Genomic DNA, 282,208 nt, shown 5'->3' on the forward strand with positions numbered 1-282,208 from the left:
CAGCATGAAAACATTGCATGATCTTTCATGTTGGGTGAATAATGATCATTACAAGTCTATGTGATTAATGTGCTAACCTCACATGTAGACCCATGATCAAGAGAGACTAAATGCTTGCAATTGGATTACGACATTGCTGTTCATGTTCAGGCCTTTAACCTCGGTAGACAAGGTGGACATTGAATCAGCCACGTTGAGAAATATATATGTACTATTGACCTGTTTCTTTGCAATTAGCTTTCAAGACAATTGATTTCTCTATAACATGCGTGTGATGCCCCTGGATTAGCTCACTCGAGATATTGCCTGTTTTGGCCCATCTCATACCGAGCCTCACGGTATTATCCTTTGAAGTACATGTGGGCACTTCCCGGAATGTCACCCATCCCAGTAGTGCTCCGACCCGAGCATATGCTTAACATTGGAATTCCAATGCTAGACCTACCATAAGGTCAAAAGGCGCATCTCATGAATTAATTCCAGTTCCACATATATATCCCAGGAAGGCGCTCCCCCTGTTTGGTCATCCATTCGGTTTATTCCTGCACCCTTCATCATTCTAAAAATCTACCAAGAGTTGCGCCTCCTGCGGGCCCTCGAGTCCCGGCGATCATTCCCCTCCTTCGTTCGACAGAATCGCTACAACACGTATCGAGCTTGGTGACAAATTCAAATGTAAACATCTCCGTCATACTTATTTCATATTGTGCTTGTTTGTTGCCTCAAGCTGTCTGTTTGATATGGTTATATCCACATTCGTTGCATACGTAAGGGTCGGGTCAGTCCATATTCATAGGTTAAGAATCTTAGGATTTTCTTTTTTCCTTTTGGTCGAAAAGAATCTTAGGAATTAACTCGCCAGCCTTAGATCCGAAATTCTTGTGGATATTCCTCGGAGATAACTTAGCCACCGTTCCTTCCTCACCATGGAAAAGTTGCTCACAAAGTCATAATCACAGTAAGAGGATTTGATTTGAATTGAAGGGACGAAGAAAAAGCAAACTCAATTCGAAGGACGACGGTCTTTCTATTCTTAAATAATTTCGAGTGAATTTTTTTTTCATTTTTTAATATCACATCTGAAATTAACGAAATACGGGACGGGCAGTGATAACTGGAAAACACGTATGAAAAATCGAAGGGAAATTCGTTAAATTAATTTTCTGACACGAGTTTTGCAAATCGATTGATCATCAGATAACTTCTTTTTAAACGTCGTTTTCATTGACGATTGGAATATTTATAGGATGACAAAGCTAGGCTGATTTATATAAAGTCCCAAAAATTGGAAATAGGCTCTCTTTTTTTTTTCTTTTCTTTAATTCAATTGGCTCGATACCTAAATATGCCAAGAAGAATATAATTTTAAAAAGTGGCGAGCCATCAGCACGCGCTTGGTTGGTGGGGACACGTAGCAGATTTTGAAAAAAATGGCGCTGACTTTTACTCGATTATTTTACATGCCGTGCCGAAATAGATAATGCCAATGCATACCTCTGCATTTGAACATTTAAAAAAAAAATGGTGCTTTTCTTTTTTAATTATTTTTTAATTGTATTATTGCGAGACAAGACCATGGGCCCCACCCACAAACGTTCGAAAATCGACGCTCCAACATGTTGGTCTCTTTTCTGACCAAAAAAAAAAACATGTTGGTCTCTTTTTTTTTTTTTTTTTGGGGGGGGTCAAGCTTTATCGTTTTAAGGTTTGCCCTTGCTTCGACGAAATTCCAAATTTATTTCTTATGACGTGTAATTGCAATGGAATTTCGATTATTTATCGGATTGGCGGGCATTAATAGAATGGATATTCACGTTAATCTGATCCATCGTCCAATTACTACAAATTAATTCATTCTCTCCTTAAAAATTACTCAAAAATAAAATCATCGGCCTCATGCGAGTGCCAACGGGCCAACCCACCCCTGATAAGTCTAGTGGATACATAAATGTAGATGCGATATATATCTAGAAAGAAACCGGACTCCATTCATTTTCTTGGGTAAACGCGGAGACTAGTTTGGCTATTCGTCCGGTCGACAGCCATCGAGGAAGATATTCGTGACGTGGCTCCACAACCTCTCCGAGATTCGGCCACTCTTTTCTCCTAACTTAGATTTCGATTTACATCTGAAGGTTTTTCTCTCCCGAACTAAATCTAGATATTGATATGGAAGTTCCTTATAAATATTTGATCCGTCTTCTTTTAACATATTGATGTTGATGTTCTTGTTCGGCGGATGGTGATGAGGACGTCGAATCTAAACGAGCACCTCGAGCCGTGGCAAATGGCATGAGAGAGATCGGCGTGTGCTCATCAATGAATCTTGTGATTGGCCGCCAAACGTTTACGATGCCGGATCTATTCTTAAGGGATGTGAGTGTATTTTTAGCTGAGATTATGCTTTGTTATATGCTTTCTGGTATTTGCTTTGTTCTGCAGTTATATAGGATTTGCTAGGCTTGAAATCCTTTTATGTACCTCTTGAGTATTATTTTGCTTAATGAATTTCCATTTCTTTTGACCAAAAAACCAAAGAATAAAGGCAAAATTATCGAGCCGAGCTTAAAATTGATTTTTCATGTCTAGCTGTGGACATGAAAACTACTGAATACGCCCGTCCAAAAACTTGTGTGAGGTAAGTGTGGACTTGAATTTTATTTGCATCAAAAGTAGATGGACCATTCCCTTACCTCTTTCTAATTTATATTTAAGTGCAAGCATGCAAAGCCACGTGGACTAGACAGACTATTTGAATCGATTCTTTGAGATTATTGAAACGCAATACGATTCGTATTGCCGCCATATATATTTTAATTAGGGACGTGCAAGTTTCGAGATGGGTAGGGTATTTGCATTACTCTGGAATTTACTTGATAGATATCGGTTCCAAGTTTTTGGAACATGGAACCTACTCTAGGCTCTTAGAACCACTATGAAACCTATCAGTTGTGCAAGTTTCAGAATTCATTGTATTACCCTGTAATTTTTTCCAATTTTTTTAATGAATACACGATTAATGTAGTTCTAGTTATTATTAACATATTAAAATTTAATACAACACGCAATTGGGTTTACATCACAAAGTACATGTTTATGTCTAATGGTAACATAATCCTGACATGATATTAACATTTAGAGTGAGAAAACAAACTAATAAATCAGCTTGTGCTAATCATGTAAATCTTTGATTCACATAAAACCCTTCACTACTTCATTGAGACCGTGCATTAGAATTCATCATCGTAGAGAGGGTGAAACCGGGTTCGAAAAAAATACATTCCTAAAAGGGGTTGGAGGACGCCGATCAGATGCCACTTTTACGCATTTAAATGTCAAAATCTCATGAAGTTAGAAAGAAATTAAGTGTATATAGATTTAATTATGGAATTTTATGGCTCTACCGTGTACCCTACACAGCGTACAGGGTAGTATGACCTCGAAAATTTTGGAACTTGAAACGTACCTCGTGAGTCCCAAAATCTACTTGTTGATGTCAATTTCGCAAGGTCCATGGGTTCCACAAGTTCTTCTAGATAACCCCTTTATTCTAATGAATCAAACTCGTGATTAAATTAAAAGCAAGGTCATGCTCGCGATTGTCGCGCCTAATTAATTGATATGACACCTAATAAATTGATGTGTATAGTTTCTTGCTATTAATAACCTCGAAGCACTTGCTAATTCTACTTTTATGACTTGAGATTCAAGTATTCTAGAAATTTAATTAACCAATCAGATTCCGATGCATTTTACTAGATTTATAAACATGAAAACATGTACAAAAAATAGATTGTTTGATTCTGAATCAAGAGTCAGCTTTACTTATACCTCAAGTCGAGTTTAAACTTTTTGTTTTCTACATTGTAGAGAGTTAAATTGGTGAGCAAGTCAATTTTCACGTATCTTGAGCGTTCTTAAGGGCACACTTAACTCGGTGATATAAATTCGGGATAAAAAAAAGTTGGAAGAGAAAAAAGATAAATAAGAGCAGGGTAAATGAAGGTTTGTAATACCCTTACGCATGACATAATATAAGCTACTTATGTGGTCTCAATTTGGTCAGACAACTTTGTATGCAACATGATTACTCATAATGACATGAGTCCGAGAAACATTATTGTTGGAAAGTGATCCATTTTTGTGGAAAGTCCTAGAAGTATCTGGTATAATAGTGGGATGTTAATTTTAGTGGTGTTCCAATCTTGAAGGAGTGGTTAGGTTTTCTGGTAAAGGGAAGCCCACATTAGCATGTGTGTAGAAAGATCCAAGTTGCACTATGTCGGTGGAATTGCTCTATAAATAGAGCTTGTACTCTCATTCATGTAAGGGCATGAGGATCATGAAAATAAACTCCATATCATGTAGCTCCTCCACCAACACCTCCTCTAACTATTGTAATATCAATATTATTAACTAATCAAATCATCCTTATACCATGAAACCTTCCTATATTCCTTAAAGTATACTACCCTTGTCCATTCCTCTACAAAAGCTAGACCATACACACATATGCTTGCACACATCAAAACAAACTATCGGACAATCTAATTTTCAAGAATTATTAAGGGAAATGCCAATCTAATGATACAATTAGAATAATTCCCTTGAAGTAAATATACAAAATTAAAAAAAAATCGATTTACATTGTTCGGTCGGGGTGACTTACTCCCATAAAAAGAGCAGCACAAAATTTCAACTATATATCAAGTGATAGAAGAGAGATTACAATCACGTTTGAGTCACTTAAACGCTACACCCAATATTTTAAACAGTATTTAGCCCCACCATTCTCCTTGAAATGATCTCTTAATCTCACTAAATAATTCAAAATTACACCCACAAAATTTAAATCACTTCAACACTATCATTTTGCTTCATGGTGCAATTAACGTAGAAGACACCTAAGACACTTTTTATATAGATAAGAATTGAATCCAAAATAAGAAACTTACTCAAATTAGGTAACCACTCAAATAGGAACCCTCTTCACATTAAAAGGTTCTCTTTTCGGGCTCAAACTCGAGACATATTTTCAATAATCTTCACATTGGCTCGACGTTTAATCCAAGTGACAATCGTTTCATTGGATCACAAACTTCAATGCTACTTTCTTACAACTCCTCATGGGCTCAACCGCCACAAACTACTCCCAAGTGTAAGTGGCGCTTGGACTCCACTATGACCATTGACCTCGTGACAATAGCTAGTCAACTTGCACATTTAACTACTCCATAAGAATTCTCAAGCACAACCTCTTTTTATCACAAATAAAGCAAAATCACCGTTACATCCATATATATTAGGAGACCAAACACACATTCGGTCAAATTCATCGGTTACTGCAACTATTAACTCTATGTCAATTACAACCTTAGTACCCGTTATTTTAAGAGTTTATGGTTTCAACTCCAAATTTAGCTTAAGACAGTTCGGATTCGTCCGAACATTGTCATAACCACTCATACCCATGTAAATTCTTGTCAACTATAAATTCTCTGTTGATAACATCTGAATTTAATTTCGGACACTACAAAAGACAACATAGCTCACTTTTCATAGCCTAAAAATATGCATTTTTCATCATTTGCTCAAGTCACAACACCTGCATACATTTAGGTGCTCTGCCACATAATTATACAACAGATTTCTTGCACTTAAAACCTTCAAATTTCTCTTGCCAATGTGTCACAAATGCATATGCCATAATTTAGACTCTTAAACACAAAAATATGACGTTTCCGCGGTGAGAGGCAATCTAAGGTGCCTTGAACAACTTTCACTCCAACTTATGAAGAACCAACATTCAGCTGAATCTAAAGCACTCAATTAAATTAGGTTATTCTTCAACTCTGCAACGTGCCTCACTTTAGTCAATGTCATCACAATACCATCATGCATTCTGATTCTAACATTGCCAATACCCACAACATCATACTCTATTGTTTTCTCAACTGCACTTTACTACTACCCATGCATTGATAAGTAGTAAACAAATTCTCATTTAGTTTAGCATGCAATGGATAACCAGAATCTATAATTTATCCATCGAACGACAAATCCCCAGTGATAGATAAGACATAATCAACACTATCTTAATTACTATAAGTTATTATAGCTTAAGGTAATCCATTCTAAGACGCATCATCTTGCCACGACTCCTACAAACAGCTCCACCAATCATAGACCGATTGCGTATGTTCAGATTTATACTACTTCTACCGACTCGAGTACTAGTTCTTCCTATACTTTCACCTACTAAGCAACATGCATGGATTCACCGGATTCTCTCATACAGATATCCTCACTCGGAATCAAATCACAAACCCATCAAACACTAAGCTTGTTGACCTAGATAAATTGCAAATAACTATAACAATAATATTTCAACTATGAGGTAATGATGATAATATAATTAAAACATGTACCTCATCATCAAAGCCAATCTGAACTTAACCGAATGAACTAATAATCACGTTGAATTCATTGATATCCTCAACAACCGACACACCTTTGCCCATCTTTAAGTTAAACATACGTCGAATCAAATAAGCCATGTTGATTGCAAAGGGCTTCTCATACATGTTTTCGATAGGGTATTCATCAGTCCCTTAGTGGTCTTCTCTTTTACGATTCTAAATTTGATGTTACGAAACAATGCTAACCGAATAACACCCAACGCCTCCAAAAATTCCAATCAACTTGCTTCATCAAGTCTGGCTTCTCCCCGGATAGGGTAAGTGTAGATTTCTCCGATATAGGTAATTCTCAATTTGCATTTTTCGAAAATCAAAACTCATCCCATTAAATTTGTCGATTCTCATTTTTTTTCTTCTTCTCTCGCTATCGATTCGCTTTAACACGACCAAACATGGCTTGATACCATTTGTTGTGAAAAATAAGCTATCAAACAGGTTTACGTTGTTCGATCGGGGTGACCTAAGTCTACAAGAAAAGCAGCATTGTCAAGTAATACTATGTAGATTTAACAATACTCGAGTCATTCACATATTCTCTAAATTTTTCAACTCCCAATTACACCCAATAACTCGCACGGTGTTCAGCTCCATCTCACAAAAGAATTCACAAATCTTACCCACAAGATTTAATTGGTTTCAACACTTTCAAATTGTTTTGGGACATAATTCATGAAGACCATGCCTATTTGATGCCCTTTACAAAGAACACATTATTTATATAGATAAGGATTAATCCAAAATAGAAAACTCACTCAAACTAGGTAACCACATCTTCAAATTAAGAAAGTTTCCTTTTCGAACCGACATATTTCTGACATAGGGTTAAAATCACAAAAAACTCCAAACTGGTGCACATATGATAAATTTACCCCAAATTAATTTTTTTTTACCACAAAAAATCCCAAACTAGTACACCGGAGATATATTTACCCCAAATTAATTTTTTGAGCATCAAAAATCCTAAACCGGTACATCCGTGATGAATTAACCCTCCATTAGTTTTCGTTAAATTAGGTTAATACCATAAAGAACCTTAAACTCGTGCAAGTGTGACAAACGGACGGTAAAAACCCTAAACCAGTATACCAGTCAATTGCTCGCCCCAAATTAATTTTTTGACCACCAAAAATCCTAAACCGATACATCGGTGACAAATTTACCTTACATTAGTTTCCGTTAAATTGGGTTAATACAATGAAGAACCTTAAACTCGTGCAAATGTGACAAACGGAGGGTAAAAATCCTAAACCAGTACACCCGTCAACTGTCACATGTCATTTAACTCGGTAATTTCACAACAACATTTAACGAAACTAATGAAGGGTAAATTTGTCACAAGTGTACAAACTTGAGATTTTTTGTGGTCAAAAACTTAATTCGGGATAAATTTATCACTAGTATATTAATTTGGAGGTTTTTGGTGATATTAACCTTTTAACATGTTTAAATCTTGCAGTTTATACAAGTGACATGTCGATTTTTACAAAATCATGCTGAGAGGTGAGATGAATAGTAGTATTTCTTGTATATAGATGGTTATCATTGCAATTGAACGTCGGCAATTTACGCTCACTTTTTTGTGATGGGGTAAGCAAAACGAATATAAAAAAACAAAAGTGCTTTTTTTTATTTTTTTTAATGTAATTTATGAATTTTCATAGACAATGAAAATGAAAAGCATTTTTTGTCCTTGCGAGATGTATATTAGGATCGTCACCTTAAGAGGGAAGACACACGAACAAACGAATATCCAAAGGCAGCGGCATTCGAGAGTGACTAATCCAAGAATATTCCTTGTCCGTAGCCACGTATCCGCCGGGGCCGACCGTAGATTTGATGATTAATTTACGTTGTTTGTCTTTCGCTAACCATCATCGCCATCGTCCTCCTCACTGCTCCCAACCCCACTTCCCACCATTCTTTTATCTCCTGTGCGCGGTCTCCGGATGAACACAGACCCTTTTCTCTCTCTCTCTCTCTCTCTCTCTCTCGATCGCTCGCTCGCTCGCTCGCTCTCGCTCGGAAGATTGCTGCGGAATGTCGAACCACGAAGAGCAGGCGGAGGACGCGCGCGCGAATGGAGATTCGTTCCACAAGGTGAAGCTTCGGTTGAAGGACAGATCGAAGGTTCGCCGAAGCTTAGTTTCTTTTTGTCTTTTTTTTTTTTTTTTTTTGTGTCGGTTTCGGTTTGTTTCCTTGGTGTGGTTTCGATCTCGACCCTCGTGACGTCGTCCCGGGCGTTGTTTCGTGTAGAAAGTGGCCCAGACGAAGGAGATGACGAAGGAGATGATCTCCAAGCAAGCTAAGAAGATCGCTCAGCGAGCCGAGGAACACGAGCGGTTCATTAACAAGGCAAGGTTCTCTGATTCTTCCGAAACTCTTCGCTTAGGCTTGGGTGGGGGGGATCGGTGATGTGTTCCCGCCACCTCGCTGAGTTAGCATCGTGTGGCATTTCTGAATCAGATCGGAGGTGTCGAACCCGTTAGACGGCAATGTTATTTCCTCTGTTTTTCTTTCGCAAAGCTTTGGCTAAATGAGAGTCTTTGCTTAGGCTTGATACTGGTGGTGTATGAATATTGGTTTGTGTCTTGTCAAGTTTACAAATTTGGGCATTCTCTATCATGGGGACCTGTTAAACCAGGAATTCAAAATTTTTACCTGACGAATTAATTTTTAGGTGACGCATCTATTAGGTGTGCTCGCATTTGGTGGGTTTTGCTACCTACTTGGAGCCAGTAAGTGACATACTGCTTCTCTCTTGTCAATAGGATGCATAAGCCCATTGCTAACTTTGAATTTGCTGAAACTTCCCCCTTACTGCAGGACCACAAGATGTTCCTTATGTATATTGTCTGTTCTATGTTATTTTTGTCCCCCTTCGGTGGATATACTATCGGTTCAAGAAATGGCATTACTACCTATTGGTAATCTCTTAAATCCCTCTTGTTAAGTACTTGGATGGACTTATGTTGATGTTGGTGGGGTGCTGATTGGGTTTTAAGCAATTGAATTTCATTGTAGAGATTGATTAGAATCAGAAGTTTTGCCTGTCACGGACTTGAGTATTTCCAGGTTTACCCAACTCTCTCAATATGGGGATTGGTAAAAATGGTGTAAGTTGTAAGAAGTTGAAAAGGGGCAGAGATTTATTTACCTAAAAATTGTGTCTGTTACAGAAATTGAGTATTATCGGGATTACACAAATGTTTTAGTAAGAGGTCTCCTATTTAAGAAGGTGAAAGTGGTGAAAAGTTGAAGAAGGGAAGGCGGTCCTTAGGAAAATTCCTGTAATAAATTCAATCAGAAATTTCCTGATCTGATTTTAGTTTTGGGAAAACAAAATCAAAAGGGATATACGTACCGCTGCTGCTTTGAATACTCATAAGAGCAAAGAAAGACACTTAAAAGAAGGAAATTACCATCAGGAACAATAAAAGATGCTGAGCCATGTTGATTTTCATTTTCTTAAGCTTCTTATTATCATCCTCAACATAATTTTTTTCTGATAATTGTTTTAGCTCATGAAGTCATTCCAACCGAGCATTTTAAAGTTTAACATTCTACATTGTTTCTTACAGGACTTCTGCTACTATGCCAACACTATCTTCTTGGTCGATCTTCTTCTGTATCCGAAAAATGAAAAGCTTTTTATGGTTTGCTTCTCCTTTGCCGAGGTAAAGAGCTAGCATGGGTAAATGTCCGTCATTTTAATATGAGGTTCTCATCCTTTTACATTTAATGCTATGGCAGGGACCATTGGCATGGGCATTGATTGTCTGGCGTTGTAGCTTGGTGTTTAGTTCAGTTGATAAAATTGTTAGTGTCCTCATTCACCTTTTACCAGGTGAGTTCACTCTTAGTCTAGAATCCGAACTGCTTCCCTTTTCCTTTATATTCAGGAGTCATAAGTAGTTTTAGGTGTTATGAGCTTTAAAATGGTTGTCTGAACACTTCATTCATAATGTCCCGAGTAATTGTCACACCATGAAAGATCTTAGTACCTGTAGTTGTGATGATTCCTTGGTAGTAATCCATTTTTCTTTGTGACAAACTTTAGATGCTTCCTATGCTCTATGTTGCACAGGATAATATTCTATCTGGTGAACCTCACAAATTTTCCCGGTTGTTATGCTCCCTTTGGGCATCCTAAGTATCTTGAGTCATATAGTTTAGCTTTTGTTTGGTTATCCAGCTTGCAATGTTGAGGGCCATTTTAATTTTGTCAATGCAATATTGCCTTGATTATTTTTGTCGACTTGATAAAATTTTGAAAGATGTGTAAGTATCTAATATATGGAACAGCCACATCTTCCTGACTGAAGAGGACTATCTTGTAGAATAACTTAGTTATCTGACCACAATGAAAAGATCTTCTCACTGATCTGTCTAGTAACTACCCGATAATCCAGTGGTGAGAGTTATTGAATGGAACTGGTAGCATTTAGTAAGCTTCTTGCCGTTCTGTTCTGCTCCTCTTCCCTGAGAGAGCTCCTGTTGCTGGTTTATTTTGCGGCATTTTTTTTTTTTTTTAATTTGGAGTTCTTTCATGAGGTAAGTTGGCTTTATAATTGATGGCACCAATCTTAATCAATCTCAAGGTGAAGAAACAAAAATTGAGCGATTTGGATTGGAGAATGAAGAGGGCACTTGTATGACATGTTGAATGGCTTTATCAAGTGCAAGTTTCTATATAAATGTTACTTCATCACAGCTCATGAGGCTGCTTCTTGATTGAGATCTTAGCATACTTACCTCCATAAATGTTACTTATCCACCAAATGATGCTTCAAATTCATGATTTCATCAATAGTACCTGAACTTATAAAAACATGTAGAGATTCTATTTGCTTTACGGAAGCGTTTTTTGGAGCATCAAGTCCTCAGGGTCGCTGCTTCTGTCCAAGTGACTCCTTAAAAGAGTGTTCAAGTATCTAATGAAAAGAAATCATTGTTCATTCAGGATTAGTTTTTTTTACCATAAGATGGTGGAATCCTGCAACCTTTGCTGCCATGCATCCTGAAGGAACAGCACGAAGGGTCTCGTGGCCATACGTGGAAGACAAGTCCTATCTCTGGACTTGGCTGTTTGTGATTCCCTTGGTTGCTTATACTCTTTGGCAGGTTCTTTATGTGCTCATAGTTAATGTTCTACGTCGACAGAGACTGTTAAGAGATCCTGAAGTTATGACTTCTTATAGGTTAGTCGACTCTGTCTCTCCGTCTCTTTCATCCTATTTATTCCACAAAAATCAGAGTGCATACTCGCGCACCCACAACCACAAGAAAAAGGACACTCTGTATCCTATCTTATTCATTTCAGAGTGCTTTGCTGAAATCTTTTGGCTTATGACCGTAGAGAATTGTCTAAGAAGGCACAGAAAGCAAACAACATATGGTGGCGTTTGAGCGGCTTACTAGGAGATAACAATCGGCTTCTCATGTACACTCTGCTTCAAGGATTATTTACCGTGGCAACCATGGCGCTTGCGGTCCCAATCTTTTTGTCATATAGACTGCACGTGGTCTTCCAAATACTGAAGGTGTCTGCAACAATTTGGAACGGCGGAAGCTTTCTCTTGGAAGTTATGCCGAGGCAGGTCATTCTCAAGGAGAAGAAGAAAACAGAAACACGACATGGACAAAACCAGCAGGAGCAAGCCCCCGTTGCAACTGACAATCCTCCCGATGCAGTTAATTCCACTGAAACGCCCCAATCATAGCACAGATTGGTATGCCTCATACTCAAATCTTCATCACTTGTAGAACTTCCATTGCGCCCACGCGTCAGCTGCCTCATGGTTGCGAACATGTTAAGGTGGCTCAACGATGCCGATTTGTTCCCAGCTAGTCCAAGGTTGCATTCCTTTACTGATTCTTTTTCTTCTAGAGTTTGTTACTCCAATGTAAGAGAAAGTTATCATGGAGGTGAATTCGAAGTTTTGTTGCAAGGTTTGGACGTGGAATGTCATCTTAAGCTTCAGAAAAAAGCTAGTGAGATATGTCGAGTTATAGCCCAGAAAAGAAAATATAATGAGCAAGAGCAGAATGAGTTGTGACAAGCTTTTGGTCGCATTGTTAGAGTTAGTACAGATGTTGTGGTATATCGATTGCCTCATTATGCTTCATGCTTGAGGATGATACATTGAAATTGCTGCATCGCCTGCAAATGACAATGTTGGGGTCTTTAAAGGAAAAATTAAAAATTGAATTACTTTTCCTCTCATGTACGATACATATGATTGCCCTTGACCAGCAGCTGCTGTCACCACTTAGACTAAGGAAACAAAGAAATCCCAAACCACTATAATACCTAAGAAACCAAAGCCATCACCAAATATGAATGAAGCCCTCACCCAAGAAAAGAAAAATGAATAGAAAGGCCAAATTGAACATGAAAATTGCCTGTTGGAGGCAGAATCGAATTGGCGGGATCCGACCCACCAATCTGAAATAGCACATATCACCACCATGGTGATATGGCTTAAACTAAAGAATGCCCCTCGCGTTGAAGAAACTTGAGGGGAGGAAAAAAGAATTGAATCGACCCGGACATCAACCAAATATAAATAGTCCGGGTTGATCGAGAATGTCATATATGGACACTGACAAAACAATATATGCACAAGGTTGTCGGTTTTGATCTGTTGAAGCTTGGTGTGATGTGAAAGTTGAGGCCTGAAAATGTGGTCGAGCACCCTCATTCTGAGCGTGGAAGTAAGAAACCAAAACCGGAGTTCTCACGTATCAATGCCGGAGGATCGACATCGGCTATGTCTACTTGTTGCATTGACTTCGAGATGTCATCCACGGAGAAGGGGATGCTGCATTGAAATTTTCAAGCTTGATTAGAAACCAAGTTGCGCTCTTGGAGGATGATCCAAGTGGGGAGCCAAGACTTGCTGAAAGAAATGAACAGAAGCATAATTGAATACCTTGAATCGTCGTCTAACAAGAACGAGCGACTGACCGCGTTATTTGAGTCCTCGGTCATCATGACTCTCAGACTCGAAATAACCTGAATGGGGAAAACTGGAAGTTAGAATAATCTTGAGGCAACGCTAACATATCTATGGCTCTGTTTATTTCGAGGAATATGAAAGATTTGGAAAAGAATTTCCTAAAAAAGCAATCACGCTTACAAAAATAAATGAACGGAAAATATTTGCATCATCAACGAAAATATCTAGACATAATATATTGTACGTAATAAAACATTTTTCATTGACTAATTATTTCAGCAATACAAACAATCATTTTTAGAAAAATATTTTTCAAAATTCATTCATCTTGCGCGAAACAAACGAAGCCTAAACGACAAAATCAGTTGCGTATATACCACAGGGACCATAAACCAGCACTGCAGATACACTGTTTACTTACTTCTGAAGACACGCTATGCGTGCCATATTTATCATCCCAATACATCGTACTAATCCTGTACAACTGCTGTATGCTTAGAACCTGAAAAGGCAGAGAAGCATATGCGAAAAATCAAGAGCGTGTCCAAGAAGTGGACGAAAAAGAAAACTGCAGCACAAGGCTTGAGTAGTGCAAAGATGGCAATTCACTCACCGGGCAAAGTTCTTTTGTGATTTCGTTCAAGGTCTTCTTGGGTTTCTGATGTATGACCTGCGTTGTTAAGAAATTTAAAGGAGAAAGTCAGCAACTTCTTCACTAATGATCTTACTAGGTTAGAGATTCAAATGTACGTTACCAGAAATCCGACGGCCTGCCTAATATGCTTCAATTCATCCCAAGCTAAACCTGCATACTGCTTACAAGAAGAGTTCAGCAACGGAAACCAAAAATCCAAGAAAATTGAAGAATGAATCATCCAAGAGAGAGCCAGTGCTCACCTCCTCAGTTGCTTGATGGCACCACTGCTCTAGTTCAGCCAACCCTGATTTTACATACTCGCCATTACTAAATGAGCAACACTCTCGCCGTAAAAGAAGACTGCAAAAGAAGAATGCAAAAGTTTGTCACTTAGATACTAATGGAGCATGAACGGATGTGTTCACTGGTGACACTATTGTGCTTTACAATCAGTCACCTGTTAAATAGCTGAACGTTTATGAAGGAGAATATCTGTGTGAACACCTTACGAACTAGGAAAGGTGGGACCTGAGGAATCACAACAGAATGCATAGCTCGTGAAAGGCAAGAAACAACCATTAGCAGCAATAAGCTTTAACTTTCAAATTACTTACATTGTTTGCTTTCATAGTCTGGAGATAATTGTGCAAGCTTTTCACTATGCTTTGCCAGTGAGCAATCAAAGCTTGCTGAGCAACAGCATTAGCTTGAGAACGTCCTTTGACCAAACTACCTCTTGATGTCCTGGGGGCCTGCATTAGGTTCATAAACACTTAGAGCAGAAGAAAGTCTACACCTCAAAGCACACTTATGGAACCTGATGACTAATTTATATCTAGAACATCGGCAACTGGTCTACATTTCGAAGACCAGCATCATGAAAGTAATGTTCTTTTCTGTAGGCCACAACTGAAAAATTGGGACAGATCATAGAGCTTGTCCTGGGCACATGAAAAGGTCTACACTATTCTAGCAAAACCCCCCATCAGAGCCATTGTTAACCATTGGTCATTAAGGCATATTCTCAAAATACTTATATCTACAGCTGTGGCAATAGGCGCGTGATTTGGTAATACGCCAATTTGTCCAATATTAGTAGATAAAATAATTTCTTTAACTTCTGAATCCCAAACAATTCTATTAGGGGTTAGTACACAAAGATTTGAGGTCATTTCTTCAATTTACTCTCCATTTCTAAGTTCGTAGCAGAAGTATTTACCCGTCCTCCCGGGAAATATGTTGGTCTAGCAGAAACAATTAGAGGGTTTAAATTGATCCTTTCCGGAGAATTAGATGGTCTTCCTGAACAAGCCTTTTATTTGGTAGGTAACATCGCCTTGCTCATATTTCCATGGTGGAGAATTAGAAGTCTCAAAAAAATTGCCATTAATATCTAGCCATGTTACTATCGATCTGATTTTCTCTGAGCATAAGGAACTGTATAACTTCCTAGTTGACCGTGACACTCATTATAATCTAGCTTATAGCAATAAGTGAGAATGCACTACATCATAATTGAGTTCTGCGACTCAGTGGCTACCTGGATACATAGCCCGAGCAATGGAGAAATCTCTTTCTTCAGGTTGTCTCGCATCATTCCATAAATTTTCTCCAGAAAAGCAGTAAGCTGTTGCTTAAATAGCAAAGCTGGATACTTGGCCTCAACTTGTCGCAAATCATCCAGCTTTGTGAGCCCTCTACCATTGAGGAACGAAAGTCCAGCACCTTGAGGAGACGAACGTAGCCCCTACAATTTCAAACAGTGAAGTTTGCAAACAGATGGAGCTCAAATCACGGAAACTAAATCATGTAAGGGTAGATATCCAAAATTTCGTTCCATTACTTGCGACATCCTCCCAAAAAGAGAAGCAGACGACGTTCTCCTTCGCTGTGGCGTCAAGCTAGCTGCTCCAGTTGCTTTAAGAGTGTGTTGAAGCAGTAGCAGCAAAGTTGATGTGTTAGATAACCAATAAGCTAACACGCCATTATTATCCGGGACCTTCATCAAATTGCAGAGGGCATCAGTGACTAGTGAAATCACTTGTGAACTGACCAATTTTTAATAATGCGACGGACAGAATTACAGATTACAGGATGGAGAGAAAAGTGGTTGAAGAGGGCACTTACTTCTATTGCTGAAGCTATCGTTTGGATTATACGGTCAAATATGCTAGTCCTTTCAACCTCAAATGATCGCCAATGAAGTAGACATTTGTAAATTACACACGCAGCAACAGGTTTGCCCCCAGAAAAACCCAAATTTTGTGATATACATTTTATCAGCAGTTCCTGGTTTTCCTGAAAAGAGAGTGATTGAAAATTACTGGACAGGAATAAAACAGGACCAGGAAAGCTGGAGTAGAATGAATATGTGAAAATGAAGAATGCATTACACCATTAATTTCATGCAATTCTAATCATCACTAACCTGTTGCTTCTCATTAAGCGATTTCTGTGGTTTTTCTTCAGATTCAGGTTCACGTGTTGGTGTAGCCAAAGACATGTCCTGCAAAAGAAGCAGGTTATTTAACAAATGCTTGACTGAAAAATCCTGATAGTAGTAGAATTGAATAAATATATGTAAGTTCTCACCAATGCAACCCTTGTTTCTCCATTTGTAACGGTTCCATTCTCAGGTGTTCTCTGCATTTCATTTCCCAAATTTAAAATCTATAGTCACATCAAACAACCACGCATTAATTAAGGCCTATCCGTACCTGCATAATAAGAGTCTTCGGTCGTGCAGACAAGTTTTTCCCTGTCGGTGACATAGTCAGTGCTTGCTGACGCAGCACTTGATTTTCTGACTCTGTGTTGGACAACTTCTCTTCTAGCCTGAAGAATAGAAACAAAAGCAATGTGATGAACTTATATTTCCTGGAGCAAAGGAATCATAGTCTGCAGCAAGGGAAGATATATGCTTCTGTATTCATAAAACAAGACAAAATACAGACATCAGCATAAGATGTAGCAGTTTAGAGCCACCAAGAATATTTGCATCTAACAGACCTCTGCACAGAATCCTGAAGCTGATCAGCTTTTCGCTCTGTATCTTCAAGCTTTCGAACCAGTTCTGAATTTCTGGCCTCTGCATCCGCATGAGCTTTCTTTGTCTCTTCTGCTGCTGCTCTTTCTGATGTAAGCAAAGCCTGTAAAGCCACAAAGCTTTCTAACTTAGTGTTTCACGCTAATTTCAAATTCAGCAAACATAGACAAAATGGATGAAGCAATCACATTGGTTATGCCAATACATAGTTAAAAGAAAAAAAGGGGATTTTCAAGCTGGATATATGATAGGATCATATATTTACAGACTTTGGGCAAAGAAACAAGCACAAAGCTTGTGTATACCAAACTATGCTAATACTATGACCTCCTGATGTCCATGCATAAAAAGAAGCTGATATATCTGACTGTTAGATTTAGTTCAGCCGTTACTTGAGATTGACCAAAAGTCAGATCATTCCTCTTTTTGACATGATTAAGTAAGGACACCACTACTAGAATTGCTTCCAAGAGAAAATCCTCATCTAAAAGAGTCAAGAGAAATGTCCTTTCTTTTGTTATATCCTGTAGCATCACACGAACTTTGCATGCCAATTGGCTTCAGCACCACCAAATTATCGCTTAATCTTCACAAGCTTTTAGTATTTCATTAAACTTACTAAAACCACAGAAATTACAGTTATCAGCAGCACCAAGCAGAGAACTTACCGAATTGGATGTCCTTGACATTTCAAATTTTCTAGTTCGGACTAGTAGCTATTATGTCACCAGTGGAATTTGGTTCCACGCATCATTATAGATCAGAAGTGGGATATGAGATCATGTGCTAAAGATAACACAATACTCAGTATGATGGTGTACCTTCAAGCTCTCTATATCAGCTGTCAGTTTATTTATCTTCTCTGTGTCTTCCACTATTACAGAAGTCTCCTTCACAACTGGTGGAGCATCCTCAATAGCTTTTCGAGCTGCCTCTCGTTCTTTGATGACCTTGGCATTTGCTTCTTCCACTTGTGTTTGCATAGCATGTAAAGCTTCCTGCAACTTAGCAATCTCTTGTGCCTTTTCCTCTTCCAAATCCGTCTAAAATTCATATTACATAACAAGAAAACAGTGAGTGACCCCATGGAATTGTTTGTCCTAACAATTGAGCTCACAACACTGAAGATCAGTCCAAGACAGCATACCCTTAATCGCTTCTCCAACTGCAAGCGCCATGTAAGCTCTTCCACCCGCTTTTCTAGTTTGTCTTTAGCTTCTTTGAGAGCACCCGTTTCCTGTGCAGCCTAGATAAATATACAATAAAAGTCAGTGCCTGAATTTATCAAGTAGGCATATACAAAACCAAGCTCCGAAGCAAGATGTGTCCACAGAACATAAATCAAACCATTTTTAGTTTTCTGAGTTCTCGACGAGCAACTCTTCTTCTCCAACCACATTGTGTAACGATAGAAGCCTTGCGAAGACTTCTATAATATAAATATGCAGTGTGGCACCGCAAATGAGCCTACAGAGAAGGAAAATACACGGTGATCATGATCATTTTGAGTTTGAACTCAATTTCATTCCAGAACATTTAGAGCTAACTTTAAAGCTTCCATCAAGCAACGCGTGTAACTTCCTCAAAGACAATAAATTCAAAGAGAGTCAGCATTGAGACCTGAACAATAACAGCTGCCTTAGTCTGCTTTCTGAATCTAAATTCATCTCGAGCAGTCATGGCCCTTAAGCCTGTTTGCAATGTAATTGCAGACAGCCTTACAGAAAGGTATGACTTCCTCGCCACATATTGGCGGAAGTTCTTCTGAATCTTCAGGGCTGATGCTTCCCTTCGCAGCTGCTCATAGAGCTTGCATGCCAGTTTACCTACTCACGGTGGCAAAGAAAATGACAATTATCATTCTAATCAGTATATTTACTGAGGCTGAAACACAATTAACATTATGGACCATGTGGAAGCGGAACAAAATGGAATGCTTCTCAGTAGGACACCTCACAGACTTCCTATTTTCATAAGGAACTACAATCATGTGTTAGAAAACCAAGCTATGTCTAAGGAATATAGACTTTTCAGCACATAGTAGTATGCCATACGACAGAGACTCCAGCATTTCCATTTCACGTGTCCATTAAGTAAACCCCTATGAAGCAGAAACGGATGTACTTGACACAGTTTCAAAGAAGAAAATATACCTCGCAAACAAGATTGCATTGTAATTGCTGCTTTACGCAATGCAATAAATTCCTTTCTAGCAATATATGTACGACTTTGCCTTTGAATTATTCTTGCAGCATTTCCTAGCACCTCTGCTCTCCTTGCGTCCAACTCTGCCATTTGCCCAGCTCTTAGGAAAATTTTCGTCTTTCCTATCTGCAAGGGATAAAAGTCAGCCAACACCAGCAATGGTCCACGTACCCCTCTATGGTGGGACAGGATATATCCATCATTTAAGAAGGCACACTACCCTGAGTGTAACTGTGCCAAGACATTGGTACACTAACTTGGTCGTTTGTTGCTTCAATTTTCTCTGTCCCGCAGGGCAAAGCGCTAATAATTCACTTGACCACTAGAAGGTGATGTGAGTCCGCTAATTTCAAGAATATCTAAAATTTGCAATAAAGTGTGTAGTTCCTAATCGAAAGCCCAATAAATGGCGTCTTGAAGAGGATGTCTCATCCAGCTCAATGGACAAGTATTGCAATAGGTGCATCACGTTCTCAAGCCATGAATATCATCTGATCAACTAGGCACAGCCATCAACGAAGGCCAATATTTTCAATCGTGAAAATGGATGGCCTCACACTATGCTGCTGTTCATTGCCTTAAACCATTCGTTTATGTCAGACTTCCTCGCTTCCACATTCTACTTCTATTATAGAAAATGTCTGAAAGTCGTGTAAAATCTTAATATGTCAAGTACGGTGACGAAAATGATCTGCAGTATGTTTTTGTAAATGGCCCAAGTCCTAACGGTTTTCTACATTAACTCATTTCATTCCTTTAGCTATCCCTGCTTCCATATCTTCACCATATTCATGCAGGATGAGGATAGGTATGACGAACAAGTACTACTACCCAACTTCCATGCGGGTTATTTTATGTCTTTAATCGGACAACTTGTCTCCATGGCATCTCAAGAAAATAAAAGGTTCCAATTAAGGAGATGGTTGAAGTACCTGATAGCCCTTCAGTCCCCTTTTATCCAGTATCTTTTGACAAGCTGTCGTGTCATCATAACTACAGAGAAGGAAGAAACACAATGAGGCCATAAAAAAGCGCAGCATAACAAGACAACCATCAGGAAGAATAAGGACAATGCAACATTTGGTAGTTGCGCCCATTTATGTTTGCTAGTACCGTGTTAGGTGCAAACAGACATGAGTGTTAGAAATACTGAATGATCACAGGGATCTGACACTCACTTTCCTTCCAGAACCTCTGGGGCAAGGACACCGAAACGGAGAAGAAATTCATAAAATGTCCGTCGAGTCGGATATCCAGCACAGCTAATCCTAATTGCCTCAAGAACACCCTAAAAGGAAAAAGAAGGCTCAGATGGGACCGAAAGACCATGACATGAGATTTCAAGTTGACAAGAACAGAAACAAAGCAAAGTATACTCACTCCACAGCGCAACTGTTGAATTATATTAGAGTTCTCAAAAATGGCAGGCTTCAGGACATTGTTTGGCTTCACGCATCTGATATAATGAGGTTCTGTGGAATTTAATGTCTCCATCAAGGATTGAAGTTGCATCTGCATTTGAATACACATCTCACTCTTAGATGAAAGGCAGTATTTGTCCCACAACAATGAAGTTGATCAAATACTAATCTCCAGAATTGACTTATCTGAAGTAGCAATGATTAAACAGAGCACTTCAAAATAAAGCAATTTATCAAGCAGCAATAGCATTCCTAAACAATAATGAAGACTTCTTGGTGCATGCCAAGTCACACTCCCTTCTTCCTGCTTGAGGTTATTTCTCTGAGCCAGTCCCAAGGCCAATGCTAGGATGTTGTGCAATTTGAAACGTCAATTGTAGAGTGTCCTATGACTATTTTTATGGTAAGTGTGCTATGATACAATGTTACAATCTGCATATGACATATCTGGTGTTTTCCTGTATTAGTACAATAAAAACAATACAATAGAAGAATACAAAAGGCAGAATTCACTAATTGAAGCTCCATAGACATCCCCTTTCAGTAGAAATTTCCACGTCAGGGTAATAGATCCTGGTTTTCGCTCTATCTAGTTCAACAAAATTAGTTTGACCTAGCTTTGGGATGCTCTCAAGAGAATTCCCTTCTCTCCGGCAAGTTGCTTTCCCAAGATCGCTTCTGACTTGCAAAGATAAGTCACAATGCATTAATGTGCTTGATGTGCTGGACTAAGCTTGAATGAGCCAAAGATATAATCTGAAGGAAAGATTCCTTAACTACAAAGATATAAGGAACTTCTGGAGTGAAGTATTTAGGATTTGACTACCAACGAAGTTAATTTCTAAACCTAATGAACACAAAAATTATAGGCATCTGCCCCTTGGTAAGACAAAGGATAAGTTTGGGAAAACTTTGAAAATCAGCTTTTGAATCACAAAGTCCTTTGACTGAAAGCGATAGTAGCTTAGGACTTTGGGCTTTCAAAGGGAGACTTAGGGCGTGAAAACTTTCCGTCAACAGGGTTTAGAAGTAGAAAGCTGCTTTTCAAAGTTTTCCCAAACTTGTCCTTACTATTCCACCAAGACAACCGACGAACAACACAAGCCAACATACCTTAAACCGGGAACCAATTGAAGAAAATTTGGAGGACTTTGATGATTCTTCAGGAAGTGGAGGAAATAGACCTGCCACAAAGGGGCATTTGGATTCCGTCAAAAGAGCCTGATGTTCTGCCACAACATAATCTTTGTTCTTATCAAGGAACAGATCAGCCAGATAAGTGACCTGGAAACATTAAGAAACAGTCGATGTCATGAATAAATGACTGGAACGGGACTTTAATTGATGAAAGCAAAACAATAGTTACCTCCCCTGCATAGTGAGATATTGCAAAACTTGTGCGGGAAAGCTTAGGTTTGATAAAGCGCTTGTTGTTCTTAAAGGTTTGATACAACTTCTGAGCGAATGTTTCATGTGTCGACTTAGGGAACATGCTGTAAAACAATCAGAGCGTAAGTCACATGACGAAGCCAGACTTACATTCTATTGATGTGACGAATAAATAGATACCTGCTACCATATACAAGTCCATCGCAGGAACCCAAAAATCATGAAACAGTTACAAAATGGCCTAGGATAAAAGGAAAAATAGAAAGAATTAAGTGTCTGCATACCAGGCTTCATCTAAAAGGGCAATGATCCCTCCAGGTTTCTGCAAGATTTGAAGCATTTCAGATGTTAGTAATACACAAAATTCAAGTGATCATGAGGAACTTCTAACTCACCATGAAATTAGGTTAAAAATCTGATAACAGCTAATTAAGGAAGGAAAAAAAACAAATTGGCGAGGACCAGACACCTTCTCAATCAGATCCAAGACATCTTGATTATCAACGAACTCTATGTAGCTCCAGTCGATCTCTTCTTTGGTATATTCCTCCTGTTCCATCTTGAAGACATGCTGTGGACACACTTTACCAAAGATCAGGGTAGTGAACCCAAAAACTATATTTGGAATAAAGGCATAACAGAGTTTTATGAACCTGGTTAAAATGTTGCTGCAGTTTCTCATTTGTAAAATTGATGCAGAACTGCTCAAAGCTAGTAAAGAACAATAATCAGATCCAAGTGTCAATCATATGCTTCTTTCACACATGTCAAAAGTTAATGGCTTACCTGTTGAATTTAAAGCTTTCAAATCCATAAATATCAAGAACCCCAATCAATTGCTTTGAGTTGGGATCTTGCCCAATTGAACTGTTAATCTTATCCACAAGCCTGGGAAGAAAAATGAAATTGTTAAAGCTTAAACTTTTGTAGAGGAGTCCCTTACCCAAAAAAAACTTTTGTAGAGGAGTTTAATTGTTGTTTGTTTATAAAGTAACAGATATAACAAAACAACCCCTGCCATTCAAAAGATCAACAGAAGCAAGCATCAATCCAACTCTAATAGGAAGGAGAAAACAGCAACACGAACACAATATAGGCTTAAACAATGATTAAATCCGCGATATACTTGAAAAGTAAACAGCATATTATACGGTTCAGGTGCCATTGTTGCTCAAGTTTCTTCATGATTTCATTGAAAAAAGGGAAAATTCCAAATAAGAGCCTGTAGGGCTCTCATGGATTCCAAAAAGGGCCTAACCAAGGGCATTTTCGTCATTTACTTTTTTTTTCTCCTTTTTCGCTTTTTTCCTTTTTTTTCACATTTCTTAATTTATCTTTGTTGCCGCCGGCGAGAGTCGCCTCGCTCACAGCCCGCCAGCCTCGCCCAAGCCCTCGTCGGTGGTCATCTAGGCGACCCTCGCCCCGCCCGGGCGACGGCGGTCTCACCCAACCCTCGCCGGTGGCAGGCCATTGCTTGAGACCAGCCACCAGCGAAAAGCAAGGGGAAAAAAAGGAAAAAATAATTTTAAAAAAATGACAAAAATGCCCTTGGTCAGTCCTTCTTTGAAATAATAGGGGCACTTCACGCCCTTATTTGAGAAAATTAGAACACTTCATGCCATTATTTGGAATTTTCCCTTGAAAGAATACACTTTCACAGAAAAAGACTTGATAATTAATTAAGTTTCCATTTCAACAGAATACTGAATCTTTGCAAACAGCTCACAATGATCCCTCTGATGCTGCAGCAACACAGTTTATGTATATGCCATTCCATGAAAGGCCTCTAGTGGACTGCGATTATCCTATTCCTAATCTAATTATTCCTGGTATTCTATAGCCAGAGCGTCCAACTGCAGAAGCTTCCCCACACTGTGGGAGTTGGGAGGGATTAATCTATGCAGCCTACCCTCCCCTAATTTCTGAGAGAGGCTGTTTCCATGACATGAACCTGTAACGTCAGGCCATAATGGAATGACCTATTACAGCTACATTAAGCCTTGCCCTCTTGATGACCCATAGCAAAAGTAGAAAAAATAAAGTTCTTCAGATTCATAGGAAAACATATGCAGTGAATGACATACAAATTCAGGGCAAGCCAAGAAAGCAGGCAGAAAGCAGTAAGAGAGTTGAGAAGGTTAATTACCAATCAAACAAGCGAGAATAAATAGTTTTCGCTAGGGCATCCCTGCTACCAAGAGCAGCAACAGGATCCAGAGGTCTTGTGATGATCTCCTCAGGGGTCACCATTACACGCTTAATCATTGCATCTTCCAAGCTCTTGACATCGCATCTTGAGAGAGATTAACATATATGTTAACGGGCATGCAGTTAAACACCATATACACTAAAAGCAGGGTAAGTATGTCCCACCTAAGCAGCTCAGCTGTTGTCTTCAGATGGAACCTAGACTTTTCATCTTTAATGACCGAAGAGTCAATTTCCTGCCCCTTAGCAAATTCAACATTTCCAAGATGCAGAATTGCAGCTACTACCCTAAAAATTGCCTCCTGAAATAAGCATTTGCAATGAGATTAGATTCAACTGGAAACGAGGGCTATTTCTGAGAGTTCTTGACAGAAGAGAAAAGGACAAACCTGCTCTTCCTCGCTAATTCCTACAATATCCATGGCCCTTCTGGTTGCGAGGTACTCGTGGGCATCATCGATTCCATCCAGCTCATAACAGCTGGACTGATTCAAGTAATGGAATGACTTAGGGTCTCCCAATTTGTATCTCTCTCTTTCCTGTTAAGCAAGTATTCAATCATTCCTTAGGAATCCAAAGAGTTCGAAACTATCATTAAGCATTGTTTAAAGAAGCAGGTAAAACACTAAAGACCAGTCACGAGAGCAATCACCTCTTGCGGAGCCGCACAAAGAAGGTAGAAGCAATGGTAATTTCTCTCAGGATCTGAAATTTGGCAAACTCGGGATCTTTCAAGCAAATAAGTCCTTACAGCTGCCCCAGATATCCTCCCACTCTTGTCAAATTGGATCTCCACGAACTTTCCAAAACGACTACATTAGAGTAAACCCAGCACACATGGAAAAGTTGTAAGATAACCCCTCCTCAATATAAAAATATCTCCAATGCTATCCAAGTATTCTTCTTAAGTGTAATGAACAGGGATCTAGGGCCAAAAAAATGGGTACACAGAAACAGGCAAGAAATTTGAGGTCCAAAACGGCCCAACAAACATCAGCCTTCCACAAATTCTGAGCATTGTAGTGATTGCAGATTTATTTTTTAAGATGAGAGCAGCACTAGATTTTCGTGCAGGCTGTGATACAGATCAAGTTCAAGCAGAACATCCAGGCAGCGAAACTGGTAAGGCAGGAACAGTCCACAACTGTCTTTCAAGCTAGTTGTCCATTGAGGTTTATTCATCGCAACAGGCAGCAGATCTATTGCCTACTCACCTTGAATTATTGTTCCTGACGGTCTTCGCATTTCCAAATGCTTCAAGAACTGGATTAGACTGTGAAAGTCAGAGACAAAGCACATAGCTAAGTACAGAATTTCGATAAAACACGAAAGGCATAGACCTTCATCAATGGAAAGGAACAAAAGATCAATAAGTACAATAGCGCGGGGGAACTTCATCCTACTTCTAAAACTTGTTGTTCCACTGTCCGTCCTTCTACTCCAGATCGACCACCCAGATATGCAAGATATCGCATGAGCATCTTCGTTGTCTCAGTCTTACCAGCACCGCTTTCTCCACTTACCAAAATCGAATTGCTCTTTCCCTCATTTATCATTTCCCTGTGATATATCTCTTACAAGATCAGTAGATGCATTGCAAGAAAATTTCGAAACTTACTCTAAACCAAATAAAGGTTCACCTGTATGCAACATCAGCAACAGCAAACACATGAGGACTTAGCTCTCCAAATGCAGCTCCCTTGTACTGCTCCATCATGTGAGTATCATACAAGTGAGGTAGCCGTTGAAATGGGTTCACTGCAATGAGTATATTCCCTGTGTATGTCTAATACCAAAAAAAAAAAACAAAAATGGCACCTTCAGTTTAACTTCAACCAAGTATTTTAGCTTGTATTGTGAGATAAAGAAACTGCATCTTACGTAGATTTCGTTGAGTTCATATCTCATGGCCAAGTTATGAAGAACTCCCGGTTCATGCAAATATGAAAGCTTTGTCATGTCATCCACACCTCCAGGGGGAGCTTCCATATCTTTTGGATATACTTTTGATATGTTACTGACAACCTGCAACATGGATTCAAGTTCATTATCATCACCCCAGAAATAGCATCATCAGTAGCACAACGAGGAGTGTCTCGGCGCTCTACATTACAGCAAAGCTTTTCAGACAAAATTATCGTCTCTCCCCTCGGTAACAAAGTACAACAAGACTTCCTCAGTAGAATTTTCTGGTATAATCTTCTCTTTCTCAGTAGAACTCCAAAACAGAACCATCTCAACAAGTACCCTGTCTTAAAAGCTGGATAGAATGTCATTTGGACAGATAATAGCATAACATTTGGTCGGAAAAACCTTACTTTTATGATAAGTGTTGGAAAGTACTGGTTGGTTGTGAGGGTAGAATAGTAATAAGGGTCAAGGTCATATATATGTAACCCTACTGTGATTATTATCAAATAACAGAAATTATTATTTCTTCAACAATAAGAAAACCTCATTTGCACAGTAGGTGTGCTACAAAACTCACCGTTTTTCCATCTATTGTACGAATATGAACTTCTTCACCGTTAATGCGGAAAACTTCACCATCAATCCACGCCTGCACTGGATGCTCGACCCATACATGAGAACCAACTATAATATTCACCGGTGCAGCCTACAACAATTTGAGCACAACAAAAATGTGAAAAGGCCGCATCAAAGCCATTCAAGAATGCATCTATGAATAAATAAATTTCTGCAAAACTACTGAGGTAGAGATATTTGCCTACAATCATCAACATTGCAAACTTCTCTAGAGCCAGCTCTAGGTATTCTTGATCATCATGGATTTTCCCATAATCAGGTTTTACAAGTATCTTGAGACCATGCTCAGTGGTTGCAAGGAGGTAAGTGTTGATGACCATATATTTACCGTCCTCAATCATGTCACTCGTTTTTCCAATAAAAGCACACAGTGGTGCTTTGTGGTAGTTTCCATGCACACTTATCTTCTTAGCGTTACAGTCCATATAAATAGAAGAACTGCGATATTAGGTTTTAACAACATAACCACGTGTCCTTCTTCATTGGGCTCAACCCCATTGAACGAATAACTTGCAAACATGTTTGAGGCTGTTCGTTACATGCGAATTCAGGTGGACTAATGCTACTTGAGTACTCCAAAACAAAAAATATAACATCCAATTTGAAGTATCACATGAAATTTTAAAGTTCACTTGAAGCTGGATTGCAAAAGTCTAACATCCAATTTGGACTAGGAATTAGAAATAAATCAAGAGGCAGCCCACAAGTTTGCAATGCCATATCGTTCCCTCAAGTTGATGTGGGAACGCACAATTTCTCGATTGCGGCAGGTTTGTAAACCATCTTTACTTAACTAGAAATACTGCCAGCAAGCATGACTTAGCTGCCTAAACCGATATTTCGTTCTCCAGAGTTTTTCTTCTGTGGTAGCCATATTCTATTCCATGCTCCAATCACCATTAGTCACTCGCCTCAGTTCCAACTAGTTATTCCGATCACTACTCGCTATGGGCCTCTACCATTAGTCGCTCAGGATAGTTCCCATAAAGAGGCGCACATATTTGATTAACACTGAAATGGATTCATCAAACAATTCAAACTGTCTCAAGTCAAAACACTGCTAATCACCTTAATTCACAGAGAACCAATAAAGTTGAAAATTTTACTTAAAAACCCGAGCAGCTTCTACTTAAGCTCTCCCACAATTAAAGTGCGTCGGTATTTCAGCTAAAAAACACACCTAACACCACCAATAGAACCAAGTTCAACATGCTTTTCATTCACGATATCGAACAGGCTAGCGTTATGTTCAATCAAGCAATTCGAGCTACAATCAGAAGGCTCAACCGATTCAGCATAGCAAAATCAACAAGTCCATAATCTACACTGATCGAACAACACATGACAAAGCCACTGAATCACACCACCGCTACTGACCATGGATTAATTCACCGCCGATCTCCCCCTCCCTCTCAACTCATGCGAGAAACGATCGAGCCGCGCGGAATCGAACTCGGCGACTCAGATCGGCCGCCGCCGAGACTGTTGGCCCCGCCGGTCCCAAGCTCCAACGCCAATTCCGAGAGCGAGAAAGACAGAGACAGAAGGTTCGAAGTCGATGAGCCGAACGAGGCGACGAGCGCAAGCGAAATTCGAGGTTTCTCTCTCCCTTTTCTTTCTTCCCTCTCCTTTCTATCGCACTTTCCTCTTTCCTCGAATGCCTTCTGGTTGGTGTGTTTCTCTCTCCAGAGCAAAAGCGAGACGTTCGAGTTTGAGCTGTTCTCTTCTCTGTGCGGCTTTCTCTCACTAGAGAAATGGGGAAAAATCAAATTCAATTCGCTTCCTTTTTCCTTCTCTGTGGTGGTCGCCTGGGGTCGTAGAGAGAGAGAGAGAGAGAAGGACAGTCGTGGTCTCCACAAACGATGATTAAGGTGTCTTAAACCGACATTTAAGTACCTGATTAGTGTGTTAATTACCCTATTTTTGTGGGGGTGTCCTTTTTCGGACACTAATTTCCGGTGTGACGATACTCACCGACTACCTTTTCCTCGGACGGATGAAAATGTTTTTATCTTTTAACCTCCGAATATTTTACGAAAAATAATAATTTGAAAATCATTTTTTTTTTGAAAAATGATATCTTGTGTTGCTTGAATAATAAATCTATGAGAAATATTCTTATTTTTCGTGAAAAATAAATGATTTAAAAATTATTTTCTAAAAAATGATTGCTTTTATTTCTTACAACAATGAATGAACGAAAAATACTTTTATCGCTCATGAAAATAATTAGATATAAAATGTTGTCGATAATGAAAAAATATTTTGCGTTGGTTTATTCTTTCAAGCGATTGTTGCCGATAATGAAAAAAAAAATTGTTGGAAAGACAAGCGATGCCTTTGTGACATTCTGGATTAATTTACTGAGATATTGTCAGCTTTGACTAGTACTATGCCCCATTCCATACCAAGTCTTGTGATTTTGTCCTTTTGAGCACATGTGAGCACCTTTCTAGGAGGTCGCCTATCTTGGAAGTGCTCTCATCTGAGCACGCTTAGTTTTGAAATTTCTAAGTATTGCCGTTACATCAAAAGGCGCTCTGTGAGTTAATTCCATTATATATACGTATATACATATATATTTATATATATTCCAGAATCGACTTTCCTTCAATGCACGGTTCGGTTCGTTCTTGCCCCATTCGCCATCTTAAAAGTAGGGGTGAACATAGTTTTAAGTTCCAAAGTATGCGGGGTAGGTTCTAAATTTCAAAAATTGAAAATTTTGTTTTGATGGGTAACTTTCAAGTAAGTGGAACTTGTAATCGTTCACACCTACCTAGAAGCCTGTTAGGAGCTGCTCCTTGTCTAAACTCTCTAGGGCCGACAACCACTCCTTGCCCTTATCGTACTAAGTCGTTATAAGTCCACCAACTTCCACCCAATTCATTCCCGAGCCACACAATTGGAGGAGGTTCCACTCTAATACCATATTATTAGATCTTAGATTAACTCACTAAGGTATTATTCGATATTCCACGCATATTGTAACTCGCGATTTTGTCCTTTGGCGTGTAAGTGAGCACCTTCTCATGAGTTAATCATCCCGAGAGTGCACCCACCTGAGCACACTCCCCATTCGATTCAAATATGCCCCTTTCACTATCCTAAAACTCTTACGTGAGCCGCTCCTTGTTGAGACTAGGAGTGAGCGGTTCTCGGTCCGATCCGGTTCCCACTTTTCGGAGCTGCGGACCGGACCGGCCACCCTCGGAATCGGGAACCGGACCGGACCGTCGGTCCGGTCCGGTCCGCGGTTCCGAAAAGTGGATGCACACTTTGATAGAAGACGCGATCGAGCTCGAGGTCGAGGAAATAAGGGTTGGTGTACCACGAGCTCGGCGGAGTCAAGGCCTCTTCAATTGGCAGCTCCGAATTGAACTCGTAAATGTCTGTGGCGCTACGTTAAAGTGAAGCAAAGAAATCCTAAATGCCCCAAACCTAAACAACAAGTAAATGTTAGGTTTATTTTTAAAAAAAATTATAAAAAAAAACCGGTCCGGTCCTAGGCCTGGGAACCGGGAACCGGACCGCCCCGTCACCGGTTCCAATTTTAGGAACCGGGAACCGGACCGGACCCCCTAAAATCGGGAACTAGACCATCGGTCTCGGTCTGATCCGAGCGGTCTTTTTTGCTCACCCCTAGTTGAGACCCTCTAGCCTTGATGATCATTACTGGTTGTTGTATGTACAAAGGATAACTTCCACAATTTCCATACTTCGTAATATTAACGGTCCTCTAAAATTTTAAGGTGTCATCCCAACTATAAGCAATACTTAATTTTATGATCTAAGTATTATTAAGGGACGGGAGAAATTGGGAATGCCACAACTAATCAAAAAGGGGTCCCGGAGAATTGGCGAGATTTTTCTCATTTCAATAACGATTGGGTTCCTTTGGCAAACCTTCTATCGATCATGAAATGAAAGTCGGCGGTTTCATCACGAGTTTACATATTTCTGAGTAGTTTCATCGATATTACTCACCAAATTTGGTCTTTCATTTCATCAATATGCTATTTCATGATTACTATCTTTCTCAATAATCCTTGATATACAAAACCCAGCTCGGCTTAATTTCTTTAATTGGAAATGGACAAGTCTCAATTAATTGCAATTAAACTACCAAAATTGAATTTCAGAAATTTCTTTGATGGGAGGGGTAAAATCGTCAATGCGAGTCGCGGAGAAGGACATCATAGTCAGTAACTCCCGTTTCTAAGGTACGCCAATTTTTGCTTCTCTCTCTCTCTTTGCCCGCAGACAATACAGAACGACATCCGCCCAGCTTTCGCTGGCGCGTAAGTGATTTTTCCCTTTTCTCATTTCGAAAGCGGCGGGGAGATCGAAATCCCGTACGACTCGCTCGCACCGTCTTAACGTGCTCCGCTGGCTAAAAAGACGTCATCGCCGTCATCAGCCACCACTAGGAAAGCGACACGTCGACGTCACGTGCGATGCGCCTACGTCGAGCTCAAGCCGTGTGAATTGGGCAAGACGCAAGACGTTCGCTCCGGTTCATGCGCGCGAGTCGGCGCTGGTCGGCGCGCCGTCCAAAGAATTTTCGTCTTCGGGGGCACGACCGGTCCGGGCGACAAGGATGTCACGTGGAAATGACCAAAATAACCCCAACTGTTCATGATGACGTGGCAATGAGCCTCAAGCCTAGTGGCTCACGCGCGTCGGGGTGGGCCGGGCGACCAATCCGCGGGCTTTTTTCTCTTTCACTTATTTTTTTCACATTAACCGTGAATCAGCTAATCCACCCACCAATCACAGCATTTGATGAGCATAATTAATAAGTTCATGTTTGAACATTAATAAACCTACAAAGTAATCTCGCAATGAGGGTCCCTAAGGCGAGGCCCGTTACTTTCTTTGCGATTAGTTCCGTTAATCCTAGTCGTTAGGCAAGACCCGTTGCTTGTATCCCATTTGCCTCGAATTTATACAGTGAAAAATCCCTAGGCAAGACCCATTGCTTGTGTCCCATTTGCCTCAAATTTATACTGTGAAAAATCCCTAGGCAAGACCCATTGCTTGTGTCCCATTTGCCTCAAATTTATGCTGTGAAAAATCCCTAACATGTTCGAAATCACCGATCTAACATGTGTACAAGATAAAAGGAAAGTCACTAAAAGAGAAATTAAGAAAGCTTGCGTTCCTCGAATCATAATCTAAGGTAAAATCACTTTGGGTTGAAAGAACACTCTTGGCAGTACACAGTGGAGATAATGTCTTAGTATATAAGCAAATGATTTATATTCGAGGCATGGTCTCGGATGAACCCGATTGGAAGCCTGGTGACAAGTCAAGTTGGTTTGATTGGATTTCCACAGGGATCTTGTTTTTTCTTCTATCTTCTTTTCCTATCTAAATATGTAAGGCTGCGTTTGGTCATTCAAATTTCGAGTCAGGATAGAACTTGATAGAATATAATAGAAATTCAAGGATTTTATCGGATCCTACTTACCGTTTAGCGAACTACGTATTTAAAATCGGATAAGCAGAGGCAAGGCACGATTGAGATCGACTCTATTTTGCTGAAATATCAAGATGCTTTAAAAATTATTCATTGATGAATTCTAATGAGTGAGTTATTCTTGAGTAGGGGTTTGTGCCATATGAATTCGGGCACAATATCGACGTTGCGAGCCCCGTTAAATCGCTGGTCTCGATTTGGAGTTGAATCATTTGAGAATGATCCGTTGGCCTTGATTGTTGTCTTGTCGAGTAAGTAAACAAGTGCTAAACAATCTAATTATTCGGCCTCTTTTCGCAAGTTGAAAATGCACTCATACGGGTTGTCCAAGAGAGCCCTTTTGAATGGCGAGATCCATTTTAAAAGTTGATGATCAATCTCGAGTTTTTCATAACATGTCGAGACCCTTTTCGGTTGTTGGAAAACTTCAAGCGGCTAAAGAACAAGAAACGTGATATCATGTAACACCAAACAATCGATTAAAGAATAAGATCGTAAAGATACCTAACTTTGCGGCGGAAGATCCTAGCTTGGCGTCGCTGGTGGGATGCCCCACTTGACAATCACTGCCACCGGAGAGGCGGTTCAACGCGGAGGAGAGGCGGTCATTGTGGGAAAAATCTGGTTCTCCTTGTGTCTGCTCTTTTGAAAAATCCTATCCTAATCTATCTCAACTCTTTCCCGAGATTATTTTCTCCCGACTATATCCCCCTTTATCCTATCATAAACATCTATCAAATACAGGATAGGATAAAACATATCATATCCTGACTTATTTCCTGACGACCAAATGCGGCTGTAATACATATTCGCCTTTTATCGCCATCGCAATCCACAATCTAAGGGTATAGAAAAAATTGCTGACATGACGGTCTAATTAGCGTTGGTCGAAGCCGACATAGATAATTTTTGTAATGTTTTAAATTTTTTTAATTTTTCTCACCATTTCCTTCTCTTTTCTTTTCCTTTTCCTTTTTCCTCTTTTTTCCTCCGCCGAGCCTCGACCTTTGTCGGCCCAGGCGATGTTAGCCCTTGTTAGCCTCAGTGAGGGCAGCCATTGCTTGAGGTCGATGACCTCCGCTAGCCATCAACAAGGCTCGCGATGGCCAACAGAGGAAAAAAGGAAAATACAGAAAAAGGAAAGGAAAGGTAAAAAACAAGTAAAAATTGCAAAAATTGTCAACTTCGGTGTCGGTTGTGCCACGTAAAATGGTCGATGCGGACGGATCGTCACGTCATCGGTTCGATCCTTTGATGCGGATGGACGCCTTGTCCATTATTACAAGGATCAAGACAAAATTGACCAATTATCAAGAGGTTTAGAATTAAATTGATAAATCGTCGAAATATTTAAAACTAAATTGACATAATTACATTAATTGGCCACCGTTCAATAAATTCAGGACTTTTTAGACCACTTTCCCAACGAATTTATTGTATCAAGGAGTTTCTCCCTTGTACAACCATCTCGTGGTGTTGTAAATGATCATCTAAGTTGTTGTCAGCGAATTTCTTTTCAATAGTTTGATCCACACAGATAAATCCTCGGATCTCTGTCCCCAACTATATAGCACAGGGTTTGAATCTTAGGACCATCGGAGGTTGCAGCTCTTCAGCTTTCTTGCCTGGTAATATCAAGGGCCTTGTGTCTGTTTTTCACATATAAACTTATCCGATAAAACGTGATAAGTTTTAGTTGAGCGTTCGCGTGCATAAGCATCACATAAAGTACCTTCTTAACTGCAAAAGCCTGATATTCTAATTGTCCATCCATGGAAAATCATGCGCACCCATGCCAAGAGAAAAGTGCACTTTAGTTTCGAAACAGGCCGATGGAACGTAACAAAACGCAGTAGATCAGATTGATTGAATCTCGTCAACCATTTTCCTGGAAGATCGAGGATTATCTCCCGGGAAAATGGTTAACCTATATAAACAGCTGAGCTGGTCAGTGATAGCCACCCAGTATTCAGTATTAGTTCACAAAATAACCTCTCAGAAATTTCAGGTATCAAATTGACTTCCAAGTTAACATTCATGGCACCCGTCAGATCAGCCATGTATTGAGCCATTTCTCTGAAAATTTATCAATATTCAACTAATTATACAGATAAAAATGATCTGAAATCACGAAAAACTCTTGCAGACTACTCTTAACAAAAGGTTAACAATCAGCAGCTTCAAGAACTTATCTTTTCACAGTATGCTGATAATACCTTCATGAGTAATCATAGAGTGATATGCTCTTGTCATCAGATACACTAGCAAGCCGACCACCACCTCTGACACCAGCACCCGCCATTGGTCGAAAGGCAACCCCCCAAACTTGATCTGAATGGTTGCTCATCGTCTGAACGGCGGCCCTCGTACTAAGATCCCACAGCCTCACGGTCCTGTCACTTGAACCGGTCGCAATGGCCGCTCCATCCGGGCTGACATCAACACTCAATACCCAGCTAGCATGGCCAGACATGGACCCCACCAGGGACTTACCCTCGGCATCGTACATGTGCACATGAGCATCGTCAGATGCAGAAAAGAGCAGCCGTGGCTCAACTGGGGAATATACAAGAGATCGCACTGGCATGAAGTGGCCTTCCAGGTGGTGCAGAAACTTGGAACGAGCCACATCGAATATCGAGATTGTACCATCCATTGAACCGCAGGCAAGCCTTTTCCCATCAGGACTCCAAGCGACAGAGAGGACAAACTTCTTGTTGCCTTTATCGGAGGGCTTGGGCTGTTCTGGACGAGGAACCGAGAGTGTTGCAATCAGGTCCCATGTGGCAGTGTCCCAAAGCTTGATTGATGCGCTACCTCCACCTGCCACTGCTAGAGTGGTGCCCTGGGGAATCGAGTACTAGTTAGCGTCATTAGATACCTAATTTGCATGTTGAAGACAAGAACAAAGTGGTACTGCAAAGCTCTTGAAAGCCACTTGCACTAAAAAGTAGTAAGAAGTCACCAGAAACCTTTCACGTGCTGACCATTTAGGGAAAATTCATGTTTGATTTACAGGTTGGTCAAATATTCTCATCTGCAGACTACAGAGATCAGACCAGCCGCTCAGGCTTAGCTACTTTAATGCCTGGATGTCCAAATAAATTACCCGAACAGCGTCTATGATGTCTCGTCATCTACAAAGATTTGTGAAATAATGCACAATTCATGAAGGTCAACGGTCTGATCATTTTGTCCAAAAAGAAAAATTCCCTTTCCATAAAGAAAGCAATCCAATACTAATAAGGAGCTCATTTATGACCACAATCGCACACGTCGAGTTTCCCACATGATGTTTTTAAAGTCAACAGAAGGGACATTAAACAAATAGCCAGACTTATATTGATCTGTAAATGCTTTGGCAAAGTAGTGAAACGCCCGTGGGGAACTCCTTGAGGAATTAGACTCAAGCCAAACTACAGCACACAGGTCCCCCTTCACTGAAAACAAGATCTAGATGAGTTGGGTTGCTTGAATCACTGCTTACAGTGGCGGAACTACAGTCACTCAGTGTTCAATCCACTTTGACTGCTACAAGCTAACTACAGAAACTGAATTGGCCACAAGTCCCGTTTCCCATTCATCGATTAAACCACGCGGTCTAGCTCACTAAAAAATCCCAAGATTCTTCTTCTCCTCAGTAAACTCCTAAGATTCTTACGCTATGCTAGGAGTAGGATCTGCTTCATAAAGGACCTCAAACTTCAAGTCATTGACTTGCTAGAGCAATTCAACTTGAGTTCAAATATACCTAAAATCATCAAGATTTAGCCCAGCTAGTTATATTGCCAAGGCCAGCGCTAACTTTTCTCAATGCTCTACCATATTTAAGACTCTTAGCTCAAGCAATCTTGAGATTCCTAGGACAGCAGAACTTGCAATTTATTAGATGTTCATCAAAAATAGAAACTACCTGACCAAAAATAAAATAAAATAAAATAAAGCCAAAATAGAGACTAGAAAAGGCAACGGAAATATGCGACGCAAAACTAGAGATTGAATCAGTTCAATGCGAGATAAAATTTAACTTCCAAATGCCCGATGCTCCCCAAACCCAACTTCTAAAAACTCCAAATTCCACTCTATCTGATACCCATCCACGAAAACACAAAACATTCAAATCAACCTCCACTCAGAATAAAAAGAAAAACTTGACATTAATCACCTTGGGATCAAACTGCATTTGCCAGACTTCCGACGGAGGAGCCTCGAGTGTGGCGATCGTGGCGTTCGTGTCCACGTCGAAGACCCTGACGAAGCTGTCGATCGAGGCCGACGCGGCGATGACGCCGGAGGGGTGAGCGGCCACGGAGACGACGCCGAGGAAGTGGCCGGCGTTGGTCCGCTCGAGGGCCAGCTCGTCGGGCCGCCAGAGCTTCACGGTCTCGTCGAGCGAGCCGGTGAGGAGGAGCGCCGGCCGGGCCTCCGTCGCCGGGACCCACGCGGTGGCCCACACCGACTCGTCGTGGGCGTTCTCGACGGACTTGAGACCCGCGAGTTTCATCTCATTCGGAATCGGTGAAGAAGAGTGAGAGTGGGGGGAGAGAAGAGTCGGAGAGTGAGGTTTGGTTGGAGCGAACCCTAATTAGGATGAGGGATGAATTTGGGGGTTTTGGATTTGGGGATTTTGGAGAGGTTTTGACTTTTATAGAATTTCAGTTGACCAAGTTTGGCAATCCAGTCAGACAGCAAAACCATTTTGGGAATGGATAATCTGAATATTTACGGCCTCCCGATGAGACAAAGTTGTTATGGTAAAAAATCTAATTAAGAAGTAATTTATATAACTTGTATTACTATTTACGTTCATTCATTTATATTCGCTCTTTAGAGGCGTTTGTTTCGTTAAAAACAACTTACATTTCATAGACTTTTCGATATTTGGGAAGTCGAAAATGATAAGTGAACCAAAAACTAAAGAGAACACTTGCACTTAAAATTGAAAAAAATAAAATAAATAAATGACTCTCCTTTCTAACAAAAATATATTTTTTTGGCCAAAGTTAAATTTCATTCATGTCCGCAAACATCGTAGTTCAACTACTGCAATTTCAAAATAAAACAAGCTCCAAAGAACAAGAATCATCAAAATAAAGATAAAGGTCACAATCTCGAAAAGCAAGTCTATAACTTCTTCTAATCAAAATCGACAGCCAATCACCGAATTCGTCTTCAATAATATGTACACATCGATATCTTCATTTATTGTTATGGTTTTGTCTTTTGGTGGTGCGCGTCTAGATTCGGCGTCCCCAGGAATTATTCTCTCTCTTAGAATTCATATTCTTTGTTTCTTGTTGACAATGACAAATCAACGAGTTTTATTCTCATTCACTGCAAGAGTTATACTTTCAATATCTGATTCTCCCCATTTTTTTTGGAATGTCTGATTCTCCCCATTGAAACGTTGTTTTTTATGGCGTTAAAGTAAAGGGGCGCATAAAGTATTTGTTGAAATGTCAAAGTAGATTCTTCTTACCTATAATTCATTTGTTCCCAATGCTAATTTTGAAAGTAGAGAAAAAGAATGAGAAAATATGTTGTTATTACTAGACTTTACCGCTTCTTTTTCCTATATATATTTAAAGAGCATTTTATTTGAGATTCGTCCTGAAAAATTTGATGGGACCACTATCAACTGTTACGAAAGCATAAACTATTAAATGAAAATGTGGTTTTAAATGAAAGCATGATTTAATATTTAATTGCTCCAACACTAAGGACATATTTAATTGAAAAGGCAAATGGGGCCTGGAAAGGTTTAAACTCATGACTTCTTACTCCGATATCATGTGAAATTTGGTGGGACCACCGCCAACTGTTCTAAAAGCTTAAACTATTAAATGAATGCGTTATTTCATATTTAATTACTCCAACATGTCTATCTTTCATCATTCACCCCAATGCTCATAATATATTTTATAATCTACAATTTGCTTTATTATAGCTCAATAGCATTACGTGATCCATTCTTAAAGAGGATATTTTCAGGAGTAAAATGTAAATACCGAATAGCTACTTCACTCTCATTTTCATACTCACAATGAAATAAGAGAAAATTAATCATTTTCTTTAAAAATAAATTTTGGGTAAAATTATTTTCTTTCACATGAAAATATTCCATGCAACAAATCCACCCTTAATCGGTTTCATCTATCCTTGGGTCAATGAAAATACGAAAAATGGCACAAATGATTCATAAACTTTGACTCAATGTGCAATGTGATCCATCAATTTTTAATTTAACTAATATGATCCTTGAATTTTAGGCCAATGTGCAATGAAGTCCCCGAACTTTCAATTTATTTAATGCAGTCCTTAAATTTTTGAAACATGTTCAACTAAATTCTCGAACTATTAAAAAAGATCCAACATCATCTTTGAACTTGAATTAATTGAATGATTACATTGAACATCTTTCTATAGTTCAAGGACTAAGTTGAACACGTTCGAAAAGTTCAAGGACTATATTGGTCAAATTAAAAATTCAAAGACCATGTTGAATATTGGGCTAAAGTTCATAGACTATATTGGTAAAATTAAAATTTTACGAATCACATTGCACATTGAATCAAAATTTAAGGACCATTTATGTCATTATCCCATGAAAATACCACAATGAAGCAGGACACTTACCATCGCGAGATTTGTTGCACATCACTCTTTATTCCAAGTGACCCGACAGGATTAAAAATGGAGTAAATCTTTTGTTCACATGCAATTGTTTTCATTCCTAACAATCAAATAAGATCTCAAGGTTATTAATAAAGTGAAAAACGAAGGTTCGCGCCATTTCCATCCCCGAAATAGCAGCAACACTCCGTAATTGACTGAGTTGACAAAAAATAACCTCAAGAGAACAAACTAACAAAAACCGCAATGAAAAGAGTGAAGGTTGCTATTTATTAGAAAAAAAAAAAAAAAAAAAACATGCATTGTCATGAAAATATAAGATTGTCTACACAAATATAATGGTGCGTTTGTTTCAGGGAACAAGATTTAGAAAACATTTTTCGAAAAATGATTGATTATATCTCATAGAAAAATTATTTCGACGAAAAGTATTTTCACATCTATAACAAGTCATACCTAACTATTTTAGTGTGTCATGAATATATTTTGTATTCGTTCATTTTTGTAAGCAAAAAAAGCGATTATTTTTTGAAAAATATATTTCCAATCTTGAATTTTTTGTGAAACAAACGCATTCTAAATAATAAAATTTTATTCCATCACCTTATGTTATTTTCAATTTATTTCTATACAGACTCCATTTCCTCTTTTCTACGTATTAATGTACTCGAGCTGATTTATGTAACGGAATTTTTGTAATGGGTCTGAACCTTGTTCATACTTTATTGATTCATATATTCTCAATATGAATTGTAATCATGAAGAGTCCAAAACTTTAACGAAAGAATTCCCTAAGAAAACATAAACTAAAGTGCTGTATATTGCAAGAAATTATTTTAGATTGAACTTCAGAGACACATCGCAAATAAATTTACCTTGTCAATATCCTTGTACATTAGAATCTCGACCAGTAAATTTATTAAAAAGTCTATCTCATATGGTTTTTACAAGAAAGTAATGAACATCTAAGGTCGCACATGGTAACACTTTTAAAAATGATATTCTGCTCTAGAAGTGTTTCTGGAGTAGAAATCCATTTGATAATGTAACTTTTGACGCAGAATTCCGTTTGGTTACACAACATTCTATTTCTACTTTTGAAGTTGTTTTTGAGCCTATTTCCAAATTTTTTTAAAAAAAAATTAATTCTGTTTTAGAAGTAGAAATCTCTTAACATCAATATTTCTTTCACTTCGGCCTATTTTCATTTTTAGCGTCTATCTCTCCCAACTATGCCTCCGCCATATCGCCACCCATCGCCAACCTCCGTCGCCTATCACCCCCGACCTACTGCCATCGCCCACCGCTACCCACCGCCGCCACAACCACCATTGGTTGTTGACCACCACCCGTTACCAGCCGCCGTCGACCATCACCCGTCCCACCCCACCACCATCGCCTAGTCGTCGTCTCTAGCCACGAGGTGTAAAAAATAAATTAATAATAAAATTTAGTTTTTTAGAAATTTAAAATATTAAAAATGAATTAGAATTTTTTCAACCATCAATAATAATTTTTCTTGGAAGATTTTGTGTTTATAATATTCCATAAGTAGAAATCTTTAACCGTTACCAAATAAATTTCTATTCTAGAGGCAGAAATTTTGTCATGTTATCAAACATTTTTCTCCGTTAAAAAATCAACTTACGCTCGTAAACAGAAGCACTTCAGGCCAGCAGTTGATTTTCGAAACAGAAGTGTTGTCATGCGCACCCTAAACTTTTCTGATTTTAACATATAAAAAAGAAGGAGACAGAAATTTTTTTTTTTTTGGAAAAGTCCATAAAAATCACTAAACTGATTGATCTACATTAAATATATTACTACTAATCAGGTGTAATTGGGGATTATTTTGGACCATTCAAATTTTAGGGCATATTTAAAATTATTTTTTTTGTCAGAATATTTAAAATTATTTGAGGGGTGACAACAAAGCGAGCTAAAATTTGTGGACCTTCTACATAATTGATGATGGACATAAATGAGTTCTTCAATGAGGAGTTATAACGGTGAAAGCCCATTTTCACCTACTATCGGGACCCACAAAATGATTCACTTGCTCGCCAATAATGAATTGCAATGCGGTAGCTAATCACAAATTAATCAAGCTTTAGCACAACTAACCAAGTTGCTTTCCCCTTAATCCTCGTTCCTCTCCAAGTTCAAGTTCAAGTTCAAGTTCCTCTTTAAATTTTCATCATTATGAAGTAAAAACCACCTAAATTATTTATAGGAAAATTTCCCACTTGATGACCTAGTAATAGCACATTCTCGAATTTTTTTCGGCTGACATGTATACTTCCTTGTATCGCGCGTATAGTCAAGACTTGGTCTGCAGATTCGATTGAATTCTTCACGGGCCGCGTTCCCCGATCGAGCTTCAGACCCTCGAGATGCAAAAAGGCAAATGGTGCCTCGACAGAGAGCTTCGATCAATCATCAAACGAGAGAAGAATACATCGACTGCCGACCTTGAAGGGCGGTTGGAACACATGATTACTAGATCCAAAGAACAAACTACTAAGATCCACGCGATGATTCACCGCATCAAATCAACAACCGCCCCAAGTGGGTCCCCACCGTAATTCAGTTGCTTAGTCACGAAGTTAACTGCTAACTACCAACTTCTGACCAAAAATAAAAAATAAAAACTGCTAACGACCAACCGCCGGGTCAAACCTTTGACTGGGCGTCGGTTGATTCTTTTCCAAGTTTTGGATAGACCTTGAACTATCCGAACCGACCATAAGCTCCGATTGGTTTACTCCGTATTTGCTGGCCATATTCTATTAAAAATTTCTTGACCTGCTGTTCGTGCTGGCTCGACTAGGAGCCTCCGCGTGGCACTAGACCACTAGCCCTACTCCCACGTAGCTCCTGCGAGAGATGGAAACAAGTCTGGCTCGCTAGACCAAAGAGTAGTCCTTGTCAACTGACCGGAAAAATTTTTGTTGAACTTGTCGCAAAAGCTCTTACTAATAAAACTTGTCATGAAGGTACATTTAAATCCTAAAATTTTTAAAAATTATAATCAAATCCTAAAATTTGTCATATTAATCCAATCAAGTCCTTCTATTGATTGCATTTGTTGAAGATTTTGAGACTCAATTGCACTTTTCATAACAAGTTTCAAAACTTCATTGTATTTTTCGAAAGTTTTAGAGCTCGAATGCATTTTCGTGATAAGTTTTATGACTTGATTAAATTTTTTAAAGGTTTTAGAACTCATTTACACTTTTATGACAAATTTTAGGAATTCCAGTATACTTATCCCTTGATTTTTGGAGGAATATGAGGAAATTATCAAAACAACTTATAAAAGAAATTTTCCTTTGTAATAAAAAGTTTGAAACTCCATAGATTTATTGAGTTTTTGTGATTTGAAATTTCTCTCGATGCGACTTTTTACAACGTGGATGTTTTCGTTCGAGTTTTTGAAAATATCTAAAGAAATCCAATAGAATGACGGTAGCTATAATATTCATATCGTTGGAGAGTGGCTATTATTATTGGGGTGTGATTCATATTCCCCATCGATAGAAAAACATGCCGCCGAGCTCTCGATGGGACAACACCCCCTGAATGCTACATGGATTTTATAGTTTGAGCCCGCAATTTACTAATAACTTGGGCTTGGCCCATGATTAGTTATTGTAGTATATAATCTTTTTTTTTTGTAATTGAGAATTGTAATAGAGAAGTGGAAAATGCAAATTATAGCGTAATTCTCTGCTCGATGTAGCCCTAGTTTGAGAGTAAATCGGGATAAAATCTTGTGTCTCGAATTTTTCTCTTTAATTCGCCGTGATTTGTGTGCCTAATCCTAACCATTACTTTATATTTCTCGTTCCCCTTGGCCACTTCTCGTGAGGGGCACCTCCGCCGACTCTCGGCTTCCTCGGTCTTCGACACGAGTCGGAAAATCATGCGAGTGCCGCGTGAATCCGTCGGGCCCGACGAGGCGCCCGAAATGGAATTCGGAGCATCCACGGGTCCAAAGATAGAAACGGGTCGCGAGGGTCCACCGATTCAGCACCTCCAGTTTGCGCGTCAACTTCTCGAGTCCACCGCCGCCACTTCTCTCTCCTTCTCTGTGTCTCGTAGAATCTTGAAGCTCTTCTTTTCGACTCCATCGTCGTCGCTAAATTCTTCGTCTATAAATGATTCTGTCTCTCTGTCTCTCTGTCTCTCCGCAGTCTGCACATCAAAGCTCGCAACTTTCTCCTTCGAGACCTGTCTAGAGAAAAGCCACGACTCCACTCTTCTACCTCTCTATTGGCAACCCACGTTTGCTCCCCTCTTTCTCTCTCTACTGTTTGGCTTTGCGTACTCTGTAGGCTTCTCTCTCTGTGTCTCTCTTGGTCTGCTCTCGCGGCTGCTCCATTGTAGGGAAATGCAAGGCGACGTTACCGTGCACGATCGCACAGCGGGGGGCGGGGGCGGCGGCGGCGGAGATCAGAGCCGGGTGCTGGACATATACCCGCTGAGCAGCTACTACTTCGGCTCCAAGGACGCTCTTGCTTTCAAGGAGGAGACCTTGGCCGATCGTGTCAACAGGATGAAATCCCAGTGACGTCTCTTTCTCCCTCTCTCCCCATCTCTGCTTTTCTGTGCTGCGCTGCGCCTGTTGTCTTCTTGGTGGTGTTTTGCACCTTGGCCCGATCGTGTTTCAATCGAAGTGGGTCGTTGTCGCAGATTTTGATTCATGTCTGTTTCTGTCGTGGTTTTGTTCAGTTATGCGGCTCATGGATTGAGGACTTGCGTGGGAGCCGTCATTGTGGTTGGTTCCTCTCTCTCTCTGTCTCTCTCTCTCTTTTGGGGGGGCTCCTTTCAGCGGCTGGCATACTAAAATTGTATTTGTACGTCGACTGCTCTAGTGAATTCAAATTGTAGGAATGATGATGATGATCTTGTGTATCGATATGTCTTTTTGCACTGCTTAGTGCTTAATGCTTACTTAGTGATTTACATTAGCTCGGGAAGGCAAATTTGCTGGATTGCTGTCCAAGGGGTGCTTGTATGTTTTGCCCAACAACTGATTGAAGTTCAATTACTAATTGAAACTACGAACCAGAGTTGATGTTGTGATTTCGATAAGAGTTTTCTGCAGTGTTGGGTTGTGATCCGTGAAGGCAAAACGCGTTTCTGGAAGGGAGCAACTAATGCCTTTCGTTTTCATCTGCTCATATTCTGCCTTGAAATGATTAGAAGAGACAATGAGCATACTTCTTAAGAATTTTTATGGGGATTATCTTGAGCTTGCTCTTTATGTTAACTTCATTCATTACCTGGATGATTAATGCTAGGAATACTAAGAACGTAGACAAAGTTTGGTGGATGCTTCGAGAATTATCTCATTTACATAATCGCTCTACTGTCAACCTGTTATATTGAATTCCGTGCCACTTTACATCTTTTATTTGAAAGGCCGATTGATTGTAACTTGCTCTGACGATCCTGATGTTTCTAAAATAGGTTGAACTATTCAGACATCCTCATCTGCTGCTGTTGCAAGTAAGAAATTCCACTTTTAAGCTGCCAGGAGGTCGATTGAGGCCTGGTGAATCAGGTAACTTGGCAATTCTCCATGATGCCACGGGGAAGAAGAAAATGAGGAGGGATTATCTTTTACAATAGGAAAATGTAGTTAAGTCACGATTGTCTTTCCAGATGTCGAAGGGCTGAAACGCAAGCTGACCAGCAAGCTTTCTGCTGATGGAGCTGGTGATGAGACTCAGTGGGAGGTGGGATAATATTTTTCATTTTGGTATCATGGAGCTGCAGGTTTTCATTACTGCTTGTGCTGTATATTTACAATCTACCTTTTGTTTCCAAACGGTAGGTCGGTGAATGCCTTGGGATGTGGTGGAGGCCTGACTTTGAAACTTTGCCCTATCCTTACTTGCCACCTAATGTTAAAAAGCCCAAGGTTGTTTCTATCACTGAGACTGCTCACTTGAAATTGAGATTGATTAAGTTTCTAATTCCTCGTTGCCCGGTCTCCAGGAGTGCACAAAACTCTTTCTTGTGAAGTTACCTGTAAGTCGGAAGTTCATCGTTCCAAAAAACCTGAAATTGCTTGCTGTACCACTTTGTCAAATTCATGAAAATCTCAAGGTACGGCATTTCCTTGTCAAGCTGGATTGACTGTAATGGATGCATGCATCTCCGTAGTGAACTATCTAGGTGCCTCCTGATTCTTATGTGATATGGTGAAATTCCGTTGCCGATGATATGTGAAGATCTTTTCTTCTTGTGAGATGAGAGGTCTTGGAATTTACAACTAAAGAAACATCTCTTACGAGAGAGTAAACTTTAGGAATACTACATATGTTCCTGAAGTTTGAAGACGCAAACTTACCTTCCCCTACTAGACCTACAAATTCTAGTGTGGCTCAAGAGACAATTTCCCTGGTTTACACCAGCCTCCTGGGTCACCCCACAACCAGAGTTTGTAATTTTGGTTTTGCAGAGTCAATTCAGGTGGTTTGTGTCTACTGGATATCCAGCTATGGTTCTTGCTTGGGTGTGACCAGATCCACTGACTGTCTGGGCTTAGCCTAGCGACTTCGATTGCTAATTTTGCTACGACGCAGACCACCTTGGATCTGGTATGGAATCTCGATGACCCATGCTTGATGGTTCCAGTGCCCTGGTCCGCATGCATCGATAGTCACCAATAAGTTGATAGGAGAGGCTTGTGTCAGGCGAGAGCTCTAATTTGTCCTGTGACATTGGTGATCACTATGCTCTGATGTAGTGAACTCATCTATAAAAGAAAAAGAATCCCCATGTCCTTAGTCACCTAAGTTGAATTTATGATGTTGAAGTGTTTATCTAGTAGGTTACTCTAATTTCTTGCCACTAGAAGGTTTTTTTTTTTTTTTTGGGTCTAAATTTCTTGCCACTAGAAGTTGCTGCATGTTACAATATGGTTCATTTGGTTCAATCTCTGTTGGTGCAGACATATGGGCCGGTTATAGCAGGAGTTCCACAGCTGCTGTCAAAATTCTCCTTCAACATAATCGATTCCTAAACTGGCTGGGGTAGCGACTGCCGGCAGCAGGAGGGCTCATGTTCCGTCTATTAACGAATATACCTGTAGATAGTATAGTTTTTGATTCAGCATGGAGGGTTATATTAATCTGTGTTATGTTCGACATTTGACTTGTGGTTTCTTCTTTTTGGAATTCAGTTTGTAAATGCCAAAGTTCTGCAACTCTCTGGTTTTACGTTGCTCTCCATAGAAACATCCTTTGGACACAATTATAGTTTCGAATCAACTGTTTGATTGCTCATGTGTGGAGTTGTGTTTCTTAGTTCCCTCTTTCGTAGTTTGGCGGGTCGCGTTTTGTATATTGCATTTACAGTATATATGCAGACGTGGAGTAGAAATCCGAATATCTGAGTACATCCAGTTAAAACTAAGCTTGAGTAAATGAGTTTCAGACCAATTAAGATATATAAACTGCTTCACTTTAGTTCCCATCCTAACGTCAAACTTTTTCTTTAACAACTTCACACGTGCACCTCAACAGTTCTTGGCCGAGACATTTGCAAGTATTTTCATCCCCCATTACATTGACTATTTCCCTGCAACTCTATACTTTGGTTAGTGGTAAATTTGGCTTGTAACACTGCCAATGCCCGTCCTACTCTCGATGCTCACGGCGAAACCCACTGCAGTTAATTGACATCATGAAGAAAGCTTGACCATTTAGGCTATATTGGTAGTACTCATGACAAATTATCCGCATAGGTACCATATCTCCATCTTGAAATCTGGAAATAGCACTATGATAAGACCCAAAGGAGCCACAGCAAAATGAAGCAGAGATGCAAAATCTGAAAGGCTATGGAGGTTACTCAGTAGGTTCCAATTTCATTTAATTGGCACCTGGGGTTCATCTCAATAACACGAATCGGAAACTCAATGTGCCATGGCATGTAATGCATGGACCACTCGGTTCAACCGAATTACCCGCTGTTGCTATTCGATATAAAGAGCGTACAACTACGTGTTCACAGTTTCTGGCTGTTGGGTCTCGGGTACAATCTTTTTCTTAAACTTTCTCTGAGCTTTTAAGTCGATAACTATTACAGAGATGTTGTCTCTGCTTCCCCTCTGAAGAGCAAGCTTTGAGAGATAATCCGCGGCTGCTTGCGCTGCCGGGTCGATTCCCTCGCCCCTTTCTGCAGGAAGGTTGTCACCGTTCTTCTTGTGCCAAAGAAGGATTCTCCTCCTTGCCATGTCACAGGCCTCCTCATTGGTCACCACGTCCCAGAGACCATCACTGGCTAGAATGAGGCACTCATCTTCTTTTGCCCGTGGAAAAAAAACCACTTCCGGATCAGCAATGATTGAGGGCTTCAAGAACCTATCACCTGAGGATGACATAAAAGGTCGATGAGATAGCTGGAAGTCATCGGCCTGCACTACAGAGAGGATCTACATCGAGTGAGAAAATAGGATCTTGGACTGAAAAAACCTACCTATTGCTCTTGACATTGCAAGAACGCCACAAACCCGGAATCCATCCCACTGAATAACTCGGCCGCCAGCAGCTTCTATTCGTGCACACTCATCTTCTCTATTTGGCTGAAGAAAAAATTCAAAGGCCATACAGAGATAAGCGCACACAGAAAGGGCTAGAGTTCATCAGAACACCAAAAAATGAAAGAAAAAAAGATAAAAACACATCTCCAGCAACATGACTTACTTTATGATCTACTGACAGTGGCACGGCCTCTTTTCCGCGATAAAGAACTGCCCTTGAATCGCCACAATTCGCAATTATAATGTGTGTTGAACAAACTAAGCCAACCACAGCAGTAGAACCTACTGTTTCGGGGGCCATAGATTCTATGAGAGAACGGTCGCTTCCATTGATGGCTCTGGAAACACCGCTCACCTCATCATCAACCTTTAGAAAGCAACTGGAGAGAGCCTTCTCCAACTGCTCCTGTCCACTACTCCAGCTACTTCCATTACATAAGCCATGTTTTGCAACTTCTATCTCCTCCGCCAGAGCTAAATGTATCCTTTCCTGGCAGTAACTAGCAACCTATACCGATAAAGCCCTAATTAGTACTACGGTTATAGTTTTATAAGCTGTTTGTAAATTCTCATGCTTATCAAATGAAACTCTGGTTTGAAGATTTAAAAAGCTGTATCTGGTTATTACCTGGCTACCCCCATGTCCGTCATATACACCAAAGAAATGAGCTGTTAAATCTTTGCTACATTGATTTCTAAGATCCAAATTTTGTCCGCTGGACAGCATCAGAGAAGGAATTCTCAAAAGCCGAGGTACCACCGCGACGGCATCTTCCATCTCTGGTCTTGTTCCGCGGATAGATGTCAATCCCCATAGCGGGACATAATCCGCCTCAGGGACTCTACGGCTTGCAGTTCTCTGTAATTCTTGACGAGGCTCAAGCTCACCAACATTATTCACATTGGTAACGCTCCTGAGTGTTGAATCGCTGACATCCGTGACAGTCATCGATGTTTTACCAAAACTTGCTTTCACAGGCACAAACTCTTCATGACAAGCACTAGTGATGTCACTAGCAACCGTATATGAACAAGAATAATTGATGAATTGTCCACGAGTATACGGAGTGTGCACTTTCCCATCTTCCGGGGTCAGCTTAAGTTCATTCCCCATTGTCTTCCAAAAAATACCACCTCCTCTGGACTCATCTTCATCAGCTGACACCGTCAGAACACTAAAGTTGCCCGATTTACTGCCAGAACTCAAATCTTGGGCAGCTGCATAATCAGAAATAGAAGGCGACAACACCCCCGGATGGTCTGATAACAAACCAGCAGTGCTTGCAATAAGCTTGAGTCCAGTGATTTCGATTTGGGTTTGTAGTGCAGATTCATCACTATTCATCCTAAACGGCACAGCTACTGCAGAAGATATCTCCTCCATTTATTACCTCTATTGTATGGCACAGCTTTGATTGCTTCAACCCCTCCAAAAACACCTAAAGCATTATTCTGCCTCTTTTAACTTGGGCTAATCTCTGAACCGCCTTTTAGAGAAATCACCTAAGTTGAGGGACATAAATTATGATACAAGAAACACACAGAAGTCGGAACAACAGAAAACAAAGTACTGAGAAGTGAGAAGCAAAATGAAATCACACTGCAATCCGGTTTAAAATCCATATACCAACCTGAAAGCCCATATATAGGACCTCCTTCACACAGGAATCTTCGCAAAACCATGAGAAAGAGAGCGGACCAAAAGCTTCTCCTTTCTTCCTCAAATTACTACTTTCCGTTTTATCCATGAGAAATATATGAACATCTAACTGATTAGTTTCAAGAATGCCCTTTGACAGAGAGAGAGGGAGGGAGAGAGAGAGATGCCAAATGGGTTCATCATAAACATTTCCGGATTGCCGCTTAACACGAACTTAACCCCTTAATCTGAGGCAATCGACTTCACCTCTAAAGTCTTGGGTCTCTCTCTTTCTCCCTGTTTTGGCTCAGATTACGTGGGTCTCTTCTTAACCTCATCTAGACACTCCCAGATCAATCAACACAAATAAAGAACAGACATCAAATCACCACAAAGAAAGAAAAAAAAACCTTCTTGATTGATTTGGCATATCAAGAATCAACGACATAACCGCCTAAAGGTACAATCTTTCAATACCCTTTGAACTACTCCTAAGAACAGTGAGATCAAGAAAGCTCAAGAGGAACAGCTAAGCGCAGAGAGAGAGGGAGAGAGAGATTTGAGAAGTTGCTTACCCTCTCAAAAGCACTGAAGCGGCGTGTGGAGAACAAAAGGAGGAGGGAGGAGTCGGCAAGAAGAAGAAGCTCTTAAAAGAAACTCCATTGCAGCACAGCACAAAGACTTTAAAAAGGAACAAGGCGAACACGTGTCCACCATCAACAAACAAACGCATCATTCCAAATTTTCATTTAATGAGAAAACCCACCAATCACATGACAACAGAACACTATGCTCCAAACCCAATTTCATAAAAGAAAAAAAAAAAAAAAAAGCTCTTTTCTTAGCGCCAAGACAGACAACACGTGAACAAAATTTTTCCACATCTCGACTGATTCACCGTGTCGGACAATACAACACATTTCATCGCAACGACCTGATGCATCCGGGATTTTACTTCAGTTATACTAATACGTATCCGTACATCGACGAAGAGACCAAGATTACGAAAGTACAAATGAAACACGAGAATTGAACTCTGGACGGAACCCGAATTGCCGGGAAAGTCGCAGAGAGTTAAAGAAATGATTTTTAGACATCCCCCCCCTCCCCCCCCCTCCCAATTTGTTAATGCAGTTCTTTTTTCTTGGTTCCGTGGGTACCCTACAAAATCAAGATTTGATTGGAGGATGGCAATCATTTTAATTCCAGACGATCTTTACAGGGGGGAGACAAGGACGGGGCTGCGGAGGTGTGGACAAGTGTCGCATGAATTGGTCTCATCCACATCATCCCAAGTCCTTTTCTAATCACCTGTTTAGAAAAAAGAGAGGATCCAGGAGACCGACCGAAAAAACAAGAGTTGGCACCGGGAACTTGGAATTCTAAAGTTAGCGTATTCTGTCGAACGATGACGATGAAAGTGGAATTAAAAAACAAAACAAAGAGGTGTTTGTTTAGTTTTACTTGCAATGTGAGAAATCCCAAAATTTTTTGTCCGATGCTCCAGTTGAAAATCTCGAGAAAGATATAACTTTTTTTTTTTTATCTTTCCAAAAAATTAATGCGAGTGAGAAAAAGGAACTCTGCAAGGAAAAGATATCGATTTTTTTTTTTTGGCAAAGAAGAGGAGGATGCTCTCAAACACAAGCATGGGCCAAAGATTTTTCCTCTCTTTTGACATTAAAAAAACTCATCAATCTGAAATGTATTTATTACATTTAACACGATCAGATTTCCTTCCTCTTAATTAATCAGAGGAAGGATCTAATCATCTCATTCAATGTGAATAAAGAATACAAGAACATTCATTGCCCCGAACTGCGAGTATCATGTGGGATCAAAGTTTTGATAATGTGATCAATTGGAGGAGCAAAAGGTGAAAATTCCTAAAATTATCATGGCCAAGGGGGCACGATAAAACAAAAAAGGTCTAATCTTTTAATTTAAGCCAAATCCTAACTATAGATTAAACTTTCTTTTTTGTCCGAAAAAGTTGTCAACTTTCACTCCCACGACCATTAATGGACTTTGGGTTTTTCAAAATTCTCGACGTCGAGAAGTTACTGGTCTCTAGACGAAGGTAAGAGTAATGATGAAAACGCGGGTTCTAATAACGAATCTCTAAGTAACCACGACACTGATAATTTTTTTAGGAAACTAGTGATCATTCTTCGACACGGGCCGGAATTTTGGGATTACAGAGAAGGTCGGTGACAATTTGAAGGGAAGAATTGAGATTAAATCTAAAATTGGGACGGCAAAACCATGTCTTTTTTTTCTATGGGGCCAATGAGGGAGTGCCACGTTAGGGACACAATCCATCGGGGAGAATCCGGGTTGGTAACCAAAGTGACGTGTGGATCATCGACAAACAAAAGTTTGTTTAGGGTTAGGTACACCGCACTGACACCTCAACTTCCTCAAAATTTGCAAAAAAAAATCCCAACACCTTAAAAAAAGAAAAAGAAAAAGAATATATATTAAATCTATCTCTTTCTTTCTCGAAGTTGACAAAAGAAAGAGGCAAAAAAAAATTGATCTTTTTTTTTTTGCCGATCTTTGACTTTCGTGCCCGGGGAAAGCCTGACGGGCAACTGGGTCGTCGCCACGTGTGAAGTTTCCGCCTCGGAAGCGTGAACCACATCTCCTCTTGCGATTCCCATTCTTTTTTTGGACCGAACGAGGAGGGGACAGCTCGACAGACCCCCATCGCATTCCCCCGTTCACAAACATTGTCCTTCCAACGTGTGTCCTCATTACTCTAAAAAAATCACGTCGATTTGCCTTATTTAAACCAATTTAATCTTTTTTTTGTCGAAAAGACTAATTCGATTTAATGATTTCTAAAATTAGTCACTTAACGGGTGTTCTTGCAACATTTATTTACGGTATTTCACGTATCATCACGATGGCGAGCATTTCGAATTTTTAAATATAGTTAATTTCAAGAGCAATTATTTCGAAAACGGAAAAAAGGGGGGGAAAAGACCGAGAAAATGCGAAGATGGAGAGCCCAGATCTTATCGTCGTCGGCTGAGTTGATCACGCATGGAAGCGACCTAAGGAACGAAGTCAATAATAAATGTTAAGGGGCGATATGACAGAATCTTCTTGGAACATTTGTCAAGACCGCCTTAAAGACACGCGCACTTTCGTTTCCGGCCAACCCCTAAAAGACATTTGCTTCGGGGAACGTGGGAATTTTGTTGACTATTCTGATATTTTGGTGCTTTTCTAGAAGCGCGATGCTTTTTTTTTTCATCGTCCGAAATATCTCCGTTAAGGAAGAAAGCTACATAGGACACTTGTCTGAAAATGTGCCGTAATGTAATAGTTATTATACAGAAGGATCTTCAAAGGATAGCTTCGCCAGGGCCGGACAAAAACCAATCTTTGATTGGGACAAGAGGTGGAAGCTCTCCTTTATTCGGAACTAGCTTTGGGCGACGTGGAACAGATAATATGCGCTTAACCTTGCCTCGCCTTGCGGGGCCTATCATTATGTAATATTATCCGCTTTGAATTGAAATCTTCACGACTTTAAAATGCAATATACAAAGTAGAGAATCTCAAATCTTATCAACTAGCTTAAGACTCCTCCTTAGGCGACGTGGGATAGAAGGCATGTGCTTAACTTCATCCTCGTACTGTCGGGGCATTGCACTAACTTATCCCTCCGTGCTTATCGGGATTGGGTCATCACATTAAAATGCAGTAAAATTTGCCGATCACCTCGTTCGAATGTTAGTTAATGCTGGCAGTGAATGAAAGTTGTTTGTGCGACTTTGCCCAGACCGAACCGATACACTGACTTTTGCGACTTTGTGAGCTCGCGTTGATGCGGCCCCAAAAGGCGTGCTCTGCGACCCGACTCGCTCAAGTGGTGGAGGGCCGGACGGGTTTCGAGCTTTAGCAGCGCTTGCACATCAAGTAGGAGTAATCTCGGATCATTGGTCTGGTTTCGCATTTGTTTTCAGGCAATTTCCTTGCCCGGGCCGTGACAGACCTATTGAGGAGCAAAATAAACTTAATTACTTGGCCCTGAGGACAGCATGTTCCGTATTCACCAAGCGGAAATTGACAGTTTTTCCGTCTCACTCGTCTCTTACGTACATGCGTCTCACTCGTCTCTTACGCACATGCGTCTACGACGCGCCAACACTCAAGGGGACCTAATATTCTCCGGCATCACCTCCAATCCCTTTACTAGCAGGACCGCATATCTCTTGAAAATGAACATTTCACGAGGCAGTCATAGATAAGAAATTGCTGGATAATGGGGGTAACTAGACCAGAGACTAACGTTTGCGGATGGTTGCAGGAAACAAATACATGAACATTATTTCCTCTCAATCTCCGACCGACCGGAGAAGATAAGAATGAAAAAGTAGCAGCAGAATCACACACAGGATCGATCATGAGGAAAAATTGAAAAGTCCAGGGAACGAGTTCCAGCTGCGAATACTTGGTTATAAGAGAGGTAAAAAGGATCAGTTCCTCGCTCTTAGACAACACTTCATTTCCCATTCAAGTCGCGGTTGCCAATCGCCGCTAATCCCATTCTCGGCTTGACACAAGTTAGAGCAATTACAGGTACTTCACAAGGCTAGGAACAAGCAAGAGAAACAGAACGAGGCCCATCCCACCACAAGCGAAGGCAAGTCTTTAAGCCCTGCCAACCTGGGTAGTCTGGGCAGCCAATTAGTACCCAAAACTTCCTACATCGATGCAAAACTTCAAACGTAACAACAGGCTGGCTACCAACTGACACATACAGACACTTTCAACATCGCCTAAGATTCCAATATTACTATACATTGGCTTGAGTTCTGTGGCATATACGGCAGTCAATGTAATTAGTAACGTAGCTTGGGGTGAAACCTGACTGAAAAATAAGCAGGTGCACCCCTCGCCTTGCAGCGAGGAAGGGAATCGTCTGTTATGTAAGCTGATCTATAGAGTTGACCGCTCTTCACTGCGACATCGTGTCCCCTTGCGACACGATCATCTGCTTTTCAGGACTGTCGGGGGTCAACTTGACAGTGGAGCAGCCCACTCCGGGATCACCTGAAAAAGTTGCACCTAGTTATTTATCAATTGGAAAACATAAAAATTATGCTAAGTGAAGATGGTGAGGTCATACTGTGGAATGAGTCGGTGGATAACCGTGCTGGCGATGAACTCCTTTTCATGTCAGAATGGACTACTCCACAACCAACAAAAAGAGAACAAGAGTATAAGGCCATCGGGAATCATAGAGAAGAAAAAGGCATGTACGGGCATTTAGCAGAGCCAATATGAGACATTACATTAAACCCATTTTTACAAGAAACCAAAGAAATGTCAAGATCAGGGGAGACTTCCCATCCTTTGGGGTTCTCTCTCATTTTTTGCTTACCAATCAGTCATGCGTAAGGGAGAGATATTCGATCAAAAAACAAGATTTAAAGGCAATAAAATACAGTAGGCTAACACAGGTTTAATGGTAAGGCAGCAACAGCCCCCAATGACCATTATTGGCTAGGGCTTTTCCCTGGTACTGCATCATTTGCCTTTCCACATTTTTCTAAGAAATTTTCCATTGAGTGATGTAAAATTGCATGTAGGTGCTAGTGAAATTAAACATCAATCCGTCTCTCCAAAGAAAAAAAATGCAAGCATATTTCAGGAATAAATGCATATGGTTTTGTATATGTAGATTTAGTAGAAGGCCGCGGAACAGAGGAACGTGCCATCAATCAAGCAATCAGTCTACCTATGATACAAGTATATAATCAGAATATTTCCAAATTTCATCCGGCATATACATGGGATTTAGGTGCGAATGGAGGCAGGGTAGATCCATATAGATGATGCTTCACTAGTACCCCAAATCCTTTAAGTTTTTATACTCCATTCATCAAGCTTATCGCATTTGAACAGACATCATCATTTCCAATTTCCATCCATGATCATAAGAACTACTCCACAGAACATACTGCCCAGGCTTCATGTAGAATAGCATTGAGAGATTAAGGCGACTGAAAATTCAGAAAGGAGGAACTGTAATTGAAAAATCTCAACTCCCATACCATATAGATCATAAGCCCCCTTAAGTGCCTCAAAATTCTTGTATGTGTAGCCAACAAAACTGAGGTCCTTAGGTGTCAACATCATCTGCTATATAGCAAACAGAATAACATAAGGTGGCAACTCACACATAGTCATGGCAAATTTGGAAATTCAAAAACAAGAAGCGATGTGCAAATCAACAGCATCATTTAGTGGCAGAGAAAAAGGTAAAACAGCAAGTAGACTAGCCGATGACCTCCTATTCAAACTTACTGGAACTGCATTCACCAAACATAACCAAAGTTTTATAAGCTGTGTGATTTACTCTGTGAACTATGTCAATAATATGAAATTATGCTGATGAGAAAACTATTGTGAATTTCACCCGAAACTGCAAACACAGGCCTTCCCTACATAGCAAAAACAGGAGTTGGCTCAAAGCTTAATAACCTACACTTGGATCAGTTTATCCAAGTCTAGTAGCTTGCACATCCTTCGTAGATGAGACTTGGAACAATCAACAAACAGAATTACCACTGCCACACATCTTGACCAGCCCATTACATGTACCTATGGCACATTGAGGAACCCATAAGCCATGCAATGAGATCCTTTCAGCCCAATCCGTTCTATATCATGTGAGACATGAGTGACTACCATGGTCAGTTTAGAGTAAATTTTATGCATAGCTTTTTGCCATTTCCTTCTCTTGAAGCTTCGAGGTTCAGCTTTAACTTCATGTCAAACACCTAAGAACCTTTAAACATGCAAACATGGACATGGAGACTGGATTATATATTTATCTAATTCTAAATGCAAAGCAATTTTTTCGTTTTAAAAAATTTTGGAGGGCAAGAAAAAGTACTTATCAGAAGCTGAAACAAACCAACCCTCTCACAGAAGAACTCAAAAGATATTAGCCACAACATGACATAAGTGGCAATAAGGATAGTTCGTGCAAAGTAATCTCAACACAAGGTTGAATGGTATTTTCTTCCGGCTCATCTAGAGAATACCAAGAGAGAAAGGTATAAAGTAAAAAGGAAAGATGGTTCTCCTTGTGAATGTATAATAGCAGAATACAAACATCATATGAAAGGTAAAAAATAAGGATTATAGCAGCCATCAATCCAACCAATTCTCCAAAGACATCAAAGTGGTCGTGTGCAATATCAAAACCCCAGCACCTATCTATCGTCACCTGCTAACGCAGGTGCGTGCATGCGAGAGGAGGAGGAGGAGCAATTAGATTCTATGTGGTGGTTCCTTTAAGGAAGACAACTAGATAAGTTGACAGAAGATAAGCGATTTTCCAGTCAAGTAACAGGATATTCCTATATTCTTGCAGAACCATTGAAAAGGCATAGTTCAACCTAGTCTAGCATTTCATATTCCTCACACTGAACGATCTTTACCTTCCTTGAAGGTCCAGATCCTGTCCTTGAAGGCGTAGGAGATTCCACCTATTCAATGAGTCAGATTGTTAGTATAACATAGTGTTAAGATGGGACATCTATGGTCATTCTGGAGGTACTTTGACAACACACAGTTACTAGGAGAGGTAAAAAGCACGAAAAACGCTGCTCAAACAATTGACGAAGAAAATTTTATCAATAAAATCATTTCTTAGATGGATATGAAAATAATTATCTCAAGTAGAAAGAGCAAATATGCACATTCCATTAAAGGACATTGCCATTGGAAACCTTATCCTGATTCCTGAACTTGCCTTTGACCTCAAAATGCAATGATATCTGGGTATGGAGTTTGTTGACCAATTTGCATTATGTGATGACCTCTTCTTAAGTAACACGAAGATCCATTTAATAGTCAAACACAGAATGACCCTCCAAAAAGATGCATAAAAGTACACTAGCATCATTCACCTCATCAAATTTCATGAAATTCTGTGTATCAAGTTCCCCATTGACCTGCGGCTTAAAAGCAGCTTCCATTTCGTAAAGTCTATCCCAGTCAATATCTTTGAACCAAGGATGAACCTGATAGTTCAGCTTTGAGATATAAGCAAATGCAAGAACAGTGATAAGAAAAGGAATAGCACCATTGAAGTGATGTAGCATACTTTAGTGTAATTTAGAGTGATGCTAAATCAATCAACAACATAACATACCCTAATCTGTTCTGCCCCTCGAGTACCAAGTCTGTTATCCACATCACAAAGAAGCCTACAGATCAAATCCCTTGCTTCAGGTGACAATCTGGCGTCCTCTGGAAATTTTAAATGATTCTTCCAATGCACAATCTACAAAAAAGAAAAATAAAAAAAGAAAAGAAAAGAAAAATCACTGGAAATGCTAAAACAGACGGAGCAATCTTGGGAAAAGAAACGCACTCGAATTCGCAAAACAGATGGATAGAATTAATTAAATGCTAAGACAAAATAAGGAAAAGAAAGGAAGGGGAGCAAAATCGCTCCTCTTCTTTGCTCGCTCTCTCTCTCTCTCTCTCTCTCTCTCTCTCCTTCCTTCTTCGGACAGAGAGAGAGAGAACTGACAGACTCATTCTTTCAACCTCAGCATCTTCACAAAGTGTTCGTCTTCCTACTGTCGTAGACCAAATTCCATAGAGTTAACTAATTATTACTGTAACATAATCATTCATCTTCTCAGTAGATGAGGATATGAAGAGAGATTGCTGTGTAACCCAGTCAAGGAAATACATCTCTTTAGACAGATCATGTCCCGATGCAACTGAAACAGTCGGAATTGATCCAAAGGGATAGATGGATTCACATTCTGAAGGAAAGATACACTTTGCATTCGGGAGAATAATGCGAGTACTTACTACACTTCATTAGACGTGTTAAAATGTTCAGGTATCAGGCATTCTGATTACTTGTAACTGAAAACATGAATCAAATCCTACATCTAGAAAACTCTAAAACCAACAACAGGGATAAATAATGAAAAACTCAATCTGGAATATTAGAGGAGCAAAATAAGAGATTTAACTGATTATTATGAAAAGTAAGAGGACAAGTGATGGAAGCCATTCCTCAGCTTGCATAATGCTTCTCCCTCCACATCATCATCCAATTCCTCTAATTGATCTGAGCAAATCACTTCTTTCTCTCTTCTCCCTCCTTTTCAGATCTTTGAGATAAATGATTTGAAAACGATTCCTTCCAAACTCTTTTCCTTCTCTTAAATCCCATTGACTAAGCATACCATAAATGTGAATCAGGAAAGAAAGTTGACCTTTCTGCATGTCATTATTGGATCATCCGCATAGAATGGAGGATAACCAACAAGCATCTCATACATGATTGCACCAAGTGACCACCTGAAATGAGGGAATTGAATGAGAGATCAACGAAGAAACTCAACACTACGTAAAGTAATTCTAACACAAGAAAGGCAGAATCCTAAATATGCATCATTGTTGGAAGAAACAAATTCACACACAACAGAAAACACCTTCAAAGCCTATAAGTCATTGATTTGTGCCTGGTAAAGGAAATTAAAGAAGTTCCTTTCATTTTAAACAAAAACAGAAAGCACTTTCAAGCCCAGTATAGTCAGTCATAATCCAAATTCCACCAAAACATTTTCCTTGAAAATACAATGTCAAGTTTTCCTTGGAAATAATTTATGAAACAGTGACAACATTAATTTAATCTTTATTCCCTTCACTTGACTTATCACCTAAACACAGCTAAGCTTCCATTGAATCTATGAAATTATTATGCCTATTGACCTTGTAAGTCACCATCTCCTAAGCATGTCACGTGACATCAGACAAATGATAAACCCAAACAGTCTCCGACCAAGACGAAAATCAAATAGGAGGCGGATGACACTTGTTACTTCCTGGCATAAGTCACCGCAATGACATGATATTACAGACATTATGTCCTTGTCAATTACAGTGATTTTCTCTTCCATTCTGTCGCTAGGCCATTGCAATTAAATTTTAGAGTGCAAACCCTATTGTTCATCTTCTTTATGAGGTGAATGGAATCATTAACAAGCACAGAAAAAATGCAAGCTCACTCTACTGTTTAAGGAAACATGGAGTTTGTATTAATTCTAGTTTATACATGATGCACATCTAAAGAACTGATTTTCGGTTTTTAATAAATGGTTAAAGGGTCAGGTGTGAGGTACCAAGACCAAAGAAAAAAAAAAGAACTGTTATTTAAAATAATTGCCAAGGCAGAGTATCTACAGAATCATTAACTGACCAGTCGCACTCCATGCCATATCCTTTCTTCAGCAAAACTTCTGGGGCAATATAATCAGGTGTGCCAACAGTAGAGAAAGCCTATCATTAGAGGCAATTAGAATCATAATAGGATGAAACAGGTTTTCTGGGATTGCAAGATTACTGGAGATAAAAAGAATGAAAGAGACTGACTAGAACTTGAGCATAGCAACTAGACCATAATTTACCTCCAATCGATGGACTAAAGATGTGCAACCTAGTGGTCAAAGGGATCATAAAGCCAGTTGTTTCAATTTTTTACAAAGAAAGTACTTAGTCGATTTTACCGCTAAATGAATTGTTTAGTGTCAAAATGTACGAAAAGTTCAACCTGATTCAATTGAAAGTCCATATGCATATAAGAGATCACGCGGTTTAGTATCAAATAAAAGTCCAATCCCAAACATTAAAAGCAAATGCATAAGCAAATGTTAAAAGTAAAGGTCACTGCAAATAGAAACAACCCAACAGAATGTGTCTAGCTATTTCTTGATTAATTTTTTGTCAAGAGGAAAGCACACCTTTAACTTGCAGGAATGCTTGCATGTAGAAAATGCAAGATTTCATTTCTCACTGCAATTAAAGGTCATTTTTATGGAGACATTAATTTTATTGACATCATGTGAAAACAAGGAAAGAACTCCAATACCATGCACTAGTACCATATAAATTCAAACAGTCGGGTTTCTTGGCAATACCAGTTTTCTTCTATTTATCTGCCAATGTTGAAGCTGCTCAAGGGGACTTTTCCAGCGCCCCCCGCCACTAGTTTCGGGAAAGCACCCATCAATGTCCATCGATTCACCGACATTGCCATCATCCATGGCTTCGTTTTCATCTATAGAATATAAATTTGAGCAGTCAAGAGGTTTGCACAGACCAAAATCAGAAAGCTTCATGTGACCATTTATGTCCAACAGAAGGTTGTCTGGTTTTATATCCCTGCAGAAGTAAAATTAAATAGGTTAAGACAAATTATGCAGGAACAGTATCCAGAAATAATTAATATAGGAACCAAGTCGAAATGGTTTACTGGTAAAAGAGTCACCCGCGGGAAGAAAAAACGAAAAAGAATACCTGTGAATGTAATTATGCTTATGAATGGATTCTATGGCAAGAACACTTTGAGCAATATAAAATTTGGCCACCGTTTCAGTCAAAGTCTCCTCTCTCATAAGCAAAGTCATCATGTCACCACCGGGCAGATATTCCATTATCAAATATAGATACTCGGCATCTTGGAAAGAATAATAGAGTTTAACAATAAAATGGCTGGCAACTTCTGCAAGCAAATTCCTTTCAGCTCTAACGTGCTCAACCTAGAACACAAAAAACATCAGTGTAACCACCACATCCTTTCAAGATGAAGAACAGGAAGTATGAGAACACAGAAATAATATTCTCTACTGTGGCATAGCCAGCGGACGAGCAGGAACAATGGATCGTAACCCAACCATCATTCACTTACAGAATATATGAAAAGAGAAAGGTAGGACAGCATTAGCCTGGCTGAATGGCCAGTCGCCAGGCAACTGGAATCAGTGCCATATCACAAGCAATGAGGAATTTATAGATGTGTTTATTAGCTACCCAATGATGTGAGCCTACTTCATACATAATCATGAAACAAGCTAGTGACAATCCATAAATCACTGAAAATGATCAGCCATGCTACATCACTTGGTGTTTCCTCTCGAAAAGGAGACTCTTTCCGCAACGAAACCAACAATGTGGAAATTTACCCAGTGAAAGTCATGAAGCTATTTCAAATCTCACCTGGCCTCGGCTAAGCATTTCTGACTTCTTCAATTTCTTCATGGCATAGATGTTCCCTGATTTCTTTTCACGGCAAAGTCTGACCTGCATCCATATTCACCTTAATTTTAGCATTCAACAAAAACGGGAGAAAGAAATGTCCTCGAGCCAAATGAAAATAATATTTCATCATATCCACATTTGCCGAAGTGGATCCATGCATCTCATTCAAAACTAACGTCTCCACCCCCGTCCTCCAAGCCCCAAATCCAAGAGTCATCCTAGCAACTAGCAGAACATAATCAAAACTCCTTCAAGATGTTAAAAGTTGAGTGAAGGGAAAAAAAAAAAGAACAAGGAAACATTACTATAGCAGTCGCCGCCCATGCAACCATATTTTATCCTGTTAAGTTGCAGCTTAAAGAAGAAATAAATCATACTAGAGACAAAGCGACGATGTGAATCCTTGTACCTCAAGGAAGCATGGTTTTCCCACAAGGGACTCAGGAGATTTATTACTTATAAAAAAAAAAGTCCCACAAAATGGAGGTGCAGGATACCGGGCCCCACCATTCGCATTTACTATTCTCACAACCTGAGGTCTAATCTTCTTTTTACTTGACATTGCTTTTCCAGAGTAACATATTACAGCAGATCAAATGACATTCTTCAGCGTCAGAAACAGTATAACCATCTTGACTCGTGCATTTCAGAGTTTGCACCTTAAGATGTGTTTATCTTCAACAAGTAAATTCATCAAAAGCAACAATAAGTTCTGCTTCAGCCACAGTGAAGCAAGTAGAAAGTAAAAAGGTAGCACCGACAACCGAGACACTTGTTGCCACTACAAGCATGGTACTGCCACTTCCACTAATTTGTGACAGAGACAAATATATATATATATATATATATATATATATATATATTTTTTTTTTTTTTTTTTGTGTGTGTGTGTGTGTGTAAACTTTTTGCTGCACATTTGACCTATATTGGAACTAACAGACATCCCTCAAGGGCCTCAACAATAATCATCCATGAAACTTAAATTTGTTGCCCCTATTTTATATCAATGATAAGCAACTAAGTGCATACAATCAGTATCTCCTATAAAAGTTCCAAAATTAGATGCTTACCATTATAAAGCCATACCTAACAGCTCCTTCAATATCTCCTCAATGATTCCCTACAAATCACTCAACCACATTGCTCCAATAGGTGCACTAATATTCCCGAGAGGATCTCACATCTAGTACAGATTGATACGTAGAGGAAAAGAACATCCCTTTCAATATACACTCTTTTTCCTTTTCTCTATATTGCTGGTCATGAATCTGATGTAACCTGTTTCAAATTTAAAGTGACTGTTCCCACACATGAAATCACCTAGACTCTTAATGAATGTATTATAGCACGTATTAGATGCATTTCATTCTGGCCTGCCTAGGAAGGAACTTCATCTAGAACTTAAAATTATTTTGTGAACTATCAGAAAGCCATGATTCTATGGCGCATACAAAGCCAGCTTCGGAATTTTGAGAAGAATATCAAACTATTGGTTTGACGTAGCATCAGGTTTTAAAAGACAAATTTATTGATTCAAGTGATTCAAGCTTGGCACATGTAGAAGAGAAGTAACGAACCTCTCCAAAAGCTCCTCTTCCTATGATTGTAAGTAGCTCAAAATCATCAACACATATCTTGTGCCGTTTAAGTCTCATGTACTCCGTCTCCTTCCGTTCCAAATCCTTTAGTAAATTGATCTGTTCTTCTTCAGATACATCTGAAGAGGCTAACTTTCTTTCCAGCACCAAGCGCCTGGAGTGAATAATATTTGTCAGGAAAATAGGACAAATAAATAGTCAACAGTCCTGGATTCTACAATAAGTTATCCAAGTATCTGTATTATCAACGACTATAGCACTCTTAAGAGCAGTAGAACTTGTTTCATGAACCGATATACAGCCATGCACGTAATCATTCATCTACGAATGCATGACATCATGATGAAGAGCCATCAGAAAGGTCGTCATCTGAAGTATGAGAGGTGAACAAAGAATTATCAGAGATCACATTAAACTGCATTGACAATTCATCTTCTGAAGCATCAAAATTCATCATCTGAAGCTGTCTCGATCTCAAGGATGAACAATCAATTAAAGTGCACTTTAGCTTCCCAAATCCAACCTTTTCTAAGCTCTCTTTATTTTCAAGGTTATCTTGCATCTTTTGCATAAAAATCACATCTGCGACCATAAAACAGGATGCAACACTGAAGACATAAACACGGACATCTAGAGACCTCGGATGTAAGGAGATGGAACTTCATGACTTGTCCCGGCTTAATAGTCATCGTCATCACCCACTTATCCACGTGCTAATGTTAAGACATGGAAACAAATCCGTTTACACTTCTCTCCCTTCCCCCCCCCGCCCTGCCCCGATCTCTTGTAGTATATTCGAAAGTCCGAAGATTAGATAACCAATAGATAGTTTCTTCTATGTCACTAACATATATTTCTTAGCTAGATGCCATCGATAGAAGTACGAACGTTGAATTCATCCACTGTAGCATGTTAAACTACTATGGACTCCCACTCGATGGCTCCAATTTTTGTCATATGATCTCCAAGAACAATAAATTGCCTCCTACGAGCAACTTCCTAAACTTCTTCAAACTTTCAACAATCATTTCCATCAATGTCCATATTTGACCAAGATTACTCGCAGTTAATCTATACCATGCTCTGCCTGTTACTTAGCTTAACGGCGTAATCCCAACTTAGAAAGGAAAACACACATTAATCAATTTTAGAAACATGGAGTCTCAACTCAACTTTCGGGTAACTCCAAACAAAAAAAACATATTAACACCACCAACACCAATCACAGCAACGCAGGTCTTCAATTGAACGCGAGATAACAAGGTTGCACTCGCATCCCATATTCCCAAGTGAAAACCCACAGATTCCTCCAAAGAGCCGCATCCGACCGGCCATCGCGCATTTTCCAGCTCTCAATCCGACAAACAACCTCACAGGACACCGAAATTGCCACCTCAGGCACACCGCCCACAACTCATGCGCCAAACTCACCGAAGCCACTACCGAAAACGAAGACGGGAAAGAGCGCCGAGACGCCAAATTGCGGAATTCCACGGCGCGAATTCGGCCAAAGCACGCGTGCGAGACGACAGCATGAACGGGGAACGGGCCTAACCTCTCTTTCCGCTGTTGGATATGCTTCATTTGCGCTCTGTAGTGGTTCTCGATGAACTGCTTCGCGGCGGCGACTCGCTCCATCGTCAAGGTCGAACCGACCTGCTCGTCTTCCTCCATTGGCCCTACCTTGTCCTCCTTCTCCTCTCCCTCCACCTCCTGGTGATTCTCCATGTCTCCAATCTCTCTCTCTCTCTCTCTCTCGCTGTGAAAACTCTGTGCCTGTGTGATTTGCGAAATTCTTTGGTTTTTTTAGTGATTGTGACAACGAAGCACGAACTAAACCTGCATCGCGTGTTTTTTTTCCTTTTTAATCTTTTTTCCACCCGCGGGTGGCGAGAAAAAATTCTCCCTCGTACACGTGGACGAGCCTGATTGGGCGGTGCCGAAAAGCTTGTGGGCTTTGAACAGCTTAGATTCCATTTGTGGAGGCATACGTAAGACCAGCAGTGAGCGGCCAACCGGGTGCGGCCCCCACCTAAATGACAGGCTGGACAATTGGCCAAAAGGTGAGGGCCCACCGGAAGGTCCCGCGGGCGGGAGGGAGGCTGGAGATCCGACGGACGCGAGCGAATCTGAGAGAAGAGCCGTATCGTGCGACGCGATGGTATTCCGTGACGTCAGAAATGACGGATTTGCGTGCGGTAGAACCGTAAACTTTCACGTAATTCTACGAGATTCTATTGAATGTAACGGTTTATATTAACTTTTTTAATATGATTTATCAAACTCACGGGACCCGGCGGTAAATTCTTTAGACCCTATTGATAAATCATAGTTGTTGAATCCACTTATCTAATCGTAAAGTAGATGACAACATTTGGATAAATGATATGAAAATACATAATATTGTCGAATAACTGTCGATATTGTACATGTTTAGTTGGTCTATTAGGGCATTGCTATGAAGCAAACCACATTGCTTGAGGAGGAGCCGAATCGATTTTGGAAAAGTAAGTCATATGCCCCTGGCATGAATGAAATTTTACGCAATCTTATCCGTTCTTATTTGAGTATTATGACCGTCAACTCTTTCAAATCGTCCAATCAATCATAAACATGTTGTGCCGATGCCAATTCAGTTATAAGTTTCCTAATTTCACCGATTTAGTTATAATTCTTTTTGTGCAAACTTGCAATGTAATCCTTCCGATCAATTTTCGTCGAAGATCGATGGAGCGGCAACGCGCCACACGGGATGCCCGGGCAATGATTGGAACGCCGCTTCAACAATTACCCATGAAAATTAACCGAAAGGACTATATTGTAACAGAGCAAAAGTTTAAATTGACATTCGTACAATAAGTTTAGAACCGATTGGGTAATCTTTCCATGAAGTCGGTCGTGTAAATTTTCTGTCAAACCACTATAGTATATTATAATTGTTTGATCTTTATTTTTATTTTTTTTTGCTATTAGAGTTAACGGAGAAAATGAAGATAAATTTCACAGGTGTAGATCATCCGTCTCAATATCTTTTTTGCGAGATTTACGGGGACGCCCGCATGGAAAAATCCATAAATGCATAAAGATGTAACGATGATCTCGACATGGCACGAGAACAAGATTTCTCAATCTGTTTTCAGGCAAACACGTGTTCTGAAACGGTGCTCCAACGGTGGTCAACGATACAGAGACGTGCCGACCTCGGCACGAGTCAACGTCGAAGAACCTGAAGAACGAGAGGAAAAGAAGAAGAGGGAGGAGATACTTCCTTATAAATGAAGAGTCAACCCAGCGAGGGGCGCATTAGCCCAAACTGGATGGCTTACGGAAACCACAGAGAAATCTCTGCAGCCGTCAAACTTTAGCATCAGGAATCACAGACAAAGCATGGGATTCCTTCGCTCCGGACCAATTCTGTCAACCTCGTCAATCGAAAATATATAAGGAAAAAAAAAATTAGTCAAGAGCTTGCCACCCAATATAGGCAAGTCGATTTTTAAAAGTTTAAATTAATAAATAAAGGAAAATACTTTTGTACGAAGAGTATATAAATCGCATAATAAAAATTAGTAAGTGCATAGCCGTATCGAAAGTATGAGTCTCGGACATTTATATCGTCGAGAAAAAGAAAGATGAAAATCGAAAAAAAAAGAAAAGAGAATATTGAGAGATGACAAGTCAAACTAACTCAAAAACGTGTATAAGTCAATGTATTCCGTGTGGTAAAAAAATATCGAAGTACCATTTTCCCCAGGTAAACCCTATGATCAAATGACTTTATTCTATACCCACATCCAAAATATAATGAATATCGTCGATCAAAATCAGAAACCTATGAAGCCAAAAAGAAAAAAAGGAAAAACCCGAACTCCAAAAAGGGCTATAGAAAAGAAGTGCCGGCGAGCCCATGGTGCAACAAATTGTGAGCAATCTGATCCCGGGCGTGCACGGCATTGGCCGACCGGATGGGGTTCTCCGGCACCATCTCGTCGTCGAAGATCTCGAACCTCAGCTCCGGATCCACGGCCTCGTTCCTCGCCTCGCAGATGTTGTGCAGCACGCAGCATGCCCCGAGCACCACCGGCAGGTCCTGCAGCTTCACCTCCGTCCGCTTCTGCAGGCACGCCCACCTCCCCTTGAGCCGTGCGAACGCCTCCCGCGCCACGCCCTGGACCTCCGCGAGCTTCTGGTTGAACGCGTGCTGCGTCCACGTTATGTTCTGGTGCGTATAGGGCGCCAGGACCCAGTCCATTAGCGGGTGCCCCGCGTTCCCGACGATCCACACGTCCTTCAATAGCCCCTTGCCGGCCCTTTGGAACAAGGCCGACTTCTCGAGGACCTGGTCGTCTGGCATCGACCCGGGCCACCCGATGCACACGTCCGTGAACACGCCCCGCGGGTCGACCACGCCCTGGACCGTGATCGAGTACGTCGTCTTCTGGTTCCTCTCTGTGTGCCGCCTGTTCAGGTACGAGGCAACGCTGATCTTCGGGGCGATGATTGGCACATGGGTCGTGTACATTGCCCCGCACACACGCGGGATGCCCGACGCGGCCTCGAACTCGTCCTTGATCTCTGCAAGCCGGCGCTCGTCGGGCCACTGGAGGAACTTCGGCATGAGGACGTTGCGGATGGCGGTGCAGACCTCGAGGACGAGCTTGTGGCAAGTGGAGATGCCGAGGCCGAACCGCTTTGACACGAGGCGGAGTGGCTCCCCCGTCGCAAGCCGCCACACGCACACAGCCACGCGCTGCCGCACGGGGATCGCGTCCCGCAGCATCGTGTTCTTCTTCGTGACAGCCGCGTCGAGCTCGCTGCAGATGAAGTCGAACGTGGCCTTGCTCATCCGGAACTCGCGCAGGAACTCCTCCTCGGGGAACTCGGGGCTGCTGCACCGCTCCCACCAATCCTTGGACCGGTCCTTCACCCAAAGCCGCCGCTGCTGGCCCACGCTCGCCGAGGGCTCACCGCCCTCCTCAGCCGTGGCGCCCGACTGCCTGGCGCGCTTGTTCTTCCTCATCTCGAGCTCGTTCGAGACGTCGTAATGCGCCTGGAGGTGGCAGTAGTAATCGCCCATCGCTCGGAGCTCCATATCGGAGTTCGATTCCAGTGAGGCATTTCCTTGCAGCGTCTCGAGGAAGAAGCTCTCCCTCTCGCGCTTCTCTTCCTCCTCGAGCAAAACGAACGAGGTCACGACATCTCCCACCGACCCGCCGCCACCTCCGCCTCCGCCATTGCCATCACCACCGCCCGAGGCTGGCTCTCCTTCTTCTTCTCCCTCCTCCTCCTTCCCCAGTCGCCTAAACGGTTGATTGACGCTCCCGCCGGAGCCGAACGAGGAGCCGTCTCCGGCCTCCGGGGGGTAGTCGGCCATGTCGGGGAAAAAGAAATTGGAGAAGAGGGAGAGGTCGTCGTGAATCTCCTGGTTGAGAAATGGGAATGGAGTGAGCTCCATCAACCGGGTGGAAGATGTGGTCTGAACGGGGGGGAATGTGAACGCTTCGGGTTGGTTTGAATTGGAGGAGCCGTCGGAGCTGCGGAGTTTTATACGGGGTTGCGGAGAAGCGCGTGCGGCAGCGCGGGCCGTGTGAACGCGGTGGAAGAAGGAAGTTTGGTCGCTGAGGGTGACTTGACTTTTGGAGGGATTAAGGTTAATATTTTATTTATATATAATTTTTTTTTTTTAGATTAGTAAACGCGAGGCGTGGGTTTTGTCTACGCGGTCGGGGGTTCCTGGTTTTCAGGGGGAGGGAAGTTGATGGTTTTGGAGTAAAAAATATTTAAAATTTAAAAAAAAAAAATTTGATTTTTTTTTATTCTGGGTGAAAAGAAGGGAATATAGAGGGGGAAGTTTCCGTGGGATTACTACTTAGCCACCGAATATATGCACGGTGTCGGGTCGAGGGGGGTCGGCAGGTTCCGAAAGCGAGTCGGGTATTTTCGTACCCGTTTTCCGAGTTTCGGAATCTGAGATCTCTCCCCGCAAGCTCTTGAAACCACCGCGGTGAAGCCCTCCCTACCGGGTCCCACCGATCCCAGAGCATCCTGCGTTTCCTCGTACTCATAATTTGATCAATCTGACGTGGAATAATTCAACAGTCTTCCCCTCGTACACAGGAATTACGTCGGAGCAGCAAATCTAAGGAGTATCGACATCGATATACGACACGGCACGGTTCGATATGTTGGTACATCATTTTTCAAAAATAAAGAATTCCGGTGTGTTGTACATTAAATGCATATGTTTTTATAATTATTATGTATATGTAAAAATATCGGCGATGTGTTTCTTCTTCTTCTTCTTCTTCTATTAGGAATTCACGATTATTTTTTTTTTTTGGCTGGCCGAGTATACTAATGTTGGGGTGGTTGGGTATATAACTTTTTTTTTCATCAAATGTATACGACTTAAGTATATATATTTTTGATAAATTTACATTTTGACCTTAATTTATTGAAAATGCTTAAAATTGACCATATGCCCGTAAAATTGCGTGTCGGGGATCTTGAACTCGCTCATCTGGAACGCCGACCACATGTGATCGCATGTCGAAGAGTGTCGAACAAGACACGTGTTGGGAATATCACTAATGTGACGATTGTTGGAAAATTTTCAATCTTGTTTTGATGATAACAAAGACAATCAAATGCTACTAATGTGTGTGTTGGTTAAGTATATCGGATTATATATGCACAAATAGAAATGCAGATGATGTGATAAAGAGCACCAAATATTCCTCGGACAAAGATCTGCTCTACCAATATTTGGAATGCTCTGCCCATTTTTTGGAGTTGGTAGCCGATCTTTGAGATGAACATGATATTGGGCAATGAATATATCTGCGAGCTGAAAGGATCTTCAAACAAGGTGAATATTTGAAAGAACCTTGATCGATGTGAATGAGTCGAGAAGAACGGATATGTTCGTGATGGCTTTGAGGTACTAAAATCAGGTGAACGGTGGATGGACCTTGGTGATGGTGAACAAGTTTAGAATAAGGATGTTCGGTAAAGCTTGGAAGAACCGCGAATATGAACAGCTTGGTGGAGTCAAAATTGCCAATATACTTAGAAGTACCAAAAGAAAGATCGGGTTCTGGGATGGTTATCGGAGCGACGGATCTTGGACAAAGAGCAACTACTTTATATGGATTAGGTGGAAGATCGAATGAACAACATTAACGGATTAGTAAAAAACTAGACGTCCCGATTATGAGTAAGGGATCGTATAGATGTTTATCGTTGGAATGTGATGGTCACTTGATCTATCGACCAAATCTTTGATCAAGAAGGATATAGCCGCTAAAAAGACAGACCATATCAATGATCCTTGGGAGTTCGGTGAAGACGAGGAATCAGTTGGGATATTGATGTCCGTAGAGATCTTTGGAAACCGACTCAATCAAATCGGTGAAGATGATGAATCGATCGGGATGCCGATGTCCTTGGAAATCTTTGGAAACCGATTAATCAACGAAGATGAAGAATCAACGGGGATGCTAATGTCTTTGGAAATCTTTGTATGTTGAAGAAGCCAAGAGAATCATTAGATAGTTGATCACAAGTCGTTCCAACAGCTTTTTTGTTAACAACACCAACGAACCAAAAGATCGGATGAGACAATGTTTATGTCAATATTAGATCTTGGTGATGTTTGAATAACGGACATGTATGGATGTTTCGTTAGAAGAAAATATAGCCATTGGCTGGTGAAAGATTTGCAAAGAAAAATCGGAAAGTCTATCGGGTAAAATATAACGTTGGCATCTATCAACCTTTTCAGAACTGTGTCAGAACAGAGATGTTTCGGAACAATGTCGGAAATAGCATCTCTAACGGCTAGTTAGACTTCTTAAGCCCCTCCAACAGGAAGAATAAAGTTGTCTATATAATGAAAGACCTTCTAGATCAAAATGTAAGAGAGAGAATAATATAAAATCCATACTTGTTGTGAGCTAGGTTGCTCTCGCTATTTCTTAGTTCTCCCGAAAGATCTTCTCTAATAATCTTTATATGTTGTAATTGTGCTAAAGATCAAGTGTACAAGAGTAAGAGTAGCAGTTAAGTTATAATAGTGTGATGTATCAAGTGAAAGGATTAATGCTTGCCAATTATACCTTGTTGAGCTGATTACTAGTGAATTCCAATTTAAGATGTGGTTGTTAGTCTTCAGAGTGGACGTAAGCTTGGGGATAAAGCCGAACTACTATATGTATTACGTGCTTGCATTTGCTTGATCTTTTACTCAATCTTGCACACGCTTAGATATTGCTTTGTGAAACATATGCTTGCCCAATCTTTTTATATCACATACTGTTTTGTGTATTCTCATTTCTCGTGATCTTTATACACTTTAGCACACAATCTTCTCACGATATTTCAAATATCTCTTGACCTAATCTCTATAATGTCTCTGCATATATTTAATCCAATGTTTAAAATTGAACTTGTTTTATTCTGCAAATATTTTTTAAAGTCCTAAAACAATACGTTCACCTCTCTCTAGGTTGTATTGTTAGCCCCAACAACATGGATGCTCCGGCCTCTCGAAGAGTGTCGATGCTTTCTAGGCAGCAACAACCCTCTTCGATTGATTATTGAGTCCAAACTTATTGGTAATCTAGACTCTAATATTATATTGAAAAGTCCAGGTTAAAAGCTTGAATTGATATGTTGAAGAATACCTTATGAATATAAAGAGCATTTAAGACCATTGTCAATGTATGACGGACTGGGTTGGACCTATGTTGGGTGTAGCGGGGCCTCTAATCCCCACTCGCCTTTCTGGTACTTGAGAATAAGTGTACGACTTTTAACTTTTGTTGCATTATTTTGGCCTAAAAGATGAATATTGCCCACGTTGAGTTTCCCAAAAAAGGCACACAATTAAGTCAACAGTGAGTATTTTTATTTGAATTGCCCCCACAAATGATAATTTATAAAACATTAAAATACAGTTACTTCAGACAAATAAAGCCTACATCACAATTAATCTTATCAGTTTTTTTTTTCAATCGTAAGAATATTATTAAAATGATCATTGATCGAATTTTACCCCTATCGAGAGAACTTTTAGATCCAATTCCTAATGTCCAAGCGCATGTGTGACATATATATGTATATTGTTCAATTCGGATCGAAAAGTGCTAATCAGATTGCACAGAAAGTGAGCATATACTGTAGTATGACCCCACACCTTAAACTTGCTTTGCACTTACTTGTTTAAAAATGTGGATACATGGAACTTACTTTACAAATTTAAATACCCACCTCAAAACATACTCATTCACGTCGATTGCACGGTATTGAGAAATATCGATGATACGCATGCATACTAACAGATCTCATCATTACATTGCTACAGAGCAATGCATCAACTTGTTATCCAATGCTTAAAGAAATTAATAATTCAATTTATAGGTCCGTTCGACCCAATATTCAATATTTTTCCTTATCAAGTAACAGACAAATTCTAGTTAAATTTCATGCTATATTTAAGTTTGTCTGTTAAGGTAATTCTCGTGTCTCCATTGAAAGATGCCAAATTAATCATGAAGGCAACAAATTTTTTTTTTCCCCTTCACATTAGTCTGTTGTCTCTTCCAAGGACAAGTCAAAAATCGTTCAAAAAAAAAAAAAAAAGACCAAGTCAAAAGATAGTTAATACCTTTTGACTTCCCGCAAAGTGCAATGTAATCGCATACTTTCACACTCTTCGTGATGTTTCTGTTATTCTTCCCCCCATTTTCTTCCAAAACAGCTGGCCTTTCGACACGTCATCGTACAATTCCAGGTGTCACGCTCAAAGCCCACGTCACCGCCTCCGTCATAATAACACGGAAATTCCTGATGTCGTACGAACGGGACTTTTAATAAAAAAACGGGATTTTCCTGATTTAATGGCCCAAACTTGGGAAATTAGTCAAGTTAATCAAGTTTAAAGAGCAGCGGCTTTAAATTATACGTTAACAAATACGCGAATTCAATGTTTCCTAGCATGGATGTAAATCACAAAAAATTACAGCACAGCCATAATTCTACGAACTCATAATTATTTAGCATGCGTTTGCTTTCAAAAAAATAAATAATTTAAAAAATATTTTCGTAAAATTAAATGCTTGGATCTCTTGAAATGAGTAGTCAATGACAAAATTTTCATCATCGAGAATGATTTTTTATTTTAAAAATATGCTTTTGAAGCAACATGAGTGATAATCTTTTTGAAAAATGACAAAATTTTCATCATGATAATAATTTTTTATTTAAAAAGATATGTTTCTAGAGCGATACGAGTGGTGATATTTTGAAAAACAAGAAAAAAAAATGCTCTTGTTTTGTCGTACGATGACTCGAGATTTGTTTGCACACGTGGCCACATATAATAACCCTAAATTGGAACAGTGAAGCTAAATCCATATGATTAATATAAGGCGGTCGATAACCATGTTCACCATGATAAGACCAAATAAAAAAAAACATGTTTTCTTACGATACACGAATACAAGCAATCATTCAATTCCAACTTGGTTTATTTTGTTCGAGGCACGGCTCTTAGGCCAGGACTAGGAAAGAGGTACGACTCTTCAGGCGTTCACATTGCCGTTGACCCGTCTTCCGAAAGTCAGCGGTCAACGAGCTCGTTACACAAGTAATCTAACGACCTTTCTTGTCCTGTAGAGTTGATTAGGGGGGGTCGGTCAGACGAGTACACGAGAGAGGGGTTGACAAAATCACAACAGACTTCACCTAATCAAATCTACTAAATCGAGGTTTTTTTTTTTTTTTAAATTTAGACGACGTCGTGTTCATATTTGTCAATTTCCGAGCCTTCGGGATGGTGCTATCTGTGCCAACGACTTTGAAATCGGACTGATAACAAGGAGGGAAACGATCCAATGAAGAAATTGACTTAGATTAGATCCGAATTTTAGTTTCAACAATTTACTCTCTCTTTTTTTTTTTTTTTTCGATACACGTTGCTTTTAAAATTTGACTTTTATTCAATTAAAAAAATGCCCCCAACTTTTATTTTTGTTGTCGGTGTAATGGGTCGGGAAGTGTCCAGACCAGTTTTACGCATCTCAACCAATCTACTTCTTTGCGATCTCAGGGGCACTCTCCATATCTTCTGGCGCATTCGGGGATTTTGCCTACTCCGGCCGGCAATTAAATGCATTGGATTTTCCGACAAGAGAGATTGCCCTAATCTCTCTTCTTCTTCCCCCCTCTCTTCCTCTCTCATTTTCGAAAGAAAAAAAAAATTACATTTTCTGAAATACCCTTTTTGGTTATTCTATTCACACACGAGTCCAAAAGTATCTCCAATTTGCAGAAATCACCCGAGCCATTCCGTGAGGACTTGGAAGCTGTGGCTCCTATTCATTCCTGGCTTTGAGGCTGTGCTTGCTTTTATGCTGCGCATATACACTTGCTTAAAATATTAACGATAATAATCATTATCGAAAGCCATACAAAAGTGCAAACAAAAAGAAAAAAAAAGAAAACAGTTTCAAGATTGGGGTTCAACCTTCGCTCAATCATGGCGTCTCTTCTCAGTCCATCACCTGCCGTATCTTTGCAAAACAAGGTCCTCTGTTTCGGTTTGTCTGCCGCAAGCTGGATCGTTTCTTCGTCGGTTTGATACTGAAAACTTCACCATCTTCTTTGCTCGTCTGCTTGATCTCATCCGTCTTCTGGTGGGTGTCTTTGAATTATTCGTGCGGTTTCTCGATTTTTGGGTTTTTGGCTGTAAGTTTATCCACTGGGTTGCCGTTGCCCTTTTGAGCCTTTGAGGGCATTTGTTATTCGCGCTCAAGAATCGAATCGTCAATCGATACGAGTTCTAAGTAAGTTCAATTGGGGGTGCGGTGTTTGTAGACGGAAATGGAAGAAGCGGGAGAAATTTAAGATCCATTTATAAAAGATGCTAATTCATAGATTTTGACGGGGCAATTTCGTATAATCTCTGCTTGTTTCAGCTTCTTATACATGCTTGCTCTCCAATGCCTGCTTCTGCTGGTTGACTGACAGCTGTTTGATGAATTTTCTCCTTTGCATTCAGGTGAATCATTATAAAGGTAATGGCTTGTGCACTGGTGGGCCACATGCTGCAACTCAGCGCAGTGCGGCTCGAAGAGGCGGCAGATGCCGTCTTGCGGCGAAAGCTCAAGCAACAGTTGAAGGGGCAACGCTAATGAGAGGAGCAGATGCAGCGACCAACAGAAATGGTGATTAGACAGTCGTTTCGGGACTTCTATTTTTCCGATGCACTTTGATTTCGCACAAATGCTCGCGTAAATCTGACACTAGTATCTTGCAGTTCAAAGCATCTGGCTACTACTTTTCTTTTAGTTTCTAAAATTTTTTCTGCTTAAGCAACAGAAATCGTTTGGTTCCAAGTATTTCTTTATGTATCGTGTCACTTCCGTGTGCGATTTACTGAATTTTGTATAGTAGCTGGTTGACATCAGATGAACAATTGGAGTTGACAAATTGACTTGAAATGTTAAGCTGCCGTTTCATATCGAATTCCAAAGTGCGAAGCACATCTCTTCTGTATGGTTAAATAGGAGTTTGGGAGTAAATTGATCAGATCAGCGTGCTTAGCGGAAGGAAGTACATTTGCCTTTTCAGTGTTGTGGGTCGAAAATAGCTTGCAGAATCACTGATCGTCACTCATTTGCTTGTCTAGTCTGGTCATAGAGTGATCATCTTGGAATACTGAATCACCAAGGTTATTTTGTAGGACTACTTGTTTGCTGGCATAGTTATGCTTTTGTGAACCTTTAAGCTTTAGTAAACATTGGACGTTGATGCAGATATCGGATTCCTTAGCATTCATCACGTTGGAATCCTATGCGAAAATCTCGAAAGGTCACTCGACTTTTATCAAAACCTTCTCGGTAAGTCCAACTTCCCATGCCAACATTCAGGTAGAAGAATATTCTTTTTCAAAGGAAGCACATGCAAGTAAATGATTTGTCAATTCTTTTTTTCTGGTAAGTCAGGTCTCGAGATAAACGAAGCACGTCCAGATGACAAACTTCCCTATCGTGGTGCGTGGTTGTGGGTGGGTTCCGAGATGATTCACCTGATGGAGCTCCCAAATCCAGACCCTTTGACAGGAAGACCCGAACACGGGGGCCGAGACCGTCACACCTGCATCTCTATTAAGGACGTGTCTAAGCTGAAGGCCGTCCTTGATAAAGCTGGTATGTATCTCTTTCCTTAATCATTGGCTAGTAGTACACGCGTCTCGTGAAGCACGGGCCTTTAGCTCATCGGGATCAAGTTTTGGGTTGGGACAATGATGAAGTTGAGTACTTGTTTGGCCCTTTGTACTTGCAGGCATTCCTTACACCCTTAGCAAGTCAGGGAGGCCGGCCATCTTCACAAGAGATCCGGATGCAAATGCTCTTGAGTTTGTGCAGCTTGATTAATGAGATGCAAAATCATACATTCAAGTCTACTATCTCTGCACTCATGGACACTCCTATTCTGTAGTGTCTCAGTACCATACACACATATGTACATAATATTGCTGAGCTCTATGTGGTAAGCCTCGTTGTATTATCGGTGCCTTGGCCATTCCCTGCGCCTAAGAAGGATTTGGCTTATTTTAGTTCACACTTCACAGAGCAAGAAGCATTGTTTGAGTTCGTCGGTGCAGCTAGTTGATTTTTCGCTCTGATCTGCGGCAAAGCTTTATCCGTTCTTTGATGTTATCGATCTGGCTACTCCTTCGGTCAGAGAACATTACGTAAGAGCGTGCGCGCGATCATTCAGGATATGGATCCTCTCATTTGACGGATGAATTACCCTCAGAAGATTATGACAGGTTGGCAAAAGGTGCATGAATCATTAGACCTGTTAGGCTTTTAACCTGTGACAGTCTGAATGGGATTGGACCAGCATTGCAGGCCCAAACAGTTTCGCAATCCCCGTTTCGGCCGCACAAAATTTGGTCACTCAGGCTCTCTTGAGATCGTTCGTTCCGCCAACAAATTGACTATGAAAAACAAGTCATGCGTTCCGAATGACCAGAAAAGGAGGTTGCGGGATCAGCAAGTCATCCGAATAAATTGCGCTCATACAATACACCATGTATCGCCGAAAGGCGGGGCAATGGACTAATCGAATCGAAAATTAGACCGTTTGCAATTCGCGAACGCTGCGCCAAGGTGAGTTTCCATTGGAAAGCAGGTTATGTATATCTTGAGACGGAACCAATCCGAGCCCACAAAATCAAGCTGTGCATGTTTTGGGCCGGGCTATACTATAAGAACTAGGAAGCATGGTCTGGTCATGCTTTCAGTTGGCAATGGGCGGTGGCCGTGAGATGCATATAAACGAGTCAATTTTGCAAATTTTAAGGAACATGTGGATCTAGACCGGTTTCATCGATTAGCAGAAGATTCTGAATCGATAGGGGCACTAGCGCTTGTCTAAGAGAATATCAAGTCGAAGGGCCCGATTTGCCTTATCCCAAAAAAAAAAAAAACCGTGGATCTAGACCCTTTTGTACGAGGCCAAATACGGATGCCGTAGGTTTTACCGTTTTTCATTGACTTGACATTTTTTTATTATTTTATTCTACTATACAAGCCATACTTTGCGAAACCCTACTCCCTTCTCACACGTCCTCACCCCACTCTCCCCCGAAGATGGGGCAATTCTAACCCCCCACCTCCCTCTTCCCAAATGGAAAGAGTGGTTCGACTCTAATTCATAGACAGCGATTACTCAACTCGATTTGACGTGATTTAATTTGAAATTGACATGAACCTAGGTTTCTTTTTAATGATTTTTAGTAATATTATTTTCTCTAATTACGTTGAAAGATTTTGGCGATGATATGAATAACGGGAAAATTACCAAAACAGTTGTAAACCTATTGCATTTGTGCCAATTCGGTCCTAAATCTTTTTTTTTTTTTTGCCAATTCAATTATGAATTTCTTACATTTGTGTCAATTCAGTTTATCCGGCCAAAAATTGGCTAGAAATCGCCGAAGACGTGGTGCCTCCGAGCATTGACGTGGACAATTTTTATAATTTTTATTTTTATTTTCTATTTTTTTTATCTATGGTTGACGAGGCTTGACCCTCGCTAGCCCGGCCGTTGGCAAGGTCGACCTAGCAGGCCACAAAGAAAAAAAAATAGAAAAAAAATATTTAAGAATATTAAAATTTAACAAAATTTTAAAAAATTATCCATGTCACCATTGGTTTCGCCACATAGGATGGCCAACATTCTTGTCGGAGATTTTCGACCAAAATTAGCCGGATAGATCGAATTGATACAAATGTAAAAGGTCTAGAATTGAATTGGCAAAAAGAAAGTTAACTTTGAATTGGCATAATTGCAATAGATTTATGACTTTTTAGGTAATTTTCCTCATGAATAACATACGTGAACAAGGTGACACCACATGAATAACCAACCAAAATGAAAGTAAATGCTAACATGGCTCGGTTTGATAGCATTAATAAATGCAAAAAAGCTAAGAAGACCGCCCCGTCACTTTTCGAAAAGTGACGGGGACACACTGGCCACACAAGCCTTGGGCGATATGCTTGTCAACAGAAATTTAACATCTTCAAAATATGATTACCAAAAGCCCAACTTGGAATGTACGGTCACCATATCTCCTTCACATGATAGGACCGCCTTCCTAGCATGACCCTTAATGAATCAATCACCCATACTACAAATTAGGGGAAGGATTGTGCTGTGCAGTGCAGTGCTTAGGCCTACCATTTTTTCTTTACTATATCTCTACCTTTAGCAAATAATGAAACTATATTTTTTTGTACCTTATAAGTCAAATACAATAAAATGCGAAAATTATTTCCAAAATTGTAAAGGTTCTTACTAAATTTTTTTGGGATAATATCACGAAAAACTCTAAACTGGTACACATGTGATAAATTTTTTCCAAACTATTTTTTTTATCACAAAAAATTCCAAACCGGTACACCCGTGACAAATTTATTCGATGTTGGTTTTTGTTAAATTTTTCCTTCAAATTACTGATTTGGATGACGGGTGGCAGTTGGTGGGTGTATCAATTTGGGTTTTTTACCTTATGTTCGTAATAAGTGTATCGGTTTGGGATTTTTCGATGTATTAACCCAACTTAACGGAAACTAATGGAGGGTAAATTTACCATATGTGTATTAATTTAGATTTTTTGATGATAAAAAATGATTTGGGGGTAAATTATCACAGGTATATCAATTTGAGATTTTCTCGTGGTAAAAAAATAGTTTTGGGTGAATTTATCACAAATGTACCGGTTTGGGGTTTTTCGTGGTCAAAAAATTAATTTGGGATAAATTTGTCGCAATGTACTAGTTTTGGGTTTTTCATAGTATTAAACCTAAGGTTTTTTTTTTTTTTTTTACTTAATAGCCTTCAAATTTGTAATATATGAATAATATGTTACAGAAACTATTTCCTCGTTTTAATACTAGAAGAATTTCTTTGCAAATAATGTCATCATATGTGGAATATTCTGGAATATAATCTTTTCCTAAGGCAATGTCCCAATTAATAATGTATGAGAAGTTGAAGTAACATGACGTTAGAATATTTAAATATTAAATCACACATTCTTCTAATAGTTTAAACATTTAGAGTAGTTGGTTGTGGTTTTACAAAATTTTACACCATATCAAAGCCAAAGTCTGAGTTCAAATCTTTGTAGACCCCTTAGTTGTCTCCCTCATTATACTGCACCCTAGTGTTAGGGCCTTAATTTGTCTCCTTTACAACATGTGATGGGATGTGTTAGCATATTGGCAAAGTTTAGCTTACGTATGAGGCAAAGTGTCGGCATATCAAAGAATTGGCAGTGATATGACAAAATTTTACACATGTTATACGTGTTTTATTAGGTTAGATTAGGCAGATTATACATAGCACCATGCCATTATATAATCTCTTTTGCCGTTTTAGCTCCATGACAGATTATGTTCATCAACTCTATTAATATTTAAGAGTGTGCTTATTAGCGGAAAATGAATAATTTGGAAGACATTATCATAAAAATGATCGCTTGTATCGCTTACAAAAATAAATGAATAATTTTTTTTTATCATTCACGAAAATATTTAAACATAAATTATTATATATAACGAAACATCTTTCATTGCCTATAGTCTAAGTTCATATAAACATGTCAGTCCAAGCATTCAAAAGTAACCCGACGACCCAGCAACCACGTACTTGTCACGGTGTGGCTCCTGGCTTTCTCTCTACATGCCAAGAGATTTTCCAGTCATTGTTTTGGTGGGATGTTTTACAGTTTTAGTCGTCTTCAAATGTTCTTTTTTCCTATTTATCGAGAATAAATTTTCTTATGCTAGTCATGGTAAATTTTAAATTGGGTCGCCCGTGACGTCGGGTTTTGATTTTTTTTTTCCCGGGTCATGCTAGGAAGACGGTCCCGTCATGTGACAGAGACCGTGCATTCCAAATTGGGCTTCTGGTAATTATATTTTGAAGGTGTTAAATTTCTATCGACAAGCATATCACGCAAGGTATGTGTGATTAATGTGTTTCCGTCACTTTTTTGAAAAGTGACGGGGCGGTCTTCTTAGCTTTTTCAATTTTTTTTTTTGTGTCGTCCCTCGTACATTTGAGCGTACAAAGTACTCAACATTGGGGGAATGGTGGCTTTCGTGTTTTAGCATATCTTTCGATGGTTGCTTTCGTTCTACCTCTCATTAATCATTGAATGTTGCGTTAATCGGCCACATCCACAGTGGCTGATGCTCTTATTTGGACGCTTCTTTCTGCTTGGTTCAGGAAAAATTAAGATCGTGCCCTTTGTGAAACTTTATTCTATTTGTGATATGATTAGACTTTTCAATGTTGATTGATATCATCAATGATCGACCCGATAACTACTGTTCCAAGCTCCCTTTATAGCGAATTTGCACGAATAATATCCGGTCTACTATGTAAGGCCACGAAAATGGCACACCCCATGAATACCATAACCATAATAAAAAACATAATACACTATAGGATCAGAGGATTGGAGCACTTGATTTAGAATTCATTGAACTTGATGTGGAATGAGGGCTTTTTTTCAAATTGCGCGAAAATTTTTTTTTTACCAAATTAGGGGAGAAAAAACATATTTACCGTTTTGGCGTCCGCTCAGCAGTTAAACCGCCCAGCCGGGCGGCCGCGCCCCCCACCCCAACCCCTCTCCGCCTGCCCCAACCCCACCCCACCGATTTCGTCCGGCTCGGCCATTTTGTCCTTCTAGCAAATTATCTCCTAAAAAAATTGTAAAAACTCTCAAAAATTAGTAAATGGCCACAATCAACTGGCCATGAACGATTCAGAGTATTTTCGCCGACGACTTTTAAAAATGACGATTTTGCCCTTCCGACAAATTATCTTCCAAAAAAATTGTAAAAAATCTCAAAAATTAGTAAATGGCCATAATCAACATGCCATGCACGATTCATGGTATTTTAACCGACGACTTTTAGAAAATAACGGTTTTATCCTTCCGGCAAATTGTCAGCCAAAAAATTGTAAAAAATCTCAAAAATTAGTAAATGACCACAATCAACTGGCCATAGACGATTCGGGGTATTTTGGCCGACGACTTTTAGAAAATGACGGTTTTTCCCTTGTGGCAAATTGTCTCCCAAAAAAATTGAAAAAAATCTAAAAAATTAGTAAATGGCCACAATCAAGCGGCCATGGATGATTTATGGTATTTTGGCCGACAACTTTTAAAAATGACGATTTTGCCCTTCCGGCAAATTGTCTTTCAAAAAAATTATAAAAAATCTCAAAAATGGCCACAATCAAGCGGCTATGGACGATTCAAGGCCTTTTGTTTTGCTCGGCATTTTTTTAAAAAAGAAAATCGTGACGAAAATATAGCGAAGAGAGGGGGATACGAGAAAAAATTCCCAATTTAATTTAAACATGACGAAAATATTTGCAATAAAATAAAAACACTAACATCAATAAATGCACCCGAAGAGAGGGGGATATGAGAAAACCTTCGTGAGGAGAGGGGGATATGAGGTCTTAGAGAGTCCGATTAAAACTTGGTCGGGATATTAAGAACAAATCTTGCCGAAGTTAATCAAAGCGAGGGGAGGGCTCCCTGCGGACTCCACACTCTGTTCACTTAATATCCAGATCACTTAAAATCAGAATCAAAGTGAGGGAAGCACAATATGAACAAAAGAAGAGCTTCTGCGGAGGAGGGGCGAAAAAAACAAGAGGTTACGTGTAGAGGAGGGATGAGCTTCTGTGGAGAGGCGAAATGCAGAGGAGGGAGAAGCTTTTGTGAAGAGGCGAAATGCAGAGGAGGGATGAGCTTCCGTGGATGCTTTCCGAGCGGAGAGGCGAAATACAAAGGAGGGATGATTCTGTTGATGCTTTCTGAGCGGAGAGCCTTCGGCTTTGCTTTAAGCAGAGCCGAAGGCTCAGTAGTGCTCGTGAAAGGTGTTGCAGGCACCTTTCACGTCGTCTGCTAGCGCCCGTAATCATGCGCTGGCAAGGTAGGGGCCCCTATCCGCTCGGCGGTTTAAATGCCGAGCGGGTAGGGGCCCTAAGCACGGCCAGCGAGCAGAGAGCAGCTTTTGCTTTTTGCTCGCTGACTTGCTCGGCACTCACAAGGCCGAGCAAGAAAGCCCCTTGGCACCGTGGGTGCCGAGCGGGTACCCGCTTAGCGGTATGATCGCCGAGCGGGTCTTGCTTGGCACCCACACCGCCGAGCAAACCCCAAAACAGTAAATATATATTTTTTCTCCTAATTTGGTAAATAATTTTTTTTATGCAATTTGAAAAAAACCCCGTGGAATGACGATGATTCAGAACTCAAGTGTGCTTTTCCTTTACTTCCTCACCGGAACACCGATCGAATGAGAAACCCCTCACGAAGAGGTTTGTTCTTACTTTATGTGAGGGCAGTTGTGCACAAGAGAAGATTAGGGGAGGGAGTCCTATTTATAGAGGTTTTTTTTGCCGCGAGCCAACTCATCAAAAGCCGGACCCAACTCGACTCACATTGGCCAACCTCCAGTCTCATATTAAACTATCAAGTGTGTGTGTGTGTGTATATATATATATATATATACCATAGGGGAAACTAAGATCGAGGGACTCTTGCAAAAGAAAACAAGATATGGAAAGTGTGCAGAAATGATTGATGAGGAGAATGATGAAGGTATGCAAAAGAAAACAAGATATGGAAAGTGTGCAGAAATGATTGATGAGGAGAATGATGAAAGTATATAGAAGAAAACAAAATATGGAAAGTGAGTCCGAAATGATTGGTCGGAATATTAAGAACGCACGGCACTTTACAAACGTCTTTGTTTATGGAACCGTCTAAACAAAGGGCTGTATTCGTTATAAATATGGATAATCATAAGTAAAACCACCAAGTAGGAGGCACGGCCTTCCGATCCGGGGTATAGCAATATAAAGTACAAAATTCAAAATGCAGAAAATAAACTGCAGAATATAAAAGGCAAAGCTTGAAACGCCACAAGTAGGAGGCAGAGCCTACCGCAGTCTGTGGGTGTAAAGCTGGAAATGAGAAAACTTCACAATGTATATCACAAAATCAAAAGATTACAATGTGAGATCCGTAGATCCGTGTCAAAAGCTCCAAAAATAGAAAGATCTGGAGTAGATCTGAGAAGAAAGGATCTAAAATTAAAACAAATCGGGGAAAGATCTGGGTGTCACGACCTAAAAAATAAACAAGTTAATTTTCAGGCTAATGGATTATCGGGTTAATTAATTAACTAACCTAACTCGGACTCTCCCAAGTCCATACCAAGTCGCAACTTAAGGTTCAAATAATTAACATGCAATGTGTTTTGAATTTGGAGTCGCCACTAATCATTTTCGGTAGGTTGATTAGAAACCTAAATAAAATAGCGGGAGAAAACTATCTTATTTCCGCGAACCGGAGATTTTGAATTCGGGGATTTGGTTACGCTAGATTACTCTAACGCCCTTTCGGTACCATTTTCATGAAAAATATTTGATTTGGCAATTTTGATGGATTTTACTTGAAATTCAAAGATGCAATTTTTTTGATTTTTTCTTTTTTATGGGGATGTAAAACATTGAACTTTGTACGATACACCATGGGTGATTTAGAAAGAAAGAAAACGCAGCCAATCACGAGTATTTACGAAAATAAATTAACATGTAATAATGCTAAATTTTGAGGCACGTGACATGTCTAAAATAAACAAACAAATGTTCACACCAAACGATTACATTCTTGTAGATCGAAATGGAAAGGGTTACCTTCTATTACACAAAATCTTACTCACGTACACGTTATGGCTTCCTTCAAGATCTCGGAGTTGGAAGAACGTGGCTATCGTCGAAAAAAGGCAAGCAGTGGCGTTGTTGGATGGCGAGAGGCGAAGTACGTGTCGGGACTCGTCGAAAATGATGCTCGACTAAAACTCTTTTCTTCACTCTCAAATTTTCTCTTCCGATTTTTCTCAAGAACTATCTTTTTCATCTCTAAAGAATTTCTCTCACAAATTCTCTCAATTCTCTTCCACTCTAAAACTCTCTCAATTCTCTTTTCACTCCCCAAAAAACTCTCTCAATTCTCTTCCTCTTTTATAGGCAAAGTTCTTCATTCTTCATTCTTCATTCTTCATCTTCATTTCTCCACCTTCCATTTTCATCTTCTCTTCTTCATCTACATCTTCTCTTCTTCATCTTCATTTCCTCACCTTCCATTTTCATCTTCTTTTCTTCATCTTCATCTTCTCTTCTTCACCTTCCATTTTCATCTTCCCTTCTTCATATTCATCTTCTCTTCTTCATCTTCTCTTCACCATCTTCCTTTCATTATCTTCTCTTCTTTATCTTCTCTTCACCATCTTCCTTTCTCCATCTTCTTTTGGTATTTGCAATGCAGTCCCTAAAGTTTCAAGTATTTGCAATACGGTCTCTGAAGTTTCAAGTATTTGCAATACAGTCCCTGAAGTTTCAAATCTTCTCGGTGTATTTTTCCATCCCGTGCCTAGTCTAGACGCATGCTAAATTAAGTGTTCTGCTTGCCCAATTATATGCCAATGCAATGTACGCTAAAAATAAATATGTGAGATGATTTTTATTTAGAACTAAAATTAGTTCTAATTTTTATGCAAAAAATAGATTAGTCAAAATTTAGGCGTCAACACTGGGTACTTACTGGAAAATCTCTAGGAAGTAAGAGAGGGAGTCTTCAAGGTAAAGGGGTTAGCTCCTTACTAGGGTCGGCTAGGAAGGATGGTCGTCCAAAGGGTTAGAAGGGATGGAAGGGATCCGAACTCTCAAGGTGTGAGGGAGATCTTCAGAAGGGTTCCTGAATCGGGGAGGAGACGTCCTGTCTTCCAACATCTTCTGTCCGTCTATTTAAAGAGAAAATTCACTGTAGCTATAGTGCTACGGTTTAAAATTAAAAAGCCGCTACAGTGTACAGTGAAAGTCTACAGTGCACATCATACATTATACGGTATTTAAGTATCTGATGCCAAGTCTTCGGTATCTTCTTCCTCGTCTACAACGTCCGCTTGATTGATACCGGGTAGTATTCCATAACAGTCATCTTCATTAGTGTTTCCACTATGGTGTGAATCTGCTTGGGAATTCCTGGTGTCCTCATAGTCTTCAATCGCTTGTTTCATCATCTTCCAGAAATCGTCTTCGGTAGATGCTCCCGCTAGTTTGGAGACAGTTATCGATTGGTCATGCAAAAAAGTCGTCTTTGAGACCGGCGTCTTGGATTTAACCCGTCGCGATTGAATCCATTTTTGCACACTGTCTATGGAATATTTGTCCCGGAAGGTAAAGCCATCCCACCATTTAACCTTAAACCTCCTGGATAAAATCACAAAAGTAGATCCGGGAGCGCCTACTTGGTATTCAAAGTCCCAGGCAAGTACCCGGGAGATACGAAAGGTGGCCGAGAAAAGTAGAAAAGCTGGATATGTCTTTTCTACTGGAGTTGGTGTATAGGATGATTTGAAAATTTGGTAGGACTCAAAAACGTTTTGGGGTTTTTGGGGAAGTATGTCAATAAATGGTCCAAAATGATCCCACCACCGTATGAACCAGTATGGTAGGTTTGAAATGTCAAAATTGTCTTCAAAGTAGAACAACCAAGTATGTGTTCCATTGAGATTTTGTCTGAAAAAGGCATTCCACCAAGCTTGTTGATAGTCAAAATATGTGAAAGTGGGTCTGTGAGAAATTATTTCGGTAAGCTTGGTGTTGAATTTGATGGGAGCTCAAGGAGAAAGGTCCCGATCAGAAGGGTGAATGACCCTTGTAATTTTTGCAGTTGAATAGTTTACAATGTCGGGATTTTTATTATCAGCAAAATGTCTAAATTTTATCGACTCATCCCGAGTCAAAATCCTTTCATAAAATTCAACTGTCTTTAGATTGTCATGAGGAGTAAAATATTGGTTTTCACCAAACATTTTTCTTGCAAAAACAAAAGGGTCTTTGTGATAGAAGCCTTTTTCAACTGTCATAATTTTTTCTAAATGTCTGGGAAACGATTTGGATTTAGTCTTGATATTTTTTCGAGGGGCTGGCGATGCCGGAATGACCACCTCATTCAAAATATTTTTTGGTCTTAGAGGGGAAGGGGACTGTACCTCTTTCGTAGTCAAAATTTCGTAACCCATTGCTGTCAAAAGTTACGGCGGTATCATGGCCAGCTTGTCATAAGGTAGAAAGACAGATTTTGAGTCTGATGGTCCGAGAAGTTTGGTCGAAGAAGATTGACCTGTTCCCGAGGTTAATTTTGGTTGAGGCTGTTGGGTCAAGGATTTGTCCGAAGCTTTGGTTGCCTCAAGCCGCCTTCGAATAGGAGTTAGTTTGGCTGGAACTATTTGGGTCTCTGGGTGGGCCGGAGCCTTGCCTTTGTCTTTTCGAGGGGGCATGGTGAAGGATTTTTTCCCCGTAAGAATTCACGGGTGAGAAAATCAGGAAGAGAATTTGAATCTCCGTGTATAAATTCAATGTCAAAGTCAAAAACAGATAGGATGGCTTGCCATCGTGCAAAAATCTGTTTAGAGGCTATGTTTAAAATATCTTTCTGCAGAATGTCTTTTGTAGATTTACAATCAATTCTCAAAAGAAATTTCTGGTTTAATAGATCACCTTGGAATTTAGAAATGGAAAGAACAATGGCAAGAATTTCTTTTTTGATCGTGGAATAATTCTTCTGCGTATCATTCTAATGTTTAGAAATAAATTGCACAATTTGTTCTTTTCCCAAGTCATTCTTTTGTTTCAGAATACCTCCATAACCTATATCGGAGGCATCGGTTTCTACGATTTTGAAAGTAGAAGGATCTGCAAGATGTAAACAAGGTATTTCTTTAACCAAGGTTTTAATCTTGCAAACCGTGTTAGAATGTAAATCTGTCCAAGGGACTGGATTTTTCTTTAGTCTTAAATGTAATGGTTTGCAAATAATATTGATATTTGGGATAAAGTCAATAACATAATTTAAAGATCCAAGAAATCTTTGCAATTGAGTCTTGTCTTTAATTTCGTCCGGAAATTTTTCAGCGAATTGGATAGATCGTTCAATTGGTATAATCGTATCATGTTCAATGTAAAGTCCAAGAAATCTGATTTTTGTCCGAAATAGCAAAATCTTTGTCGGAGATAAGGCTAATCCACTTTGTTTGGTAATCTTCAAAAATTGGTTGACATGTTTAAAATCGGAATCAATGTCAGAAGAGAAAATTAAAATATCATCAATGTAGACAATGATGTAGTCGGAGTAAGGATTAAAAATGTCATTCATAATTCTCTGGAATTCGGAGGGTGCATTTTTTAGTCCAAAAGGCATAACATTCCATTCGAATTGGTCAAAAGGAACAGTGAAGGCTGTCTTGTAACGGGCTTTTTTGGAAATCTGAATTTGCCAAAATCTAGATTTCATGTCAAATTTAGAAAATATCTTGGAACGGCACAATCTGTTCAAAAGGTCTTTTTTGTTGGGGATTGGATATCGAATCCATTTTAAAGCAGAATTTAAAGGTTTATAATTCACAAGAAGTTTGGGGACTCCACGTTCTAATTCTGCATTTTTATTGACGTAGAAAGCGGAACAACTCCATGGAGATTTGCTTTTTCGAATTAGACCTTTTTGTAAAAGATCTTCAATTTCTTTTTTGCATAAAGTCAAAAGTTTAGAATTCATTTGTGTGGGTCTTGCCTTAGTCGGAATGTTTTTCTCGGAAAAATCAGGTTCATAAGGTAAATCAACAATATGTCGCTTCCTATTCCGTAAAGCATTTGGAAGAGTGGAACGGACTTCTTTTTTCAATTTATTTTCTAAAAGAAGAATTTTTTGTTTTATATCGGGATGAACTATCCTTTGTTCAATCCTTTTATAATCCAGTTCTTCTTTTAAAAATAAAAGGTGAGATTCCTTATCTCTAATGAGACAATTAATCTCCTTGATAGACTGTTCCTGCAAAATATTTAAATTCCTCGTTCGAGGTTTAGAAATAAAATGAAAAATAATTTTATTCCCAAGAATGTCTGTCTCAATTCCTTCCCGAGTTACCATGAAAGGTTGAATTAGATTGATAAAAGGGGTTCCCAGAATAATATTTTGTTTTAGGTCTTTTGCAAGTAAAAATGATGTCTTTAAAGAAATATTGTCTTTAATAATCAAAACTTCCGGGAGTTTATAACGAATGTTCAAATATCCACCTGAAGCAGTTTTCAAAGTTTCAGTGGTTTTGTCAAAATATTTAGTTGGAATCAAACCTTCACGAATACGGTTTAAGTCTACACCTGTGTCAAAAAGAGCCGTAGTGTTTAATTCAAAATCATGGATTTTAATAGTAACATTAATTATCCATTTTTTTGAAGTTACCTCGGAAAGTAGGTGAAGAAAGGATGAGGCTTCCACTTCTTCGGTTTCATTCTCTTTCTTCTTTAAAATTTGTCTTTTGAATTCCAAAAATTCTTGATGTTGCTCAATTTGGTTTATTTTGAGAAAACGAATTTCCTTTTTTAATTCATTAATCTCAAAATGCAAATCATCAGAATTTGTTGGTCTAGAAAATTGTTTCTTTCCTCTGTTTAAAATATTAGTCAAATTGTAAGGATTCTCAAAAGGTATTGAAGTAGAAATTCTTGTTTTTTGAAAACGATTCATGGCTATCTCGGAATCAAAAAGGTTTTCAATTTTATCTAAAACTTCTTCTTCATCCTTAGTCAAAACACAAATATCCTTTGAATCCTTTTCGGGGTTCTCGGGCTCATCAATCTCCGAATCAAAAAGGTTTGCAATTTCATCAAGTTGGAGACCATCATCATTATCCTCCGGTTCGGAGAAATCAGAGGTCTCACTTTCAGAATCAATCATGAGCTGGTTTAATTGGTCAAAAATTTCTTCATCCAAATTCAACTCATTAATTCTTTTGGAAACTTTGCAAAATTTGCGAGTATGCCCCTTTTTCCCGCAATTGAAACAAGTAAACTTAGAAAAGTCTCTTTTTGTTTCTTGTTTTTTAGAGTCAAAATTTCTCTTTTTGGAAAATGACTTAGGTTTTTTAGAAAAATTTTTCTTTTTCTTTTGATCGGTCTTCTCGGGTGGACAATTTCCTTTGCACTTCGGGTTTCTTTTGGAAGAAAAGTCATAAGAAGGGTCGTATTGTCTGCAAAAATCTCCTAGTCCTTTGTTACCAAGAGATTTTTCTTTTTTAAGTTGTTTTTGCAACTTAATGTTATTACACATTTTAGAACTAGTCTTAAAAACATAAGAAATAAGTTCGCCATAAGAAAGGATGTTAAAAGGAATTTCTTCACCGAACTGCTCACGTATACGCTTTCGGACTTGGTTTCCGATAAGGATAGGGAGACCGGCAAGGAATTTCTCTTTCCGGAATGGTTGATTGCAATCTGGTCGGAGTAAAACACGTTGGAAAAATTCGTCTTTGTATTGTCGGAATTCACCTAAGGATCTACACTTTAAATTTGAAAGAAGATCTTGGTTATGATCTCGAACAACGGAAGGGTCACCAATGAAATGTTGAGAAATGGAATAGATCAAAGTTGAAACGGCGTCTTGGACCATTTGTCCTTGATCATCAAAAATAGTTTGGCCATTTTCTTCAGTTTTAACAGCGTTTAAAATCTGGTTTCTTTGGTCTTCAGTGAGATAATTATCCCACCATCCTTTTAAAGTCCCTGAAAAACCGGCTATAATCATAAAAGCAATTTGTTGATCGGTTGTGTCGGGAATGGTTTTGTAAGTTGTAGCAAGCATAACCATTTGATTCAAAACTTGGATTAAATTTGCTTCAGAAACGCCATCAATGTTCCATTCATAAATCGCATCAGTAGAATACTTATTCTGGAATCTAGTCGAAGATTCTTCCTTGACGAGATCCGGAGGAGTAGCACGAGAGTAGTAAAGTTTCTGGGGTTCTTTCCAAGATATCCTATTGATCCGAGGAGTATCTTCGGAGTCTAAAGTAGAAATCTTTGGAGTATCCGAAATTTCAGAAATCTGGTCACAATCTAAAGTGGCAACTTCTTTAGGACTAGAAATTGTTAAAGGTCTTTCAACCTTTGGTGTGCTCAAAACTGGTTGAGGGACTGGAAGGTCCATGATCTTTTGTTTTCTTACTTTTTCCCTTAAAAAGAAATTTCTTTTTTCTTGAAGTGCTTCATAAAATTCCTTGCTGAATTTTTTTGGCATTTCAAAATTCTTAAAAAGGGGTTGTTTTAAATTAAAAGAGGAAGTTGAAGGAATAGAAATATCATGAATAGGACTGGAAAGTGCACGAGAAGAAACCGTAGAATCGAGAGTCGTTTCGATCCTATTTAACTGTTCACCTATCGTGTGAATATGTTGATTTGCAAAATTATTTTGTTCAATAATTTTTTTGAATTCTTTTTCTTGTTTGAAATCTTTGTCATCATCACAAGGTTTCTTGAAAGGTGCTGCTGGGATTATCTGAGTCCTATAGTCAATATTAATTTTTCTCAAAGGAGGATGGTTTGATTCAATCTCATGGCCATCGTCTAATCTCCATTTAAAAATTTTGTTAATGTTAAAAACCTCTCTTTGTTCAAGAAAATGGTTTTCAAACCAATCAAAGAAAAACATATGTTCTCCTAATTGTCCTAGGAACTCATAATATTGATCTTTGATTTTTAAGGCTTTTTTCTTGAATTTGTCTAAAAACCAATTCCCGATCTCAGTATTAAAATCAGAATTAAATTCTTTGTTTAAAAGAATTCGGTCTGGTTCAAAATTTCTTTCTAAAACAAGAACTTTGGGGTCTTCGTCTTGCTCCATTTGCGATGGAGTGGGTTCAGGAGATCCTGGATCTTGCTGTTGATAAACAGGTCTTGCAATTCCTGCGCTTGTATCTAGACCGCTAATATTTAGATTAGAATTAAAAGGGGGGGGGGCACTTGGAGTTGTATGTCCTTGTGCTTGAGAAATGGAATTACCTTGGCTACTAACCGGAATGGTGATAACGGGAGGTAGATTTGGTCTTAAATCTACATATCTGTGGGAAGAAGAACTAGAAAAAGAAGGTCTTGAAGAGATGTGAGTTGAAAAGTCAAAAGATCGTCGAGGAAATTGGATAGTCACTCTTCCTTCAGTATCTTGAACAATGTTCGTCGGATTTTCGTTTCGAATAATTGGTCGTGGTATCGGGTTATCTATTTCCCATTGTTCCGGCAAAATAACGTCATTCCATGAAATGGATTTTGGAATTATGCAGTTTGATTTCTTAATATCGGTTGTTAAAAGAAGGGTTTCACCCTTTGGAGCCGAATTTAAAGAGTGAACGTCAAAAGCGTAACTCATCGCTTTGTAATGAACTTTGTAGATGCGGGAAAGCGGAATCGAACCGTCATCTATGGCATAATTATGAGTCTTAATTTGCAAAACAAGTGACTTCAAAATATTTTTGTCTCTTAGAGAAACAGAGAAGTTAGGAAAACGGTCAAAATGTATAGGTCCGTTACACAAAGAAGTCTCAATGGTAGCCAAAATCGAGTCCTCATATCTTAAAAGTCTGGAGTCTCTTAGAACAAGTAAAATCGAGGTATTTAAACCTTCCTTCAAAAGTGGCTTAATGCCAACCTGAACCATTCCAAAATGGAGATAATTATATTTTTGGGCATGTCTTTTGACAGAGTCTTTGTTTAAAAGAGGGATCAAAGAATAAGAAGAATTCGGAGGAATGTCTCGCTCCTCTATCGTAATCACATAGTCAGAAGATTTAAAAATCTTTCGAAATGAGGATTGCTCATAAATCTGGTCATAACGGATCTTAGGGATTTTCCAATTTTTAATAGACTTATTAAAGTCTTCAATAGTAATTTGTTCTCTATGCAATGGTCCTTCATCCCGAGAAACCTCGGATATCGAACCCGAAGAGGAAGAATTAGTACGTCTTAAAAGATTCATCTTATATAAATAATGCTTTACAAACACTTGATTAGTTCCTCAAAGCCCCCGCGACCAACGGTCTTACGCACCTCTGCCGGGACCACAGTGGCATACTAGAGGTATCCCCTTTCAAGTGTCTTTTCCGCAAACCTTATATAAAATTGCACTCAAAAGATACACTAATTACTCCTCTCCCATGGCTCTGATACCATAGGGGGCACGGATATATATATAATCTTAATAGACCAATCCCGTTAAACGATAAATTGTAAGCCTATATTAGGAAAATTCTTACATATTAAAATTAATAATATTGCTGTAAAAGGTGAATGTGACGAATCTTAAATCGAGTCATGTTGAATTTCCTGTAAAAGGCAATTCCACTACCGTACATATTATGCTCAGTCTTGCAAATTAGTTCTCCATCTTTTGCTCCTTAGTGGCGCCTTTCTCCAAGATCCCTACAAATTCCTCCATGTACTTGTTTTGCAACTCCATGTCGCCAAACACCTCCTTCATGGCCCATGCATTTGCCCTTATCGGCTCCCCCTCGGGCTCTGCCATGACCCGCCGGATCGACTCGGCCACCACATCCCCCGTGAACGACCCGTCCGCCTTGTTCCGGGGCACTTCAAACCCCACCCTCTTCTCGTGTAGAAACCGGGCCATCAGGCCCTGGTCCGAGCTCCCCCCGGAGAACAGCACTAGAGGCCGCCCGCGGCTCAGTGCCTCGATGGTCGAGTTCCAGCCGCAGTGCGTCAGGAATCCACCGATTGCCTCGTGGGCCAAGATCCGAGTCTGCGGGGCCCAACCCGCCCAGACGAATCCTCGGTCCGAGACTCGCTCCTCGAACCCGGCCGGGACGGGGCAGTTCCTAACCACCCAAACGAACGGTAACCCGGATTTCTCAATCCCGGACGCCAACTCATTCATTAGCTCGCTGCTCAAAATCACTTCAGTTCCAAGCGCGATATAAAGCGCCGATTTCTCGCGCTTGGTGTCGAGCCAACCTTTTAGGGCTCTCCATTTCTCATGGTCGTGTCCTTCATCCTCTCGGATAGCCGGCGTCACTAGCCCGATCGGAATCACGGGTTTCTGGTAAATCTCCGGCAACAAGCTCAACGGCTCCGATTCGAACTCGTGGCAGCTCCTTACGATCACGAAATCGCAGCCGTCAACCACGTGGCCCAACCTGCAGAAATCGGAGATCTCCTCGTCCATGCACCGCCGGTGCCTCAGCACCTCGTGGAGCCTGAAGCAAGCTGTGGACTCGTACGGGATCCACTCCGGTACGCAGGTCAGGTCCTCCGGCTTATGGTACCGGCCGCTGATGAGCTCCGACGGCGGGCCAAGGAACGCGAGCGAAGTCGCATTGATGGTGCTGAAGAACACCGAGCTGACCCCGAGCTGAGTAGCAGCCCGTGGGAGCCAGTGACTGGCGAAGTCGTGGATCACGCAGTCCACGCGGCCGCCCGAGAGGAAACCGGTCAGTGCCGGCTCGAGCAGGTCGTAGGCCTTCTTGAGGTAGGGGACTGAGTCGATGTCCAGGTCGAAGGTCGACTCGGCCGAGCTCGGGAGGTTGTCGACCAGGGGCATGGGGAGGGAGACGAGGCGGATGGAGGGAGGGAGCTTGGGGTGGGTCTGGGTGAGGCGAGCGATGTTCTTAGGGGTGGAGAGGAAGGAGATGGAGTGGCCATGGAGGGAGAGGAACTTGGAGAGCTCGAGGAAGGGAGTGAAGTGGCCGTGAGCAAGCCATGGGAACATCGCGATGTGGAGGTTGCGCTTCGACTGGCCGTCCATGGAGAGAAGTGTGCAGAGAGAGAGGGAGAGAGAGAGAGAGGATTTGCAGGTGCAAGTGTGAAGTGAATTTGTTGACGACGACGATGGTTTGAGTTGCTGAGGGTTTGAAAGTGGTGGGAGATTTCGGGTATTTTAAGGAGCGCGTCCAATTCGGGCGCACGCCATAACAGTAGCAACGAGGATTAAAATAACGTTCAGAGGTTTGAATTGAAGATGAATGGACCGTGATTTGGGTGCACCGACGTCAATGGCGGAAATACTAAAGCAGGATCATCATGGCTGACGTCTCGGGTAACTAGAATCGTCAAATGGCTCCATGGAATCGAAAATAATTCGACTCATATTCATCTATATAATTCTTTTTGACACATTTTTATGCTATACAAATCTAACGATTCATGCTCAAACCCGACCTTATAATGCTAAAACACTTCGGTGTTAAAATCCAATTTAGGAAAAATTATGGATAATATTCATAATCTTTTATATATATTTTCGGCCAAATTCCATAAAAAACCCTAAACTTTAAATTTAGTCCAAAATCTACCCTAAAGTTCTTTTTATCTCATAAAAAACCCTGTACTTTTACTCTAGTCCCAAATCTACCCTAGTTAGTCTTCCGTTAAAAATCACTGTCAAGTCTTGTGACGTGGCAATTTCATGTCACCACAAAATCCACGTTAGAAATTAAGTAGTTCCTTGCTCTGAATATAGGGAAGTTAGGGCTCGCGTTTCTTCTTCAATTGGAGAACGTGGTCGCTCCCTGTTTGCTCGAAGTAGCAAAGCCAGACCAAAGCAAGCGGTCGCTCCCTCCATCGCTTAGGTCGACGCAACAAAGCCAGAGAGCTTCTTCGCCGCCATGGGAGTTAGGGCTTGTTGCATCTCTTTGATTTGCCAATCTGCTTCCGGTTCTACTTCATGATACTTGATTTTCTTTTGAAGTGCATGCGAGGTATTACTGGTGGTATTTTTTTTTTAAATCAATTCTCCTGGAAGGCCGACGTCTTTTTAGCAAGCACTTCTTTTTTAGATGTTTGCGTTCTTTTTGAAGTGAGTTAATTTATCTAGAAGAAAAGCTGGCTTTGGTTTGGCTTCGTTACTTCGAGCAAACACGGAGCGACCACGTTCTCCAATTGAAGAAGAAAAGTCAGCCCTAACTTCCCTATATTCAGAGCAAGGAACGACTTAATTATTAACGTGGATTTTGTGGTGACGTGGAATTGCCACGTCACAAGACTTAACCGTGATTTTTAACAGAAGACTAATTAGGGTGAATTTGGGACTAAAGTAAAAGTGCAGAGTTTTTTATGAGACATAAAGAACTTCATGGTTTTTTTTTATGGAATTAGGCCGTATATTTTCTCTTTCTTTCTTTTCTTTTTTTCTTCCATGACTGGCGGCTAACTTTCATATTTAATCCACTTTAGAAAAAATTGTTTCCTATAAATTTTTGAAAAAAAACATTACTAAAATATTGTGGACAGTTTTTGTATGTTTTTAAAATTGATTTTTTTCTTTCTTTTTTCTTTTTTGCTTCTTCCTCCTTCGTTTGACGATGGCCAACATCCCAGCAACCGGCCACAAACATGGCCGATCCCCGTGAGCCTCGAGCTTGTTTGCTAGTCCGGCGAAGGTAGGAGGAAAAAGAAAACGGAAAAAAAGAAAAAAAGAAAAGAAAAACTTAAAATCAAAAATAAATAAATTAATGAAAAATTCGAATTTCATTTAAAATATTTAGAAAACCTATTTATGACTCATTTATGACCCATTAAGTTTGTAAATAACCCATTTATGATCCACTTAGCTTGTTTTTAATACTTAAGGCAACCCATTTGTGGTCCGCCATCATTAAATATGGATTAAATATGAATTTTAGACCCATTTTGCCACGGTGACTGTATCTTCCTTCTCTTTTATCTTGGCTTTTGCTTTATTTTTCTTTTAGAGTTTTCTTGCTCTTCTCTTTCAAGGAGTTTGGTGGTGAGAGGCTCTTTCTCACCAATTTTCAATGAGTGTGATAGGTCCTAGTACTTAGGGCACGCATGATAACCATTCTATTTTTTAAATCAATTTCTGGCTATAAATATAATTGCATTACCAAACGAATTTCTATTCCAAATCTAGTTCCAGAAACAGGTTTGGAACAGAAACAAAGAAGTAAAATGGTTATCATGCCCGCTCTTAGTTTCCACACGCATCCGATGAATCTGCATATGCCTATGGTGGCTTTTTTTTCAAATAGCCTAGCTGGTACAATAAAATGATTGAACACTTGTGTATATATATATTTTTTGGGTCGGAGAACACTTATTTATATAGATGACGTAATAATGGTAGATATATCAAAGTCTCAGTTATGGAAATGGATTGTGGTAATTATGTAGTTTTGATTGCTTCGACCGATGCGTTCCCTCTTTACAAACTCTAGCATCACGAGCTCGTTTGTCTAACTTACCCGCTATTTCGACGGAAGAAACGCATATGTCACCTTAGCTTTGCATTATTGTTAACGTGGTGCCAAATTGGTAAAAGGACGTGGATATTTCCAACGCTTTGGCAAAACGAAAAAGCACTCAAAGATCATTCGAACCTTCTTCTTAAACTGGAAAACCCTAGTTCAATGTCCGCCACATCTGCAAGATCCAATGGTGACGTACATTCATCGTCCAAACAATTTGGACCGAATATTCAAAGGAACAAGAGAAGAAATGGGTTTTGAGCTCTAAAGAAAGATAGAACGATGTTTGGTCCCTCTTGTCCCCGTTCCTCAACCTGTCACGAAAGCTCACTACGCCTCCCGAAATGGAGTTGCGTGCCAACTTCCACACGTCCATGCATGAACGTTCCCTCCAAAGCTGTTCTTCATGTAACCTGATTTCACGTCAATGATTAAGTTGGTTCCATTAGGGTTTGAAGTGACCCGTTCAAGCGACGGGCCCGTAGCTATTGTTCTTGAGAAATGACCCGGTTCTACAACATTAGGACTGTCTTTCCTGCCCCTCTTCTGCTTGGAATTCAGTTCACCTTGAACATGTCATTGTATCGCCGCATCATCCAAATCGATCCATAAATGCTGTTGAAGAGTTGCTTCAAAATAACATGCCGTGCATATCTAGTGCTATTCACAATAGATATTATCTTGAAGTCATACCCAAAATCAGGTTTTGAGCGCGATAATTGTCAAACAAATCTTAAACCTATTGTATTTTTTGCCAATTTAAATTCAAACATTTTCACGTTTTATCAATTGAGTCCATCTTCACTAATGTTGGTTGAAAATCTTTTACTTGGATGTAGGCACTCCTAAGTAGCACGACCGATGTCGAGTTGAATTTTTTTTATATTTATTTCTGTGACTTTTTTAATTTTTTTTTTCTCTTTTCCTACTTTCTTTTTTATTTGTGGCCAACAAGGGTCGTGATATCCTTGCAGGCCACAAGCGAGGGTTGCGGCCCTTGCCCGGACCATCACAACTATGGGCAAGGCCATGGCAAGGTTGACCTCGCGACCCTTGCTTGTGGCCGACGAGGGCTCGCTGACCTTTGTTATCCTCAATAAAAAAAGTAAAAAGGAAAAGAAATGAAAAGAAAGAAAGAAAGATAAAATCTTATAAAAAATTCTTCACATCAGCATTGACCATGACGCATAGGATGATCGACATCCATGCTAGCAATTTTAAGCTAAAATCAGTTGGGTGGACTTAACTGTCAAAACGTAAAAATATTTATGACTCATTAAAAAAATTTAGATATATATTTTTTGGTTAATGATGTGCAAGTGCATATGTGTGTAGTTTATTCCATGCATGAATGAACAAGGGGCAAGGTGCCCACGCCTCAAAAATGAATCATTGCAAGCCTTTTCAAATGTTTTTTCAGATTTTTATTTTATTAAATTTTAATTTCTTTATCGTTTTTTCATACGTCGGCGATTTTCGGCTAAAATTCATCAAAGGGACTCCATTGGCAGAGTGTCAAAAATTTTAAGACTCAATTGATATAATTGTTAGACCAAAAAAGAAAATTGATATAATTGAAAGATTTATAACTGAATTGATTAAAGTGTAATAGGTTTGGAATTTTTGGACAATATGACCCATCAAAATGAGTCAATTGCAATTTAAGAAACGTGTGGATGTTGACCCACCTGCCTTCTTCCAAAATAGAAGTAAAAACATGTAGATCTAGAACCGTTCGATTCAGTCGATCCAAATACCCCAATTCGTGCTCCGGAGAGGTAAAGTCATTGACGTGCGAAAGTGGAAGATAAAAGTTGGAGCAGCTTAGTATCATATCGTTTTATCGAGAGAGAAGTCCGAACCCAACTCGATCCAACAAATTCAATTTGAAATTAACACGAATCAACATTACTCTCCCGCTAATTTTTTTAACAAATTCATTTTCCGATTTAGGTTGATATATTCCGGTGACGACATGAGTAACTAACACAAATAAGAGGACACGACGTGAATAACCATCTCAAGTGAGAGCCTTGCTACCACGGCTTTGAATGACCGTTTGATAGTACTAATGAATCGATCCCAAATCATCGAAATTAGTGGGATGCTTGTGCAGTGCTTAGGTTTGCCATTTTAATTTACTTTGCTTTTCTAACTTTAGCAAGAAAATGAAACCATATCTTTTACACCACATAAGCCAAGTTCATTTATACGCACAATTCGTAATTATTGCCAAAATTATTAACTTTGGGTTCTTCCATTTATCTAGTTGTTTTTTTTTAACAAAGTAATTATATTTATCCGAAATCTAGATTTCTCGTTGGAAAATATACCCGACGACCAAAGCACATGAATTTGACCATTTGTCACGAAGTGGCTTTCTATCTACATTGTCCAATTGATTTTCCAGTCTCTGTGTTGGAAGGATGTTCTTGGTCCATGAAGACTGAAAGTTGTAGTTGGGTTAGAGTACACTACAAGTGTTAAAACTTATGTACGATACTCACTTTAGTGCCAAAACTTTTAAAACGATCACTTAAGTGCCAACTTTTTTTAAAATGATCACTTTAGTGCCAACTCCGATTTGAGCTGATATGGTTCGTCGGAAATCCGACGTGACCTATTTTTTTATTAATATTTGAGTTGACGTGGCTTGCCGGAGTTAGCACTAAAGTGAGTGTTTTTCAAAAAATTTGATACTTAAATGATCGTTTTTAAAAAAATTTAGCACTTAAGTGATCGTTTTGAAAGTTTTGGCACGGACGTGATCGTTTTTAAAAAAAGTTGACACTTAAGTGATCGTTTTTAAAGTTTTGGCACTAAAGTGAGCGCCGTATACAAGTTTTTAGCACTTGTAGTGTACTTAAGCCGTTATAGTTGTCTTCGAATGAATTATTTTCCTTTATTTTTTACGATGACTCTTCTAATGCTTATCATGGCAAATTTTAAAAATTGGGTCGCCCGCCATGTCAGGCTTTAACCACAACTTGTAGGCTCCGTTTGAATTCACGAAAAATAAATGATTCGAAAAATATTTTTCTCAGAACGATTACTTATATCCCTATAAAAAAAGGAACGGACTGTAAATATTTTCAGGAACGATAATATTGAACAATAATTTCAAACAAGAAAAATGATCAATCCATCATGTACTTGTTGATGCATATCCTTAACGGAGTCAACTGCCTCCTCATCCGAACTCGATCGAACCGAAACAAAGTGATTTTGCGTGAGTAATATTAGGTACATTAAAATTAAACGTACAGTTATTTAAAAGATGGATGCGACCAATCTTAAATGATCGTATTCAATACCCCGATAAAAATCAATCACATCACATTACTTGATATACTTAGGCATTGCTAGTCTTGCAGATTTAGTTCGCCATCTTCAGCTCCTTAGTGACACCTTTCTCTAAGATCCCTGCAAATTCCTCCAGGTACTTATTTTGTAACTCCATGTCGCCGAACACCTCCTTCATGGCCCATGCATTCGCCCTTATCGGCTCCCCCTCAGGCTCCACCACGACCCGCCGGATCGACTCGGCCACCACGTCCCCTGTGAATGACCCGTCCACCTCGTCCCTAGGCACTTCGAATCCGACCCGCTTTTCCTGCGGGAACCGGGCCATCAGGCCCTGGTCCGAGCTCCCCCCGGAGAACAGCACCAGCGGCTGCCCGCGGCTTAACGCCTCGATGGTCGAGTTCCAGCCACAGTGCGTCAGGAACCCGCCGATCGCCTCATGGGCCAAGATACGCATCTGCGGGGCCCAGCCAGCCCAGACGAATCCCCGGCCCGAGACTCGCTCCTCGAACCCGGCCGGGACGGAGCCGTTCCTAACCACCCAAACAAAAGGTAGTCCGGACTTCTCAATTCCGGCCGCCAACTCGTTCGTCAGTTCGTGGCTCAAAATCACTTCGGTTCCGAGCGCGATATAAAGCACCGAATTCCCGCGCTTAGCGTCGAGCCAAATTTTTAGGGTTTTCCATTTCTCATCGTCATCTCCTTTGTCCACTCGAATAGCTGGCGTCAACAGCCCGATCGGAATCACCGGCTTCTTGTAAATCTCCAGCAACAAGCTCAATGGATCCGATTCGAACTCGCGGCAACTCCTCACGATCACGAAATCGCAGCTGTCGATAGTGTGGCCGAACCTGAAGAAATCGGAGACCTCCTCGTCCATGCACCGCTGGTGCCTCATTATCTCATGGAGCCTGAAGCAAGCCGTGGATTCGTACGGTATCCACTCGGGTACGCTGGTCGCATCCTCCGGCTTATTGTACCGGCCGCCGATGAGCTCCGACGGTGGGCCGAGAAATGCGAGCGCGGTAGCGTTAAGGGTGCTGAAGAACACCGAGCTGACCCCGAGCTGTGCCGCGGCTCGCGGGAGCCAGTGGCTAGCGAAGTCGTGGATCACGCAGTCAACGTGGCTGCCCGAGAGGAAGCGGGTCAGTGCCGGCTCGAGCAGGTCGTAGGCCTTCTTTAGGTAGGGGACCGAGTCGATGTCCAGGTCGGAGGTGGACTCGGCCGAGCTCGGGAGGTTGGGGACCAGCGGCATGGGGAGGGAGACGAGGCGGATGGAGGGAGGGAGTTCGGGGTGGGCGCGGGTGAGGCGAGCGATGTTATTAGGGGTGGAGAGGAAGGAGACGGCGTGGCCATAGAGGGAGAGGAACTTGGAGAGCTCGAGGAAGGGAGTGATGTGGCCGTGAGCGAGCCACGGGAACATCGCGATGTGGAGGCTTCGCTTGGACTTGCTGCCCATGGAGAGAACTTGCAGGCGAGAGTGTGAAGTGAAATTGACGACGACGACGACGATGACGATTTGGGCTGTTGAGGGTTTGAAGATGGTGGGAGATTTCCAGGGTTTTATGGACCGGGTCGAATTTCCGGGGCACGCCATAAGATTAAAATAAACGTTGTCAGGTTTGAATTGAAGATGTACGTATGGACTGTGATGTGGGAGAAATACTTGAGTAAGATCATGGCTGACGTCCGGGGTGACTCCATCTTCCTTCTCCTTTTATTTGGCTTCTTCTTTCGTTTCGAATCTGCTATCTTGACGGTCTAATAGCTATTGTTAGTTATTCCCGACAATACGATCTTCCAATCAATGAGTGATTTATGCAAAATATACGGTGATGATATATGGATCTATGATTTAGATTGTACCATCCTTAACAGTATTATCATGAAAGCATTTCCCCTTTCGTTTTTAGGCTTTGCTTAGGATCTTCCATTTTCGTTTTCTTCTTCTCTTTCGTATCCGTAGGCTCTTTGAAACACATTGACTAATTTTAAGTGATCATGACAGTTCCTATTCTTTTACGCATGTTCGGTGATTCCGCAAAACAAAATGACATGGCGAAATCCAGCCATCTATGAGGTCTATACCGAGACTAATAAGCGTAAATGTGTGAGTTTGAGCAAGAATAGAGTTGACTTATGATGCCCTTCTATGTTCTTCGGACATATATTCATTGTCCAAACAATTTGGACACAAATATTCTAAGGAAGAAGTGAAGAAATGGGTTTTGAAGTCTAAGAAAGATAACAAAGATTTCTCCGGTCCCTCTCGTCTCGAAAACTCACCATCCAATCATATACAACTCCTACAGAAAATTGAGTTACGTGCCAACTTCCCCTCGTCCATGCACGCACGCACGCTCCCTGCAAAGCTGTTGGCGCTCGCCTGGTTTTCCTCTTTAAAAATAATATCTTAATTTTAATCTAATATAAATAAAAGCTGGTTAAAAAATTTAATTTGGCCTAAAACGACGTCGTTTTAGCCTTATAGCCACGTCATTATTTTCTGTTGGCCAAATCGGAGGAGCTAACGAAGGATTAGATTGCACTAATTTGACAGATTTTAGGATTTAATTACACGTTGTGAAAATTTTAGAACTCAACGAGAAGCTCAGCGTGATAAGTTTCCCTAAGGGTGAACTTGTAGGAGTTTGATTTCGGTAAGTGGTCCTCCGAGAGCGTCGTTGGCCTGGGGTTTGCTCAAATTGGATAGAGAGAGCCTCTGAAACGAGTTTGACTTTGCCACCTCCTTCTTGGGCGACCACTTCTTGGTTTCTTCAGTGGTTTTGTAGGAGTCTATGAGATTTCCTTCATAGCCATTTGCCGAAAAAGACATTTCTGATCGAATTGATCTATGAACATCAAAACCTGCACTTCTTGAATGTGGACACTAGGATCATGACCGCATTGGCTTTGTTCACTCGATCTGAGGCGCTTCTCTCTATTGCAAATTTCCGCCGGTAATTTTGCCCCGATTCCTCAATTTGGGGGTAGAGTTTGAAGGAAAATTTTGAACTAATTCATCAATTGGGGAATGGGGTTTGAAGAATTAAGCGCTTATGCGTTAATTTGGGGCAAATAAGTAGGTCAAACCACGTCGTTCAAGTACTATTTTGCCGACGTAAACTCACCAGCAAGCCACATCGGATGATCTATATTAGATTAATGCTGGGATAATTACCAAAAAAGTTTTAAATCTGTTACATTGTTACCAATTCAGTCCTAAACCTTTCAATTGGATCAATTTAGTCATAAACATTTTTGCATTGGTATCAATTCGGTCCATTCAGCCAATTTTAGTCAGAAATTTTTGATGCGAATGCCGACGATACCGCGTAGGATGGCAAGCGATGAATGGATATTATTTGATAATATATTTTTAAAAAGTTACTTTTAATTATTTTTTTCCCCTTTTTTTTGAAACTAGGGTATAGCCTGCGAGGGTTGGTGGCCCTTGCCGGCCCCCGGGCAACGGTCGATTTACCGGCGAGGGTCGGTTCACTAGATTTGGGAGAGGGCCGCCTTGCCCAAGGCCATCATGGCCTCGCTGGTTGTGCACGAGGCCACGATGGACCTTGGCGAGGGTCGTGGCATAGGGTCGATGAAGGCCACGCAGCCCTCGCCAGTAGCTATTGAGGGTTGGCTAGCCCTTGCCGGTGATTGATTAGGGTTGCCGGCGACCCTTGGCTGCCAAACCCTAAGTTAAAAAAAAAACAATTAATTTTCAAAAATTATTATTAAATAATATTAACGTTAGCGTTGGCCGTCCTACATGGCATCGTTAGCGTTCACGTCCACGAATTTTGGCCAAAATTGACAGGATGAAATGGATTGGTACTAATGTAAAAAGGTTTAGGACTAAATTAATTAAATTGAAATGTTTAGAATCGAATTGGTACCAATGCAATAGGTATAGAGCTTTTTTAGTACTTTTTTCATTGTAATTGTGCTAATTTAGTCTTAAACTATTTGCATTTATGTAAATTCAGTCTATTTGACCGATCAACATGATGTGGACTTTCTTTTAAATGATATTTTAAAATACTTTTTTTTTTTTTGCTTCTTTTTTTTAGTTTTTTCTTCCCCCAGCACTTGGGGCCGGCGACCCTTGCCCAGTGTTGGCCAGGGCATCCCAGCCCTCACTTGTGGCCAGCGAGAATTGGGGAACGAAAAACTAAAAAAGAAAAAGAAAAAAATCATAAAAAAATAAAATATTATTAAAAATTATTTTAAAAAGTCCACATGAGTGTCAACTGGCTAAATGGACTAAATTCGATCCACATGGCAACAATCTGAAGTTTGTACGTAACCCCTTTGTAGTTTGTAGGGTGTTTTAAGATAACCGTGGATTTTTTTCTGGACAAAAGAAGGGAAGCAAAGCGAACCGGGTTAGTGTTAGCGTAGGTGGGAAATGACTAAGTCTTCCATTTCGATGTGGACGACGTCGTATAGAGATTCATAGTCGATAAAGGAAAAATCAAGAATCAGATGAGGCCAAACATTTGTCATTTTGGGGTTATACGGAATTGAAACACAGCGATTGTCTGCTTGTCTTTATAATCCCTTTGTCTTTTTCTTCGGTGGGCCGCTCCAATTAGCATTCTTCGATGATTAGTTAGTCAATGAATTTGCTCATAATTGGCATGACGTCATCTCTGGTCCCACCAAACATTTCTATGACATCATGGAGCATTTAGCTTTATCGAAACACACTTGTTCCTTTTAAAAGATAAAGTATATTTTGGACACCTAATTCGTTAAATTTGAGTTTAAAAAAATCGGGCTCTTGATGGATTTTACCATGTTTTGTAAGCATCTTATATGCTCCATGGCCATGAGGTAGCGGCTGTCAAAAAAGACCGATCCGACCCAAAAGTTTATGGTATTTTAGGGTTGAGCTTTGGTCTTCTTTTGGCAAGGATCAAACGTAGGGTATTCTTAACATTCGGGTTAGGCCAGGTTGCGTGGGGTTGTGTTGCGGATCCCCCTTCTTTTTTTGGATTTTTCTATTTGAAGGCCCTGTTTGGTTCAGCATTTGGCCAAGGGACTTTGAGAAAATGCAAATACCTTTGGGCTAAAGGCCTTTTTCAAAATGCAAGTAGTGTTTGGTAAAGTGAATTTAAAAAACACATTTAAAAAGCAACTTTGATGAAAATGTTGTTTGGTGAAAAATGAACTTTGTAAAATATTTTTTCTTTTTGAAAAAAAACCGGCGGCGGCGACCGGCGGCGGCGGTGTGAGTAAGCAAAGGTGAAAAAATTAAAATAATAAAAAAATTAGTTGCATTTCGCCAAAGTCCCTTAGCCCAAAGTACCTCTGGAGGTACTTTGGGCTAAGGGACTTTGGAGAGCATTTGAGATGCAATTGCATCTTCCCAAAGTGAGTCAAAAAATGAACCAAACACCATTTGCATTTGGCCAAGGGACTTTAGAGCCCCAATGCTCATTTGCAATCTTGAACCAAACAGGCCCGAAAAGTATGAGCCCTAACCTTTACTTCTATCGATCACACCCATCTCTCTCCGATTTGAAAAGTACGAGCCCTAATCTTAATATTCGCAATTGACTCCCCAAGCCCTCCTGTTTGATGTTTTCAATAAGCAATGGTCTACGACAAGGATGCGCTCCATTTTTGACAATTACTGGGATAGAGGATGAGCAGGAGAAAAAATTAGATGAAATAAAACCCACCAAAATTCGAAAGCTGAACCGATCCGATCTGAAAATTTGAGACGTATGCATTTCGGGTATTGGGTCGGGTCGGGTCGATCCTATCCGATGTGATCCAACCCGATCCGACCCCTTGACACCCTTACCAATTTCTATGTGACATCAAAGGCCACTGAGTGATACATAGACAAGAGGGAGACATAATCATCCGCTCGTGGTCATTCTATGTATGATACTAAATACAGTTTGATAATCATATCACTAGTTCTATGTATTGAGAGTTTCATTTTAAATAGTAGTGACAATTCTAGTAATAGTTACATGTATAGTTACATTCCCGGTAAAAGTAGAAATAATAATGAAAGGGGAGCTCTAGTATAAGAACTAGCATGAATGGTATTGATTTTTTTGTAAGAGAAAATTTTACTGATTTCGATTTGACTAAAAAATATCTAGGACTCTATTTTGCGGGTTGAACTGCGAAAAAATTACCCAAAAAGGACATTTGTTCCATTCTAATCAACAATATTTTTTGTTTTGCATTGAATTTTTGCATACAAAATGCGAAAAATTTATGTTGAGATAGGAAAGACTGATATTTCTTATGATCATGTAACTCAAATTTATGATATAGTTGCGAAATATGGAAAAATGATGCATATTATTCAATATAGAAAGAGGTACAAGAAACGTAAATATAAAAACGTGGTCCGTAAATATCTTGTTTGATCCACGTAACAATATACTACATATAGTGCAGTATATAAAAATGACGAAATATCAGATAATATTCTTTTGAAATTCAAATTAATCAGTATTACCATATAATAACATTGATGTGAATCGTAAATGAATCGGAATTGACATATTTAATGATATCTCCAACCGATATTATCCCAAAGTCATAACCAAAATCTTTAGGAAAAAGTACCAAGAAAGTCATAAATGTATGCATTGGTATCAATTCAGTTCTAAACATTTCAATTGGACCATTATAGTCCTAAACCGTTTTGCATTGATACCAATTTAGTTCATTCGATCGGAAAAGCCAGCTATCCTATGTGGTGCGGCTAGCGCTGACATGGACATTTCTTAATATGTAGGATTAGAGTTGGTCATGGAAGTTTGGACCAAACCAACTAATAATGGATATCAATTCCATGCAATATGATTTGAACAACGAAGAACCAACGCGGCCCGAACCTATAAAAATACCCCCAATTGAAATCATTTTGCGTGCATTGACTTTATCGTGATCGTCAACACCCAATCGATACTATCATCAATCACCTCCTTGTCGTTGATAAAAGAGGTTAGCCAGTTTCTTGAAGAAGACAAATCTACAATATTCAGCAAATTAAAGATAAAAACAAATCTAATTTGCAGATTGAAAAAAATAAAACTGGGAAAGTATAATTCTGATGTGCGACGATGTTGATGTGGGACGACGGCGGTGGCCATCGGTGAAATGGTCGCCTCACCTTTGACGAAGTATGACAATTATTGTGGGGGTGGTGTTTCGAACAAATTCCTTTCGTGACGAAGTGCCTCTCATTGAAAGTTATTCTTCAATTTTTAACTATAGAAAACAGGTACCTATGGCGACTCCAGATAGGAAATATCACAGGTAACAAGAAAATCAACAACTTGAATTTCAATAAAATTATAACAGACACAAATCGAGTCGAAATTTAACGGATAAAAGGTTTGAAAAATACAAAGAGATGTTCATAATAGGACTAAGTGCAAACAAATTATGTCGGAATTTTTAGCCGACCACGAAACTTGAAAATACTAAGGTGTACATCAGAATTTAATCGAGGAAGCAACACCCGGACTAAAGATACACGCTGAAATTTAATCAATGATGTCGATCTGGGATCTACAGCTAAGATACATGCCCAAATCTAATCGACAACCCGAATATTGAGAAATAAAGGTGCACTGCAGGAAGTAACAATAAAGATACCGGAAGATAGTAAATTTGTTTGATTTGTGCGAGGGTCTCCAAAAAGTACAATGTGGCTATGAAAGTCTATAATGGTCGGTTATCTACGAAAATTACAAATAGATTTCCCAAATGGTTAACGCAACATCGGCATTTACATTGACACCACTACTTTGACGGTTTCTTCGATTCCACTACATTGATGGTTGCTTTATTCCATTACGTTGACAGTTACATCCGAGATTATCCACTCCACTTTTTGTAGATTCATCCAGTTGTTGATAATTTTGTTCATAAATGATCAAATTCGATTCTCCTCTATCAACTCTATCGCATGTTGATAATGACAAAAAATTAGGGCAAAAGTACACTAGGAGTGCCAATATTTGTGGATGACGCTTACTTTAGTGCTAACATTTTTTTTAGATCACTTAAGTACCAATTTTTTGAAAAATGATTATTTCAGTGCCAACTCCTGTGAGCTTTGCTGGAAATCCGACATGGCTTCTACGTGGCTCGCCGGAGCTTCCAAGTTAGCATTAAATTTTTTTTAAAAAACTAAAAAATAAAGCTAAAAAAACTATAAAAAAAGAAAGAAACAAAAACTTGTGTTGTAGAGGCTATGACTTGGAAGCCCTAGCCGCTGCCGCCCACCAATGGTCGGTGAGGGTTGCCGGCCTTAGGCGAGGCCGCGCTAGGGACGGCGGGGCCTCGCCGTCGCAAAACTAGGCGAGGTTGAGCCTCACCCACATCTGTGATGGCAAGGCCTCGTCGACCCTAGCGAGGCCTTGCCTGAGGCCGACAATAAGGGTAGCGGCGGCGAGGGCTTCCAAGCCCTCGCCGTTGCAATAGGTTTTTAAATTTCTATTTATTTATTTATTTTTTAGTTATTTAGATAATTTTTTAATTTAAATTTAAATTTTAAAAAATATTTTAGCTTATTTTGTAAAAAAAAATTATGCGTGATGTCTACATGGACTGATTATTTAAAAAAAATTGCCACGTGGATGCCATGTGGACTAACTTTTTTAAAAAAATTCCAATAATATTAAAAAATTAATAAAAATGCCACGTGTATTGTTTCGCCGGAATTGACACTTAAATAATCGATTTTTTTGCCGGAATTAGCACTTAAGTGATCGTTTTTTCTCCGATTTGGCACTTAAGTGATAAAAAAAAAAAAATATTGACACACAAATATTGGCACATCTAGTGTACTTTTGCCAAAAAATTAGTCATTTTTTTGGTGCAAACTGGTGGTAAGTGGTCCTGGTCCTGGACACCATTGCAGAAGGATATCAACCATGGTGAGGGGGTCATCGTGTACCAAGAAAGGGGGAGGGAGGGCTGGGTAGATGGAGTTGCTAGGATGGTCCGGAAGACGGCCACGCAATATATCGAATCTCTTCTTTTATTTAAGTGGGTTTGAAAACAACCCTTTAATATCCATATTGGTTGGCTAATTTCAAACATGTTCTATGAAATTTTAAGGAGCTTATTTCAACGTTGACACGTGTGCGTGTGCGAGTCAAGAAATAATATAATGTGGACTCCCACCGAAAATCAAAATAGGATCCTGGTAGGCCAAAGAGAGGACTTTAATTTAATTGGTTTCTTTTTATCAAAATGCTTGTAACTTGTGTAATGATTGAGAAATTCCATGGCTCGAATGTTTAGTATTCTCTTATTTATTACCTGAGTTTACTATTTAGGCAGAACAAGGTCACCTATTGTTACAAAAAAAAAGAAAAAGAAATATTCAAAGAAACCTCACAAAACGGAAAGAAAGAGGGGGAAAGCGAGTTAGGAACGCTGATGGCGGGGAGAAAGTTGATTCACAAACAGACGACAATTTTTCTCCATTGTTGGTGTTCCTGAAAATGAAGGAGAGAAAGAGAGGGGGTGACAGAGAGAGAGGTGAGCACACAGAGCTTCGAGCATGAAGAAAGAGGCATGCAAGAACAACCACCATGTGTGCTCGCTCTCTTCTGTCACCTCTCCACCAACCGGAGATCAACTTCTGACTCCATCTATGTCGCAACACCATAACTTTGCACGTATTTCTGTCGAAGCAACCCCATAACTCTCTCTCTCTCTCTCTCTCTCTCACACACACACACACACACACACACACACACACACATTGTATATACATATGAGAGATCTAGATTGAGTTGTGTACCTCCAGATGTCGTCTCCGGTGTTTCTTTTATAGAAGGCGGTGATCGCCATAAAAGGTTGTATCAAATCAAGCTATTTCTTACCGGAATGGATGTCCGAGGAAGGAACAGCAGGCAATGAATAGAAGGAATATGCCCAGTTAAGGGGAGAGATAGCATAGAATCATGTCACATGACGTACTGGGAATATATTGTCGAGAAGAGATCCTTCTCGAGGTTATTCTCGCTTTACAGGTCAGAAAATCAAAAGCAGCCCCACCAAAAACGCTGGTAAAGCCATGCGAGTCTCTCATCTTTGGCTTATATTCTCACTTTAGTTCCCTTTGCAATTAACTTGTGGTGCCCTCTGCCCATTCTGGGCAATTTACGAATTCTGTCATCTACGTCCGTCCTATGTTATGTTAGGTTTGGTCATTGGGTCCGAAGGACATGGGATGACAAGAACACTTGGGTGTCGAAAGGAGCGACAATAGAACCCACGAGAGCCTGTGTTTTGTTTTGGTCTAATTCGCTCGAGCAGTTACTGTTTGGATACTCCTAGAAGAGCTGGTAATAGGATCACGGGCCCATGGAAGAACCCTCGGACTTGATTTTACCCCTTCCATCTGATTCAATAAAAGACATATTATAAGGAAACAACAGCTCCACAGCCAAAATTGGAAAACCCAGAATAAATAAATCGTGGGGATAAGATGAAACTATTCGTGTGGATAATGCATTAATGTTGATATATTATCCCATATCGCTCAACAACGTATCCTATATGCTCTTTATATATAAGTGATCTTTCTCTACCTATAAGCTTAAGCTTTTGTGTTAAGCTTTCTAAGGTAATATCAGAATAAGTGCCAGCCCTTGCATGTACGGACTTCCACCACCCCCATTAGTCAAATTCCACTATCATTTCTCATAGTGTGGTTCTATCCAGATAAGAGAATAAATCAACACTCGTAAAGATAACCCAAAAGGGGAGGCCAAACAAGAAGCACATGTCCTGCCCTCACAAGAAAGTGCCATGATGAAAAGCGGCAGAAAGTATATATGCTTTAAGAAACTGCACCAGAAACCGTCTGCTTTAACTCTTTTTACCCCATCCGATTCTCTTGTGAGACAATCATACTTGGTTTAGTAATGAAAAGAAAAACCACAATGGATTAAATAGTGAAAAGGGTAAGGCATATCGAGCATAGGAGAATCACCTAGCTTATGATGATTCATGACCCTGGAGCAAATTGCCATCGTTCAAGTCGACATTGTGCCGCTTTTGTTGTTTCGTTATGATGGCCTTCTAGAAGAGAATCCCAGAGATTGCAGACAGAAGAATATATCTTAAAGGCCAAAGTGGAACCATTCCTACTCTGAGATAATAAATTGTACGATCACGAGGGTCAACGAGGGTTTACATATCCATTTAGTCCGATGCAATGTCAGTGGAGACAAGGGCATGTGCATAGATGATGAGGCTAAATCTAACTGATTCCCCCTCTTTGCTTGAAGAACTGCAACATTTTCTAAACAAACCAATAACAAGTTGACAATTGAAAAGAGATGAGACCGATAGCAAGAGACACCATGTTCAGCCATAAAACATAGAACTACAATCCGAAGCATCATTATAATCTCTTCAAATTGGTAATATTATGCGCACAGTTGATATCCAGGTTTGTCCTCCAAAATTGACTTGCTCTAGTGATTGCTTTAACCGATATCCAACCCTTGACTCTATTGGTCTTAAAAGGTACAGGCCCAGAGAACATATATGATTGCTACATTCACAAGGAAGATAGAAACGACGAACTAGTGTATATACATGTGAATACGTAATGAAGGGTGGTATAGTCATGGCTAACCTGGGATGCCGCCAACAAGGAAACAAACAAAAGCACTAGATTGTAAGATAAGTTCTTATCATAGTTGCTCCCGTGGGATCAGAAAGGAGATGCCTGACAAGGCCCATTCTCATGTCATTTGGTGCTATGACAAACATATAGAAAGCAAAGAGTACAAGATCAGCCGAAGAAAGAGTAGAGCCTAGGAAGCCCTGCCACATCCTGCAAAGAAGGATGCATATTCCCGTGTGAATTACTTACTTCTTCAAGAGACACAAAGGTTGCACCCATTGCTTAAGCTTTCCATCACATAGGATAGGAGGTTTTGCAATACCGTTAAAAGCATCAAAATTATAAAGTCCAGTTCTTCTTACGAAAAAAAGGACCAATTCTTGTTCAATGTGAATATTCTCGTAGAACTCGCATAGTTTCTTGTGTATCATCTCTGCTATAGTTATATAGAGAAAACACCCCTACATCATCCCTGCCTTTGGCTCAATTTATGTGTCATTGTTTGGAGCTAAAATTACGTAAAGTAACCAGCTTAGTCATCTTGTATTTTCTACGGTACGAAGAATAAAGAAAAGCCACGGTCTATTACTCAAAATCTTGACAAATGTGTATGCTAAATCAAAAAAGCCTATCACTTGACAAGAACTCCTGACAAAGAAAATGCCATTCCGTATCGATATGCTTGGTTAATTCTGGGATATATAGCATGAACTGAACAAAGTGCTTGCTTTTTTTGTCAATAGCAAGTTCAGCTCTCTAGATGCACACTATCTAATGCTTAAAGAATAGAGACTTCTATTTTATGTTCATTGGCATGTATCCAAGTGTTTTAAGCTCTGCGAACTTTGAAGGAATGTCTTAGTTCTCTTATGCAAAACAACAATAGAGCACTGGGGAATTACCATCTAGGCAAACGGAAGAATGTATGAAAAAATGTCCTGATTCCCTCGATATCCAGCTGCAAGAGAAGAGCCAGTCCAAAGAGGAAGAAAGCCCTTTGCCGTTTCCTTTCTAGGGGCCATAGGGTATTCCAAGCTGATGAAAGACAGTCCACAGTGAGATAACTGTAAACCAACTGAATCTCATAAAAACGTTCTTATTATCCATACATGAAAGTATTGTTAAGGTGTCAAATAAATTCCACCTCATCCTCTAATAGCTTAAACTTGTTTGAGAAGACGGTTTCTTATTCAAATTTAACACAACATCACTGTGAAAGATCTTGAGTTTGATTCCTTTAGATCCTATTTCATCCATTTATTGGGATTCCTGTATTTTACGTGATTGGGAAAAAAAAAACTTTCAATTTCACCGATGTGTAATTTTATAAGAAGGCTTCTTCTTCATATTGCCAACCTTGGTTTGAAAGAGGAAAGGAAGGGGAGGGGGTTTGGGTTTAAGACGTAACCACTCGTTTTGACTTAATGCCCGTCTTTTATGTGGAACTGTTATATATTAGTAACGACACTTGTTTTTTTGTACTCTTCTGCCCAATAGATAATTCTGCTTATGAGTATTTTCTCCACTTAGATAGATACCGATTTTTCCAGCTTAACAAAAGAAAAAGGGTAATGTATACGAGAAGTCTATATGACTGTGTGATAAAAGAACAGAGTTGGGATAAAGATGAAGATGGAGAGACAGAAAGAAAACCCCTCAAAGAAATTCAAAGAAAATAAGCAATGATGACAATAACATGATGAACAAGATACATGGTAGAGAATGATAGGGAAATGTTCTTATCATCACCAGAAGGTTGAGCTCATTCAACTTCAGCCATCAGGTCATTAGGATGCAAAGGAAATTTGCTGCTACTTGTCCATGGGAAGTGAACTCTCTAAGTTATTAGTGCGTGTGCATGTATTGGTGTACAGAGGGCAAGCAAAAGCTTTAATGCATGAATAACTCGGTGCTGTCAACATATTATCTGTACTGGAAAAGCTTTAGTTCCAACCTCCCACTGATTCTAGAACATGGATTCCCATTTGCAAGAGGATACACGAATAAAAGCATAAAGTCATATTCAAAAAACGTCCAAAGAGACTCACTGTAATTTGATTGACTAATAGTGCCTATCTGAATCCAGGGGTCAAAATTCTGCAATCTCAATCAAATGAAAACTGAAGCAGCATGCACCAACTCCACAGTGGCATTGTATATTCAGCAGAAAGTTTGCGCAAGTTGCTCTTGATGTAATTGTGTAGCACTACTAGTAAACTGATCATGAGGAAATGCTAGACAAACAGAGAGAGAGAGAGAGAGAGAGAGAGAGAGAGAGAGCAAGTACCCTGCATGGAGATGTTTCTATTGCTTCGTTCGTAAGCATGAGTCCCTCTAACTTGACCAGCCTTCAAAACATTTGCAATTGCATATGCATAATTAGGAGCTTCAGACAAGGATCTCACCACAGAATAGCCTGTTCAAAAACACAGACACATAATTTAGGCAAAAGAGATAAATGTTAGATCAGCTTGTTTTTTTCCTTCACCTGTAGCTGGATGCACCATGCAGGCAGCAGCACCAAATGCAAGATTTTTCTGTTCTGTATTTGGCAAGGATCCGCCAACCGGTATATAAGACCATTCCTGTATAGGGTATCAAACATATCAGATGACTATGAACATAAAATTTCACAAGTATATCGAGAACATATTTATATTATGTTGTCACAATTGCAAATTGATGCACACATGTGCGACGATAGCAATAGTGCAAAATTGGACATTTCCAAAGAAGCTGAAAGGTGCATGCACTTCATGTGAAATTGCCAGTCATGTGATGGAAGGGTTAGTGTTTGCAGTTTACAGTTCCACAAGGAGCATAAACCAACTTGCAGTATTATCCGGACATATTTCCGTCTCATAAATTTCCTCATGTTTAAAGAAACATTAACAGGTGTGTTTATACACCTATGCAAGAGGAAACACATACGTGTCTAGACTGTCGATGAAAGTACATCTAAAGATAAACATAGCATCAAAAAGCTAAATATGTTTTCTTGATGAATTGCCGTAATACAGAATACTATTGTGCAAGACTAAAGAGAAAAGGCATTGTGAAAAGGTTATTTCCTCAAAGAGTACTATGAGAATTTGTGGGACCACTACCAACCGTTCTAAAAGCTTAAGCTGTTAGATGAAAATGTGGTTTAATATTTAATTACTCTGACAAGTACGTTTAACGATACAATGGACTTGACAATTCTGACATAAATCATCAATGTCAACACCATCATCAACAACAACAAGAACTGTTACGCCTTTGCTTAGATACTGGAGTTGGTTACAAATGTCCAAGTTACCTTCTTAAGTACCATAATAATTGCAAAATTCACACACAAGAACGTGCTTAATGACATTGTAGACAATAGAAATATACTTAGCAAGTAATCGTTGTATGGATTCATATATTACCTCTTCATAAGTTTTTGTAATTCTGACACCCATTGTTTCTAACCTCAACATCAGCTTTTTCTTTAGTACATCAAATGGCATAGCATCTTTTGAAGCCAAACAAGTTTCCTGTAGGGCCTCTCAGTTAGAATCACAAGCTTTTTTTTATACGTATTGTCATTCATGCTGTAAATTAGTTATCAGAGGAAACCTCGAAGAAGACTCTGGTGGATGACATAGGCATGGCATACAGAAAAGTTGGAGAATGAGCTTCAGAAGAGGGAATTTCTTGCTTGCTATAATCTCTATAATCCATAAAAACCATCAGATTGGGATCATATGGATGATTTTCCACCTGAAATTGGAAATGAAAAATCCATAAGGGGGGACAAAATATTGAAGCACCACGAAATGATTTTTCCTGCTTCCATTATATCGTAATAGTCGTAATAATTAGGTTCAGCAGGGTTTTGCAAATTCCACATGTTTCCAACTCCTGCCTCGTTTGAAAAGTCAGAGGAGCATTAATACCGTTAAACCATACTCGGTTCAGGTAAAAATTAAATACTTCTAATAGAATGCAAGAGTAAACACACAAGTGTCACATCAACTTACAAACCACTCATTCACTGAACATTCGTTTCAGTCTGACTATTAGTGCATTTACATCTAGCTACAGCGAGACAAACTAGAAAGACACTGCCATTGGTATATTTATCTGGAATAGATAATTGGAGATTATTCGATGACCCGAAAGCTTGAAAAGTGAAGTTCACTTCTGAGTGACATTAAACCTACATAGGAACTCTACATGAATGTTTACATTAGTATACTACCTCAACCTCTAGTCCATAAGCTGTCTGGAGAGAAACCCTCGGACCACCCACCTCATACTGCAAAAGTTTCCCTGAAGCTGCTCCAGATGCAACTGTAGCAAGCCTATAATACTATGCTAGAAGCTTCAGGTAAAGAAATGAGTAAAGCTACACTGACAAGAACGTAGAAATTGTGGAGTTTTCCTTGGTTACCGGCATGGGATGACAACATTATGCTCACAAGCAACAAGACTATACCCATCGGCAGCTTCAAAGATATTTTCCACTTTAGAGCTCAGGAATGAAACACCTGACTTGACACACCTAAGGACAATTAACAAGGATTATATATATGTATGGAGAGTGTTCTATGAGATGGACAAATAACAGCCAAAAATCATAGCCATGCTAACCTGTCTAGCAACTCCTCATGAAGCAGGTGTCTACTAACTCGTCCATATGCACGACCAATCAGAATTGGCTCGCTATCATCAAGGTATACTATTGTGTCCTTCCAGACATGCTCGATACATGTTGCAAGTCCAAGATCTGAAAATGGAGAGTCCCAGTTTCCAGTTAAACGCAATACAGCACAAGCACTAATTTCACGAAACATTAAAAAACATTATACTGATTGCGATAGTTTCAACAACACTTACATTGGACAATAACTTTAGCATAATAGCAATTACTTAGAGAAGCTTGCACCAGCTTATAAAAGCCAAAGGAAGGTGACAACATAAGGGGAAACTGGAATAAGCTGATATGCTGCTGCTTTGAGAAGAATGCAATTCCAGCAAAAGAGAGACCTAAGTGGACTGAAATAAGTTTGTATTTCCTTCCTTCCATGGGAGGGAACTTGTTTCTTCAAATACTAAAAGAAAGAAATGAAAAGATAGATTTCTAACCGAGGCATCATCGTTTATCTAAGCTTCTCTAAAGTAATGGATGGAGGAACACCGACAGAATAGGCTCATGCTCAAGATCCGTTTATTCAATCTTGATCCTCACTTCTGACATTTATTATACCGGACTACTGGCTGCCTAATTGGTGAGGAAGAGCTCTATTACAACGATGGCATTTTCAATAGAAAAATTCTTTGAGAAATTTCTTGTACCTTTAAATTCATCTTCCCATACACCATAGTTATTCGTAAAAGGAAGATCCGGGCCAATGAGTCCAACACTCAATCCTAGCTTGGCAGACTCTGCAGCCAGAGCTAGACCAGCAGGACCACAACCAATCACAACTAAATCCAGCGGATCATTTCCTAGTGAGATCGGTGGTAACTGCAAAAGTAGCCAATAACAGGGGACACCTTCAATGAATCACGGAAGATAAGCATGAACATTAGGCATGAAACAGAATGAGTAATGACAATAGCAGAACAGAATCACAGTAGATGCAGTAGCCTATAGAGTCAATTGGATTAACTATAAGCATCTCAAATAAGAACCTGATCTAAACATGATATCTTCCGAAACTGCTTAAAAAAATGTGGCTGCCCATGAAATCCATGATACTGGTGAACGTTCTTATAAATGCAGCACTGGAAGATATTACCACGAAGCAACTATATGTTGATGAAACCTTCAATCAACAGATACAGCCCCACGATCTACCCATAATCTCAATGGACTTCGAAGCATATACGAACATTCAAACGCATATTGACTGTTAGTGCCGACCCACAATACCAATTCACCAAAAAAAACTCATGAGTATAAGGTCGCCAATATCTACATCAGGAATCGAGATGATGACTACTCCTATATCTTTCACTTTGAGCGTCTACTATGAACGTCATTCGCATGCTCTGCCTCCGCAACACGATAGAAACACCAGAATTTCAACAAGAGCTACACTCGCTGACCTTATCTGCAATCCTAGACTGGTTATCCATGGCCTTGTTCTGCTGCATTTGCACGAAGCACAGCTCCGAGCCTCCGGCCTTGGCGTAATCCTCCTCGTCAGCGAAACCTCCTCGGAGGGCGACGCAGCTCTCGCTCTTGGCACCGCTGGCCCTAACTCCACGCGCTTTGCACCTCCGAAACGACGCGTGATCCCCCCTCGTCCTCCTGGCCCTCCACCTCGAGCGAGGAGAAACCGCCATTGCCGCGAAGCGCCGCGCGCCTCCGGTGACACACTCCATTCTCCGCTCGCCCCCTGGACGATTCTTCCTCAGGACGCTTGCTCGCTCACGCCATCAGCGTGGCTCGGAGGTTGCCGAAACCGAATATGCGAGCGCGTCGAGTCTCTCTCCGGCCTCCTCCTCCTTCCGCGACTCTGCTAAGTGTGTGCGTCGGTTGTCAGGTACTGAGGTGCTTTCAGAGGGAGCGTTAAGGATAAAGTTTCTGGGTGGTGAGGGAGTTGTCTCGCGTCTTTAATTTGCTGAGGTGTTCAACGGTAGCTTCTGTGGTGACACGTGGAGCGGTTCCATTGGTGGAGGTTGCAGCGTTGGAAAATTTTGGAGGGGGTTGTTCCGGTTACGTGAAACGCAGTCGTTTCTCTCCTTGTGAGAAACATCGCGGACAAGTTTGAGTGGAATTTCCGACCAAAAAAAAAAAAAAGTTTGAGTGGGATTGAGGCCAAGCTGGGTTAAGAGTAGTGATTTCAATCTCATGAATAACGTTGGAACTAACAATTTAAACTAGCGTGCTTCTCACTATCCTAATCCTAGGATAAGCCAAATTTTCTCGAATTATTAGGAAACTCAAATTTCTTTTCCAATTAAAAGAACTTCAAATTATAAGTTCAACTCAAAGCGAAGATTGAGCGGTCAATGAATATTGTTAAAAGAGAGAGATGTGAACACACTGAGAATGAATGCTTCTGCACTCTACTTTATTCAATGATCAACAACTCTCATAAAAGACAGTACTGCAACGAGAAAAGGCTAAAAATAGCCAAAAAAATAGCAACAAACTTGACCCATGTGCAGCATCATGCTGCAACCTATTCCTAAAAACTAGGATCCACTAAGTTTTAGTAACAGAAACTTTCTATTGAATAGGACAACACACATGACTAGACATTTTATTGAAAACGTGAAAAACAACTTTGACTCTTTCCAACATGCCCTCCCTTAAACCGATACTGCAAGTGATCGGTTTAAAGGCATAGGAACAAGCTCTCCTTTAATTTGAGGCATCCATCGAACAAACTCCAAGGAGCTTCCTTAACTTCTGAAATGTGGAAATTTTGAGGGGTTTTGTGAACAAATCAGCAACTTGATCTTCACTTCTGCAGAAAACAAGATCAATCACACCATCTTTTGTAAGATCCCTCAAGAAATGATACTTCACATCTATATGCTTGCTCCTCCCATGTAGAACTGGATTCTTTGACAATTTAATGGCTGAATTGTTGTCACAAAAAATCATTGTTGGTTCATGTTGTTCGAATTGAAGTTGTCCAAGAATCTTCTTCAACCAAATAGCCCGACAAGCACTTGATGTAGCAGCCACAAATTCGGCTTCTGTTGTTGAAAGAGTGACCAAGGGTTGTTTCTTTGAAGACCACGAGACAACTGTTGAACCAAGCATAAATACATAGCCCGAGGTGCTTTTTCTATCCTCAATATCACCCGCATAATCACCGTCAGTAAAACCAAGTAAATCGGAACTTTCTCCTTTCTTGTAAAACAACCCAAGAGATGCAGTCCCTTTCAACTAGCGAAATACGCTTAGCAGCCTGAAGGTGTTTTTTGGTGGGACTCTCCATGTATCTACTAATGAGACTAACACCATACATGATGTCCGGCCCCGTTGCTGTTAAGTACATGAGACTCCCTACAGTTTGCTTGTACATGGTCTTGTTCACTTTCCTTCCACTAGGATCTTTGGTGAGCTTTAATCCAACCTCTGTTGGTGTGGCAACCGAATTGCAATCCTTCAACTGAAACTTCTCCAAAATCTCCCGCACATATTTCTTTTGGTAGACAAATGTACCAGCAACTGATCGATTAACTTCAATGCCTAAGAAATAGTGTATTAACCCGAGATTTGTCATCTCAAATTCATGCATCATGGATTGCTTAAATGTCTCCATCATGGCACCGTCATTCCCTGTGTAAATGAGATCATCTACATACAAGCATACCAAAAGTAGTTTTCCACCATGGCCAACCTTAATAAACAAAGTATGTTCATAGGGACACTTGGCAAACCCTTCCTTCAAAAAATAAGCTTCAATCCTACTGTACCAAGCTCGAGGAGCTTGCTTTAATCCATATAAAGCCTTCTTTAATTTGTATACTTTATGCTCACAATAAGGCTTCACATATCCAGGAGGTTGGTCAATAAATACCTGTTCTTGGAGATCACCATGTAAAAAGGCAGACTTCATATCTAACTGATGGATGGACCACGATTTTTGTGTTGCTAATGCAATCACCAACCGAATTGTGTCAAGTCTTGTAATAGACGCGAACACCTCTTTGTAGTCCACGCCGAATTCTTGCTTGTAGCCTTTTGCCACCAGACGCGCCTTGTATTTATCAATGCCACCATCCTTGTTCAGCTTTGTCTTGTAAACCCACTTGACACCAATAGTGTTGTGGCCTTTGGGAAGATTTGTTAATTCCCAAGTGTTGTTTTTCTCAATTGCTTCAATTTCAGCATCCATTGCATCTCTCCACTTTTGATGTTTTCTTGCTTCATAAAAAATAGTTGGATCACTATCTGCAAACAAAGCAAAATGAGTTAATGGGTCTTCACTTCGTTCAACTCCGGAGACCTCATAATCTCTCATCCATGCTGGCCTTTGTCGGTGACATTGGGGGCGTTCACCATGTGTTGCAGCAACTTCTAAATAGGGCTGTTGTTCCTCCTCTTCAATAGGGTCAGAATTGTTACTAGCTGAGGCCAAATTGTGTTGTTGGTCTTCTTCGCCAATTTCTTCAAAATCAGCTACAACCGGTGCCACACCTTTAGATTGATCATTCCAAGGCCGGAACTTTCTTCATCAAACACCACATCACGGCTGATTATTATCTTCTTGGTCACGGGATCATAGAGCTTGTAAGCTTTTGTTTGATCACTTACACCAAGAAAGGCGCATTTTACTCCCTTATCATCAAGCTTTTTCCTTTTATGATCTGGAACGTGGGCATATGCAATACACCCAAAAATTTTGAAGTAATCAACTGTTGGCCTTCGTCCATTCCAAGCTTCTTCGAGAGTCATATTTAGAACAGCAAGTGTGGGGCTTCTATTCAAGAGATGGACACTCCAATTTACTACCTCTGGCGCGAACTTCTTTGGAATTCCACTTCTTCGCAGTAGACTTCGAACCATTTTGAGGATGGTTCGATTCTTCCTCTCACATACACCATTTTGTTGTGGTGTATAGGCATAAATATGAATTCCATTCTTCGTACAAAAAACATCAAACTCAAGAGACTTGTACTCCCCTCCACAATCAGGACGAAGAACTTTGATTTGATTGCCACTTTCCTTTTCAACAAGACTTTTGAAAATCTTGAATGCTTCAAAGGCTTCAGATTTTTCTTGCAAGAAATACACCCACACTTTTCGATTGAAATCATCAATGAATGTGATCGGATATCGTTTACCTCCATTAGAAATTGGTGTGATTGGACCACAAAGATTTGAATGGACCAACTCAAGCTGCTTCTTAGCCCTCCACGCCTTGCCTTGTGGAAATTGAGCTCGATGCTGTTTGTTGACAACACGATCTTCGCAAACTCCCGATGGGATTGTAATTGGAGGAAGTCCTTCCACCATTTGCTTTTGATGAAGTGTCCGAAAGCCACCAAAATTAAGATGCCCATATCTAAAATGCCAAATCCATGCTTCCTCCTTTAATTTTGCCGTGTAGCAAGCATGAGCAGAATCATGAAGATGAAGAGGAAACATTCTGTTTGGTGTCATATCAACTTGAACAAGCAAGTTTTGCTGCTGATAATAAATCTTGCAAACTCCACCTTTAAATACAATTTCATACCCCTTCTCAAGTAATTGGCCGGCACTCATGAGGTTTGTCTTCAATTCGGGAACATAGAAAACATCATTAATGGTCTGCATTTTCCCTTTTGAAGAGATTTGAACAATACCTTTTCCCATGACTGAAATAGTAGAATCATCTCCAAGCTTCACTTTGGTGCGGTGGGTATCATCGATTGAAGAAAATGCCTCCTTGTTGCCACACATATGATTACTACGGCCAGTGTCAAGGTACCATAAATTTGGTGAAGACATCTCTTTCTCCCGACATGCCATTAAGAGTGTTTCTCCTTCTTCTTCATTTGCTGCAGCAAAATTCGTTGCCTCCACATGTCGAGCGAGATTGGTTCTACATTCGGACTTGTAGTGTCCATACTTGTGGTATCTAAAGCATTCAACTTTAGATTTATCTGTTGGTTTTGGCTTGAAACCAGTTGGATACCTCCCTCGACCTCTATTTCGTGCATCATCGGAGGAAGAGCCTTCAATTCTTGGATTGATGGTGCTGCTGCGTTGGTGGAATCCTCTTCCTCTCCCTCTACCATTATTCATTCTTATTGCTGAAGAATGGCGAAAATTAGTAGAGGTCTTCAAGGCTTGTTCTTCCGTATCTTGGTGTTGGAGTTTCTGTTCGTGAACCAATAAAGAACCTTGCGGTTCGTCAATTGAAAGTTCTTCAATATCCTTAGCTTCTTCTATGGCACAGACAACAAAATTGAATTTTGGTGTCAAGGATCGAAGAATTTTTTCGACAATGGTGACGTCCTCCGTCTTGTCACTGTGGATGCGCATCTTATTGACAATTGCCATTGTTCTTGAAAAATAATCAGTAACCGACTCCCCTGATTTCATTCGTAGTGTTTCGAACTCCGTACGAAGAGCTTGTAGTTGTTGCCTCTTTGCTCTTGCAGCGCCTTGATACTTCTTATTCATGGAATCCCATATTTGCTTGGAAGTATCCTTGCAAAGGATTGTCTCCATGATGGACCTATCTATTGCTTGAAACAAGTAGTTCTTTGCTTTGAGGTCCTTCAACTTTGCCGCTTCATGAGTTGTTTGTTGTGCTGCGATTAAAGTTCCTCCTTACGGTTCCGCAATTCCGGAAGAGACAACCTCCCAATATTCTTTGGACCTTAGAAAATTTTCCATCAACATGCTCCAATGGTCATAATGACCATCAAAGCGAGGGATTGCCGTTTGGACAAAATTGGATTCTGTGGCCATGACTGCTGCTGCAAAGAAAAAAAAAACTTGCTGCAAGACTCTCTTTCCTCACGTGTTTTACTCTCAACTCTCAACCCTCACTTTCTTTTGCTATGCTAGCTCCGATACCACTGTTAAAAGAGAGAGATGAGAACACACTGAGAATGAATGCTTCTGAACTCTACTTTATTCAATCATCAACAACTCTCATAAAAGACAGATCTGCAACGAGAAAAGATTGAAAATAGCCAAAAAATAGCAACAAACTTGACCCATGTGCAGCATCATGCTGCAACCTATTCCTAAAAACTAGGATCCACTAAGTTTTAGTAATAGAAACTTCCTATTGAATAGGACAACACACATGACTAGACATTTTATTGAAAACGTGAAAAACAACTTTGACTCTTTCCAACAAATACGTCTAATGGTGAGAGCACAAGTCCACTTCCAAAACTTAAAAATTGACTCAAGCACACAGATTCACGCAGCGAATGCTGATAAAAACTTAGGAGAACGCCGTAATCCGCATGCGGCGAACTTGGATTTTGGCATCCCTCCGAGTGATGGGAGAGGAGTTCGGCGGATCGCACCAATTAGGCAGCTCTTTTGCACGGGGAGGCGAGACAGCAAGAGATCGAGCGCCGCTTCAAAGGATGATATCAAGCGCGCGGCATCCATTGCTTCAATGCTCGCCATGCTCGAAGAAGGCGTAACAATCAAGAATGGTGGACCGAGGAAGATGAGGAGCATGAAGAGCAAAGAGGCGGTTGGCAACGGCATAAACAAGTAGAGACAGAGAGAAGAGAGAGAGACAAGTTGGTTTCCGGTCGATCGTGATTTTTTTTTTCTTTTGTTCATTTTTGTTAGCGAAACAACCAATTATTTTTAAGAAGATAATTTTTAAATAATTTATTTTCCTAGAAAAATGCAGCATAAGAACAAAAACAAACAATTGCCACTGTTGCATAATTATGAATTTCATGATGCCATTGCGCATGTATGGTCATTTGTAGAGGTGGCAAAATAGATGTTCACTAACCTCTTCCAACTTTACTCTCACTAAATTTGGAAAATTACAAAAATGCCCTCATCAAGCAACGTGGGCGACGAGCCAGATTTGGCGGCCAAGGACCTCGGGTGAGGCCTAGGTCGGGCACCCTAGCCACCTTAGGCAAGGTTGGCCGGCACCAAATCTGGTTCGCAGGCAAATGTTTGAGACATTTTCTTTTTTGAAAGGAAATATACTACACATTATGCAATATGTAAAGAATAGCGAAATATCAAATAATGTTCCCGACGTATTTAGTGATATTTTGAATATATACAACCTCGAAGTCATATCCCAAATCTTAATCTTTGAGCGGCAAGCAAAAGTGACAAATAGATAGATCAGGTCAAACTAGAGTAGGTCTTAGATTTTAGAAGTTTGGACCAAATTGATTAAATTATATTGATCATTTTCATCCAATATAATTTCAATTGACGAATAACCCAAACCAAAAAAAAAGAAGAAGAAAAAAATCCTGACTTGCTCCTATTTTGAGTGCGATGATTAAACCGCCACTATCACCACTCAATCAATTCCATCATCAGTCATCATCTCTTTGCTGGCTTAAGTACACTACAAGTGTCATAAGTTATGTTCGACGCTCACTTGAGTGCCAAAACTTTCAAAACGACCACTTAAGTGTCAAATTTTTTAAAAAACTCTCACTTGACCGCCAATTCTAGTCCGAGCTGATGTAACTTGTCGGAAATCTTGCATGGACTTTTTTTTTTTATGATTATTGGAGCCGATGTGGCTTGCCGGAATTACACATGGACTTCCACGTAGGATTAAACTAAAATATTAACTAAAAAAAATTGAAACTAAGAAAAATAAGTTGAAATTTTTTTTTAAAAAAAAAAAGAAGGGTGGGGTTTTCGTCCAGGCAGTGAGGGCTATGCAGCTAATTTTTTTTATTTGTATTAATTTTTTATTTTGAAAGTCTACGTTAGAATTTTATAAAAAAATATGCTACTTTAGATAATAAATTTAAATATTAAAGCCATGCATTTCATTTGGCACTTAAGTAATTATTTTTTTTCGATTTTGGTACTTAAATGATCGTTTTAAAAATTTTGACACTAAAGTGAGCGCCGCACACAACTTATGTCACTTGTAGTGCACTTAAGCCCTTCCTTGTCGCAAATAGAGATTTTAGCCAACTATCTTGAAAATAACTTAAATCTAATAGATTTTGCCAATGAAAAGTCATATCATCTTGAAAATTTTGCAGATTAGAAAAAAAAAAAACTAGAAAAATACAAATTTGGATGTGCGAGGAAGTTGATGTGCAATGACGTCGGTGGGCACCGGTGAGATGGTCACGCCACCTTATCCGGAAGATAAACACCAATGTGGGGCCGGTAATTGGTCCCCGGTCCCATTGCTATAGCAACTGCGTCGAGGTGGTTTCTGAGTCGACAGCTATGGCCGGATCGTCAGTATATGGTTATTGGGGATGCCGCCGGCGAGGAAACAAACCGAAGCACTCTATCGTGAGATAAGTTCTTATCATAGCCGCTCCCGCCGGCTCGGACAGGAGATGCCTGAGGAGGACCACTCTCAAGCCAATTGGTGCTGCGACAAGCAAGCGCAACGCGAAGAGCAGAAGGCCAGCCGAAGAAAGAGTGGAGCCGAGGAAGCCCTGCCACATCCTGCAAAAGGAAGATGCCCATGTTCCCATGTTGAATTTGCTTCTTCAGGGAGACTCAAAGGTTGTTCCCCCATTTGCTTAAAGCTTTTTCATCACAGACAATAGGTTGTTTGGACAATGCTGGTATTCTTCAAAAGGGACACCGACACAACTGAAACTTTGATTCAATGTGTAATGTGGTCCCTGAACTTTTAATTTATTCAATGTGATCCTTGAATTTTGGCCCAATTTCCAACGTGGTTCCTAAACTTTCAATTTGTTTAATGCAATCCTTGAAATTTTGGTACATGTTCAACTTAATCACTGAACTATATAAAAATGTTCAATATTATCCTTCCGTTAATCCAAATTCAAGGACAACATTTAATATTTTAATATAATTCATTGATTAAAATGTTTTTTTACAAATTAACATGTACCTAAAGTTCGGGGACTACAAACAAAATAAAAGTTTAGAGACCACGTTGCAATTCGGCCAAAGTTTAGTGAAACCATTGAACAAATTAAAAATTCAGGAATTATATTGCACATTAGGTCAAAGTTCAAGATAATTTATGTCATTTTCCTTCTTAAAAAGCACTGAAATTCAATAGCCCAGTTTTTCCTACTCAAGATCTTGAAGCATATTACTTGACAAGCACTCCTCACGAAGTATGCTTGGTGGGTTGTGATAAAGATATATAGCGTGAAACGTCAAAGTTGCTCAGCATCATGTCGATGACGAGTTCGGTTTTCTACGAGCACAGTTCTAATGCTTGAAGTACAGAGACCTCTATTTTAGGCACAATGACATATATCCAAGCGTTTCGAGCTCTGGGAACTCTGATGAAATGTCCGAGTTCGTTCATGCAAAATAATAGAAGAGCAGTGGAGAATTACCATCTGGGCAAGCGGAAGAATGTATGGAAGAACTTCCGGGTTTCCTCGATGTCCAGCTGCAAGATGACAGCCTGTCCATAGAGGAAGAATGCCCTTTGCCGTTTCCTTTCTAGCGGCCACAGCGCGTTCCAAGCTGATGAAAGGCAGTATGGTTAAGATATAAAATAAGCTCCACAGCATTCCCTTATAAGCTTAAACTTGTCGAGTAAACGGTTAGTTCGTCAAATTCGACAACATTATCACCATCAAAGATCTTGAGTTTGATCCCTTCTGTTCCTCTTTCATCCATTTATCTTGGGTTTGCTGTGTTTTACGTGATGGAAAGAAAAGGTGCTTCCATTCCAGTGTAGGTTTGCAAGCTTAAGCCCTCTTCATATTGCCACCATTGGTTCGAGAGGAGCAGGAGGGGGGGGAGGGGGCCGGGGCCGGGGTGTTAAGATCTAACCTTTTATAGAAGACAGACACACTCATCTACGATAAATATGGTCAGCCTAAGGATTATCTTGCTAGAAACCGAGCAAGCAACTGAAATGAATCGACCTTCACCGAGCATATTCGACTTTAGCGTAAGGCATTGTGATGTTACTTAGAACAACACTCATTTTTCAACTCTAATGCCTTTCTTTTATGGGGAACTGTTGCATATTGGTAGGAACACTTGCATTTTTTACTCTTTAGCTCAGTAGAGGTAATTCTGCTTATGAGTATTTTCTCTCCTTAGACAGGTATCACCAATTTTTCCAGCTTTAGTGATGATAAAGGTTACTGTATCCGAGAAACCTACATGACCATGTGATAACAGAAGAGAGTTGGAATAGACTTAGCATGAATGACTTAGCGCAGTAATGGCGAAAGCTTCGGTTCCAGGCTCCCTCTGATTCTAGAACAAGGATTCCCATAGGCAAAAGGATGCCTGAATAATAGGATTAAAGTTTACATTTCAAATAATGTTCAAAGAGACTAACTCCAATTGTTTTTTATTAATAGTGCATACCCAGGGGTCAATCTGCAACATCAATCGAGTGAAAACTGATGCAGCATGCAGCAACTGCCACAGTTGCAATGTATATTCAGCAGAAAGTTCGCCACTATTGGTAAAATGATCGCGAAGCAGTGTTAGAGAGAGAGAGAGAGAGAGAGAGAGAGAGAGAGGGAGGGAGGGAGCACGTACCCTGCATCGAGATGTTCTCATTACTTGGTTCGGAAGTATGAGCGCCCTTAGCTTGATGGGCCTTCAAAATATTCGCAATTGCAGATGCAAAATTAGGAGCTTCAGACAAAGATCTCGCCATGGAATAATAGCCTGTTTAACAAAGGGCAGACATATGATTTAGGTAAAAGAGAACGGCATCAGATCAGCTTGTTTTTTCTTCACCTGTAGATGGATGCACCATGCCGGCAGCAGCGCCAAATGCAAGATTTTTCTGTTCGGTATTCGGCAAGGATCCGCCAACCGGGATGTAAGCCCACTCCTGCATAGGGCATCAGAAGAAGCAGATGACTATGGACAAGAAATTTCACAAGTATATCTACAGCAGATATATATATTGTAATGTCCTTGTATGCCAAGTTACCTTGTTAAGCGCCATAATTTCTACAAAGTTCACTCACAAGAAACTGCTTAATGACATTGTCAACAATAATAATGTACTCAATTGCAATTGATCATTGTCGTGGTTCGTCGATTACCTCTTCGTAAGTTTTTGTAATTGACACCCATTGTTTCTAACCTCGACATCAGCTTTTCCTTTAATACATTGAACGGGATAGCCTCTTTTGAAGCCAAACAAGTTACCTGCAGGGCATCTCTGTGAGCATCCACAGGCATTTGGATATGTAACCTCGCTCATGCTGTCGGTAATTTACCTCGACGAAGACTCTGGTGGACGACACACAGGCATGGCATACAGAAAAGTTGGAGGATAAGCTTCTGAACAGGAAACTCTTTGTTTGTTATGATCTCTATAATCCATAAAGACCATCAGAGTGGGATCATATGGATGATTTTCCACCTCAAATTGCAAGAAAAGGGGGAAAAGCAACTGCCTCCATCACATAGTAAATGAGGCTAAAAATGTGAAGTTTACTGCTAGAGTGACATCAAACCTACACAGGATCTGTACATGAACGTTTACTCAAATATACTACCTCAACCTCCACTCCATAAGATGGCTGGACAGAAACCCTTGGACCGCCCACCTTGTGCTGCAAGAGTTTCCCCGAAGCTGCTCCGGATGCAACCACAGCTAGCCTACAATACTATGTCAGAAGCTTCAGGTAAAGGAAACGAGTAAACCGACGAACAAGAATATAAAGTTTCTGGAATTTTCCTCTGTTACCGGCATGGGACGACAATGTTATATTCACAAGCAACAAGGCTATAGCCATCGGCAGCTTCAAAGATACTTTCCACTTCAGAGCACAGGAACAAAACGCCAGACTTGACACACCTGAGGACAATTAATAAGGATTACATATATGTACAGAGTGTTCTATCACAGATGAACAAATCAGAGCCAAAAAATCACAGCCATGCTAACCTGTCTAGCAACTCCTCATGAAGCAAGTGTCTGCTAACTCGTCCATATGCACGGCCGAGCAGAATTGGCTCGCTATCATCAAGGTACACTATTGTGTCCTTCCACACGTGCTCGAGACATTTTTCAAGTCCAAGATCTGAAAGTGTAGACTCTTCATTCCCACTCAAACGTACTAAAGAACAAGCGATAGCTTCGCAAAGCATACATCAGTTCGTGACAGTTTCCAACAACACGTGTATTGGAGAACAACTTTCGGACAATGGCATGATGATACAGACTGGCTACGTTATGGGAGATACGGAGCTCTATTATAATGATGGCATTTTGAATGGAAAAGCTAAAACTAGGAGAGATTGCTTGTACCTTTAAATTCATCTTCCCATACACCGTAGTTATTCGTAAAAGGAAGATCCGGGCCAATGAGTCCGACACTCAATCCTAGCTGTGCGGACTCTGCAGCCAGAGCCAGACCGGCAGGACCACAACCAATCACAACTAAATCCAGTGGACCATTTCCCGGTGAGATCCGCGGTAACTGCAAAAGTAGCCAATAACAGGGGGCACCTTCAACCGAGCACGGAAGATAAGCATAAACATTAGGCATGAAACAATATGAGTATAGACACCGACAGAACAGAGATCGCAGCGCAGAGTCGAAAGGGGTAAACATAAGCATATCAAATAAGAATCTGATCTAAACAGGCAGGGGCGCATGAAATCCATGATACCGGTGAACGCTCCTTTGAATGCCTTACTTGACGAAATTTACCTTCAATTTGACCGAGTACGCCTATTTCTTTCAGTTTGAGCGTCTATTGTAAACGTCTTTTCGCATGCTGTGTCTCTGCAACACGAAAAAAAAAAAGGACACAGTTTTGAACACGGACTACCCTGACTGACCTTATCTGCAATTCTAGACTGGTTGTCCATGGCCTTGTTCTGCTGCATTTGCATGAAACACAGTTCCGAGCCTCCGGCCTTGAAGTAATCTTCGTCGTCAGCAAAACCTCCACGAACGCAGCTGCGAAGTGCCTCGAGCCTCCGATGACGGCCTCCATCCCTTGCTTGGCCTGGCGATCCTTCTGCAGAATGCTTCTCGCTCACGCGATCACCATGACTCAGAGTTCACCGAAACCGAACGCTCGAGCTGTCCGATTCTCTCTCTCACTATCCTTCTACTTCTCCGTTTCGTTTCTCTTTCTTTCTGTGACTCCAGTGCGTGTGTATCTAAATGATTTCAGAGAGAGTGAGCGCAGGCAGGGTATAATGTTTCAGGGGAGGTACGAGGTAGTTGCGTCGGATCCTTTGGTTGCCGAGGTGTTCAACGGTCGCTCTCCTGTCGCGACACGGCAGAGATACTACTGGTCCGGGGATGGCGGACAAGTTTGGGTTTGTTTTACTTCTCTTTCACCGAAATAGCAATACTAGAACCAATAATTTGCCCGAAATTAATTTAATATTACGAAAACTCTCATATTAATATACATATGATAAATTTAGTTTAAATTAATTTTTTGATCATAAAAAATCTCAAACTGATACACTTAAGACAAATTTACTCTCCTTTAATTTTCGTTTAATTTTGTTGAATTAGATTATAGGCGATACGTGACGGTTGATAGATTTACTAGTTTGAGGTTTTTAGTTTTTACCATTTATTTGTCACAATTATACCAGTTTGGAATTTTCGTGGTATTATCGACACACATATGATAAATTTATTCCAAATTAATTTTTTGACCATCAAAAACTCCAAACGGGTATACTTATGACAATTACACCATGTTAATTTTCGTTAAATTTTCTTGTCAAATTGCTGAGTTAAACGATGCGTGGTAGTTGACGGATGTACCGGTTTATATTTTTACCATTCATTTGTCCCAGTTGTATCGGTTTGTGATTTAATATTGTATTAATCCACTTCAACGGAAACTAACAAATGATAAATTTGTCATGGGTATACTAGTTTGAGGCTTTTGGTGTTCGAAAAAATAATTTTGAGTAAATTTGTCACAAATATATCGGTTTGAGGTTTTTTGTGGTCAAAAAATTAATTTCGATAAATCTATCACGGGTGTACCAATTGAGGATTTTTCGTGGTATTAACTCAGATATAAACCGCGATAAAGTAAAAATAAAATAAACTTACACAATAAGATTGAGTTATGTAACTTATAGCCCACTATCCATAGTTACTATGTACACTATTTGAATTCAAGTAAATAAATAACTCACGGGAAGTCACTCTGCAATCTCATGTTAGCTATACAAAGGGGAATTTTAAATCGCCTCGCTTCTACCATTCCCCTTTGTTTAAAAGACTTTGCGATTATCTTTCATCTACAACTTAAGCTTTTAGCGCGAGACCCCGTGATTAAGAAAATTATAAAAGTATTAAATTAACATCTATATCAAAGTTAAAACATAGAGATAGGTTATCTGAAACTTATGATTGAGGACCAAAACAAAGAAATCACCACTTTAGTAAAAAGGAACTGTTTGTTGTTGTCTCCCTCCACATCGAAGCACTGGAGCTCCAAGGGCTCAACGGTGGTCAACACTCCGCACAAGCTCAAAAAGTCAGCTTCCCGGGATTCGACAATCTGGACTGGAAGCCGACGATGCGCGGCGACGCGACGGCCTGGGACGAGGACGCCTACAGAGAGAGCATCTTGAAGGAGAGGGAAGTCCAGACCCGAACCGTGTTCCGCACCGCCTTCCCCCCCTCCCCGAACCCTAACCCCGACGCCGTCGTCGTCGCCTCCAGCGACGGCTCCGTCGCCTCCTACTCCATCTCTTCCTGCTTATCCAATCGCGTAAGTCCTTCGTGCCCGGGGCATCGAGTCCTCATCGAGCTCTCTCCGTGGCTTTCGCATGATTTTGGGCCAAAATCCACGAGGGTCGTGGGTTGCTTCTACGTTCGGTTTCGCATGATAGCGTTTTCAAGAATATCACGTGCGTATGATGTTTGATTGGGAAGTTTGCTTTCTGAGATTCTTAATGTTCGCTTGGGATTTACAATTGCGTTCGGAAATGGTCTATTATTGCATGTTCGGAACTGTAGTCTGCTCTGCTCTGCTCCTTTAATGGAAAATGCTGGCCAAGTTTTGAATTTTCTTTGTCGCAATCGAGCTGTTGAAGTCTCGAGGTCTTTGCGGTTTTTCAATTATCGATTGCTATTCTTGTTCTGTACATTCATCGCACGTGCTTTGAATAACGAAAAGTAAATTTATTTATGTGTACTTCAGAGACTGCAGTCATTGCGTTTTGCCGACACGAAGACTCAAGAGTGAGTATGCGTGATTACTAGTGGTTTGGTACCGATTTACGAGTAGTTTCGAATGAGAAGGTGAACTGACTAGGCTCCTTTATGATCTGTGGCGGTGGTTAAACTGCATAGTGTGTTAGAGGCTGAACCTGCTTGTTTCCTTCAAGGGCATGATGGACCTGCCTATGATGTCAAATTCTATGGTGATGGTGAAGATTCTCTTCTACTGAGGTACACACCATCTAATCCTTCTCGTTTTTTTTTTTAAACTTGATCTTCTCGCTTCTCTTCATTCTTGAAGAAGCTTATAGATACTGTGATTTTTTCCATTTTGCCTACACTACATTCGTGGCCATGGTAACTCCAATCTTCGATGGATGTTATAAGCAAGGTTAAGGCAATGTGACTACAGGAAGAAATGTAGATGTGGGTATTCTTTAGGCAGTAGATTTTTAGCATCACGAACAGGTTTGTCTTGTTTTAACAGGGCTAGTCTTTTCATTTTCTAAGGATAAAAACTCCTTGCATTATACTTGAGTAGCATTCTTAGTTCCTTAAAGAAAGAAGCTGATGATATTATGTAATCATGTAGTTGTGGTGATGATGGGCGGATTCGGGGGTGGATGTGGAGAGACTTTATGAGCTCAGAGGCGCGTCACCATTCACAAGGTAGTAGTTGTGTGACTTCTTTTGCTTCACCAAGGTTAACCTGCAACTGAAGGAGCCTGATCATTTGGCTATCTCATTTTTTGTTTTTGGAAATTTGACCACTTTACTTTTCTCAGTTGGGTGGCAATGGCACTTTTGTTGAGGTTGATATTCTTTATCAGTCGAAATATAGGATTATGCTCTTTGTTTCAATGTTACTAGTAAGCATCTTAGTGGGGAAGTTTGCTTCATTTAAGATATCCTCTGCAATGTACTTCGAAATGGAAGGAAAAATAAGAAAAATTTGAACCAAACTGAACAAGGAAGCTTAATTTCAGTTGTCTAGAATAGGTTTCCTACTTGCCGCTTTTTTGTGACTTCCTTGTTGCTTTGTTTCAAGGAAAATAGCCATGTAATACGGCGAGTATCTCCACATCTTCTTTAGTCCTTTTGCGGAAGTTTTACCCTGTTAGCCGGTATTCCATAGTAATTTGTACCTTTTGCCTGATGTCTTGCCTCGTTAGGTCACTGCAAAAGTGCCTTTTTCCCAGCATTATTGGTAATTTTTGGCATTTTTTTGGTATGCCGTCTTATCCGTCTCACGATGGATATCTCTGTCCCGTAAGATGATTCGGCAATTCAACAAATGACTACTAGTTAAGGGTTAAGAATACTCAATGATGTAAACACTATTATTTTGCATGTCACAGGAAACAGTGCAAATCCAGTACTTGATTTGGTAAATCCTCAAAGTCGGTGCGTACTTCTTACTTGATTTATTTTCTATAACCATATGTTGTGAAAATGGGTTATTAGGGTGCCAAAATACAATTTTACCTTAAAGATAATTGAAATTGGTGAGAACACACTTTTAGGCACAGTGTCATTATATCGTCCAGTCTCACTCCAACATAGATATCTATTGTATAGTTATTAGGGAGAAATCTTCTCTGATGCCAAATCAACTTGGTATGATCAATCAGATAGCCATTTAAGTGGAACTTCACTTCTCGAAACACTGTGGACATCTCTTGGTTCCCCATCGGATTCACTAATTTACAAATGTGAAAAAAAAAAGTCCAAAATTGTTAAGCATACTTATCCCTTCAACTGCTACGATATGACTTTTAATTCTTTGTGAAATATATTTGTCATTCTAACAGATCAAATAGCCTTCCACCTTCTCTGATTTCTTTTGGCATCGTTTCTGCCTTGTAGAGGTCCTTGGGGTGCCCTTTCACCAATCCCTGAGAACAATGCCCTGGCTGTTGATGTTAAGGTGTGAGATTATTTATCTTCACACCATATGGACGTGTGTGCTGAAATTTGTTCCTCATGTTTCCCTCTACTGATGTTTCTACCTCTTGTTTGAATAGCGGGGATCCATTTATGCTGCAGCCGGTGATTCTTGTGCATATTGTTGGGACGTGGTATGCATATTTTAGGTGTATAATTACTGGCTTTGTATTTCTGTCGCAAATTTTATGTCTATTTTCATTGGAATTTCTCAGGAGTGTGGTAAAATAAAAATGGTTTTCAAAGGGCATTCTGACTACCTGCACTGTATAGTTGCTCGGAATTCTTCGAGTCAGGTTGGTATATGTTTGTTCATTTGATGCTCTTCATATGTGTTGCAATCTGCTTCCTCCTCTCCTCCCTTTTTTTGCTGGTAGGGTTGTTATGTGGTCTAGTTATGCAAAGTTCGGTGAATCTCCTATCCTGAATAATTGGTTGCATTCTAAAGGTATCTTCTGTGGCAGATTATAACAGGTTCGGAGGACGGGACGGCAAGAATATGGGGTATGAACCACTCGCCCCCTCTCTTTACATTTTCTATATTGTGTTGCCATGCTCCTGTTTGGCATTTTTGTTTTTTGTTTTTTGTTTTTTTTTGGGTTACTGCACTCTATGGGGTTACCTGTGGTCAATTGTCTTCTTTTTCTTTTCTTCTTGTCAGGTCTAACTTATGGTTTTTCTGCTAGATTGCAGAAGTGGTAAGTGCGTCCAAGTAGTTGATCCAGACAAAGGCCATAAGAAAGGTTTCTTCTCAAGTGTTAGTTGCCTTGCTCTCGATGCAAGTGAGAGTTGGTTGGTAAGCATTCATATTAGCAAGTATTCTTAGTTGCTCTAAATGCCTTCATATTTGGGGATGGTTGTTCCAATCAAACATAACAATCTGTGGAGGTTTTTCACTTATCTTACTTCCTACTGGCTATTATTAATTTTGGAACTTCTGATGATACTTTATCATGTTACTTATGTCAGATTGATTTATGTATATGATCCTATTTGTACTTGTCTGGTCATTTCATGAGGTTGACCTTTGGCTCAGTCAAATTCTCAAGGTTTAATAGTGGTGTGATGAATTTGTGTTTGGCATGTAGCATTTTCATATATTGATGTCATGCCCCTCTAATCTTTTTTATTTTCATGCAGGTCTGTGGTCGGGGTCGGGATTTATCTATCTGGAGTATATCTGCTTCTGATTGCATAGCAAAAATCTCAACCAGTGCTCCTGCGCAGGATGTCTTATTTGATGATAATCAGGTAAGTCCTTTGTAATTTTATTTCCAGAATTTCTTCTGTACAGTTGTATGGACATCTTTCTCATTATATGAACTTGATTTCCAAGCCTGCATTATGAGGTTTGGTCTTCCTCAATGCCTCGGTCCTTTGCCTGACTTTGTTATCCTGGGTTTACTCAAGCATCCTATCCGAAAGGAAAACCATTGTCACAGTTGGGCTTGCTTCAGTCTCTTGCCTGACCTTGCTACCCTGAAATTACTTAAGCAACCATCTGAAAAAATTCACTGCACAATTGGATTTCAATGGGTTCAATTTTCTGACAAAAAAACGTAATCAAACACATGAAATTATTAGAATTTCTCAAGAAGGTGACTATTCGTTTGGATGAGTACACAGTAATATCTACAGCACCACAAACTTGTTTCTATGAATGCTTAGTTTCTGACGTCTAATTTCACGAAAATCCTACACCATAGTGAGCTGAAATCACGGATGCTTTTTCTTTAATTGGTAATATTTTACAGGTGATTTCATATGTGTTGCTAGTATCATATCGGTGAATTCCATTTTTCTGGCTGTAACTTTCTATGTACATCGGTAGTTCGGAGAATCATCCCTGATTTAATTGTTATGGATCTTTCTCGTATCTCTGTAAAATGTTATAGTTATAGCTGGGTACTCTACCTTACTGTAGAGAGAAGCACAACCCGCCTGTTGAAATTTTTTTTCCCGTCTCTGTCTTATGCGGTCTTTCTTATGGCAGTTGCCTGCCTAATTGCGCTGACATAATTGTTCCCAATTGCAGATATTAGAGGTTGGAGCTGAACCTTTGATCAGTCGTTTAGACATGAATGGGGCGGTTCTTTCTCAGATACATTGTGCGCCTCAGTCAGTGTTTTCGGTTTCTTTGCATCAATCTGGTGTAAGTTCCTCTTAAGGATCCCTCACCATCTGATTGCTTCTCCCGTAAAAACTCACAAAATCTGACATTTAACATAATATGTTCAGGTAACCGCAGTCGGGGGTTATGGAGGCTTAGTTGACGTGATTTCCCAGTTCGGAAGCCACCTTTGCACATTTCGCTGCAAATGCGTATGAACGAAGAAATGCATGCATCGGTTGACATGGACTAAGCCCGCCCCCTTCGAGGAAATATGGTTGCTTCAAAGATCTTGTGCTTTTCCCTTGTGCTTCAAAACATTACTTTTAACCTTATTTGGTTCGACATTAACCTGACTTTTGTCAGAATTTGAGGTTGTCTATTTGTGGGCTGCTCTTTTCGCTCACCAAGTTTTGAAGGAGAGGGTGCTTGCTTCTACCCGGTTATGCAATGAAATGTATATTACCGTAGACTGCTCTTGGACACTAGTTAGGTAGTGAAGGTCCATCTCCTTTTAAGTTGTACGGATGTGTTTGATGACTAAAATAGGTGCGGAAATTTATATATTCGGGATTTAGTAATTTGAGCACTCGTCAAGGTGGTAAGTCAGTCGTAACTCAAAAGATCAAAATTTAGTGAGAATAAGGGATCGAATGGTAACGTTTACGTTCCTGGGAACATATTTGGAATAGAAATATTTTTTTGTGTTTCTATTCCCGGTTACGATTTTCGAGAATAGAAACGTGTTTGGCAATTACAAAAAAAAAGATACTTTTTTTCACCAAAAGGATTTACAACCGCCGGCGGTGGCGGCAGCGGACGGCCGTGGGTGGCTATCGGTGGCGGCCGGTAGCGGCGGACAACGGCGACCCGCAAGCGGCGGATGGGCGGCGGACCGGTGGCGGTCGGCGACCTGCGACGGGCGGCGGCGGCAACTTCAACTCCTCGTCGACAATGATGGGCGGTGGTGGCTTGCACAAGTACTCCCTCGAGTTATTTCAAAAAAATGTTTCAAAACTTAGAAACAAGTATTTTTTTTGTTTCTCATTTTTGCTCCAAAAGTGTTTTTGTTTTTCGAAATATTTTTGGAACAATTTTTTGCCATATGCATTTGCGTTCCCAAATTATTCTGGGAACACTTTGGGAACAGAAACATTTTTTTTTTTTAGTATTACCATACAGGCCGGCCCTAAATCACTTAATCGGCTAAGTAAGGAAGGAGCAACTTGAATTCCTTCAATAGAATAGGCGGTTTGAGTGGGAATCAAAATCATGCCTATTCTTACATTACCAAATGTCTGAAAACTTATGACATACTGTTCACCGTTCCATATTTGAGAATGAGTTTTTAATATCGCTCGGTACTCGATGTTCGGCCATCGATTTCATTTTCACTTTGAGAGTTCGAAATGTAATGTTTGTGCACTTAAGATTCTACTTGCATATGCCGCGAAATGCCATTGTTTATATGAAAAAGATCCTCTCTCTGTCTTTCTCTGTACATAATACACACAGGTGGAGTTGTAAAAATTTCTGGGCTTCTGAAGTTGGTGGGCTTTCAGCTTGGTGGGCTCAATCATTTGACTTGGAGCGGGCCCACTCCAACCCGTGGGGGGGAAAAAAGGGAGGGACAAAAGGGAAAATAAAAAAATTTTATTAAAAAAGAAAAAGGAAGGGAGAAACGAGACGCGATCGCACGCCGCCATACTTTCCTCTTCGCCTGATTGGAAAAAAGGAGAAAGAAAAATGGAAATGGAAATGGAGAAAAAGAATTACGTCTAATCTCTCTCAATCCCTCCCTCTTGCTTTCTCTCTCTCTCTCTCTCTCTCTCTCTCACACACACTCCACTCGCTCTCTCTCCGTCGTCCCCTAATCGCGTTTGTTATCTCTCTCTCTCTCTCTCTCCTCACGACTTAGCATCTCGCTTCAGATCTGAGAAGCTCCCCGCCCGATCGCCGAAGCTTCTCCGGTCGCCTTCCTGTCTCGATCGATCGGCCGATCCCGCTTCTCTTCGTCCGTCGAAGCAGCCCCGTCGGCATCAGGTTTGTCTCTCGTCCCCTTGTTTGATCCGCCCCTGCGACGGTTTTCCGGTGTGTTAGGTCCGAAGGTTGCGGGTCTGTGGTCTGCGACTCTGGCTCGCACCGTCGTTGATCCGCGTGTTTCTTGAGCTTCCTGTGGCTGTCGATTGCTTTTTTGGCGGCTTCAGCTTTTAGGTTGGTGGACGTGCTTAGATTTATTGGGGATTCGGATGGGGTTTTTTTTTTTTTTTTTTCCGGGTCTATTTTGGGATGAATTTTAGTTGATTTCTGGGCGGTCAAGTTTTGAGCTTTGGCTGCTTTTTTGTGAAGAATTTCTCCTGCTGCTGTGATTCCCTGGAGTTCCTGCCAACTCCTGGTCGTTTTATGTTTGCTTTGTGTTTACGATCGCTATGTTTTCTCTTAATTACACTTCTTTTGTATTTTGCAGCAATGGCAGGAGTTGTCTCAGAAGGGTCGGCGTTCGACTCTCGTCAGTATGATGCTAAGATGAGTGAGCTGTAAGGAATACTACCTTCATAGTTCAGAGTCGCTTAGAATATGCATTTATCATGCGGAGAAAATATTCCAATTATTCGTTTTGAAACCCTTCTTTATTAAATTAACATAACTTATGTACTTCACAAATCATGCCTACAGACTTTCGGCCGATGGGGAGGATTTCTTTACATCTTATGATGAGGTGTATGAGAGTTTTGATGCTATGGGCTTGCAAGAGAATCTCCTGAGGGGCATTTACGCATATGGTATTTATGACTTTTGACTCCGTTTTTCTTTTTACAACATAACTATTCTCCTTGACAACACATCAGCAACATGTTCTACTGTGTAGAAAGTGTCAACTGAACACTATAGGAGACTTAAAGCTAAGATCTTCACCTTCTTGGGGTGTCATGTTGACACGTGCATTTCTTTTTTGGAAGTGAGAAGAAGAGTTTTATGACATAGAAAGCGGGATTCATGCTCCTTGAGCAATCAAGTTTTTCTGTGGGAGAAGTAGCAATTATTAAATGGCAAGTTGCAGTAGTTGTACATAGGCAATGCACAGATTGAGATACAAAGGAGAAAAAAAGTTGCATTAAAAAAGCAAGAGAAATCATTTTCCAGCCTCAAACTAAAACCTATATCAACGGTATCTTTCCAGCGACAAGTTCCACATAATTGTTAGAGGAATGCTGACATATTTTCATTTATTTTCCTTGCAGGTTTTGAGAAACCCTCAGCAATTCAGCAGAGGGGAATTGTGCCATTCTGCAAAGGTTTAGATGTTATTCAACAGGCTCAATCAGGAACTGGAAAGACAGCCACTTTCTGCTCTGGCATTTTGCAACAACTTGATTACGGTTTGGTGGAGTGCCAGGCTTTGGTTCTGGCTCCCACTAGGGAACTTGCACAGCAGATTGAGAAGGTCATGCGAGCTCTTGGAGACTATCTTGGTGTCAAAGTACATGCTTGTGTTGGTGGAACCAGTGTTCGTGAAGACCAACGAATCCTTTCTAGTGGGGTTCATGTTGTAGTTGGTACTCCTGGACGTGTATTTGACATGCTCCGAAGACAGTCCCTTCGTCCTGAACACATCAAGATGTTTGTGTTAGATGAGGCAGATGAAATGCTTTCACGTGGTTTCAAGGATCAGGTGCATTTTGAACCTGCAGTATTCTGGTGCTATACCCCCCCCCTCTTCCCCTTCTCCTTCTCTTGCCGTCCTTTCCCTTTCTTCCTTATTCACCATTTTTGCCTACAATACTGAATCTTTTGCCTGAGTATCTTTATATTTTTTTCGTTGAACTCCCATACAAAGAAGTATATAATTCATTTGTAATCATCAGGGTGATATTCACTTGGTTGGATGTGCTTTTTGCATTTCAAATGTTTGACTGTTGGCTTGGTCAGCTTTTTAATCTCTGTGCCTGTTATGTAAAAAACAATGACATATTGGAAGGTGGAATATTATATTGTTCTTGGTCATGCTCCCTCTTCCAAGCTTAACTTTGATTTACAAAAATAAAGATATAGACACAGAGGTTTTGAATACCGAGTCATTAGTAAAAAACTTTTCTTTTCTGGATCATATGTGAGAGAATTCTAATTAGTATCTTGTTCTTCAGATCTACGACATTTTCCAGCTTCTTCCATCAAAAATTCAGGTTGGTGTATTCTCTGCCACAATGCCACCTGAAGCTCTTGAGATTACAAGGAAGTTTATGAACAAACCTGTTAGGATTCTTGTGAAGCGTGATGAGCTCACTCTGGAAGGTATCAAGCAGTTTTATGTCAATGTCGATAAGGAGGAATGGAAGCTCGAGACTCTTTGTGATCTATATGAAACTCTGGCTATTACCCAAAGCGTCATCTTTGTAAACACCAGGCGCAAAGTTGACTGGCTCACAGACAAAATGAGGAGCCGAGACCACACTGTATCAGCCACCCATGGAGATATGGACCAGAATACTAGAGACATTATCATGCGTGAATTTCGCTCGGGATCATCCCGTGTGCTAATCACCACAGATCTTTTGGCCCGTGGTATCGACGTTCAGCAAGTCTCTCTTGTTATTAATTATGACCTGCCGACACAACCCGAGAACTATCTTCATCGTATAGGGCGTGGTGGAAGGTTTGGAAGGAAAGGTGTCGCCATCAACTTTGTTACGAAGGATGATGAGAGGATGCTGTCTGATATCCAGAGGTTCTACAACGTGGTCATTGAGGAGCTTCCAGCAAATGTTGCAGATCTCCTGTAATAGGATTTTGCATTCAGTGGTAGGATGCTTGAGACCCATCTTGTGAAAGAGTGACTCAATGTGCTATGCTTTTGGTTTTACTTCTCGTCTTATAGGCACAGACTTCATCATAATTTTGAAACTGGTAAGTTGATATTTGAGTGATATGTCATGAAAGCTTGCATTTGCAGTAGCTGAGTATTTCGTTTGAGCTTGCTGCAAAACTTATGCTGCCTATGCTTTTGGTGTTCATGCAATGCTCGAATTTTTATTCTGCTGTACTTGGTATGAAGGTCTTTTTGGCAGCTTCGCTCTGTCCCTCTTGACCTTGTTAAATGTTTAAGCTCATATGAATCTGTAATGCCAGACTACCGTCAGAGTAGAGCTTTGCGCCGACTCGATTCCTGCTGGTCTTTCAAAACAGAGGAGGATGAACATGTAATTAAGCTGAAGCAAGAGATCTTTTACTGGTCTTCATGTTGTAGCATGTTTAGGAGGGCCACGGAAGAAACCCCCAACTCCATGTTTTGTTGCTGGTGTTTTTTGTCACATTCCATCTTTCTCTAGCAGGAATGGCAGGGATGCGACATTTGTACCGTCCTTGTACTTCATCGAGCCAGCGTCTGAGAAGTTGCGTTGCGTCCAGGGTCAGCCAGCCAAGTTTGACTGTTAGGAAGGATGACGTTTGGGCACGTTCTGTTCTTTTTTCCTTGTCATTGAAGGAAACTAAAGCTGAGTAGTTTCCGCAAGTTATCGCCTTTCGCAGTGCCTGACACCGGCCTTTTATTTGTACTTTGGGTTGGTGCAAACCTTTAAGGCTTGGTCGGTGTCGAGTCGATGTCTGCATGATCCGGTCAAACCCTTAGCATGATGTTGTCTTCTCACGACAAGGACCGCCCTTTGTTCAATCAATAACGATTGTAACCTAGTGGGGGGGGGGTGGGGGTGCGTGGGGGAATGATTTTATCATGAGGATGGTATCTATATGCAGCTTTGTCAAGAGTGGCTAAGACATGTTAATTTCTTGCTTCCAGGAATTGCAGAGTGTCTAACCATTGAAGGAAGGACTCTTACCTTATTATCTCAAAATTTTGATGTTTTTATCGACGTTGGATGTCATTATCATTTTCCAAATTATCGCACGGTCTCGGCACATCAGCTCGACAACGGGATCATACCGTGTCACGTCTTACATTGGTATTCTACTAGCTGGGTGCATGTCAGTGTAGCTCGAATGCTTAGACCTTGATTACAATGTTCTTCTTAGAGCACGATGTCTGAGCACATCTTACAACAACCAGCAATAATAAGAAAAAGACAAAAGACGGTTGCACGTATCTTTCATCCATGTCGTTGTCTTCTAAAAGAGGACAATTTAATCTTTCTCTTCATTTTTTTTAGGGAGCTGCTATCCTGACAGTACTATCAATTTATTTTTAACCAACCTAAGGGGGGAATGATTTTATCATGAGGATGGTATCTAAATGCAGCTTTGTCAAGAGTGGCTAAGACATGTTAATTTCTTGCTTCTTGAGATTGCAGAGTGTCTAACCATTGAAGGAAGGACTCTTACCTTATTATCTCAAAATTTTGATGTTTTTATCGACGTTGGATGTCATTATCATTTTCCAAATTATCGCACAGTCTCGGCGCATCAGCCCGACAACGGGATCATGCCGTGTCATGTCTTACATTGGTATTCTAGTAGTTGGGTGCATTTCAGCGTAGCTTGAATGCTTAGACCTTGATTACAATGTTCTTCTTAGAGCACGACATCTGCACACACCTTACAACAGCCAGCCATAATAAGAAAAAGACAAAAGACGGTTGCACGTATCTTTCATCTATGTTGTTGTGTTCTAAAAGAGGACAATTTAATCTTTTCTTCATTTTCTTTCGAGAGCTACTAGTCTAACAAGATTGTCAATTTTGTTTTGACCACATGATTTTTCAATCGATGAGTAATTTATGCAAAACATGCGATATTGATGTGTGAATCTATGATTGAGATTGTATCGTCCTTAACACTACTGTCGGGAAAAATAGTACTGTCAAGAAAGCATTTCTTTTTATTTTTTTGGGGGTGTTTTTAACCTACTGGAAGGAACTTCTAGAAAGACATCTAAAACCCACGTGAGCCTACGAAATGGGGGCGGGAAAGAGCTTCAGAAGCTCCAATCATCTTGCAGATAACTAAAGTTCACACCTTGAAAACGACCTTGACCCTCCTTTCTGGATTTGAAACCGCGATCCATCGATCGGCGGAATCACCAATCGGTTTAACGATTGGTTTTCCCAAGCTACCAAGTTGTTCCGAATGTTCTTGCTGAGTTCGTCCAACGAAAGAGCAGTTTACTTAGGCGTGTTGGGATCTTTCGGTTGAATGGGAACCTCTTAAGGGACACAAAAGGGGGCAACTTGCGGCAAAGTCAAACAGGTTTCGAGTCGTTGTCAAGGACTTGCTTTTTTCCCCCACGATTGTGTATGATCTGATCGGTTATCTTGAAAATTGAAACTTCCTTTGTACAGTGACGTACGTGTTCGAGGGATGTCATGCTCCGCCGGTTCGCTTCCCAACTCTCCTTCCCGTCGGGGAAGCACGCGGAAGCAACCTATCCCCGTCACGAGCGAAAGAGCCCGATCACATTGGTCGAGAGCGGCGTAAGAGTTAAAAAGAAGGGCCTGAAATTCGAGGAAAATTGATACGTTGACGCGCCGACGGGTTCGCCGGTACGATGGCCGAACCGTGCACTCCTTTTTACTTTGCGGCGCGTGCGCTCGGATCACGGCGGCATGCCGTGGCGTCATAATAAGAGGAAATAGATTACATCCAGCTCGTTTGTTTTGCGGAAAGTGAATAATTTCGAAACATATTTTCTTCGATATCGATCGTGTCGCTTGAAATAATTAAATACTAAAAAAAAATTTGGGTGCCTAACCAATGAATTTACGTAGCACCGACATTCTCCGGAAGCTTACGTGTCGTATCTGATACTTTTCAATATGGTACCGACACGTGATTAACGCTCCGTACACGCCCGCTATACGCGAATTCAATATTCCGACACACCATTCGATACGCGCGGGGAATAATTTTAAGCATTTTCAATAAATTAAGAGTCGAAATATAAATTTGTTTAAAACATAAATACTACCCACTCACTCTAAAATTAATATACTTAATTAGTTTAGAAAAAAAATTAAATGTAAATTTTTATAAAAAAAAAAAAAGGAAAAAATTAATCGCTGATATTTTTATATCGAAGTTTTTTATTTTTTCAAAAAAATCATGTATCGACTGTCACGTTGTTATGTCGACTGTCGAGTTGGTGCTGCAAAGCAATAAGCAATTGAGTAATTTTTTCAGTCGGACCGGTGGATCTTGTGGTACGATAAGATACAAAGCCCCCCAAGCATTTATGAACCTGTTTCTTGAAGAACCTTCCTCTCTCTCTCTCTCTCTCTCCAAAACCTCATCACCATCACCACCTTCGTTTGGCGTTAACCTTCTTCTCCTCCTCCCTCTCTCCATTAATCTTACTGAATCTCTTCCTTCCAAAAAATTGCAGACGACCGCCTCGCTTCCCCACACATTCATCGCCACTTTGCCCTCTCTCTCTATCTCTATCTCTATCTCTTCTGCATGAACTCTTGTCTCTCCACCGTATACGCGCATACAACGAGCGCGCACCGCCGTGCCTCTCGAAGTTTCCACACGCGCATAGTCGTGCATCTCGGCTGTACATAGTTGCCTGCTCCAATGGCGGTTATGGACACGCTCGAGAGCACGGGCACAGTCCAGACCGTCGCCGCCTGCCCCAGCGTCGACACGGATCCGAGCCCCCCTCTCCGCAGGAGGCGCCGCGACGCCGGCGGAGGGGCCGCCTCCTGTGCCGGATCGGAGCCGAACGCCCCCGACGCTGACGGCATGGCCAAGGAATCGCGCGACGGCGACTCCGGGGCCAAATCGGCTTGCTACGACGACGGGGATCGTGCTGGCGGCGTCGACGGCCCGGCGGAATCGGCGAATTCCGCCAGCAACGGGAAGGATTCGGACGACAAGGCTGGGAAAGGAGAAGGCCGAGGGCGGGATTCGGTGGTGAAGTTCGCTTATCGACCCTCGGCTCCAGCTCACCGGACAGTGAAAGAGAGTCCTCTTAGCTCTGATAATATATTCAAGCAGGTTAGCGCAGCTCGTGCTTTAGCAATTCACTTGAAATGGGGTGACTGCAGATGTGCTTGTAATTTTACGTCATTAATCGGGAGTGGCTTTGCTCCTGAATTTAGTTTACTTGTAGGATCCAGCAGCTCTCTGTATCTCAAATCTAAAACTTAAGTTTTGCTCTTATGGAAGCCTGAGTTATTGCTAGATCGGTATGAGATGAAGTTCTTCGTTAGAGCTTGGAGAGATTCTGTTGGTTAGAACTTTTTGCAAGTACCGTTTATTGGTGTCTCGTCTCGACACTAGCTTTCTATCAGTTCTTTGAATTGAGTGAGAGGCCATTTCTTCCACGAGCTGTAATTTGCAATGCTGCACGTTCTGTAACTCTTGGTTTCTTTTTTTTTTTTCCTCTCTTTTCCGGTTGAGAGGTTGAGGGAAATGGTTTCATTCGGCTTTGCTGTGTTCCTGCTGTCTGCGATTCAGGGGAGGTCCCTGATTGCAGTTGACTTCTAAATCAGCTCATATACAAATGTTTTCTTTTCCAGTTGGGTCTGGGGACTCTGCACCGTAATTACCTGCTAAAATGCTTAATCGCGATTTTCTTTTCAAGGAGTAATGGTTTTTACAACAATTATCTAGTCATATATACAGAAACTATTCGAGATTTCAATGCACGTGCTCATGATGTGTCGCGCTGTCAGGAGAGCTTTTAGCTATATGAATAGCCCGAAATTAGAATGTGCACAACTAATATCCACTTCATGTTTTATGACAGAGCCATGCGGGTCTCTTCAACCTCTGCATAGTGGTGCTTGTTGCAGTTAACGGCAGACTTATCATCGAGAACCTGATGAAGGTTTTAACTCTTGCAATCAATTGAATCTGTTTGTCTTTTAGCTGTTGCGGTCTGCTAACAAATGCAGATGCATACTTGTTCAATTCTTTAGCCCATGCTGAGTTTCCCTGATGCTCATCCCTTCTATTTTGATCCTTAAGAATTCTCTATCAGGTCCAGAATTTTGAATGTTTACTTTTTTATTTCTCTTGCAGTATGGATGGTTAATTAAATCAGGTTTCTGGTTTAGTTCCACATCATTAGGAGATTGGCCGCTTCTCATGTGTTGGTACTTTGTGCTGTCTGCTGCATTTTTCCATTAATATTTAACAACTTGACCTTAATTTCCCTATGTACTGATTAGCACCTTATTCTACTCTTCTACAGTCTTACTCTACCGATTTTCCCCCTTTCTGCTTTTACCGTGGAAAAGTTGGCACAACATAAGTATCTTCCAGAGCCAGTAAGTTAATAGCACCATTCGACGAATATTCTGTTGGTCCAGTCAAGTTACTATACTTCATTAAGGAAAGAATAACTAGCTAGGATACAGATTGGAAGCAACTTAAAGCCGACATGTTGAAACTTCAGAATTGTACATAAATCTCCAGCAGAGAAATTCCTTCCTTTCTTGATGTCAACATATAGTTCCGAAACCACGGGCCTGTACTTTCCAGTAAATTGTGTCTCATTTAGCACTTGGCAGACGTTACTTTTGATCAGCATAAGACTAGGGACTCTAAAAAGGCAAAAGGTATTCTCGAGTCATGCAAGATATAGTTTTTATTTGCTGAAGAAGTGGAAATGGTAGGATGCAGTTCCCCTTGTTCATATTAGATCTGACTTCTGGGTGATTTTACTTGCATTCCAAGCAATCCTAAAATGGCAATTATTTCAAGAGGCCACTTGCAACAGCACTTATTGTTATGGCCATGGTCACTTTAGGCTGTTGGTTACTAAGCTTTGTTTCCACCTGTCCATTCTTAGCTGGATATTTTAAGTTGAAACTATATTCATAGAGGTTTACTGATGCTTGGCACAAGAGTACTTCAGGTTGCTTCCGGGGGCTGAATCCTGGAAAGCAATGTATGGGACACTTGTCTCATCTTTGACTCTAGCTTATGCTTGCAGGTTATTGTCTGTCTCCACATTATTATTACGACAGCCTCCCTCCTTTATCCAGTTCTTGTGATCCTCAGGTTGGTTTTACATTCGTATTAACTTCCTTCTGGCATGCTCTCATCTGCAAGTTGGGGGTATGAACATTGAGCTAGGTTTCTTAATTTGTCTTTTTACTGGATTTTTCATAATCCATGTTCCAGATTGATATTAATTGTCAGTGGAACCCCTCTCTCTTTGGTTATAAAATTTTTTTAATGCAGCTGAAACTAAGTAAAGCACCTTTGGAGATAGATGCTTCTCATAGATTTATTCAGACATGTCTAATGTCTCGCATCTCTTTGAAGTTGACATGTCTAAGGAGGTTAAACAATTTGAATGATTTAGTCAGGGACTCAAGAAGGCATTTTTATATTCTACTAGAAAAGGTTATTGGTAGGAGTATCTCGGTGCTTCAACAATCAAGTGCTTGCATTGGCGTCATGATAGCATCAGGGTAGATCAATAATTTAGTAGCATACCTTCGGATCTAGTATATCATGAGGAGCCTGATGTTATAGTGACTTACTGTGCAGATGTGATTCCGCTGTTCTATCAGGTGTCACACTGATGCTTTTTGCCTGCATTGTGTGGCTAAAATCGGTATCATATGCTCACACAAACTATGACATTCGGTCTCTTGCCAAATCGGTGGAGAAGGTGACAGTTTATTATATGAAGTTGCTACTACCTTCTGTAAAAACAGATCCGTGTGAATAAACTGGACCTTTATATGGAAACTTGCGCACATCGAATCTACTACCTTGGTCAAAAGCTGCTTTCTAATATTTTGTGTCGTCGTTCACTCTAGATGCCATTTTATCTCTGTGGTGCTCCCCTTGTTTTGCTATTATGTCAATCTGCAGATTTCGATGATGCCTTTTTTCTTTGTTCAGGGTGATGCCGTTCCTAATTCTTTGAATTTGGAGTATCCTTACGATATTAGCTTCAAGAATTTGGTCTACTTCATGGTTGCTCCTACATTATGTTACCAGGTAATGGAACTTTGTGTATTTGTTCTCTCAATCGATCATTATATCGTCATAATGAATTGCTCGTCTAAAATGTACTAGTAATGAGTCAACTACAGATTGGCTAACTGATACATATGGTGGGTTTGTCCTATATGTATAACTCTCGTGGGTTTCTCACTTGAGTTTGTGAAGTAATTTTTGGGTGAAACGCTGAGTAGGGAGTGCCGGGTGGTCCTTGGCTGGTTCTCAGTCCTTCCCTTATATATAGGTGAGGTGCTTTAGCAGGCCCTCTCCTCTGATACTAGGACCTATCTTAACTCCCAGGCCTATCCGCATGGCATTGAGTATTGTTGAGTTTCTAGATGCCATATCCCTGCACTTCTTAAGAGCAAAAATGGCAGTTGGCAAGGTTTCTCATTAATTTTCTCCAGATAACATTTTCTTGTTTTTCATTCTGGTAATGGATTTAGTATGTCTTTTGCAATCCTGGGGAAAACATAGAAAGAAAAGCGTGAAGGAGGTGCAAGAGAAATTGAGCAGTTGTTTTTACCAACGTTGGAAAGGTCACATTTTCATCTTTATCTTATGCTGCCTTCTCTGACGTTGGTTTTGCTGTCTAATATGGTTGGTGTATGGCTTTCCGATTGCAGAAGTGTTAAAATTACTGCTCACTGTAATTAATTGGTCTAAGCCCTAATATTTCATTGTTCGTTCATTTAGCTTTGCATTTGGGTTGTGTTGGCACTTTTTTTGTCATGCTATTTGGTTGTCTTTAAGAGCTCTTGTTTTGGTCATGTTGTGTCCTCTTCTTTTGTGGCACAAACACAAGGGTAGAACTCTTACTTAATTATGAGGTTTGAAAGCACTCTACTAATGATGATGCACCTCTATGCAGCTCAGCTATCCTCGCAGTCCATGTGTTCGAAAGGCTTGGGTTGCTCGCCAAGTTGTCAAGTTAGTAATATTCACAGGAGTCATAGGGATTATCATTGAACAGGTGAGCACCTAGATCATTTGATGAGTATTCCATTTACATTTGCAGATCTGACTGCTCTCTGGTAATTTTTGCAGTATATTAATCCTATAGTCCAGAACTCACAACACCCTCTGAAAGGAAACCTTTTATATGCCATTGAGAGGGTTTTGAAGCTTTCTGTTCCGAATCTATATGTGTGGCTCTGCATGTTCTACTGTTTCTTCCACCTCTGGTATTATCTTAATTCCCCAAAGAAGCTTTTCCATTTTCACGATCCAACAAATAGATTAGAAAAATGTGAAGCTTACGTCTCGAGGGTAGTATGAACTCTTTGTACATGCTGGCCCGAAAAAAAAAAAAAAAAAAAACTGTTTTATGCAAAATGGTTTTATTATTTTCTTGTTTCTTTTATAATTTTTATTATATTTGAAGACATATCTAAGGGTTTCTCCAGGTTAAATATACTTGCAGAACTTCTTCATTTTGGCGACCGCGAATTCTATAAAGACTGGTGGAATGCAAAAACAGTGGAGGAGGTAATGTCACATCACTATATTTAGGTTTCTTGGGTTTTTATTGGTACTTTGCTCATTTCATTTTTTTGTTATTTGTGGTCCGTTCATGCTCTTGAACTCGGGGATATTATCAGTACTGGAGAATGTGGAATATGGTATGTTCCTCTGCTTGTATTTGTCTCATGTAAAACTGTTCATGTTTTTAGCTCTAATGCTGTGGGTGGTTCTTTTGTATTTCTTAAAATATTAGTCACCGCCTGCAATATTATTACTGAGGCATGGTTTTAGTTCAATGAGGCCTTCGCTTGGATTTATTGCAAAATCTCATGCAAAACTCTCCATGAGTTTATAGGGGGAAAAGAAACTTCCCATTATTTGGAAAACCTTTATCTATTGACTGAATGGAGGAAGTTCTGGTTACAATGTCATCGTGCACAATCTTCTAGGTGTCCCATCTCAAAATGTGATGGTAGTATTGTGTATTTGGCACCTTTAAATTTGAGATCAAATAGTGATTAAAACAAGGTGGTAAAAAAATGCAAGAAAAGGGGAAAGAAGCTCGCTACCTAGTTTTCTGCTTGTCAACGGCTATCTAATTTTTCTAGACTTCCGTATCGTGGAACCAAATTTGGCTTCAGGTCACAGCTATAAAAAGTATGATTCTTACATATTTCACCCAATACCTTTTGTGCAAGATTATTATTATTATTATTATTATTAGTTTGCCCTCTATTCTTGTTTCTGAAACTTTGTTGCTCTAGATTGCAAGTACGCTCATCCAAAAGAAGAAAAGGAAATGCTGCTCACATGCTCCTTCATTGCACAATAGAGCCTGTTCAAATAATTTCGTTTTATAGAACTTAGACATATGAAGATTGTTAATTATTGAATTTCGCGTCTGTTGCAGCCTGTTCACAAATGGATGGTTCGCCACATATATTTTCCTTGCTTGAGAAATGGGATACCGAAGGTAGTTGATCCCTCTATTTGCTTTAGAATGTTTGCGTTGTTTGATACTTCAGTGTTGTGTCCAGGCAGTGTGCTTCTCCTACCCAACCTATTGATACTAGTGGGGTAGGTTGACCATCAATACATAACACATCGCTTTGACCTTTGGTTGACTACTAGAATACAAAACTAAAGCATCTGAAGCTGGCATTACTTTGGGATATAATACGAAATGAATTATTCTTCTTTACCTTAGTCCTAATATATCTGTTATACGTAAATCTCTGCAACAACGACCATAGTATTCCAACTGTTCAACAGGCTTTCATGGAGAGACAGAAATCTTAAATGCCCTTGCCGCTCTAGCGCATGTTTGATCCCCTCAGGAATTCCAATTTCCAAGATTCAATTTCATTTTCTCTGCATCCCGTTGATCCGGAATTGTCTGCCAGATTATTTCTCTTATCTACAAGATTTCTTATATGGATGATACTCTTTGTTTGGAGATCACTCTTGTAATTAGGTGATCTTCACACTCTCAATATGAATGGTACATTGAACTCATAAGACAGTGAAAACGGGACCCATCTGGTGGCCACGCTATCCTGTTGGTCTTTGTTTTATCTGAATCTAATAAGTATACGCAATATAGGCTCTTATCTCCTTAGTTTCTCATGATAAGCAATTTGTCTTTCAAAATGCTTTAAGGCCATGAGTCCCATCACATTCATATGGCAGCATGTTCATGTACTTCCTGCCTCATCTTTCCTTTCAATTGGTTGGGTTGGGATTCATCTGCTTCCCTTTGATTTTAGGGTTTCTGAAAAATGTTGCAATCGCTTGACCAGACTCCAATCTCTTTTTCTTGTTTGGTTCTCTTCAATTTCAGGGAGTTGCTGTTGTGATTGCCTTTTTGGTGTCTGCCGTCTTCCATGAGGTAGGCCTTCTGGGATCAGAGGGGTCAGAGTGTTTATCTTGTTTGTTTGCTATTTCACTATGTGGTGTCTGATTTTTTTTATAAATTCAGAGTACTTCATAGGTAAAATGCTCTTATAACCTAAGCAAGAAATACTGTGTTTCTTTCTCCTCTTTTGATTTTGGGTTATAGTTCGGCAGCAACTTTCCCCAACCTAAGTCTGTTGCTGGTTGATACTTCATGACTAGAATATTCTCATAACATGAGCAAAAAATACTGATTTCTAGTTTTTATTCTGATTTGAGCAGTTGTGCATCGCAGTCCCTTGCCACATATTCAAGTTTTGGGCATTTATTGGCATTATGTTCCAGGTACGATGCTTTAGAGCTTGACACACCTCATTCTATTTCTGCATGTACCTATCGGACACCTGGAGAGAGAACTGAATTACGCACATCATAGCGTCTCTTTCATATAGGGATGGGTTTCACAAAGTCATTTATCTAGAGCATGTTTGAGCTTACTAGCAGTCAATAAAGGAAATACCATACTTGATTGTACCAATTATGTTCGTTGGACAGGTACCTCTGGTGCTGATCACCAATTACCTTCAAAATAAGTACAACAACTCAATGGTATGGCATCGTTTCCTATCTTATGTCAACTCTTTTGCCCACCTCTCGTCTCGTGTCCTGAATCTGTATTCCGGAATTCATATTTCAGGTGGGGAATATGGTCTTCTGGTTCATATTCTGCATTCTCGGCCAACCGATGTGCCTCCTGTTGTACTATCACGACTTGATGAACCGCAAAGGGCAAATCAATTGAAATTTACCAACTTCCTCTCACCAGATAATGGTGCTGGTCAGTCCCAAACTCCAATTTTGGCTCCCCGTTGTATCTTCACTCTGTATGTATTCATCACAACATGGGGGCGGTGGGAAGCAAGTTTTTAAGCATCATGGCTTGGTAGTATAGTGATGACTAGCGGCAGTCAGAAGTACCAAGCCGACTATCGTGATCACTAATAAGCAAAGAATCGTTGCCGATTCAGTATCACACTGTCTTGTGCCGGTTATAGTGCTCCTCGCCTGTGTCCAGCATTGTAATGTTCTAGTGAGATTTTTGTTAGTTTCTCGATTTTACCTTACTTTCATGATTCCGACATGCGGGGGAAACTTAGTACAACAGTTCGAAACTGACCTCACGCATAAAGGTCCGATCTGTCGAGGAATTTATCATTTCTCCTCCCATATCATCTTTTCACTCAGCTTTTTGTACAAGCATTCGTCCAAAATCTTAAGTATATTCGAATCTACTTCACCACCGCCTCCACGATCGCAGAAACTAACTCCCAAAGAGACGAACTCCCCTCGGCACTAGCTGTCCCAACTATTGGCGGACACAGTCAAGGTATCGCACCCAGTTGAGCGACACGCCTAACATTTTGGATGTCCCCATCCAAATAGGTGCTTTCCACAAAATGACATTTCGCAAATCTTCGTGACAATCTAGTCGTACGAACAATCAAACATGTCAATTCGGAGGTTCTCCTCGAATCGAGCTAAATTGAAACGGAACATTCAGCAACTTTTTGGGGTTTTGTGTACTGGAGTATGATTCAATAAACAAATACAACGGCCAATTTACAGGGCCAAAGAAAATTCTTAAAATCAATAATCGTGTTATACTGCTAAAGTAGAACTTAAGAGGGAAGCACACGGAGACACTGATCGTCAGATGAAGTCACAAGGAAAAGGATTAAAAAGGTGTTTTTTTTTTTTTTTAAGGGGCCGAGAAAATCCAACTTCCACAGATGATGCAAGATCACCCTTTGCATGCATCCGCTCGTTGAATCCGTGATTTTCAGATTCCGGTAACATATAGCAGCACAAGATACCTGGACTTGGATGCTTCACTTGGTCGATTCCCCGATAGAGTAGCCTATCCTACCACAGTTCGCATGGAAGGGTTCTTGATTTACAACAATCCGCGAAACTGGCCTTTTAAAAATGAACCCTCTCATCACTGTCGAAGTGGAGCCTCTCAATGCCCTTGAGGGCGTTTTCGTAATTCTTAAGGTGTACTGCGTTTCTTCCGGAGGATGTGTGCCTAGGGTCCGATGAAGCGACTGGCGAACTTCTTTGGCCACTTGAAAACTTGCGGACTGCTCCGGGACTGGCTTCTGTCGTGCGAGCACGATTGGAATCAGATTCAGCACCCATAAACAACTCGCGGCTGCTGGAAATTGCTGCCCGCCTTGACGATCCACCAGAACGTCCCAAAAATGTTGAACTTGACATCTATGCGTTCCAAAGACACATTGTCAGCCACGAGAATAAAGAAACGTGGACAACTATCTATACAGCCCCATAAATTTTCCATGTAAAAATTTAGGGGTTTTTTTTTTTCAATATAGTTGTAACAGTCTAAATACACGAAACACCTAATCAACGATTCAAAATATTACGGATAAAAATGCAAAAACACAGCACGACATTGAAATCGGCTTTCAACTACTTCATTCTTGCTTCTGCTTTCTTGAGTCTTGCCAAACAAAATATTAGGATAGCTCTAAAACCAAAGGCACGCTGCCTAGTAGATTGAGCAAGAAGAGTCTTGCAAAATCTCCATTTTCCCATGCCTTGCCACATAAGAATATAAATTACTATGAAACCAGTAACAAAAGTCCCGGTGCTTTCTGCTGGAACCACGGATTCCCTTTCAAAGCTTCACCCCATAGGTTCAAGTGACCAATACTCACATGAGGCCAGTAGCAAATTCTATATAGATGCTTGACACCATAGCAAAAACACACTGGAACCACAGTTAGATCTCCATCCCCAGCTTGGGTCCATATGAAGATCAGTCAAATGAAGCCACTTCTGAACACACACACACACACACACATATATATACCCACTTCACAAGCTTCATCCCACCCCACTTGAACTGCTCCTTCACATATATACTTGACAATATGTACTTCACAAGCTTCATCCCACGACATGAAGAATCCCAACTCATCCAAGAGACAAATAGTTATTACTGCTTGAAAGAAGAACCTTGATTTATCCATAAATCAACTTCTTCATGCGTTTGGTAAGACGGGAGAAAAGAAAGGCAGAAAGGGAAAATAATTTCTTTTAAAAGGAAGGAAAATGACATTAATTTACCAATCCATCCAGCACAATTTTTCCTTTTTAAGGGACCATCAAGGACACATTCAAATAGCCTGTGAAAGTATTTGTCTTTCTCTCCACTTCCACTCCAAATTAGAGAGACCCAAAAATATGTGGACCCAAGAAGGGTTTTTCCACTCCAAAGTTGGTGCCTTTTTTCTCTTCCATTCCAAAAAATCAAAGACAGCTTTCCCTTCCCAATAAGCTGCCAAAGTCATTTTATCCTTCCACAATTATTCCAAACAGTGTCAACAGCTGTTCACCATTCTTCCTCAGAAATTGCACCATCATTCATTGAGCAATATGAAAGAACACCCAAGAGGCTATATATATACTTGCCAAACAAAACGGAGAATAAAGATATTTCTCGTACTGTACATTTAGCATAAGACAGAGCACCATCAAGGTAAGAAAAACAAATTACCATTGCTTCCTTGGAAATTGCACCATCATTTGTTAATGGACTTTTCTGCTTTGAGAAACTTCCAGCAGTTGCAGTTGCCCCAGATAGCCTTCTTCTAGAAGGATCCATAGAAGACAATCCAACTGGACGACCGTCTTCTCCACCTGGAAAATTAGAATCTTAGAGCATACTAATTGGCAAAGTATACAAGAAAAAAGTGAACATGTAGCAAGCACTGAAAATGAGGACATATCTATAATCAAAATCATTTCCTACCTGACTGCTTATCCACATGGCCAGCAGGAGGGGGAATCCCAGAACTAGGTCCAGCACCAAGACCCTGACAGAGGAAACAAGGAAGGACTAATCTTCTTTAGCTATAAGTAAAGGAGCAAAAGAGAGACTAATATTTTGTTTATGAGACCAAAGGGAAAGAAAATCAGAAGTAAAAAACATCAAATTGGAAATTTTCCCACCATCTACTTCTCACGAAAACTTCAAAAATTTCAAAAAATTTCCACTCAAACTTGCATTTTCTCCACTTTCTCCACTTCCCCAAACGGAATACATATCACTTACCAGTGCACGAGATGGGGGTGTTGCCATTTGAGACTGCTGATATTTCAGTATGGTCCAATCAAATACATAATCAAATTGGAAACCTGGAGAATAGATTAACTTGTAGAATGAGAAGGTGGAAATTATGCCGTGGCCCACTTACAGATAAACAAATGATCTGTATTGGCAGTACATACATAAATTCTCCGCTAACTCAAAAAGGTCGAAATGTAAACAAAACCTTCACGAATGAAGAGGTCACGGAATAGTCTCTTTAAGTAAGAATAATCAGGCTTATCATCAAATCGCAGTGAACGGCAATAATGAAAATAGGATGCAAATTCTGTTGGATAACCACGACACAGAGCCTGCAAAGCATCAGAATCCATGAGTCCATAGAGCCAGAAATAACCTAATATGCTCACAAAGAGATAACATACCTCAATTGAAGTAGAAACCTTTTTCTCACTAATCTTCTCATACTTTTGTTTCTTGGTTCCTGCTTTCAATCCCTGCCAAGGGAGACTGCAAAGAAAGGAGTAGGTCTAATTACTGAAACAAAATAAAACCTATCACATAATCAACAATATAAGATAGGCAGCAACAGTTACCTTCCTCTTAGAAAATACATAAGAACATAACCGAGAGACTCTAGATCATCCCTCCGACTTTGCTCTATAAAGACCAACAAAAGAAGAGAAAATCAGAAATGAAAGGAAAAGTAAAAAATAACAGAAAGCTTACTACTCCCAATAAGGAATGGGTTACCGTACCAATGCCAAGATGAGTGTTCATGCTTGCATATCTTGCGGTTCCAGTCAAATTCTTATTTTCCCTGGATGTTCAATCAACAAACACAATGAGCAACTACTCACCATGATACCCACAGCATCTATTGGTAGACTTTGTCAAGACAAACATCAGTACGTCAAAAACTTCTATTGAGAGAAAATATAACAGTTGATTTCTTCAAGGTGAAAACCATAGCTACAGACTCCACCGTCCATACAGCCTTCAGTGGCCCCTCTAAAACGTAATAACAGATAGTGTAGCCTTCGCTACTTAGCTGGAGGGCGGAGTAAGTTGGAGAAGACCGTCATTGATATCAAAAATGGGATGACCAACAAAATTGCAACAGCAACTCACTTTCCAGTTTAAATGTACTTGACGCGGCGACGCACTACACGCTATGCCCTCATAAAGTTAGGGTAGTGTAACAAGTTTGTCATTGTTTTTCTGTTATTTTCATTCATTGTTCTTGTATATTCCTCATGCACAACAACAGATTTTTACTGACAAACAAAATTTCTTAGTTCATAAAAGATAACAAATGCGATGATCTGACTATTACTGCCTCAACAATGCAGGCTTAAAGTCCACATGACTGCAATGACATCATCTTCGTAAACTAAATTTAGATTGAAGCATGACCTTCATTTAGGTAATCATTTATATTTCCATATATATATAAGATAGACAATCAAACCCATTTCGCAAAAAGAAAAGTAAAAATACTAATTTAAGCATGCAAGTAACCTTCAAAAAGGAGAGTAACTTCCAAAGCTTAACTCACCTGTAAGGAATGTGTTGATGAGTTGAGCTATCTCTGTATTTCTTGGCCAGACCAAAGTCAATAACGTACACCTGAAGACGGGTATGAAGATAACAACATTCCATCTTACTAGATCCAAAAGGGAATCACAAAGTCAAACCAATATATCAAAAGCACAAACCTGATTGGCACGTCTCCCCAAGCCCATCACAAAATTATCTGGCTTGATATCTCGATGCAAAAATGACTTTGAGTGAACAAACTCGACACGATTAATCTAAAAAAAATATAAGCATCAGCACGGATTAAAGACACTCTAATCATAACCACAGAGACATTGCAAGTGATGAATCAAACCATTTGATCCGCAAGCATCAAAACCGTCTTCAAGGAAAGTTTCCTACTACAGAAGTTAAATAGATCTTCAAGACTGGGTCCAAGCAAATCCATCACAAGTACATTGTATTCTCCCTCGACACCAAACCATCTTACATTCGGAATCCCAGCTGCAAAGACAGAGAATGAGTAGTTGTGGTAATAGCATTGACGGAACAAGATTGAAATCAATAGCTGTGGAGAAGGAACATTACTTCCTCCTTGCAGGATCCGATACAATTTTGATTCATATAGCAATTGAGGATGCTTTGTTTTGATGTTTTCCTGAAAATCACCAGAGTAGAAACCCAATTATAGTAATCACTCTCTAGCATGCGTACCACAGAGAGAGAGAGAGAGCACAAATGCAAATTCTAGCTCCCCAGAGTAGAGAAAAGAAGCACTACCTTCCCCATCCATAAAACTTAGATCCAGGAGAAAAATTTCCTCCTCCAAAACTTGTTTATGATTACAAATAGCCATACGAAATGCTCTGAAGCATTCTAAATCAATCAGCGAGCACATACAGTTCTCAAACCCACATATCTCAGAATATAAACAAATCAATCAATCTACGCTGTATGTAAGTCTCTCAAGCAAATTCAACATAACAAGCACGAAGAATATTATAGACCACTCACGAGCTTAATGGCGACCTCTTCATTTGTCTGTATATTAGTACCTGCACAACCATCCAACATCAACCAATACAGCAAAAATTCCAAAAACAAAAGAGAAGAGAAAGTGATCAGCAAAATCAAGTCAACGACGGACCGAGATAGATCTCCCCGAAGGAGCCACCACCGATCTTCCTACCGAGCCGGAACTTGTTCCCCACGCGAGGCTCCATCTGCCGCTTCGCCCCCCGCCCAAACAAAAAAAAAAAAAAAAAAGCGATCCGAAACCCTAACCTCGAACCCGAGTCACGCGAAGAAACCACGCAAAAAGCTCTGCGTAAATCAGCGCCGCCGACCCGCGACCGCTCCGGCACGTAGACGACGAAGGAAAGGAACCGCACCGAAACCGAAGATCTAGGGTTCCTGGGCTTCTCTTCTCAAGGCACGAATCAAATGGGGAAGAAGGAAACAAAAAAATAAAAAACAAATTGAAAGCTGCCGAATCAATCAGACGAAGCTACGACGCATCACGCTAATCATCATCTCTCCGTCGCTCCCATCGCTCTCTCTTCCCTGATCGGAGGACGACGTTTTGCGCTCGCATTGCAAGTTTTTGATCCAATCGAAAAGGAAAAGACTTTCGGCGGACAGCGAACGATGTTTTGCCCGGTGCTCCCCTCCCCGCGTGGCCTCCTTTTTCCCGATTTTTCACCCTTTTCTTTTTTATTTATTTTTTTTCCCCCACTCTTATTTTGTCTATTTATAATTTCGTTATTTTTACTCTCTCTTTTTTCCGCTTTTTCGCTTTGCATGAAAAGGAGCGCAGCGTTCGGATTCTTCTTGATGGACCAAGTTTTCCTTTTTAACCTTTTCTCTTTACCCACCTCTTCATTTTCCTTCTTTCCGTCGTCGTTTTACTATATCGAGCAAAAGAGAATTTCCGGCTTCCGACATTTTCACCGCGTCAAATCGTTGACCGACAGAACATGCCAAAATCAGTTCAACCGCTAAATCGTTTTCAGATTGTCCGCACACGAGAAGGATGGTTAATTAATACCTCGGATGATTCCGAAACGGGTACGGCAGCGATAAATTTTACTCCAACTAATTATTAAGTCGCTGAAAATCACAAACCGACACATCACCTTAACCTTATTTTTGGGTCATAAAAAACGCCGTACTCGTGTGACACATTTATCCATCTTTAACCTTCAAGGCTAGATGATACTTAGCAATATGTCAAGCGATATGGCAATTCACGTAGAAATTCTCTTCTTCTTCTTTTCCGGGCCACGTAAATCTTCAGACCACTTCCAATTGAAGCCATTAAACATCCTAATTTGGTGAATTGAATTAATGCACCGAACAAACCAGGGGAAAAAAAATCAAAGGCGACAAAATTGCCAAAGATAAAAGTGTGATCGAACGAGTTCCGATGCATAACCACAAAGACGAAAATGACGGTGGAGGAGAAGACGATATGGTGTTTTTTGTGCTCTGAAGATAGAGAATAAACCCAATTTGGTTTCAAATTATGGCTAAGTGAAGAAACATATAGAGAGTTAAGGATTTTCACGTGGGCTTACCACGTCAACAGAGATTTTGCCATACGTCATCCAACTCGGCAACTTCACGATAAAATTTAACGAAAGTTAACGGAAAGTAAATATGTACCGATTCAAAATTTTTAGTGATCCAAAAATTAATTTGAGATGGTACCAATTTGAAATTTTTAATAACCCAAAAATTAATTTTGAATAAACTCATTATAAATATATATCAATTTAAGATTTTTTATAATATTAACCTTTCATTAATATTCGCCCAATGAAGCAATCACATCTCAAGGCATAAAAACGAGCGCCCTTGCAATGTGGCAATATCGGAAAACAAAATTCCGAGAGATTATAGAGTTGGGCGCGTATTTATCTAATTTGAAATCCCTCCAAAAAGGCAAGGAGGCTTTTTTTGTTTTTTTCCTCACCCCAATTTGTAGCACCATAGAAGGGAAAGAATCAATTGTATCTTATCATACGTCAAATTATGCAAAAGAACCTTCGATTACAACATATTCATAGCTCTCTGAGCTTCAAAATCTAAGTACTCCCCATTCGACTGCCCACCATAACCATAGATATCGAAAGCCTTCTCCTCCATAGGAACATTCCCGCTCTCGGGTCCCTTGAAGCCCTCCATTGGGGAAGGCCAAGGAAGGGAGGCCGGGACGTTCGAGCCCGGGACTTCTTGGCTCATGCTAAGAGCTGCAGGATTTTCGGGTGGATTTGCCGCGGGTCTCCGGTTGGATGTACTCGCAGTTAGAGAAATCGAGACCGATTGGTTTTGCTGCATCTGCTGTTGATTCTTCATCGGAGATTTGGGACGGAGAGCCTCTATCTCTGGAGTGGTCACCACAAGGTGAGGAGCATCTGGGGGTGGATTTCGCCCTCCCCCACCTTGCCATACCTTTCCGTCCTTGTCTGCAAAGTTCTTAATGTACGCCTGAAAAGTATCAGCATCCAATTATGAATCAGTCACATGATGAATTAAGCTAGCAAAAAGTATCGAAATTCTAGTATGCCTTCAGAATTTTTGCTTACGAATTCTCGGGTTTTAGGCCGTCTTTTTTGCTGTTGCCGGTATCATGGCAAGGAATTAGATGGGGGACACAGGAGGCTTTCTGGGTTCATTTTAATGAGGTGGGCAGTGAGAGCTGTATTGACTCGGTTTGTATAATTTTGGGTAAAATTGCAGATTTGTTTGTTAGGTTGAAATTGTTACCACTCCGAAGGCAAAACGAAAGAAAAAAGGAAAGAAATTCACCCACCATCAGAATGCGAGTGCACATACAAGCATGACTGGTACAATGGCAAAGAAGAACTAGGAAAGCATTGGCATTCCAAGCTACTTTCAGAAGAAAAGTAAAAAAATACAACAGAAAAGAAGTGATCATGACCAACACAGCATAAAGCCTGGTGATTATGGTTTAGGAGATGTCTTAAGCAGCGTGAGAGCAAACTCTAAGATCCGATTGTAACGTTATGTGATTTATCAAAAGAAGGAACAAGCACCAAAAAAAATTGTTCGGAAGCACATGTTGATAGTTTTTAACTATTATTGTGCAGTCAATTTCAAAATATCAATTGAGTTAATTGTTCCCTGCTTGTCCTCAGCAAGAGAGTCCATCAAACTCTAGGCTAATTTCTTTCTACACTGAGCAAATTTTTCAGTCATTCAGCAGCACTATTATTCTGTCAGACCAAGGCCGGGCTTACTAGGCAGATCAAGAAGCTGATGACAAAGTGGCAAGCTTCTTCAAAGATGATGGCAACATTCGTAAAACAAAATCAGCAAACCAAATCCTGTACCTCAGCATTAAAGTTTGAAGAGGATAGTCCCTTGCCCACTGTCAACCAACCAGTTCGAATATTATGGTCTTCACCGAAAAGTTCCAGCCTCCTGCGGCCAAGAGCGAAGTGCTCAATTATGCGATACATATCTTCAGGCTTCTGCGTTGTACCTGCATTTCCATTAAATTATGAACCATACATACATCAGAACCCCCTGACATGGCAGGGATTGGTGTCAACACACAAACGGCCAGTAAAAGAACTGTTAAGACAAGGAAGACCAGTTGCTCAAAGACCCATTGCAAAGCTTTGATTGGAGAGATGACTTCCACAGAAATGTATACAGAAATTAAGATTCTCTACTAACTGGTCAGGAGGGTTTGGTAGACGGATGCTGCATTATGAAGGCAGGTAATAATTTCGCTAACACTTCAATGCAACATTGCATCTACTCTTTGATATTCTGTTTTTTCTTTACAAGGGTGTGCACTAGGTGAAACCAAATATCATTTTTCAATTGTGCTTTGGCAGAATGGTGCAGTTTGTCAAAAAGTCCAAATTGCTTGAGGAACCCCTAGTTCTTTCATGTTGAAAGTTTGGCTCCAAAGTAGAAGATTTGTAAGAAAGGGCCGGCCCGTTGATCGATTCACTTAAATAACACACTAGTTGACTCAAAATTTCCCGATCGAGATGGCAGGGGCATCTTGCAGGAGCCTTGAGATCGTCTATTTGAGTAGCCATACACAGTCCTTGCATTATGTTTTTGGAAAGGAGTAAAAAAATCACCCTTGATAATCTAACTGCCCGTTTACATCTAAAGAAACACGCAGCTCAGTTTTCTGAGCAGGTGTGTCAGGACTAAAAGCAGGGGTTCGATTCCTCCACTAATTATCTTTTGCAAAAACCCAAGATCCAGTCACGAGGAGGTGACTCGTTCACCAGTTTGACCAGTTGAACCAGGCAAACTATAGGTTTGATGAGTTCTAGACTTCCAATGCTAAAGAGTACTGAGCCAGACCAGAGGCCAGAAACATACCAGTTGAACTAGTCAGTCCACTCATTGCAAAATACTACTCAAATGCTACATCGTGGTTAACCAGCCCAGCACGAAAATTGAACGAAGTAGAACCAGCCACTAATGAGTCAAAATTTGTATTTCACTGAGTATGCTATGAATAGATATAAACAGCAAGTTCCCAGTAAGAATTACTGACCATAAGGGGGTTCCTCAGCAATTATTACATCGGTATCAATGTTTGCATGAATTATGTGACCGTCAGTACTGCGGCGAACTGTTCCTTTAATGCCCATCAAGCAGTGTTCCTTCATCACAACGACAAGTAATAGCATATTAGTAGATGAAGACACTCAAGTGGCATAGAGTAGAAGATGACAAGTAAGCAAAACTAACATAAAGTGGCAGAACAAGAAAAGAATTTACAAAGAAAACCCACTTTTGAGTGCTGAAACAATGTATGAGAATCATGTCGTAATCCTGGAGTTGCATTAGCCTTATTCGTCTTGACCCAACAGATATCCTCACACCTCCGAAATCCCCACTGTTGCAAACAATAAAGCAAATAAACCATCCAGTACCAAAACCTAAATCTACCAATTTAATAAACACCTAAAGGGAAGCATCATGTCCTTCTAGGAGTGCTACTAGAAAGGCTTGATCCATACCTTCTTCAAACATTGACGGCCTTGTTCGAGACCGAGTCCATCCCCCACCCAAAGGAAAATAAATGATGGGGTATCCGCAATTGCCTACAAACATGAAAACATAATTCATTTTCAACGAGTCAAAGTAGAACCAAACATTTTTCCACATGGTTTGGGATGTTTCATTATATACTCGAGGAAATTGGATATACAATTCAACAGGATATTCCCAACCAAGAAAATATTTGGTTTATGATAAACCCAGAATCTAAACAAATAAAGCATGATCTCATTAATATAGTCCCTTGCTTTGCAAACATTTTCTTTTTCCCCATTTCAGCCAAAACTACACTTATGCATGAAAGCAGAAGTGGCACAGCAATATCTTCCATCCTTTCTTAAAGTAAACACAAGGCCTACTATTCTCTATTCCCATAACTATAAGCTATCAACAACCACGACAGAAAATTGACAAGTTCAAATCTTATAAACAGGTGCTAGTCTAAGTACCTCAATCTTCAAATTAAGGATTTCCTCAAATGTCCAGTATTCCGTATGATCCGCAACACCAGGAGCACGATGAACATATTCTTCCCAAGGAGGATCCACAAGAATGACATCGAACTTAGTTCCAAAGAACTCAGGAGTAAGCTCAAATTCACGGAGATCGCACTTGTAATACACGGGAGGAGAAGCAGCATTAGCCACAATCTCATCCTTCTTCTGTATAAGTTCCCTAAGCTTGGGATAATCCTCCACAACATTGGTGAGCTCAAGCTCCCGGATAAAATTCTGAGGTCGCATTCCAGTGTCAACAAAATTCTGAGAGTAGTCATTTTGCTCCCCCCTTGAAGGAGCTTTTTGTGAAGGTCCACCTGATCTAGGAGGAACCCAACCCCCTGAAGCTTTATCAGGTGGCGTTCCTCTTCCCATTGGTCCTGAAACATTAAAACCAGGGCCAGGTATGTTGGCAGGCCCACTTCTTCCAGGTCCTGACTGATTATAGTACATTGAAGGATTGGGTGGTGTCCCCAAATGGGGAGGAAACCTAGGGCCTGATGGACCCGGAGGAACAGGAGAGAGGCCAGCTGGAACCCCTAACATATTCACATCAACTCCTCGAGCTCCAGGCCACAATAGAGGTGGAGAAAATGGTGGAATAAAGACACCAGGAGAAATAGGTGGACCTGGGGCAGGTGACATACCAGGAGTCATAGGCCCAGGAGGCGGCATCCCAAGTGGTCCAAAAGATGCTCCAATCATAGATATTGGGATTGCCACTGGTTGATTGTCTCTTCCGGTTGGCCTACCACGTCCAACCCTGCCTGGTCTATTGCCTTTTGCCCCTTGATTAGGCCCTCTACTAAAGGATCCAGACTCCTGGTTAGCAAATGGGGGCTGTGAACCACTGCTAGATGCCTGGCCACCAGGAGTACGGGCAGGCACAGTGCCCTTCTGTCCTCTCCCTTTCCCTCCCTGGAAGTCAGCATCATCTCTCCACATATTCTGATCTCTCGTTGATAAATCATCCTGAACATATCTTTCTTTTGTATCTTCACCAGATGGAGCAGACCCATAAATACTAGACCTCGCCCTTTCTTCCCGTGCATGCCCCCATTGCTCCTCATTTGAAGGCCCTTTCTTGTCGGCTAGCTGACTAACTTCATATCTTCTAGCAAAACTAGATCCAGCATCAGCACTAGCATAATCAATAGGTCTGGTCTGAATCTCTATAACATCATAATTATCATTCGAAATCCCATAATTGGACGAAGTTTTCACAGCTTCACCTCTACTTCCATCTTTCCTATTACCAGACCGACCATGAGGCCTTTCATTATCAGGCCTCTCACGAGCATATCTGATACTTATATCAGGGGTCCTGGAACGGTGGCCTCTCGCACTTCTCTCCCTTGACCAAAAGCTTCCATCTTCATCTGTATGGCGAGACCCATCCCGGCTTTCAGTAACATCCCTATTTGTAGGAGTCCTCTGCTGTCTGTGTTTTTCATTTTTCTCCTTGCCTGTTCTGTCATCATAATTAGCAGGACTTGCCTTATTATCCTCTTCTACGGCTTCTGACGTGCTTCTACTTTTACCATCATGTCTCCGATCATCCTTTCGGTCAGATCTCATACCTTTGTCAACTAGTGAATCTGTGACCCTACCCTTACCATCACCAAATTCATGTCTAGCTGTCATGCTCTTGTCCCTCTCATACTTGTTGTCAGATGTCCTGCTACTTCTGCCATCGTTTTTTTCGCTAGTAATTTCTTTAACATCCAAATCATCCCACCTTTTCTTTGAGCTCTTTACATGCTCGACAGACCCATGGCCCTTCTCACGGCTGCTTTCTTTCCTTTCTGAGTACTTCGAATCTTTATCAGATGTTTCCCCCTCATGTGACCTATCATGTTTGCTTCTACTTCTCCCCTGAGAACTTTCATGATCAGATGACTTTTGGGTCAGTTTTCTTCTGTCACTTTCATCACCCCTACCATGTTTACTCCCCAGCTTGTCTCCACCATCTTGCCTATTTTCTACTTCTCCATCCTGGTACCAAGAACTCAACCTTTCCAAAGAACTTTCCTCCTGCTTTCTCTTCAACTGCTTTGGGCGCGACTCTTTTCTAGTGTCAAATTCATCTTCATCGCTACCAGTTGATCTCTTTCGGCTTTCATACTTATCTCCAGAATTTCTCCTCCTTCCACTGCTATCAAAACCGTCAACATCATCTCCACTACCAGGTTTTCTGGACTTGCTTGACCGTTGCTTCCTCCTGTCACTTCCTTCCCATTCAGCGTCATCCCCAGCCCTGTCACTTTTCCTATCTATATCATCTTCTCTATCTTTTCTGCCATAGATCTGGCTTATATCTGGCGAGTCCATGGAAAAAGAATTCCCAAAAGTTAATTCATCTATAAATCAGTCGAACAGAGAGACAGTCTGTGGGAAGGCACGAGTGACTTATCTGAGACTTCAATCCTGTAACCAGACAAGCCAGAAAGCAAATCAGGCACATTGGGCACAACAGAGACAATGTAAGCTGAAAAGTGAACCTTTAAAGCAACAATGAAAGACATGTCTAAGCAAGAGATTAAAGGGAGGCAGAACCTCCATCTGAGAACCCAATTCGCATGCAAAAGAAAAAAAGTTTATACCATCTGCCAGTTCGACTAGGACTGAAGCAGCCTACTGGAAACAAACTATGACATCAAAAGACAGCAACAAGAGAGAGGAAGTAGGAGAGCATCATCTACGGCTAATGGTAAACAATAACTGGAATTGCAGGCTAATTACCACGCCAAAATACAAGAGCAACTCGGGATTGAACATCGCAACCAGCCATAACCCAATGTCAACTCAGACATTATCAATAGGAAAGTCCACAAAATTAAGATGACCCAGATTCGTCAAACAAAAAAAAAAAAAAAAAACCACACGCATCCAGTTGCCACCAAACGAAAAAATACAAAGACTTGAGCAGGAGAAAGCACAAAATGAGAAAGCCACATGGCTCACAGTCACAAGAATAACCACACATGGCAGCAAAGCCCTAACTTTTAGCCCGCTAACTGAGAAAAAATGGAGACTCCACCGTTCAGGCAATTGGTCAAACACGCGGAGTGATGCGAAATCTAATGTCACAGAGATGAAGCGGCGGACGGAATTGCTTAAAGCCAAAAATTCAACCAACCTTCCACGACGAATACTACTCCGAATCGATCACTGGGTCGACGATGCTGAAGTCGTGAGGGACGAAGGTCTTGCCACTGATGCTACAGCGACCACTTCCGTCCTCTTCCCTCCACCGTCCCGGGTCGCTTACGAATGAACAAACCGCGCGAGAGCTCGCTGCCAATGGAGCTCTCTGGCTATGGAGGATGGCGATTCTCGCGGTAGTCCGATCTGCACCGCGACTCATCAATCAGACGGGGGCGCGATTGGGGGAGGCAATCGCACGAGCGAAGTCGAGAGGTGGGAAATTTTGGCCGGATCCTGAGAAAGTCGGTGTTAGGGTTTTTGATTGCAAATATACTTTTAATAAACCCACAACCACCAAAGCCAAAATGGGGGTTATCTCTCAATTTGTGGACAACTTTAGGGTATGTTATTTGAGGAGAAAATACCAAAAAGTCATCTCAAATTTTCCGTCCTATAAGTAAGTGCGATCGAACAATAAAACAGACTTAGATAAGAAAACATACACCTTTTAAGAACTTTCAAAATGCCATTTCTACGGCAGACCGTAAAGATGAATGGTGATGATTGAACAACTCTTTTTCATTCTTAAGTGAGCGATCACTAAACTCATTCATGTGATATCAAACTCCACGGTATGGTGAAATAATTCCCGATTGTATGCCGCATCCGGCATCAGCAAGGTAGTATTTACCTACCAATTTAATGTAGATTTTTAACAAAATGTTTCTAAAAAGTAGGGTAAACATTTTATATAAAACATGGTGTCTATACCTTCAGGAATTTTCATTCCTCTAGGCCTTGAAATTGCATTTGTTAGAATACGAGAGTCATGTGTTGTGCCTTCCCAACCGGCCAACATATAAACGAATTTTAAATCAAAAGTAACATTTGCAAGAATATTTTGCGTCGTTTTGTCTTTTTGGCCACGGAATTTTCCTTGAATTTTTTGGGAAATCGATGCATGAACATGAGTACAATCAGAAGGTCCAACACAATCCTAATGTACTTAAGTAAATTAGTGAATGTAACAACATACTTTCAAGATGAAGTTTGTGACAATTGTCACTCTACGCAATTCAAAGAAAACTTGTGGTCTTGTACGTATTTGATTAACACGATTAGTATCTCTAAATTGAAAATGCGATTTATGAATAATTCTCTCTCAAAATGTCTTTCCCTCCGTGGAACTCTAGGTATCCGACTACTTGAAGATTCATCCTCCATAACTAATACACTAATTGCCATTACCGACATTGCTGCACTCATTATTCCTCTATTAACATCGGTGTTTTCCGTCTACAATCAATAATTTTCATTTCTTAATCTTAGAGCCAGTCAAGACTTATGTTTTGTCTCCAAGATAAACCCAACAAAAAAAATTCAAATGAAAAAAAAATATATCATCAAAAAATGAAGACAAGTGCTGCTTAACTTGACATATTAGCAAAAATCTCGCAAGCTCAAGTGGGCTTAGACTTTTGAGGATTCAAAACTTGATACCACTGAGTTTACTAAAGGAACTCTAAAAGGTTCAAGAGGATTAAACTCAGTGCGACAACAGCACATGTGCACAATAGTAGATTCTACACAAGAAGGCTTATGAATGATTGCAACGAGGTATTGCTATGAATTATAATTGATGGTTTTATTTCCGTCTTGACATTCTAACAAACATCTTTCATGCTCTTAACAATATGGATCGCATAGTTCGATAAAACAAAAAATGATAACACCATCTATCTTCTAGGTGAACCAAAACATAAAACGCTCAATATGGATGTTCTATCAAATTCTTCACAAGAAACTATAAGAAATTTCTTTCAATCAAATTCTAAGCAACAACTAGCCAAAGAATATTCTCAACGATGCCAAAGAAAATGCCAATGCTACGAAAGCCCTATGGAATCGATATCATAAAACACACAATGACAAAATTGGAATACTCATCAGACCATGAAACACCAACTGAATCGGACTCATATTGATAGATTACCTTGTGTTTTCAGCACATATCCGAAAATTTCAAACAAACCAGCGAAAAAATCGAGCAAAAGGGTTGAGCGTTGGACATATTACCTTATATCTCTAGACTCTCATGGTAGGGTAGAATCTCCTATTAGGCTTGATAAATGAAAATTCTAGGATCTATGGAAATTTTGAAATCGATTTCTAAGATTTTGCTAGAAGAACGATGAACAGAAAAGAGAATCATCAAATTTTCAAAGGTTAATTTCAAATCGGAGGGGGAGAGAGAACCTGAAGTTGTGTTGAGCGTCGTTGAGGAAGAGCGATCTTCAATGACGAGCTTCAACGACGAAGATGAAGAGCGTCGATGAAGAAGAGCCAGACCTTCATTATGTTAAGCATTGAAGAAGAGCTAAATAGGAGAAAAAGGAGCGAATGAAAAAGAGCATTGTACCTCAAAGAAAGCAAGAGAATCAGATTTGGGAAAGTGTTTTCACCTTCTTATTTGGGGGAATTTACTTTCTTATTCTAATGAATAAAACTTTTGTTGGCCGGAAATTAATTTCCGTTTGACCACATCATTTTTGGCGAACCAAACAGACGAAAGTCCAAAAAACACTTTCCCTAAAAACACTTTCCCCGAAACAAACACATCTTGGATAAGACAATATGCCGAACATGTGATTTTACATGATTCGATCGATGCGATTATAAATCAAGCGATACGACGGGAATTACAAAAGTACGCGAGTCACTCAAACTCTTTGTATTTTTTTTTCAGCCTCCAAATACATCACATTTGCACACTATTTAGTTCTCACAATTTCCCTTGAGATAATCTTTCGATCTCATGGAGTTACTCGTAAATGTTACCACAAAATTTGTTGGCTCGAATCGAATCATGGATGCAATTCGCGAAGAAGTCACGCCTTGAAATCATTCTCAGCTATTTGCATGGGCGAGGCGCACCCCTCAGAATCGGCGGCTTAAGGACCAAAACTCGGGATTGGATGTAAAACATATATGCCTCGGACGAAATAAGAAAGATTCGCAATAAAACTTCCATCAAAGAGAAGCAAATAAAAGGCTTTCATAAAAATTCTCGTAAAATCGAGAATGAGGTTTTCGTTCTGTTCATGCCGGATTATGAATTAGTAATCGCATCCAATTTTCAAAAAAATTCCAATTATTTCGAACTTTCTATTTTTGGAATGGGATATTTATGGAAATCCGACGAGGAAAAATATTCCTTGCTTTGTTATGCAACCAAGTCCAATTTGGACTTTCTTTTAATCTTCATATTTGGATGTCCTTTGGATAAAGGCTCGACGAAATTTCTTAGGCTGCGTTTGGTAATTGAGATAAAATTCGGGATAGGATAAGATTTATCATATCCTGTGTTTGGTGCCTACTCGGGATTGGATAAAGTAAAATATAAGAGGGATATAGTCGGGATAAAATTATCCATTGAGGAGGGGAGATAGAGGTGGATAGGATCTCTAACTATCTTATGTATAAGCTATTTTTTTGAATAACATTTTTCTTAAATCAATAAAATTAAAATAGTACTAGAATATAAATAATATATGATTTCTAATATAAAAAAATCAAAATAAAAAATAAATTCAAAATTATTTAATTCTATTTTTATTTATGTATTAGAATTTCTTTTTATCTTATGTTATAAGTTCAATATATATATATATATATATATATATAGAGTGTTTATATTTACGACATATTTTACGCATTTTAGTATTTTAGGAATATTAGTATAGTTTACTATTTAATAAAATATTATTAGAGAATGATGGAAGGGGAAAAAGAAATTAAAAAAAGAAAAGGAAAAATAGTGAAAAAAAGGAAAAAAAAAATGAAGTAGGCAACAGTGTAATGAGATGTCCGTACTATCTCCGATTGTGTAACTTTAGGACAATAAACAAAATAAGATGTGAAAATATTCGACTTTATTGTTTTGATTCACCAAATAGTAGATATGATATAGCAAAATCCCTGGATTTCATATCATATCATATCCAATCCTATCATGTCTACCAAATGCAGCCTTATTTGATTCTTTTATGGGTTCCAATTCGACATACATTTTAATATTTTTCACCCTATTACTCCTTTTCGAGCTTTTTAAGCGTGAATGCTTGAGTAACCATATTATCCATATATACGCTATGGTTCAAATAAGTTGTAACTTTTATATGTTTTTAGAATCTAATATAATTTGAATAAATAACCCTAGATATGAAGCATAATTTGTTCACATAATAAAACAATCAACACTCGAGATTATGATTATTATTCATCTAATAAGAGTGGCAATCACATGTACGGAGCTAAGTGCGACGGGAGCAAACATGGACACAAAATTACTTGAAATCTTGCTTTGATTATTTACGGCATCGATGATTATTTTGGATAATTAAATATCAAATCATGCATTCATCTAACGACTTTAACTTTTAGAATGATTAATGGTAATCGGCAATTTCACATGATATGACAGCGGAATCCTAAATGGAGATGACAAATCGATCCGTCAATGTTCATTGGTCGACTGTACAGCCAACGAAAGCGCCATAAAGGGTCGCGTGTTTAGTGCAAATATTCTCTCAACTTACCTCCTAATGAAGACGAAAATATATTTGTGTCGCATGGAATGTACAGTAGATTTGGGTTGTCGACAGCTGGATAGTGGATAGGGTCTTGTTGGACGGTGCCGCTGATTGGGACATGGCGGCTCATTTCTTTGACAAGGAGAGCTTAAGGATTTATTTTGGACACGTGGGAACCACCCCACCACGTCAGAGCGCGCCCCCCATCCGTCGGATCAGCACGTGATCGACAAGACGCGCCCCGAGAGGGCCGTCGATTCCGGCGGTTGACCTTGACAAAAAAAAAACACGCGTGCACGAACTGTGGGGGTTCTCTCGATTTGAACCGAGGGGGAAGCCGGATCGCTTCGCTGTCCCTTTCCATATTCGGGCCGGAGAAATCCCGATTCGGATCCTGATGTACGGACCCGAAAAAATGGAGGGTATCCGGGGCCCGCCGCTCGTACGGACCAAAGATAACGACGCCGACCACCGGGTGTCGCTGCCATCTTTCTGCTAGATCTCCACTCTGTCGACTCTCTCTCTCTCTCTGTGGAAACAATGGCGTCTTAGCTCTCTGTTTCTCTCTCCTCGTATAAGGGACTCTCGACTCCACTTGGGTTCTTCTACGTGGCCGCCTCTTCGCTCTGCGTGTGCTCGTGGGTGGCATGGACGCTGGGCGGGCTGGGTTCTCCGATTCCAACGACGTCAGCTACAGCAGCTGCATATGCTCCACGCCGGCTCGCACGGAAACTCCCTCCTCCTCCTCCCTCCCCCACGCGGCGCCGCCGGAGACGCAAGCCCTGAGAAAGCTCTCCGACAGCCTCGAGTCGATCTTCGAGCTTCCGCGGGCCGGCTCCGGCTCCTCCTTCTCCGACGCCAGGATCGTCGCCGCGGACGGCCACGAGGTCTCCGTCCACCGGTGCGTCCTCGCCGCGCGGAGCCCGTTCTTCGCGGCTGCGTTCTCCGGGAGTGAGAGCGGAGTGAGGCTCGAATTGAAGGAACTGGCCCCGGATTTCGGGGTCGGGAACGAAGCGCTGGTAGTTGTCTTGGGGTACCTGTACAGCGGGAAGGTGAAGGCGCTTCCGAAAGCGGTTTGCGACTGCGTGGACGACGAATGTTCGCACGTGGCTTGTAGGCCAGCGTTGGAGTTTCTGGTGCAGGTGCTTTATGCTTCGTTCAGGTTTCAGATTCCTGAATTGGTCGCTCTGTATCAGGTATATCTGCAAATTACTCGTGTCATCTGCCTCTTCCTCTCATGTTGCTCTTTTCGGATGATTGATGGCGACAAGTTGCCAACTTTATACTGATTCAATAGCAGAGAGGCCATTCTCGGGGACTTCAGGTTTTGAAGTTGCATCTGAAGAGTTCTATTATGCATTTGAAGCGAAATTAACAGAGGGAGTTGAGTTCTCTTTTGTGGTCCTGTGGTCAAAGAAAGGAATTAGGAGACAAATCTGTGCCTTTTGTTTTTTAGTTACTCAAGTCAGCTGAAGCTTATCTATCTGCTTCCACCGTCAGTATGGGAAATTTAACCAGAAGAACTTAGCTACTGGGTACATTGTTTACTTTTCCCCCTGTCTACGGTGCCTATACCTTCTGAGCCTATGTTCTCTTTCCTGCACGGCCAACTCAATCAACAAGTCCATCAATGGCCATTGAGCATCAGCCTTAATGGTTGGAGGTCTGAGTAATTGCCTTAATCGTTGCATTAACTCTTATCTTGGTTCTCTTTAGCCCTACGTGTCTTATCCCCTGGAGGTCTTCCTCGGCTAGCAGGTTTTTGCGGTCCGCTCATTCCAATATTTGACATACCACGGAAATGAACGGAGAGGATATTAAGTAGCCTAAAAGGAGGTCCTTTTTTCTTCTTCTTTTTGTTGTGTCAAGGTTTAAACCTCTGACTTCAAAGAACTGGCAAAAGGAGTATAGCAGTCTAGTTCTAGCTTTATCTTTTTGGTTTTTGAAAAGCTTTCAAGAGCGGTTGTTCTATGAACTCAGCATTGGACAAAATTGGTATGCTGAGGGGCACCAGAAAGTGGGATAACTTTGACTAGACATATGACCTGCGTAGTGAAGAGCATCTGACAATTTGGAGCTCTTTCATAATTAGCCTTTTACATTTAAATCGACTTAATGGGTCAGTCGTGGCAACTTTATGGTCGATTAGTTCCCTTCCTACTTGATGTCATTACATGAGGTTTGTTTCGACACCCCCTTCAATAGGATGATGTGACTGACGAGACCTTGTCTATTGTCAAACTGCTCAGTAGTGCTGCAGCAGTTGGAAAAAGATATTGGCAGAGAAAACTACGATAAAGAAATCTACATTCAGTGATTACGGCTAAGAAGACTGGATTATTTTCCTTTAAGTTTTTTTTGCCTAAACATAGTTGCTTTGTTCAGCATAACTGAATTGGACTCGTTTGTTTGCAGAGGCGCCTACTTGACATTCTCGACAAGGTTTCCCCAGATGACATTTTGTTTGTGCTTACGGCTGCAAACGTATGTGGTGATGAGTATCGTGGATTGCTGGCACATTGTGTGGAATATGTCGCGAGATCTGATCTCGATACTGTAACCCTAGAGAAAGGCTTGTCTCCCGCTATCATTCAACAAATCATTAATTCCCGTTTGGAACTTGGCCTGAACATTCCTGAATGCATAAACCTCCCTGACAAGCATGTGAAGAGAATTCATCGGGCCTTGGACTCTGATGATGTTGACTTAGTCAGATTGCTGCTGAAGGAGGGCCATACCACTCTGGATGATGCTCATGCACTTCACTATGCTGTAGCATACTGTGATGCGAAGACCACGACTGAGCTTCTTGATCTTGGAATTGCCGATGTGAATCGTAGAAATGCAAGAGGCTTTACAGTTTTGCATGTCGCTGCTGTGAGGAAAGAGCCAAAGGTTATAGTGTCTCTACTGACGAAGGGAGCACAGCCTTCTGATCTCACTCCGGATGGTAGAAAAGCTCTTCAACTATGTAAGAGGTGCACAAAAGCTGCAGACTACATGGAGTCTACCGAGCAAGGAAAGCCTTCACCTAAGGATAAATTATGTGTTGAGATATTGGAACAAGCTGAACGAAGAGAACCTTCACTTGGAGAAGCATCCTTTTCTCTTGCGATGGCAGGTGATGATCTGCGAATGAGATTGTTGTATCTGGAAAACAGAGGTGAGATATATGGGTTCTATTTTTTCCTTGTCCACTTCAGTGGTCCTTTTTTAGGATACAGATTGAGAAAGCCCAGTTTCTGTTCCTTGCAATATGGTTGTTATTAACAAAAATGCATTTGATATGCACATTCAAAGAACCTGCATATAAATAATCTGCTTGGTGTAGGAGTTATTTGTTTACACAATTCTTCTTAGCAAGCTCCCATGCATTATTTGTTGGGCACTCTTAGCGTTCCTTATGGATTCATAAGTGGACGGTGCATTTGCATCAGTCTCAGATGTACACAGTGATAGAGCTACGGTGCTGGGAACTTATTAGCCACTTCCTTATGCTGTCAGTTGCCATCATTGTGCAAACTTGTGGGGTGTGCATGCCTGTGAACAAGAGAGACACAGAGTGATTTCTAAGACAAGCATTCTTGAAGCATATTTTATTGAAATAGTCCCTTGTTATAGAGCCACTAGTCTGGTTGAGACTCTATTTCTTCCTTTGGAACTTAAAACTTTCTCAATGAAAGTTTCCAATGTCTAGTATGATAAGGATCACTTTGATCGTATTAGGATGACAAGGGAGAAGACATGTGAGTATTTTTTCATTTAGGTGTTTCCTGAATTCATCTATATCGGCTTAGCCTTTTCAGTTTGGTTCCTAGGTCAATCTTCATTATTTTCCTTGTTGTATCCTGAGAGTTTTGGGGCAAATGAATCAGTTGGCAGGAACTGTTACATCACTTGTGTAGGACGGCATCTGCTAACTTATGTTAGTGCCTCCACGTTTTGCAACATAAATTCATTTAAATGAATTGGTCATCTATTTGTCGTTTGAAGAATGATCCATATGATGCTGCTAGTCTCAAAATTGAGAAGCCAAATAAGATTTTGGAAATAACCTTCTTTGCCAAAGGAAATGATGCAACTCAAGCAATTGATCTGTTGATGCTAGAGAAAAGCTGATTCTTGTGTTAAGAAAAGGAAAAGTTGTGTGATTTCCAAGCAAGCTGCCTTCCTTATACAGTTTAATCATAACATTCATGCATACTGTACACGAAATTCTCTCGTAGTTTATAGGTTTGTACCCACTTACCTGTTTCAATATTGTTCATGGCCCGTCTTGGCTCCTGGGACTGATCCTGCTTGGAGGCATCTCCTGTTACATAGGTGCAAGGCCAACGAAAAAACCCTTAAAGTAGAAAGCATCAGTGCAGATCATCGGTTAGTTTGAGTTCAAATTAAAGTATGTTTCTCTAGCATATTAGAGATTCTCGATTGAAAACATTGGCCAGAGACATTAGTTTGTTGCAAGGTGTAACAACATTTTCTTGCAAAGAGGAAGAGGATTTTGTTTGTATTGACTAGCTGATTAATTTGCCCATAGAAACTTTGGCTTCATCTTCTTAAAGTTTCCAAGAACTCAGTGCCATGACATCATTGAGCATCTTTGATGATGGATTCACAAGGCACTCTGTCTTACTTACTCTTTACCATTTCATTAAGCATGGTGTTGCCGTCTGAGCATAATATAGAAAATTGGCTTCTATGTGCCATTATCTATCATTTGGCTGTGCTTGATGCTTAATTTTTATCTAAATTTCCAGTTGCACTAGCAAGATTCCTGTTTCCTACTGAAGCACAAGTTGCGATGGATATTGCTCAAGTGGGCAGCACTTGTGAGGTCCCATTAGGTAGCAGGAATTGTAAGGACTTGGCTGGCTCGCCAGGGACGCATGTGGACTTAAACGAGGCACCTTTTGTTATTCATGAGCAGCATCTCAAAAGGATGAGAGCCCTCTCCCGAACTGGTAATTTAATCTCTAGACTGTAAGATTGTGAACTTGTCATCTTTTGGCACCAGATGATCTCTTGCTTTGCCAAGGGTTGCTCTATCTAGAAAGGGCAATTTTGAGAGTAAAATTCTATGTAGGAATTGGTCTTCATAATTTAGCCGCTATAACCAGCAGCGACAACACTCATCCACTCTGCCATGCTGTTGATTTCAATTACTGAAAGTAAATATAAGTGGCAGGGTTTTATGACGGTGCATTCCTTATATGGTAAATGTAATACCAGCTCTTAAGAATTTGCACTTTGAGTGTTAGTTACGACCATGATAATACCAAAAAAAAAAATTTCTTAAGGTTTTGGGACCACGACACTTTGACTTGCATGTAATTCACTTCAATCAGCCCAGATTTTTCTGACAGGACAAATAATGCGCCTCTTATATATATGAAGCTGAGGATTATGTTTGCCTGATTGCTACCATCATTTGAACAGTGGAACTCGGCAAGCACTTCTTCCCTAGATGCTCAAGTGTACTTGATAAGATCATGGATGCTGATGACTGTACTCAGCTAGCATTCCTTGACAATGGCACTCCGGAAGAACAACTTCTAAAGAGGAGAAGGTTCACGGAAATTCAAGAAGCTATTAGCAAGGCTTTCAACGAGGATAAGGAGGAGTTCGAGAAATCACACGTTTCTTCCTTTTCGTCATCTTCATCTTCAGGAGCAATGAGGCCTAAGAGAAAGCTCCGCATCAACTAATGATCAGTGTAAGATTTCAGAAACGTATGTACTGTTGTATCATAACCGTCTTTGTTTCTCTTGGTTTGCATCTACTGTTTTGATTGGGCATTCAGAAAGATAGGAGCCTGTTAAGCTCAATCGGCCATTTCTCTCAACATTTCTGTAAACCAGTGCTGGTCTTTCAATCCTTTTTGTCATGTTAAACAGGAAACTTTGCGAGTAAATAGTCAAGTGCATATGGAATCTAGGAATTGTGTCCCAAGTACTGTAGACATAGAATTTCACAATTCACAGTAGAAGATCGCGCAACAAAATTTTGTTGGGATGCACAGAAAAGCATGTATTCCAATACATAGTGGCGCAAAGCACGTAGATACACCTATGTCGTACATACTGTCGTTCTCTCAAAACTCATTAGTATTTCTTGTGCATATGGAGTCAGTAAGAATGTGAAAAATTGTGGATCACATAACAAGAATCTATTAAGAACGGTAGAGAGACGCAGAGAAGTCAGCTGGAAATGTCTGATGTTGACTCAGGACTTCATGCTCAGACTAAAGACATTAGGGGGTGATCTTCTTTTGGGAACATCATGGAGTTGGTGCATGCATTGTCTTGGTCCATTGTTTGTGTTTATCCGCTCTCTCTAGTAAGATCTTATCTAAATTTAGTATGGGCCACATCTTTGAGTGATTGATGTACTCAAAGGTACACCCAATGTAGATAAAATCTCATGAGGTAGACTTTGGAAGGACACCCGGCCTAACTTATGTTAGGGTGTGGTTCATACTCCCCATTGAAAAAAAAAAAACACGAGAATCTTGCTTGGACCCTGTTATAGCTATTGATATATATTCTTTTTCGCTTGTTCTTGAGTGATGTAATAGAGAGGTGAAATGTGTTAATTGTAATAAAATCATCTACTGGACGTAATTTTAATTTAAGGGTGAATCAGGATAAACGTTATGTCTCGATTTCTCTTTCTCACTTTTATACTTTGTTTCGTTGTGCGGCGAATCTTAACAACTTATGCCGTGAAAAGTTCTCATTTGATTGAGAGAATTTTGGCCCTCATTCACATCGAATATGCACATCTTGTCAAATGATGAGACGGGGTACTTCGAAATTGGTTCACTTTGTCTGAGATTAGGGAGCAATTTCTTTTTTTGGTCGAAAGGGAGCAGATTAATTCTCTAAAAGATTCAGTAGAGAGCTGAAAGTCACAAATTCTCAACCAGCAGAACAACTTTTCATGACCCATCCTCTGTCGCATCGTAACACAGGCAGTGTTTTGAGGGATTGAAACTCCAATGCTAGAAAGATGCCCTTGATTTGATGTCCATTACTTTCAACCAGTTGAATGATTGCCGCATGGAGCACAATCAAGAAAGAAGAAAGATCGTCTCTGTAAGAATACATGGACAACTGGTAACTCCTGACTAAAATTTGGTCATGCAAAACATTTCGCACTATAAACAGCTTCTCTTTATACGTAACTGGTTACAACACGCCAACAAAAGAAAAAATTGGTGCAACCTAGAGAAAAGAACACCGAGGGGCCTTTGATGCAGTGGTGAAAATGGAAGAAACTGCAGCATATGTACACGTATGTGCATTTGTCGTCGACATATCAAGAACCTAAGTTTAATGGTCGGATTCCCTCTTCCTTCCTCTGTTTTCCAGCATGTCTTCATTCGGCCAAGCAAAGAGACTTCGCTTCAGAAACTCTCTCCAATTATGCAAAAGCTGCATCATGTGATCTGGTCCACAAAAAAAAAAAAAAAAAAAAAAAGCAGCAACAATGACTCTGGTGTCAGCTTCAATACACAGACAATGAACCCAAATGGGCAAGAAAATAACAGAGAGAACAGAGCAGGAGTACCATGGAGATTCAGGGCATCGGTGCCGCTGCTTGTTGCTCCACCAGTTCACTTGTGTACTCACTCTAACCACATGGCTTCTCGATCAGACCCTCCACTTCGAGATAGATTCTCGTGTTGTTCAGCGCCAGGTCGTCGTCATCATCTTCTACATCAGCTGCATTGTCGCCAACAACCGCATTGTCTCCGAGGAGCTTCACGGACATCTCATGGAAAACCAAAGACAGGTGCAACGGACTAGCTCCGGCCATCTGATCCGGCGTCTGACCCTGCGCAACCCTGAAATCTCCACCACCCACTAGAGAAGGCCACGGATTGTGCGTCTGAATGGCCTCAAAATCCTCCAGCCCGACACTAGTCGGCCAAGACTCCATCTGTGCCGAACCATCACTGATTCTCGAGCAATCGACAGTTGGCCTTTGAATCTTGGGATTCATTGCGTCAAGCAAGCATTTGGTGGCTTCGCTATCTGGACCTAGCAATTTGCTCTTCTTGCATGATTCACGAGCTTTTAGTTCTCTCTTCTGCCTCCCCTTCCGGATTACATGCTGGACAAAGTTGGGGCATTTGGCTGCTTTGGAGAGGAAGAGGAACATCTGCTGGTGCCTGCACTCGGCATACTGAACCAGCTCGGCGACCCCGTCGATCTCATGCTGTGAGTTCTCCCGCTCTTCTCTTAGTTTCAGGATCTTGGCCTTCAACGTTTCCTGGTCCTTCTTCAGCATTTCGAGTTCGGCTTCCTTTTCGGCTTTCGGGTGATCTGAGGCAACGGCACTTCTCGACGTCTTTCGTTGCTTGCTGAATTTGCCTCTCCTCTTTATATTCTTCAGCAAGTGCTTCTTCCCTCCCTGAAAACCTTCGTTTGCAAACTCCCATCTATCCGTATCGATCTTCCTAAAACCCTGCAACATATCTTGCATCACGATGCATGAAGAACACAAGATAAGAGGAAGCGGGGTCCAGGAGTTCATATTGAACCAAAGGCAAGAGAATAGAGAATAAGCAGAATGATGGCCAACAAAGTTTGAATGGAAGATGTGCGCAAGAGGGTATTATTAGGCCGACATAGAAAGAACACGAGTTATAATGCGCGCGCCAAGGAGAGATTGTTACAATGATCCGAAAACCAGCACAAAGATTCTATGGACAATTTACCATCTCAAAATCAATCGGGCTACAACTACATACACGACAGTGCGGGATTATGCTTTTGATCTTGCCCAAAGGGAAGAGAGGAGCCAGGAGGCTTTACCAAAGCCCGAACCAGAACAGAGCGATGCCCAAGGAAGCTCATCTTCAGCTAGAATGTGCATAATCGAGCATCGAAATAGCAAAATGCAGAACACAAACATTTCTAAATCCAAATTCAAATTGGCCATTTAAGAAAGAATTCAAACACGAATCGATGATCTTCAACGGGCGTTCTGATGTTATGATTCTGCAAACTACCATCTAAAGCATCATCACTTGAACACGATGACGGGCCATTGTCGCCCGGCCACTCCGACCCAAATTTTGGTAAACATATGCCACATGATTCATGTTAATTCATACAGAATCCATGGATGTCGCCCGCCATTTCAGATCTATTGGTTCCTCGTCCCCTAAACTAGGGTAAAGCAAAGATTAATAAACGACCAAAATGGGTCAAATATCAAATCTCAACACCTGAGCAAAACGTCGCGAGCGGAGTCCCTTGGATCCGAAGCCTCTTCGCCCCGGGGACTATCTGTCGGGCCGATGAAGAGTAGCTGGATGCTCCGAGAGGATCACACTCCGGACGACATGAAAGAAAAGAACCGAAACAGAGTTAAACCAAAGTACTACACAAAATAGTTTGCTCTTACCTAAAATGGAGAAAGTTTGAAGCACAAAATGGACCAAAAAAAATAAAAATAAAACAGAATCCCGTTCAAAGGAGGTACCCACGTAAGTGTTGAGCTGCCTAACGAAGCTGGAGAAGTTGGAGTGCTTGAAGTATCGAGGCAGGCCCAGCTTCGAGAACTCGTGCGGGTCCCCGCACCACGAAGCTGTCCCGGCTCGAACCCCACGACACTACGGCGTCCGTTCCCGGGTCCGACACCATGTTGTACGTCTTCCTCAGGAACGGCGCCGGCCCGGCCACCGCAAGCCCCTCCATCGGTCTCGCTGCTGCCCGCAACGAGCACGACGGCGAAACGGCGGGAGCGTTCCTGGGATCAGCAACGATCCTTTTGCCTCGTGTGTGCGCCATTCCATTGTACATGACATGAAGATACAATGCATGGACCAGCCAATTGGAACCGCCGGGATAGCGATACTCAAACATTTAGAGTGTCGTAATTTTCCTTGGCCCTCCATTGGAAAAACATTTGAGTATTTTAGATCCCTAATTTGACTTTTGTATCTATACAAGTATTAATATTTCGTAATATCTGTCGATGGAGTTTCAATAGACTTCGTACTCGTATCCATCCGTCCATCTATTCGTTTAAGTTTTTAGATTGAACTTTTTAATACGATGTGAGATCGAATTCCCCCTCGATTTTGCTTCGCTTGTACGAGTATCCCAGCGGTTCGCGCTGTGGCCTGCTTTTTTTTTTTGTCTGTTCTAAAACGTTTTGGCCGGGTCGCAAAACTGGGCTGTCGTCCGACGAAAGAGAGAGCGGGGCAGGGGAGACGCACGAAGACGGGGATTTGCTTGATCATGATTTGATTGGTCCACGTGTCCGTGACAGTCGAAAGGCTGTTCGTTAGGAGCTTGCCAAGGTTTCGGGAGGAGGCAGGTGGGGCTGCCGCGCAACGGTACCGGGTTTCGATCCCTTGATCATGATTTTGATGCTTGTTACGGACACGTGGACCAATCATCATTTTTTGCTTTTGTCGCCATCTCGTTCTGCCTTCACTTACGCTCGCTTTCTTGCCTGGACGTGACAACCAAAAAAGCCTTGGAATACTAGGATTTACTCAAGGAGAATTCCAAACGAGGCCAAAGCAAAAACTATTAATGATCTAAGTAGCATCGGTACTGACTCGCGACGCAACACGACACAACATAATACGTAATTCTTAAAAATTAAAAAATTCTGACATAACGGGACACGTTACATAATAAATGTATATTTTTCATATATACTTGATAAGTTATATCAGTTGTGAGTCTCTTTTTCTTTTTTTGTTAGGGATTTGCGATTGGGTTATTTTTTATTTTTTGGCTGGATTAATTTTGGGGTCATGGATATATGATTTAAGTATATATATTTTGATAAATTTATACTTTGACCCCTAATTTATTGAAAATGCTTAAAATTGACCCCGTTAGTGTTAAAATGGCATGTCGGGATGTTGGATTAGCATGTCGCTGGCGTGTCTAGAGTGCTGGCAACTTATCGATCAAATGTTGGATAGTGTCGGACACAATATGGAGGCCTCTGGAAAGCATATGTGCTTCATAGCTAATTATGTAGCTGAACTGACACAGAACCCATCCTTCATTCTCGTGACTGTTCAGTAGCTGCTGATGTATCTCGAGGCCAGGATTAGAACAGGGGCAAAAAAATAGAAAAAAAAGTGACTAAAATGTTGTTATCATTGATACATATCATGGTTTTAAAGCCCTTCTTTGTTCTTCGGCTTCTCTTTCTTGGGAATCTTAAACTGGACAGGAACATCCTCGCACGTTCTCAGTGAGGAAAACATGGAAGATGATCACATGATTTGTTGTACACCAGATGCACCCCACAGCATCTTAGAGGTCCCCTCTGATGCTCGAAACAGTGCCGTAAATCGGCTGATATGATTCGGCAATTTCGCGTCCAATCCCCCACGTCAGTTTCTTGATTGTCGACGAACAGCATATGACAATTGCTGGAGCATTGATCCTGAATCAGCTTATGACAGCCAGAGAAGCCGATCCGTCTTAGCCAGGGTGATTCATCTGGATTATTTCGTAACATGTGCGATAAGTCCGCACATGTTTCCAGCGATTCACAGTCTTTCGCATTGACAGGAGAGCTAGAATCTCTCGAAGCTGCTTGCAATGCCTCAAACAAAGCTTCTGCAACTTAGTAAACTGACTGATGCATGGGGGAAGGCTGGCAAATTTGTTCCCCGACAGATCTAAAATTGTCAATGACGACTCGCGCTGAAGATATTTCAAGAAACTAAACCAATCACATCCTCCAACTAATGTCTCCAATTGGACCAACTCTTTCGCATCGTCAACGGCGATGAGGGCCCTTTTTTTCTGCAAAGTCTGCACTTCATCGTGTTCGTGTTCCTCCAAATCCGCAAATCCCGACCATGTGAACCTCATTCGATTCCTTGGAAATCGGCACAGTCATCTCCTCATCATCCATGAACGGTGTAGTCCATTCTTCGGCCTTGAGTAGAGCAGAGAAGTTGTCAAAATCGATCCATTGCTCGTCGGAGCACCGGAACTCTTCGTCTTGGGCTGGATCACCAAAGTCCCGAGGCCCCCGGTGAATGGACGCCCCCTTGTGGAAACCCAGGACAATCGGCTCGGGATCCGAGAGGCCATGTCCGTCCATCGGAGCAGCAACCTGGCCGGGAATAGCCTCGCCTGTTGGACTGAGAATGGTTGATTCACGGCTTGCCATCTCTAAATGGGATGTATCGGTGCGGCGGAGGGAACCGTTGACCTGGAAGCAGAGTAGCACTTGTGGTGAGATTTTTAGTGATAAAAAATTTAGTTTAAGGTAAATTCGTTACATGTGGACTAGTTTGAGATTTTTGGTAATAAAAAAAAATAGTCTTTTGGTAAATTTATCACGGGTATACAATTTTGGAATTTATATTGTTGTTTAGGTAAATTTATCATAGGTATACCCATTTGAGGTGTTTCGTGATATTAATTCAATATTGGCGAAATACTAACTATTTTCTTACATAGAAAGTTACTAAGTATATGGATAGTCATTCTGATATTTACGATAATCACTAAACGGCTGGCGTATGAATGTTACCTGTGATTTAACTGAAAAAGTCACTAATTCGTAATTTACTAGAATTTTTTAAAGTAATTTCTTAACTTAACGGTAATTTGAAATTCATGCCAAATCAGTTAGTAAGCCACGAAAATCCCAAGTAAAATTGAAACACATAACGTCAAACAAATTTTTTTTCCACATCGGTTGGTAATTTCTCAATCAGGAATAAAAGCTTCCCTTTTTAGTTGTTCTAAAGTTTCACAAGTGGTCTTTCGTATTTAGAAGCAATTTGCAGGAAACTAGTAAAGTTTCTCGATGTACGGTAATTTTTCAACACTTTCATGAAACTAGTTTCTAAGAGGATTGAGCATAATAGACCGATCGAAATGGAAATCGTCTAGTTTAATCTGGTTTTCGGTTCCAATTATGTTCGGTTCGGTTCTCAATTCTAGGGGAGGACCGGACTGAGTAATACTTTAAGAAAAATATTAATTTTATAAAAAAGAGAAAAACAGAAAAAAAAAGGAAAAAAATCCAAAGAAGTAAATTGATAAAAATGCCCTATGGCCAAACCTTTCTTTGAAATAATAAGGGCACATTATATCTTTATTTAAAACAATATCCATTTTAAACCCTTATTTATTAACATGAATGCACTTCAGGCTTTTATCTATAATTTTTTATTATTTTAAATAAAGACCTAAAATGGCCTATTAATCTCAACTAAGAGCTTGACGTAAGGGCATTTTAGTCTTTTACTTATTTATTTCTTTTATTTCTTTCTTTTTGTCGGTGGCCATTGCCCAGATATGGCTGGGCAAAGGCCAACCCTACCTGGGGCTAGCAACATTGGCAAGGGACGGCCTCACTTCCCCCGCCGAGGACCCGTCGCGAGAAAGGGTCATCTCACCCAACCGCCGCTAATGAGGGCTTGGGCGAGGGCCTAGCAACCCCTTGAGCCATGGTCGTTGCCCACTAGTGAGGGGTGGCAACCATAGCAGAGGTGATGCCCTCATTTAAAAATTAGGGTAAATTGTATTTTGACTAAAAATGCTATTGATCGATCGGAATATTTAGCTAGTTGGCGAGGTGATGCCCTCATTTAAAACAATCATAGTCACGTCGGATCCTTATTTGAAATTATCGTGCCATTTCATGCTCTTTTTTGGAATGAGATTTATCTCATATCCTTATTTAAGAAAATGGGTTACTTCGTATCGTTATTTAGTTTCGACAAAAAAATAATAATAAATATCGTCATTTGGGATTTTTCGAAAAAAAACAATTCATGATGATAGCTCTAATAAAATCGCATGGGGAAAAAGTAAAACAAAATGAAAAAGGAGGAAATGGCGAATGGAACCATAAACCCCCAAAACCCTCGTTGCGCCTCGACTTCACCCCCGAAAGAGCGACCGTAATTGCACTCAGTTCGCTTTGCGAGCGAAGCGAAGTAAGGAAGAAGAAGCGATAAGATGGTGGTTCGGATCCGGCTGGCGAGATTCGGGTGCAAGAACCGGCCCTTCTATCGGGTCATGGCCGCCGATAGCAGATCTCCTCGCGACGGCAAGCATCTCGAAGTATTGGGTTACTACAATCCCTTGCCCGGTACTCCCTCTCTCTCTCTCTTTCTCTCTCTGTCCTTCCTTTCCTTTCCTTTCCTTTTCGTGTCTGGGTGACGGTGAAGTCATGGTCGGTTCGTCTATAGTGCTCGGAGCTCGTGGCGTGTGGGTTAATTTGTCGAACGGAAGTTGGTTGAAGTTGATTTGGTTGGTCAAAGGGTGCCCGCAGTGATTTGCTCAGGTGGGGTTCTTTCGGGTTTCATTGGGTGGGTTATGAGGAGGTGTTGGAAATCTCGGTTAGGAGGTACGAGTGAGCTTCGTGCGATTATTTTGGATAACGAAGCTAAGAGCTCAATGATTGGGTGCCAAAACTGCGTGAATTTGGAAGAAGAAGAGCTGCGAGTCTTTTCATCGGTAGATTTGTTTTGTTCCCTGTTGTTTCGATTCACTTGCAGTTGAGGTTGTTAGTTATGTTCATGGGAATGTCTGTGCATAGGACAAATGTTTGATGAAATTCCTGAAAGAAATTTGACTTCGTAGTTTCACCTCCTCTAAGCTCTTCTTTGGAACTTCTCCAACTCGCCATTCCCTACAAGTCCTGGCAGGGTCCAATGCGTAGAAAAGTTTTGTCATCTTGTTATTTCTCAGTTTTTTATAACCAGATCACTATGTTGTTTATGATTGATACTAGTTGCCTAAGAAGCAAATAAAAATTTGAGAATCAGGACCAATATATTTGGATTGATATGTTTGGCCGCTGGTCTTTCCATGTTGTTTTTAGATTTGTTGATGATGAACGTTTGCTAATTGCTCTAGAATTTCTTGGGTATGAATAGGTCAAGATGGTGGAAAGCGGATGGGTCTTAAATTTGATAGAGTAAAGTAAGTCCTCTACCCATTCATTTTTGCTCTCAATTGATATCTGTATGCTTGGAATAGTTTGATCGTGATCTAGAACCTGGCTAGAGTGGTTTGCTCTCAGGTAGTAATGTCACTGGAATTCTTGTTCACACCCAATAGGCCTCATGCTCCATCTGCCTTTTTTTTTTTATTGTCCTTTATTGGATGCAAGCATCTAGTTCTCTAGCATTAAGTAGTAGTGTGACCGTGCAAGCTCTGGATGGTTTATCCTTCTTCATTTCAGATGTTTCAAGCCGACGAAATGCAGGTTCTCTTTTTGACAAATAGGATGACCCTCTAGATGTTATCTTGTCTTACCCAACCATGACATGCATCTAATTGAGATTCCTCTCTCCATCTTGGTTTTTTTTTGGTAAAGCCTCTCTCCGTCTTTTTTTTTTTTTTTTTTGATAACCGAGGTGTCCGGGCTAGCTTGCGCGCACCTCGACTATAGGTTTGTCCAATAATCTTGAAAAGCCAGGAATTCATATTTAAAGAGGCTTACGTAGCCTCAAGATTTTGATATATGTCGCGTGAAGCATTTTTCTGAGGCTGCTTTAAGTCTAAGGGGCATAAGAAATTCTTTTTGGTCAAGTCCAAGCTTTCCGTTTACTGTGCATCTTTGAGGTTTTACGTTTCGAACTTGGGTTACATGCGAGAGATTAATTGATTTTCTGAATTTGCTGTCAATGTTCTCAAGTATCAACTTCTCCAAAAGGTTTTACTGATACATTTGTGTTCAGTTGCAAGCTTCAGAAATGTGCAGAATTCACTTGGTTATTAGTGGGCATGGATGCCTAATATATCTTCTGTTAATTGCTAGTGAGGACCATATGTACATGTTGTAAATATCCTCCATTATCGACTTACATGATAATGTAACCTTACGATGGAAGATATTCTGCATGTGTGGAGCTAGAAAGGGCAAAAGCTCTCTTAATAATTTCTCCTGTTCCACAATTCTCTGCTATGCATATACGTGCACATATTCTTGCATTGTGTTTTGATTATGTTATCTATCTGCAAGTCATCTTAATTGCATGTCAATGTTCGATCATGCTTGATTAGAATATTCTCTACTCCATTCAGGTATTGGCTTTCGGTTGGCGCTCAACCTTCGGATCCCGTCCAACGCATTCTTTTCAGAGCTGGTCTACTGCCTCCTCCACCCATGGTGGCAATGGGACGCAAGGGTGGACCGCGTGACACACGTCCTGTTGATCCAATGACTGGACGGGTCATAAATCCTGAGAAACAAGCTGCTTCCGTCAAAGCAGACGAACCCACTCCCGAAGATGCAAATGCTTAGGGCGGCAAGATTTTACCCAGTCTTTTAATTACTTTCACTTTTCTACAGTTCCCTGAAAAATTTTCGGGTATTGCTTCAGCTAGGGTCTGCGAGAGTTTTGTTTCCAATTTAAGGACAGTTTCTATGTACAAAATAACTGCTACCTGCTCCAGGGTGCTAGCAAACGTGCAGGAAATAAAACTCGTTCACCGTGTATTATACCTTGCATGTCTTTTAAGGGGCTGATAAACCCAGCTATGTTCATGATCCTGTGACCATTGCTTTCCTTTTGTAAGGTGAATTGCTTGTCCATCATTCTTACACTAGTCCTTGCTCCGCTACTTCCCTTCTCCGTGCAAATGACAGTTGCTCCTTTGTTGGTTTGTCATTGTGGTTCCCTCTTCCATCGCTTCCTCTTTTACTTAGGATCTTGTGCAATCTACGCCGTGAAGAGACAATTCATCCATTCTTCCGAAGATAGTTCTAAAGAATCAGCGGCATCTCCTGTTGCTCTCTGTAATGCAAATGATGTGAGATGATTGGCCGTAGCTATCCTCTAGAGTTAATGTGTGTCATTTGTGCAGTTAAATTGGCGTCAGATGACATGTCAGGTGTCAATTGATCTTAAGATGTTAAATTGGGCCTAATTTTGGCTAATTGGGGAGGCAAATAGGGATTCGGAAGATTCGAACTCAGGACTTTGTAGTTCTGATAACATGGGATGTTGTGTACGAATATTGTCTACTGTTCGATGAAGACGTGATTTAATAATTAAATATTTTATAATATAAATAATATTGGATTTTTAGTACTCATATCGACGTCCGTGACACATATATTCTGTTTTTAAAATGGGTTATAGTCTTTCCGAGTTCTTATGGACATGAAATTAGCTATAATAATCTTACGTAAGTGCTTGCGTATAACATTGGTATTAGCTTCTCGTAAATGTTTATATCGGCCTAGTAATGGAAAAGGAATATTTGGTAAGGATTACTTACTGATAATGCGAAAAAGTGCAGAGAATGTATCGAACCGATCTATTTTAAATCGCGAACTCCTGAAATAGGATTAGCCTCCAAGCAACGGCCATACGAGATTTTTTTTTTTTTCGTGAAATAGGACCCTCGCTCTCTTTTTATATACAGCATCCAAGCGCTAGTCATTGGTAAAATTATTCGCTCGCACTTTTATTTTGCTCGATTCTTGTTCATACAATCATATACTTTTCCACATGTTTTAGATCGCAGAACCGGAGAACTTCTCGATGATCATCGTAATCGATCATGAACTCCGAACAAGCCGGCTCATGCCAACCGCGCCCCGCTTCTCTTGATCGAGGACTTGATGGGCAATCAAGACCCCTCGTACACACTTCAATTTTGACCTAAGTTTTGTCCAAAATCCATCCCCAAGGTGTTGATCCGGGTAAGCTACTGATCAACGACTCTTCAATTTACCCTCACCGGGCTACAATCTATGCTTATTTGACGTGTGCTGAGCGGATCTTGAACCTGGATTCTCCGCACGGGCAACAGTACGTCATTGCACAGGAACTTTTGCAGATTTTTTTTTCCGTAAAAATCTAGATTTATTAAAAGTCCCAAAATTGGAAAAATCACTCCGAGAAATAAATCAATTCAACAATACAAAGTTGCCGGCTTAACTTCTTTTTTTTTTTTGTCATGTAGGAATAAAAGAGGGTAAACCCTTTTTCTCCTCCTATCTAATTTCGGAAGAATTATAAAAAAAGTCCTAAGCCTATTGTAATTGTGTCAATTCAGTCGTGAAATTTTTTTTATGCTGATTTAGTTCTAAACCTTTTGCAATTGTTTTAATTTTCAAGAGATTAGGTTCAACAAAGCAAAATTATATATGAATATTAGGAAAATTTTAGAAAAAAATAATCAGAATTGCATAATTCCTTCACCAAGCTTTGTATCATCAATTCCTCAAGATTTAGTTTACCCATCCGAGCCTTCTTCATTTGGCAACATTTCCCCCACCATATCTTATGAATTTATTCCTCGTCTATCTGTAAATGCAACACTGGAAAGAAAATCTAAACGCGAGAATATCAAGAAAGAAAAATTCACGAGCGAATCGTAAGTAAATAAAGGAAAAAATCTCCTATTCCCATTTGGGTTTTTCGAGATTAATAAAATTCCCCAAGCAGTCTTCAAATCTAACCCTCTAAAAAAAAATTTTCTAGAACAAAAAAAAAAAAAATCAATGGAAACGAAAATCTGGAATTCAACCCTAGAAATTAACAAAAATACAAAAAACAAAAAGGAATCCGAACATAGGTAGAAATTACGATCATCTTCACCGCTCCGTAAATGGACACACTCGGAAGCAGCTCGCGAGGACCAGGTTGTAACTAGGGTTTCTAGAGAGAGAGAGAGAGAGAGAGTGAGCAAGGGAGAGAGAGGAGGAGAGGGAGATCGATTTAAAAGCAGGTCACGTTCACTTCGCCTCTCCGCCTAAATCTCCACACCGCTCTCCCTCTCGGATTCCCAAATCCTAGGGTTTAACCTCCCTCCTCTTCCTCCTCCTCCTCCTCTTCCGGGTCTCGCTCCCCCAATTCGGGTCGGGGTTGTCTGCTTCGTCCGAATCTGCCGCCATGAGCAACGCGAAGGAGAACTTCAACGTGGCCGATCTCACTGCTGGTAAGCTGCCAGTTCGCTGGACTCTAGTTTCGGTGATCTTCTCTTTGATTTTTTCGAGCTTATGATGTGATTGCTTACCTTTCTTTTCCTTTTTTTTTTTTTTTCCTGTAGCTCTCAACGACGAGGATCGAGCTGGCCTCGTTAATGCTCTCAAGGTCAGTGAAATTTCGCCTTTTTTTTTTTTTTTTTTTTGTTTCGTGGGTTTACTTTAGTTAGGCGAAAGGCGGGCGACTTTAGTTTATCCATTGCAAGCTTCTCCGAGACGGTTGTCCGTGTGGTGGAAAGTTGCCTTTTTTCCTTTGTTGCTTGATTTGGGATTCGTTGGGTGACCGTGCGTATATGTTAGTGCTTGAACTTGTGGCGATTTTGTGCTGTGGGGTTCAGCATAGGTGCTGACTTGTCTTGGGGTTTTGCAGGATAAGCTCCAGACTTTGGCTGGACAGCACTCGGATGTGCTCGAGAGTCTTGCACCCAATGTCCGGAAGCGCGTGGAGGTCCTGAGAGAGATCCAGGCATGTTCCTCTTGTCGAAAGGATAAAAGAAATCTTGCTGGCCTAAATCTTGTTATCTGCTGTTGGATTCGCTTCTTTTTGAATTCACGCCTTTTAATTGGTTGTTTTACTTTGTGAATTAGTGATAGAATGATTTGCATCCTCTTAATTTGGGATTGTTTAAGCCCTGCAAAGTACTTCCAAGTTCTTAAGATCACTTCGCTTTGAAATAAGAATAGAAATGTGTGTGGACACATGCGTAATGTTTGTTTCCTCTAATTAACACAATTTGTTTTTTCGGTGGAGCTGATGGCCTTTAGAAGTTGTATAATTCTGAACATTCTTTTAATGTGAATGATTAAATTGGTTTTAATAAGATGATTTCCTACGAAGAACTCTACCAGGTAACTTGTCTTTTGAGTTTTTCTTTGCAAGCATTCGATATTGAGGAGATGTGCAATTGGCCCAAGTGGGTTTTACTGAACCTGAGCATTTGAAATGAACAGAGCCAGCATGATGAAATAGAGGCAAAATTCTTTGAGGAGAGAGCTGCACTTGAAGCAAAATATCAAAAGCTGTATCAACCTCTGTACACAAAAGTATTGTTTTCTTTTTCTACTTCTTGATTCTGTAGATTGAAGAAGAGATATCCTCTCTCAGCTTTTTATGTGTTTATGATTATTCTCTCTCAAACTCTTTTTTTTTTTTCCCTTATGTGATCGGGGTTGGGGACGTTGAACTGCAGAGATATGAGATTGTAAATGGTGTTGTGGAAGTGGAAGGGGTTACTAATGAGGCAGCGAAGGAGCAAGAGGAGGCCAAAGCCGATGAAGGTACCTAGTTGACACCTCTCCCTCCCATTATTTTCACTTGGTGCAAACTACATGACATGCCCCCTTTTTCTTTTTGCAGAGAAAGGAGTCCCTAATTTCTGGCTTGCTGCCATGAAAAACAATGAAGTTTTAGCTGAGGAGGTGTGTAGATTCCAAATGCATTTTTAAAGTACTGACGCCAAATATTGGCTACTTCTCTAACTAAATTTATCATTTTCCCTTTGTTGATCAGATCTCCGAGCGTGATGAAGGCGCTCTCAAATTTGTCAAAGATATTAAGTGGTGTAGAATAGATGACCCCAAAGGGTTTAAACTTGAGTTCTTCTTTGATACAAACCCCTACTTTAAGAACTCTGTCTTGACGAAGATCTATCACATGATAGATGAAGATGAACCTATACTGGAGAAAGCAATAGGGTAAGTGGCTTTTCTTTATGCCTAGTGGAAGCTTGGTTTTCCTTTGCTGTTGGGATGAACCTTTTTTGTCGTTCGTCTTCATGGAGGTTTTTTTCATATTCTAACCTGTATGGCAATTATTCGGTTCTTATAGGACGGAGATCGAATGGTATCCAGGAAAATGCTTGACGCAGAAGCTCCTCAAGAAAAAGCCGAAGAAAGGATCAAAGAATGCGAAGCCTATAACAAAAACCGAGAATTGTGAAAGTTTCTTTAATTTCTTTAATCCGCCTCAGGTCCCTGATGATGATGAAGACATTGATGAAGAGACTGTATGGCAGCAGGATTGATTAAGAAAAATTTTCTTTTTTCTTCATTTCCATTAGGTTTATTTGATCAGTGCTATTCTTTTTCAGGCTGAGGAACTTCAAAATCTGATGGAACAAGATTATGACATTGGGTAGGTTCCTCATGACGTGTCTTGATCAAAGACGTTTGCATATACTTGCTTTGACAGTTTGATTGCTTCCTGCGGTTGCTTTGCTCAATGTACTCATGTTTCCGACTCATGTGCATCTTGCAGGTCGACCATCAGGGACAAGATCATCCCGCATGCAGTCTCATGGTTTACAGGGGAGGCTATTCAAGGAGAGGATTTGGAAGATCTAGAAGACGACGAAGATGATGAAGACATTGACGAGGATGAAGACGAGGATGAGGATGAGGACGAAGAAGAGGAAGAAGAGGATGAAGAAGAAGACACAAGCAAGAGTAAAAAGAAGGTGGGATTCTGTTTGATAGTGGGTATTTCTGTCTGCTTTATATCTCACAGGCTGATAATTCTGATTAGAGCTGAACTAATTTCTATTTATATTTCATGAACTTTGGGAATTTACCGCAGTCATCCGGACAGAAGGTACCCTGATTCACTTTGTGCATATTTATTTACTCTGATTCATTTTTTTATACCAACTAGATTTTGTCTCTCGTATCCTAAATGCCACTTTTGTTTATTATTATTATTTTTTTACAGAAGGCTGCCAGAGCATTGGCTGGGGATGCCCAACAGGGAGAGAGGCCTCCAGAATGCAAGCAGCAGTGATGTTTTCGCTCCATTGAAATCGCAAGAGTCTGAAGCAGGCCGTCACAGATTGAGGAGTGGGGGGGGGATGGGTTGTATTGCAGTTTTGGTCGGTCTAGTTTGTTTCTCTTCTGGTATGTGGGGTGATTGATTGGGGAATTTCTATCGTGGTATAGTTGTTGGTTTGATTTGGGAGGTATGGCTCATGTGTCTAGGGAAATCATAGCATATCATCATGTGCTTAAGGTAAATCTGCTTTAGGGATCTTCATGTCTTACAATTTTGTTCCATTGGAATGTCTCCTAGTGCTCTTGTATTCGTGATCATCGGACTACCGATTATTTGGTATTAAAAAGTCAATTCATAGTATTTGTTTTTACTTTATCCTCTGGAGTCCACTCTGCTTGTGGCTTTGGGCAATCATGGCTCTTCTGCTTGCACTCTGATTTATGTTCTCCTCTTTAGTGTCCGGGAGATGTTTACACAGAAAATTCGAATCATGGTGTTGCCAAGGTGGGCAAGAACATGATTTATCCTATATGATGACATTACGGAAGCTTAGAAAGCCTTTGGGTATGGGCTGCTGGTTGATTCCCACTCTAGGTTGGAGATTTTGATTCGAGTGAGAACCAGTTGGACCGGTGTCACGGGGTAATGAATTATTAGATTATCTTTTCATTGCATCATATCGTTTACAAAAATAAATAAATTTAAAATGTTTTTATTTTATAGTTCATAAAAGTGTTTAGATATAAATTATTATCGATAGTAAAAATACTTCATAAGTTGATATTTTTCAGAAAATGTTTTCCGGAGCATTAGTAAAAGTTGATGTTGGTCTAACTTTGTTCTCGGATGGGATCAGTCCTCCAGCCAGGGTTTAACAAGCACAACATCGAAGAGAAACCGCCATGCTGGATCATCATCGGTAACTAGTGACCTATAGCTTCGACACTGACATAGTCATAGGAGAGCCAGCTCGCTTCTTTTGCTCCACCCGATTTCGAGGTTCCGCAACTTTTGAGGTTTCGCACCTTTCTTAATCAACGTACGTTCGAACGCATTCACGATAACTCAAAACTTGGGTTCGACCGGGCTGTAGCTCCACCGGAACTGCACCGGACGGGACTCGTATTTATGTCGCGACCCAGATCGAGACTCGATAATCACTTACGAAGAAAGAGGGTCTGGACGAACCTATACGATATTTCATGGGAGCCGAGTCATCGAATAGAAGTCAAAACACGGTGTTCTGTTCGCCATGGGTGCGCATGAAATCACTTCAGAATTTTCATTTTTTTGCCAAAAGTTCATCTGGCAAAGAAATGTGTTTGATAAAAACTTGATCGAAGCAGAAATTCATTTAATAAAAAAATTTATTTATGGTAGGATTTTTTACTTTTGATAAGATTTTTCACTTATGATAGGATTTTTGGTCAATTTTGAGAAGTAAAAAATTTTAACTTCTCGCCTCCGTAATCGCTTCTTGGACCACACCCGCCTCCGCCGACCACCGTTGCTGCAACCGCGGGTCGCCGACCACAGCTGCTGCGGCTGCACGCTCTGACCCACCCATTGCCGATGGCCGTCCACCGCCATCGACCACCCACCCATCGTCGTCGGCCGCCCACCGCTGTCGCCGCGCACCGCCGCCACCGTCCATCGCACCCACTGCCGCCACCACCGCCGCCGGTCACCAACCACAACCGCCGCAGCCACCGACCACCGCCGACCGCCGCCACCGCCTACTACCACCACCACCGTCGATCATCGCCGCCGAATATTTTGTTAATAATGTTTCAAAAGTAGAAATTTTTAATCGTTACCAAACGAATTTTTTTGATCAGAAATCAATCTAAAGTAGAAGTAGAAAAATCAACTTTTACTTTTGAAGAGGAGTGGAAAAATCAATTTCTGATCAGAAGTTGATTTGTCGGAGAGAAGTGTTACCATGTGCACCCTATGTTAACCCCCCATTTCTGTTGGGACTGATGAACCCCTTATCTCTCGTTAACCTGTCCAAATTCGATTGTACGGCCTGTCGCACGAGAAACATCGACGGGATCGAAAGGGCTCGCTGCTCCGTCCTACGGTAGGACTGGGAATTAGACTAGAGCTCCGACTCTCGGCTTCGTCTCCCGCTGATTCCATGGTGGGGCTGCGCGCGATCGCTTGAATGGCGAGGCCTCTTCGAGGCGCTTGTTCTCTCAGACGCTTCTTGCTCAAATCGGAGGTCGATCTTTTTCCGTCCCCAGTTCTTGTACTTCAAATTCTTGAGCTTGCTGTGATCGGTTCGCATTTTACAGTTGAATTTGATCGCCTCTGTGATCTTGCTCTGTTTGCGCCCGTGGGATTCCGTTTTCTTTGTCCTTTCTTTTTTTCTTTGTCGAATTTTCCTCTCTTTTTATTGAGCTTGCGGAAGTTGCTCACTTGCGAGAAGGGGGGGAAAAAGGGTGAAATCGTGTTTGGATTGCTCGTGCGTCTGGTTATAATGGTGGTTCTTCGCTGACTGAAAAGAGTGGCGACTGGTATTGTGCCGAGTTTGGAGATACTTTAATGCTTATGGCATTAGCAGTTTGCACTGTTTTGAAGTCAGAGGTTGTTCCTGCTCTTCAACTCTCTGGGAGAGGGAATTGCTGTGTCGTGGGTTACATTTTACTCATGCATTGGTCTCCTCCTTTTGGGGTAGTCGTTCTAATTTTCTCTTGGACTGCAGGGCCATTGGGCAGGGCTATTTAGAACTACTTCTCAAATTTGCAACTTCTCTTCTGGAGGTGCTCTTTCTCCCTACGAATCTCAGAAGATTCTGCATTTCTTACCTTATGTGATAAAGACACTCTCTCGGGCATTACCAGTGAAGTCTCTATTTAGTGTCCGTTGCTTGCAAGTTTTCATGGTTATATGACAAGTTACTTAATTTGAATGGTTATGCGTGCTTTAAGAGGTCAAGTGGTCCTATTTGGTGAATATAAGCAGTGCCTTGAAACGTGTATTAAATCGACAATACATACGTTCTTCATTGATGTAATTCACGCTAGACCATATAGCGTCCCCAGCTCTCTTTAGTTGGAAGGCACTCTTAGAAAAAAAATGTCTGTTATTTTTCCTGGAAGGGCAAGAGATCTGTCATATTTGTTACAGCATCGTGATAATAGAATGAAACAGGATCATGCTGGATTGAGTGAGCCTTCTGCTTTTGAGTTTACACATGAAGTCTGTACTTCCCTTCTGAACTGTCAATTTCTCCCTGCACGAAGGTAGGACGAGATCCAGGTCTGATGGGAGGGAGTCTAATGAGGAGAATATTTCTAAGAAAGATTTGGCCTTGCAACAAGCTCTGGATCAGATTACTTCCTCCTTTGGAAAGGGGTCAATCATGTGGCTTGGTCGATGTGTCTCTCATAGGCAAGTTTCAGTCATTTCCACTGGCTCGTTTGCCTTGGATATGGCTCTTGGAATTGGTGGACTTCCAAAGGTACTTGGATACTCTTTTTATACAATAAAGTTTCTGGTTCATTTGATCCAGGTGGCTTTCAAATTATATGTATTTTTCACAGAAAATATAAAGTGGACTTATGTAATTCTCATGTCCGATATGTTCCATTGTTCCGTGATCAATGCTTGTTGAATTCCTTAGGGGCGTGTTGTAGAGATATATGGTCCTGAAGCTTCAGGAAAGACAACACTTGCATTACATGTGATTGCTGAAGCACAGAAGCAAGGAGGTGACACTTTAAACTCGTAAAGTCTCTCTCTCACCTATACCTGGCTATTCAAGAAAAAGAACATTATTGTCCAGTGTGTATTTATGTTTGCCAGGCATCTCATCAAAGCTTTACACTTAATGGTATCAGCAGTCTTGTATTCACTTCACTTTATGTAAGCTTCTTATTATGAAGTGATTATCCTTGCTAACAAGTTTTGCAGCTAGCACAGATTGATATGCTGTGCTATTGATGAATCCTGTTTTAATGCATAGAAAAGTGTCACTTGCATATTTAATGAGCAGGCCATATATTTATTGGTACATGTAACTTGGGAAAACAGTGGCGGTACACATTCAGAGTTCTTGGAATCCCATATTGTCGTGCTGAAATGGAGCTTATCATAATAACTGGCACCTCATAGTGCACTCTGTTTGAGGATATTTCATCTTCTTTTTATTTTTATTTTTATTTTGTAGTGGTTTAGTCAGGAGTGCAACCTATTGGTTGACTCCCAACATGTCGAGACTTTGCCTTATGCAAGCACTCATTTTCTGTAGGTTACTGTGTTTTTGTTGATGCGGAGCATGCTCTTGACCCTGCACTTGCTGAGGCTATTGGAGTGAACACGGAGAATTTGCTTCTGTCCCAACCAGATTGCGGCGAGCAAGCTTTGAGTCTTGTGGACACTTTAATAAGGAGTGGTTCTGTAGATGTCGTTGTTGTGGACAGTGTAAGTCCTCTTTACTGTAAGTGTATGTAGTGAACACTGCCAGATCCATTACATCATTAGAATATGGAAATTCTGTTTGCAGAAGGTCAATACTCAGACAACAGAAGCAGCATCAATGTTGGTGTAGGTTTGGATAACTAGGTTATTCTACCATTTTAACTGTTAGAATCTTCTTTTTATCACGTATCTTAAATTCCAGGTGAGGTATATGAGTATCAAATTTACTTTATTTGTAGGTAGCCGCACTTGTGCCAAAAGGAGAACTCGATGGTGAGATGGGGGATGCTCACATGGCAATGCAAGCTAGGCTGATGAGCCAGGCACTTCGGAAACTAAGTCACTCCTTATCACTATCACAGTCTATATTAATCTTTGTAAATCAGGTATACCTTCTGGAGACTGGACAATTGTAATTGTGGTTGTAAATTTATCATGTTGAAAGCTAATCTGTCATATTCAATTACCTTCATGGACGAGAGTTCTTTTGAAGGGCATTCCAAGCTGTTCGAATGTTTTCTTTCATGGTCAAGATAAGTAGGTTGTGAGGCCGCAACAAAGATGAGGCCTGTGTGAGACGCGAGAGTGCAGACTATGTTTTCCCCGTGCTTCTGCATGAGATTTGATTGGTCCAGCTAGAATGAATAGTTCAAGCTTGCTTTTCGGTTGATTGGAAGTATAACTTGGATCTATGCTTGAATATTCCATCTGGTTCGTTCCCTGTTGCTGCTTTTAAGAGTTTAATAATCCCTAACTGCATGGCAGATGTATGCTGACAAAAATAGAGTCACATCTAGCACAGGAAATTGCAACTACAAACATGAATTTTTCCTTCATGCTTCCTTTTATTTTCTTTTCCACTGTGAATTCTCCTGTCATGCTTCCCTTTCTTTTCTTTTCTTCTTTTTAGATTTTCGTTTGCACTTGCGGTGCAATTGATGGAGTGAAGTTTTCGATGTTCTAGCTAACTACATTAGTTTTATTTTCTTTCAGGTGAGATCCAAGCTTTCGACCTTTGGAGGCTTTGGTGGACCCACTGAAGTTACTTGTGGTGGAAATGCCTTGAAGTTTTATGCTTCCGTGCGCCTAAACATTAAGAGAACAGGGTTTATCAAAAGGGGCGAAGAGGTATTTGATCTGTAAATATATTTACGGCACTTCTTATTCGGAAACGAGGTTGGCTGAAATATATCATTCTACTTCGATTCACGTGTTTGAAGCTTGGATTATCCGACTCTGAGTAGTATTTTAATTGCATGATCAATTATATCATTGCTCATACTCGTAGTCATTTCAGGAGCATTTCACTATATTGTCTTCCGAGCAGTGTATTCTAATAATATTCTTCGTTGGGGTTCGGATCATGTTGCTTATTCCAGTTTTCTATGCAGACTACAGGCACACAAGTGCAGGTCAAAATTGTGAAGAACAAGCTTGCCCCTCCATTTAGAACAGTACAACTTGAACTGGAATTCGGCAAGGGAATATGTCGGAATTCAGAGATCATTGATCTTGCATTGAAGCACAAATTCATCACTAAATCTGGGACAACATATGGACTAAATGATCTGACTTTCCACAACAAAGAAACGTTGAAACGGTTTTTGGACGGCAATGAGAGCATCCGCGAAGAACTTATGACTAAACTCAGGGAAAAGCTCGTGGCCGGGACGGTTAAAGATCCAGAAGACAAAGACCGAAAGCTGGAAGAAATAGTTTCCACAGATGAGGACTCGGCCACTGCAATTGAAGCCTAGTTATGTACGTGGTAACGTAACGGTTTCTTTCTTCTGCTGTATCATATTGTACATATTCTGCAACCTGACTGTTAATAGCTGAAGTTATACTTAGGCTGACGAATGCAATTCCAGCTATATTGCACATGTACCCAAGCTGGTAAGGTCGTTTTCGGTTGAAACGTCATGCAAGCGATGGAGTCTTCACATCATTTCCCGCAACAGTGACCGTCATTTCCCCCCTTCCCCTTTTCCAGAGAGGTTGTGAATGTTTCGAATGTTCCGGGAAATATTATGTTCTGAGAACTCCTAGATTTTGCATCGAATATATCGCCAGAGCTTACGAGTTCGGAATTATGTCGAGACTCGAGGTTCGAACGATTTGACGAGCTCTTTTGCCTGCATCATGTAATTGCATGTCCGGTTGCGCTGCATTGCTTGCTATTGATTAGCATTTGTGACAAGATGCGTACCTCGTACCATATCTCATCGAACACCGATCCACATGGAGAGCCCTGTTAATCAATTAGCGACTTTAGCGCCGTCAATTGCCAAACGCAACAGAACCAGAATGCCCCGTCATCGGAAAGATTTTAAAGAGTCGGGTCAGACGCTATTTAATTCGAAGGTTGAGCAGCCGAGTCACAAGTTAATTAGATGCATACTAACAGGTTTGTATCGCATTCGATATCGGATTTCAAAGAGTTTGAAATCCTCACCGGCCTGTAATCATATACTTCGTTCAGCTTGTGACCTTCAACATCACTCTCCTAGGACCCTCAGTCAGGGAGAGAGGCTGGCAGCATCAATGGCTTTTTGGACTTTGAATTTGAAGGTACCTTCCGGGGAATTGTTTGTGGAATTCAACAAAAAGATAAACTGGTCAATTTCATTGATCAGACACATCTCTCTTTCAGTATGACGTTAATACGTCCTTGTCAAGACTCAAAACCGGTCAGGGGTCCCCTACCAAAGTTCACAGTCAATTACGTAATTGCGCTTTGAACCCGACACTGCATCGGCGCTTTCAACTGACGACAGGCGACGCTTGAGTTTCTGCATATGGGTATAGGGGTGTGCATGGTCCGGGCCGGTCCGGTCTCGGTCCTGGCCCAATAGGACCGCTAACTATTGAAAATCTAGTCAACTTAATAAATTATGTCATGGTAAAAACATAGCAACTCGCTATGACTTTTATGATCGATGAACTTGACCAAAATGTTCGAATTCAATACCAAATCAAGCCATTACATGATAAAAACATCACCAACCGCACTCAAAAAGCCTCGCAGAGAGAAAAGATGACCAAAAACAAGATGGAAAATAAGACTAAAAAGAGAGTCTTGAGGAGGAGAGTGCGACCGTGCAAGGTTAGGAAAAAAATGGGCAGTGGACTTTTATTATTCTGTTTTGTTTTCAATTTTTTTTTTTTGCAATTGTATATATTTATATATAAATAATTATATATTATTAGCGGTCCGATCCGGGCCGGGCCGGTCCGGTCCCAATGCAAGAAACCCGAGGACCGGACGGCCCAATCACCGGTCCCATTTATTTGGACCGGGGATCGGACCATCCACCTCAAGGACCGGACCAACCCGGCCGGTCCGGGCCGGTCCCGGGTTGGTCCGGGCCGGTCCGGTCTAGTTTGCACACCCCTAAATGTACCCTCGGATTCCTGTCAATTGTTCATCACATGAACAGTCGATGTTAGTCATTTTGGTGGAGTGAATAATGTCAATAAGCGGAAGAGGATGATGCACAAATGGGTCGACCATGCTCTAAAAACATCAAAATACATGTCTGATTATTACAAGGTAAGTCGAAACTTATTGTACATATGTCAATTCAGTCTTAAATTTTTAATTTTATCGATTGAGTCGTAAACCTTTGAGCGAAACTCCAAAGACCGGATCGCCGGATAAATGATTTCTCGCAAAAATTGATCATAAGGAGTACATAAAAATTTCGTGCAAAGGTTTAGAACTAAATTGATAAAATTAGAAAGTTCATGATTGAATTGACTTACGTATTGTAGGTGTAGGACTTTTTTTGATAATTTTTATGCCATGCCGCTCGGGGATGTGCATCGGTCTCGATCCAACTAGGTATTTGACCAGATTAGATCGAATTGGCCATTTCTGGATGATTCTTTGGGGGACCAGTTCGGTTTGCGGTTTCAAAAATTTGGAACCAAGAATAATCGGATTGGTTCCCGGTTTCACATAAGGAACCGGACGGACAAGACCGGACCAATGGACTTGCCAAGATTCCTTTATTTTTTTATTATTATTCTTAAGCAAACCCGAATTAGTAATTTTTTTCTCTAATGTTGGGAAACCCCCACCTATAGAGAATAGAAGAAATAAGAAAAAAAAAGGTCATCGATTCTAGGACTGGGCGGGCCGGTTCCCGATTCCACGAATTGGGAACCGACCCTGCCTGGTCCGATTCCAATCGATCACCCCTAACGCCAATGATTGAAGCCCATTTCGTGGAATTAATTTGTAACATAAAAAAAAAAAAAGTTCCTTTCTCCCATATTAAATTGGGCACAAAATCCTAAAAGAAGTTGTGCAACATGAACCCCCCCTCTTCCCTTGCTCTAAACATTAACATAATGCTATTCAGGTTGTACTTGGCCTCCTAAATTATGACATAACAGATACCTCCAACTTTATAATTACCTTAAATTTTAGCAATGATTAGAATTTGACTAAGAGTGACATAGTCAAACTCAACCTCAACCTCATGTTTACACAAATCCTAGCAAGCTTTGCGGCTTTTTGCCTAATTTCTCCCAAATGCCCCTTCTTTTTTCTTTGTGGAAACAGGAGGGTCAATAAAAACTGTGTCGTTCTCATTAGGAAGTGACATTGCATGCTTCCTCGAAACCGGGCAAAGATGGCAAAATTATTTTGCTAAGAGAAAAGCCAGCTTCTTCGAAACCTCTTCTCTTAATTTCCCTCCACAAATCATTCTTACCCCTTTTTTTTTTTTTAATCATTTTGTCAATTCTTGATGTGGATATGTGGACTCTAGACGGAAGAAAAGTAGAAAAGAGGGAAGGGAAAACGAAGGCAATCGAATTTCTAGAAAGTGGGATCCACCAGCTTTTTAATAATATGGCTTTGTTAGAAAAAAAATAATAATAATAGTATAGCTTTGAACTTGGCGAAAGACAGGTTCGGTCTTTCGACAAAAAAATATCCCGGCTGTCCTAAACTTACTGTATAGATACTAATTTAATTATAAATTCTTTTAATTTAGTCGGTTTAGTCTTAAATCGATTCGGATTATGACTATTTTGCGGCTTCCCATGATGGGTAAAAATGTAAGCCTAATCGTAGTACTCGGCGAAGCGCGACATGTCGGATGGACGATAATAGAACTATCCTAATGATGAGTTGATAAATGGGAACGCGATTATAAATGAAGTTACGAGGCACTCCTGATTAGCTAATTCTAACCTATGCACAAGAAAGCGATGATCTAGTTTGGCACGTGAAATGAAATTATCTTACTATGCACGTAAATAACGATGTGAATTATCACAAAGGTTTTCTTTTTCTTTTTTTAACCAATGAAGTCTCTTCATTTGTTGTCTTCTTATGCGAGTGTTTTTCTCTTTTTGTATTACAAATTCGAAAGTATCTCACATCGCTTGTTTTGAGAATTAAATGCTTTTTATATGTGTGCGTTCTCCCTCTGCCTATCGGTTTAAGCTTTCGGATTGATATTATCGCACGGTATGGGACCCCTGCTTCGGTTTATTTTGCGTGCACAACTCCCCTCTCGTCAATTCCTCTTATGTTTTTCACATACATGCAATTTATTTTGCTCATCAATCTAAATTTTCATGTCAGATGACGATGCTAGACGTCAAGAACCCTAAATTTGTGCTTGAACACGTGTACAGTGCGACGTCGGATTGGAGTGGGAAATTTTCTTTTTTCTTTTTCTCCTGTTTGGTCCGGTCAATAGCGCCGTCTAAAAGTGCTTTTCGATTCGCATGTACAAAACAGAGAAAACGACTCTTCAAAAACTCCTTTTGAATTCCACCTCAAATGGGTGCACAGCCAAGTGTTTCGTTTTCAGGTTGCCACGTCGACGGGACCCACGGAGCTGACGTCATAATTTGATGATCGTTTCCTTGTCTGGGTGGGTCCCGCTGGAGGAAAGGAGCGTTCCAGAATATTTTTCATTTTTTTTTTCCAATCTTTTGACCGTTTGACCAGCTTTGAACGGCACATCTTCATCGATCTCGGTCGGATGTTTTGTCCATGGGTTTGGTTTGGTGCCCTCGCGTCGAAGAGTCTTCCCCCTCATACGAGCAGCAGTCAATTTGGGCGACACATCCTGGGTCTTTCCAAAAATTCCTTTTCCCCTTTTTTCTTTTCGGTCTCGAGACGGCTAATTCAGGGCTGTCCCCGGAATTAAAAACGACGAAGTTTCGTCGTTTATGATTCGACAGTGCATCGGGAATCGCATTGACAGTATGAATTTTTTTTTTCTTTTTTTGCTCGGTTCCTAATTTGATCTCGATCTTATGCTATCGAAACAAGATGAAATATCACAGGATATTACTGATTATTATTACGGAATCGAATCGGAGATGCTGGTCTAGTCTATATGGTATGCGAAAAATTAGCTGACGGTTGCCACTAAATTCGGAGATGAAACAGAAAACCCTACCGGCAAAATCCCGACACAATCAAAATGGATGATCGGTTATTGCAGTTTCTAATAAACGGTTCTCTAATATCTCTCTTAAGAAAAAAAAAAATTACTCAAATGAATTGTCTATTGGAAAAATTACCAGAAAAAAAATAAGAAGACTATATTGTGGCTACAAAAATCAGAGGGGCGGCGCTCCGTTAGTAAAGAGAACCGTGAAATCGCGCCTGATCACCGTCGCGCGAGCGGGGAATCGACGGCCGAGATTGAGCAGCGGCTCGTTGACGAGCGGTGAAGATGGGGTAGGCCATGTCATATGCCGTGGATGTGCCGCCGCACAGTATAACTACTACCTACTCCTTGGAGAAAAAGCTGGGAAATCTGAATCGACGGCGAAGAAAAATGTCATTGTGCCAGGTCAGCAACTACCCGCCTCACTGCTTCCTGGAAGCCCGACTCGTCCCATTCGCCTCCCTACAATAATACAAAGGACCAAATTTTTGAATAACATCATTAAATTAATATCAAATTAAAGATTGTCCTGAATCTAAAAAATTAAAAAAAATGGAATAATCTGAATTATAATTAGTCCTTGTCGATTTCAACGTAACAAGACGACGAAAGGGGAATGAAACAGTTCATACATATTAGGTTCGTAAAATTCATTAGTGATTCTTTCCCTTTTTTTGGAATCTTGAGTGGTGTTTCTCGTCGATGTGAATCATATGTGAATCATGTGCACCTAGAATGTATTGCATTACAAATTAAAGGAGCGCACGAAAACACTTCTAAAGTAGAATTTCTGCTCCACATGTGTTTCTGGAGCGGAAATACATTTGGTAACAGGATTTCTGAAGCAGAAATCCGTTTGGTTATGCAACTTTATTTTTCTATTTCTGGAGCATTTTTTTTTAATTTTCAGAAGTAATTTTGAAGCCACTTGAATGAGTAAAAAAAAAATTAGAACAGATAACTTATTATCGGAAGTTGATTTCTAGAGTAGAAGCGTTGTCATGCGCATCCTAACATACTGATTAAACTCATAAAATTGTGTCGTAAAATGACACATACAATCGTAATTCACACATATAAATACCTATCTTAATTTTTTTTTTTTTTGTAGTATGACCCATTTTAGAAGTGAATGATATGATCATGAGTGATAACTAACTTTTCATTTATAATGAGAGAAAATAAGATTACGTTGTTCTTTGATGTTTAAACTATTCAAAAACGTCTCATAGTAAGAAAGATATTACCGCTAATTAAGAAAAGAGTAGATAGAATTTAAACACTAATTGGTTAAATCTATCGCGTCATTGTTTATTGGGCATACCTCGACGTTTAATCTCAGGTTGACCCGATTGACGATGTTTGATTCGTGCACTTGGGTATCGGCTTCCATGGACATCAAGCTCACGTTCCTCGCTTGCTTCAAGAACTCGAGGATCCGAATCACCAGATTTAGTGCCGAGCAGTGTCCCCTCACGGTCACCTGCAAATCCACGGTCCGGTCTTGGGATGTCGACTCCGAGACGGTCCCCGTTCGGACGTCGACTCTAGAGCCATCGCTTGACGACCCGCTCGGCTCGCCGGTCGGGGGTTCCGTCGGCGGCAAGGCTTGGGCTTCGAGTATGGCGTTCTTCCGGCGGAGATCCTCGACTTGTTCCGTCAATGAGCTGAGGTACTCTCTCGTGGTCGCGAGCAAGGATGCTTTGTCTTTCTGCACAATGTGATAGCCACAGATCTTTTGAGGAGTAATGCATCTTGAATTGTACATGACATTATAAGCTGATCATTGAACAGCTTGATTACACGAAATAACAAATCCCATGTAAACCCAGAAAGAAACCTGAATTGGTTCAAGTCACAACCTCTTGAATATATGCCAAAAGTGGGAAAAATCATTTTTCTTTTGCTATAGAAGATAAAAGTCTCTCGAAGTACCTTACATACCTTGGTTCCAGGAGGAAGAAGTGATCTCAATGCGACGAAGCTCTCGTTGAGCTTCTCGCGCCGCTTCCTCTCCGACATCATATGGTGGAGCTGAGTGGTCGACGGCGGACGGATCCCGCCTTGCAGCCGGTCTCGCATCCGCATCAAGTTCATGCTCCGGCAGTACGCGATCGCCCGCTTGAGCATGCTGTGCTGCCGAGGGCTGGCCTTGATCTGCGGTCTCGGAAGCAAAGCCGGTGAATACCTCCTGAATGCGGTTGATCCAGGATTCTCGACATTCATTTGTTGCTGATGTAGTTGCGACGAAGCAGAAGATGAAGAAGGCGACGATAGAACCGCAAGGAAGGCTCTCGTCATAGCGGCGTGTTCGCTCTCAGGGACAATCGGGAACTGAATGTTCCCGAGCGATCCTGCGAATTGTTGCATTGCTTGCAATGGGTGAGGACTAGTACTAGTTGTACTCGTAGCAGGGGTGGTGGTCGTTATAATTGGTAACGGCTGTGTGGTGATATTCTCTACAATTGGAGGCTCTCTGAGGGTAAATTCCGGGTTAATGAAAGAACTGGTGGTGGTGGGTATGTTGAAGAGAAGAGAAGAGTATTCCGGGCTGTCCATGGAAAGCGATCTTAGAGACGATGAGGAAGACGAAGGAGGATTCGTCATAGCAGTAGTGTTTGGTTCAGTCGCTCGGGCCAATTCGCGCATCGCTATTTGTCTCGAGAAATCCTCTGGGAACAAGGTCATCATCTGCATTTCTATGTCAACCTGGGAAAAACAATCATTTCTGAGATTAATCATACCGACGTCTTCATCTTCTTCATTTGCGTAAAACATCGTCCTGAATTTATTTACCTGAGGTATGTTGGAGAAGCCTAGCTCAATCTCTCCACTCCTGCATCCCATGAATACTGCAATCTTGAGAAAGGTTTAAGCTTCATCAGGATCTGCAGGGTATTCTAGGAAAAAACTACATGTATGCTCATCAGAAAGCACGTTTTTTGTTGCATATGCCTACCTTGATGCTTGCTTCCTGCAATCAAAAGAAAGGGAGAAAATTAGCACCTTTGAGTTGGTAAGACGATGCAGAAACGTCAGATTCAGCATCAAGAATGAGAATTACGAAATGGGTATGCGAGACATTACTTGATAGAATTGTCTTTGACAAAAGTGGGAGGCCAATCTTGAAAGGTCTTCCTCTCTCAATTCAAGGTAGGGGCTGCTGCTCCGGAAGGCCAATCCTGGGACTTGGGTGTGGCTGCTGCTTATTATAAAGTGGGAACAACATGAATTAAAAAAAAAAAAAATGGAAATTCTCAAATTGGGTAAACCCCAAAACTCTAATCTGTCAATTATTTGCTCTTTGAATGTTAGAGATGTATTGTTCAGATCATGCAGTACCTGTTCTGATCAAGGATGAACAAAGACTGCCTATATTCGTCAAAAAGTCTCCTGGGTTGAACGTTGCTTCCATTGCGACCGCTTGCAGCTTCCTGGAAGAGACCATCCAAGTAGCACAAACAGCTGTCAGGAAAAGACAAGATCATCAGCCAACACAAACACCCAGAGAGCACTAAATTAAACATCAGTGGAGAAAAAGAGAGAGAGAGAGGACCTGGTGGGAGATAAGTAGGACCAGAGACAGATGTAGCTGCAACCAAAGGACTGGGCGATGAGGTGGAGGAATTCGGAGCGAGCATCTCTCTCCAGGAGGAATGCTGCGTCCATGGGATGATGAGCAGCGGATGGAGAAGACGAAGATGGAGATGAAGAAGAAGCGGAGAGATAGAGAGAGAAGGGGACTGATGCTGCATGCATGAAGATCCTCTTATATGGTTCAGATCATCTCTCTCCTCTCTCTCTCTCTGGTTTCTTGCCCTTTTCTGGCCCCTCTTGATGGTGGTGTGGTGTCCCTACCCTTGTCCTGCTTCTGAAAAGTATTCCCAGGTATATATAAGGAAGAGAGAGAGAGAGAGAGAGAGAGAGAGAGAGAGAGAGAGAGAGTCTAAGCAGCCAATCTTTTATTCCGCAGAAGGTTATGTCAGCAGTTGGCTTCCAAGGACTGGGTGCTGAGCAGGATGACAGGGTCCATTTTGGAAACAGGAGAAGGTCTTGAGAGGTGGAGCGTTGAAAAGTACACGAGGCTTAGATTGGGCCGAGGGAGAGAGGGGAGGAACTTAGAAATCCCGAAAAAAGCAACTTTAGATCAACGGAGGGCTCGCGGACTTGGCGTACATCATCGAGACTAATTCTATTAAATCGAGTTAATCATAATTAAAATGTGTGAACTGATCCTAAAATCTACCCGTGGAAAAAAAAAAAATTGACGGATCATGATGCAAGCGTATGTCTGGAATCGATCGAACTTTTAGTTGATTATGATATGGACACACTGTTTCGATTGATGTTGTATAATTTAGACCAGATTACAACCAATAACAAGTCAAAGCAAATGTACTTTCATTGGCCGAACAGACTCCTGTTCATTTTTACATCCCATTTCAGGCACAACAAACTTAATCACGTATCGCTTGCTCATGGAGATCTAATTTAACCTTCTATGCATAGCATATGAATTTTTTACTTCTGATTTAAATGTTCGATCTAGAAACGAAAGATCTCACATTCGAATTACAATATTACTTTGCTTGAGAGTAACTTTGGAGGGGGGCCGCCACGTTCACCATCTCGTGAGTCAAATCTCACCCGATGCACCTAACCGATGCTGCTACACGTATCTACGAAGACGAATTCGAGTCCGGAAAATTCTTTTATATATATTTTTGCCTATCAATATTGTTGACATGCTCCTATTGCTGGAGACTGCCTTGCCCCCCACAAAAGGGAAGAAAGATACATGAGAGAGAGAGGAGAAGCCACCAAACCAAGAGAAAAGTAGTGGTCAAAGTCTACGGTGGGGAGGATTTTGAAGAGGGTCAATGGAGGAAGGCAGCGGGTCCTTTTCCTTTCTCCCCTTAAGTTATTCCCCACCTTTACTATTATTCAAATTACCATTGTTTCCCACTTCTTCTCACACCTGAATTTAACACCACTAGTTTTTTCCCCCTCAATTCAATAAAAAAAATCAAATAATTCATGTTCACATTGGTCATACAAAAAATCTAGATAATTCACGTCTTTACACACGTGCAATTCACGACTAGTCATACAATCTAGTCATGGTTGGAAACCATGTACACAACATATAATATGGTATCCGTCGATTGCCATCACATATATTCAATTAACCTTAAGCAAGGATGTATCGAAACCTTAATTTTAGCAGGGTTTGGCATAAGATTAATACTAATTTGTGGCCTCATTCCATGTGGCCCCCCTCCGGCGATGATCTTATCACCGTTCGTATTAGCGTAAAAGATATCATCGGACTTGATTTTTTTTTTTTGCTAGCATAATAGTATTTGAGTGATCGTGAGAGTAACAACATGTTGTGGGCCACAGATTCTCGAAGAAGTGGACCCCACAGCAAGTCTGAATGATTCTTTTATTTACTTTTTTATCGGCCATAATAAGCTGTTAATCTCACAATGAATTAAAGATCGTGAGACAACCATTTCTCTAATTCTTCCCCTATAATAAGATATTGGACCACTTTTGGAAGTGCCCACTCGAGTAGGCTTTCTAGAATGCTTCAACGGGTCGTCGGGGTTGAGATTACCACGTAATTAGTTTATAATGCAGTGTGAACGCAACATAGTTAATAAGCCTTTGTTTCTCTGGACTTGGACTTTTCTCTAAGTTGTTGAGAATATTTTTCTTTCCTTCTCTCCATCATGTGTCCAGCATTGACCTTGGGTGAGAGAAAAATACACCATTTATATATTTCTGATATAGATAAGAGTGGTAGCTTATAATGACCACTGTTTAATCAAGATTTGGTCAATTAGGGAGATTAGCCATGCTTGAGGACCTCCCTAATCTAAGTTCCTATTCATATCAATCAAAGGAAGAAACAAAGCAGCCCATGTAAAGTAATCACTCATAATGACGAATTAGCCACGATTTTTTTTGGGAACCAGTCTTGAACCTATTGTACATATGCTAATTTTGCTCTAAACTTTCAAGTTTTGCCACTTCAACCTAAACCTTTAAACAAGACTCCAATCTAGTCGTTACGATCGGTTTTCGTCGGAAATCGCTGACGTGATGATACGCCACATAGGATGGCCGACAATGATTGGATGGCCATATTATTAAAGAAAACTAAAAATATGATGATTATTTTGTGGTATCATTGACAACCGGTCGATATTGTATAGTTTCTATTCAAGTTCGGGGAAAAAACATACACAAGTGGGTGGGGCCATTCGACCCCATCTTCAAAGTCAACGGGTTTTCAAATTGTGTCTACGGCTTTGTTTAGCCGTGACAGTTGGCGGCGGGGACCCCAAATCTTCGTCTCCATACTTCTCGCGGGCGATACCCAAGAGCACTTTCCACTAGCAGTCCATGAACAACATCGGATAGTCCAAGATTAATAATGTCACATTATCTTCTATAAGATTGCAAATTTAGGTTTGTTCCACGAGTATGCTTTTGGCTAAAAAAGCTATTAACCCGACAATCTGATAATACTGTCAATTATTTCCAACCACACGATCTCCCAAGCAATGAATGCTTCATGTAAAATACGCGGGGAATAGGGATATTGTGTAAATCTAAGATTGAGATTGTACCGTCCATGACAATACTGTGAGGAAAGCTTTTTCCTTTAAATAGTATGAGCCTCGGATATTTGCTACCTTATATGAAGAGACTTTCCGAATCCAAGCATTGCGGGAAGGGCGGTGACAAGCTCATCCATCTTGGAACTTGATGCTCCTAATTGGGATGGAGTAATTGTGGCTCATACTAAATGTTCCATAACGGATGGAAGAACTTTATGATAGCATTTTAGAGATTTCACCTACCAAAGAAAAAATTTTGCAGGTGGATGACCACCCCGAGTGTGGTAAGCCGATTGATGTCATGCCCACCTATTTTTCATGAAGCTTTTTTCTAGCCGTGTGCACGAACCTCTGGCTAACTTGAGCTTTTGCGTTGTTACCTTGTAAGAGACAAAGAAACTTGTTCAAAAAGTCCTAAATTTATTATATTTTTGCCAATTCAATCATAAGTCTTTTTAATTGTTCCAATTAAGTCCTAAACCCTTTCACGTTAGTTAATCCATCAGGTTAATTTTGGTTGAAAATCGCTAACATGGATACTACGCGTGTTTGTGGCACGGTCGACACTGGCCTAAATAATCCTTAATATTGTTTCAATATTTTTTCGATTTTTTTATTTTTACTTTTTTGTTTTCTTTTCTTTATTTTTTTGCTGTGGCCAATGAGGGTCACCGTGCCCTCACCCGACATCGGCCATGGACAGCGAGGGCGTTGTAGCTTTCGCTGGCCACATTAAAAAAACAAAGAAGATAAAATAAAAATAAAAAAATGAAAATGAAAATGAAAATGAAAATGAAAGTAAAAATAAAAATTAGTAAATTTTTTTGAAAAACACTAAAGTATTTAAAAAATTGCTCACGTTAGTGCCCGTCGTCCCGACATCAGCCGTGGCGCGTAAGATTGCCAATGTCCACTTCAACATTTCCTATCAAAATTGGTCGAATGGACTCAATTGGCAAAACATGATAAATGTTTACAACTTAATTGACAAGATTAAAAGGTTCAGCACCGAACCGGCAAAAATGCAAGAAATTCACGACTTTTTGGACAATCTTCTCATGGAAAGATAGTCACGTACTATTGACATGTAATAAGGGACTCGCCAATTTTGAACCATGTCTTGGACGATAATGGGTAGTCGCAAGTTAAATTCAGCATTTTTAGTGCGGTGTCACTCTTATGGTAATGTCTAGAAGGTTATCAATGTTGATCGACTCCTCGGTCCCTTTGACCCTTTTTTTTTTTTCAATCAGTATAAGGATGAGCTATCTTTGGATGTTCTCAGATGGTGAACTTAAGGGACAACTAATTCCAGAGTACCACTTGACTTCAGTAAAAGATAATTCTTTTTCTGCTTGTCCTATCTGTAACTCTCATCTCTCCGACTTTAGCCGAAAGCTAATTCCAGAATTACGCATCTTCATCAAACCCCTTTTCGTGTTCTTTCTCTTCTCCCTTTTCCTCTCTAGGCACGACGAGGTATCCGAATCTTCAAGCGCGACTCGTTCCATTTTACATCGCGAACCCTTTTCATCGGCGCTTTACTAGTATTATCCCCGGCAACTTGCACGAAGAAAGAGCAAGGAAGCAGAGAGCTTCCAGATCTTCCTTCCTTAACAGCTGCAAAACTTTGTTGCATTCGCTTGACTCAAAAAGGAGTCTTGAAAATTCTGTGGCTATTCAGAACCGCTCGGATTGCTACTTGGCTCTAGAGCTGAGGAAAATGGACGAACCCCAAATCAACCAATTGCGGACAAATTCATTTTCCCCGTCGCCTATGCTTTAATTTACGAGAGGTTGCGGATAATCCATTTTCGAATTCATCTCGTCCATCTCTACCCCTAAATTTTCTTGTTTGTCTTCTCTCTCGGTCGTTTCGCACAAGGAAAGAAAGAGGGAAAATTATCCAAAAAATCTTAAACCTATTATTATTTTGCTAATTCAGTCACAAACTTTTTGATTGTGCTAATTGAGTCCTAAACTTTTATAACGCTTTGTCAATTGAGTCCATCAGGCTAATTTGAGCTGGATATTGTTGACGTGGACGCCGGCTATCCTACGTGGCATGATTGACGTTGACGTGAATAATTTTTTTTATATTATAATTTTATAATATATTTTTCTTGTGTTTTCTTTCTTTACTTTTCCTCTTTCCTTTTTCCCTCCGCTGGTGTTGGGTGAGGTCCGCCCTCGCCTACACTGGCCAAGGTTGCCCTCGACTGGGCGAACCGAAGCCGTAGGACCCGTCGCTTTCTCTCCTTCCTTGCTATTTTGCCTCTCATTAATGGGGTCCGAACGCAGGTGACCCGGCGAAGGCAAGATGCACAAGAATGGGGGACGAGCCACGACCATTTCAAGCTTACGTCACACGCTTGAGGTCAAGAATCATATGACTCGTATTGCCATACGAACATTGTCTCCCTATCACACAGCCACTTGAATTCTTAATGGCCCCCACAAAACGACGCCGGTTTAAGCCCGATCCTAGACTAATTTGACACACGAAAGAGAGCCACGCGCCCACGTCGTCCCGTGTCCACACGTGCTCATGGAAATCTTTCGCGTGGGACAAGGAGGGAGAATAATTTTAAAAAAAAATCAAAAGAAATATTAAAATATCGTTAAAAATTGTTCACGTTAGCACCAACCGTTTCAAATGAGTCAGCCGTCATTCAAGTCAGCGTTTTTCAGTTAAAATTGATTGGATGTGACTAAATTAGCAAAACGTGAAAAGATTTTAATTGACAAAAATGTAATATGTTTATGGCTTTTTGTGGATAATTACGGGGCATATCATGTTGTGCTCGAGCTTATCCCCTCTTAATTCGCTCATAAAATGTGGTACCGCACGATTAATGGTCAAGAATCATATGACTCGTATTGCCATACGAACATTGTCCCCCTGCCACACAGCCACTTGAATTGCTAATGGCCCCCACAAACGACGCCGGTTTGAGACCGATCCTAGACTAATTTGACACACGAAAAAGAGAGCCACGCGCCCACGTCGTCTGTTGTCCCGTGTCCACACGTGCTCATGGAAATCTTTTGCATGGGACGAGGAGGGAGAAGAATTTTCTTTTTTAAAATAAAAAATATTAAAATATCATTAAAAATTGTTAACGTTAGCACCGGCCGTCTCAAGTAAGTCGGCCGTCATGTAGGCCAAGATTGAAAAGTGCGTAGCGCCAGGGCTAGATCGAATGTTTAAGGGATTGGTCGACCGTTGAGCCCCGCTTTCGAGGAATCTTGTGCCCGCCGTGCTCTTAGTTACAATTAGTGTTAACGTCGAAACACCCATCCAACCTCCCTCATGCCCTTATTTGAAAAATTTTAATAATCGATTTGTGAATTCCCTCCGGAAAAATCACAAAAAGTCCTAAATTTATTATAATTGTGCCAATTCGGCCGACTGAAAGGAGGAGGAAGGGAAGAAAGAAAAGGAAAAATAAATAAGAAATTTGGCAAATTATTAAAAAAATTATTAAAGATTGTCTACGTCAGCACTAGCCGTGCCATGTCACGTCGGTGGATTAATATCAAAATTATCCGGATGCAATGAATTGGCACAAATACAAAAAGTTTAGGACTCCATTAGCGTAAGAAAAAAAGTTTAATGACTGAATTTACACAATTGCAACGAGCTTAAGACTTTTCGGGTAATTATCCCCTCGTATCGTGTTTGTGCCTAGACCCGATCATCGGGCAAGTGGCCCAATGGGCCCCACATCGTCTTGGTCTATTCGAGGGGCGAAATGGGCAGGTTGGAGAAGCAATTCTCATCTCGAGCTTGGCCTCCTCAAGGTCGATCATTTATGTGTAAAAAAATCAATTATCTTATTAAATTATAGAAATGGGCAGGCTGGAGAAGCGATTCTCATCTCGAGCCCGGCCTCCTCAAGCCCGATCATTTATGTGTGGAAAAATCAATTATCTTATTAAATTATAGAAATAGGCATGCTGGAGAAGCGATTCTCATCTCGAGCCCGTCTTGGTCTACTTGAAATGGGCAGGCTGGAGAAGCGATTCTCATCTCGAGCTTGGCCTCCTCAAGCCCGATCATTCATGTGTAGAAAAATTAATTATCTTATTAAATTATAGCGAGGCTCAAACATGGATCTTCACGCCCCACCCATCAATCAGCTCAAATCGAACTTGTATTTGATATTTCGTGTACACATTGAAGAACAGGAGAAGAACCACGGGACGGAGTTGACTCCAACTTGGGAGACCCTTCCTTCATAATTTTCTGACGACGGCTTAGAGGGTATAAGAACCGCTAGCTCTTCATGCAATAAAAAGAAAACAGTCTGCGTTTCAAGTCAACGCGTCCAACGGTCCCGATCTTTCCTCCTCGGGAGCGGTCAAATCCCCCCCCTGGTTGCTTTCCCTCTGGGTCTTTGTCCGTTCATACCATCCATCGTCATTGCATATTTTTCACATGGCCTTCTGAATCTTCAAATAAATGGCTCCAATTTATTTATTGCCAAACTATTTTTATATATATAAGCACTGACGTCAATCTTTTTGCAAAGCGCAAAGTCAACGAGCTGTTTGTTTCAGGCTGCAAAAGGTAAAACTTGGTGTATTCATAGAGAGAGAAAGAGCTGGAATACATAGAGAAACAACATGATTTGCTGGGAAGTGGGGTAAGATAGGCAATATAAATTGTGATGTCCATGGTCTGTCTCTTATCGACAGTGAATTGAGATTTAAGAGAGGACTTCTTCGGATCTCGATCTCAAGAGACGATCTGCCGTCTATCTTAAAAATGCCGTATTCAAATGCATTTTATCACGCCTCCGAAACAGATTATCATGCCTGATAAGCACTTCAAAGGAACTCAATGAACGAATGATAGCAGATTGGCGCTTTTGCAATCTACCGGTAGTGATCCCACCTCATAAAACACTTCAAAGGTTTTTCGAGGGATGCTCGAGATTTGTTCATTTGTGATCCAATGGCCGCCGACCCCTCAAAGATCTAATCCTCGAGGATTTGTAGAAGTGCCTTAAGATTTAACAGCTTGATATAGGAAAAGAAGGGGGAGGAACTGGATTCCGAAAGCAAGGGTCGAAGAGAAGGAGTACACTCGGTAGCATATACATGCTGTTAATCGACCTGTTCGACTCCCGTTCACCTTAATACGGCAGTGAGCAATGAAGCATACAAATAGAACATTTAGACAAGGTGTACACTTGGTAGGATTCATTATACTTTAGTGTATGGCTAATGTCGCAGTTCCAGTGTCTTAAAACATGAATACACTCCATGATAATCACAGTTCACACACAGTAACAATTACAAACAAAGATCACATCACACATGTCCTTGCCCAACAATAATGGAGATCACTTTCAAAGCTTCAGGGGACGGAAGAGGCGAGGCCAGCAAGTGGATTCGACCATTTCAATATACAAGGGAAGCTGCAGAATCGCGAACAGTGCAACAGGGATGGCAGCCAACAAAGTAACTGGGATATAAATAAACTTCGATTGTTCGCTCAACACGATCGTAAGAGTAGAGCCGAACGCCACCAGCATGAAGGCCAAAGAGAGGAAGAGAAAAGTGAGGCCCAGTATCATTTTCCTCGGTAGTGATTGGAGGAAATCTTCCATTGCGTAGCGTGAAGTTAGGATAGCCAAGAACATCAAGGTGGCGGTGACAGAACAGAGGAGAGCGAGAGCGTCTGCAACCGCAAATACTATGAATGAGCCACTCTTCAGAAATATCGGGATCCCCGTGCCGCTGTTGCTGCCTCCGGGTACTGTAAAAGCTGCAGCGAAAGTTACCGTAATGATAAGAGTCGCCACGACACTACAAGATGATGATGTACTCTTTATCCATTTCCCTGCCTCCTTGTGCAACTCTTTGCGTTCTTCTACAAAACTTTCCCAGTATGATTTTCTTTCTACGTCAAATTTCAGCCATTTGAAAGATGGGACGTTGGTAACTTCCACTGCCTTTAGAAAAAAATAAGGGAAGCGTATCAATGTAGATGTCAAATAAATAAAACAAAAAAGGAGGCAAACGACTAAGGAGAACTGACTTGAAACCACTGAAGCTCCCTCTGCAGAAGGAAAGCTGCTCCAGATACATCAGGGGATACACATCTTGGTGACCATTTGACCACAGCCTCCATTAGGCCAATATTCGCTTCAATATCGGCCGCCGCCGAAAATCGAATGGGGTTATGTGAGTTCACTAGTCTGAACAACTCAATATGTCGTCCCTTCACAATTTCTTTTATCAGCTCTCGTGTCAAATTGGTATCCCACATCAACTCCGGAAAATGTTTGAGCCATAAATCCACAATTTCATAGATTCCATGAGACGCAGCGTCAAGGACAAGACGTAAAGTCATTGGAATCTCGACCATGTCAGAAGAATTCGTAGCTTGCTTTCCCTCGGTAAGAACTAAGTCTGCGAATTCAAGAGCACATTTGTGCCTAAACTTCAATTCACCACTCCTTTTGATGAAAGGTGCTGCACGTAACATCAAATAAGCAAATTTCCGGAGGATGAAAAACCAAAAGGTTATGGAAACATTCACATTTGCGCCGTGTTTTTTTGTAAATATATAGGAGCCAAGGGAAAATAATGGATTTCAGAGAGTAATCGAGAAAACAAACTTTATATGGCTTGAAAATCAAAATGCATGCATCTGAGAACAGATGGATCTGCGATGAATACACCAAAAACATACAAGATAAAAAAGAGTTCATTTTTTTTTTTGGGTGTGAAAAATGGGTAGATGCAGCGACGGATGGATAGACTTGTTTTCGCTTAAATATTATTACAAATTCACCTAATGGATACATATAGTTTGAACTTTGAATTAAATTGACTAGAATCGAACCTTATGGTAATATACAAATCGAGAGCCGGTCCATGTAAATGACTATCATATCAAGGTGATATATTGAAAGTATCAATATGCACTTCAAATTCGGAGATCTCTACACATGGATGGAATAATGTCATTTTTCTGTATGTAGCAATACAATTTCGTGTACCTGGTGTTGTGGCAAGATTCCTGAGTGATATCTTGAACTGGTTTAGCGCTAGTAGTTGTACCGCCACAAAGTGAAGGGAAGAATCATTTCAACAAATTAGGAATTGATGACGAATTACAACATACATATCGCACTCACAGAATGGAAATTGCTCCTGTTTTATAATGCTCGATTATGATAGAAAATAACCTGGATCGATCAACCTCTATTACCCGAAAACCAAGTTCTACAGCTCTCAATAATTCTACTTGGCAATTTGACATCGAGTAAGACTTCTCCATTAGCTTTTCAAATGCCTATTAGATGTTAATATGTTTTTATACATGGATGTAGTCCATGTCTTTTGACTTTTTTGTCAATAAGATCCCTGAATGATATGCTTTTGTTTTTTTCCATGTCAGTCGATCCACTAAGCAAATCAATAGGAGTACCTCGAGCCATCTTCGTGCTCTTGGAGTCGTCAAATGATGTGTCGACCAAGCATAGAGGGATAACTGAAAATGGGAACAGATAAAAGTGAACAGTATAGAGTCGTTCCAATTGTACATATCTACCAAAAGGAGGGCAGCAAATACCTACATTCGTAAACACATTTTTCCCGAAAATTGAGTCGAGCTCCACTATGGAAGTAACGAGTCAGCGTCGTCAAGTGTCCCAAAAGCAACGGATCTCTGGTATCATCGCTGGGGTATTTGCGAGTTAAATACAGGCATACGTCTTTTGGGACCCAAGAACAAAAAAAAAAGGTTAATTCACATAACAACGAAGGAAACGAGATAAGACGAGCTGGGTGTAAATCCCACCAAAATGGCCAGCCACCGTAAGGTCACCCACGAGTGTAGGTGCTGGGGTATGTTTTAGACGCCTGGCCAGGTACCAGATGATCTCCTTTTGATTAGGTGTAAAATTAATAGCAACATCCAAGGCATCGTCAATAATTGTAGATTTAGCATCAATTTTGTCTGCTAATGCCTTTACCATCCTTATTCTTCCTCCCCGGGCAGCATAGCCGAATGCTTTACTAAGATCGAGATCTTCACATTTTGGAAGGAAGTGCTTGGCCAACTTCTCAACCAAATGATCTCGGCCGGCCACAATCGCAACATCGAGCACGGTCAAGTGATCTTTTTCTAAGGTCATAACTTTGGCTGTCAGCAATGCAAGGTTTCCTTTGAGGACCCCCTCGATTTTTCTCCAATCACCTTTCATTGCGGCTTCAAACAATTATCTGTGTTCTTGTTCGACCACTGCCTTGGGCATGACTGCAAAAATTGCACATTAAGGCATTTGCACTTGTTTTTTTGTTTTTTCAAGTCACGTGTAATCACAGGAGCTGCTCAAAGTTTCCATGAAAATTCGGATGCAAGTGAAGATGCAGTGATTTACCCGACGGGGCTTTTGCATCGACCTTTACTCTTTGTATGTGAAAACAATATTTTGTACTCGGGCTGTCTCTCAATTATAATACAAGATACCATTCGGATTTTCAAAATGATCAAGAGGTTATATTTGAATTAATATGGGGTTGAAATGTCCTGCATCACTTGATTATGAGATTTATATACCCTTTATATGCTTGCAGTCTCCCTTCTCCATATTAGCTTAAATTTTATGGTTGGACTTTCTTATATGGTATCGGAGATAAGTTTTGCACTAATTTATTTTGCGCACATGCCTGCCTTGTTCGTCAAATTCCATTTTTTAATAATTTGTGTGCCGTGAAATTTAAAAAGTTTTGGACTGAATAATGTAAGTACATGAATCGCAAGATTTATGGAAAACGAGAATTAAAAGTCTAAAGTGACAAACCGATGTCAGATGTCAGCATCGCGTGTTGTCGCTCCAGCCACCTTCCAGCGTCTTCAGTAAGAGTTACCAAGCGTTCTGAACTTCCTCCTTCGTGCACCTCTTTGTTGCCAAAAAGAGAAATGACCATAAGTCACAGTTTCTACGGTTTAGATCATGTACAAATAACTAATATCATGCTCATTCATTGCATGAAATTTTCTGTCTTGAACTTAGATGATAAAATTTTAAAACGAAGAATACTTTAATGTCAAACTTGACAATTTTTCTTTTTCGAGATAGGTATTGTATCATGAATTAGTTTTGTAGGACCTTGTGAATTCCATATCCTGAACAAATGTGTTTCTTGTCAATTAGTTTTTATTTCTTATTGCCGTAAATTATTTCTTATTGCCGTTGATTTTTCCGCAACGTCATTCATAAATTTTGACCGCCTTCTTTTACTCTTTGAAGTAAAAAAAGTATTATTTTTTGGACATCCTCAAATATAATTCAAGATATTATCCTATTTAAAAAATTACGATACGCTTATATTGAATTCATATGTCGAATGCTATGAGATTTACCATGTTTCGGATTAAAGAAAAGTCAAGTGCAAAAAACACGAGTTTTTATGAAAAACGAAAATTAAAAGGTTCAGAGTGACAAACCCGTGGTTGATTTTCGATTGTGTTGGCAAGCTTGATCGGTTGCCATGTCTTTTGAACACAAGTCTATGCGAACCTCTTTGTCACCAGAAAGAGAAATGGACATAAATAACTCTATGGAAAATTGACCACGCATTGTATGCCATGGATCATGGATACATGAGTAGTATCAGAAAAAAATGGATATGCTTTACTTGATGGTTAAACCCGTTAAACCGGTGGATCGGGTCATAAATGGTCCGACCTAAATAGACCCGTTTGTTGACCCATTTGTTGCAATGCAAATCTAGTGACTCATACCTAACCCGACTCGACCAATGTTCATAAAACACCTCAATATCTAAACCCATTTAGGAAAATCCTTACCCAAACCGAGGTGAAAGTGGGGAATGAGTGCGAGAGAGAATTAAGAGAGACTCGTAAAGGTGGGTTGGGTCTAAGTAAGTTGAAAACCCATTTATGACTTTTTTTTCTTTTGTCGACATGACCTATTTAACATCATATTATGTTTGAATCAATTTACGACTCATTTATTAGACATAACTAATCCACATAATAACTCAGCCCATCGTATGTGGGTCCCCGTATTCAGTCCCAATTACATATGCTGCCAAACTAGGTACAAAAAATAAAAAGAAAAGTTATAAGACCACATAGCTCATCCCATAAATTTTCTATGTTGGAACCCGAACATGTACCTGGTGGTGGCTCTGCAGGATTCGGATTCCCTGATTTTTCACTTGGTTGCGACCCCATTGAGTTGCTCCCCTCGTTGTCTTTCAAGAACAAAGTGAAGGGAGAATGCAAATATGGGTAAGATATTCAATTACCATTGAGTTTTGGTAACCTTAGGCGGAGTTCATTCTTCCTCTTATACAAGTACCTCCACTGTCGTAAAGATAGGCTCTCACATCGATAGCAAGTAAAGTATATCCATTTTTCCCACTTTATAGAGGTTGTTGGTTTACTTCATTGTAAAATGGATTATCACCGGTAACATACACTAGACCTGTACAAATTGGAAACTAGGCTCGGGCTTCGGGGCCACATATCATTAGGTTCTGTCCTAGTGATCGAACGTACCATTACTTTCAGGCGACTCCATCCGTCTCTCCTACAATAGAATTCATATCGTGCCCCGACATCTTGACCAAGTTGAGTCATAACCAAGTTAAGTAGATTCTTTTCTAGAGCTTGGGAAAGCTATTTGGGCAACTTAATTTGTAAGCCTTGAGCTGAATAAAGCTTGAAGCAAAACCGAGCACCTCACTTTGTCTAGCCCAAAAGCATATGCAAGGAACTTCAATTCAATTCAAGATAAAATCTTTCTACAGAAAACACTTTCACATGAAACTTGAAAAGGTTAGGACTAAATTGGTAAATCGTCAAAAGATTCTGTTGCTTCTAATAGATTTATTGGGTCAAGTTCATCAGCTCGGACAATTGGATCAATAGGTGCTTAGGATTTTTTAGTCAATTTTCCTGGCTTCGGGGCCACAAATTATTTGGTTCAATCCTTAGTGATCGAATCATCGCTTTTTAAGGCGACTGTCTTTCTTTCCTATAATGGCATTCATACCGTCCCGACATCATGATCAAATTGAGTCATTAGCAAGTTAAGCACATTCTTTTCTTGTGCACGGGAAAGGTATTCGGGCAACTTAATTTGTAAGTCTTGAGCCGAATAAAGCTCGAAGCAAAACTGAGCACCTCACTTTGTCCGGCCCAAAAGCATATGCAAGGAAGTTCAATTTGGCTTAAGATAAAATCTTTCTAAAGAAAATGCTTGCACATAAAACTTGAAAGGCTCGGGACTAAAATTGTAAATTGTCAAAAGATTTAGGACTTTTTGGTCAATTTTTAGAACTTCGGGGCACATATCATTTGGTTTAGTCCCTAGTGATCGAACTATTACTTTAAGCCGACTCCGTCTCTCTTTCATGCTATTGAATTCATACCGTCCCCCGACACCATGATCAAATTGAATCATTTTTCTCGAGCTCGAGAAAGCTATTCTAGCAACTTAACTTCCAAGAGCCGAATATAGCTCGAAGCATACCGAGCACCTCACTTTATTTGGCCCAAAAGCATACGCAAGGAACTTCAATTTGATTCAAGATAATATCTTTCTAAAGAAAACGCTTTCAGAGAAAACTTGAAAGATTTATGACTGATTGCAAATTGTCAAAATATTTAGGACTTTTTGGTCGGTTTTCCCGGCTTCGGGGCCATAGATCATTTGGCTTAGTCCTTAATGATCGAACCATCATTTAAGGGGACTCTCTCTCTTTCCTACAATGGAATTCATACCGTCCCTCGACACCATGATCAAATGATCAAATTGAGTCATTACAAAGTTAAGCACATTCTTTTCTTGAGCTCGGGAAATCTATTTGAGCAACTTAATTTATAAGTCTTGAGCCGAATAAAGCTCGAAGCAAAATCAAGCACTTCAGCCCAAAAGCATACGCAAGGAACTTCAATTTGATTCAAGATAATATCTTTCTAAAGAAAATACTTTCATTCAAAACTTAAAGAATTTAGGACTGAATTGACAAATCATCAAAAGATTTAGGACATTTTGGTCATTTTTTCGGGCTTTGGGGCACATATCATTTGGTTTAATCCCTAGAAGGCGACTTCGTCTCCCTTTTCTACAATGGAATTCATACAGTCCCTTGACACCATGATTGAATTGAGTCATTACCAAGTTAAGTAGATTCTTTTCTCAAGCTCGGGAAATCTATTCGGGCAACTTAATTTGCAAACCTTAGGCCGAATAAAGCTCGAAGCAAAACCCAGCACCTCACTTTGTCCGGCCCAAAAGCACACGCAAGGAACTTCAATTCGATTCAAGGTAAAACCTTTCTAAATAAAAAGGTTTCATGCAGAATATAGATGTAAAATGGAGATGTTCCAATTTATTGTAATTGTGCTTATTCAGCTGGCTAGAGGAAGGAGGAAGGGAAGAAAGAAAAGAAAAAATAAATAAGAAATTTGGCAAATTATTAAAAAATTATTTAAAATTGTCCACTTCAATGTTAGCCGCGCCACATCGGTGGATTAAGATCAAATCAGTCGGATGGACTAAATTGACTCAAATGCAAAAAGATTTAGGATTGAATTGAGATAATTGCCATATGTTTATGACTTTTTTAATAATTATCATGTCGTATCGTGTTTGGGCCTAGACCCGATCATCGGGCAAGTGGTTCAATGGGCCCCACATCGTCTTGGTCGATTCGAGGGGCAAAATGGGTAGGCCTGGAGAAGCAATTCTCCTCTCGAGCCCAGCTTGCTGAAGCCCGATCATTTAAGTGTAGAAAAATCGATTATCTTTTTAAATTATTGGGAGGCTCAAACGTGGATCTTCATGCCCTACCCATTAATCAGCTCAGATTGAACTTGTAATTTCACATTGAAGTAAAGGAGCAGAACCACGTCATGGCGTTGGCTCCAACTGGGAAGACCCTTCTTTTATAATTTTCTGACGATGGCTTGGGAGGGAACAAGAACCACTAGCTCTTCATGGCATAAAAAAAAAATCGTTTGAGTTTCTAGTCAGCGCGTCCAACGGTCCTGATCTTTCATCCTCGGGACCGCTCAAATGCCTCCTGTTGCTTTCCCTCGGGGTCTTTGTCCGTTCATACCATCGGCCGTCATGCATATTTCTCAGATGGTCTGAATCTTCAAATAAATAGCTCCAATTTCTTTATTGCCAACTATTTTTTAGATAAGCACTGACGTCCGACGTCCATTTTTTTGCAAAAGGCAAAGTCAACGAGCTGTTATTTCAGGCTGCAGAAGGTAAAATCTGGTGTATAGAGAGAGAGAGAGAGAGAGAGAGAGAGAGAGAGAGTTTTAATACATAGAGAATCGACATGATTTCTTGGGAAGGGAAATTGACATGATTGACGCGTAAGATAGACAACATAAAATTGGTAGGGGCAATACGTGGTAGGGGCAATCGGTTCTACCCTGAAATAAAAAATGGGAATTGGACCAGTTCCTGCGAGAACAGCCCAAAATCGACCGGGCCAGTGTGGTCCGAACGATTTCCGGCTCTTTTGCACACCCTTAATTTATAATGAAGGTAGGTGCCTCAAAATCGAATTGAGATTTAAGAGAAGATTTCTTCGATATCTCAAGAGACGATCAGCCGTCTTGAAATCGCCGTACTTATATGCATTTTATGGCACCTCCAAAAATAGATCATCGTGCCTCATGAACACTTCAAAGATTCCCAATGAACAACCGGGATACGTGCTTTCGTAAACTACCGATAGCGGTCCCACCTCATAAACCCTTCAAAGGTTTTCGATGGACTCTCGAGATTTGTTCTTTTGTGCTCCAACGGTCGCCGATCCCCAAAGCTCTACTAATCCTTCAGGATTTGTGGAAGTGCCCTATCATTTAGCAGCCCGACATAGGAAAAGAAGTAGGGGGAACTAGATGCTGAAAAGAAGGGTTGAAGGAAAGGAGTACCACAGAGGAAGAGCAACTGAGTTCAACTTTGGTGAATAATTTTGAACTGCACACATGTTGGGTTGCCGGCACATGCTACATATCTATGAAAAATTACTAAAAAAATCCTAAACTTATTGTAATTATGTCAATTTAGTCATAAATCTTTTTTTTTCTTCTTATTCAGTCCTAAATCTTTTGCAATTGTGTCAATTCAGTCAATCTAGCGAATTTTAGTCGGCCGACGCTGACATGACTATGCATGACCTAATATTTTAATAATTTTTTGAATTTTTTTACATTTTTAATATTTGTATTTTCTTTTTCTTCCCCTTCCTTGTTCTACCTCCATCGGTCATCGGAACTCGGCGACGGGCGAGGCTCTCGCTGGCCTCGCCATGGCCGGGCGAGGCCGACCTTGCCAACTCGGATCCGGCAAGGTTGAGCCTCACCCAACCATGGCAAGGCTCGAACTTGCCGTCGCCGGATGAGGATGGCCTCGCCTCGCTAGATCCGGGCCGGAGAGGCTCGGCCTCGAGTGTCGTCCTCTAGCCGGCTATCGAGGTCCGACGATCGATGGAGGTAGAACAGGGAAGCTGGAGGTGGAACAAGAAAGGGGAAGGAGAAGGGGAAGAAAAGAAAAGAAAAAATCAAAAAATCAAAAAATTTAAAAAATTGATAAAATATTAGGTTGCTGGCCGGCGCCCTCGTTAGCATCGGCTAGCCAAAATTCTCTAAATGGACTTAAGGGCACAATTGTAAAAGTTTTAAGACTAAATGTACAAAAAAAGGTTTAGGACTGAATTATCACAATTGCAATAGATTTAAGACTTTTATGATGATTTTCCTTAAATATCTAACTAATTACATGTTCCAATCTATCTTTCTATCAAAACTAATCAGGGCAGCTAAAAATTATGTGGATATGTCGAATTTTCTGTTGAGACATAATAAACGTTTATCAAATGTGAACTATTAGATCTAATTTTTTTTCGGGTACATATACTAGGAAAAACACAAACATCCATAAAAAGCACTTTTTTTATTATCAATAAGCTTCTGTAAGTTTTTCTCATCACTTCTATAAATTTTACTAGTCATCTTTACAATTCCTAAGCAATTTCTTTATATCAAACTTTGAACGAGTTATGAAACAATTACAAAATGAACGGAATCGGTGAAATCCTTTCATACTGAATATTCGAAGCTACTTGTATGAAATTTGTAGCTTAATCCGCAACATAGTTATTCTAAATTATGTAGATGTTTCCCTAATATACAATGAGTACATGTCAAACTAAAATAGCTGTGAAAACTTATAAGATTCTTTAACTTTTCTCACCTTCCCTATTGACACCATATTCTTAAGAAAAAAAGAGGCCCGTGTATGATAAGTCATAAGAATCATCACGACGTCGTTCTGCAATAACATTTGGTTCAGCGTTAAAGTAGAACAGAGTGATACGTGACATTTGCCAATCCAACGTTGTGCGATTCATCCTTTGAACTTTTTAGAAGTAATGAAATTAATCTCAAATACGTGTAAGAACTTATGGGCATTTGTTGCTTGCATGGAGGACGCTTAGTCTTGGGGAAGAAGTCTGCTAACATGCTGGCCATGTTGTACAAGTAGCTCGTTAAAGCAGGTAAATTAGTTGTGTATTGACATGGGGAAAGAAGTCTGCTCCATGTTGACTATCAACTTTTACCTTCATTTAATCATGAGAATAAGTTTGATTTTCATTTCTATGTACAGAACTAGATGAAGATTTTTCAGGGGTACTGACTCGACAAGTCGGTTAATTTGACACCGTGGGAAGTACAAATCGACTCAGCAGGAAGCCGAAGCTTCCTCTCCGTGACTCTAGGCGCGAGAGGCTACTATACCTATTTACCTAGCAATCGTTAATGGAAATTAACCTGGGGTCTACCTTCCCCAGCTACAGGCCTCTGAAGTTTTTCCAAATCTTTTTCTTCCCTAGAGAGATGGAATACGAATAGAGAACTACAATCCATCCACCATACCAGGGATCTCCTTCCCCTTGTCTCCCCTTGACTTTTTAGGACCTACTCAAGTCCAAAAGTAGGTAAATTAGTTGTGTATTGACATGGGGGAAGAAGTCTACTCCCATGTTAACTCTCAACTTTTACCTTCATTTAATCATGAGAACAAGTTTGATTTTCATTTCTATGTATAGAACTTCATGAAGATTTTCCCTAGTGCTAACACCGGCAGAGAGAGTAGGCATCAAACTTTATTGGATGACGACATTAATGGTCCTCGTCGAAAAATAACCGTGGCTTCGGTCGCGATGGTTATTGGTTTGCTATGGCAATGGATGAGCTAGAGAAACATACTCAATATGGTGCCCTCATTGTATTCATCAACACAAATTCAAGCGTCAACAGCTTTATATTATTCTTTTTTGGGAAAAATCCAAAAAAAGGCTTGAAGTCCTCTTATTTTTTCAAATAAGGGCTCAAAATGAACTATGTTTTAAATAAGGACCTAAAGTGACATAGTACGTTTCAATTAAGGGCCCGAAGTGGTCATAATGTTTAAAAAAAGGGTCTGGTCTGAAGGGCGTTTTCATCATTTCACATTTTAATTTTTCTATTCATTTTTTTTCTTTTCCCTAATTAAAAAAAAAAGCCACACATAGGCGGGAGGGCTGCCCCTCCCACCTGTGGCCGCCAGCCCACCGCTGGTGGGGGGTCGGCGGGCGCGATGAAAGCTAGCGAGGTCGCCAGCCATCCTGTCGGTCAGAGGCGAGGGCATGCTGGTGGTTGTGAAATGCACAAATCTCCTTGTTTTTCGCTTGGTGGCGTCGCCATTGGGTTGCTCTCCTGGTTGCAGCCGCCCTTCCACGACAAAGTAAACGGAGAATGCAAAAAATCGGTGAGATGTCAATTATCAAATGGCTTTAGTCTCCTTAGGGAGAATCTCATTCCTTCCTTAAAGACAAGCACCTCCCCTAGCGTAAAGGCAAGCTCCTATAACTAATGCAAGCAAGCAAGAATTAACTTTTTTTATTCACGTAAATTAGATTCAGCCCCTAGTTATCAAATCGTTATTTTAAGGTGACTTTGTCCCTGTTAGATTTCACTCCGCTCATTGACATCGATTGAATCTTTGCCAAGTTAAGCTGCTTCTTTTCTCGGGCTCAAGAAAGCTATTCAAACGAGTAATTTGGAAGACTCTAGCGGAATAAAACTATTGACAAAAACGGGCACCTCACTTTTGTCTGGCCCAAAAGCAAAAGCAAGGAATTTCAATTGGATTCAAGGCAGTATCTTCTTAAAGAAAAGAAACTTCATGCAAAATATAGATGTGAAATGGAAATGTTTCGGTGTCCTGCTTTTTGACACCAACAGAATCTTTACCAAGTTAAGCCGCTTCTTTGCACGAGCTCAAGAAAGCTATTCATGCAAGTTAATTTGGAAGCCTTTAGTCAACTAGAGCTATTGGTAAAAACGGGCACCTCACTTTTATCCGGCCCAAAAGCAGAAGCAAGGAATTTCAATTCGATTCAAGGTAGTATCTTCCTAAAAAAAAAAAATTCACGCAAAATATAGATGTGAAATGGAATTGTTTCAATGTCCTGCTTTTGACACCAATGGAATCTTTACCAAGCTAGGCTGCTTCTTTTCTCGGGCTCAAGAAAGCTATTCAAGCAAGTTAATTTGGAAGACTCTTGTAGAATTAAGCTATCGGCAAAAACGGGCACCTCACTTTTATCCGGCCCAAAAGCAGAAGCAAGGAATTTCAATTTGATTCAAGGCAGTATCTTGCTAATTTCAATTCAATTCAAGGTAGCGTATTCGTAAAGAAAAAAAATTTCACACAAAATATAGATGTGAAATAGAATTGTTTCAATCTCCTGCTTTTGACACCAATAGAATCTTTACCAAGTTAGGCTGCTTCTTTTCTCGGGGCTCAAGAAAGCTATTCAAGCAAGTTAATTTGGAAACTCCAGCTGATTAAAGCTATCGATAAAAATGGGAACCTTACTAAAGAAAAGAAATTTCATGCAAAATATAGATGTGACATGGAAATGTTTCAATGTCTTGCTTTTGACACCAATGGAATCTTTACCTAGTTAAGCCGCTTCTTTGCTCAAGCTCAAGAAAGCTATTCATGCAAGTTAATCTGGAAGCCTTTAGCTAAATAAGGCTATCGGTAAAAATGGGCACCTCACTTTTGTCTGGCCCAAAAACAGAAGCAAGGAATTTCAATTCGATTCAAGGTAGTATCTTCCTAAAGAAAAAAAAAAAATCACGCAAAATATAGATGTGAAATAGAATTGTTTCAATGTCATGCTTTTGACACCAATGGAATCTTTACCAAGTTAGGCCGCTTCTTTGCTCGGGCTCAAGAAAGCTACTCATGCAAGTTAATTTGGAAGCCGTTAGCCAAATAAAGCTACTAGTAAAAACAAGCACCTCACTTTTGCCTGGCCCAAAAGCAGAAGCACGGAATTTCAATTCAATTCAAGACAGTATCTTCCTACAGAAAAATTCATGCAAAACATAGATATGAAATGGAAATGTTTCAGTGTCCCGCTTTTGATGCCAATAGGATCTTTACCAAGTTAAGGCGCTTTTTACTCGGGCTCAAGAAAGCTATTCATACAAGTTAATTTGGAAGCCTTTAGCCAAATAAAGCTATTGGTAAAAACGGGCACCTCACTTTTGTCTGCGGCAAAAGCAAAATTAAGTAATTTCAATTCGATTCTAAGTAGTATTTTCCTAAAGCAAAAAAAATCACGCAAAATATAGATATGAAATGGAAAGGTTCCAATTTCCTTTTTTTTTGTACCAATGAGTCTTTACCAAGTAAAGTCGCTTCTTTTCTCGGGCTCGGAAAAGATATTAAGGCAAGTTAATTTGGAAGCCTTTAATCGAATAAAGCTATCGGGAAAAATGAGTACCTCGGGATAAGTACATCGCTAGTGCCACAATTTGTGTACGGCGCTCACTTGAGTGCCACAATTTTTTTTTTCATTCACTTGAGTATCAAAAATAAGCAAAACCGATCACTTGAGTGCTACTTCTAGCAAATCATCCTACGTGGCTTTTTATTATTTTTTATTAATTTTTTTGTCACATGTGGAATTTTTTATCATTATTTTACGTTATTTTCCAATTTTCTTTTGTTTTTTATTTTCTGGTTTTTTTACATTAGCTGGCGAGGGTCACCGGCGGGCCTTGCCGACCATGAATCCATCGCCGAGGGGCGAGGGCCCTTGCGGTCCCACCGGCCATGGCCGCGAAGTCCCTCCTCCAGACTTGGTGAGGCCGTTGTGCCACCGCTCACGGTTGGCGAGGGGAGGGCGACCGCGGGTTAGGGCGTAATGGCCTTCGCATGGTCCGGGCAAGGGCCTTCGCGGCCATGGCTGGCAGGGTCGCGAGGGCCTTCACGCCCTCACCCGTGGCCAGCGAGGTCGCAATGGCCCTTGCCCATGGCCATCACAGCCGGCGAGGGTCGCCGGTGACCCTCGACGGCCAATGTCAAAAACCAGAAAAAAAAAAAATTATAGAGGAAAATAAAAAAATTTCAAAATAAATAATAAATAAATATATTCCAGAAAATATTAAAAAATTCAAAAAAATTGTGCCGGCGATGCCATGTCCGACTTTGCGGCGTCCACGCAGGATTTCCAACGAGCCAAATCGCCGATAACATTCAAGTGATTGATTTTTAAAAGTTGTGGCACTTAAGTGAGTAAAAAAAAAGTTATGGCAATCAAGTGAGCACATCATACACAAGTTATGGCATTCATAGTGTACTTACCCCTAAACGCCTCACTTTTGTCTGGCCCAAAAGCGAAAGAAAGGAACTTCAATTCGACTCAAGGCGTAATCTTCCTAAAGACACAGCTTTCACGCAAAATATAAATGTAAAATGGAAATGTTCCAATTTCCTGTTTTTGACACCAATGAAGTCTCCACCAAGTTATGCCTCTTCTTTTTTTGGGCGCAAGAAAGTTATTCTGGCAAGTGGCAAGTTAATTTGGAAGCCTTTAGCCGAATAGAACTATTAGGAAAAACAGGTACCTCATTTTTGTCTGGCCCAAAAGCATAACTCGGCAATTTCGAATCGATTCAAGGCATAATCTTCTTAAAGAAAATGCTTTCACGCAAAATATAGATGTAAAATGGAAATGTTCAAATTTTCATCCTTCGACACAAATGGAATCTTTACCAAGTTAAGCCACCTCTTTTCTCAGGCACAAGAAAGCTATTCAGGCAAGCTAATTTGCAAGCCTTCAGCCAAATAAACCTAGTGGCAAAAACGGGCCCCTCACGTTTTTCTCAGGCCCATATGTGCTTGTCTCCTGGGAGCATATATAAGAGTTTGCTCCTCAGCTTATGATCCTGTTATCAAGACTTATTAGGAGCACTCTAGAAATCAGATTCTGAATCCATTGGACCGAAATGGGCCCAACACCCCCCAGAAAAGCCTAACTATAGCGTAAGAAAATATCAAATATCGTTTCTTAACTTGAATTAATGGAAGGATTAAATTGAACATTTTGCTATAGTTTAGGGACTAAGTTGAACATGTTCTAAAAGTTCGATGAGCACATTGAATAAATTGAAAGTTCAAAGATCGCATTGCACATTGGGCTAAAGTTTATGGACCACATTGGTCAAATTAAAAGGTCAGAGATCATATTGGCATTGGATCAAAGTTCATGGACCATTTGTGTCATTATCCCAAATTAATTATCATACTTTTTCATTAGTTTAAATATCACGAAAAACCTTGCTTGGGACAATTTGTCAAGAAATAAAGTGTAAACGTGGAAGGCTAGCTCTTTGGGTACTTGATGAAGAAATAGTGAAGGTCATATTAATCCGGAAAATTACCAAAAAAGTCTTAAACCTATTGTAATTATGTAAATTAAGCCCTAAAACTTTTTTTTCTAATTAAGTTTTAAACATTTTGTATTTGTGCCAATTTAGTCCATTTGACCGGCTAGCGCCGAGTGGCGTCATCCAGCACTTGCCCTGCGATTGCGCCTTGTGATAGTTTAACAAATGCATCCACCATGGGACCTTTCATGTTCTTCTCTAGAGGAATTAGTAAATTCACAGACCTTGAGATGTAGATGAGAGATCGAATTATTAGGTTCGCGGAGCGAGGCCAAGGGCGAAGGTGGCCATGGCCTTGCCGGCCGCGAGCAAGGCCGCCTCACCCGCGATTGCAATGGCCTGGCCGAGTGGCCGGTGAGGGTTGCTGGAGCTTGCCGGCCTGTAGGACTTTTTTGGTCATTTTCTCCATATTAATCAATCAACTATATATTTTCGATTATATGTTACATTTGATTCATTGCGTCAATTAAAATGGTTTGGATATTCGTCCGCGCCACGGTCCTTTTCAGCCTTATCAGAATTTAGAATACAAAAGCAAAGTCCCAAAAATTTCAATTTGTGCAGCCATATCCAAGTCAATCATTAATTAAAGTTAGAATCTATAAACTGGAGATACGAGTCGAGAACTACTGGCATTAAGCCCACTTGGGACTTTGCCGCAGAACTTGTCATTAAAATTAGCACTCTCGATGGTCCCAATCTTTTTTGTTCAACATCGAATGTCATGGTACATTTTTACTTAATTAACTACGAGTTATCCTTTTTGGAAATAGCACTTGCACAGCTTAATTTTTGCTGTAATTACAGAAACATCCGGATAGATTTCACGAACTTATAGGGACTACTTGGGAAAATCATTACCTTCACATCCAAGAGCATCTTGACTCTGGTATCATATTGATTTGATGAAGACAGGCTCTTACTTGAATATTAAACGGTGAAATTGGAGCTAGCAGTTTAATTGGTCCAAAGTTTGATTTCTATACCAAGGAAACCCTTAAAAAAATATAATCTTGATAAACCTCCCTATTACAATACGGATATATGTAGAGGTACGCTTAATTGTACTTGGATGCACTTATTGTACGGATATTAATTTAATCCTAAACCTTTTTATAATTTGTCAATTTAGTTTTCACGGCCAATTTGGGCCAAAAAAAATGGAAACAAGTTGTCCCACGTGACACTGCCAGCATTGACGCGGACAACGTCTTCTTTTTTAAATAATTTGTCTAAGTTATGTACATATTTTTCTGTCTTATCTTACCGTTTTATTTTATTTTATTTGTTTTTTATTCCAATGTGACTTGTGAGGCGGCCCTTGCCGGCCACAGTGAGAAAAAAAGAAAGGAAAAATAAACTTAGAAAATAATAAAAATTGTCCCTTGATCAAAGTTGGTCGAAGGATTATATTGACAATTTATTAAGATATTGCTAAAATTTTTCCATGTCAGGTGTGTCACGTAGAACGGTCGGCATCTACATCAGCGATTTCTAACCAAAATTGATCGGATTGACTGAATTGGCACAAATGCAAGATGTTTAGGACTGAATTGGCACAATTACAATAGATATAAGATTTTTTTGGTAATTTTTTCCCTTGTCCATTAACACGTGAAAATTCTACAATAATGCCAAAAGAGAGTTGGGTGATATTTGATTCTAAAGCATTAAAAATTGCATTTAGGGCCAGTGAGGAATTTACAAAATAACGAGATACACTCCGTCAAATATATTTCCAAGATAAATTCTTTGGCCGCGCAAACCTAGAAGATTTGACCCAAAAAAAAAATTTACATGTGAAAGTCCCCGGGAGAATAGACGTATAATTTGAAGAATCCCAAAAGGCAGATTCACAATTTGTTTATGTAGGCAAGGGTAAGCTTGAGTAATTTTCCCTGCATGTGTGTTTTATCTTACCATTAAAAATTTAAAAAAAAATATAAATTTTTGATTAGTTTCATGAGCCGGTCGAGTTAAGTATTTTCAGGGTCTGCTTGACAAGATACTTGAGTAGTTCAAGCTCGAGCTTGACTCAAAATTAGGCAGTTTCATCTCAAGTAATTGTCAAGTCGTGTCCAAGCTATGGGAGGGCCTAGTTTTCTTAAAAAGCACTAAATTTAGCTCGGATCTCAATTTAGGCTAAACTTTAGCTCGGAAAGCATTTTTCTTTTAGTCTAAAAAAAGCACAACTTTCTGTCGGTGCCCAAATCAGCCCTATTTAACGTGATGGTTAAATTCAGAATCAAATGGTTCGTGTCCAAATTTCTTGCAAGCATAATCACGGCATAAGCGTGTGGTACGTTGCTATGATTATCCTATCTGCCCTTGTTGCTGTCTCTTTTTTGCTCGGCTGCTGGTTGGATTTGGGTAGTGAAACACAATGCATATTGGAGGTTGGTGGTCAAAGGTGGTCCATAAAAAGAAAACTCTGAATGGAGTTGGTCAAATATTAACACAGAGGAATGTCTTATCTACCCTTTTCCTGAAAGATGAGTCCTAGAAGATGTCCCGGATTGTAGCATCAGAATTGACAAGGACTCGTTATCTAGTAATGACCGCAGCTTAGATTTTTTTTTTATCATAAGTGTTGCGAGATCAGGTCCGAGGGGTGTTCTCCCATTCTCGCCATAGAGGCCGATGTCTTACATTTACGGCAGGGTCCAGGGTCCTCGGAAACAACCCGAGCTCTGCCTCTTGTCATTTGGATGTAGCATCCGGACTCATGCAGGTTCCGCTATAACGCTCAGCGTGAGTGACGTCGAGAGATCTACCGATTGTTTCTACAAGTCTCAACACCCCGCGAAGGTAGTTCTGGGCGTGTATATAGCCGCATTCCTGGAGATGGGACCAATGCAGCTGTGAAAGTTCTGAAGAGGGTGGCCAGGAATTTTTAGCCGAAGTCGAGATGTTTTAGCCAGCTACATCACAGGAATCTTGTCAAGCTGATTGGTATTTGTATGGAGGAACATGACCACTGCCTTCTTTACGAACTTATTCCCAATGGCAGCGGGGAACCTCATTTGCACGGTAGGTCTAGCGTACATTATACCTAACTTGGTCGTCTTGTCACAATATCGAAGACATCTCCACATGCCGATTATTGCATCCAGGTATGTTGATCCTCCTCTCGCTTCACTGTCCTGCCCGGTGCTCGCGTCCTGGCACTATTCACCAAAAAAAAAAAAAAAAAAAAAAAAGGTCGAGCCTTTGACTGCTGCGATCACGGAGAGACCTGAAAGAGGCTAAAGTCCTGGTGAGGCTGGAGTGCAGGATTTTGATGGCTATGTTTCTGATGGAGGTGGCTGTGTTGGTCAGTTGCTAGGTGATCAGTTAGGAAGGGGTGATGTGGTGGACAAGAAGCGGAGCATGAGGATCACGAAAGTGCAGGAGGAATCGACAGCGGACGCAGCTAAGATGGCGGAGGTCGAGGCCAAAGAGTTGGATGGATGAGACAATGAGGTGAACCCTATCGAATGTTAGTGCCCATTTTGCCAATACTCTGAAAAATTGGGTTCACCTTAATAAGATAACGAGCAATGAAGCATACAAATAAGACAATCGAGACAAGGCGGGCACTTGGCAGCATACAATGAACTATAGCGCAAGGATTGCTGATTTCACACTTCAAAAGTCTTAATACATGAGCTACATTTCACACAGTAACAAATACGAATAGTAATAACATAACCAATGTTCTTGTCCAATAATAATAGAGATTACTTCCAAAGCTTCAGGGGACGGTAGAGGCGAGGCCAGTAGGTGGATTCGACCATTTCAACGTACAAGGAAGCTGTAAGATTGAGAACATTACGATAGGGACGGCAGCCAGCAAAGCAACTGGGATGTAAATCCACCTCCATTGTTCGCTCAGGACGATCATAAGAGCAGAACTAAATGCCACCAGCATAAAAGCCAATGAGAGGAATAGAAAAGTGAGGCCCAGTGTCATGTCTCTCGGCAGTGAGAAGAGGAAATCTTCAATTGCGTAGCATGAAGTTAGGACAACCAAGAACATCAATGTGGCGGCGACGGAGGAAAAGAGAGCAAGAGATTTTGCAACTGTGAATACCATGAATGAGTTGTTCTTCAGAAGTATGGGGATCCCCATATTGTTGTCGTTGCCTCCAGGTACCATAAAAGCTGCAGCGAAAGCTATCGTAATAATGAGAGTTCCAACGAGGCTACAAGAGGATGATGTATCCTTCATCCATTGCCTTGCGTCCTTAAGTAACTCTTGCCGTTGTTGTACAAAAACTTCCCAATATGTGCTCTTCTCTTCTTGATATTTCAGCCATTTAAGAGAAGGAAAGGTACTAACATCCACTACCTTAAAAAAAATAAAGAACGCCTATTAATGTTAATTGACATTATAGAGCATAAAAGGGAGGCAAACGAGTAAAGAGAACTGACTTGAAACCACTGAAGTTCCCTCTGCAGAAGAAAAACTGCTCCAGAAACATCCGAGGATACACATTTTGATGACCATTCGGTTACAGCCTTCATTAGATCAAGGTCGATCAAAACATCTTCAGCAATATATCGAATGCGGTTGTGTGTCCTCACTAGTCTAAACAACTCAACATGCCGTCCCTTCACAACCTTTTTTATCAGTTCTTTTGCGAAATTGTCATCTCACATCAACTCGGGAAAATTTTTAAGACATAAGTCCACAAATTCAAAGATTCCGCGTGATGCAGCGTCAAGGACAACGCCTGAAGTTGATAGAAATTCGAGCGTTTTGGGCGTTCCCATATTACGCTTCATCTCCATAAGAGCTAGTTTTGCAAGCTCAAGCAAGCAATGGTGCCTCAACTTCAATTCTCAACACCTTTTGATGACAGGTACTGCACGTAACATCAGATAGGTAATTTTACTAATGATGAAGAATTAAAAGGTTAAAAAGGTTTCACGTATACAGTGTGTGGAAAATGATGGATTTAAGTCATTAATCGAGAAAACAAACTTGATAGGGCTTTGAAAAAGTTAAAATGCATGAATCATAGGGCAGATGGATCCATCGATGAGCACACATGATCTCTTAAGAGAAAAAAGATTTTTTTTCTTCTAAGAAATGGATAAATTCAGCAATGGATCGATAAACCTGCCTTCGATTGAATATTTTTACGGGTTCACCTAATGGATGCTTATAACGTAAACCTTGAATTAAACTAATTAGAATCAAGTCGTATGTTAATAACAATGATCTCAAAGGGATATACTGAAAGTATCAATATGCACTTTTAATTAGAGATCTCTACCCATGTGCTTCATCCATATATAAAATAGCACCTTTGTGTACCTGATTTTGTGACAAGATTCCAGACTGATATCTTGAACCGATTAAGTGCTAGTAGTGCTACACCACGGAGAGAAGAGACGAATTATGTTAGCAAATCAAGAAGTAGTGATGAAATTAAAAGATAGTATCACAAACGTTAAATGAAAATAGAACATGTAATTGAATTTAATAATGCTTGAACATGTTAGAAAACAACTCTGGATCAATCAGCCTCTATGACTTGCAATCCAAATCTACAATTCTCAACAGTTCTTCTTGGCAATTTTGACATTGAGTAAGACTTCTCAACCAACTTTGCAAATTTTATATTAGAGATTGGTTTGTGACATACATGGTGGTTTAGTTATTAATTTGTACCGATAGATGTAGTCCCTGTCCCTTAACATTGTTCTTAATGAATGATATTTTTTTTTTTGTCGTGTTGTTAGTGCATCCATTAAGCAGATCAACAAAAATACCTCGAGCCATCTTCGTGTCTTTGGAGTTGTCAAACACTGTATCGACCAACCATAGAGGGATACCTAAAAAATGGTAATAAATAGAGTGAACACCACGGGAATAGAGTTGCTCGAATTGTACATATCTAACATAAGAAGCGCCACATGTACCTACAATTGTAAATAGCTTTTTGCCAAAAATTGGGGAAAAGTACACTAGAAGTGCCATAACTTTTGTACAGCGTTCACTTAAGTGCCATAACTTTCAAAACGTTCACTTAAGTGCCATAACTTTTAAAAATCGTTCACTTGAGTGCCATGTTGACGTGGCAGCCGGAAAAGTTACTGTAGACGCCGGCAAAGTTACTGTAGCATGCCGAAAAAGTTACTATAGATACCGAAAAGCTGACGTGGCACGTCAGAAAGTTGACGTGGCATGCCGGAAAAGTTATTGTAGCACTTAAGTGAACGATTTTGCTCCGACGTAGCACTCAAGTGAACGATTTTTGAAAGTTATGACACTTAAGTGAACGTTTTGAAAGTTATGGCACTCAAGTGAACGCCGTACACAAGTTATGGCACTTCTAGTGTACTTTTCCCCAAAAATTGAGTTTAGCTCCACTATGGAAGTAAGGAGTCAGTGTCACGAAAATTTCGAGAAAGCTAACATCTTCGAGGTCTTCTCCCGGGTCTCCCAAAGTGCCGGGGTATTTGCGAGCTAAATACAAGAGTATGTCTTTTGGGACACAAACCAAAAAGTTAATTCAGGTGAACAACGAAGATAATGAGATAAGATGAGCAAGTGTGAAATGCCACCCAAATGGCCAGACTGAACAAGGGTGGACCAGGTAGTTTCACATGGTTTTGTACGCTTGACCAGGTACCAGATGACCTCCTTTTGCGTAGGAGAAAACCTGACTGCAAGGTCCAAGGCCTCATCTATAATTTCAGGATCGTATTCAACTTCGTCTGCTAATGCCTTTACTATCCTTACTCTTCCCCCTCGAGCAGCAAAGTAGAGGGCCCGACTAGGATTGTGATATTTAGGAAAGTGCTTGATCAGATTCTCAACCAACTGATCTTGTTCGCCCATAATCGCAACTTCGAGCACAGTAAAGCCCTGACTTTCAATGGTCATAACATTGGCTGTCATTGCTGCAATGTCTTCATTGAGGAGTTTCTCGGTAGTTTTCCAATCACCTTTCCATGCGGCTTCAAACAATGATCGATGGTTCTCAATTACCTTCGCTCTTGGCAGGACTGCGAAAATTGAACACCAAAAATCCTTAGGCTTTCACACTTCTTGCTTTTTAGGTCTAAGTGTAACCATTGCCCTTTCTCAAAGTTCCCATGAAACTCGGATGCCATTGAAGAGGCAGTGATTTACTTAACAGACCTTTTTCACCTTCCTTTACTCTTTGCAAGTAAAAAAAGAATTTTTTATTTGGGCTGTCTCGATTATAATTCAAGAAGTAATTCGCATTTTAAGAATGATGAAAAGATTATATTTGAATTTATATATCAACATGATGGCTTGACTGTGAAATTTATATACTATATGCATATATACGTGGTTTCTCTCCTTCTATTGACTTAAACTTTATGGTTGGACTTTCTTACATGGTATAGAGTCGGGGTTTGCATTGATTTATTTCGCTCGTGCTTGTACTTCGTTCGTCAAATTCCATCTTCTAACAATATGTATGCCAATAAATTTAAAATGCTTTTGATTAAATAAAGTCAATGCGTGGAAACACCCGATTTATGAAGCACGAAATTTGTGAGATCAAAGTGACAAACCTTTATTTGATCGTCTCATGCGCTGTTGCTCCACCCACCTGCGATTGTCTTCCACAAGATTTACCTGATGCAAATCTCGTGAGTCAAATCTCACCCGATGCACCTAACCGATGCTGCTACACGTATCTACGAAGACGGATTCGAGTCCGGAAAATTCTTTTATATTTTTTTTTGTCTATCAATATTGTTGACATGCTCCTATTGCTGGAGACTGCCTTGCCCCCCACAAAAGGGAAGAAAGATATATGAGAGAGAGGAGAAGCCACCAAACCAAGAGAAAAGTAGTGGTCAAAGTCTACGGTGGGGAGGATTTTGAAGAGGGTCAATGGAGGAAGGCAGCGGGTCCTTTTCCTTTCTCCCCTTAAGTTATTCCCTACCTTTACTATTATTCAAATTACCATTGTTTCCCACTTCTTCTCACACCTGAATTTAACACCACCAGTTTTTTTTCCCTCATTTCAATTAAAAAATATATCAAATAATTCACGTTCACATTGGTCATACAACAAATCTAGATAATTCACATCTTTACACACGTGCAATTCACGACTAGTCATACAATCTAGTCATGGTTGGAAACCATGTACACATCATATAATACGGTATCCGTCGATTGCCATCACATAGATTCGATTAACCTTAATCAAGGACGTATCGAAACCTTAATTTTAGCAGGTTTTGGCATAAGATTAATACTAATTTGTGGCCCCATTCCACGTGGGCCCCCTCTGGCGATGATCTTATCACCATTCGTATTAGCGTAAAAGATATCATCGGACTTGATTTTTTTTTTGCTAGCATAATAGTATTTGGGTGACTGTGAGAGTAACAACATGTTGTGGGCCACAGATTCTCGAAGAAGTGGACCCCACAACAAGTCTGAATGATTCTTTTATTTACTTTTTTATCGGCCATAATAAGCTATTAATCTCGCAGTGAATTAAAGATCGTGAGATAACCATTTCTCTAATTCTTCCCCTATAATAAGATATTGGACCACTTTTGGAAGTGCCCACTCGAGTAGGCTTTCTAGAATGCTTCAACGGGTCGTCGGGGTTGAGATTACCACGTAATTAGTTTATAATGCCTTTGTTTCTCTGGACTTGGACTTTTCTCTTAGTTGTTGAGAATATTATTCTTTCCTTCTCTCCATCATGTGTCCAGCATTGACCTTGGGTGAGAGAAAAATACACCATTTATATATTTCTGATATAGATAAGAGTGGTAGCTTATAATGACCACTGTTTAATCAAGATTTGGTCAATTAGGGAGATTAGTCATGCTTGAGGACCTCCCTAATCTAAGTTCCTATTCATATCAATCAAAGGAAGAAACAAAGCAGCCCATGTAAAGTAATCACTCATAATGACGAATTAGCCACAATTTTTTTTGGGAACCAGTCCTAAACCTATTGTACATATGCTAATTTTGATCTAACTTTCAAGTTTTGCCACTTCAATCCTAAACCTTTAAGCGCGACTCCAAACTAGTCGTTTCGATCATTTTTCGTCGGAAATCGCCGACGTGATGATACGCCGCATAGGATGGCCGATAATGATTGGATCCCCATATTATTAAAGAAAACTAAAAACATGATGATTATTTTGTGGTATCATTAACAACCGGTCGATATTGTATAGTTTCTATTCAAGTTCGGGGGAAAAAACATACACAAGTGGGTGGCGCCATTCGACCACATCTTCAAAGTCAACGGGTTTTCAAATTGTGTCTGCGGCTTTCTTTAGCCGTGACAGTTGGCGGCGGGGACCCCAAATCTTCGTTTCCATACTTCTCACGAGTAATGCCCAAGAGCACTTTCCACTAGGAGTCCACGAGCAACATAGGATAGTCCAAGGTTAATAATGTCACATTATCTTCTATATGATCGCAAATGTAGGTTTGTTCCACGAGTGAGCTTTTGGCTAAGGAAGCTATTGACATGACAAATCGATAATACTATTAATTATTTCTGACCATACGATTTCCCATGCAATGAGTGCTTTATGCAAAATACGCAGAGATAATATGTGAATGTAAGGTTGAGATTGTACCGTCCATGACAATACCGTCGGGGAAGCATTTTCCTTTGACTAATATGAGCCTTGGATATTTGCTACCTCATATGAAGAGGCTTTCCGAATCCGAGCATTGTGGGAAAGGGCGGTAACAAGCTCATCGATCTGGGACCTTCATGCTCCGAATTGGGATGGAATAATTGTGGCTCATACTAAATGTTCCATAACGGATGGAAGAACTTTATGATAGCATTTTAGAGATTTCACCTACCAAAGAAAAAATTTAGCAGATGGATGACCATCCCGAGTGTGGTAAGCCGATTGATGTCATGCTCACCTATTTTTCATGAAGCTTTTTTCTAGCCGTGTGCACGAACCTCTGGCTAACTTGAGCTGTTGTGTTGTTACCTTGTAAAGAGATAAAGAAACTTGTTCAAAAAGTCCTAAATTTATTATACTTTTGCTAATTCAATCATAAATCTTTTTAATTGTTCCAATTAAGTCCTAAACCCTTTCACGTTAGTTAATCCATTAGGTTAATTTTGGTTGAAAATCGCTGACATGGACACTACGCGTCTTTGTGGCACGGTCGACACTAGCCTAAATAATCCTTAATATTGTTTCTATATTTTTTCGATTTTTTTTATTTTTCCTTTTTTGTTTTGTTTTCTTTATTTTTTTGCTGTGGCAAATGAGGGTCACCGTGCCCTCACCCGACATCGGCCATGGATAGTGAGGGCGTTGCGGCTTTCGCTGGCCACATTAAAAAAACAAAGAAGATAAAAAAAAAAGAAAAAGGAAAATGAAAATAAAAATAAAAATTAGTAAAAAAGTTTGAAAAATACTAAAGTATTTAAAAAATTGCTCACGTCACTGCCCGCCGTCCCGACGTCAGCCGTGGCACGTAGGATTGCCAATGTCCACTTCAACATTTCCTATCAAAATTGATCAAATGAACTCAATTGGCAAAATATGAAAAGGTTTAGGACTCAATTGACAGAATTAAAAGGTTCGGAATCGAACCGGCAAAAATGCAAGAAGTTCACGACTTTTTGGACAATCTTCTCATGGAAAGATAGTCACGTACTACTGACATGTAATAAGGGACTCGCCAATTTTGAACCTTGTCTTGGACGATAATGGGTAGTCGCAAGTTAAATTCAGCATTTTTAGAGCGGTGTCACTCTTATGGTAATGTCTAGAAGGTTATCAATGTCGATCGTCTCCTCGGTCCCTTTGACCCTTTTTTTTTTCAATCAGTATAAGGATGAGCTATCTTTGGATGTTCTCAGATGGTGAACTTAATGGACAGCTAATTCCAGAGTACCACTTGACTTCAGTAAAAGATAATTCTTTTTTTGCCTGTCCTATCTGTAACTCTCATCTCTCTGACTTTTGCCGAAAGCTAATCCCAGAATTACGCATCTTCGTCAAACCCCTTTTCGTGTTCTTTCTCTTCTCCCTTTTCCTCTCTGGGCACGACGAGGTATCCGAATCTTCAAGTTCGACTCGTTCCATTTTACGTCGCGAACCCTTTTCATCGGCGCTTTACTAGTATTATCCCCGGCAACTTGCACGAAGAAAGAGCAAGGAAGCAGAGAGCTTCCAGATCTTCCTTCCTTAACAGCTGCAAAACTTTGTTGCATGCGCTTGACTCAAAAAGGAGTCTTGAAAATTCTGTGGCTATTCAGAACCGCTCGGATTGCTACTTGGCTCTAGAGCTGAGGAAAATGAACGAACCCCAAATCAACCAATTGTGGACAAATTCATTATCCCCGTTGCCTATGCTTCAATTTACGAGAGGTTGCGGATAATCCATTTTCGAATTCATCTCGTCCATCTCTACCCCTAAATTTTCTTGTTTGTCTTCTCTCTCGGTCGTTTCGGACAAGGAAAGAAAGAGGGAAAATTATCCAAAAAGTCATAAACCTATTGTTATTTTGCTAATTTAGCCATAAACTTTTTGATTGTGCTAATTGAGTCTTAAACTTTTATAACGCTTTGTCAATTGAGTCCATCAGGCTAATTTGAGCTGGATATTGTTGACGTGAACGCCGACTATCTTACGTGACATGATTGACGTTGACGTGAATAATTTTTTTTATTATAATTTTATAATATATTTTTCATATGTTTTCTTTCTTTACTTTTCTTCTTTCCTTTTTCCCTCCGTTGGTATTGGGTGAGGTCCGCCCTTGCCTACACTGGCCAAGGTTGCCCTCGCCTGGGCGAACCGAAGCCGTAGGAGCCGTCGCTTTCTCTCCTTCCTTGCTATTTTGCCTCTCATTAATGGGGTCCGAACGCAGGTGACCCGGCGAAGGCAAGATGCACAAGAATGGGGGACGAGCCACGACCATTTCAAGCTTACGTCACACGCTTGAGGTCAAGAATCATATGACTCGTATTGCCATACGAACATTGTCTCCCTGTCGCACAGCCACTTGAATTCTTAATGGCCCCCACAAAACGACGCCGGTTTAAGCCCGATCCTAGACTAATTTGACACACGAAAGAGAGAGCCACGCGCCCACGTCGTCCCGTGTCCACACGTGCTCATGGAAATCTTTCGCGTGGGACAAGGAGGGAGAATAATTTTAAAAAAAAATCAAAAGAAATATTAAAATATCGTTAAAAATTGTTCACGTTAGCACCAACCGTCTCAAATAAGTCGGCCGTCATTCAGGTCATCGTTTTTCAGTTAAAATTGATTGGATGTGACTAAATTAGCAAAACGTGAAAAGATTTTAATTGACAAAAATGTAATATGTTTATGGCTTTTTGTGGATAATTACGGGGCATATCATGTTGTGCTCGAGCTTATCCCCTCTTAATTCGCGCATAAAATGCGGTACCGCACGATAAATGGTCAAGAATCATATGACTCGTATTGCCATACGAACGTTGTCCCCCTGCCACACAGCCACTTGAATTCCTAATGGCCCCCACAAACGGCGCCGGTTTGAGACCGATCCTAGACTAATTTGACACACGAAAAAGAGAGCCACGCGCCCACGTCGTCTGTTGTCCCGTGTCCACACGTGCTCATGGAAATCTTTTGCATGGGACGAGGAGGGAGAAGAATTTTTTTTTAAAAAAATAAAAAAATATTAAAATATCATTAAAAATTGTTTACGTTAGCACCGGCCGTCTCAAGTAAGTCGGCCGTCATGTAGGCCAGGATTGAAAAGCGTGTAGCGCCGGGGCTAGATCGAATGTTTAAGGGATTGGTCGACCGTCGAGCTCTGCTTTCGAGGAACCTCGTGCCCGCCGTGCTCTTAGTTACAGTTAGTGTTAATGTTGAAACACCCATCCCCCCCTCCGTCATGCCCTTATTTGACAAATTTTAATAATCGATTTGTGAATTCCCTCCGAAAAAATCACAAAAAGTCTTAAATTTATTATAATCGTGCCAACTCATTTGATCGAAAAAAGGAGAAAGGGAAGAAAGAAAAGAAAAAATAAATAAGAAATTTGGAAAATTATTAAAAAATTATTAAAGATTGTCTACGTCGGCACTAGCCGCGCCATGTCACGTCGGTGGATTAAGATCAAAATTGGCCGGATGGAATGAATTGACCCAAATACAAAAAGTTTAGGACTCCATTAGCGTAAGAAAAAAAGCTTAATGACCGAATGGACACAATTGTAATGAGCTTAAGACTTTTTGGGTAATTATCCCCTCGTATCATGTTTGTGCCTAGACCCGAGCATCAGGCAAGTGGCCCAATGGGCCCCACGCCGTCTTGGTCTATTCGAGGGCGAGAATGGGCAAGCCGGAGAAGCGATTCTCATCTCGAGCCGGGTCTCCTCGAGCTCGATAATTTATGTGTGGAAAAATCAATTATCTTATTAAATTATAGAAATGGGCAGGTTGGAGAAGCGATTCTCATCTCGGGCCCGGCCTCCTCAAACCCGATCATTTATGTGTAGAAAAATCAATTATCTTATTAAATTATAGCAAGGCTCAAACATGAATCTTCACGCCCCACCCATCAATCAGCTCAAATCGAACTTGTATTTGATATTTCGTGTGCACATTGAAGAACAGGAGAAGAACCACGTGACGGTGTTGACTCCAACTTGGGAGACCCTCCCTTCATAATTTTCTGACGACGGCTTAGAGGGAATAAGAACCGCCAGCTCTTCATGGCATAAAAAGAAAATAGTCTGCGTTTCAAGTCAACGCGTCCAATGGTCCCGATCTTTCCTCCTCGGGAACGGTCAAATCCCCCCCCTGGTTGCTTTCCCTCTGGGTCTTTGTCCGTTCATACCATCCATCGTCATTGCATATTTTTCACATGGTCTTCTGAATCTTCAAATAAATGGCTCCAATTTATTTATTGCCAATTGATATATATAAGCACTGACGTCAATCTTTTTGCAAAGCGCAAAGTTAACAAGCTGTTTGTTTCAGGCTGCAAAAGGTAAAACTTGGTGTATTCATGGAGAGAGAAAGAGCTGGAATACATAGAGACACAACATGATTTTGCTGGGAAGGAGGGTAAGATAGGCAATATAAATTGTTTTATAATGTGAATGGTCTGTCTCTTATTGACAGTGAATTGAGATTTAAGAGAGAACTTCTTCGGATCTCCATCTCGAGAGATGATCTGCCGTCGTCTTAAAAAATGCCGTATTCAAATGCATTTTATCATGCCTCCGAAACAGATTATCATGCCCGATAAGCACTTCAAAGGCACTCAATGAACGAATGATAGCAGATTTGCGCTTTTGCAATCTACCGGTAGTGATCCCGCCTCATAAAACACTTCAAAGGTTTTTCGAGGGATGCTCGAGATTTGTTCATTTGTGATCCAATGGCCGCCGACCCACCAGAGATCTAATCCTCGGGGATTTGTAGAAGTGCCTTAAGATTTAACAGCCTGATATAGGAAAAGAAGGGCGAGGAACTGGATTCCGATAGCAAGGGTTGAAGAGAAGGAGTACACTCGGTGGCATATACACGCTGTTAATCGACCTGTTCGACTCCCATTCACCTTAATACGGCAGTGAGCAATGAAGCATAAAAATAAAACATTTAGACAAGGTGTACACTTGGTAGCATTCATTATACTTTAGTGTCGCGCTTCCAGTGTCTTAAAACATGAACTCACTCCATGGTAATCACAGTTCACACACAGTAACAATTACAAACAAGGATCACATCACATATGTCCTTGCCCAACAATAATGGAGATCACTTCCAAAGCTTCAGGGGACGGAAGAGGCGAGGCCGGCAAGTGGATTCGACCATTTCAATATACAAGGGAAGCTGCAGAATCGCGAACAGTACAACAGGGATGGCGGCCAACAAAGTAACTGGGATATAAATAAACTTCGATCGTTCGCTCAACACGATCGTAAGAGTAGAGCCGAACGCCACCAGCATGAAGGCCAAAGAGAGGAAGAGAAAAGTGAGGCCCAGTATCATTTTCCTCGGTAGTGATTGGAGGAAATCTTCCATTGCGTAGCGTGAAGTTAGGATAGCCAAGAACATCAAGGTGGCGGTGACAGAACAGAGGAGAGCGAGAGCGTCTGCAACCGCAAATACCATGAATGAGCCACTCTTCAGAAATATCGGGATCCCCGTGCCGCTGTTGCTGCCTCCGGGTACTGTAAAAGCTGCAGCGAAAGTTACCGTAATGATAAGAGTCGCCACGACACTGCAATATGATGATGTACTCTCTATCCATTTCTCTGCCTCCTTGCGCAACTGTTTGCGTTCTTCTACAAAACTTTCCCAGTATGATTTTCTTTGTACGTCATATTTCAGCCATTTGAAAGATGGGAAGTTGGTAACTTCCACTGCCTTTAGAAAAAAATAAAGGAAGCGTATCAATGTAGATGTCAAATAAATAAAACAACAAAGGAGGCAAACGACTGAGGAGAACTGACTTGAAACCACTGAAGCTCCCTCTGCAGAAGGAAAGCTGCTCCAGAAACATCAGGGGATACACATCTTGGTGACCATTTGACCACAGCATCCATTAGGCCGACATTCGCGTTAGTATCGGCGCCCGCCGAAAATCGAATGGGGTTATGTGAGGTCACTAGTCTGAACAGCTCAATATGTCGTCCCTTCACAATTTCTTTCATCAGCTCTCGTGCGAAATTGGTATCCCACATCAACTCCGGAAAATGTTTAAGACATAAATCCACAATTTCGTAGACTCCATGAGACGCAGTGTCAAGGACAATACGTGCAGTCATTAGAAGCGCGAGCATGGCATTTGTATTGGTAGTTTGCTTTCCCACGGTAAGAACGAGTTCTGACAAGTCAAGTGCACATTTGTGCCTAAACTTCAATTCACCACTCCTTTTGATGAAAGGTGCTGCACGTAACATCAAATAAGCAAATTTCCGGAGGATGAAAAAAAAAAGGTTATTTTTCTCTATGTAGCACAACAATTTTGTGTACCTGGTGTTGTGGCAAGATTCCAGAGTGATATCTTGAACTGGTTTAGTGCTGGTAGTTGTACCGCCACAAAGTGAAGGGAAGAATCATTTCAACGAATTAGGAATTGATGACGAATTACAATATACATATCGCACTCACAGAATGGAAATTGCTCCTGTTTTATAATGCTTGGTTATGCTACAATATACCTCTATTACCTGAAACCCAAAATCTACAGCTCTCAATAATTCTACTTGGCAATTTGACATCGAGTAAGACTTCTCCACTAGCTTTTCAAATGCTTATTAGATGTTAATATGTTTTTATACATGGATGTAGTCCATGTCTTTTGACTTTTTTGTCAATAAGATCCCTGAATGATATGCTTTTTTTTTTTTCCATGTCAGTCGATCCACTAAGCAAATCAATAGAAGTACCTCGAGCCATCTTCGTGTTCTTGGAGCCGTCAAATGATGTGTCGACCAAGCATAGAGGGATAACTGAAAATGGGAACAGATAAAAGTGAACAGTATAGAGTCGTTCCAATTGTACATATCTACCAAAAGGAGGGCAGCAAATACCTACATTTGTAAATACATTTTTCCCAAAAATTGAGTCCAGCTCCACTATGGAAGTAACGAGTCAGCGTCGTCAAGAGTCGCAAAACCAACGGGCCTCTGGTAAAATCGCTGGGGTATTTGCGAGCTAAATACAGGCATACGTCTTTTGGGACCCAAGAACAAAAAAAAAAAAAAGAGGTTAATTCACATAACAACGAAGGAAACGAGATAAGACGAGCTGGGTGTAAATCCTACCAAAATGGCCAGCCATCACAAGGCTAGACACGTGTCCAATTGTTGGGGTATGTTTTAGACGCCTGGCCAGGTACCAGATGATCTCCTTTTGATTAGGTGCAAACTCAGTTGCAATCTCCAAGGCATTGTCAATAATTGTAGATTCAGCATCAATTTTGTCTGCTAATGCCTTTACCATCCTTATTCTTCCTCCCCGGGCAGCATAGCCGACGGCTCTACTAAGATCGAGATCTTCACATTTTGGAAGGAAGTGCTTGGCCAACTTCTCAACCAAATGATCTCGGCCGGCCACGATTGCAACATCGAGCACGGTATAGTGATCATTTTCTACGGTCATAACTTTGGCTGTCATCGCTGCGCTGTTTCCTTTGAGGACCCCCTCGATTTCTCTCCAATCACCTTTCATTGCGGCTTCAAACAATGATCTGTGCTCTTGTTCGACCACTGCTTTGGGCATGACTGCAAAAATTGCACATTAAGGCATTTGCACTTGTTTTTTCGTTTTTTCAAGTCAAGTGTAATCACAGGAGCTGCTCAAAGTTTCCATGAAAATTCGGATGCAAGCGAAGAGGCAGTGATTTACCCGATGGGGCTTTTGCATCGTCCTTTACTCTTTGCATGTGAAAACAATATTTTGTACTCGGGCTGTTTCTCAATTATAATACAAGATACCATTCGGATTTTCGAAATGACTATGAGGTAATATTTGAATTAATACGGGGTTGAAATGTCCCGCATCACTTGATTATGAGATTTATATACCCTTTATATGCTTGCGGTCTCCCCTCCCCCTATTAGCTTAAATTTTATGATTGGACTTTCTTACACGGTATCGGAGACAAGTTTTACACTAATTTATTTTGCGTGCATGTCTGCCTTGTTCGTCAAATTCTATTTTTTAATAATTTGTGTGCCGTGAAATTTAAAAAGTTTTGGACTGAATAATGTAAGTACATGAATTGCAAGATTTATGGAAAACGAGAATTAAAAGTCTAAAGTGACAAACCGATGTCAGATGTCGCTATCGCGGATATTCGCTCCATCCACCTTCCAGCGTCTTCAGCAAGAGCTGCCATGCCTACTGAACTTCCTTCTTCGTGCACCTCTTTGTTGCCAAAAAGAGAAATGACCATTAGTCACAGTTTCTACGGTTTAGATCATGTGCAAATGACTAATATCATGCTCATTCATTGCATGGAATTTTCTGTCTTGAACTTAGATGATAAAATTTTAAAACGAAGAATACTTTAATGTCAAACTTGACAATTTTTCTTTTTCGAGATAGGTATTGTATCATGAATTAGTTTTGTAGGACCTTGTAACTTCCATATCCTGAACAATGTGTTTCTTGTTAATTACTTTTTATTTCTTATGGCCGTAAATTATTTCTTATTGCCGTTGATTTTTCCGCAACGTCATTCATAAATTTTGATCGCCTTCTTTTACTCTTTGAAGTAAAAAAGTATTATTTTTTGGACATCCTCAAATATAATTCAAGATATTATCTGTATTTAAAAAATTACGATAGGCTTATATTGAATTTATATGTCAAATACTATGAGATTTACGATGTTTCGGATTAAAGAAAAGTCAAGTGCAAAAAACACGAGTTTTTATGAAAAACAAAAATTAAAAAGTTCAGAGTGACAAACCTCTGGTTGATTTTCGACTATCTTGGCAAGCTTGATCAGTTGCCATGTCTTTTGAACACAAGTCTACGCGAACCTCTTTGTCACCAGAAAGAGAAATGGACATAAATAACTCTACGGAAAATTGACCACGCATTGTATGCCATGGATCATGGATACATGAGTAGTATCAGAAAAAAAATGGATGTGCTTTACTTGATGGTTAAACCTGTCAAACCGGTGGATCAAGTCGTAAATGGTCCGACCTAAATAGACCCGTTTGTCAACCCATTTGTTGCCATGAAAATCTAGTGACTCATAGCAAACCTGAGCTCGACCAATGTTCATAAAACACCTCAATATCTAAACCCATTTAGGAAAATCCTTACCCAAACTGAGGTAAAAGTACGGAATGAGTGAGTGCAAGAGAGAATTAAGAGAGACTCGTAAAGGTGGGTTGGGTCTAAGTAAGTTGAAAACCCATTTCTGACTTTTTTTTCCTTTGCGACACGACCTATTTAACATCATATTATGTTTGAATCAATTTACGACTCATTTATTAGACATAACTAATCCACATAATAACTCAGCCCATCGTATGTGGGTTAAGAAATGAAATTATGACCCATCTTGACAGGTCCATTGATGGCCACACATTGTTTCTATAGTGAATCGACTTATTTGAGAATGTCAATTCAATCGTAAACTTCTTAAATTTGCGTGCGAAATTGAATACGCCGCCAAACAAGATGAAGGGAAAGAAGAAATCATAAAACCTAATTGGTTGTACTATAGTTTTTTTTTCTGGGTTGGAACTTGAACATGTACCTGCTGGTGGTTGTGAAATGCACAAATCTCCTTGTTTTTCGCTTGGTGGCGTCGCCATTGGGTTGCTCTCCTGGTTGCAGCCGCCCTTCCACGACAAAGTAAACGCAGAATGCAAAAAATCGGTGAGATGTCAATTATCAAAGGGCTTTAGTCTCGTTAGGGAGACTCTGATTCCTTCCTTAAAGACAGGCACCTCCCCTAGCGTAAAGGCAAGCTCCTATCACTAATGCAAGCAAGCAAGAATAAACTTTTTTTATTCACGTAAATTAGATTCAGCCCCTAGTTGTCAAATCGTTCTTTCAAGGTGACTCTATCCCTGTTAGATTTCACTCCGCTAATTGACATCGTTCCAATCTTTGCCAAGTTAAGCTCCTTCTTTTCTCTAGCTCAAGAAAGCTATTCAAGCGAGTAATTTGGAAGACTCTAGCCGAGTAAAACTATCGACAAAAATGGGCACCTCACTATTGTTTGGCCCAAAAGCAGAAGCAAGGAATTTCAATTGGATTCAAGGCAATATCTTGCTAAAGAAAAGAAACTTCACGCAAAGTATAGATGCGAAATGGAAATGTTTCAATGTCCTGCTTTTGACACCAATGGAATCTTTACCAAGTTGGGCCGCTTCTTTGCTCGGGCTCAAGAAAGCCATTCATGCAAGTTAATTTGACATTGGCCTCTTCGGCCAATGTCAAAAACCAGAAAAAAATTACAGAGGAAAATAAAAAAAATTCAAAATAAATAAATATATTCCAGAAAATATTAAAAAATTAAAAAAAATCGTGCCGGCGATGCCATGTCCGACTTTCCGGCGTCCACGCAGGATTTCCAGCAAGCCAAATCGCCGATAACATTCAAGTGATTGATTTTTAAAAGTTGTGGCACTTAAGTGAGTGAAAAAAAAGTTATGACACTCAAGTGAGCGCCATACACAAGTTATGGCATTCATAATGTACTTACCCCTGAACGCCTCACTTTTATTTTGTCTGGCCCAAAAGCGGAAGAAAGGAATGTCAGTTCAACTCAAGGCATAATCTTTCTAAAGAAACAGCTTTCACGCAAAATATAAATGTAAAATGGAAATGTTCCAATTTCCTTTTTTTGACACCAATGAGGTCTTTACCAAGTCAAGTGTAATCACAGGAGCTGCTCAAAGTTTCCATGAAAATTCGGATGCAAGCGAAGAGGCAGTGATTTACCTGACGGGGCTTTTGCATCGTCCTTTACTCTTTGCATATGAAAACAATATTTTGTACTTGGGTTGTCTCTCAATTATAATACAAGATACCATTCGGATTTTCGAAATGATCAAGAGGTTATATTTGAATTAATACGGGGTTGAAATTTCCCGCATCACTTGATTATGAGATTTATATACCCTTTATATGCTTGCGGTCTCCCCTCCCCCTATTAGCTTAAATTTTATGGTTGGACTTTCTTACATGGTACTAGAGACAAGTTTTGCACTAATTTATTTTGTGCGCATGTATGCCTTGTTCGTCAAATTCCATTTTTTAATAATTTGTGTGCCGTGAAATTTAAAAAGTTTTGGACTGAATAATGTAAGTACATGAATTGCAAGATTTATGGAAAACGAGAATTAAAAGTCTAAAGTGACAAACCATAGTCAGATGTCGATATCGCGGATTTTCGCCCTATCCACCTTCTAATGTCTTCAACAAGAGCTGCCTTGCCTTCTGAACTTCCTTCTTCGTGCACCTCTTTGTTGCCAAAAAGAGAAATGACCAATAGTCACAGTTTCTATGGTTTAGATCATGTACAAATGACTAATATCATGCTCATTCATTGCATGGAATTTTCTGTCTTGAACTCATTCACAGTTTCTACGGTTTAGATCATCTTGACAGGTCCATTGATGGCCACACATTGTTTCTACAATGTAAATTTGTTGGAAATTTATTTATTTTTTGGTCCCTGTATTCAGTCCCAATTACATATGCTGCCAAACTAGATACAAAAAATAAAAATAAAATTTATAAGACCACATAGCTCATCCCATAAATTTTCTGTGTTGGAACCTGAACATGTACCTCGTGGTGGCTCTGCAGGATTCGGATTCCCTGATTTTTCACTTGGTTGCGACCCCATTGAGTTGCTCCCCTCGTTGTCTTTCAAGAACAAAGTAAAGGGAGAACGCAAATATGGGCAAGATATTCAATTACCAATGAGTTTTAGTAACCTTGGGCGGAGTTCATTCTTCCTTTTATACAAGTACCTCCCCAGTCGTAAAGATAAGCTCTCACATCGATAGCAAGTAAAGCATATCCATTTTTCCCACTTTATAGAGGTTGGTTTACTTCATTGTAAAACGGATTATCACCGGGAACATAGACTAGACTTGTACAAATTGGAAACTAGGCTCGGGCTTCGGGGCCACAGATCATTAGGTTCCGTTCCTAGTGATCGAACCATGACTTTAAGGCGACTCCATCCCTCTCTCCTACAATAGAATTCATATCGTGCCCCGACACCTTGGCCAAGTTAAGTCATAACCAAGTTAAGCAGATTCTTTTCTAGAGCTTGGGAAAGCTATTCGGACAATTTAATTTGTAAGCCTTAAGCTGATTGAAGCTCGAAGCAAAACCGAGCACCTCACTTTGTTTGGCCCAAAAGCATACGCAAGGAACTTCAATTCAATTCAAGATAAAATCTTTCTAAAGAAAACACTTTCACACGAAACTTGAAAAGGTTATGACTAAATTGGTAAATCGTCAAAAGATTCTGTTTCTTCTAATGTATTTATTGGGTCAAGTTCATCAGCTCGGACAGTTGGATCAACAGGTGCTTAGGACTTTTTGGTCAATTTTCCTGGCTTCGGGGCCACAAATTATTTGGTTCAATCCTTAGTGATCGAATCATCGCTTTTTAAGGCGACTGTCTTTCTTTCCTACAATGGCATTCATACCGTCCCGACACCATGATCAAATTGAGTCATTAGCAAGTTAAGCACATTCTTTTCTTGCGCACGGGAAAGCTATTCGGGCAACTTAATTTGTAAGCCTTGAGCCGAATAAAACTCGAAGCAAAACCGAGCACCTCACTTTGTCTGGCCCAAAAGCATATGCAAGGAACTTCAATTCGGCTTAAGATAAAATCTTTCTGAAGAAAATGGTTTCACATAAAACTTGAAATGTTCGGGGCTAAATTTGTAAATTGTCAAAAGATTTAGGGCTTTTTGGTCAAGTTTTTGAACTTCGGGGCACAGATCATTTGGTTTAGTCCCTAGTGATCGAACTATTACTTTAAGCCGACTCCGTCTCTCTTTCCCGCAATTGAATTCATACCGTCCCTTGACACCATGATCAAATTGAATCATTTTTCTCGAGCTGAGGAAAGCTATTCTAGCAACTTAACTTGCAAGAGCCGAATATAGCTTGAAGCAAACCGAGCACCTCACTTTATTTGGCCCAAAAGCATACGCAAGGAACTTCAATTTGATTCAAGATAATATCTTTCTAAAGAAAACGCCTTCACACAAAACTTGAAAGATTTATGGCTGAATTGCAAATTGTCAAAATATTTAGGACTTTTTGGTCGGTTTTCTCGGCTTCGGGGCCATAGATCATTTGGCTTAGTCCTCAATGATCGAACCATCACTTTAAGGGGACTCTCTCTCTTTCCTACAATGGAATTCATACCGTCCCCCGACACCATGATCAAATTGAGTCATTATGAAGTTAAGCACATTCTTTTCTTGAGCTCGGGAAATCTATTTGAGCAACTTAATTTATAAGTCTTGAGCCGAATAAAGCTCGAAGCAAAATCAAGCACTTCAGCCCAAAAGCATATGCAAGGAGCTTCAATTTGATTCAAGATAATATCTTTCTAAAGAAAACACTTTCATTCAAAACTTAAAAAATTTAGGACTGAATTGACAAATCATCAAACGATTTAGGATATTTTGATCATTTTTTTGGGCTTTGGGGTACATATCATTTGGTTCGGTCCCTAGAAGGTGACTTCGTCTTCCTTTTCTACAATGGAATTCATACCATCCCCCGACACCATGATCGAATTGAGTCATTACCAAGTTAGGTAGATTCTTTTCTCAAGCTCGGGAAATCTATTCGGGCAACTTAATTTGCAAACCTTGGGCTGAATAAAGCTCGAAGCAAAACCCAGCACCTCACTTTGTCCGGCCCAAAAGCACACGCAAGGAACTTCAATTCGATTTAAGGTAAAATCTTTCTAAATAAAAAGGTTTCATGCAAAATATAGATGTCAAATGGAGATGTTCCAATTTATTGTAATTGTGCTAATTCAACTGGCTAGAGCAAGGAGGAAGGGAAGAAAGAAAAGAAAAAATAAATAAGAAATTTGGCAAATTATTAAAAAATTATTTAAAATTGTCCACTTCGGTGTCAGCCGCGCCATGCCACATCAGCGGATTAAGATCAAAATCAGTCGGATGGACTGAACCGACTCAAATGCAAAAAGATTTAGGATTGAACTGAGATAATTGCCATATATTTATGACTTTTTTAATAGTTATCCTGTCGTATCGTGTTTGGGCCTAGACCCGATCATCAAGCAAGTGGCCCAATGGGCCCCACATCGTCTTGGTCGATCCGAGGGGCAAAATGGGTAGGCCTGGAGAAGCGATTCTCCTCTCGAGCCCAGCCTTCTCGAGCCCGATCATTTAAGCGTAGAAAAATCGATTATCTTTTTAAATTATTGGGAGGCTCGAACATGGATCTTCATGCCCTACCCATCAATCAGCTCAGATTGAACTTGTAATTTCACATTGAAGTAAAGGAGAAGAACCACGTCATGGCGTTGGCTCCAACTCGGAAGACCCTTCTTTTATAATTTTCTGACGATGGCTTGGGAGGGAACAAGAACCACTAGCTCTTCATGGCATAAAAAAAAAATCGTTTGCGTTTCTGGTCAGCGCGTCCAACGGTCCTGATCTTTCATCCTCGGCAACGCTCAAATACCCCCTGTTGCTTTCCCTCGGGGTCTTTGTCCGTTCATACCATCGAATGTCATGCATATTTCTCAGATGGTCCGAATCTTCAAATAAATAGCTCCAATTTCTTTATTGCCAACTATTTTTTAGATAAGCACTGACGTCTATCTTTTTGCAAAACGCAATGTCAACGAGCTGTTATTTCAGGCTGCAAAAGGTAAAACCTCGTGTGTTGGAGAGAGAGAGAGAGAGAGAGAGAGAGAGAGAGATAGAGAGAGAGAGTTTTAATACATAGAGAAACGGCATGATTTGTTGGGAAGGGAGATTGACATGATCGACGCGTAAGATAGACGACATAAAATCGTGACATAGATGATCTTTCTCTGATAGGTGGTAGGAGCAATCGGTTCTACCCTGAAATCGAAAATGGAAATTGAACCAGTTCCTATGAGAACAACCCAAAATCGACCAATCCAGTGTGGTCCGGACGATTTCTGGCTCTTTTGCACACCCTTAATTTATAGTGAAGGCAGGTGCCTCAAGATCGAATTGAGATTGAAGAGAAGATTTCTTCCGTATCTCAAGAGACGATCAGCCATCTTGAAATCGTGGTATTCAGATGCATTTTATGGTACCTCCAAAAATAGATCATCGTGCCTCATGAACATTTCAAAGATTCCCAACGAACAATCGGGATACGTGCTTTCGTAAACTACCGGTAGCGGTCCCACCTCATAAACCCTTCAAAGGTTTTCGATGGACTCTCGAGATTTGTTCTTTTGTGCTCCAACGGTCGCCGATTCCCAAAGCTCTACTAATCCTTCAGGATTTGCGGAAGTGCCCTATCAATTAGCAGCCTGATAGAGGAAAAGAAGTAGGGGGAACTAGATGCTGAAAAGAAGGGTTGAAGGAAAGGAGTACCACAGAGGAAGAGCAACTGAGTTCAACTTTGGTGAATAATTTTGAACTGCACACATGTTGGGTTCGCGGCACATACTACATATCTATGAAAAATTACTAAAAAAATCCTATACTTATTGCAATTATGTCAATTTAATCATAAACCTTTTTTTCCTTCCTATTCAATCCTAAATCTTTTGCAATTTCAATTTAGTCCATCCAGCGAATTTTGGTCAACCGGCGTTGACATGGACGTGCATGACCTAATATTTTAATAATTTTTTGAATTTTTTATTTCTTTATTTTCTTTTTCTTCCCCTTCCCTTTCTACCTCTATTGGTCATTGAAACTCGGCGACTGGCGAGAGGACAACTGGCGAGGCTCTCGTTCGCCTCGCCATGGTCGGGCGAGGCCGACCTTGCCGGCTCGGATTTGGCGAGGTTGAACCTCACCCAGCCATGGCAAGGCTCGAACTTGCCGTTGCCGGATGAGGATGGCCTCGCCTTGCCTCGCTAGATCCGGGTTGGAGAGGCTCGGCCTCGAGTGTTGTCCTCTGGCCGACTATCGAGGTTCGGCGATTGATGGAGGTAGAACAGGGAAGCTAGAGGTGGAACATGAAAGGGGAAGGAGAAGGGGAAGAAAAGAAAAGAAAAAAGAAAAAATCTAAAAATTTAAAAAATTGATAAAATATTAGGTTGGTGGCCGGCATCCTCGTCAACATCGGCTGGCCAAAATTCACCAAATGGACTGAAGTGGCACAATTGTAAAAAAATTTAAGACTAAATATACAAAAAAAAAGGTTTATAACTGAATTGTCATAATTGCAATAGATTTAAGACTTTTATGATGATTGTCCTTAAATATCTAACTAATTACAGGTTCCAATCTATCTTTCTGATCAAAGGACAGCTAAAAATTACGTGGATATGTCGAATTTTCTGTTGAGAGATAATAAACGTTTATCAAATATGAACTATTAGATCTAATTTTTTTTATATACTAGGAAAAACACAAACATCCATAAAAAGCGCTTTTTTTATTATCAATAAGCTAGCTTCTGTAAGTTTTTCTCATCACTTCTGTAAATTTTACTAGTCATCTTTACAATTCCTAAGCAATTTCTTTATATCAAACTTTGAACGAGTTATGAAACTATTACAAAATGAATGTAACCAGTGAAATCGTTTCATACCGAATATTCGAAGCAACTTGTATGAAATTTGTGGCTAATCCGCAACGCAGTTATTCTAAATTATGTAGATGTTTCCCTAATATACAATGAGTACATGTCAAACTAAAATAGCTGTGAAAACTTATACGATTCTTTAACTTTTCTCACCTTCCCTATTGACGCCATATTCTTAAGAAAAAAGAGGCCCGTGTATGATAAGCCATAAGAATCATCACGATGTCGTTCTGCAATAACATTTGGTTCAGCCTTAAAGTAGAACCGAGTGATGCGTGATATTTGCCAATCCAACGTTGTGTGATTCATCCTTTGAAATTTTTAGAAGCAATGAAATTAATCTTAAATATGTGTAAGAACTTATGGACATTTGTTGCTTGCACGGAGGACGCTTAGTCTTGCGGAAGAAGTTTGCTCCCATGTTGGCCATGTTGTACAAGTAGCTCGTTAAAGTAGGTAAATTAGTTGCGTGTTGACATGGGGAAGGAAGTCTGCTCCATGATAACGGAAATAAAAATAAAAAATGAAACGGGGAATAAGTTTGATTTTCATTTCTATGTACAGAACTAGATGAAGATTTTTAGGGGTACCGACTCAACAAGTCAATTAATTTGACACCGTGGGAAGTACAGGTCGGCTCAGTAGGAAGCCGAGGCTTCCTTTCTGTGACTCCAGGCGCGGGAGGCTACTATACCTATCTATCTAGCAATCGTTAATCGAAGTTAACCTGGGGTCTACCTTCTCTAGCTAGAGGCCCCTAAATTCTCTCCAAATCTTTTTCTTCTGTAGAGAAAGGAAATATGAAGAAAGAACTTATAGAGGAGATCCATCCACTGGGGGGTCTCCTTCCCCTTGTCTCCCCTTGACTGGGTCTACTCAGGTCCAAAAGTAGGTAAATTAGTTATGTATTGACATGGGGGAAGAAGTCTGCTCCCATGTTAACTCTCAATTTTTACCTTCATTTAATCATGAGAACAAGTTTGATTTTCATTTCTATGTATAGAACTTGATGAAGATTTTCCCTAGTGCTAAGACGTGCGGAGAGAGTAGGCATCAAACTTTATTGGATAATGACATTAATGGTCCTCGTCGAAAAATAACCGTGGCTTCGATCGCGATCGTTATTGGTTTGCTATGGCAATGGATGAGCTAGAGAAAACATACTCAATGTGGTGCCCTCATTTTATTCATCAACAAAAATTCAAGCGCCAACAGCCTCATGTTATTCTTATTTTTTTTTTCACTATACGGTAATATTATTTTTTGCACTATTTGTATTCTTGTTTCGCTAGAAATATCCGCGACTAAAGATCTTTCATGCAAGATGTAGATCCTCGATTTTTTTATGTTTAATCGGGTTCTTGTGGTGATTTCGGACATGAAGTAAATAGGCAAAGCAAAGATAAACTAAGCAGTAAAGTAAATGCAATAGGATAGTAAAAGCAAATAAAGTTAAATGCATACTAAATTGATAAGTGTTATTGATCGTGGATCATTTACAAGAACTTGTCTCCGGCTATTTATAGCCGGGTACAAGGGGCAACCGTTGATAGCGGTTACTTTCGTACACTCTATCCCTACATTCTCGGGTAGATTTTAGTAGCTGCTCATCTTATTCACTGGACAATTGAACTTTTGACTTATCTGCTCTGCTTGATCTTCAGCTTCTTGTCCTGATCTTACAATGTCACCGACGCTTCATTCGCTCGGGTATCCGCCATGACATGTTATTAGTTGCTAACTCGTTATGTATACTATGGGTGCGATGTTCTTATGGGCTTTTTGGCTCTCTGAAGCCCATGCCAATTTTAGGTGTCAACATATGCTCCCTTTTGAAAAAAATTAAGTATGTTAATATTTTTTGAATCCGTCGGTAAATCAGCCCATTTGAAATCTGTGTGATCTCACTTGCCGCCTATTCCTAACAGACATTTTGTCTTCTTGTGTGGGACAATATGCACCTCGTTTGCCGGTGGGTTTTGCTAGCATGACAGTATGACAATGTAACGGTGGAATGTTAGACATAAGATTAGAAGTGGATCCCGCCATAATTGCTAAATATTTTTTACTATTCATAATACTTGCAGGTGAATTTGCACCACTGTTATACTGTTAGCTTCTCAAATCCCTTTGCTTTCAACAAAAAAAAAAAAAAATTCCCTTTGCCGGTATTTCATCATTGCCAATCGCCGACGGTTTGATATCCTCTCTGCGAATCTCATGTCCCTATCTTTTTTGTCTAATATTTAAATTCATGGTACATTTTTACTTAATTAAGTAGGAATTAAGAGTGCTAATTTTTGGAAAGAGTACTTTCAATCTCAGCTTAATTTTTGCTTCAACTACAAAAAAATCCAGATAGAGTTTCACAATCTTATCCGGCCTGCTTGGGAAAATCATTACATTTTGGGAAAATGATACAAGTAATCATTGCCCGCTAGAAAAAATGACATAAATGATTCATGGACTTTGACTAAATGTGCAATGTGATTTCAAATTTCTACTTTATCCAACGTCGTCCTTGAATTTTTGGTATATATTCAATTTAATCCCTAGATTATATGAATTTTTGGTATATATTCAATATTTTCTTTGAGGTTGAATTAATTGAACGATAACATTGAATATTTTTACGTAGTCTAAGGATTAGATTGACCATTTACTAAAAGTTCAGAAACCACGTTGGATGCAGAGATTCTGAAGGCCTGGCATTGCCCGACCATTCATCAACACAGAGTTCCAAGTTTTCAATTTCGTTTCTTTTTCGGAAGTTGAGTCCTAGCAGATGTCCCAGACTTTAGTATCAGAGTTGACAAGAAAAATGACTTGGTTAAAATTATATAACAACTCTAGTCTGTGGCTTTGAACATATTATGTAACATTGAGATTAATGTCTTGCAGAATACGGCCGGGTCTATCCGCGGAAGTGGCCCAAGCTCTGCTGGTCGTCATCTGGATCTAGCATCCCAACTTATGCAGGTTCCGCTGCAACATTTAGGGCGAGTGACATTGAATGAGCGATCGATCATTTCAACGAGTCAAGAATACTCGACGAACTCGGCTTTGGGCATGTATATAGTGGCATTCCTGAAGATTGGGCCAAAGTAGCCGTGAAAGTTCTGGAGAGGGAGGATCAACAGGGCGGCCGGGAATTTTTAGCCGAAGTCGAGATGCTAAGCTGCCTACATCACTGGAATCTTGTCAAGCTGATTGGTATATGTCCGGAGGAACGTGTATGCTGCATTGTCTGCAAACTTATTACAAATGGCGTTGCGGAATCTCATTTGCAAGGTACGTCTAGTGTAGATTAATCCGCAACTTTTCTGGGGTTGTCATACTTCTGTCTTGCTCATCGTTCTCCTTCATGAGGTGTATAGCCAGTGTCTATTTTCCCATGCTTTCAGGAGTTGACAAGGAAGCTGCCTGACTAGATTGGGGCGCTAGGATGAAGATAGCCCTTGGTGCTGCTCGGGGTTCAGCCTAGTTGCATGAGGACTCGAGCCCCTGTGTTATGCATAGGAACTTCAAGGCCTGCAATAAATTATTGGAACATGATTTCACGCCCAAAGTGTCAGATTTCGGTTTGGCTCGCACCACTGTGGATGAGCAAAATAGATGCGTCTCTAAACGTGTCATGGGAACCGACGCGTTAGGAAACTCCTCTATTGTTCAAATGGTTCCTTTGGTTTATGATCTCCTATTCTTTGATTGATTCCGGTCGTAAATGTTGGTTTAAAGCAGCATAAGATCAGTAACTCTGAGTTTGCTTTGGAAGATTCGGTATCCTACTCCCCGGAGCATCAATCTAACTTCACAAGTTTGTTCTTGCTAACTTTCACTGTGATTTATGGCCTCAAGAGACATGTGTAGAAGTATCTGTTAGCTCATAGGCGGTTTATTCTTTGATGTTTGGCCGATGAGACGTGACCTTTGAGATTCTAAGTCGTGTGCTCCGACATTACATCGAACTTGGTCATCTTGTCACAACATTGAAAACATCTCCACATGTCCATTGCGTCCAGGAATGTTGATCCTCCTCGCTTCACTGTCCTGCCGGGTGCTCTTCGTCCTGGCACTGTTCACCGAAGAAACGTGAAGCCTTTCGCTGGTGTGATCACAGAGAGACCTGAAAGAGGCTAAAGTTCGGGTGAGGCTGGAGTGCAGGATTTTGATGGCTATGATTCTGATGGAGGTGGTGGTGTTGGCCAGTGGCTAGGTGATCAGTTAGGAAGGGGTGGCCATGTCGTCAATAACTTTGAAAAATTGGGTTCACCTTAATACGGCAATGAGCAAGGAAGTGTACAATTGAAACATTAAGACAGGGCGTGCATTTGGCAGCACACACTAAAATTCAGGGTAAGTATGGCTGATGTCGCACTTCAAAAGTCTCAAAACATTAGTAAACTCCGCAATATTCGCGTTTCACACACAGCAACTGTTGAAGTTTGTTTGTTAAAACAAAAGCTGCCTTTTCAATCCCACATAGGATAGAAAAAAGGGTGCAAGTCTCTTTATTAGTTAGAAGGCTACAATAGTCTTTCAGAATAAAGAAATGGGCAAGTGTGCTAGACTCCACTATACCCGCGTGTGATTGCGCGATTATTAGACGCAATTATCTTATTAAATTATAGAAATGGGCATGCTGGAGAAGCGATTCTCATCTGGAGCCCGTCTTGGTCTACTTGAAATGGGCAGGCTGGAAAGCGATTCTCATCTCGAGCCCAACCTGCTCAAGCCCGATCATTTATGTGTAGAAAAATCAATTATCTTATTAAACTGTAGCGAGGCTCAAACATGGATCTTCATGCCCCACCCATCAATCAGCTCAAATCGAACTTGTATTTGATATTTCGTGTACACATTGAAGAACAGGAGAAGAACCACGGGACGGAGTTGACTCCAACTTGGGAGACCCTCCCTTCATAATTTTCTGACGACGGCTTAGAGGGAATAGGAACCGCTAGCTCTTCATGGCATAAAAAGAAAATAGTCTGCGTTTCAAGTCAACGCGTCCAATGGTCCTGATCTTTCCTCCTCGGGAACGGTCAAATCCCCCCCCCTGGTTGCTTTCCCTCTGGGTCTTTGTCCGTTCATACCATCCTTCGTCATTGCATATTTTTCACATGGTCTTCTGAATCTTCAAATAAATGGCTCCAATTTATTTATTGCCAAACTATTTTTATATATATAAGCACTGACGTCTATCTTTTTGCAAAGCGCAAAGTCAACGAGCTGTTTGTTTCAGGCTGCAAAAGGTAAAACTTGGTGTATTCATAGAGAGAGAAAGAGTCGGAATACATGGAGACACAACATGATTTGCTGGGAAGGGGGTAAGATAGGCAATATAAATTGTGATGTGAATGGTCTGTCTCTGATTGACAGTGAATTGAGATTTAAGAGAGGAACTTCTTCGGATCTCGATCTCGAGAGACGATTCGCCGTCGTCTTAAAAATGCCGTATTCAAATGCATTTTATCATGCCTCCGAAACAGATTATCATGCCCGATAAGCACTTCAAAGGTACTCAATGAACGAATGATAGCAGATTTGTGCTTTTGCAATCTACCGGTAGTGATCCCACCTCATAAAACACTTCAAAGGTTTTTCGAGGGATGCTCGAGATTTGTTCATTTGTGATCCAATGGTCGCCGACCCCCCAAAGATCTAATCCTCGGGGATTTGTAGAAGTGCCTTAAGATTTAACAGCCTGATATAGGAAAAGAAGGGGGAGGAACTGGATTCCGAAAGCAAGGGTCGAAGAGGAGGAGTACACTCGGTGGCGTATACATGCTGTTAATCGACCTGTTCGACTCCCATTCACCTTAATACGGCAGTGAGCAATGAAGCATAAAAATAAAACATTTAGACAAGGTGCACACTTGGTAGCATTCATTATACTTTAGTGTATGGCTAGGCTAATGTCGCACTTCCAGTGTCTTAAAACATGAATACACTCCATGGTAATCACAGTTCACACACAGTAAGAATTACAAACAAAGGTCACATCACATATGTCCTTGCCCAACAATAATGGAGATCACTTCCAAAGCTTCCGGGGACGGTAGAGGCGAGGCCAGCAAGTGGAGACGACCATTTCAATAGACAAGGCAAGCTGCAGCTTCGCGAACAGTACAACAGGGATGGCGGCCAACAAAGTAACTGGGATATAAATAAACTTCGATCGTTCGCTCAACACGATCGTAAGAGTAGAGCCGAACGCCACCAGCATGAAGGCCAAAGAGAGGAAGAGAAAAGTGAGGCCCAGTATCATTTTCCTCGGTAGTGATTGGAGGAAATCTTCCATTGCGTAGCGTGAAGTTAGGATAGCCAAGAACATCAAGGTGGCGGTGACAGAACTGACGAGAGCGAGAGCGTCTGCAACCGCAAATACCATGAATGAGCCATTCTTCAGAAATATCGGGATCCCCGAATCGCTGTGGCTGCCTCCAGGTACTGTAAAAGCTGCAGCAAAAGTTACCGTAATAATAAGAGTCGCCACGACACTGCAAGATGATGATGTACTCTTTATCCATTTCTCTGCCTCCTTGTGCAACTCTTTGCGTTCTTCTACAAAAATTTCCCAGTATGATTTTCTTTCTATGTTAAATTTCAGCCGTTTGAAAGATCGGAAGTTGGTAACTTCCGCTACCTTCAGAATAAAATAAAGGAAGCGTATCAATGTAAATGTAAAAAAAATAAAACAAAAAAGGAGGCAAACGACTAAGGAGAACTGACTTGAAACCACTGAAGCTCCCTCTGCAGAAGGAAAGCTGCTCCAGAAACATCAGGGGATACACACCTTGGTGACCATTTGACAACAGCCTCCATTAGGTCATCCGGAATATCGTTGCCCACCGAACATCGAATGGAGTTATGTGAGTTCACTAGTCTAAACAACTCAACATGTCGTCCCTTCACAATTTCTTTCATCAGCTCTCGTGCGAAGTTGGCATCCCACATCAACTCCGGAAAATGTTTAAGACATAAATCCACAATTTCAAAGACTCCATGAGATGCAGCGTCAAGGAGTGAAGTCCCTAGAAGCTTGGGTATTTGAAGAGTATTCTTAGCTTTCTTTCCCTCGGTAAGAACTAGTTCTGTGAAGTCAAGAGCACATTTGTTCCTGATCTTCACTTCACCAACCCTTTTGATGAAAGGTGCTGCACGTAACATCAAATAAGCAAATTTCCGGAGGATGAAAAACCAAAATCTTATGGAAGCTTTCACGTTTGCGCCGTGTTCTTTTGTAAATATATCGGAGTCGAGAGAAAATAATGGATTTCAGATAATAATCGAGAAAACAAACTTGATATGGCTTGAAAATCAAAATGCATGCATTGGAGAACTAATGGATCTGTGATTAATCACCAAAAATCATACGAGATAAAAAAGAGTTCTTTTTTTTTTGTTTTTTTTTAAATGGGTAGATGCAGCGACGGATCAATAGACTTGTTTTCGCTTAAATATTATTACAGATTCACCTAATGGATATATATAGTTTAAACTTCGAATTAAATTGACTAAAATTGAACCTTATAGCAATAAATGAATCGAGTGCCTGTCGATATAAATGACTATCATATCAAGGGAAACATACTGAAAGTATCAATATGCACTTCAAATTTGGAGATCTCTACCCATGGATGGAATAATGTCATTTTTCTGTATATAACACAACAATTTCGTGTACCTGGTGTTGTGGCAAGATTCCATAGTGATCTCTTGAACTGGTTTAGTGCTAGTTGTTGTACCACCACAAAGAGAAGAGAAGAGTCATTTCAACATATCAGGAATTGACCACGAATTAGAAAATCCATGTCGCACTCACGAAATGGAAATTGCTCCTGTTTTATAATGCTTGATCATGCTAGAAAATAACTTGGATCGATCAACCTTTATTGCATGAAATCCAAAATCTACAGCTCTCAATAATTCTATTCGGCAATTTGACATCGAGCAAGGCTTCTCCACTGACTTTTCAAATGTTATTAGATATTAATATGTGACATATACTATGGTTAAGACGCTAATTTGTATACATAGATGTAGTCCCTCAATGATATGCGTTTTTTTTTTTTTTTGCATGTTAGTCGATCCACTAAGCAAATCAATAGAAGTACCTCGAGCCATCTTCGTGTTCTTGGAGTCGTCAAATGATGTGTCGACCAAGCATAGAGGGATAACTGAAAATGGGAACAGATAAAGCGAACACGATAGAGTTGTTCCAATTGTACATATCTATCAAAAGGACCGCAACAAATACCTACATTTGTAAATACAATTTTCCCAAAAATTGTGTCCAGCTCCATTATAGGAGTGACGAGTCAGTATCGCCAAGATTCCCAAATGCCTCATGCCTCTGGTATCATCGCTGGGGTATTTGCGAGCTAAATACAGGCATATGTCTTTTGGGACGCAAGAACAAAAAAAACAAAAAAAGGTTAATTCACGTATACAACGAAGAAGATGAGATAAGACGAGCTGAGCGTAAATCCTACCAAAATGGCCAGCGTTAATAAGGAGACGTATGGTTCCTTCTTTTGGGGTATGTATTAGACGCCTGGTCAGGTACCAGATGACCTCCTTTTGATTAGCTGCAGATTCAGCAGCAATATCCAAGGCATCGTCAATAATTGTAGATTCAGCATCAATTTTGTCTACTAATGCCTTTACCATCCTTATTCTTCCTCCCTGGACAGCGTAGCGGATGGCTCGACTAAGATCGAGATCTTCACATTTTGGAAGGAAGTGCTTGGCCAACTTCTCGACCAAATGATCTCGTGGGGCCATAACCGCAACATCGAGCACAGTAAGGTGGTCGCGTCCAAAGGTCACAACTTTGGCTGTCATCGCTGCGCGGTTTCTGTTGAGGACCCTCTCAATTTCTCTCCAATCATCGTTCACCACGGCTTCAAACAATGATCTGTGTTCTTCTTCGACCACTGCTTTGGGCATGACTGCAAAAATTGCACATTAAGGCATCTGTACTTGTTTTTTCGTTTTTTCAAGTCAAGTGTAACCCCCGCAGCGGCTCAAAGTTTCCATGAAAGTGCGGATGCAAGCAAAGAGGCGGTGATTTACCCAACGGAGCTTTTGCACCTTCCTTTACTCTTTGCATGTGAAAAAAAATATTTTTTACTTGGGCAGCCTCTCAATTATAATACAAGATATAACTCGGATTTTGAAAAAGACCAAGAGGTTATATTAGAATTAATACGGAGTTGAAATGTCCCATGTCACTTGATCATGAAATTTATGTACTCTTTATATGCTTGTGGTCTCCCCCCTCCCCCTATTAACTTAAATTTTATGGTCAGACTTTCTTACATGATACCAGAGACAAATTCCGCACTAATTTATTTCGCGCGTGTGTCTGCCTCGTTCGTCAAATTTCATTTTTTATTTATTTGTGTGCCGTGAAATTTAAAAAGTTTTGGACTGAATAATGTAAGTACATGAATCGCAAGATTTATGGAAAAAGAGAATTAAAAGGCTAAAGTGACAAACCTTTATCAGATGTCAATATCGCGGAGTTTCGCTCTGTCCACGTTGTATGGTCTTTTGCAAGATCTGTCATGCCTTCTGAACTTCCTTCTTCGTGCACCCCCTTTGTTACCAAAAAGAGAAATGACCATTAGTCACAGTTTCTGCGGTTTAGACCATGTACAAATGACTACTATCATGCTCATTTATTGCATGGAATTTTCTGTCTTGAACTTAGATGATAAAATTTTAAAGCGAAGAATACTTTAATGTCAAACTTGACAATTTTTCTTTTTCGAGATAGGTATTGTATCATGAATTAGTTCTGTAGGACCTTGTAACTTCCATATCCTGAACAATGCGTTTCTTGTTAATTAGTTTTTATTTCTTATTGCCGTTGATTTTTCCACAACGTCATTCATAAATTATGACCGCCTTCTTTTACTCTTTGAAGTAAAAAAGTATTATTTTTTGGACATCCTCAAATATAATTCAAGATATTATCTGTATTTAAAAAATTACGATAGGCTTATATTGAATTTATATGTCATATGCTATGAGATTTACGATGTTTCGGATTAAAGAAAAGTCAAGTGCAAAAAACATGAGTTTTTATGAAAAACGAAAATTAAAAAGTTCAGAGTGACAAACCTCTGGTTGATTTTTGACTATCTTGGCAAGCTTGATCAGTTGCCATGTCTTTTGAACACAAGTCTATGCGAACCTCTTTGTCACCAGAAAGAGAAATGGACATAAATAACTCTACAGAAAATTGACCACGCATTGTATGCCATGGATCATGGATACATGAGTAGTATCAGAAAAAAAAAATGGATATGCTTTACTTGATGGTTACACCTGTCAAACCGGTGGATTGGTCATAAATGGTCCGACCTAAATAGACCCGTTTGTTGACCCATTTGTTGCAATGCAAATCTAGTGACTCATACCTAACCCGACTCGACCAATGTTCATAAAACACCTCAATATCTAAACCCATTTAGGAAAATCCTTACCCAAGCTGAGGTGAAAGTGCGGAATGAGTGAATGCGAGAGAGAATAAAGAGAGACTCGTAAAGGTGGATTGGGTCTAAGTAAGTCGAAAACCCATTTATGACTTTTTTTCCTTTTGTCCACATGACCTATTTAACGTCATATTACGTTTGAATCAATTTACGACTCATTTATTAGGCATAACTAATCCACATAATAACTCAGCCCATCGTATGTGGGTTAAGAATGAAATTATGACCCATCTTGACAGGTCCATTGATGGCCACACGTTGTTTCTACAATGTAAGTTTGTTGGAAATTTATTTATTTTTTGGTCCCTGTATTCAGTCCCAATTACATATGCTGCCAAACTAGATACAAAAAATAAAAATAAAAGTTATAAGACCACATAGCTCATCCCATAAATTTTCTATGTTGGAACCTGAACATGTACCTGGTGGTACCTCTGCAAGATTCGGATTCGCTGATCCCATTGAGTTGCTCCCCTTGTTGTCTTTCAAGAACAAAGTGAAGGGAGAATGCAAATATGGGTAAGATATTCAATTACCAATGAGTTTTAGTAACCTTAGGCGGAGTTCATTCTTCCTTTTATACAAGTACCTCCCCAGTCGTAAAGATAAGCTCTCACATCGATAGCAAGTAAAGCATATCGATTTTTCCCACTTTATAGAGGTTGGGTTACATCATTGTAAAACGGATTATCACCTGGAACATAGACTAGACTTGTACAAATTGGAAACTAGGCTCGGGCTTCGGGGCCACAGATCACTAGGTTCCTTCCCTAGTGATCGAACCATGACTTTAAGGCGACTCCATCCCTCTCTCCTACAATAGAATTCATATTGTACCCCGACACCTTGACCAAGTTAAGTCATAACCAAGTTAAGCAGATTCTTTTTTAGAGCTTGGCAAAGCTATTCAGACAATTTAATTTGTAAGCCTTGAGCCAATTAAAGCTCGAAGCAAAACCGAGCACCTCACTTTCTCTGGCCCAAAAGCATACGCAAGGAACTTCAATTCAATTCAAGATAAAATCTTTCTAAAGAAAACACTTTCACACGAAACTTGAAAAGGTTAGGACTAAATTGATAAATCATCAAAAGATTCTGTTACTTCTAATAGATTTATTGGGTCAAGTTCATCAGCTCGGACAATTGGATTAACAGGTGCTTAGGACTTTTTAGTCAATTTTCCAGGCTTCGGGGCCACAAATTATTTGGTTCAATCCTGAGTGATCGAATCATCGCTTTTTAAGGCGATTGTCTTTCTTTCCTACAATGGCATTCATACCGTCTCGACACCATGATCAAATTGAGTCATTAGCAAGTTAAGCACATTCTTTTCTTGTGCATGGGAAAGCTATTCGGGCAAGTTAATTTGTAAACCTTGAGCCGAATAAAGCTCGATGCAAAACCGAGAACCTCACTTTGTCCGGCCCAAAAGCATATGCAAGGAACTTCAATTTGGCTTAAGATAAAATCTTTCTGAAGAAAATGCTTGCACATAAAACTTGAAAGGTTCAGCACTAAAATTGTAAATTGTCAAAAGATTTAGGACTTTTTGGTCAATTTTTAGAACTTCGGGGCACGGATCATTTGGTTCAGTCCCTAGTGATCGAACTATTACTTTAAGCCGACTCCGTCTCTCTTTCCTGCAATTGAATTCATACCGTCCCTTGACACCATGATCAAATTGAATCATTTTTCTTGAGCTCTGGAAAGCTATTCTAGCAACTTAACTTCCAAGAGCTGAATATAGCTCGAAGCAAACCGAGCACCTCACTTTATTTGGCCCAAAAACATACGCAAGGAACTTCAATTTGATTCAAGATAATATCTTTCTAAAGAAAATGCTTTTAGACAAAACTTGAAAGATTTATAAATGAGTTGCAAATTGTCAAAATATTTAGGACTTTTTGGTCGGTTTTCCTGGCTTCGGGGCCATAGATCATTTGGCTTAGTCCTCAATGATCGAACCATCATTTAAGGGGACTCTCTCTCTTTCCTACGATGGAATTCATACCGTCCCCCGACACCATGATCAAATTGAGTCATTATGAAGTTAAGCACATTCTTTTCTTGAGCTCGGGAAATCTATTTGAGCAACTTAATTTATAAGTCTTGAGTCGAATAAAGCTCAAAGCAAATCAAGCACTTCAGCCCAAAAGCATACGCAAGGAACTTCAGTTTGATTCAAGATAATATCTTTCTAAAGAAAATACTTTCATTCAAAACTTAAAAAATTTAGGACTGAATTGACAAATCATCAAAAGATTTAGGACATTTTGGTCATTTTTTGGGGCTTTGGGGCACATATCATTTGGTTCGGTCCCTAGAAGGCGACTCCGTCTCCCTTTTCTACAATGGAATTCATGCAGTCCCCTGATACCATGATCGAATTGAGTCATTACCAAGTTAAGTAGATTCTTTTCTCAAGCTCAGGAAATCTATTTGGGCAACTTAATTTGCAAACCTTGGGCCGAATAAAGCTCAAAGCAAAACCCAGCACCTCACTTTGTCCGGCCCAAAAGCACACGCAAGGAACGTCAATTCGATTCAAGGTAAAATCTTTCTAAATAAAAATGTTTCACGCAAAATATAGATGTAAAATGGAGATGTTCCAATTTATTGTAATTAAGAAATTTGGCAAATTATTAAAAAATTATTTAAAATTATCCACTTCAGTGTCGACCACGCCACGCCACATCGGTGGATTAAGATCAAAATCAGTCGGATGGACTAAATTGACTCAAATGCAAAAAGATTTAGGATTGAATTGAGATAATTGCCATATGTTTATGACTTTTTTAATAGTTATCATGTCGTATCGTGTTTGGGCCTAGACCCGATCATCGGGCAAGTGGCCCAATGGGCCCCACATCGTCTTGGTTGATTCGTGGAGCAAAATGGGTAGGCCTGGAGAAGCGATTCTCCTCTCGAGCCCAGCTTGCTCAAGCCCGATCATTTAAGTGTAGAAAAATCGATTATCTTTTTAAATTATTGGGAGGCTCAAACATGGATCTTCATGCCCTACCCATTAATCAGCTCAGATTGAACTTGTAATTTCACATTGAAGTAAAGGAGAAGAACCACGTCATGGCGTTGGCTCCAACTCGGAAGACCCTTATTTTATAATTTTCTGACGATGGCTTGGGAGGGAACAAGAACCACTAGCTCTTCATGGCACAAAAAAAAATCGTTTGCCTTTCTAGTCAGCGCGTCCAACGGTCCTGATCTTTCATCCTCGGGAACGCTCAAATACCCCCTGTTGCTTTCCCTCGGGGTCTTTGTCCGTTCATACCAACGGCCGTCATGCATATTTCTCAGATGGTCTGAATCTTCAAATAAATAGCTCCAATTTCTTTATTGCCAACTATTTTTTAGATAAGCACTGACGTCTATCTTTTTGCAAAACGCAAAGTCAACGAGCTGTTATTTCAGGCTGCAAAAGGTCAAACCTGGCGTATTGAGGGAGAGAGGGAGAGATAGAGAGAGAGAGTTTTAATACAAAGAGAAACGACATGATTTGTTGGGAAGGGAGATTGACATGATTGACGCGCAAGATAGACAACATAAAATTGCGACGTAGATGGTCTTTCTCTAATAGGTGGTAGGGGCAATCGGTTCTACCCTGAAATCGAAAACGGGAATTGGACAAGTTCCTATGAGAACAGCCCAAAATCGACCAGGCCAGTATGGTCCGGATGATTTCTGACTCTTTTGCACACCCTTAATTTATAGTGAAGGTAGGTGCCTCAAAATCGAATTGAGATTTAAGAGAGGATTTCTTCTATATCTCAAGAGATGATAAGCTGTCTTGAAATCGTCGTATTCAGATGCATTTTATGGTACCTCCAAAAATAGATCATCGTGCCTCATGAACACTTCAAAGATTCCCAATGAACAACCGGGATACGTGCTTTCGTAAACTACCGGTAGCGGTCCCACCTCATAAACCCTTCAAAGGTTTTCGATGGACTCTCGAGATTTGTTCTTTTGTGCTCCAACGGTCGCCGATCCCCAAAGCTCTACTAATCCTTCAGGATTTGTGGAAGTGCCCTATCATTTAGCAGCCTGATAGAGGAAAAGAAGTCGGGGGAACTAGATGCTGAAAAGAAGGGTTGAAGGAAAGGAGTACCACAGAGGAAGAGCAACTGAGTTCAACTTTGGTGAATAATTTTGAACTGCACACATGTTGGGTTCGCGGCACATACTACATATCTATGAAAAATTACTAAAAAAATCCTAAACTTATTGCAATTATGTCAATTTAGTCATAAACCTTTGTTTTTTCTTCACATTCAATCCTAAATCTTTTGCAATTGTGTCAATTCAGTCCATCTAGCGAATTTTGGCCGGCCGACGCCGACATGAATATGCATGACCTAATATTTTAATAATTTTTTGAATTTTTTTACATTTTTAATATTTGTATTTGCTTTTTCTTCCCCTTCCCTGTTCTACCTCCATCGGTCATCGGAACTCGGCGGCTGGCGAGAGGACGATCGCCGAGGCTCTCGCTAGCCTCGCCATGGCCGGGCGAGGCCGACCTTGCCAACTTAGATCTGGCGAGGTTGAGCCTCACCCGACCATGGCAAGGCTCGAACTTGCCGTCGCCGGATGAGGATGGCCTCGCCTCGCCTCGCTAGATTTGGGCTGGAGAGGCTCGGCCTCAAGTGTCGTCCTCTGGCCGGCTATCGAGGTCCGACGATCGATGGAGGTAGAACAGGGAAGCTGGAGGTGGAACAAGAAAGGGGAAGGAGAAGGGGAAGAAAAGAAAAGAAAAAAGAAAAAATCTAAAAATTTAAAAAATTGATAAAATATTAGGTTGCTGGCCGGTGTCCTTGTCGAGATCGGCTGGCCAAAATTCGCTAAATGGACTGAAGGGCACAATTGTAAAAGTTTTAAGACTAAATGTAAAGAAAAAGGTTTAGGACTGAATTATCACAATTGTAATAGATTTAAGACTTTTATGATGATTTTCCTTAAATATCTAACTAATTACGGGTTCCAATCTATCTTTCTGTCAAAACTAATCAGGGCAGCTAAAAATTACGTGGATATGTCGAATTTTCTGTTGAGACATAATAAACGTTTATCAAATATGAACTATTAGATCTAATTTTTTTTCGGGTACATATACTAGGAAAAACACAAACATACATAAAAAGCGCTTTTTTTATTATCAATAAGCTTCTGTAAGTTTTTCTCATCACTTATGTAAATTTTACTAGTCATCTTTATAATTCCTAAGCAATTTCTTTATATCAAACTTTGAACGAGTTATGAAACAATTACAAAATGAACGGAATCGGTGAAATCGTTTCATACTGAATATTCGAAGCTACTTGTATGAAATTTGTAGCTTAATCCGCAACATAGTTATTCTAAATTATGTAGATGTTTTCCTAATATACAATGAGTACATTTCAAACTAAAATAGCTGTGAAAACTTATAAGATTCTTTAACTTTTCTCACCTTCCCTATTGACACCATATTCTTAAGAAAAAAAGAGGCCCGTGTATGATAAGTCATAAGAATCATCACGACGTCGTTCTGCAATAACATTTGGTTCAGCGTTAAAGTAGAACAGAGTGATACGTGACATGTGCCAATCCAACGTTGTGCGATTCATCCTTTGAACTTTTTAGAAGTAATGAAATTAATCTCAAATACGTGTAAGAACTTATGGACATTTGTTGCTTGCATGGAGGACGCTTAGTCTTGGGGAAGAAGTCTGCTAACATGTTGGCCATGTTGTACAAGTAGCTCCTTAAAGTAGGTAAATTAGTTGTGTATTGACATGGGGAAAGAAGTCTGCTCCATGTTGACTATCAACTTTTACCTTCATTTAATCATGAGAATAAGTTTGATTTTCATTTCTATATACAGAACTAGAAGAAGATTTTTCAGGGATACTGACTCGACAAGTCGGTTAATTTGACACCGTGGGAAGTACAGATCGACTCAGCAAGAAGCCGAAGCTTCCCCTCTGTGACTGCAGGCGCGGGAGGCTACTATACCTATTTATCCAGCAATTGTTAATTAAAGTTAACCTGGGGTCTACCTTCCCCAGCTTCAGACCTCTAAATTCTTTCCAAATCTTTTTCTTCCCTAGAGAGATGGAATACGAATAGAGAACTTACAGAGGAGATCCATCCACCGCATCGGGGATCTCCTTCCCCTTGTCTCCCCTTGACTTTTTAGGACCTACTCAAGTCCAAAAGTAGGTAAATTAGTTGTGTATTGACATGGGGGAAGAAGTCTGCTCCCATTTAACTCTCAACTTTTACCTTCATTTAATCATGAGAACAAGTTTGATTTTCATTTCTATGTGTAGAACTTGATGAAGATTTTCCCTAGTGCTAATACGTGCAGAGAGAGTAGGCATCAAACTTTATTGGATGATGACATTAATGGTCCTCGTCGAAAAATAACCGTGGCTTCGATCGCGATGCTTGTTGGTTTGCTATGGAAACGGATGAGCTAGAGAAACATACTCAATATGATACCCTCATTTTATTCATCAACAAAAATTCAAGCGTCAACAGCGTTATATTATTCTTTTTTTTCACTATACGGTAATAATATTTTTTGCACTATTATATACTTGTTTTGCTGGAAATGTCCGCAACTAAAGATCTTTCAAGAAAGGTGTAGATCCTTGATTTTTTTTATGTTTAATCGGATTCCTATGGTGATTCCAGACATGAAGTAAATAGGCTAAGTAAAAGTAAATTGGGCAGTAAAGTAAATGCAATAGGATAGTAAAAGCAGATAAAGTTAATCGCAGAATAAATTGATAAGTGTTATTGATCGGGATCATTTACAAAGACTTGTCTCCGGCTATTTATAACAGAGTACGAGGGGCAACCATTGGTAGCGTTTACTTTCGTACACTCTATACCTAGATTCTCTGGTAGGTTTCAGTAACTGTTCATATTATTCACTAGATGGTTGATGTTCTAGCTTATCTGCTCTAAATGATCTTCAGCATGATGTACCGATCTTACGATGTCACCGACGCTTCATTCGCTCGGGTATCTGCCTCGACATGTTATTGGTCGCTAACGCGTTACGTATACTCTGGCTGCGATGTTCTTGTGGGCCTTCTGGCTCTCTGAAGCCCAGGCCAATTTTAGATGTCAACATATGCTCTCTTTTAAAAAAAAAAAATTAAGTATGTTAATTCTTTTGAATCCGTCGGTAGATCAGCCTGTTTGAAATCAGTGGGATCTCACTTGCCACTGTTCCTAATCGACGTTTTGTCTTCTTGTGTGGGACAATACGTACCTCATTTTTCGATAGTTCATGCTAGTATAACAGTATGACAATATAACGGTGGAATGCTAGACATAATATCAAAAGTGGGTCCTGTCATGATTGCTAAATATTTTTTGCCATTCATAACACTTGCGGTTGAAATTGCACCATTATACTGTTACAATGTCAGCTTCTTAAATCACTTTGCCGGTATTTCATCATTGCCAATCTCCGATGGTTTGATATCCTCCCTTCGGATCTCACGCCCCTATCTTTTTTGTTTAATACTTAAATTCATGGTACATTTTTACTTAATTAAGTAGGAATTAAGAGTCCTAATTTTTGGAAAGAGTACTTTCCATCCCAGCTTAATTTTGCTTCAACTGCGGAAAAATCCAGATAGAGTTTCACAAACTTATTCGGCCTGCTTGGGATAATCATTACTTTTTGAGAAAATGATACAAATAATCCTTGCCCATTAGAAAACTGACACAAATGATTCATGGATTTTGACTAAATGTGCAATGTGATTTCAAATTTCTACTTTGTTCAATGTGTTTGTTCATGAATTTTTGGTATATATTCAATTTAGTCCCTAAATTATGTGAAAATATTCAATATTTTCCTTAAGCTTGAATTTATTGACGATAACATTGAATATTTAATTTCACATAGTCTAAGAATTAGATTGATCATTTACCAAAAATTCAAAAACCACGTTGCTACCGCATCCATCAATGTAGAGATTCTGAAGGCCAGGCATTGCCTGACCATTCATCAACACAGAGTTCCAAGTTTTCAATTTCATTCCTTTTTTGGAAGTTGAGTCCTAGCAGATGTCCCAGACTTTAGTATCCGAGTTGACAAGAAAAATGACTTGGTTAAAATTATATAACAACTCTAGTCTGTGACTTTGAACATATTATGTAACATTGAGACTAATGTCTTGCAGTTATGGCCGGGTCTATACGCGGAAGTGGCCCAAGCTCTGCTGGTCGTCATCTGGATCTAGCATCCCAACTTATGCAGGTTCCGCTGCAACATTTAGGGTGAGTGACATTGAACGAGCGATCGATCATTTCAACAAGTCAAGAATACTCGACGAACTCGGCTTTGGGCATGTATATAGTGGCATTCCTGAAGATTGGACCAAAGTAGCCATGAAAGTTCTGAAGAGGGAGGATCAACAGGGCGGCCGGGAATTTTTAGCCGAAGTCGAGATGCTTAGTTGCCTACATCACAGGAATCTTGTCAAGCTGATTGGTATATGTCCGGAGGAACGTGTCCGCTGCACTGTTTGCATACTTATTACAAATGGCGTTGCGGAGTCTCATTTGCAAGGTAGGTCTAGTGGAGATTAATCCGCAACTTTTCTAGGGTTATCATACTTCTGTCATGCTCATCATTCTCCTTCGTGAGGTGTATAGCCAGTGTCTATTTTCCCATGCTTTCAGGAGTTCACAAGGCAGCTAGGATGAAGATAGCCCTTGGTGCTGCTCGGGGTTCAGCCTATTTGCATGAGGACTCGAGCCCCTGTGTTATGCATAGGAACTTCAAGGCCAGCAATATATTATTGGAACATGATTTCACGCCCGAAGTGTCAGATTTCGGTTTGGCTCGCACCGCTGTGGATGAGCAAAATAGACACGTCTCTAAACGTGTCATGGGAACCGATGCGTTAGGAAACTCCTCTATTGTTCAAATGGTTCCTTTGGTTTACGATCTCCTATTCTTTGATTGATTCCGGTCGTAAATGTTGGTTTAAAGCAGCATAAGATCAGTAACTCTGAGTTTTCTTTGGAAGATTCTGTATCCTACTCCCCGGAGCATCAATCTAACTTCACAAGTTTGTTCTTGCTAACTTTCACTGTGATTTATGGCCTCAAGAGACATGTGTAGAAGTATCTGTTAGCTCATAGGCGGTTTATTCTTTGATGTTTGGCCGATGAGACGTGACCTTTGAGATTCTAAGTCGTGTGCTCCGACATTACATCGAACTTGGTCATCTTGTCACAACATTGAAAACATCTCCACATGTCCATTGCGTCCAGGAATGTTGATCCTCCTCGCTTCACTGTCCTGCCGGGTGCTCTTCGTCCTGGCACTGTTCACCGAAGAAACGTGAAGCCTTTCGCTGGTGTGATCACAGAGAGACCTGAAAGAGGCTAAAGTTCGGGTGAGGCTGGAGTGCAGGATTTTGGTGGCTACGATTCTGATGGAGGCGGCGGTGTTGGTCAGTGGCTAGGTGATCAGTTAGGAAGGGGTGGCCATGTCGTCAATACTTTGAAAATTTGGATTCACCTTAATACGGCAATGAGCAAGGAAGTGTATAGACGAAACATTGAGACAGGGCGTGCATTTGGCATCACACACTAAAATTCAGGGTAAGTATGGCTGATGTCGCACTTCAAAAGTCTCAAAACATCAGTAAACTCCGCAATATTCGCGTTTCACACACAACAACGAGTACAAACAATGAGCCCATCACCAATGTCCTCGTCCGATAATAATAAAGATCACTTCCAAACCTTCAAAGGACGGTAGAGGCGAGGCCAAAAGGTGGATTTGACCATCTCAGCATACAAGGAAAGCTGTAGGATTGCGAACAATAGGACAGGGAAGGCAGCTACCAAAGCAATTGGAATGTAGATCCACTTCGATCGTTCGCTCAGGATGATCGTAAGAGCAGAGCCAAACGCCACCAGCATGAAGGCCAAAGAGAGGAATAGAAAAGTGAGGCCCAGTATCATTTTAGTCGGCAGTGAATGGAGGAAATCTTCAATTGCGTAGCGTGAAGTCAGGATGGCCAAGAACATCAGCGTGGCGGTGACAGAGGAGACGAGAGCGAGAGAGTCTGCAACTACGAATACCATGAATGAACTCCTCTTCGAATTTATCGGGATTGCCATACTACTTTCGTTGCCTCCTCCGGGTACCGTCAAAGCCGCGGCGAAAGCTACCGTAATAATGAGAGTTGCGACGAGGCTACAAGACGATGACGTATCCTTCATCCATTGCCCTGCGTCCTTGAGCAAGCCTTTGCGTTGCTCTGCAAAAGTTTCCCAGTATGCTTTTCTATCTTCTAGAACTTTCAGCCATTTCAAAGAAGGAAAGCTGCTGACTTCCACTACCTTCAGAGAAATAATAGACTTTAGCAGTGTAAATGCTGATTAAAGAGCGTAAAAGGAAGGGAAATAAACAAAGAGGACTGACTTGAAACCACTGAAGTTCCCTCTGCATAACAAAAGCAGCTCCAGAGACATCAGGGGATACACATTTTGATGACCATTCGATCACAGCGTCCATTAGGTCAACGTTCATCGAAAGACTATCCAACAAAGATCGAATGGGGGTGTGCGCATTCACCAGTCTAAACAGCTCAACATGCCGTCCCTTCACAACTGTTTTTATCAGTTCTTTTGCGAAAGTGTCATCCCACATCAACTCCGGATAATGTTTAAGACATAAATCGACGATTTCAAAGACTCCACGCGATGCGGCATCGAGGACAATGCCTGAAGTCAATAGACCTTCGAGCATTTTGGGAGCTCCCATATTACTCTTCATCTCGGCAAGAGCTCGTTTTGCAAGCTCAAGCGAGCAATTGTGCCTCAACTTCAGTTTTCGACACCTTTCGATGAAAGGTGCTGCATGTAACATCACATAAGCAATTTTCCCGACGACGAAGAATAAAAAAGTTAAAGAGACTTTCACATTTACGGTGCGTTCTTATGTGCATAAAATAGTTAAGAGGAAATGTGATTTAAAATATTAATCAAGAAATCAAACTCGGTATGGCTTGAAAATCAAAATGCATGTATCATAGAATAGATGTATCTATTGACGAATACAAATGATGTCATTCTAGAAAAGAAAGAGTTCTTTTTTTTATTGAAAAAATGGAAAGATTTGGCGACAGATCGATAAATGTTTGTTAATAAATATAGTTGAAACCTTGAATTACACTGATTAGAATCAAATTATATCGTGATACACGAACTGACAGCCAATCTATATTAATAACTATGATTCAAAGGGATACAAAAAGTATCAATATACACTTGAGATCTCTACCCATACATGAAATGAGGTCATGTGTACCTGATTTTGTGGCAAGATTCCATAGCAATATCTTGAGCCGGTTAAGTGCTACCACCATGAAGAGGAGAGAAGAATCATGTTGACAAATAAGGGGAATCAATGACAAAAAAAAAGATAGTCACACTCGTGCAATGAAAATTGCACTTGTAATTGAATTTAGTTCCGCTTGAATATGTTAGAAAACAACTTGGATCAATTGACCTCTATCTCTATGACCTAATGTCCATCCATTGAGTAGATCGACATAAATACCTCGATCCATATTCGCGTCCTTGAAGTTGTCAAGTGATGTATCGACCAAGCATTGAGGGATACCTGAAAATCGGGAATAGATGAGAGTGAACGCCATGCGAATGGAGTTGCTCGAATTGCACATACCTAACATCGTAAGAAACAACAAGAAGTACCTACATTTGTAAATGGATTTTTCCCAGAAATTGAGTCTAGCTCCGCTGCGGAAGTAACGGTTCATTAGCACCAGGAATTCCAAAAAGCTCCTCACCTCAATACTTCCCAAATGGCCAGGGTACTTGCCAGCTAAGTACAAGAGCACGTCTTTCGGGGACAAGAGAGCGAAAAAAAATCAATTCAAGTGAACAGTGAATGGAATGAGATAAAGACAAGCGCGTTTGAAATCCTAACCCAAATGGCCGGCGAAGATGAGGCCGACCATGAGAGTTCCGGTCGGCGGAGATGTCGTACGCCTGGCCAGGTACCAAATAACCTCATTTTGCAGTGGAGGGAATTTGAGAACGAACTGCAAAGCGTCGGCGATGATTTCGGGTTTATCGTTAACTTTGTCTACTAATGCCTTTACTATCCTTATTCTTCCCCCTCGGGCGGCATAACAGAGGGCCCTGCTGCGATTGACATCTTTGCAGCACCCGGGGAAGCGCTGGACCAGGTTCTCGACCAGCTCATCTTGTGCGGCCATAGTCGCGACTTCGAGCACGGCAAAGTGATTACTTCCGATGGTCATGACTTTGGCCGTCGTCGCGGTGCCGTCTTCATCGAGAATTTTCGCCATAGCTTTCCAATCACCTTTCAATACGGCTTCAAACAAGGATCGATAGGTCTCATTGACCACCGCTCTTGGCAGGACTGCCAAAGTTGCACATCAAAAACTCCTCAGGCTTTCGCACTTCTTCTTTTTTCTAGGTTGACTATAATCTCAGCACTTGCTCAAAGTTCCGAGGAAACACAGATGCAAGTGAAGAGATGGTCGTTTACTCAATAGACCTTTTCCACTTTACTTTACTCTTTGCAAGTAAAAAAGTATTATTATTATTATTATTATTATTATTATTATTATTCAAGATCATATTCTGATTTTAAATCTATGAAAAGATTATATCCGACTTTATATTTCAACATGTTGATATATCTCACATAACTTAATTATGGGACGTAAATCTATTTATATATACGTGATCTCTCTCCAACTACCAACTTATGCTTTACGGGTTGACCTCTTTACATACACACGGTTTCCCTCCAACTATTAAATTAAGTTTTATGATTGGACTTTCTTTCATGATATCAAAGATAGGATATGCACCAGTTCATTTTGCACGTGCGTTAGCCCCGTTCGTCGAATTCCATAAAAAAAACAAATTGTAAGTCGTGGGATTTAAAATGTTTCGGAATAAATAAAGTCAATGCATGAAACACGAGATTTATGATGAATGAACATCAAAAGTTCATAGAGACGAACCTTTAGATTTCAATTTATCAAGCTTTTGCTCCAGCAACTTCTCGAAGTCTTCCTTAAGAGTTGCCATGTGTACCGAACTCCCTTCTCCGTGAACCTCTTTATTACCAAAAAGAGCAATGAACATGACAAATTAGAACAATTAGTCACAGTTTGTATGGTTTAGATCTTCTACACATGATTAGTATCATCCCCTTCTATTGCGCGGGATTTTCTATAGTCAACTTAGATAATGAACGTTAATACAAAGAAAACTTTAACGTTGAATTTAGTAGAGATTGTCAGTTTTTCTTCGAGAATGTATCATATCATGAATTAGTTTTGTGGCATCTTCTAACTTTCATAGTTTGGACAATGTGATTTTTACTTTATTTTTAAGGATAAATGCATTGAAAGTCCTAAAACTAAAGTGCAATTGAATCCTGAAAGTAAAAAAAAAAAACAAAAATGCAATCGCATCTTAGAAATTATCAAATTTGTGCAATCAAACTTCTGTTAACTCCATTCAACTTGACTGACAAAAATTGATATGATAAAAATTTCTTTTTTAAAAAAATTAACATTAAACTTAACAAAGATGATGAGCTTTTTCCGAGATAGGTGTTGTATGATGAATTATTTTTGTGGATCCTTCCAAATTTCGTATCTTAGAGCATAAGTTTTTAGTGAGCTTTAATTTCTTGTTGCCATTTATCTTATATGTGATATCATTCATATATTATGATTGAAAACTTTCACTCCTGGGAAGTAAGAAGGGAAAATTATCAAAAAAGTCT

The 282,208-nt window shown here is 40.4% G+C and overlaps 23 protein-coding genes, 1 long non-coding RNA gene and 1 pseudogene across 33 annotated transcripts; 9 read left to right on the forward strand and 16 right to left on the reverse strand.

Moving 5' to 3' along the window:
- Positions 1-8,366: 8,366 nt before the first annotated feature.
- Positions 8,367-12,861, forward strand: LOC115756361 (glycerophosphocholine acyltransferase 1). Of its 2 annotated transcripts, XM_048277805.1 has the most exons (9): positions 8,367-8,451; positions 8,492-8,606; positions 8,733-8,831; positions 9,157-9,214; positions 9,303-9,403; positions 10,058-10,153; positions 10,230-10,323; positions 11,440-11,677; positions 11,836-12,861. In XM_048277805.1, exons 1-9 carry the CDS (start codon positions 8,426-8,428, stop codon positions 12,197-12,199), a joined length of 1,191 nt encoding a protein of 396 aa, XP_048133762.1. In that variant the 5' UTR covers positions 8,367-8,425; the 3' UTR covers positions 12,200-12,861. The 2 variants fall into 2 exon arrangements, with proteins under 2 accessions (XP_048133762.1, XP_030551948.1); XM_030696088.2 differs by having other exon boundaries at positions 8,435-8,606.
- LOC115756360 (myosin-17-like) lies at positions 12,663-28,714 on the reverse strand. Its single transcript, XM_030696085.2, has 39 exons — positions 28,269-28,714; positions 26,833-26,961; positions 26,226-26,369; positions 25,985-26,130; positions 25,748-25,904; positions 25,559-25,617; positions 24,997-25,156; positions 24,734-24,883; positions 24,510-24,646; positions 24,283-24,429; positions 22,923-23,024; positions 22,790-22,847; positions 22,606-22,707; positions 22,421-22,458; positions 22,114-22,240; positions 21,861-22,031; positions 20,707-20,838; positions 20,505-20,614; positions 20,259-20,319; positions 19,275-19,452; positions 18,742-18,947; positions 18,469-18,588; positions 18,269-18,367; positions 17,943-18,164; positions 17,085-17,224; positions 16,793-16,910; positions 16,668-16,718; positions 16,504-16,581; positions 16,203-16,373; positions 15,919-16,074; positions 15,616-15,822; positions 14,690-14,827; positions 14,533-14,603; positions 14,336-14,435; positions 14,194-14,250; positions 14,052-14,108; positions 13,860-13,940; positions 13,412-13,494; positions 12,663-13,300 (listed from the first exon to the last, which is right to left on the reverse strand). Exons 1-39 carry the CDS (start codon positions 28,269-28,271, stop codon positions 13,177-13,179), a joined length of 4,590 nt encoding a protein of 1,529 aa, XP_030551945.1. The 5' UTR covers positions 28,272-28,714; the 3' UTR covers positions 12,663-13,176.
- Positions 28,715-34,369: 5,655 nt separating this feature from the next.
- LOC115756362 (WD repeat-containing protein VIP3) lies at positions 34,370-37,007 on the reverse strand. Its single transcript, XM_030696089.2, has 2 exons — positions 36,539-37,007; positions 34,370-35,218 (listed from the first exon to the last, which is right to left on the reverse strand). The coding sequence occupies exons 1-2, from the start codon at positions 36,875-36,877 to the stop codon at positions 34,592-34,594; spliced, it is 966 nt and encodes a 321-aa protein (XP_030551949.1). The 5' UTR covers positions 36,878-37,007; the 3' UTR covers positions 34,370-34,591.
- Positions 37,008-42,961: 5,954 nt separating this feature from the next.
- LOC115756349 (pre-mRNA cleavage factor Im 25 kDa subunit 1-like) lies at positions 42,962-46,304 on the forward strand. Its single transcript, XM_048277807.1, has 7 exons — positions 42,962-43,575; positions 43,741-43,786; positions 44,482-44,575; positions 44,677-44,750; positions 44,849-44,935; positions 45,013-45,123; positions 45,971-46,304. Exons 1-7 carry the CDS (start codon positions 42,977-42,979, stop codon positions 46,040-46,042), a joined length of 1,083 nt encoding a protein of 360 aa, XP_048133764.1. The 5' UTR covers positions 42,962-42,976; the 3' UTR covers positions 46,043-46,304.
- A 568-nt stretch (positions 46,305-46,872) lies between these two features.
- LOC115756337 (protein phosphatase 2C 50) lies at positions 46,873-49,907 on the reverse strand. Of its 2 annotated transcripts, none has more exons than XM_048277800.1 (5): positions 49,778-49,907; positions 48,192-49,050; positions 47,727-48,071; positions 47,500-47,605; positions 46,873-47,391 (listed from the first exon to the last, which is right to left on the reverse strand). In XM_048277800.1, exons 2-5 carry the CDS (start codon positions 48,945-48,947, stop codon positions 47,021-47,023), a joined length of 1,578 nt encoding a protein of 525 aa, XP_048133757.1. In that variant the 5' UTR covers positions 48,948-49,050; positions 49,778-49,907; the 3' UTR covers positions 46,873-47,020. The 2 variants fall into 2 exon arrangements, with proteins under 2 accessions (XP_048133757.1, XP_048133758.1); XM_048277801.1 differs by lacking the exon at positions 49,778-49,907 and adding an exon at positions 49,613-49,771.
- A 3,802-nt stretch (positions 49,908-53,709) lies between these two features.
- LOC115756332 (serine/threonine-protein kinase tricornered-like) lies at positions 53,710-64,627 on the reverse strand. 2 transcript variants are annotated; one of them, XM_030696055.2, is made up of 13 exons: positions 64,449-64,627; positions 62,873-63,047; positions 61,254-61,337; positions 60,555-60,796; positions 60,176-60,419; positions 59,458-59,537; positions 58,472-58,556; positions 57,385-57,516; positions 57,140-57,253; positions 56,669-56,716; positions 55,274-55,361; positions 54,346-54,405; positions 53,710-54,269 (listed from the first exon to the last, which is right to left on the reverse strand). In XM_030696055.2, exons 1-13 carry the CDS (start codon positions 64,619-64,621, stop codon positions 54,175-54,177), a joined length of 1,620 nt encoding a protein of 539 aa, XP_030551915.1. In that variant the 5' UTR covers positions 64,622-64,627; the 3' UTR covers positions 53,710-54,174. The 2 variants fall into 2 exon arrangements, with proteins under 2 accessions (XP_030551915.1, XP_030551916.1); XM_030696056.2 differs by having other exon boundaries at positions 55,274-55,358; positions 64,449-64,624.
- Positions 64,628-66,686: 2,059 nt separating this feature from the next.
- LOC115756334 (protein ALP1-like) lies at positions 66,687-68,418 on the reverse strand. The gene has a single exon (XM_030696058.2). The coding sequence runs from the start codon at positions 68,346-68,348 to the stop codon at positions 66,774-66,776; it is 1,575 nt and encodes a 524-aa protein (XP_030551918.2). The 5' UTR covers positions 68,349-68,418; the 3' UTR covers positions 66,687-66,773.
- Positions 68,419-74,216: 5,798 nt separating this feature from the next.
- LOC115756335 (glyoxylase I 4) lies at positions 74,217-76,357 on the forward strand. The gene is made up of 6 exons (XM_030696059.2): positions 74,217-74,330; positions 74,386-74,480; positions 74,955-75,120; positions 75,712-75,795; positions 75,901-76,104; positions 76,241-76,357. The coding sequence occupies exons 2-6, from the start codon at positions 74,433-74,435 to the stop codon at positions 76,330-76,332; spliced, it is 594 nt and encodes a 197-aa protein (XP_030551919.1). The 5' UTR covers positions 74,217-74,330; positions 74,386-74,432; the 3' UTR covers positions 76,333-76,357.
- A 10,966-nt stretch (positions 76,358-87,323) lies between these two features.
- LOC125314763 lies at positions 87,324-110,967 on the reverse strand. The gene is made up of 3 exons (XR_007198195.1): positions 110,780-110,967; positions 92,542-92,545; positions 87,324-87,334 (listed from the first exon to the last, which is right to left on the reverse strand). It is a non-coding gene; the product is annotated as an uncharacterized LOC125314763 (long non-coding RNA).
- LOC115756333 (UDP-glycosyltransferase 91C1-like) lies at positions 92,753-94,400 on the reverse strand. Its single transcript, XM_048277803.1, has one exon. The coding sequence runs from the start codon at positions 94,152-94,154 to the stop codon at positions 92,769-92,771; it is 1,386 nt and encodes a 461-aa protein (XP_048133760.1). The 5' UTR covers positions 94,155-94,400; the 3' UTR covers positions 92,753-92,768.
- Positions 99,902-113,809, reverse strand: LOC115756350 (UDP-glycosyltransferase 91C1-like). Its single transcript, XM_048277802.1, has 2 exons — positions 113,798-113,809; positions 99,902-101,382 (listed from the first exon to the last, which is right to left on the reverse strand). Exon 2 carries the CDS (start codon positions 101,372-101,374, stop codon positions 99,989-99,991), a length of 1,386 nt encoding a protein of 461 aa, XP_048133759.1. The 5' UTR covers positions 101,375-101,382; positions 113,798-113,809; the 3' UTR covers positions 99,902-99,988.
- LOC115756338 (lycopene epsilon cyclase, chloroplastic-like) lies at positions 111,461-118,109 on the reverse strand. Its single transcript, XM_030696062.2, has 11 exons — positions 117,635-118,109; positions 116,879-117,050; positions 116,174-116,309; positions 115,974-116,084; positions 115,782-115,884; positions 115,157-115,300; positions 114,967-115,074; positions 114,042-114,138; positions 113,841-113,969; positions 112,456-112,588; positions 111,461-111,763 (listed from the first exon to the last, which is right to left on the reverse strand). Exons 1-11 carry the CDS (start codon positions 117,911-117,913, stop codon positions 111,598-111,600), a joined length of 1,578 nt encoding a protein of 525 aa, XP_030551922.1. The 5' UTR covers positions 117,914-118,109; the 3' UTR covers positions 111,461-111,597.
- A 7,319-nt stretch (positions 118,110-125,428) lies between these two features.
- LOC115756352 lies at positions 125,429-130,926 on the reverse strand (annotated as a pseudogene).
- Positions 130,927-131,593: 667 nt separating this feature from the next.
- Positions 131,594-141,326, forward strand: LOC115756353 (ATP-dependent RNA helicase dbp-5-like). The gene is made up of 19 exons (XM_048278039.1): positions 131,594-131,954; positions 132,300-132,340; positions 132,452-132,550; positions 132,912-132,988; positions 133,678-133,723; positions 134,186-134,246; positions 134,344-134,397; positions 134,479-134,559; positions 134,728-134,767; positions 134,950-135,059; positions 135,404-135,514; positions 136,299-136,415; positions 136,502-136,585; positions 136,923-136,974; positions 138,315-138,416; positions 138,841-138,910; positions 139,050-139,156; positions 139,616-140,046; positions 140,519-141,326. Exons 1-19 carry the CDS (start codon positions 131,673-131,675, stop codon positions 141,152-141,154), a joined length of 2,601 nt encoding a protein of 866 aa, XP_048133996.1. The 5' UTR covers positions 131,594-131,672; the 3' UTR covers positions 141,155-141,326.
- Positions 141,327-144,578: 3,252 nt separating this feature from the next.
- On the forward strand, positions 144,579-177,545 carry LOC115756327 (BTB/POZ domain and ankyrin repeat-containing protein NPR1-like). 2 transcript variants are annotated; one of them, XM_048277795.1, is made up of 6 exons: positions 144,579-144,599; positions 152,315-152,323; positions 172,165-172,806; positions 174,026-174,773; positions 176,371-176,574; positions 177,050-177,545. In XM_048277795.1, the coding sequence occupies exons 3-6, from the start codon at positions 172,258-172,260 to the stop codon at positions 177,316-177,318; spliced, it is 1,770 nt and encodes a 589-aa protein (XP_048133752.1). In that variant the 5' UTR covers positions 144,579-144,599; positions 152,315-152,323; positions 172,165-172,257; the 3' UTR covers positions 177,319-177,545. The 2 variants fall into 2 exon arrangements, with proteins under 2 accessions (XP_048133752.1, XP_048133753.1); XM_048277796.1 differs by having other exon boundaries at positions 176,494-176,574.
- LOC115756328 (diacylglycerol O-acyltransferase 1A) lies at positions 144,613-152,743 on the forward strand. Of its 2 annotated transcripts, XM_030696049.2 has the most exons (16): positions 144,613-145,316; positions 146,071-146,151; positions 146,346-146,419; positions 146,518-146,593; positions 147,262-147,329; positions 147,825-147,948; positions 148,185-148,283; positions 149,158-149,259; positions 149,334-149,470; positions 149,693-149,774; positions 149,888-149,908; positions 150,661-150,723; positions 151,591-151,638; positions 151,926-151,988; positions 152,199-152,252; positions 152,341-152,743. In XM_030696049.2, exons 1-16 carry the CDS (start codon positions 144,894-144,896, stop codon positions 152,443-152,445), a joined length of 1,620 nt encoding a protein of 539 aa, XP_030551909.1. In that variant the 5' UTR covers positions 144,613-144,893; the 3' UTR covers positions 152,446-152,743. The 2 variants fall into 2 exon arrangements, with proteins under 2 accessions (XP_030551909.1, XP_048133755.1); XM_048277798.1 differs by lacking the exons at positions 146,346-146,419; positions 146,518-146,593.
- On the reverse strand, positions 153,136-158,990 carry LOC115756329 (casein kinase 1-like protein 2). The gene is made up of 14 exons (XM_030696050.2): positions 158,462-158,990; positions 158,329-158,369; positions 157,903-157,972; positions 157,670-157,818; positions 157,494-157,589; positions 157,334-157,404; positions 156,534-156,595; positions 156,372-156,435; positions 156,201-156,285; positions 156,002-156,128; positions 155,782-155,864; positions 155,479-155,542; positions 155,224-155,366; positions 153,136-153,920 (listed from the first exon to the last, which is right to left on the reverse strand). The coding sequence occupies exons 1-14, from the start codon at positions 158,535-158,537 to the stop codon at positions 153,624-153,626; spliced, it is 1,428 nt and encodes a 475-aa protein (XP_030551910.1). The 5' UTR covers positions 158,538-158,990; the 3' UTR covers positions 153,136-153,623.
- Positions 160,285-167,344, reverse strand: LOC115756326 (N6-adenosine-methyltransferase non-catalytic subunit MTB). 3 transcript variants are annotated; one of them, XM_048277786.1, is made up of 7 exons: positions 167,011-167,344; positions 163,824-166,298; positions 163,335-163,418; positions 163,063-163,210; positions 162,866-163,018; positions 161,670-161,821; positions 160,285-160,803 (listed from the first exon to the last, which is right to left on the reverse strand). In XM_048277786.1, exons 2-7 carry the CDS (start codon positions 166,200-166,202, stop codon positions 160,366-160,368), a joined length of 3,354 nt encoding a protein of 1,117 aa, XP_048133743.1. In that variant the 5' UTR covers positions 166,203-166,298; positions 167,011-167,344; the 3' UTR covers positions 160,285-160,365. The 3 variants fall into 3 exon arrangements, with proteins under 3 accessions (XP_048133743.1, XP_048133742.1, XP_048133744.1); XM_048277785.1 differs by having other exon boundaries at positions 166,992-167,344; XM_048277787.1 differs by having other exon boundaries at positions 162,866-162,974; positions 163,106-163,210; positions 166,992-167,342.
- A 1,296-nt stretch (positions 177,546-178,841) lies between the features above and the next one.
- On the reverse strand, positions 178,842-181,384 carry LOC115756331 (heat stress transcription factor A-9-like). The gene is given in 4 exon segments (XM_048277813.1): positions 178,842-179,060; positions 179,183-180,082; positions 181,110-181,199; positions 181,201-181,384. Coding segments are annotated over 3 exon segments (1,047 nt in total). The 5' UTR covers positions 181,321-181,384; the 3' UTR covers positions 178,842-179,060; positions 179,183-179,245.
- A 4,045-nt stretch (positions 181,385-185,429) lies between these two features.
- LOC115756356 (30S ribosomal protein S16-2, chloroplastic/mitochondrial) lies at positions 185,430-188,179 on the forward strand. The gene is made up of 3 exons (XM_030696080.1): positions 185,430-185,716; positions 186,507-186,552; positions 187,660-188,179. The coding sequence occupies exons 1-3, from the start codon at positions 185,584-185,586 to the stop codon at positions 187,877-187,879; spliced, it is 399 nt and encodes a 132-aa protein (XP_030551940.1). The 5' UTR covers positions 185,430-185,583; the 3' UTR covers positions 187,880-188,179.
- Positions 188,180-190,222: 2,043 nt separating this feature from the next.
- Positions 190,223-193,697, forward strand: LOC115756339 (nucleosome assembly protein 1;3-like). The gene is made up of 12 exons (XM_030696063.2): positions 190,223-190,527; positions 190,639-190,682; positions 190,944-191,039; positions 191,525-191,617; positions 191,764-191,851; positions 191,931-191,992; positions 192,084-192,268; positions 192,402-192,579; positions 192,664-192,707; positions 192,831-193,029; positions 193,149-193,163; positions 193,281-193,697. The coding sequence occupies exons 1-12, from the start codon at positions 190,482-190,484 to the stop codon at positions 193,347-193,349; spliced, it is 1,119 nt and encodes a 372-aa protein (XP_030551923.1). The 5' UTR covers positions 190,223-190,481; the 3' UTR covers positions 193,350-193,697.
- Positions 193,698-195,341: 1,644 nt separating this feature from the next.
- Positions 195,342-199,742, forward strand: LOC115756354 (DNA repair protein recA homolog 3, mitochondrial-like). 2 transcript variants are annotated; one of them, XM_030696076.2, is made up of 8 exons: positions 195,342-195,561; positions 196,045-196,102; positions 196,586-196,803; positions 196,966-197,053; positions 197,593-197,765; positions 198,002-198,148; positions 198,756-198,890; positions 199,154-199,742. In XM_030696076.2, the coding sequence occupies exons 1-8, from the start codon at positions 195,505-195,507 to the stop codon at positions 199,517-199,519; spliced, it is 1,242 nt and encodes a 413-aa protein (XP_030551936.1). In that variant the 5' UTR covers positions 195,342-195,504; the 3' UTR covers positions 199,520-199,742. The 2 variants fall into 2 exon arrangements, with proteins under 2 accessions (XP_030551936.1, XP_048133761.1); XM_048277804.1 differs by having other exon boundaries at positions 195,511-195,561; positions 196,590-196,803.
- Positions 199,743-204,409: 4,667 nt separating this feature from the next.
- Positions 204,410-207,912, reverse strand: LOC115756341 (putative transcription factor bHLH041). The gene is made up of 8 exons (XM_030696064.2): positions 207,744-207,912; positions 207,530-207,652; positions 207,275-207,389; positions 207,147-207,161; positions 206,984-207,046; positions 206,132-206,896; positions 205,512-205,898; positions 204,410-204,649 (listed from the first exon to the last, which is right to left on the reverse strand). Exons 1-8 carry the CDS (start codon positions 207,854-207,856, stop codon positions 204,581-204,583), a joined length of 1,650 nt encoding a protein of 549 aa, XP_030551924.1. The 5' UTR covers positions 207,857-207,912; the 3' UTR covers positions 204,410-204,580.
- Positions 207,913-235,291: 27,379 nt separating this feature from the next.
- LOC125312522 (ankyrin repeat-containing protein NPR4-like) lies at positions 235,292-237,545 on the reverse strand. Of its 2 annotated transcripts, XM_048277815.1 has the most exons (4): positions 237,389-237,545; positions 236,931-236,978; positions 236,042-236,475; positions 235,292-235,958 (listed from the first exon to the last, which is right to left on the reverse strand). In XM_048277815.1, the coding sequence occupies exons 3-4, from the start codon at positions 236,132-236,134 to the stop codon at positions 235,362-235,364; spliced, it is 690 nt and encodes a 229-aa protein (XP_048133772.1). In that variant the 5' UTR covers positions 236,135-236,475; positions 236,931-236,978; positions 237,389-237,545; the 3' UTR covers positions 235,292-235,361. The 2 variants fall into 2 exon arrangements, with proteins under 2 accessions (XP_048133772.1, XP_048133773.1); XM_048277816.1 differs by lacking the exon at positions 237,389-237,545 and having other exon boundaries at positions 236,931-237,091.
- A 41,150-nt stretch (positions 237,546-278,695) lies between these two features.
- Positions 278,696-281,502, reverse strand: LOC125314822. The gene is made up of 5 exons (XM_048278040.1): positions 281,436-281,502; positions 280,364-280,822; positions 280,133-280,276; positions 279,974-280,036; positions 278,696-279,267 (listed from the first exon to the last, which is right to left on the reverse strand). Exons 1-5 carry the CDS (start codon positions 281,500-281,502, stop codon positions 278,696-278,698), a joined length of 1,305 nt encoding a protein of 434 aa, XP_048133997.1.
- Positions 281,503-282,208: the final 706 nt, after the last annotated feature.

Source organism: Rhodamnia argentea, chromosome 4 (genome assembly GCF_020921035.1).
Source record: "Rhodamnia argentea isolate NSW1041297 chromosome 4, ASM2092103v1, whole genome shotgun sequence".
Classification (NCBI taxonomy): domain Eukaryota; kingdom Viridiplantae; phylum Streptophyta; class Magnoliopsida; order Myrtales; family Myrtaceae; genus Rhodamnia; species Rhodamnia argentea.

Excerpts from the sequence above, each read along its gene's own strand:
- LOC115756361 (XM_048277805.1), top strand. The coding sequence starts at position 8,426 with ATGAACACAGACCCTTTTCTCTCTCT. Across the intron at positions 8,452-8,491 it reads ACAGACCCTTTTCTCTCTCT|CTCTCGCTCGGAAGATTGCT; the intron begins CTCTCTCTCTCT and ends CTCGCTCGCTCG. Across the intron at positions 9,404-10,057 it reads AATGGCATTACTACCTATTG|GACTTCTGCTACTATGCCAA; the intron begins GTAATCTCTTAA and ends TGTTTCTTACAG.
- LOC115756360 (XM_030696085.2), bottom strand. Across the intron at positions 20,839-21,860 it reads CAATTGGTTCCCGGTTTAAG|ATGCAACTTCAATCCTTGAT; the intron begins GTATGTTGGCTT and ends ATTCAAATGCAG. Across the intron at positions 17,225-17,942 it reads CTGATATAGAGAGCTTGAAG|GCTTTGCTTACATCAGAAAG; the intron begins GTACACCATCAT and ends GTGGCTTTACAG.
- LOC115756362 (XM_030696089.2), bottom strand. The coding sequence starts at position 36,877 with ATGAAACTCGCGGGTCTCAAGTCCGTCGAGAACGCCCACGACGAGTCG. Across the intron at positions 35,219-36,538 it reads AAATGCAGTTTGATCCCAAG|GGCACCACTCTAGCAGTGGC; the intron begins GTGATTAATGTC and ends TCGATTCCCCAG.
- LOC115756349 (XM_048277807.1), top strand. The coding sequence starts at position 42,977 with ATGGAATTCGGAGCATCCACGGGTCCAAAGATAGAAACGGGTCGCGAG. Across the intron at positions 44,576-44,676 it reads ATTGAGGCCTGGTGAATCAG|ATGTCGAAGGGCTGAAACGC; the intron begins GTAACTTGGCAA and ends TTGTCTTTCCAG. Across the intron at positions 44,751-44,848 it reads GTGATGAGACTCAGTGGGAG|GTCGGTGAATGCCTTGGGAT; the intron begins GTGGGATAATAT and ends TCCAAACGGTAG.
- LOC115756337 (XM_048277800.1), bottom strand. The coding sequence starts at position 48,947 with ATGGAGGAGATATCTTCTGCAGTAGCTGTGCCGTTTAGGATGAATAGT. Across the intron at positions 48,072-48,191 it reads ACGGACATGGGGGTAGCCAG|GTTGCTAGTTACTGCCAGGA; the intron begins GTAATAACCAGA and ends TTATCGGTATAG. Across the intron at positions 47,606-47,726 it reads CACTGTCAGTAGATCATAAA|CCAAATAGAGAAGATGAGTG; the intron begins GTAAGTCATGTT and ends TTTTTTCTTCAG.
- LOC115756332 (XM_030696055.2), bottom strand. The coding sequence starts at position 64,621 with ATGGAGAATCACCAGGAGGTGGAGGGAGAGGAGAAGGAGGACAAGGTA. Across the intron at positions 57,517-58,471 it reads CAATAATGACATGCAGAAAG|ATTGTGCATTGGAAGAATCA; the intron begins GTCAACTTTCTT and ends TCTTTTTTGTAG. Across the intron at positions 56,717-57,139 it reads ATTTCATGAAATTTGATGAG|GTGGAATCTCCTACGCCTTC; the intron begins GTGAATGATGCT and ends CTCATTGAATAG.
- LOC115756334 (XM_030696058.2), bottom strand. The coding sequence starts at position 68,348 with ATGGAGCTCACTCCATTCCCATTTCTCAACCAGGAGATTCACGACGAC.
- LOC115756335 (XM_030696059.2), top strand. The coding sequence starts at position 74,433 with ATGGCGTCTCTTCTCAGTCCATCACCTGCCGTATCTTTGCAAAACAAG. Across the intron at positions 74,481-74,954 it reads CCGTATCTTTGCAAAACAAG|GTGAATCATTATAAAGGTAA; the intron begins GTCCTCTGTTTC and ends CTTTGCATTCAG. Across the intron at positions 75,121-75,711 it reads TGCAGCGACCAACAGAAATG|ATATCGGATTCCTTAGCATT; the intron begins GTGATTAGACAG and ends ACGTTGATGCAG.
- LOC115756333 (XM_048277803.1), bottom strand. The coding sequence starts at position 94,154 with ATGGACGGCCAGTCGAAGCGCAACCTCCACATCGCGATGTTCCCATGG.
- LOC115756350 (XM_048277802.1), bottom strand. The coding sequence starts at position 101,374 with ATGGGCAGCAAGTCCAAGCGAAGCCTCCACATCGCGATGTTCCCGTGG.
- LOC115756338 (XM_030696062.2), bottom strand. The coding sequence starts at position 117,913 with ATGGAGTGTGTCACCGGAGGCGCGCGGCGCTTCGCGGCAATGGCGGTT. Across the intron at positions 116,085-116,173 it reads CATGAGGAGTTGCTAGACAG|GTGTGTCAAGTCAGGTGTTT; the intron begins GTTAGCATGGCT and ends AATTGTCCTTAG. Across the intron at positions 112,589-113,840 it reads TAGAAACATCTCCATGCAGG|CTTGGAATACCCTATGGCCC; the intron begins GTACTTGCTCTC and ends GTCTTTCATCAG.
- LOC115756353 (XM_048278039.1), top strand. The coding sequence starts at position 131,673 with ATGCGCGGCGACGCGACGGCCTGGGACGAGGACGCCTACAGAGAGAGC. Across the intron at positions 134,560-134,727 it reads CTCGGAATTCTTCGAGTCAG|ATTATAACAGGTTCGGAGGA; the intron begins GTTGGTATATGT and ends CTTCTGTGGCAG. Across the intron at positions 139,157-139,615 it reads GAGGGGCATTTACGCATATG|GTTTTGAGAAACCCTCAGCA; the intron begins GTATTTATGACT and ends TTTTCCTTGCAG.
- LOC115756328 (XM_030696049.2), top strand. The coding sequence starts at position 144,894 with ATGGCGGTTATGGACACGCTCGAGAGCACGGGCACAGTCCAGACCGTC. Across the intron at positions 147,330-147,824 it reads CCAGTTCTTGTGATCCTCAG|ATGTGATTCCGCTGTTCTAT; the intron begins GTTGGTTTTACA and ends CTTACTGTGCAG. Across the intron at positions 152,253-152,340 it reads ATAAGTACAACAACTCAATG|GTGGGGAATATGGTCTTCTG; the intron begins GTATGGCATCGT and ends TTCATATTTCAG.
- LOC115756329 (XM_030696050.2), bottom strand. The coding sequence starts at position 158,537 with ATGGAGCCTCGCGTGGGGAACAAGTTCCGGCTCGGTAGGAAGATCGGT. Across the intron at positions 156,436-156,533 it reads GAACACTCATCTTGGCATTG|AGCAAAGTCGGAGGGATGAT; the intron begins GTACGGTAACCC and ends TGGTCTTTATAG. Across the intron at positions 156,286-156,371 it reads ATGTATTTTCTAAGAGGAAG|TCTCCCTTGGCAGGGATTGA; the intron begins GTAACTGTTGCT and ends CTTTCTTTGCAG.
- LOC115756326 (XM_048277786.1), bottom strand. The coding sequence starts at position 166,202 with ATGGACTCGCCAGATATAAGCCAGATCTATGGCAGAAAAGATAGAGAA. Across the intron at positions 161,822-162,865 it reads TGCTGAGGAACCCCCTTATG|GTACAACGCAGAAGCCTGAA; the intron begins GTCAGTAATTCT and ends ATGGAAATGCAG. Across the intron at positions 160,804-161,669 it reads CTTCAAACTTTAATGCTGAG|GCGTACATTAAGAACTTTGC; the intron begins GTACAGGATTTG and ends GATACTTTTCAG.
- LOC115756327 (XM_048277795.1), top strand. The coding sequence starts at position 172,258 with ATGGACGCTGGGCGGGCTGGGTTCTCCGATTCCAACGACGTCAGCTAC. Across the intron at positions 172,807-174,025 it reads AATTGGTCGCTCTGTATCAG|AGGCGCCTACTTGACATTCT; the intron begins GTATATCTGCAA and ends GTTTGTTTGCAG. Across the intron at positions 174,774-176,370 it reads GTTGTATCTGGAAAACAGAG|TTGCACTAGCAAGATTCCTG; the intron begins GTGAGATATATG and ends CTAAATTTCCAG.
- LOC115756356 (XM_030696080.1), top strand. The coding sequence starts at position 185,584 with ATGGTGGTTCGGATCCGGCTGGCGAGATTCGGGTGCAAGAACCGGCCC. Across the intron at positions 185,717-186,506 it reads TTACTACAATCCCTTGCCCG|GTCAAGATGGTGGAAAGCGG; the intron begins GTACTCCCTCTC and ends GGGTATGAATAG. Across the intron at positions 186,553-187,659 it reads CTTAAATTTGATAGAGTAAA|GTATTGGCTTTCGGTTGGCG; the intron begins GTAAGTCCTCTA and ends TACTCCATTCAG.
- LOC115756339 (XM_030696063.2), top strand. The coding sequence starts at position 190,482 with ATGAGCAACGCGAAGGAGAACTTCAACGTGGCCGATCTCACTGCTG. Across the intron at positions 191,040-191,524 it reads AGGTCCTGAGAGAGATCCAG|AGCCAGCATGATGAAATAGA; the intron begins GCATGTTCCTCT and ends TGAAATGAACAG. Across the intron at positions 192,708-192,830 it reads GAACAAGATTATGACATTGG|GTCGACCATCAGGGACAAGA; the intron begins GTAGGTTCCTCA and ends TGCATCTTGCAG.
- LOC115756354 (XM_030696076.2), top strand. The coding sequence starts at position 195,505 with ATGGCGAGGCCTCTTCGAGGCGCTTGTTCTCTCAGACGCTTCTTGCTC. Across the intron at positions 197,054-197,592 it reads TGAAGCACAGAAGCAAGGAG|GTTACTGTGTTTTTGTTGAT; the intron begins GTGACACTTTAA and ends CATTTTCTGTAG. Across the intron at positions 198,891-199,153 it reads TTATCAAAAGGGGCGAAGAG|ACTACAGGCACACAAGTGCA; the intron begins GTATTTGATCTG and ends TTTTCTATGCAG.
- LOC115756341 (XM_030696064.2), bottom strand. The coding sequence starts at position 207,856 with ATGGACGCAGCATTCCTCCTGGAGAGAGATGCTCGCTCCGAATTCCTC. Across the intron at positions 206,897-206,983 it reads GCTTCTCCAACATACCTCAG|GTTGACATAGAAATGCAGAT; the intron begins GTAAATAAATTC and ends TGTTTTTCCCAG. Across the intron at positions 205,899-206,131 it reads TTCTTCCTCCTGGAACCAAG|AAAGACAAAGCATCCTTGCT; the intron begins GTATGTAAGGTA and ends CACATTGTGCAG.
- LOC125312522 (XM_048277815.1), bottom strand. The coding sequence starts at position 236,134 with ATGAAGGCTGTAACCGAATGGTCATCAAAATGTGTATCCTCGGATGTT. Across the intron at positions 235,959-236,041 it reads GGGAACTTCAGTGGTTTCAA|GTAGTGGATGTTAGTACCTT; the intron begins GTCAGTTCTCTT and ends ATTTTTTTTAAG.
- LOC125314822 (XM_048278040.1), bottom strand. The coding sequence starts at position 281,502 with ATGGCAACTCTTAAGGAAGACTTCGAGAAGTTGCTGGAGCAAAAGCTT. Across the intron at positions 280,823-281,435 it reads TGATAAATTGAAATCTAAAG|TCCTGCCAAGAGCGGTGGTC; the intron begins GTTCGTCTCTAT and ends CAACTTTGGCAG. Across the intron at positions 279,268-279,973 it reads GGACGCGAATATGGATCGAG|CACCTTTCATCGAAAGGTGT; the intron begins GTATTTATGTCG and ends TGTTACATGCAG.